This window comes from Scyliorhinus canicula, chromosome 4 (assembly GCF_902713615.1).
Source record: "Scyliorhinus canicula chromosome 4, sScyCan1.1, whole genome shotgun sequence".
Classification (NCBI taxonomy): Eukaryota; Metazoa; Chordata; class Chondrichthyes; order Carcharhiniformes; family Scyliorhinidae; genus Scyliorhinus; species Scyliorhinus canicula.
Genome location: NC_052149.1, coordinates 219,583,226 through 219,871,583, shown reverse-complemented (window position 1 = coordinate 219,871,583; position 288,358 = coordinate 219,583,226). Strand labels below are relative to the sequence as shown.

Genomic DNA, 288,358 nt, shown 5'->3' with positions numbered 1-288,358 from the left:
ATTTCCTGTTCTCGTCCTGCCTCCTTTTCCCATTTCTCTTGTATTTCAGGTGCCTGTCCTTCATCAAATATCATTGTACTGTGTAATTCTGTTCTCGGCCACTTGGCTTGTGGAACCCAAGTGTCTATAAGTTTTCCCCAGACTGTCCAGATCTGTCTTTTAATTTGTTCCTCTATATCTCCCAGCCAATATACATTAACCCCTTCCTTTCCTGGTACCTCAAGTGAATACATTCCCATCAAATCAATTCCTTGTTCGGTACATTCTAATTTCAGTCCCAGACCTAGGATTGCGTCCCTTCCCAATAGATTTAAAGGAGTTTTATCATATACTAAAATAGGTACATGGGTAGTTTTATTTCCAATGGTAATAGGCACCGGCATCGTCATTTGAGCTAGTGTTATTTTCCCCGAGAACCCCACAGTTTTTACAAACCGGTTTGACAATGGTAGGTGATCCGCATATTTCGTTTGTATGCACGTACATGTGGCACCGGTGTCTATCATCATGGGGACCTCGATCCCGCCTACTCTAGCATTAACTATAGGTTCCTGCTCTGCGGTTTCTGTTATTTGTACGTACTGTCCTACCATTTCGGGGTTCTCTGGGCCTCTCTATGCGAAACTCTGATGGTTCCCCGGCCCTTGAAACATCGGGACGCTGTTCGGCGACCCTTGGATCAGCTGTTGGCCTGCCTGTTGCTGGTTTTCTCCCTGTCTGGTGGAATTCCGCGGGCAATTCCTTTTTATGTGACCTGTCTCCCCGCACCCCCAGCACACACCTGGAGGGCCAGGCAGTGGTCCCTGTCTCGGAGTCTGATAATTAACCTGTCCCTGTCCTCTCTGATTCTGAAAGGGTGGCCTACCACTTCCCTGTCTTTTCCCATTTTTATTCCAGTCAGTCTGATTTTGTAGGGTTTTGATAATTTAGGCTGTGGGCTTCTGGGTTTATGGGCAGTGGGAAGGCAGAAATGTTATAGGTTACGATGGGCTGGCCTCCATCTCCGCTTCCCCCTATTATTAGTGCAGGTATTTCCCCTGGCTTCTGTTCCACCATCATCGGTGCTATTTTTCTGGGCGTGAGATCTTCTTTTGCCTTTAGCTTATCTTTGTTTTTGATCTCCTCCAATTGTGCCTGAAGGAGTTTACGTTGTATCTCCTTCAGCTGTTTGTCTGCATTCTTTTCATCTTTGCGATGTCTTTCTACTGCATGGGCAACATAATCCACAAACTCCCGGTAACTTTTTGAGTCCAAGCCCACTACATCCTCCAGTTTTGTTTTAGCTGAGACTGGCAGGCCCTCTAGAATTGCAGCCCGGAACATGGAGTTGGTCAGCGGGTCTGTTAGAATGTCCCTCTCCGTGTCCCTTCTCCACCTTTTTAATTGATTTTCCACATACACAGCTGCATTCTCCTCCTCTCCCAGTGGCTCTCCCCTTAGGGTTTTTACATCCATTCGATTGGGGTACATATTCCTTAGTGCCTGCCATATGTCTTGTCGGTACGGGTCCATTAGTGTCCCGTCTACGTTTTTGGGTCATGAGCTGCGGTCTGGATGCCGGCACGTCTCATTACTTCTGCCATTTGGTCCATTCCTAGCACTTTTGTCAGGAGAGCTTTGATGTCACCCAGTGCCATCCTTTTTCCCACCATTCCTGCTTCCAACTGTCCAATCCACCTTCCAGCCCCATCCAAAATATTGGGTAATTCATTAATTAGATTAGGCAAATCCTGACCTGACCAAGGGATATACTGTGCTCTGCCCCCTTTCAGAATCACCGGGAACACCTTTTCTTTCTTTTTTCCACCTCTGGAAATTTTACAGTTTGGTGTCTTACCCGCGTCGATTTTCTTTGTTCTCCTAACACTGATTGTCCCCCTTCGCTGTCACTACTTTCTCCTGTCTCTCCTTCCGTCTCTTCCTCGACTCTTACTGGGTGCTTCCACGTCCATGCATCCCCCTTTTCTCGTCTTTCTGCCTCTTTGCGCCTTTTCCCACATTTTTCCTCTATGCTTCTTCTTCTTTCTCTTTCCTTTCTGCTGGCTTTGACCCTCTTTCCTTCTATTTTTCCCTGTGACGCCTCCCTTTCACCCTCGCAAGAATCAGGACTTGTTTGTCCCTCATCTTTTCTTCTATCATTCTCTCCCTCCTCTTCTCGTTCCTTTTCTTTTTCCATTCCCTTTTTTGCCCATTCCAAAAGGTCTATTACATCTACTTCGTCCTGCAACTGCTTTCTCTTTTGGCTTAACTCATCCAACTCCTCTTCTGTTTTCCTCGTCTCTTCCTCTACACCTTTTTTCTTTTCTAGCTCCCTTCGTTCCCAATCCTCCATCGTCATCGGTTTTGTGTCAAATGCTCCCTCAAAATTCATCGTGCCTGATATAACTGGATATAGTCCCGTGGAACCCTGTTCCTCTGAGTATGGGGGCGGGACTACATTTGGATCTTCTAATTTTGCTTTTTCCTGAAGTTGCACTGGCATTTGCATCCATATTTCCCTCCATGCCCTTCTCCTTTCTTTCCCTTCCTTTTCAAACAATGCCAGTATCTCTAGTTCTTTTTCTCGCTTCTCCTTTCTTTTCTTAGATTTATCTTTTATTTTGTAGTTCTTTAACATTCCCTTCTGGTCCTCACATCTCTCTACGCACCATGTGCCTTCCTCCGGCCACGGTGTATTAGTTTTACTTGTTCTTTTGGCCCATTTTTTAGAAACGTGTTCTATGTCTCCCCTGAGGGCTGGGAATTTATCCCCTAATGTTTCCACTGGTGTTTTAATTTGGTGTGCCATTACTTGTCTTTTCGGATTACTGTCACAATTTTTATCACTTAATCCGTCAGAGTTAGGTGTCACAGTGATTATTACTTGCTGTGTCGTTTTTCCGTGTTCAGTCCCCTGTTTACCTTTCTCTTGGGTGTCCCTTGACAATATCTGTAATTCTAACCGGGGTCTCGATATCCACTTCCCCGTAGTCCCCTGTCCCGGCTCTATCTTCCTTTCCCGGGCTAGAGGGTAGTAGGTTTTACGTGCTTGTCTATGTCTATAGAAACCCTATATCGATCAGATTCCTTTATTAATTTCCCTAGAGTTTCCAAGTTTATTTCGTCTATCCAATTCCTATCGGCTATTCTTTCCCACTTTACATACGGCCACTCGTTCTCTACCTCTTTTAAGTTAGTTATATGTGTAATTTCTCCCCAATCCAGTGTTGCTTCCGTTTTTATTATTATCCCGTCTTAATCCCCTAACTAATCTTCCTTCCCAATCGATTATACCCCTCTTTCCGCTAGGCGGTTTTGTCAGTGTGACCTTTCCACGTTGTTAGTTATTACCCTACCTGTGTTCCGACTCTCCTTCTTATTTCTGTCCTCCACGCTGCTGTCTCAGACCAGTTTGTTCAAATTGGTCTTTTACTTTCTCTATCCTAGCTGTTAATCCCCCCCTCCGGGGTTAGGTTCCCCTCCTATGCTTTTGACTACCGTATTAGGTCAGAGAGCGATCTCTCACTGATCTCTCTCCCTCTCGGTTGACGTCCCTTACCCGAGGTCCTGGGTAGGTTTGGACTGGCAGATTTTTCCCACACTTACTCTCTTCTGGGCAAGTCGTATCCTGGAAAAACCCGCTCCAAACCGGTTGACTTAACCTAATTGCATTACCTTAGCGTTCGGCCTTTTTCTCGTCTCCCTTTTTACCCACTCACAGACAATACAGTATTACAGTGCGCTTTGCATGCAAAACTCTACTCTTCAGATCAGTTTCAGTCTCTCAAAACTATTTTACCCAATTTGGTTTTAATCACGCAGGATATCTTTGTGGTTGGGGAGATTCAAGACCAGCAAAGAGCTGAGTGCGCCGGGCCTCGAGATCCCTTTTCTGACAACAAGGATTTACGTGCAATACAAATCTGCTTACCTTGCTGTCAGAATGCCGGCTTTGGGATGTCCAGCCCCGGTCGAACCTTCGCCTCCGCCACTCCTTCCAGATGCTTTTCTGGGCGATCTCTCACCAACCCTGCTCGCAGCGCCAATTTTGTCGTGGTTCCCCAGGACGACAATTTGTTTGTACCTATTCAAATATTAAAACACAGAGAGTCTGAGGAGCGATCTTCCAAGCAGTGAACTTTATTTCCCTTAGCATGAGAGAAACAAAGCTGAGATTGTCCGGAGCAATCTAAAAAAGCTTCAGGGCTTACCGCCTTTTATGTTCATTTTAACCCCATGATGCAAGCTCTTATCTTAATTTACAGCCGTCTTATCTGCTTTCCTTACTTTGGCCACTATTGTTTACATTAAGCCTCTCAGCCTAGCAGCCATAAGTCAGTTCTTATCTCATCTTTGTCTAAACTTTCTTCTTGTGAAACAGACAGTTCTGCGGACCAAGGCCGAATGTATACAAAAACAGGCTTCCTTCATTCCTGTCTTTTATGGCCCTTATTTATGGCCAACCATTTTAGTTAAGCCCTGAGCTGTTCATTGTTCTTCCAAGTGACTGTTTGTATTTTAAATGCTATTTCTCTGGGTCTGCTGCTTTAATCATATTAACTATACTTGATTACATTAGCTATACTTGATTACCTTAGCTATACTTGATTACATTAGCTATACTTGATTACATTAGGTCACACAAAGTTATCCTGAGTTCACACTCATCTCAATACTCACCTAAATCTTACTTTATTATTTCACTAAAACCTATGATTCTAAACTTCGTATCTAACTCATACAATATCCAGTACAAATTCCCTTACAGAAGCTAGAGAGCAGTCCAGACAGGGCAGTGAGAAGAATTACAGCTGTAACACTTGCCTTGAACCTCCACCTGTCTATTCCTGGCAGGAGAGTGTCTGCAGTCTGTGTCTGGTTCCCACAGATCCATTTGCTGCAAGCCACTCATAAATTTCTAGTGTGGTCTGTGTGATTGGCAGCTTCTAGAAATGATCTGCAACTTTGATTCATTGATTTCCCTTCACGTTCAGTGGCCTAAATGGTGAAACCTCAATATTAGTAAACATTGACCACATCAAAGAGAGATAAGTGCATTCCAAGCACTAATGCACTCCAATCATTCAAGCGTGTGATTTCTCTGGACTTACCTCTTTTTGGTGTGAAGTTTACACATTCTCCCCGTGTCTGTGTGGGTGCTCCAGTTTCCTCCCACAGTTCAAAGATACGCAGGTTAGGAAGATTGGCCATGCTAAATTGCCCCTTATGGTGGCAGGGTGGGGGGGGGGATTGGTCCTAAGTAGGGTGGTCTTTCGAAGGGTCGGTGCAGACTCAATGGGTTAAATGGCCTCATTCTGCATTGCAGGGATTCTATGAATCCACCAGAATGAATGGAAGTCCATTGCACTACACCTGAGTGACCTGGAGAAAAGAAAAAATAGGGTCAGACCACAAAGATGGGTGGGCAGCAGCGCAGAAAATTGCAAGATGTGAGTGATACTGTGTGAAGACTACTGGACAGTCTGCAAAATGGTGAGCAAAACTACAAATATTGTAAGACCCCGAGTAACACAGGGTTAAAGAACCTGGGGCGGAATTCTCCAACCCCACCCGGGAATAGGTGGGGGTGGGAATCGCGCCGTGCCGGTCGGTGGGCCCCCCGCCCCGGTCGGCGGGCCCCCCGTGGCGATTCTCCAGCCCGCGAAGGCCCGAAGTCCTGCCGCTGACATCTGGTGCCGGCGGGATTCGCGGCGCGGGCGGGCGGCGGGGTCCTGGGGGGGGGCGCGGGGTGATCTGGCCCCGGGGGGTGCCCCCACGGTGGCCTGGCCCGCGATCGGGACCCACCGATCGACGGGTGGGCCTGTGCCGTGGGGGGCACTCTTTTTCTTCCGCCTCCGCCACGGTCTCCACCATGGTGGGGGCGGAAGAGACCCCCTGACCTGTGCATGTGCCGGGATGACGTCAGCAGCCGCTGATGCTACGGCGCATGCACAGACTTCCGCCGGCCGGCGAAGGCCTTTCGGCCCCGACTGGCCGGGCGCCAAAGGCTGTTCTCACTGGCCGGCGGAGCGGAAACCACTCAGGAGAATTCCGCACCTTTGGGGAGGCCCGACGCCGGAGTGGTTCTCGCCACTCCACAACGCCGGGACCCCCCGCCCCGCCGGGTTGGGGATAATCCCGGCCTGGTCCGTTTACAAGACGGTTAGCAATAATTACGATACTTAAGTAATAGAATCGGTGGTGGTTCCAGAGGCCCAGCACATTGTAACAGGAGTGGCCGTGCTGCACTGAATTTAAAAAAAGTTAAATAAAGATCCGCTGGCGGAATTAAACTGAGAAACCTGTAGAGCACAGTCGGAAAAGAAGATAAAAGCCTGCAGAGTTTAAGAGAGAGGGAACCGTTTTCCAGCCGGGTCCCTGGCTGCTATTTTAAAATTTTCTGCAAGTTTAAAAAAAGGTTACAGAGTCAGACAGACCTGAGGAAAATCTGCAGCGTAAAGAATAAGAAGAAGTTGCTGAAGTAAAAAAAAATGACGTTACGTTAAAAAAAACCAAAGGGGAAGCCGGGCGGAGGAGAAAAATGCTTTTGCTTTCCATTCGAAAAAAATGGGCCCTGATTGGACCACAAACCCATCAAAACTCTCAAAGTCCAACATCAACAGCTGCGGAGGTGACAGAAAAAAACCAGAAATAATCACATAGAAAAGAGGCTTTTGTTTGAGTTTTTACATTATAAAAAATGGAGCATGATTGCATGGTTCTCACAAAATGCAGAAAAACCACGATGATGGAACCAGCGGGAGTCGACAGATTGAAGTGGAAAGGCGGTTATTGTATTAACAGTTTTAAAGTGGTAACAACATTTAAAGTTGTAACTGCAAGAAGAAAATACAGCTGTGGATAGACAAATGGAAGAGATCACAGAGAGAGGACAACTCCCAGTAAAGTACTAAAGGCAATGAGGGACCTCAAAGGGAGGGCAACAAAAGACCCCAGAGCGATGGAGATGGAAGATTGCAGAGCGAAGTAGACAGGAGACCTTCGAGTAAGGGAGACAATATTCAAGTAATCTCCAAGATGGTTGCCATCCATGCCACTGTAATTAAATGCATGAGCTGAAGAGTTTAGCACAGAACAAAGAAATGGCATTCCAATCGCTGAGTGCATTCCAATCACTCAAGCGTGTGATTCCAATGCACTTACCTCTCTTTGATGTGGTTGATATCTGTAAACATTGGCATTTCAGCACTTAGAGTCACTCACCCATGAAGAGAGATGAATGAATCTAGGCTGTAGCTGTTTTGTGGAAGTTGCCAATCATAGCCCACAACTAGAAATGAATGAATGGCTTGCAACCACAGGGTCTGAGAGGTTTAAGCACAGGGCTCAGCTGTCCTCTTTCCAGGAATGGATATGTGGGGCTTCCAGTTAAGTGTTACAATTGTGATTTCTGTCAGTGGCCCTGTCTGGACTGCTTTCCAGCTTCCAAACAGGGATCATCTTTTCTGATAATTGCTGTGAGGGTGGGGGGTCCCTCTAGTTAGGGGGTCCATGTAGCAGGTGCCTATAGTTAGGGGTCCCTGTGTGTGGACCCTTTAATTAGGGAGTCTCTGTGGGGGGAGTCTCCTGTTTTAGGGCGGTCTCCGGACAGGGTGAAACAGCTGTGGGGGAGGGGGGGAGAGGTCTGCTATTGGCCGGGGTAGGCAGTTATTGCATCATATGGAGTGACCCTTGGGTGAACTTTAGGAAAACTTCTTCATGGAGTTACCCCCTTGGCCCACCGCAAGGTCCACCATGTCAGGCTCATGTTTGATGAGGCTTTTTGTGATTCGCGGCCAGAGGACCAGAGAATAGGGTGCCCGGCCCACTAAGTGGATGCAAACGGGTCATTGAGAGGTGCTGCAGATGGGGTCGGACACGGCTGAGAGCCCTGTAAACTACAATGGGTGGGAAACCACGAATAAGAAAGAAGGAAGACATGTCAGTAGCACGGTCTTGAAAAGTGACACCATTGGAACAGATGTGACTGAGGCGAAGGAACTAGGAGAATCGGATGGAGTCCTTAGAGGATGTGGGGTGTGAAGAGCTGTAGTTAAGGTAACTGAACGAGTTCGCTAATATACATCATTTGGAGAACCCAACCATGTCTTTCCATTCTTGTGTTGTCGGAACATTGCAGTTGAGACTCCAGGGCCGGGATTCTCCGACCCGGCAGTGGGTGGGAGAATCCCGGTGGGGGGGGGGGGGGGGGGGGGGCGCGAGGATCGCACCCTGCCACCCCAATGCCGGCTTCCCCATTCTCTTTTGCCGTTTTTTCGGGCACCCGCGGGATTCCCGCCGCGCCTGTCGGGGGCCATTGATAGCGGCCCCCCCCCCGGTAATTCTCCGGGCCCCGATGGGCCGAGTGGCCGACGAGTTTGGACGAGTCCCGCCGGCATGGATTACTCACCTCCCACACATCGGGACTTGGAAGGTGAGTGTGCGGGGGCCGTTCTGGAGAGGGGGCGGGGGGATCCGACCCTGGGGGGGGGGGGGGGGGGGGGGGGGCACGGTGACCTGGCCTGCGATCGGGGCCTAATTTGGCGTGTTGGTTCCGTGGGGGCCTACTTTGCTCCGCGCTGCGCCCCAGTAGGGCTCCACCATATTGTCTGGGGGCCGGCGCGGAGAAGGGAACCCCTCCGCATGCGCGGAAATACGCCGGCTGTTCTGCGCATGCGGGAACTCACGCGGGCCGTTCCTCGCCGGCTGGAGCTGCCGGAATTCCTCACTTTCGGGGGCCGTTGGCGCCGGAGTCGTTGCCGCCGGTTTTCACGCTGGCGTGGGGACATAGCCCCATTATTAGAGAATCCCACCCCTCCAGGTGAATTGGACATTCTGAATTCTCCCTCAGTGTATCCAAACAGGTGCCGTAGTGTGGCGACTCGGGGGGATTTTCAGTTACTTCGTTGCAGTGTTAATGTAAGCCTACTTGTGACACTAATAAAAATTGAGTTAAAACATCTCCGAAATATTGTGCAGAAGACACAACAATATTCCACCATAAAGCATAACGAGGAGTCTTCAGTCTTCAAAGTAGTAAACAAAATATTTTGAGCTGCTAACAGTTCTATCATTAGCTCAACGAAATGTTATATGGAGGCATGCAGGTTGTCAGCTCCTGCCATTTCTTTGAAAATCTTGTATTTCAAATGTTGGCAGGTCTTCAACATTTATGGCATTATAGTTTCCCTTGTTTGTGCTTTATGCTTTTAATTCCAACGCCTGTTTGGGGAGGCCAGTACGGGAATTGAACCCGCGCTGCTGGCATTGTTCTGCATTACAAGCCAGCTGCTAGCCCACTGTGCTAAACCAGCCCCTTCAGTTCAATGCGATTTTCAAAGAAATGGCAGGAGGTGGCAATCTGCATGCCTCCAATTAGCAGTTCATTGAGCTAATGGTAGAACCTGTTCGCAGTTTTTGGAGCAATAGTTTGAGATGTCAATTGAGAGGTACCAGGGAAATGTAGAGTCTAGAACATGTTATGGTCCAGCTGCCATAAATATGGCGGAGACTCATGGGTGCTATTGAATGCATTGTTCAACAATTGTGAGAAATGGGACATTTGAACTCAGATACTCAACCAGTGGTTGCCAGAGTTGGTGCTGAGAGTCTTACATTTGTGAATGGTGAGTGGTTGGACTCTTGCCTGGCATCACCTGGGCAGCAGAGGTTGGCAGAGGAAGCCCCGGTGAACCAACGAGTGGCAGGGAGGGACTTGAGATGGGAGCAGGCAACTATGACACTGGACAATCGAGTGAGGAGGAGCTTCAACAAAGACATCCTCCTGGTCAGGAAAGGACTAGAGGAGCACATTGCCAGATGTACCACCCAAGAGTCTGCGACCTGAAAATGATCAGTGCCATCGGACACTGCACCTTTACAGGCAATTGGTGTATGACATTTGTATTCTGATCCAGAAATAACCGTAAGGCCCTCGATGCCTCTGACCACACGCCTGCCTCAGTTACTCTACACCAACCGAGGCTTGAGACTGGTTGCCCATGACAATTTCCTACCTAATGCCATCAAGGCCACTGGAACCCTGTATTTCTATGCGTCTGGGGCATTCTAGGGATCAGCTGTGGACCTGGGTGGCATCTCGTACTCAGCAGTTTATCATGCCAACCGACAGATCATGGATGTTCTATCCTGGGCGCCTGGTGAGTACATCCTCAGAATCTGTTGGGGGAGGGGCAGAGGGGAGAGTATAAAATTCTGGCCCTCGATACAGGGTTTTACAAAGAGGGCAGTTGTGGAATACTGTCCATTTGTCAATGAAATAGGACTTAATATGTCAGTGAAGTAAAGATTTTGCACAAATTGTCTTCTCCCAATCGGATTCTTAACCTGAGTTATGTGGGCTGGTTTAGCATACTGGGCTAAACAGCTGGCTTGTAATGCCGAATAAGGCCAGCACCGCAGGTTTTCCCACACCATCCGACCCGAACAGGCGCCGGGATGTGGGGACTAGGGGCTTTTCACAGTAACTTCATTGAAGCCTGCTTGTGACAATAAGCAATTCTTATTAACTCCAAGGGCATTGGCAACCAGTGATACCATCCAATTATCGATGTGCACCTGGAGTTGACCTCATCCTAATGTGCGATTGAAAGTTGAGCCCGAAATGTCTGTTCTGAGGGGTTTATAAAACCTAACCACAGAAATTCAGCTGAATCACATGGTGTAATGTTTAACTGGAAGCTATGAGAAGATGTCACAACTTTATGCCAGAATTTTGAAATGCAGAGCAGCTGATATCACAATCAAACTTCCTGGGAAAGAAGTTGAAGAAAGATGGCAAAGTTTCAAGATGAGACTTAACCCTGGGGTTTAAACTGAGAATTAAACAAATCATTTGACAACTGCAGCTTCAAGTGGATTTTGATACAACAGTACAGAACTTTCATGCCCACCCTAGAAAGAAAAGAGAATAAAGATCATTGTAAAAAATGATTCAGTGTCGCAGCCTAACATTGCGTTCAACAACTTCAGACTGTGAACTCTCTCCTCCACCTTCACGCCATTTTTATTTCTATCAATTTCTTTCAATTTCTTCCATTGATCAGCTTTTCCTTCACCATTGTCCCCTAACCCAGTTGCTCCCTGTTCCTCGGTGCCCTTTGACACATTGTTCACCTTTGTTCTTCCATTAACATATTCTAATCTCCTTATGTGCCACTATCAGCCCCCTTCTTAGCCTTAATCACCTCTTAAAAAAAAATTAGGGTACCCAATTAAGGGGCAATTTAGCGTGGCCAATCCACCTAGCTTGCACATCTTTTGGGTTGTGGGGGCGAAACCCACGCAGACACGGGGAAAATGTGCAAACTCCACACGGACAGTGACCCAGAGCCGGGATCGAACCTGCATCCTCGGCGCCGTGAGGCCACAGTGCTAACCTACTGCGCCACCGTGCTGCCCTTAATTAGCTCCTTTTGTCTTTCTGTCCACAAGTTCTTTGTCAATTTACACCTATAGCTGGCCTCATATCCAGCCCCACCGCTCCATGCCCCTCCTCCCCCCCCCCCCCCCCCCCGCAACAGTATAAATCTGTCCCTATTTCCAGTTCTCGCCAGCTTTGACAAAGTCATCCAAACTCGAAACGTTAGCTCCTTTTTCTCTTCACAAATGCTGTCAGACCTGCTGCGATTGTCCAGCATTTTCTGTTTTTGTTCCAGGTTCCAGCATCCGCAGAAATTTGCTTTTATCTTCATGCAGTCAAGCAACTTGGTCCGTTGTTGATGAGTATGATTAGTGCGAGGTGGTCATTCACTGGGTATTACTTCTTGTAACATATTTGTATGCATTGCAAACAAGTGTTTTTGTATTGCCAGCTGTTATTCTTACCAACCTAATAAAGCCATTAGTGTTTAATTTGGGCTTTGAGTGTTGTGTCATTATTTCTCATAATTCTCATATTCAAACTGCAGAGTGACCTGTCAAGGATAGAGGGTTATGTTTTCCACGAGAATAAACCAGCAAAGCATTCCCTCACTAGCTTAAAGCAATCATTTGCAATTATATTGTCTGCTATTTTAATGCAAACACTAACCTATTTAATAAAGGCTGTTTAATGCTTTTATTAAAATGGAAAATAAACAAATTTTATATGAATGCATTAGGCATTTATCTGCTGACGTCCTATGAAAAACCATAGGATGTGTTTCTTTACTATTGGGCCGATAGTGGGCGGCACGGTGGCGCAGTGATTAGCACTGCTGCCGACGGCACTGAGGACCCGGGTTCGATCCCGACCCTGGGTCACTCTGGAGTTTGCACATTCTCCCCGTGTCTGCGTGGGTTTCAGCCCCACAACCCAAAGAAGTGCAGGTCGGTGGATTGACCATACTAAATTGCCCCTTAATTGGAAAAAAAATAATTGGGTAATCTAAATTTATTTTTAAAAACAGAAAAAATAGGGCAAATAGAAATGCAATTGTAATATTTCAACAGTCCAATTTCAGGACACATGTCTCCATGCTGCCTGGCTTAACATAGAGTCTGTGCACATCACATATTGATCATTTGCTATTGCAGTGTAGATGGTGCACCGATGTGACCTCATAGAACTGGGCAGCCAATGCAAAAAGTGCAATGGTCAATTCAAGATTCTGCAAAAAAAAGACTTGTAACTTTAATGAGTTCCGCAGAGCTTTACAACCAGTACAGTATTGTTTAAGGTGTAGTTGACTTTTTTGTCAAAAGTATACTTTATTCATAAATTTTGTAAAAGTACATGACAAAACATTTCAAATTGGATATTACAGGATGTGCGATAAAATTCAAGTTTTTTCCGAACAGCATTCTCTGAGGAGCTTCGATACAATGGCAGCACTTTATTTACAATGTACATTCCATGTCAGGCATACATGCCGAGGGCAGAACATTTCAAATTGGATATTACATTAAGTGCAATAGAATTCAACTTTTCTCCATGCATAGAGTCAAACATAGAGCCACAGTGTTCTACAGTTTCTAGCCCCTCATGTGCTAAAGCTGAAAGGTCTTAGCAGTGACCATTTCCCATTGCCCCTTCATGGTGGCTGCCCCAAGCTTTAGTGCATTCCTCAGCACAAAGGCTTGGACCTTGGAATGTGTCAGTCTGCAACACTCAATTAAGGTGAGCTGCTTAACTTTAAGGAGCTGTTGGCAAAGGGGATCGGAGTGGACCCCGAAAACGATCTGGTCGCGGATCATGGAGTTGGAAGTGGAGCCATAGTTGCAGGACTACGCGAGGATACGGAGATGGGTTAAGAAGGATTGAAAAGGTTCATCCTTACCCTGAAGCCTCTGCTGGAACACATAGCGTTCAAAGCTCTCGTTGACTTCGATGTCACAGTGGCTGTCGAACTTCACCAGGACTGTTTTAATCTTAGTCTTGTCCTCGCCTTCAGCAAAGATGAGGGAATTAAAGATGTGGATATCGTGGTCCCCGGCTGTAGAGAGGAAGAGAGCAATCTTCCTGGCATCCGATGCGGCTTCGAGGTTGGGGGCTTCAAGATACAGCTGAAACTTCTGCTTAAAAATCTTACAGTTTGCACCGAGGTTGCCGGCGATGCGGAGCTGTGGGGGAGGGCGATACTGTCCATGTTACCGGATGGCTGATCGCTGGTCAAAGGCAGACGATCTCAAGGTAGGTCCGTCAAACTCGAACATGACTCACTGGTACCATGATGTGTTGGGTAAGCTGGGTCTGCGAGGACAGCGTTTACTGCAGCAGTGAGAGAGACAGGCTTCCAACACTTAAAGAAATGCAACTCTATTTTATTGAACACTTAACTATCATACATACTTTAACTGTGGGTTGACACTATGCTGAACATGGCGTATGTTCTAGTTGTTGCTCACAGGCTCTGACTGTCTCAGAGGCTGCATCCCAAGAGAGCGGAAAAACTAGTGCCCTCTGGCTTTATAGTGGTCGTGTCCTGGTGATTGGCTGCTGTGTTCTGTGTGTTCATTGGTCATCCTGTGTGTCAATCAATGCCTGTCTGTGCACCATCATATACTTGTGTGTATATTATGACAACTCTTTACACTAAAAGACTAATAGGTTTTAATTATTTAATAATCTTTATTGTCACAAATAGGCTTACATTCACACAGCAATGAAGTTACTGTAAAAAGCCCCCAGTCACCACATTCCGGCACCTGTTCAGGTACACAGAGGGAGAATTCAGAATTTCTAATTCACCGGACAAGCATGGGCAGGATTCTCCGACCCCGGGGGGGGGGGGGGGTGGGGGGGTGGTGGTGGTGGTGGTGGGGGGGGGGGGGGGGGGGGGGGGGGGGGGGGGGGGGGGGGAGTGGGTGGTGGTGGGGGGGGGGGGGGGAGTGGGGGGGTGTGGGGGGGTGGGGGGGGGTGGGGTGTCGTGAATCCTGCGGCTGCCATATTCTCCAGCGCCGGTTTTCGGTCAGGGGTGGGGTTTATGCCACGCCGCTCGGGAGCCATTAGCAGCGGCCCCACCGGCAGTTCTCCGGGCCCCAATGGGCCGAGCGGCCGTCAGTTCCTGGCCAGTCCTGCCGGCATGAAATGGACATGGTCCCACACGGTGGGACCTGGCTGCTAGGCCGTCTATTGGAGTTCTCGGGGGGGGGCGCGGGAGAATGAAAATGAAAATCGCTTATTGTCACAAGTAGGTTTCAAATGAAGTCACTGTGAAAAGACCATAGTCGCCACATTCTGGCGCCTGTTCGGGGAGGCTGATCCGGGAATTAAACCGTGCTGCTGGCCTGCCATGGTCTGCTTTAAAAGCCAGCTATTTAGCCCAGAGTGCTAAACTAGCCCCAGGCGGCCCCGGGGTGGGGCACAGAGGCCTGGCCCACGATCAGGGCCCACCGATCTGTGGCTGGGCCTGTACCATGGGGCACTCCTTCCTTCCGCGCCAGCCTCTCTACGGCCTGCCATGGTCGGCGTGGAGAAGAAACCCCCTGCGCATGCGCAAAAACACGCCGGCGGTTCTGCGCATTCTGATCCTTCGCCGCTGGTTGGCGCGGCGCAAACCCGTCCGCCGTCTGCCTAGCCCCCGGACATGTGGAGGATTCTGCAACTTCTGGGTGGCCCAACGCTGGAGTGGTTCACGCCTTCCTGGCGCTGGCTTCGGGCCATCCCGCCGATTGCGGGAGAATCCCGCCCCCTGTCTCTCGGGACTTGTGGGAGGAATCCCACGCAGATATGGGGAGAATGTGCAGACTCCGCACAGACAGTGACCCAAGCCAGGAATCAAACCTGGGGCCCTGGGGCTGTGAAGCAACGATCATAACCACTGTGCTACTGTGCCGCTGTTAAAAAAATGTTTTTGGGCAGACAAAACAACATATGGGCAGCACGGCAGCACACGTGGATAGCACTGTGGCTTCACAGCGCCAGGGCCCCAGTTTCGATTCCCTACTGGGTCACTGTCTGTGCGGAGTCTGCACATTCTCCCCGTGTCTGTGTGGATTTCCTCCGAGTGCTCTGGTTTCCTCCCACAGTTCAAAGACTTGAAGGTTAGGTGAATTGGCCATGCTAAATTGCCCTTAGTGTCCAAAAAGGTTCGGAGGAGTTAAGGGGATCGGGTGGAAGTGAGGGCTTAAGTGGGTCGGTGCAGACCCGATGGGCTGAATAGCCTCTTTCTGCACTGTATGTTCTATGTTCTATTTCACTAAATTGGTGGTCCGCCAAAGGCAGTTGGTATTTGTGTTGATGTGCATCACTGGGAACAGTGCATAGAGCACAACGTCTTGCATCATGAAGCTGCTCAGGATGAAACCATCTCACCTCTCTCGAGACCTTCTTTGCAAAGGCACGTTCCACAAGGAGGTGGACAATAGACTCTTTCCCACCACAGCCACCTTGGGGACCAAGTGCTGAGAGAGTGAGTCTCGGGGCATGCAGAAAGGATCTGACAGGGAGGGCCTTTCTCACCACCAGCCAAGCTAAATCTTGGTACTCGATCAAAAGTTCTGGCGATGAGGCATTCTGTCAAATGAACGTGACAGTCTGTTCAGGGAACCATCCGGTGAGCCCCACCATCTCCTTTCCCTGCAGAGCCTCTGGGAAATTACGTGCAGACCACTGCAATTTGGACTTTTTAAAAAATATTTTTTAATTCTCCTTTTTCACATTTTCTCCCAAATTTACACCCACCAACAATAAACAATAATCAGTAACAAATATGTCAATCCCCATATCAATAACAACGATCCCATCCTCCCACCAAACCCTAAACATTAGCCCGCATGTTCACACAAACAGATGACAAACCGGAATCAGGAATCACCCATAGTCACCATTAACACACACCGCCCCCCTCCCCCCCAACCCTCCCACCCACACGCCCCAACTAACGTTCGATGTTATCCAGTTCTTGAAAGTGCATAATGAATAATGCCCGTGAATTGTAGAACCCCCTCCATCCTTCCCCTCAGTTCAAACTTAACCTTCTCAAGAGTCAAGAATTCCAACAGGTCCCCCCGCCACACCAGGGAACAGAGTGGAGAGGTTGCTCTCCAACCTATCAGGATCCGCCTTCGGGCGATCAACGAGGCGAAGGCTACGATATGTTCCTCCACACCCGTTTCCAACCCTGGCTAGTCCGACACCCCTAATATGGCCTCACGGGGGCCAGGGTCCAGTTTCACGTGCACCACTTCAGAAATTACGCTAAAAACCTCCTTCCAGTAATCCTCCAGCTTTGGACAGGACCAAAACATATGAAAGTGATTAGCAGGACCCTCCCTGCAACGTTCACACACATATTCTGATAGATAGAATGGACGTTCAGAGACTATTTCCTTGGGTGGATGTAGCTGTTAAAAGGGGGCATAACTATGAGTTTCAGGGTGGGAGATATAGGAGGGATGTCCGAGGTAGGTTCTTTACTCAGAGAGTGGTTAGGGTGTGGAATGGACTGCCTGCTGTGATAGTGGAGTCGGACACTTTAGGAACTTTCAAGCGGTTATTGGATAGGCACATGGAGCACACCAGAATGACAGGGAGTGGGGTAGCTTGATCGTCATTTCGGACAAGGCTCGGCACAACCTCGAGGGCCGAAGGGCCTGTTCTGTGCTGTACTGTTCTATGTTCTAGTCCTTCAAAAAATCGGCTCATCTTCGCACGTTCATTTTACCCGACCAGTGACAGAGGGAGACCATCCCACCTTGCCAGATCAGCTTTCACACAGCCCACCAAACTAGAAACTAGAACTAACACAGGGGACAGGTAGAACCTGAGCACGTGGTCACATTTGGTGCTTGCATACCAAGGGCGGGATTCTCCAGCCCCCACCGCCGGGTTGGAGAATCCCCGGGAGGCGGTGCGAATCCCGCCCCGCCACTCTGACGCCAGCTGGCATATTCTCCGGGCCCGATGGGCCGAGCGGCCATCATTTCCTGGCCAGTCCAGCCGTCGTGAAATGGACATGGTCCCACATGGCGGGACCTGGTTGTAGGCCGGCTAGGTTAGTCCGAGGGGAGCACGGGGGAGGGGGGGGGATCCGGCCCCAGGGGGGGCCCCCACGGTGGCCTGGCCCGCGATAGGGGCCCACCGATCTGCAGACAGGCTTGTGCCATGGGGGGACTATAGAGCTATAGAACAGTACAGCACAGAACAGGCCCTTCGGCCCTCGATGTTGTGCCGAGCAATGATCACCCTACTTAAACCCACGTAACCTGTATACCCGTAACCCAACAATCCCCCCATTAACCTTACACTACGGGCAATTTAGCATGGCCAATCCACCTAACCCGCACATCTTTGGACTGTGGGAGGAAACCGGAGCACCCGGAGGAAACCCACGCACACACAGGGAGGACGTGCAGACTCCACACAGACAGTGACCCAGCCGGGAATCGAACCTGGGACCCTGGAGCTGTGAAGCATTGATGCTAACCACCATGCTACCATGAGGCCCTTCTGCACCGGCCTCTGTCGGGCTCCGCCATGGCCGGCAGGGAGAAGAACCCCCCCTGCACATGAAAGGAACACCCCGGCCGGTGTTTACACACAGCTTGATGCACCACACACAAAGACCATCACGATGAGGGTGGTGTTGAGTATGTTTTTTCCTTGTTAATCTAAAGGTTTGTATCTGCGAATACGATCCATTTCGGACCTCAGGATGAAGTGTAAAATGGTTCAGGTGATTGCCACAGCACAGGAGTGAGGAACGGATTAGGTTTGCACCATGTACAGCAACACTGAGGCCAGGATCCTTGACCCCCGGCAGGTGAGGAAGTTAGTGAGAGAACCCAATGGGAGCCCCCAAATAGATTTTCCATCAGAAGGAATTCCCGTTCTGATTGTCCCTTTCCCCTGCCAATGGAATAATGCCATGCATCTGTATGCCCGCTACCCTGGGACTATCCCTCCCCATATGTAGCAGCACCTTTCAGGAGTAGGCGTTGATCTAATGGACACAACCGCAGCCCTCTTGGCATGTGGAACTCTTGCCGCAGCCTGTCCTCCATTCTCCAGCTTCTCCTCAGGCTCATCCGCCTGCTCCGCCTGGTCCGCCTCCTCCAACATCCGGCCATGAAAGGTCAGGAACCTCATTGCCATACATAAACATAGATCGGGGCCCTTGAAGACCGAGTTTCCTGATGGGGAGGGCTCATTCAGAGACTACCTCGCCTGCGTGACATCATGGGACCCACTTTAACAAAGTGTCAACGATAAGGCGGGAAAAGCCGTCAGTAGAGCTGGCAGGTTCAACATAGAACATAGAACATAGAATAATACAGCACAGAACAGGCCCTTCGGCCCACGATGTTGTGCTGAACCTTTGTCCCAGATTAAGAACAAATTAATCTACACCCCGTCATTCGACCGTAATCCATGTACCTATCCAATAGCCGCTTGAAGGTCCCTAATGTTTCCGACTCAACTACTTCCACAGGCAGTGCATTCCATGCCCCACTACTCTCTGGGTAAAATATCTACCTCTGACATCCCCCCTATATCTTCCACCATTCACCTTCAATTTATGACCTCTTGTAATGGTTTGTTTCACCCAGGGAAAAAGTCTCTGACTGTCTACTCACCTTTCCCACCTGAGTTGACATTAAGAGCGCTATTCAGCGGAAACATTTCTAAGTGACATTTTGGGTGGGTTTGGCAGGGTATTCCACCCCAGCCACATTGGCGAGATCGCGGCCTGTATTCAACCCCACTTAGTCCCAAAAAGGGGGCCGCACGTGAATCTCAACATGCCTGACTCCCTCGCCGTCTGATTCACGCAACTCGCACCTCAGCTGCTTCTGCTAACAGGGCGGATTTGCTGTTAAACCCTCCCTCATCACTCACTCCCAATCAACGCACAAGCATGGCAGCGCGCAGATCTGCTCCTTTGGCGATGTCGACCCGACCAGACTTCTTGATATTGTGGATTAGAGGCGGGGCACCCTGTTCCCCTGAGGGGGTTGGAGGGTCAGCAGCAGGGTGAGCAATGCCGCCTGGGAAGCAGTGGCAGCTGCAGTCAGTGCAGGCAGGAGAGCTGCAAGGATAAGTTTCCACTTCTGTCCTCCTAGTATCAAATCCACCTGTCACCCCTCAATTTCTCAACACCCCCTCCTAACCCCCTCAATCCACCGGATGACGAATCGCACCCTCCCTCCCAACATCCGTTCTTCAAGCTTGTTCCTCAGAACCCCCTGGCACCCACCAACACAACTCCTTCATGACTAGGTACAGTGCCCACACATGTCACCTGCTGCAGACTCCCTGACAAATCAAGGTTGCAGCTCACAATGTCCTTTCCTTGTCCCCAGAGGAAAAGATAGCCCATAATAAGAGGTAAAACACGAAGACATCATGCCCTTGTCGATGAAGACATGTCTCAGACACAAGTGGACATTACCAAGGCACTCCAGAGCATGGTCCAGTCACTGAGGAGCATTGCTGAGGGATTTTCACCATGCTGCAGAGAATAGGGAGCCTCCAGGACTGGCAGAGCAAGATGGTTCAGAGGCTGCTGGAGTTCACTTCAGCTGCCCCTCCGTCCCATGACGTGTCCAGGGCCCTACGGAGGAGGAAGCACATGAGCCCAACCTGATGCCTGCCACCAAGGTGACTCCGATGGTCTCCAGTTTTCTGATTCCCCCCTCCTGACACCAGCACATCTCAAGGGCACCAGGCAGAGCAGCGTGGCACGGTGACGCCTGTGACACCAGTAAGTCGGCCAGGGTCTCCGGCTCCAGGTCCTCCAGAGGATGTCCGTCAAGGGCATCAAAGGCCTCAGAAAGCAGTGGGCTGCTTCAAAAAATGTCATGTGATACCTCTGTCAAGGAAAGGAGTAGGCGTTGATCTGATGGACACAACCGCAGCCCTCTTGGCATGTGGAACTCTTGCCGCAGCCTGTCCTCCATTCTCCAGCTTCTCCTCAGGCTCATCCGCCTGCTCCGCCTGGTCCGCCTCCTCCTCTTTCTCTGCCTCCTCCTCAGATGAGGCCACATGCCTGCTGGGTTAGCACAGTTGGCTAAATAGCTGGCTTGTAGTGCAGAACAAGGCAGTAGCGCGGGTTCAATTCCCGTATCGGCCTCCCCGAACAGGCGCCGGAATGTGGTGACTCGGGGCTTTTCACAGTAACTTCATTAAAGTCTACTTGTGGCAACAAGCAATGATTATTATTATTTTGTCCCACCACCTCCCCATCCTCCTCCCCTTTCAGCTTGTCGTCCAGTGCTATGCCAGATTGGAGAGGGCACAGCATCCACCACAAACCACAAAGCGGTAGATCCGCTGGGGCCTGTACCCCCCCCCCCCCCCCCCCCCCCCAAACACGCCAACCCATCAGCCTGGCATGATCCTCAAAGACACCGGTGATCACTGAGTGCCCCATGTTGTTGTTGTCATACAAGATCCCAGGGTAGCGGGCATACAGATGCATTATTCTGAGGTGGTGTTCGCGCACGGGAGTAGAAACCCTTCCTGTTAATTTAGGGTACTCCCTGATGCCATGGTGCTCGCAGAATGACATGCGTGCCATCAATTGCCCCTGGACCTGGGGCGACCCGGTGATGGTAGAAAATGCTGCAGCCTGGGCATCTTGGCGGGCCTGGTTCAGGTCAAAGGTGACATAGTCTGATGCTCGAGCATACAGTGCATCCGTCAACTTCCAGGTGCACATATTGGCTGAAGATTTGGAAATTCTACACAGGTCCCCACTAGAGTTCTGGAATGACCTGGTGGCATAGAAGGGCTACGGTGAAGTTCACGGGCACCAGGAGCAGGTGTCCTCCCCCAGAGGTTGCCAAGTCCATGAGGATGTGGAACAGGTGCTGCACTGTCCCTCTGCTGCGACGGAGTCTTCTGTGGCAGATGCTGTCTGTCAGCTCATGGAAGGACCAACGAAGCCTGTATACCTTGGGCGGTCTCTGATCTCTCCTTCTGGGTCCCTCCTTAGCCTGATGGGCGGCTAGGTATCAGGGTGTGTGGCGGCCTCTCACACATGTTTCCTCCTGCCTGAGTTCTCATTGGTGCCATCTGCAGTATCTGCCCGGCTCGGCTGCCACAACATAGTGAGGGCAGGCCTCCGCGGGATCCACACCTGCAAACATCTTTGTTCCAGCAAGGAACTGGAGAAGGAAAGAGACTGACAATAAGTTAGGGATTCCACCCCGGCACCCTCAAATCGTCATGCCTCCCCCACTCTTACCATGACTGCCCTGCCTTCTCTCAGAGTGCCATCCAGCAAGCCACTTGTTCAGGCTAACCTCACTCTGCCCACACATTCCCGGCCAGATCAGGAGTACCTAGACCACTGATCTGCCACCAACATTAGGAAGGCCGTGCTCAGCTGCCCTCCGCTCATCCAGACACTTAACTTTTGGTCACGAGAGGATCCTCAGTGATGAAGCCCTGTTCCTTTGTCTTTGACTGTTGCCAGCTGCCTCTATGGTGCTGACATTCCTAGAGTTGAGGCACACTGTTCAGGCATTCAAGGTTGCTTGACATGCAGTGCATTAATCATCCTCTCAGACATGGCACCTGTGCCTTCGAGGAGGCACTTGATAGTTCAGGAGCGTGATAGAAATTGACTATTTAGTCAGATATAAGAGGTTTAAATGATAACTCATTCAGTGCAACTATAGCTGGGAATCCACAAAGGGTTAATCCAGATAACACTCTCTAATTTCTTTCTCAGGTTTTACATTTTGCAAACAGCTAGAGACTGAAGGTCACGGTAGCATGGTGGTTAGCATCAATGCTTCACAGCTCCAGGGTCCCAGGTTCGATTCCCGGCTGGGTCACTGTCTGTGTGGAGTCTGCACGTCCTCCCTGTGTGTGCGTGGGTTTCCTCCGGGTGCTCCGGTTTCCTCCCACAGTCCAAAGATGTGCGGGTTAGGTGGATTGGCCATGCTAAATTGCCCGTAGTGTAAGGTTAATGGGGGGGATTGTTGGGTTACGGGTATACGGGTTACGTGGGTTTAAGTAGGGTGATCATTGCTCGGCACAACATCGAGGGCCGAAGGGCCTGTTCTGTGCTGTACTGTTCTATGTTCTATGACACCAACGAGCAAAAAGACCTTATTGTATGTTACTGCTTTCCCAGCCTGGACAGTTCCGCTTCCATAGTAATACACAGACTAAGGTCATTATTTTCTGAAGGCTGTGTTGTTTTCTAATTAATGTTGAGATGCAGCTGTCGATTATTTGGAAAATTGGCAAGCGATGGAATGGAAATTCACATCAATTTATTTAAATACATATCTGTCTCAAAATTGATAGACAGACACTTTGGTCGAATTGAATGAATTATAAATTAGTTAAAGCCAATCAGAGATGATAAGAAGGTGAGGCTTTAAGATAAGAATCTCCTTAAAAATCTATTTCCGAATCGATCTATCTCTTTCTGAAACCTATTTTCTTGGCTTGCTTTTGTTAAATAGCCATCTTTCTTTCGTTTAAATCACTCAGTATTTTTATACTCTGAATTATGATTTGAAGAATTACCATGATTTGTATTTTAAACACAACCACTGTGTTTGCTAAAGACAATCAATCTGACCGAAGTTTGTATTGTAACCAAAGTTTACCAGAAGACATACCTGACAATAAAATTCAACGAAACTTTGCCAAAAACCACAGCCTGAATCTGTTATTTGGGAACTAAGAAGGGATAACGCATTTCCAGGGTTCCGAATAGACGCAGAGATCCATCAGAGTGTGAAGTGCTCTTACAACTAACGAGGCTAATCCCTCATTTGAAATAGCCTTCAGCTTTGAAGCTAGAGGCAGCTCACAGTCAAACGGGGTGAAATTGACTTTCATGAGAGAAGCTGGGAGAGTTTGCTGGGACAGAAGGCCTGCAGCTGTGGTTGCTCCTGTTATTAGTCTCCGCAATATTTAAAGATGGCTTGAAGGCCTCACAGACACTAAGCCCCTCACCTCCACCCCCATCCGACGCAAGGGCAACCCCCGAACTGAAATGTTCCAGCTCCCCATCAAGCCCAGCCTGCCTGACAGGTGAATTGCAAAATGGTTCATTCTGATTTTGCCCTCTCACGCTATTCACCCAGCACGCCCGGATCGGTGAATCGCGCCCTTATTAAAAATGATAAAATTCTACCCTGATAGTACCTTACACCTCATGACCAGGTTCTTGCCAGTAATGGCATTGCCCCCACAGGCCCAGTTTTTGTTTCACCATGACTAATCACTCCTCCCAGGTTCTAACGCATACCCCAATCCCCCAGCACCCTATCCCCAACAAATTCAGGCAGTCTAACATGACCGACAACTCAATCATTTTTTTCATGATTTTGGTTGAGGGATGGATATTGGCCAGGACCAATTCCTTTAGGGAAGGAAATGTGCCATTCTTACCTCCTCTGGCCGATATGTGACTCCAGACCCACAGCAATGTGGTTGACTCTTAACTGCCCCTCAAGGGCAATTAGGGATGGGCAATAAATGCTGGCACAGCCAGCGACGCCCATGTCCCATGAACAAATATTTTTTAAAAGGACAATGAAGCACTTTCTAAGCATTGCAAAAATTCAATATATTTTTCCCCATACACTTTGAAGGAGAAAGGGAAGAGTTTGTTGAACTCCTTTTGTTATTCAGTGATTTAAATAATTTATGCAGCTACAGGAGCTGCACCTAATTTCCTATTCCACGCAGACCCCAAACTACTCCAGTCAGCGCTCATAACAGCAATATATTTTAATAATTTCCGCAGGGCTGGGTGAAATCTCCATCTCTGTGAGAAATTGCCATTGCAGATAGAAATATGTTTTAAAATTAGCAGCACAGGAGGGAACGTAACGGAACATTTCCCGAGAACGGGCTGTGTGCCCACACTGAGGATATTAGTTTTCTTGCAAAATTGGAAAAGCTAAAGAGCCAAGGAGCAAAAAATGTAAATAGGGCTAGCGAATTTGGCAGGAGAAGTTTTTGAATACGTAATTTTTTGAGTAAGGATAAAATCTACACCCAACTTTCAAAAAGAAACAATTTTTGGCTCCAGTGTTTAGGATCACTCTCAAAACTCTGATGGAGATCAAATGGGTCGGTAGGCCAGATTGATATCATGGGAAACATTTTGCACTGTTTGTCATATTTGAGTGTTGGGTGGTACAGTAATCTGGAAGTAGCGCTGGGGGTGGGGTGGGTGGATGAGAATCTGAACGTGATGCAGGGGCAGTGGAAGTCTGGGGGTGGTACTGGGGGCAGTGGGAATGTGGAGGTGGTGTTGGGGGCAGTGGGAGTGTGGAGGTGGTGTTGGGAGCAGTGGGAGTGTGGAGGTGGTGTTGGGGGAGTGGGAGTGTGGAGGTGGTGCTGGGGGAAGTGGGAGTGTGAAGTTGGGGCTTGGCGTTGCAGTGTGGAGGTGGTGTTGGGGGCAGTGGGAGTGTGGAGGTGGTGTTGGGGGCAGTGGGAGTGTGGAGGTGGTGTTGGGAGCAGTGGGAGTGTGGAGGTGGTGTTGGGGGCAGTGGGAGTGTGGAGGTGGTGTTGGGGGCAGTGGGAGTGTGGAGGTGGTGTTGGGGGCAGTGGGAGTGTGGAGGTGGTGCTGGGGGCTGTGGGGGTGTGGAGGTGGTCCTGGGGGCAGTGGGAGTGTGGAGGTGGTGTTGGGGGCTGTGGGAGTGTGGAGGTGGTGTTGGGAGCAGTGGGGGTGTGGAGGTGGTGATGGGGCAGTGGGAGTGTGGAGGTGGTGTTGGGGGCAGTGGGAGTGTGGAGGTGGTGCTGGGGGCAGTGGGGGTGTGGAGGTGGTGATGGGGCAGTGGGAGTGTGGAGGTGGTGTTGGGGGCAGTGGGAGTGTGGAGGTGGTGTTGGGAGCAGTGGGAGTGTGGAGGTGGTGCTGGGGGCAGTGGGAGTGTGGAGGTGGTGTTGGGAGCAGTGGGAGTGTGGAGGTGGTGCTGGGGGCAGTGGGGGTGTGGAGGTGGTGATGGGGCAGTGGGAGTGTGGAGGTGGTGTTGGGGGCAGTGGGAGTGTGGAGGTGGTGTTGGGGGCAGTGGGAGTGTGGAGGTGGTGTTGGGGGCAGTGGGAGTGTGGAGGTGGTGTTGGGGGCAGTGGGAGTGTGGAGGTGGTGTTGGGGGCAGTGGGAGTGTGGAGGTGGTGTTGGGAGCAGTGGGAGTGTGGAGGTGGTGTTGGGGGCAGTGGGAGTGTGGAGGTGGTTTTGGGGGTAGTGGGAGTGTGGAGGTGGTGTTGGGGGCAGTGGGAGTGTGGAGGTGGTGCTGGGGGCTGTGGGGGTGTGGAGGTGGTCCTGGGGGCAGTGGGAGTGTGGAGGTAGTGTTGGGGGCTGTGGGGGTGTGGAGGTGGTGTTGGGGGCTGTGGGAGTGTGGAGGTGGTGTTGGGAGCAGTGGGGGTGTGGAGGTGGTGATGGGGCAGTGGGAGTGTGGAGGTGGTGCTGGTGTCAGTGGGAGTGTGGAGGTGGTGTTGGGGGCAGTGGGAGTGTGGAGGTGGTGTTGGGGGCAGTGGGAATGTGGAGGTGGTGCTGGGGGCAGTGGGAGTGTGGAGGTGGTGTTGGGGGCAGTGGGAGTGTGGAGGTGGTGTTGGGGGGCAGTGGGAGTGTGGAGGTGGTGTTGGGGGCAGTGGGAGTGTGGAGGTGGTGTTGGGGGCAGTGGGAATGTGGAGGTGGTCCTGGGGGCAGTGGGAGTGTGGAGGTGGTGTTGGGGGCAGTGGGAATGTGGAGGTGGTCCTGGGGGCAGTGGGAGTGTGGAGGTGGTGTTGGGGGCAGTGGGAGTGTGGAGGTGGTGCTGGGGGCAGTGGGAGTGTGGAGGTGGTGTTGGGGGCAGTGGGAGTGTGGAGGTGGTGTTGGGGGCAGTGGGAGTGTGGAGGTGGTGTTGGGGGCAGTGGGAGTGTGGAGGTTGTCCTGGGGGCAGTGGGAGTGTGGAGGCGGTGTTGGGGGCAGTGGAAGTGTGGAGGTGGTCCTGGGGGCAGTGGGAGTGTGGAGGTGGTGTTGGGGGCAGTGGGACTGTGGAGGTGGTGTTGGGGGCAGTGGGAGTGTGGAGGTGGTGTTGGGGGTAGTGGGAGTGTGGAGGTGGTCCTGGGGGCAGTGGGAGTGTGGAGGTGGTGTTGGGAGCAGTGGGAGCGTGGAGGTGGTATTGGGGGGAGTGGGAGTGTGGAGGTGGTGCTGGGGGCAGTGGGAGTATGGAGGTGGTGTTGGGGGCAGTGGGAGTGTGGAGGTGGTGTTGGGGGCTGTGGGAGTGTGGAGGTGGTGTTGGGGGCAGTGGGAGTGTGGAGGTGGTGTTGGGGGCAGTGGGAGTGTGGAGGTGGTCCTGGGGGCAGTGGGAGTGTGGAGGTGGTGCTGGGGGCAGTGGGAGTGTGGAGGTGGTGCTGGGGGCAGTGGGAGTGTGGAGGTGGTGTTGGGGGCAGTGGGAGTGTGGAGCTGGTGCTGGGGGCAGTGGGAGTGTGGAGGTGGTGTTGGGGGCAGTGGGAGTGTGGAGGTGGTGTTGGGGGCAGTGGGAGTGTGGAGGTGGTGCTAGGGGCAGTGGGAGTGTGGAGGTGGTGCTGGGGGCAGTGGGAGTGTGGAGGTGGTGCTGGGGGCAGTGGGAGTGTGAAGGTGGTGTTGGGGGGCAGTGGGAGTGTGGAGGTGGTGCTGGGGGCAGTGGGAGTGTGGAGGTGGTGCTGGGGGCACTGGGAGTGTGGAGGTGGTGTTGGGAGCAGTGGGAGTGTGGAGGTGGTGTTGGGGGCAGTGGGAGTGTGGAGGTGGTCCTGGGGGCAGTGGGAATGTGGAGGTGGTGTTGGGGGCAGTGGGAGTGTGGAGGTGGTCCTGGGGGCAGTGGGAGTGTGGAGGTGGTGTTGGGGGGAGTGGGAGTGTGGAGGTGGTGTTGGGGGCAGTGGGAGTGTGGAGGTGGTCCTGGGGGCAGTGGGGGTGTGGAGGTGGTGTTGGGGGCAGTGGGAGTGTGGAGGTGGTGTTGGGAGCAGTGGGAGTGTGGAGGTGGTGTTGGGGCAGTGGGGGTGCGGAGGTGGTGTTGGGGGCAGTGGGGGTGCGGAGGTGGTGTTGGGGGCAGTGGGAGTGTGGAGGTGGTGTTGGGGCAGTGGGGGTGCGGAGGTGGTGTTGGGGGCAGTGGGAGTGTGGAGGTGGTGTTGGGGCAGTGGGGGTGCGGAGGTGGTGTTGGGGGCAGTGGGAGTGTGGAGGTGGTGTTGGGGGCAGTGGAAGTGTGGAGGTGGTCCTGGGGGCAGTCGGAGTGTGGAGGTGGTGCTGGGGGCAGTGGGAGAGTGGAGGTGGTGTTGGGGGCAGTGGGAGTGTGGAGGTGGTGTTGGGGGCAGTGGGAGTGTGGAGGTGGTACTGGGGGCAGTGGGAGTGTGGAGGTGGTGATGGGGGAAGTGGGAGTGTGAAGTTGGGGCTTGGCGTTGCAGTGTGGAGGTGGTGTTGGGGGCAGTGGGAGTGTGGAGGTGGTGTTGGGGGCAGTGGGAGTGTGGAGGTGGTGTTGGGAGCAGTGGGAGTGTGGAGGTGGTGTTGGGGGCAGTGGGAGTGTGGAGGTGGTGTTGGGGGCAGTGGGAGTGTGGAGGTGTAGTTGGGGGCAGTGGGAGTGTGGAGGTGGTGCTGGGGGCTGTGGGGGTGTGGAGGTGGTCCTGGGGGCAGTGGGAGTGTGGAGGTAGTGTTGGGGGCTGTGGGGGTGTGGAGGTGGTGTTGGGGGCTGTGGGAGTGTGGAGGTGGTGTTGGGAGCAGTGGGGGTGTGGAGGTGGTGTTGGGAGCAGTGGGGGTGTGGAGGTGGTGCTGGGGGCAGTGGGAGTGTGGAGGTGGTGTTCGGAGCAGTGGGAGTGTGGAGGTGGTGCTGGGGCAGTGGGGGTGTGGAGGTGGTGATGGGGCAGTGGGAGTGTGGAGGTGGTGTTGGGGGCAGTGGGAGTGTGGAGGTGGTGCTGGGGGCAGTGGGAGTGTGGAGGTGGTGTTGGGGGCAGTGGGAGTGTGGAGGTGGTGTTGGGGGCAGTGGGAGTGTGGAGGTGGTGTTGGGGGCAGTGGGAGTGTGGAGGTGGTGTTGGGAGCAGTGGGAGTGTGGAGGTGGTGTTGGGGGCAGTGGGAGTGTGGAGGTGGTGTTGGGGGCAGTGGGAGTGTGGAGGTGGTGTTGGGGGCAGTGGGAGTGTGGAGGTGGTGCTGGGGGCTGTGGGGTGTGGAGGTGGTCCTGGGGGCAGTGGGAGTGTGGAGGTAGTGTTGGGGGCAGTGGGAGTGTGGAGGTGGTGTTGGGGGCAGTGGGAGTGTGGAGGTGGTGTTGGGGGCAGTGGGAGTGTGGAGGTGGTGCTGGGGGCTGTGGGGGTGTGGAGGTGGTCCTGGGGGCAGTGGGAGTGTGGAGGTGGTGTTGGGAGCAGTGGGAGTGTGGAGGTGGTGCTGGGGGCAGTGGGAGTGTGGAGGTGGTGTTGGGAGCAGTGGGAGTGTGGAGGTGGTGCTGGGGGCAGTGGGGGTGTGGAGGTGGTGATGGGGCAGTGGGAGTGTGGAGGTGGTGTTGGGGGCAGTGGGAGTGTGGAGGTGGTGCTGGGGGCAGTGGGAGTGTGGAGGTGGTGTTGGGGGCAGTGGGAGTGTGGAGGTGGTGTTGGGGGCAGTGGGAGTGTGGAGGTGGTGCTGGGGGCAGTGGGAGTGTGGAGGTGGTGCTGGGGGCAGTGGGAGTGTGGAGGTGGTGTTGGGGGCAGTGGGAGTGTGGAGGTGGTGCTGGGGGCAGTGGGAGTGTGGAGGTGGTGTTGGGGGCAGTGGGAGTGTGGAGGTGGTGCGGGGGGCAGTGGGAGTGTGGAGGTGGTGTTGGGGGCAGTGGGAGTGTGGAGGTGGTGCTGGGGGCAGTGGGAGTGTGGAGGTGGTGCTGGGGGCAGTGGGAATGTGGAGGTGTTGCTGGGGGCAGTGGGAGTGTGGAGGTGGTGTTGGGAGCAGTGGGAGTGTGGAGGTGGTGTTGGGGCAGTGGGAATGTGGAGGTGGTGTTGGGGGCAGTGGGAGTGTGGAGGTGGTGTTGGGGGCAGTGGGAATGTGGAGGTGGTGCTGGGGGCAGTGGGAGTGTGGAGGTGGTGTTGGGGGCAGTGGGAGTGTGGAGGTCGTGTTGGGGGTAGTGGGAGTGTGGAGGTGGTGTTGGGGGCAGTGGGAGTGTGGAGGTGGTGTTGGGGGCAGTGGGAATGTGGAGGTGGTCCTGGGGGCAGTGGGAGTGTGGAGGTGGTGTTGGGGGCAGTGGGAATGTGGAGGTGGTCCTGGGGCAGTGGGAGTGTGGAGGTGGTGTTGGGGGCAGTGGGAGTGTGGAGGTGGTGCTGGGGGCAGTGGTAGTGTGGAGGTGGTGTTGGGGGCAGTGGGAGTGTGGAGGTGGTGTTGGGGGCAGTGGGAGTGTGGAGGTGGTGTTGGGGGCAGTGGGAGTGTGGAGGTTGTCCTGGGGGCAGTGGGAGTGTGGAGGCGGTGTTGGGGGGCAGTGGAAGTGTGGAGGTGGTCCTGGGGGCAGTGGGAGTGTGGAGGTGGTGTTGGGGGCAGTGGGACTGTGGAGGTGGTGTTGGGGGCAGTGGGAGTGTGGAGGTGGTGTTGGGGGTAGTGGGAGTGTGGAGGTGGTCCTGGGGGCAGTGGGAGTGTGGAGGTGGTGTTGGGAGCAGTGGGAGCGTGGAGGTGGTATTGGGGGGAGTGGGAGTGTGGAGGTGTGCTGGGGGCAGTGGGAAGTTGGAGGTGGTGTTGGGGGCAGTGGGAGTGTGGAGGTGGTGTTGGGGGCATGTGGGAGTGTGGAGGTGGTGTTGGGGCAGTGGGGAACTGTGGAGGTGGTCCTGTTGGGGGCAGTCGGGAGTGTGGAGGTTGTCCGGGGAGTCAGTGGGAGTGGTGGAGGTGGGTGTTGGGGGCAGTGGGAGTGTGGGAGGTGGGGTTGTGGGGGTCAGTGGGAGTGTGGAGGTGGTGATGGGGGCTGTGTGGGAGTGGTGGAGGTGGTGTCTGGGGGCAGTGGGGAAGAATGTGGAGGTTGGGCTGTTGGGGCAGTGGGAGTGTGGAGGTGGTGCTTGGGTGGCAGTGGGAGTGTGGAGGTGGTACGTGTGGGGCAGTGGGGGTGTGGAGGTTGTGCCTGGGGGCAGTGGGAAGTGGTGGAGGTGGTGCCTGGGGGGCAGTGGGAAGTGTGGAGGGTGTTTCTTGGGTGGCAGTGTGGAGGTGGTGTTGGGGCAGTTGGGTGCGTGTGGAGGTGGTACTGGGAGCCGTGGGAGTGTGGAGGTGGTCCTGGGGGCAGTGGGAGTGTGGAGGTGGTGCTGGGGGGCAGTGGGAGTGTGGAGGTGGTGTTGGGGGCAGTGGGAATGTGGAGGTGGTGTTGGGGGCAGTGGGAATGTGGAGGTGGTGTTGGGAGCAGTGGGAGTGTGGAGGTGGTGTTGGGGGCAGTGGGAGTGTGGAGGTGGTGTTGGGGGCAGTGGGAGTGTGGAGGTGGTGTTGGGGGCAGTGGGAGTGTGGAGGTGGTGTTGGGGGCAGTGGGAGTGTGGAGTTGGTGCTGGGGGCAGTGGGAGTGTGGAGGTGGTGTTGGGGGCAGTGGGAGTGTGGAGGTGGTCCTGGGGGCAGTGGGAGTGTGGAGGTGGTGTTGGGGGCAGTGGGAGTGTGGAGGTGGTGCTGGGGGCAGTGGGAGTGTGGAGGTGGTGTTGGGGGGAGTGGGAGTGTGGAGGTGGTACTGGGGGCAGTGGGAGTGTGGAGGTGGTGTTGGGGGCAGTGGGAGTGTGGAGGTGGTCCTGGGGGCAGTGGGAGTGTGGAGGTGGTGCTGGGGGCAGTGGGAGTGTGGAGGTGGTGCTGGGGGCAGTGGGAGTGTGGAGGTGGTGTTGGGGGCAGTGGGAGTGTGGAGGTGGTGCTGGGGGCAGTGGGAGTGTGGAGGTGGTGTTGGGGGCAGTGGGAGTGTGGAGGTGGTGTTGGGGGCAGTGGGAGTGTGGAGGTGGTGCTGGGGGCACTGGGAGTGTGGAGGTGGTGTTGGGAGCAGTGGGAGTGTGGAGGTGGTGTTGGGGGCAGTGGAAGTGTGGAGGTGGTCCTGGGGGCAGTCGGAGTGTGGAGGTGGTGCTGGGGGCAGTGGGAGTGTGGAGGTGGTGTTGGGGGCAGTGGGAGTGTGGAGGTGGTACTGGGGGCAGTGGGAGTGTGGAGGTGGTGATGGGGCAGTGGGAGTGTGGAGGTGGTGTTGGGGGCAGTGGGCGTGTGGAGGTGGTGTTGGGGGCAGTGGGCGTGTGGAGGTGGTGTTGGGGGCAGTGGGAGTGTGGAGGTGGTGTTGGGGGCAGTGGGGGTGTGGAGGTGGTGATGGGGCAGTGGGAGTGTGGAGGTGGTCCTGGGGGCAGTCGGAGTGTGGAGGTGGTGCTGGGGGCAGTGGGAGTGTGGAGGTGGTGTTGGGGGCAGTGGGAGTGTGGAGGTGGTGTTGGGGCAGTGGGAGTGTGGAGGTGGTGTTGGGGCAGTGGGGGTGCGGAGGTGGTGTTGGGGGCAGTGGGAGTGTGGAGGTGGTGTTGGGAGTAGTGGGAGTGTGGAGGTGGTCCTGGGGGCAGTGGGGGTGCGGAGGTGGTGTTGGGGGCAGTGGGAGTGTGGAGGTGGTGTTGGGGGCAGTGGGAGTGTGGAGGTGGTGTTGGGAGCAGTGGGAGTGTGGAGGTGGTGTTGGGGGCAGTGGGAATGTGGAGGTGGTGTTGGGGGCAGTGGAAGTGTGGAGGTGGTCCTGGGGGCAGTCGGGAGTGTGGAGGTGGTGCTGGGGGCAGTGGGAGTGTGGAGGTGGTGTTGGGGGCAGTGGGAGTGTGGAGGTGGTGTTGGGGGCAGTGGGAGTGTGGAGGTGGTACTGGGGGCAGTGGGAGTGTGGAGGTGGTCCTGGGGGCAGTGGGAATATGGAGGTGGTGTTGGGGGCAGTGGGAGTGTGGAGGTGGTGCTGGGGGCAGTGGGAGTGTGGAGGTGGTGTTGGGGGCAGTGGGGATGTGGAGGTGGTCCTGGGGGCAGTGGGGGTGTGGAGGTGGTCCTGGGGGCAGTGGGAATATTGAGGTGGTGTTGGGGGCAGTGGGCGTGTGGAGGTGGTACTGGGAGCAGTGGGAGTGTGGAGGTGGTCCTGGGGGCAGTGGGAGTGTGGAGGTGGTGCTGGGGGCAGTGGGAGTGTGGAGGTGGTGTTGGGGGCAGTGGGAATGTGGAGGTGGTGTTGGGGGCAGTGGGAATGTGGAGGTGGTGTTGGGAGCAGTGGGAGTGTGGAGGTGGTGTTGGGGGCAGTGGGAGTGTGGAGGTGGTGTTGGGGGCAGTGGGAGTGTGGAGGTGGTGTTGGGGCAGTGGGAGTGTGGAGGTGGTCCTGCGGGCAGTGGGAGTGTGAAGGTGTTGCTGGGGGCAGTGGGAGTGTGGAGGTGGTGTTGGGGGCAGTGGGAGTGTGGAGGTGGTGTTGGGGGCAGTGGGAGTGTGGAGTTGGTGCTGGGGGCAGTGGGAGTGTGGAGGTGGTGTTGGGAGCAGTGGGACTGTGGAGGTGGTGTTGGGGGCAGTGGGAGTGTGGAGGTGGTGCTGGGGGCAGTGGGAGTGTGGAGGTGGTGTTGGGGGGAGTGGGAGTGTGGAGGTGGTACTGGGGGCAGTGGGAGTGTGGAGGTGGTGTTGGGGGCAGTGGGGGTGTGGAGGTGGTGTTGGGGGCTGTGGGGGTGTGGAGGTGGTCCTGGGGGCAGTGGGAGTGTGGAGGTGGTGTTGGGGGCAGTGGGAGTGTGGAGGTGGTGTTGGGGGCAGTGGGAGTGTGGAGGTGGTGTTGGGGGCTGTGGGGGTGTGGAGGTGGTCCTGGGGGCAGTGGGAGTGTGGAGGTGGTGTTGGGGGCAGTGGGAGTGTGGAGGTCGTCCTGGGGGCAGTGGGAATGTGGAGGTGGTCCTGGGGGCAGTGGGAATGTGGAGGTGGTGTTGGGGGGCAGTGGGGGTGTGGAGGTGGTGTTGGGAGCAGTGGGAGTGTGGAGGTGGTCCTGGGGGCAGTGGGAGTGTGGAGGTGGTGTTGGGGGCAGTGGGAGTGTGGAGGTGGTGTTGGGAGCAGTGGGGGTGTGGAGGTGGTGTTGGGAGCAGTGGGAGTGTGGAGGTGGTCCTGGGGGCAGTGGGAGTGTGGAGGTGGTCCTCGGGGCAGTGGGAGTGTGGAGGTGGTGTTGGGGCAGTGGGAGTGTGGAGGTGGTGTTGGGGGCAGTGGGAGTGTGGAGGTGGTCCTGGGGGCAGTGGGGGTGTGGAGGTGGTGCTGGGGGCAGTGGGAGTGTGGAGGTGGTGTTGGGAGCAGTGGGGATGTGGAGTTGGTGCTGGGGGCAGTGGGAGTGTGGAGGTGGTCCTGGGGGCAGTGGGAGTGTGGAGGTGGTGTTGGGGGCAGTGGGGATGTGGAGTTGGTGCTGGGGGCAGTGGGAGTGTGGAGGTGGTGTTGGGGGGCAGTGGGAGTGTGGAGGTGGTGTTGGGGGCAGTGGGGATGTGGAGTTGGTGCTGGGGGCAGTGGGAATGTGGAGGTGGTCCTGGGGGCAGTGGGAGTGTGGAGGTGTTGCTGGGGGCAGTGGGAGTGTGGAGGTGGTGTTGGGGGCAGTGGGAGTGTGGAGGTGGTGTTGGGGGCAGTGGGAGTGTGGAGGTGGTGTTGGGGGCAGTGGGAGTGTGGAGGTGGTGCTGGGGGCTGTGGGAGTGTGGAGGTGGTGTTGGGGGCAGTGGGAGTGTGGAGGTTGTGCTGTGGGCAGTGGGAGTGTGGAGGTGGTGTTGGGGGCAGTGGGAGTGTGGAGGTGGTGTTGGGGGCAGTGGGAGTGTGGAGGTGGTGTTGGGGCAGTGGGAGTGTGGAGGTGGTGTTGGGGGCAGTGGGCGTGTGGAGGTGGTACTGGGGGCAGTGGGAGTCTGGAAGTTGTGCTGGGGGCAGTGGGAATGTGGAGGTGGTGCTGGGGGCAGTGGGAGTGTGGAGGTGGTGCTTGGGGTGGCAGTGTGGAGGTGGTGTTGGGGGCAGTGGGCGTGTGGAGGTGGTACTGGGGGCAGTGGGAGTGTGGAGGTTGTCCTGGGGGCAGTGGGAATGTGGAGGTGGTCCTGGGGGCAGTGGGAGTGTGGAGGTGGTGCTGGGGGCAGTGGGAGTGTGGAGGTGGTGTTGGGGCAGTGGGAGTGTGGAGGTGGTCCTGGGGGCAGTGGGAATGTGGAGGTTGTCCTGGGGGCAGTGGGAGTGTGGAGGTGGTGCTGGGGGCAGTGGGAGTGTGGAGGTGGTGTTGGGGGCAGTGGGAGTGTGGAGGTGGTTTTGGGGGCAGTGGGAGTGTGGAGGTGGTGTTGGGGGCAGTGGGAGTGTGGAGGTGGTGTTGGGGGCAGTGGGAGTGTGGAGGTGGTGTTGGGGGCAGTGGGAGTGTGGAGGTGGTGTTGGGAGCAGTGGGAGTGTGGAGGTGGTGTTGGGGGCAGTGGGAGTGTGGAGGTGGTACTGGGGGCAGTGGGAGTGTGGAGGTGGTGTTGGGGGCAGTGGGAGTGTGGAGGTGGTGCTGGGGGCAGTGGGAGTGTGGAGGTGGTGTTGGGGGCAGTGGGAGTGTGGAGGTGGTGTTGGGGGCAGTGGGAGTGTGGATTTGGTGCTGGGGGCAGTGGGAGTGTGGAGGTGGTGTTGGGGCATTGGGAGTGTGGATGTTGTGCTGGGGGCAGTGGGAATGTGGAGGTGGTGTTGGGGGCAGTGGGAGTGTGGAGGTGGTGCTTGGGGCAGTGGGAGTGTGGAGGTGGTGTTGGGGGTGGCAGTGCGGAGGTGGTGTTGGGGGCTGTGGGGTGTGGAGGTAGTGTTGGGGCAGTGGGAGTGTGGAGGTGGTGTTGGGGGTGGCAGTGTGGAGGTGGTGTTGGGGGCAGTGCGAGTGTGGAGGTGGTGTTGGGGGCAGTGGGAGTGTGGAGGTGGTGTTGGGGGCAGTGGGAGTGTGGAGGTGGTGTTGGGGGTGGCAGTGCGGAGGTGGTGTTGGGGGCAGTGGGAGTGTGGAGGTGGTGTTGGGGGCAGTGGGAGTGTGGAGGTGGTGTTGGGGGCAGTGGGAGTGTGGAGGTGGTCCTGGGGGCAGTGGGAGTGTGGAGGTGGTGTTGGGGGCAGTGGGAGTGTGGAGGTGGTGTTGGGAGCAGTGGGAGTGTGGAGGTGGTGTTGGGAGCAGTCGGAGTGTGGAGGTGGTGTTGGGGCAGTGGGAGTGTGGAGGTGGTGTGGGGGCAGTGGGAGTGTGGAGGTGGTGTTGGGGCAGTGGGAGTGTGGAGGTGGTGTTGGGGGCAGTGGGAGTGTGGAGGTGGTGTTGGGGGTGGCAGTGCGGAGGTGGTGTTGGGGGCTGTGGGGGTGTGGAGGTGGTCATGGGGCAGTGGGAGTGTGGAGGTGGTGTTGGGGGCAGTGGGAGTGTGGAGGTGGTGCTGGGGACAGTGGGGGTGTGGAGGTGGTGTTGGGGGCAGTGGGAGTGTGGAGGTGGTGTTGGGGCAGTGGCAGTGTGGAGGTGGTGTTGGAGCAGTGGGAGTGTGGAGGTGGTCCTGGGGGCAGTAGAAGTGTGGAGGCGGTGCTGGGGGCAGTGGGAGTGTGGAGGTGGTGCTGGGGGCAGTGGGAGTGTGGAGGTGTTGCTGGGGGCAGTGGGAATGTGGAGGTGGTGCTGGGGGCAGTGGGGATGTGGAGGTGGTGTTGGGGGCAGTGGGCGTGTGGAGGTGGTGCTTGGGGTTGCAGTGTGGAGGTGGTGTTGGGGGCAGTGGGAGTGTGGAGGTGGTGTTGGGGGCAGTGGGAGTGTGGAGGTGGTGTTGGAGGCAGTGGGAGTGTGGAGGTGGTGTTGGGGGCAGTGGGAGTGTGGAGGTGGTGTTGGGGGCAGTGGGGATGTGGAGGTGGTGTTGGGGGCAGTGGGAGTGTGGAGGTGGTGTTGGGGGCAGTGGGGATGTGGAGGTGGTGTTGGGGGCAGTGGGAGTGTGGAGGTGGTGTTGGGGGCAGTGGGAATGTGGAGGTGGTCCTGGGGGCAGTGGGAGTGTGGAGGTGGTGTTGGGGGCAGTGGGAGTGTGGAGGTGGTGTTGGGGGCAGTGGGAGTGTGGAGGTGGTGTTGGGGGCAGTGGGAGTGTGGAGGTGGTGTTGGGGGAAGTGGGAATGTGGAGGTGGTCCTGGGGGCAGTGGGAATGTGGAGGTGGTGCTGGGGGCAGTGGGAATGTGGAGGTGGTCCTGGGGGCAGTGGGAATGTGGAGGTGGTGCTGGGGGCAGTGGGGGTGTGGAGGTGGTGTTGGGGGCAGTGGGAATGTGGAGGTTGTCCTGGGGGCAGTGGGAGTTTGGAGGTGGTGTTGGGGGCAGTGGGGGTGCGGAGGTGGTGTTGGGGGCAGTGGGAGTGTGGAGGTGGTGTTGGGGGCAGTGGGAGTGTGGAGGTGGTACTGGGAGCAGTGGGGGTGTGGAGGTGGTTGTTGGGGAAGTGGAAATGTGGAGGCGGTCCTGGGGGCAGTGGGAATGTGGAGGTGGTGCTGGGGGCAGTGGGAATGTGGAGGTGGTCCTGGGGGCAGTGGGAATGTGGAGGTGGTCCTGGGGGCAGTGGGAGTGTGGAGGTGGGGGCAGTGGGAATGTGGAGGTGGTCCTGGGGGCAGTTGGAGTGTGGAGGTGGTGTTGGGGGCAGTGGGAGTGTGGAGGTGGTGCTGGGGGCAGTGGGAGTGTGGAGGTGGTGCTGGGGGCAGTGGGAGTGTGGAGGTGGTCCTGGGGGCAGTGGGAGTGTGGAGGTGGTCCTGGGGGCAGTGGGAGTGTGGAGGTGTGCTGGGGGGGTGGCAGTGTGGAGGTAGTGTTGGGGGCAGTGGGAGTGTGGAGGTGGTCCTGGGGGCAGTGGGAGTGTGGAGGTGGTGTTGGGGGCAGAGGGAGTGTGGAGGTGGTACTGGGGGCAGTGGGAGTGTGGAGGTGGTGTTCGGGGCAGTGGGAATGTGGAGGTGTGCTGGGGGGGTGGCAGTGTGGAGGTGTGCTGGGGGCAGTGGGAAGTTGGAGGTGCTGCTTGGGGATGGCAGTTTGGAGGTGGTGCTAGGTGCAGTGGGTGTATGGCGGGGCGTTCTGGCAGTGTTGATGTAGTACTGGGGGCAGTGGGAGTGTGGAGGTGGTACTGGGGGCAGTGGGAGTGTGGAGGTGGTGTTCGGGGCAGTGGGAATGTGGAGGTGGTCCTGGGGGCAGTGGGAGTGTGGAGGTGTGCTGGGGGGGTGGCAGTGTGGAGGTGGTGCTCGGTGCAGTGGGTGTATGGCGGGGCGGTCTGGCAGTGTTGATGTAGTACTGGGGGCAGTGGGAATTTGGAGGTGGTGCTAGGTGCAGTGGGAATGTGGAGGGGAGGGATGGCTGTGTGGAGGTTCTACTGCCGCAGTGGCCAATACAGTACCACTCTATTTGCAGCCCGGCTAAAGCTAAATTTTATGCCTGCTACTTGAACTTTGCCTGTAGGATTGTTTTAATTGAATCTAATAAGGAAACACTGGCTTTCGAGGATTGTTACTGGAAACTGAGTTAATGGCTTTTAACTTCAAAAGCTCAAAAATACAATCATCACATGTAATTTTAGGAGTTCCAGCATACTAATGGATGATGATGACATTGTATTTTGAGAGGATGAGGTGTCTTTTGGAGTAGAAATGAGAGAGATTGCTCTGATTTGATTTATCTTGTCTTCCTTGATGATGGCGGCAGAGGACGGGGAGGTTCTGTTCTTTTGAACCTTGTCGATGTTGGCAAAGTTTTGAGGGATCAATTAACTGTGCCATTCCTCACAACATAGCCAGCATTTGCCCTTGTATTCCTGTGTTGGCATATCTGGCCAAGTTAAGCTTCTAGCCAATGGTGACCCTCAAGATGTTTTAAGGAGAGGGGAGGGGGAGGTGGGCAGGAAGTGGTGTTTGGGGTGATTGTGGTGGAGTTGATGGTCAGGGAGAGGTGATCGGGCCTTTTCCTGTTGGAGATGATCGGCTCTGGTATTTCTGTGGTTTGAATGGAAGTTCGGGAATTTTGATATTATGAATGATGAAATGAGATGCTTTAAAGGGATCTTAAATTTCCATAGAATCCCTACAGTGCAGAAGGAGGCCATTCAGCCTATCAGCTCTGCACCAATCCTCTGAAAGAGCACCCTATCCAGGCTCACTCCTCCGTCCTATCCCCATAATCTCACATAATTTGCGCATCTTTGAATACTAATTTTAGCATGGCCAATCCACCTAACCTGCACATCTTTGGACTGTGGGAGGAAACCGGAGCACCTGGAGGAAATATATGCAGACATGGGGAGAACGTGCAAACTCCGCACAGACAGTCACCCAGGGCTAGAATAGAACCCGGGTCCCTGGTGCTGTGAGGCAGCAGTGCTAACCATCGTGCCACCCTTACCTTTAATTGTGGCTTAAACTGCACACAAGAGTCATGAAAAACTGATTAGCTGGCTTTATTTCTGCGAAATTCCCTAATTTGATTAATACTTGTGGTACAATTCATTAGAGTTGTACATGATTCATGAAGAGAAAAACCTGCCTCTGTGTAATATAGTAGAATTTCATTCTAAGGCACCATTTCCACAGACAAATCCACCATAGGACCTTTAAGACTACTATTCCTCTTTCAACAAAATTAATTGGAAAATGTTCCACTCCATAATTACCATTGTGTAGGTAAAGTGTGGAAGTGAACAGCTTTAAAACATACAATTTCCTGAGAATACAATTTAGCCCACTACCCTGTTAGTTGGAAAAATAAGGAGAGTTCCATTTTACACTCAAAGAGAAATTTCACCCATTATTGAACTGTATAAAAAGGCAGTTTGTTCCCCCTGCTGACTTTGTTTCAGTCAGTACGTGTTTCACCTCAGGGTGAAGCTTTGAAAAATGACAGAGCAATTGTTTCTGGGTTATGGATGTGCTGTATTGTTCTTTAAAACATAACAAATCATGTCACTGATCCTGTAACTGTGCCAAGGTATCACCAACAATTGTTAGTTTTGAATTTGAAACAAAAACTGAGATAATTAGCCCTTATTTGCATAGTTTAATTGAAGCACATATTTCTGTAAAATCGTGTCCTTAGATTAATATTGCCAGAAGAATTTGTGACTGTCTTTGGAGAGAAGCATTAGAATCTTCCAGGAACAGCTCTCTCGATGATATATTAATCAGTTTACAGAAAAGCCTTGTTTGGTTGAGAGTTGCGTTTGTCTGCAAGTGATCTTGCAAACAAAGGCTTAAAATTAAAACCATCATTAATCTGCCATTGCATTGCAATAGAGCATGAAAAATAAGGAAAGCCGGTCACTGGATTTATCAGGTCGGATAATTCATTAAAAAAACATAAAGGTAAAAGACACTTCTCAGACAAATATTTTTCTTATTGGAATTGTGGGCAAAGGTGGTGATGGGGAAGGATTGTAAAATCTAGCTCAGTCCTGCCTGTATTTTCAGGGCGAGGATTGCAAAGCCGGCTCCCTGGCACACGTGCACTTCTGGCATGACCTGCACCGGATATCAGTTTGATGAGGGCACTGGAGCGATTGTTCAGAGAGTGCTGGAAGGATGCACAGTCGGCAGGTCCTGACCGTCGTCAGTGTGGAGTGCTGATTTGATACCAGCACCGCTATTGTTGACCTGAATCCTCTAACTAATTCCCTCTCATCTTATACAGCTGAATATGGGTTCAGCAGCAGAAAGGAGACCATTCAAGCACCCATCCTCACCCCCCCACCACCATTCCCCCCCCCCCCAGTGTCGGGTTATCAACTAGTTTCAGGTTAGTTGATGATGAATACCTACTGGCTTTGTCTGAGTTTGTAGAAGCGCTGTTTGTTTACTACTGCTGTTTTAAGCTGTAACACCCATCACCACCTCAACACCACCCTCACACTATCCCTCAACCAGACTCCTAGGACACTCTCTGGTGCGCATCACTCACATGCTCCGGTCCAGCAGGTTGAGGTAGGAACCCCTGAGGGGGCGGACGGTCAGAAGATGGGCCAACCCCATGACTACCTGCCGTCCAGACGGGTTTCGGGCTTCTGGTACGGACAATCCCATCAATCATGGAGATGCAATAGTTGAGCCAGGGACTATATGAGGGTTTCTCGCCGGGCATCAAGTACCTGGAGGCACAGGTGGAGGAGCCCACCCGCCTGCAGGAGCAGGAGGTGGTGCCAATCATGTGTGCCACCCAGGCCAACACTGTATGGGTGGCATCTGTAATGGAGGCCTTTGGGACGAGGATTTTGGCTATGGGTCAGCCTGTCCATGGCCTGAGGCACTCTGTGCAGGCTGTGGCCGAGGCTCAGGACAGAATGTCCCCCTAACAGCATGTCTTTTGAACTTGGACTGCCTCTCACAGGCAGCCATGTGCCAAAGCCACCTGGACATTGCAGTGATGCTCCTGAGCTCCTGTCACAGGGGGCCATGACTGAGAGTGATGGTAGCATTGCCCAGGCACTGGCCAACGTGGCACAAACATAGAGGGAGGAAGCCCAGTCCTAGAGGGAGATGGAATAGTCACTGGCTGATATGGCACAGACCCAAAAGGTGGTGGCACAGTCGCAGCGTGGTACGGCGCAGTCCCAGATGGAGGTGGCTCACTCCCTGTGCTCCATGGCCGCATCCATGTAGAGCGTGGTCTAAACAGCAGAAGGCCTCCAGGACTGGCAGTGGCAGATGGCGGGGGATCCTCAGGGTATAGCTCCACTCACATACCCATCCTATGGAGTAGCCCGGGGGCCATCGGGCACCATGAGAGAGGAGGAGGTGATGGGGACTATTCCGGTGACCCCTGCAGGGACTCCCCCCTCCTGTCCCTGGTGCATTTGGTGGGCAGTGGACAGACCAGGGCAGCACCACTCCACCTGGGACAGCCGAGCAGCACGGGCCTATGCAGGCCCAGTCGCCCCAGAAGACCCCCACCAAACGGCACCCAGGTCACCAGGTGGGAATCACAGCAGGCTGCCTCCTCTCCTGATGTACCGTCTGGGGATCCACCTAGATGTAGCGTTAGGACCATAAGGCCAAAAAAGTAGACAGCAATCGGTAAATCTCAGTGCCACTTGTCTTGCTTCCATCTGGGTTGAGTGTGTGTGGTGAGTGAAGAGTGTATATGGAGCTGCAGCATGTCAGCCTCCTGAGTGTCAATCCTGAACCTGGTGAATCGCGCACTGTTTCTCATTGAATTGATTGTGCTGCATGTGGTGCCAGTGATAGACCCTTAACGGTCATTGAATCGGTCCAGGTGCAGCGCCGGTTTTGCTGTCATAAAACTCCACTAATCCAGCCCCAGCGTCAATGTGTCTCAGGAACGGAGAATCCGGCTGTATGATTTTTTTCTGAGGTGCTTCATTAAAAGGCTCCAGTTGAAAAGCATCTCTGTCAAATTCAAAGTACGTATATTCCCTGTAGAAAATAACCAAAAGAATACAGTCCAGTGACGTGAGAGTGATCCCAACTTCCACAGTTCCACCAAGCACGATATCGAATCTGACCAAGGACTCTTTTTAATATGATTCTTCATAAACAAGAAACAAATAATGTGCTTTGCACAACCTCAGATATCCTTGGACATCCTTGGACAGGCAAGAAAGATCTTCTGAAATGTAATCATTGCCGCAATGTGGGAAATAAAGCATCCAGACCTGGTTTGGCCACAGCAATGTGGATGACTCCTGTATGTGCTCTGAAATGGCTTAACAAGCCACTCAGTTCAAAGGCAATTAGGGATGGGCAATAAATGCTGGCCCGGCCAGTGATGCCCACATGCCATGAGTGAATGCAAAAACGAATTTCCACATTTTGACATCGTCTTGTAGCCAAAGTATTTATATGGCAAATAGAGTTCAATGGTAAACCCCAGAGACCCAGGGTAATTCTCTGGTGAAATATTAATCAAATGTAAGAAAATCTGGAACTAAAAGTCTAACAATGACCATGAAACCATTGTCGATTGTCACAAAGCCCTATCTGGTTCACTAATGTGCTTGAGTGAAGGACATCTGCCTAGGGAAGGAAATGTAGTTGACATATGACTCCAGATCCACAGCAATGTGGTTGACTCTTAAATGCCCTTAGGGACGGGCAATAAATGCAGGGCCAGCGATGCCCACATCCCATGAACAAATTTATGAAAAACATGTCAGTAGTCTGACAACTGTGCACATGCGTAAAATTAAGCTGAGACATGAACCCACTGTGATCAAAATGCAGTAAACAGTACAGAATGTTTCTTGGGCTAGCATTAGAACACCATAGGCAGAATGTCTTTGCCCTTGATAGAAAGAGGGGTCCCTTGAAGACATTCAGAGCACCTATCAATTCATGAAAACTATGGGCGCGATTCTCTGCACCCCACACCAGGTGGGAGAATCGCGGGAGGGCCGGGCGAATCACGACACGCCGCCCTGGCACCCTCCGCGATTCTCCCACCCCACCCCCCCACCCCCCCCCCCAACCCCCCCAAATGGCGTGTCGCGTTTTTCGACAGGCCGCTCGGAGAATCGCCGCTCGCCGTTACTCACGGCGACCGGCGATTCTCCGGCCCGGATGGGCCGAGCCGCCTGCCGAACCCGACCGGTTCACACCGGCGCCAACCACACCTGGTCGTTGCCGGCGTCAATGTGGTAGTATGGCTAGGGAGATCACATTACCTTAGAACCAGGCTGCTATTGGTACAGCAGTCCCGCTAGTCATGTGACTCCCCGCCGATTGGCCGCGAAGATGGTTATAAAAGCTCGTACCATGCGGCAGTCAGCCTTTCCTTGTACGACCACTGCAGGGCTCACATCTAGCTTATTAAAGCCTAATATTTGAATCCTCTGCGACTCGTGTCAGATTGATGGTAGATCAGTGAACAGCGCGCAACCTCTGTGTGTGGGACCTGTGGGGGGCGGAGGGAGGATCGAGCACCACGGGCGTGCTCAGGAGATGTCTGGCCCGTGATCGGTGCCCACCGATTGTCGGGCCGGCGTCTCTAAAAGACGCATTCTTTTCACTCCGCCGCCCCGCAAGATCAAGCCGCCATGTCTTGCGGGGTAGCGGAGGGGAAAATGGCAACCATGCATACGCAAGCGTCAAGGCCCGGCACCCGAGATTCACGCGCCACCACTCATAGCCCCCCCAGGGGGGAGATTAGGGGGAGAGGAGCGGCCTCCGAAGCCGGAGTGAAACACTCCGGGTTTCACTCTGGCGTCGGCTGTTTGTCTCCCGATGGGAGAATTCCGCCCTATGTCTTAGATGCGATGCATCAGTTATGAATATCGGAAAATCTGTGATTGTGGGTGACTTTAATCTTCACATAAATGAAAAATGAAAATCGCTTATTGTCACGAGTAGGCTTCAATTAAGTAACTGTGAAAAGCCCCTAGTCGCCACATTCCGGCGCCTGTCCGGGGAGGCTGGTACGGGAATCGAACCGTGCTGCTGGCCTGCTTGGCCTGCTTTAAAAGCCAGCGATTTAGCCCAGTGAGCTAAACCCCATATAGATTGGGTGACTCAAATTAGTCACAGTACAATAGAGGAGGAACTTCTGGAGTGTATACGGGATGGTTTTCTGGTCCAGTATGTTGAGGAACCAACAAGGGAACAGACCATCTTAGACTGGGTGTTGTGCAATAAGAAAGGATTAGTTGGGAACCTAGTTTTGAGAGAACTCTTGGGGATGAGTGACCATCATATGGTAGAATTCTTTATCAAGGTGAATAGTAAGGTAGTTGTTTCTGAGACTAAGGTCCTGAACCTCAATAAAGGTAATTATGATGGTATGAGGTATGATTTGGCAATGATGGACTGGGAAACATTACTGAAAGAAAGGACAGTGGACAGGCATTCAAGGAACGGATAGGCCAACTCCAAAAGTTGTTTATTTTTATTTGGCGCAAGATTAGAAAGGGAGCTGTGACCAAACCATGGCTTACAGGGAAATTAGAGATAGTATTAGATTCAAAGAAGAGGCATATAAATTAGAAAGAAAAAGCAACAGACCTGAGGATTGGGAACAGTTTAAAATTCAGCAAAGGCAGACCAAGAGATTGATTAAGAAGGGGAAAATACAATTTGGAAGTAAACCAGCGGGAACATAAAAACTGACTGTAAAAGTTTCTATAGGTATGTAAAGAGAAAAAGATGAATAGAAACTAATGTAAGCCCCTTACAGTCAGAATCAGGGAAATGCATAACCGGAAACAAAGAAATGGTTGAGGAACTAAATTCATACTTTGCTTCTGTCTTTACTAAGGAAGACATGAATAATTTACCGGAAGTTCTTAGAAGCACAAGTTTTAGTGAGGAACTGAGAGAAACTAGTATTAGTAAGGAACTGGTTTTGGGGAAATTAATGGGATTGAAGATGGACAAATCTGCAAGGCATGATAATTTGCATCCCAGAGTACATAAAGACGTGGCCCTAGAAATGGTAGATCCATTGGTGATCATTTTCCAATTTCTTTGGACTCTTGAATGGTTTTTACCGATTGGAGAGTAGCTAATATAACCAGTGGATGTGGTTTATTTAGACTTCCAGAAGGCTTTCAACAAGGTCTCACATAGCAGATTAATATGTAAAATTAAAGCACATGGTATTATAGGTAGTGTCTTCAGATGGATAAACACCTGGTCAGCAGACAGGAAGCAAAAATGTTGGAATAAATGTTTTTTTTTCTGATTGGCGGGAGTGACGAGTGGGATACTGTGGAGATCTGTGCTGGGACCCTAACTGTTCACATTATATATTAATGATTTGGATGAGGGAACTAAATGTATTCTCTCCAAATTTGCAGATGATATAAAGTTGGGTGGGAGGGTGAGCTATGAGGAGGATGCAGAGATACTTCAGCAGGATTTGGACAAATGCATGGCAGATGCAGTAAAATGTTGATAAGTATGAGGTTATCCGCTCTGGTAGCAAAAATAGGAAGGTAGATTATTATTTGAATGGGTGTAAGGTGAGAGAGGTGGATTCTCAGCGAGACCTTGGTGTCCTCGTGAATCAGTCACTGAAAGTAAGTGCACAGGTACAGCAGGCAGTAAAGAAGGCAAATGGTATGTTGGCCTTCATAGCAAGAGGATTTGAGTATAGGAATAGGGATGTTTTATTGCAATTGTATAAGGCATTGGTGAGGCCATACCTGGAGTATTGTGTGCAGTTTTGGTTTCCTTTTCTGAGGAAGGATGCTCTTGCTATGGAGGAAGTGCAGCAAAGGTTTACCAGGCAGATACTGAGATGGCGGGAGTGTCATATGAAGAGAGGCTAAATCGGTTATGAGTATATTAATTGGAGTTTAGAAGAGTGAGGGGGGATCTCATAAAAACTTACAAAATTCTAACAGGATTAGACCAGGTGGATTCAGAATGAACATTCCTGTGCTGGGGGAATCCAGAACAAGGGGTCATAGTTTGAGGACAAGGGGTAAACCTTCTAGGACTGAGGTGAGGAGAAATGGCTTCACCCAAAGAGTGGCGAATCTGAGGAATTCGCTACCACTGCAAGTAGTTGAAGCCAAAACATTGTGTAATTTCAAAAAGGAATCAGATATATGGGCAGCACGGTAGCATTGTGGCTAGCACAATCGCTTCACAGCTCCAGGGTCCCAGGTTTGATTCCGGCTTGGGTCACTGTCTGTGTGGAGTCTGCAATTCCTCCCCGTGTGTGCGTGGGTTTCCTCCGGGTGCTCCGGCTTCCTCCCACAGTCCAAAGATGTGCAGGTTAGGTGGATTGGTCATGATAAATTGCCCTGAGTGTCCAAAATTGCCCTTAGTGTTGGGTGGGGTTACTGGTTTATGGGGATAGGGTGAAGGTGTTAACCTTGGGTAGGGTGCTCTTTCCAAGAGCCGGTGCAGACTCAATGGGCCAAATGGCCTCCTTCTGCACTGTAAATTCTATGATCTATAACTCTTGGGGCTGAATGGATCGCTGGATATGGGGGGAATGCGGGATCAGGATATGGAACTTGATGATAAGCCATAATCAAAATGAATGGCGGCGCAGGCTTGAAGGGCCGAATGGCCTCCTGCTGCTTCTATTTTTTATGTTTCTATATTTCTATCGGAGAAGAGTAGCCTAAAAGAAGATCTAATAAAGCAGGATTCTGATAGAGTTAATTTACTCAGGTTGGGAAGACAATGATACAGGGTGATCAATTTAAAATTGTTACTGAATAGAGTGTGGAGAGATGTAAGAAGGGATTTCTCCAGAAGTTAATGGAGCACTGAAACATGGCTCATTGCATCTTTTGAGAGAAACTTGGATAAATAATTAAAGCTGAGGAACATACAATACCACAAGCGAGCAGTGGGATTAGATCATTCCGGCAAAGATCTTGCACAGGAAAAATGAGCTGAGTGAGCATTTTCTGTGCAGTAAACCTCCCTGATTTTTGTGTCTGTATTCTATGGCGTGACACTTGTTATAATTGGTTTCTTTTTCTTGCTTGGAAATTCTCTCCTCCTCTCCTGAGGCACTGACTTTATCGATGGTTCCACTCCATGAGCAGTGATCACCCTTCAATGCCTTGTCCAAAAAAGCATTCTTTATGAGACTAAACAATAAGCTTCACAGCAATTTGGTTGTAGTGGCTGTTGTGTTATGCTGCTTCGGATTACACAGACTGTTACTTGATGCAGTCTCAACTAAAGGATGCTCCAGACTCTGAAATGAGTTCAACGTGTTTATTGAACTATTAACACAGTTCTCAAATGAGTTCGACTCTCTACTAATCTAACTGTAGTAACTCAGTCTGACTCTACCAGCTTGCTCTAAGCCACGTGCTGGGGTGTGATGCTGCTGATCAACCCTGCCTAAATCTCTAGATGTCTGTCTGCGGAAAGAGGCAGGGTGTGAGTGCCTCATCCCTTTTAAAGTTTTTATGTCATGGCCCCCTTGTGGTGATGCCACCTCTAAGTGTCCTGACTGCCCATTGGTTGTGTCCTATTCTGAGTGTTCATTCGTTGCACGTTTGCATATCATGACGTCTACCCCCTTTTTCTAGATGTATATACATGTGAATGTGTCTGCTTATTGTGACTGACTGAGGAATACAGAACAGAAAAAAACAAAACAAATGCTCATAAGTCCAGTCTCCGAGACTTGCATCTGGTCCTCGTCGACCGCCGGAGAGGTGGTGGAGGGGATGACGGTGTCTTGACAGGCGAGTGGGAGGCACGGCTGGTGGCCTTGTGGTTCGAGGTGTCTGGAGGTGGCAATTCGACATTTGGAAATGGAGGGGAAAGTGGTTGTGGGCAAGCAACTTTTCGCAGCGCCCTTCGATTCCTTCGCACAATGGAGCCATCAGCCATATGTATGACATGGGATCTGGGCGCGGCCTGTCGAACAACGACAGCTGGAGCAGGCCACCCACCATCCGGTATCTTGATCCTGACCGTGTCTGCCAGGGATAGCGCGTCCAGATCGGTGGCATAAGACCATAAGACCATAAGACATAGGAGTGGAAGTAAGGCCATTCGGCCCATCGAGTCCACTCCGCCATTCAATCATGGCTGATGGGCATTTCAACTCCACCTACCAGCATTCTCCCCGTAGCCCTTAATTCCTCGCGACATCAAGAATTTATCTATCTCTGCCTTGAAGCCATTTAGCGTCCCGGCCTCCACTGCACTCCGCGGCAATGAATTCCACAGGCCCACCACTCTCTGGCTGAAGAAATGTCTCCGCATTTCTGTTCTGAATTTACCCCCTCTAATTCTAAGGCTGTGCCCACGGGTCCTCGTCTCCTCGCCTAACGGAAACAGTTTCCTTGCGTCCACCCTTTCTAAGCCATGTATTATCTTGTAAGTTTCTATTAGATCTCCCCTTAACCTTCTAAACTCCAATGAATACAATCCCAGGATCCTCAGCCGTTCATCATATGTTAGACCCGCCATTCCAGGGATCATCCGTGTGAATCTCCACTGGACACGCTCCAGTGCCAGTATGTCCTTCCTGAGATGTGGGGCCCAAAACTGGACACAGTACTCCAAATGGGGCCTAACCAGAGCCTTATAAAGGCTCAGTAGCACATCGCTGCTTTTATATTCCAACCCTCTTGAGATAAATGACAAAAATGGCATGTGCGTCATAGCCCTGCTTCTGGCTGGCGTGAAGCTGCTGCATCTTCTGCAGCACCGGGAGGTGATCAAGGTTGGGCAGGTGTATGGCTGGAAGCATCGTCTGCAGGCCCCTGTTCATCAGCAATTGAGCTGGCGGCATGCCAGCGGACAAGGGAGTTGCCCAGTATGCAAGTAGTGCAAGGTGTATGTCGGAAGTGGAGTCCGAGGCCTTGCGGATGAGCTGCTTAATGCCATTGGACTGTGGATAGTGCGGACTGGAGGTGACGTGCCTGAAATTGTAGCTCTTGGTAAACGTGGACCATTCTCGACTGTGGAAGCACGGGGCCATTGTCGCTCATGACGGTATTTGGGATGCCATGCCGTGAGAATGTCTCTTTACACGCTTTGATGATGGTCCGTGAGGTGAGGTCTGGCAGTGTCACTCTGGCAGCTTCAGCACCTCAGGATAGTTCGAAAAGTAATCGATGATTAAGATATAGTCGCTACCATTCACGTGGAATAGATCAATGCCAACCTTGGACCACGGAGAGGTCATGTGGTTGGAGCGTCTCCTTGCTCTGCACTGGTTGGAACCTCTGACAGGTTTCGCAGTTCAGGACCATGTCCGTGATGTCCTGGTTGATGCCGGGCCAGTAGACAGCTTGCCGGGCCAGTAGACAGCCTGCGTCTGCACTTTTCTACGCTCAGGTGTCCCTCATGAATCTGCCGCAGCACCATCTTCTGGAGACGTAGCAGGATGCCATCGATCAGCATCCTTGACATTGTAGAATTGAGGGCATTGCCCTTTCTGCTAGCCATTGCTGAGGTTGTGGATGACTCGCTGCAACAGGGGGTCTTTGGCCGTCTCTTCTCGGATGAGAACAATCTTCTCATCTGTTGCCGGGAGAGTGCTTGCACACAGTTGTACCTGCAATTAAATGTGCTGGATGATCTCCAGTGATTGACTGGGTGAGTTGACGGAGTGGGACAATGCATCGGCGATGATGAGCTCCTTGCCAGACATGTACACCAAATTGAAATCATACCTCCGGAGTTTGAGCAGAATTCTCTGCAAACGAGGCGTCATGTTATTCGGGTCCTTTTGCATGATGTGGACCAGAGGCCTATGATCCGTCTCAACAGTAAATGTTGACAAGCCATAAACATAAACATGAAATTTGAGGATGCCGATGAGAAGACCTAAACACTCCTTCTCAATCTGCGCATATCTGTTCTCAGTGGGTGTCCTTGCCCGTGCCGTGTATGCTACTGGTACCCAGGATGACGTGTCGTCTCTTTGAAGCAACACCGCCCCAATGCCATCCTGACTCTCCTCTGTGGATATCTTGGTCTCTCGGTCTGGGTCAAAGAATGCAAGGACGGGCCACTCTGTTCGGTGCTCCGCCTGTGTTGTTCCTCGTGTCTTAATAAAGCTCGTAGTCTCAAAGTTGGAGAAGATGCTTTATTGTGAATTCGTTCTCTCTTCAGAGCTTGACTTACGGCTACCTCAAATGCTGCCTGTCTGTGTCCTGCTACGAGTCCTGCCTTCCGTGAAATGTCGTCACTTCCTGTCCCTGTGTGCATATAGCTCTCCCGTGCTCCCTCTAGTGCTTGCTCAGTTGTATTGCATCTACTCAGATCTACAATCACCACACCACCTTCCACTCAAAAGCGGATGATATTTTTCACCAGGTTGCGTATGGCCGTGGTGTGTGTGGCCAAATTTGGGATGAACTTGCCAAGGAAATTGACCATTCCCAGGAAGCTCAGTACTGCCTTCTTGTCCTCGGGGACTTTCATTGCTTCGATGGCTTTAATTTTGTCTGTGTCCAGACGCACACCGTGTTGCGAAATCTGACCACCCAGGAACTTCAGCGTGGATGTCCCAAAACAGCACTTGGACCTGTTTAGCTTGAGGCCATGTTCATGTATGCGTCGGAATACTTTCTTGAGTCGCAACACATGTTCATCTGGGATTGTGGACCAGATTATGATATCGTCAACGTAGACACGAACCCCATGATGTGATGGAAAATCACTGATGCCGAGATGATGCCAAAGGGCATTCTGTTGTAGCAGAATCTGCCAAAAGGCGTGTTGAAGTTGTAGACTCGTGAGCTCTGCCTTCAGGCACTCTCTCAGTGGAGCAGGGACTCGTCGTGGTGGGTGGGCCACTGGCTTGGCATCAGGCCGCATTAGAATCTTGTTCTCAGATGGCAGCGTGTCCATCCCGCTAATACATCTGGGTACTGGGTTAGGATGTCGGCGAAGCTGGCTTGAAGATCCGAATGGGACAGCATTGTGGTGTAGACCCTTTGAATGAGGTTCAGTTGCTTGCAGGCGTGCGCACCTAGCAGGGACGCCCTGTCTGGTTTAACAATCTCGAAGCATAAGCTTGCTTGTCTGTGTCGGCTGGACACCTGCAGATGGCAGGAACCCAGTGCCTTGATTGCGTTTTCATTGTAGTCCAGGAGTTTGCAGGCAGCTGGAAGGATTGTGGGGGGGGGCTTCTTGAGTCTCTTGAAGTCCACCTGCGAAATCAGGTTGGCAGAGGCACCTGTGTCCAGTTTGAACTGGATGGGGCAGTGGTTGACCTTCATCACTGCATGCCATTCGTCCTCGGAATCCACGGCCAGGATTGATTTTACTTGCGATGTGTCCGGTGTGGCGTATTCGCACTTCGTAATAATGCCCACTCGGTAAGTATTGTCCAGGTATTCATCATCTGGATCCGCCGCACTGCCTGGATCAGAGTCATGCATTCGGTGTTGCACACTTCTGATGCATCGCTGTCGGAATTGGGAGCGTGGCTCCTGACTGGTGGTGCAGATCTGCACAGGGCTGCATAGTGGTTTGGTTTCCCACAGTTTAAACAGCGTTTGCCTCTTGCAGGGCAGTTTTTAAAAAATGGGCGGTGCCGCAGTTCGCACACGTCATGACGCCCAGTGCGTCATTGCACATGCGCGGTGTGGTTCCCGGACCTTGGAGATGGTGGTCAGGGGGGCCTCTGCTGGCTGGAGGGGTTCAGGTCAAGGATCTTCCTTGGAATGGGATTCCTTTGATTGCTCTCCCCATCTGCAGTCATTAAGCCCATTCAACAGTCACTCAGCATGGGGGAGGGGGGGGTGGGTCGCACTGAATGTGGAAGGCTGAAGGGGGGTTCTGGGGAGGGGGGGACCTTGCCATCATTTAGGGCGTGGGGGTCGGGTAGGGGTGGGGAAATACCAGCGCTCCATTGTGGGGAGGTGGGGGCACAGCAGCTATTTCAGATCGGACCGTCCTTTTGTCCCACCTCTCTGAGTTACAAAGCAAACCCTGGTGGACTATTGAATGGCATGGAAAAGGCGATTTCTGCAAAACCTTTTCCAAGTGTCATTTATTGTCATGTCAGCCTCGCTCCCAGTGCGAATGGGAATCACTCTGGTTTTCCCGCTGGCGGGAGCAGCTAGTCGCAGTTCGGGAATATCGTGCCCCTGGTCTTTCTTTAAACCCTGTTTGTTTTGTTTTCACATTATAAACTCTCATTACTTCAATTCTTTGAGGGGGGTGACCAAGCATGTGGATGAAGGTAAAGCAGTGGATGTAGTGTACATGGATTTTAGTAAGGCATTTGATAAGGTTCCCCATGGTAGGCTTATGCAGAAAGTAAGGAGGCATGGTATAGTGGGAAATTTGGATAGTTGGATAACGAACTGGCTAACCGATAGAAGTCAGAGAGTGGTGGTGGATGGCAAATATTCAGCCTGGAGCCCAGTTACCAATGGCGTTGTGATTTTCATTAATGACTTGGATGAGGGAGTTGAAGGGTGGGTCAGTAAATTTGCAGATGATACAAAGATTGGTGAAGTTGTGGATAGTGAGGAGGGCTGTTGTCAGCTGTAAGGACATAGATAGGATACAGAGCTGGGCTGAGAAGTGGCAAATGGAGTTAAACCCTGAAAAGTGTGAGGTTGTCCATTTTGGAAGGACAAATATGAATGCGGAATATAGGGTTAACGGTCGTGTTCATGGCAATGCGGAGGAGCAGAGAGATCTTGGGGCCTATGTTCATAGATCTTTGAAAGTTGCCACTCAAGTGGATAGAGCTGTGAAGAAGGCCTATAGTGCGCTGGCGTTCATTCACGGAGGGATTGAATTTAAGAGCCGTGAGGTGGTGATGCAGCTGTGCAAAACCTTGGTAAGGCCACATTTGGAGTACTGTGTGCAGTTCTGGTCGCCTCATTTTAGGAAGGATGTAGAAGCTTTGGGAAAGGTGCAAAGGAGATTTACCAGGATGTTGCCTGGAATGGAGAGTAGGTCTTACGAGGAAAGGTTGAGGATGCTAAGCCTTTTCTCATTAGACGGAGAAGGATGAGGGGTGACTTGATAGAGGTTTATAAGATGATCAGGGGAATAGATAGAGTAGACAGTCAGAGGCTTTTTCCCCAGATGGAACAAACCATTACAAGGGGACATAAATTTAAGGTGAATGGTGGAAGATATAGGGGGGATGTCAGAGGTAGGTTCTTTACCCACTGCCTGTGGAAGTAGTTGAGTCGGAAACATTAGGGACCTTCAAGCAGCTATTGGATAGGTACATGGATTATGGTAGACTTTTGTTCTTAATCTAGGACAAAAGTTCGGCACAACATCGTGGGCCGAAGGACCTGTTCTGTGCTGTATTTTTCTATGTTCTATGTTCTATGTCTGCATCTGCGCAGTGCAGTTTTCAGCCGCTAAAGAGCGCGCTAAATGGTCGCTTTCGTTAATGTGGAGGGGCTGCATCCGGGAGATGGACTGAACACTCTCCACCTCATGGGAGGCTTGTTTTTCACTATCTGCCGTTTTGTACTGTGAATAGCGATTTTTAGAGTGCTCATGCACAGTACACGTTTCAATCGCGACTGGCAGAGTCATATGCTTGATTTTCAACAATTGCTCTAGCAGAGTGGACTCCAAAAACGATTTTCCCTCTGATCATGGAGTCAGTGATATCACCGAAGTTGCAGGATTGCGCTAGCAGTCTAAGGTTAGTTAGATAGGAGGTGAAGGATTCGTCTTTATCTTGCGTCCTCTGCTTGAAGATGTAGCGCTCGAAGATTTCGTTGGTGTTTGTGGTGAATGTGATTCACACCGGATTGTAATCTGTATATACATGTGTCTGTATTGTAAGTGCAGTTGCACTACCTGTCCTCCAGGGGGAGTAGCTCTGGGAATGCTCGAGTTGTAAAGGGCTTCTCCCTTGGCTCTGCCCAGGACTCCTCCCCCGGAAGCTCCTGTATAAAAGCTCAGTGCCACATGGTCAGCCGGCCAGTTCACCGAAAGTTCAATGGCTAATCGGCTGGCTCTGTTGTGAGTATATTAAAACCGCTATTCTAATCCTACAAGCATGTGTCCGTAGAATTGTTGGTTCCAACAGTGTTCACCTGGCAGTGGCTGTCGAATTTGTCCAGGATGGTTTGGTACTTCATTTTGCCCTGCCCTTCGGAAAAGTGAAAGGAGTTGAAGATCTCTATCGCATGGTCACCCGCAGTGGTGAGTAGAAGAGCTATCTTCTGCGCATCGGTCGCGCCACTGAGGTCGGATGCTTCCACGTATAGTTGAAATTTCTGCTTGAATGATTGCCAGTTGGCACTAAGATTGCCGGTAGTCCTGAGCTGATGAGGAGCCTGAATCTTGTCCATTGTCCCTGTATTCAGTAGCTGGTTGTCATGGATCTTGCTGAGTTGAACTAAATAGATTTAACAGTCACTCCTGGTATCATGTTGTGTTATGCTGCTTCAGATAACACAGGCTGCAGTATCCCTTCGGGACCTGGCACCCGCTGGATCCAGCCCTCCCCCCTACCCCCGCTGAGGAACCCCTCCCCTACTCCATTTTTTCTTTGTTAATTCATGGGATGTGGGCATCGCTGGCTAGGCCAGTCTTTAATGCCCTAGTTGCCCTTGAGAACGTGGTGGTGAGATGCCCTCTTGGACCACTGCAGTCCATGCGGTGTAGGTACACACATTGATGTTGGGACCGGGGGGGGTTTCAGGAGTTTGACCCAGTGACAGTGAAGTAAAAGTCGATATATTTTGAAGTCAGGATGGTGAGTGGCTTAGGGGGGAACCTCCAGGTGGTGGTGGTGGTGATGGTTGACATGCATCTGCTGCCCTTGTCCATACAGTGGTGACCTTGGCTTTATACATTGAGATTTGCCAGACCAGGGAGTCAGGCTTCATGGTCCTCAGAACAGCTGTCACATATTAGCTTCAGCATAACCACTAATAGATGCATCGGAACTTGAAGTCTCTTGGAACAGGTCCAAGACGCTCTGGTATTGGGCACACGACTTCACATCCTTTGCTTTGAGCTAGAGAAAGATTGCTGAGGTAAGTAAGCTTTACTGAACTTGTCGAGATGTTTAATTTCAGCCACAGCTTCCAATCATTTCAGAAATCTATCAGAAGGAATAGCTGAATGTATCGGAATCTTTAATGTATTTCTGCATTACTGGACCTGATGGAGGAGCTGAATACCAATCAGGTCAGTCAGTAGAATGTATCGCTTTATTCCAGATTATATTTCAATTTTCAATGGTCTTGATGCAGCTACTAATTTTGTATAATGATGAATCTCAAGTAACATTTTATCTGTCTCTGTTAGGGGGTGGATGCAGCTTAAGGACAGAATTATTAAGTAATGAGGGAAGCTTTCCTCCAGCCTTGATGCATTGAAACTGTAAATGTAGTGAGAATATTATTTAATAAAAAATGATACGCTTTTGGTAGATTCGAAAACATTAGAAATCTTTCAATTATGATATTTCTCCTCATGGGGAAATCTAGAACTGAGGAGCACAGTTTTAAAATAAGGGACATCCCACTTAAGACAGAGATGAGGAGGAATTTCTTCTCTCAGGAGGTTGTCAGTCTTTGGCAGGTTCTTCCACAGTGAACAGTGGAGACTGAAATTGGGCAAAATTTTACACTCCCCCAGACGGACTGTGTGGCAGGGGTGGGGCGGGAGCGTAAAATTGCTTGGGCAGGCTTCCCTCTGCGTTCCTACCCTGCCTCGATCCAGATGCAATTCCCAGTTGGCCGGGCAAGGCCTTGGGTGGATTACCCACCCTTCCACCTATTAGGGGTCTTTAAGTGGCCACTTAAGGGTCTTTTCTCAGACAGCATAAATTTTTAGGCTGATGTGTGTGGATCAGAGCAAGGTGGGAAACAGAAAAAGAAACAATTTTTCATCTCGGGCAGGAAGCCCCCTTCAGGTTTTGGGTGCCCTCCCCTCCTGGACCTGGGAACTCCAGCAGTCCCTCCGCCTCTGGCCTACTGCCCGACGTCGCAATCGCACGCCCCTCCAGACCCCTCCTGAGCATCCGCTACCCTCCTTCCCCCAGGATCCCCGGGATTAATCAAATTTAAGAACTGTCCCAGGACTTGTATCCAGGCAGAACATTGCAGTACCTCTTCCGCCCACTGCAGCGCTGTACCTGGACTGGTTGGAGTGCTGTCAAACAAACGACAGGTCTCCGAGGCTTGACCTCCTTCCAAAGGTGGATGGAAGAATCTGCCCGCTTGCAATTAGATATCAATTGAGCGTGACATGGCAGTGGGCTTCTGAGAGTCGGCGAGTGACACACCAACTCTCAGTATGGAGAGCACCAACCCCTCACCATCCTGAAAATTATGCCTGTTGAATCTATTCAAGGCTGATTGAAGCAGATTTTTGATTGACGAGGGAGCCAAGGATTGTAGGAGGGAGGAAAGAAGGATTATTGGGGGGAGGCCTATTCAATAAAATCATGGCTGATCCAACCGTGGCCTTAACTCCACTTTTCTCCCTCCCCCCATAATGCTTGTTTCAATCAAAAACCTGTTTAACTAATCTTTGAGTACATTCAATGACCCAGTTTTCACTGCTGCTTGGTGAAATCATTTCAATGACCTTCTGAGAGAACAGGTTCCTCCTCACCTATACGTTTGTGATGTTTTCAGCAATGTTTGATGTGGTTAGCACACTTGACTCTGAGTCAGGAAGTGTTGGGTTTAAGTCCCACTCCAGAGTTGTGAAGCTGTAATCCAGGTTGATATCCCAATGCTGAGGGAGTGCTCACATGTTGGAAGTCCTGTCTTTTGGGTGAGATGCCTTCTCATATAAAAGATCAAATGGTACTATTTCAAAGAGGGAATTCTTCCTCATGCCCTGGCCAATTGTGGTGAACGTATTACTGCTACCATTCACCATTGTATTGCATTACATTGTATTGTATTATGTTGATGCCCTTGTGGGCTCCGCCTTAGGCTCCGCACCCTCAAGGGTGGTATATAGATCTGCAGCCTGTAGGCGGCACTCAGTACAGAGCAGTCGCAGGCAGACACAGATCTGGCTGATTAAAACCACTGTTCACTTCAACTCTTTGTCTCGTGTGAATTGATGGTCGCATCACCAATCTTTCAATCTTTCACTCAACATCACTAGAACAGATTATCTATTGATTTTATCACATTCCTGTTTGTGGTACCTTGCTGTGCTCAAATTAGCTGCCATGTTATTTCATTATCACAGTGACTGTCCTTCAAAATTACTTCAGTGGCTCCAAAATCATTTCAATCATCCTGAAGTCATGAACAGTGCTTGTCTGCTTTTTTCCCTTTAATCTGTAAGTGAGTTTTTTCAGGGGGAAAATGCCAATAATCCCTGAAACCAGCTGCTCTCTGGCAACTGAAATTCACTGTAATAGCCCGCATGGGGCTATGGGGTGGGAATGATTATCTCCCTCGTGGTCCTTGCGGAGTACGAGCTGCCCCGCTAGGGACGGGGGATCTCTATTAACCTCTGTATAAAAGGTCGGCCAATGAGGCATAGACCAGAACAGGAACCCAGTAGACATCTACTGGATAGTGTATAGATCGTGTAAATAAAGCCACGCTTCTTTATTTCACTCGGTGTGGATTTCCTGTGTCCTTATTAAATCCACCTTGTGCCGAAGAGGCCTGGTTTGAATGACTGACAGTTCGAAAGCCAATTTCTATATGGTTCTGGCTGTTTACATCCAAAACCTTGTCATATGCTCATGAAGCTTGGGATTTATTTAACAAACTGACACTGTTGTAATGTCAACCCAGTTTTCACCCTGAATAATACACTATCAATAGGCCCTGATTGTCTTGATTTTTTCCAAATAAGTGAAGCATACCAATTGATTGTTGTATTTCAGTCTTCAGAAATCTGTCCGACATTCATACTTATGTGATTGAAGTATATGTGTGTTGAACGCTGATAAATGAATATTGTTGTTTAAAGTTGGGCCGAATTTGAAGTTGCCAAGTATCGATTCAAAGTCAGAGCCGGGCACACAAGCAGTTCATAGGTTGATAGAACGGGATTTTAATGGTCCTCTCTGCCGTCGGGACTGTCCAGTCCGGCTGAATGCCAATGAACTTTTGGCTGGGCTGCTGCATTTCCCCACGGTGAATCCCAGCCACGTTTTGGACGAAAAATCACAGAATGGTCACAACACAGAAGGAGGTCATTTGGCCTTTTGTGTCCATGACAGCTCTCTGTAAGAGCCAATCACCAGTACCACTTCCCTGTAGCTCTGCAAATCTTTTCTCTTCAAGTGTTTATCCAATTCTCTGTTGAAAGCCGTGATTGAATCTCCCTCCACCACATTCCCATCCAACACAAAGAGGGTCACGGGGCCTACTCCAGTTTGTGGAAACATAAGTGATTGGACTGGAGTAGGCCATCCAGTCCTTAAAGTCTGCTCTACCATTCAACACAATTATGGTTGATCTTCTGCCTTAGCGTACCCCCCCCCCCCCTCCCACCTTCCTGCGCCATCCACAAATCTCTTAATGCCTGTGATGATATGATCTGCATACTCGTCTGCCATTGGGCCAGAACGTCGGCTTACCATTGGCCCTGGTCGGTCATGTGCCTCTCGACCGATTGGCCGAGAGGCTGAGTTAACCACGCCTCTATCAACGAGGTATAAATGCTCAGAAGCCTGACGATCGTTCCTTTCCACTGTAGACGATCGCCAGGCTGTGTTCTAGTTAATTAAAGCCTGACATTGGTAAATCACTCGCCTCGCGTGCAATCGATGGTGCATCAATGCCCTCAATCCTCAAAAATTTATCCACCTCTGTCTTGAATAATGTTTTTTTCCCCAAGTCAATGCTGATCAAGGAACCAGCTGAGCTCAAGGTTCGCAGAAATGCTTGTTGAGCCCTAAATCACAAGGCCAAACATTAGCTTTAGCCATCTTGTGGAAGAAACAAAGAGCTTACATTTAGAGAGTCTGTCACAACCTCAGGCCATCCAAAGCACCTCAATGCCAATAAAGTTCATTTTAAGGTGTAGTCATTGTTTTTCATGTCAGAAACATAACCAAGTTTTATATTGCAGGGCCTTTCCCACAAACAGTAATTAGATCATGGCCACATAATCTATTGTTAGGATGTTGATTGCAGGCATTGTCCCAGACAAATTAGCAGGCATCCCATGGCCTTGCTTTTGGTCAGGTGTAATGGGCTAGGCAGTTGGTTTGTGGTGCAGAACAAGGCCACAACCTGAGCCAATTAACAGGGTGACGGCTGTCAAATCGGATCAGGGATTTCCAGCAGTGAAGAGTCGGAGCTGTCGCCATCCTTTCAGCTGACGGGTGGGACCACAGCCTCCACATTAAACTCTAAGCTTTGAAGTGCGACAGATTCTCCCAAAACGTTTCAATAGAAATAGAATGCACTGAAGATTTTTTTTTTTCCGTGGCCATAATTCTTACGTATCAGCTTGGATTATTTTAACCAAATTTGCAAATGCACAAACTGCTTGAATTGTGCTCTGTGCCTCTCAGAGTTTTGCCGAAGTCAGTCAGGAATTGAAGCTACCACATCTGAGAGCTCCATACATCACTGTATGGTTCCTTCCGACACCGATGTTTTAGAATTATTTTACTGTTTTATGTAATTTTGTTCGTGTTCTGGGACCATTGGGATAGTTGCAATCTTCTCTAAGTTGACAGGTCTTTTGACTAGACTGTTTGACTGAGTCCATTAAAATAATATTTTACGAGATGTTCAGATGGAAATTCTGATAGCTCTTTCTGCTATCACCAGCAGAGTGATCATCACAAGTCTCTTTGAAGGCAGTAGACATTAGCATTGAGCAATTCACAGCAGGCTGTTATAATTTTGTTACAGGTTATTGACACAGTACTGAATGCAGCTAGATAAATGAAAAGCAACTTCTTCTTGAGGGACAAGAACGCAGGTTGATGAAGCAGTTGCAAACAATGTAATATCATCTGGTATTGATCAGGTGGGTCAATATTATGGAATACACATAACGAGGCTCCGCTTTGTATATGGTTTGAAATAACAACTCCTTACATTTATACAGTGCCTTCAATGTAATAAAACTGCCCAAAGGTGCTTTCATGAGGGCATGAGAAAACAAAATATGGCATCAAACTATGAGCGGAAGTATTACGTCCGATGACAATAACCTTGATCAAAGAAGTAGGTTTTTAGGAGTATCTTAAAGGAAGAGAGCAAGGTAGAGAAAGAGAGAGAGATGTAGGCAGGAAATCCCTTCCTAAATGGAGAGGTGTAGAGAGGGAGATGTGGGCATGGCCACCAATTGTGGAGCGATAAGGAGTGCTCAAGGATCCAGAATTAGCTGAGAGGTTGCAGAGCTGGAGGAGATTACAGAGATAGGGAGGGGGTGAGGCCATTCAAAACAAGGATGAGAACTTTAAAATCAAGACGTTATTTGAACAGGATATAGGTCAGTGAGCACAGGGGTGATAGGTGAACAGGACTCGGTACATGTTAAGACGGGGCAGCAGATTTCTGGCCAGCTTAAAATTTACGGAGGGTAGAATGTGAGAGATAAAGCTGGATTGCATTGGAATAGTCAAGTCTAAATGTAATGAAGGCAGGAATGAGGGTTTGAGCAGCAGATGACAGGGTGAATCAGGTGATGTTATGCAGATGTACTGGTGGCACGGCTATATGATTGGAAATTCATGCCAGAGTCGAAAAGTGCACCGAGGTTGTGAAGAAACAGTTTGATCTTAGACTGCTGCCAAAGAGAGGGATGGAGTTTGGAGCGGGAATTGAACACAATGGATTCAGTGTTCCGCCATGGCAGTGCTGATGAATCCCGGACTATGTCTTTAACTATTTACATTATACGACGACTGATTCAACTCAATGTCAGCTCCTACTCTTCCCCTCCCAGTACACAGTCCTGGGGAATTCACTCTCCCACAGTATTCTCAGTTCTTACAAATGAGTTCTTGGAGACATGAAGACATTCTTCTGAATCTGGTCAGACGGCTTCATCTGCAGAATAGGACAACACTTTATTATTGCATTCTATAGCATTCCTTAGCATTACTGTCAGCTTTTCTGGGAATCTGAGTGTAGGTTTCAGGATGAGTAACCTGCAAGGGCAATGAAAACTTTTCAACAAAAGGCTTGATCCAAAAGAGAAAGCTGAAGAGAATCAACCTTTGGAACCTCTAGGAATAGAGGAGAATAACTCAGGACACTTTGAAAAACCTGTTGCTCAGTTGAAGACCACGGTGAAGAAGCTTCAGAAGAGGAATGATCTTCAACACCAGGGAAGACAGTCAAAGCTGTATCCTCCACTGCTGCATCAAAGACTGAAAAGGCATTGAAGATCTGAGATTGCAATGAACTTAGACAATAAAGGGAAAAAAATCAACCAACTTCCTACAAGACTGTCAAGAAAAGAAGAGATGATTTCTAGGAGGACCATTTACTTTCTGTAGGTAATGGGAAGAGGGTCACATTCTCTCTGTACGTGGTTACTTCACTGTCTACAGTGGGAAGAATTACGGGTGAGACAATCAATTCTCAGGGCGGTGGCAGTGGTTAGCACTGCTGCCTCACCGCGCCAGGGACCCGGGTACAATTCCCGGCTTGGGTTACTGTCTGTATGGAATTTGCACTTCCTCCCTATGTCTGCGTGGGTTTCCTCCAGGTGCTCCAGTTTCCTCCCACAGTCCAAAGATGTGCAGGTTAAGTGGATTGGCCATGCTAAATTGTCCCTTAGGGTAAGGTTACAGGGCTGGGGATTGGGCCTCAGGTAGGGTGGTCTTTCAAAGGGCCGGTGCAGATTTGATTGGCAGAATGGCTGAATGGCCTCTTTCTGTACTGCAGGGATTCTATGATTCTATGACTGCCTTTGCTAATTGACTTTTACACTGGAAAGGTTCCAGTTCTTCATCCGTGTGATCCTGTATGGATCCTAACCTGGACTAAATATCCTCTGTGAAGGACTCGTCATGAACAAGTAGGCAATACATTTGTAGATTCAGTGGAATCAATATCAAAATGCTGATCAACCACAAAAAAACAGCCAATGGTTCTAAAAAGACGACAGGGACTTCATAAGGTGCACTGTCAATGGGAAATACAGATCATTCTATGTGACCATAACCTTTAAGGTGTCATTCAGTATTGCAAAAGATTCTTCCTCACCATTCTCTAGGAAGAGCCAATTAGGGTCCAGCAGTTCTTCATGGGGGTGGTCAGAGGCTGCTGCAGTACCGTCTGTATAAGATCATAAGACATATGAGCAGAAGTATGGCATTCGGCTCATCAAGTCTGCTCCAGAATTCCTGAGATAAAGGGACCAAAACTGTTCACAGTATTTCAGATGTGGTTTAACTCATGCCTTGTATAGTTCAAAATAATAATAATCTTTATTATTGTCACAAGTAGGCTTACATTAACACTGCAAAGAAGTTACTGTGAAAATGCCCTAGTTGCCACACTGTGGCGCCTGTTCGTGTACATAGAGGGAGAATTCAGAATGTCCAATTCACCTAACAAGCACGTCTTTCGGGACTTGTGGGAGGAAACCTGAGCGCCCGGAGAAACCCACGCAGACACGGGGAGAACGGGCAGACTACGCAGAGACAGTGATCCAAGCTGGGAATCGATTTGTCTATCCCATTCCTTTAGAATTAAAGGTGAACATTCCATTTGTCTTCCATATTACCTGCTGAACTAGCATGCTAGCTTTTTGTGATTTATGCACAAGGAACCCTAAATACTTTAGTGCTGCAGTTTTCTGCAGTCTTTCTCCATTTAAATAATATTCAGCTCCTTTATTGTTCCGACCAGAGTTCAGGGGCTGGATTCTCCACCGGCGGGATGCTCCGTTTTGCCGGCAGCCGGGGGTTTCCTGACGGCGTGGGGCTGGCCCACAATGGGAAACCCCATTGACCAGCCGGCGTAATGGAGCATCCCGCCAGCCTGCTGAACTAGAAATGTGGCGTGGCTTGGCGGAGATTCCTGCCCCTACATTACATTCCATCTGACAGGTTTTTATCCACTCACTTAACCTGTCTGTATCCCTCTGTAGATTCTTTGTGGCGTCTTCACACTTGCCTTCCTACCATCCGCAAACTTGGCAATAGTACATTCACTTCCATCATCCCACCTTTGGCCTTACTTTGTAAGGGATTCACATCTGCCCTGATTCTAGTGGAAGGTTTCTGTGAAAGAGAGGAACCAACTGCTGAGAATGTAAACTTGATCAGATTCTGAAGGCTGAATTTTCACTGCTGCTGAAAATATAGCTTTAAAACTATTGAATTAAACATTAGTCATTCAAATGGTGACCATCACCTGGGGAGGCAGTGGTGCAGCGATATTGTCACTGGACTAGTAATCCAGACACCCAGAGTAACACACGGGGACTCGGGTTTGAATCTCACCACAGCAAATGGTGGAATTTGAATTCAATAAAAACTTGGAATTAAAAGTTAAATGGCCTTGATAGTATTGTCTATTGTCATTCACGTACATCCTTTAGGCAAAATATCTGCTGCCCTTACCTGGTCTGGCCTACATGTGACTCCAGATCTCCAGCCAGATGATTGACTCTGACCTGCCATCTGAAATGGCTGAGTAAACCACTCAGTTATATCAAACTAGTGAAAACAAGTTAATAAAGAATGAAACTGGACAGACCACCCAGCGCCGGCTTAGGGCACTGGAAATGACAGCTCAACCCTGTTGACCCTGCAAAGGCAATGGCCACATTTCTCCGAGCCTCCGCGTCGAAATCGTGCTCGGCGTGGGGGCTGAGAATGGGGTTTCAGATCCACAATCGGCTCCGACGCCGGGACGCGATTCTCCGCAGATAGGAGGATTGCCGGCAGCCGTGCGCGCGCAGTTGACGCGGCGCCGGTCAGGGGCCGTTGAAAGAGGCCCCCGCGGCGATTCTCCACGGCCAACCGGCCGAGTTCCGCCGGCATGGTTCCAACCTGGTTCTACCGGGCGGAAGCTCGGACTCGCGCCCACGCTGGCCATTCTGGTGGGGGGGCGGGGGGATCAGACTCTGGTGGAGGCCTCCATGACTGCCAGGCCCGTGATCAGGGGCTACAGATCGGTGGGCGCGTGCGATCCAGGGGGGGTGGGAGAGGGGTGCTATCTTCTTCCACGCCGACGCACTGTGTGGCTCTGTGAAAACGGCAGCTGTGCGCATGCGCGGACCCGCACCCTGAAGCGTAAGGCCCCGTATCAGCAGCGGGAGCTGTGGGGTGCACGCCGGGGCCTTGCTATCCCTCTTGAAATCGGAGAATCACTCTGGACTTGTTGAAGAAAGTCTGGAATGATTCGCGTCCATTTTCCGGCGGGCGTAGGGACACAGCCCCATTTTCGGTGAATCTTGGCCAACTTCTAAGGGTTGTGCGACAATTGGGAGAGCTGTCTAATAAACCAGTCAAGCAACAGCCTGAAGTAGACCTACTCACAGGATCATACCTGACAGACAATGCTCCAGACATTACCATCACGGCTTCACAGTAGTTAGCATTGCTGCCTCATAGCGCCAGGGATACAGGTTCGATTCCAGCCTTGGGTGACTGTCTGTGTGGAGTCTGCGCATTCTCTCCGCCCCTGCGTGGAATTCCTCTGGGTGCTCTGGCTTCCTCTCACAGTCCAAAGATGTGCAGGTTAGGTGGTTTGGGCCATGCCAAATTTTCCCTTAGTGTCCAAAGATGTACAGGTTATGTAGATTAGCCACAATCAATACGAAGGGTTACAGGGATAGGGTGGGGGAGTGGGCCTAGGTAGAGTGCTCTTTCAGAGGGTTTGTGCAATCTCAATGGGCCAAATGGTAATCAGCAGGGGATTTCTTTTCAATATTTGACCTGATACCATGAAATTAAAAATTAAAATCGCTTATTGTCACAAGTAGGCTTCAATGAGGTTACTGTGAAAAGCCTCTAGTCGCCACATTCCGGCACCTGTCCGGGGAGGCTGGTACAGGATTGCCGGCAGCCGTGCACGCGCAGTCTATGCGGCGGCAGTTGAAAGAGGCTCCCACAGCGGGCCGGTACGGGCTGGTACATGACACTCCATGGGTCCAGAATCGATGTTCTGGAATCCCAGTGCTACTCATTTCCTACTATATACCACTGTGTTGCCACCTCTGCTCAGTCTCTCCTGCTGGTGGGACAGGGCATACCCAGGAATCCATAGATTCCCTACAGTGCAGAAGGAGGCCACCAACTCTCCGAAAGAGCACTCTACCGAGGCACACTCCGCCTCCAAGCCACACATCATCCTGACTTGGAAATACCTTGCCATTCCTTCACTGTTGAGGAATCAAAATCTCTGAAGTCCCTTTGCTGCTTTGTGCACTTAATCGGGCTATGATTCATTGCGACACAAAGGCTTCTCATTATGTTTACCCCTTATCCTCATAGTTTGAGGAGAAGGTGTAAACTTTTAGGACTGAGGTGAGGAGAAATTTCTTCACCCAGAGAGTGGTGAATCTGTGAATTCGTTACCACAGTTCCCATGTGTTCACTATCCTCGTCATTCTTGATGGTAGAGGCTGTGAGTTTAGAAGCTGCTGTTGAAAGAGCCTTGGTGAATTGCGACAACGCATCTCGTATATATTGCACACTGCTGCCGTTATGTGTCAGTGGAAGTGAGTGTTTAAATTGATGGATGGGAGGCCAATCAAACAGGCTGCTTTATCCTGGATGGTGTCAAGCTTCTTGAGTGTTGCTGGAGCCGTACCCACTCGCGCATCAGTATCCAAGGTCTGGAGGCATTTCCCTAATCTCTGTGCTACCGGATGATGGAAGTAATACTGTGGTTGCAACTCTTGAACCTGTCTATCGCATGGAGGTGGGAATCCAAGCCAAAAGTGGCCTAGAACAGCTCACGATGCTGTGAACATTCCTTCCCACATTTTTAAAGGACCAAAATACTGTATTTAGTGGAAAACAGTGGAGGACATGGTTACATCCCAGGCTTCAAAGTGAAGCCAGAATGAATTCCATATCTGCTTCTTTCCTGGCATACCAGCTTCCACTGTTCCTCCTGAGCCACCAAATGAGAAACATCATGGCCTGGGTGTCTCTGCTATTGTGTATACCGCTCTACTCACCCTCTGCAGCAAACAGAGGCTTACAACCCAACAAGGCCTCGTGGAAATTCACTATCAGGTTAGGCCTGCAGCTAAACCATATCCAAACCCAATTAGTAGGCCTTCTGTCACGTTCCCACAGGGGTTATGGTGGGAATTATAAAGAAGATTCTCAGGGAAGATTTAAGTCCAACTATGTGACGTGTCTACATGTGAGGATTGTGGAAAAGCATCTTTAACAATGCAAATTAGAAGTTAGTCATAAAATAAATAAGGGAAGGCTACACAAAATTCACATCCTGACCAATTTCATGAAATAAAGGAATTAAATTCCTTCGGTGTTCGTCAGAATTTTCTTTCTGATATATAGATAGAAAGGACAAGAACCATTTTGGGCGGGATTCACCGCACGCCCAGCCGTGTGTTTCTTGGCGGCGTGCAGTTCGCTGGCGCCGGGATTCTCCTCTTCCACCGCTGTCAATGGGAATTCCCATTGAAGCCACTCCATGCTGCTGGGAAACACATGCATGGAGAATTCCTGCTTTTGTATTTATTCGGCACATTTATCACCTTCTCAGGACATTCCAAAGCACTTTACAATTCATGGGCCTGGATTTTTATGATGCCGAGGCTTCTATTCCCGTCACAAAACAAAACAAAAGACAGAAAGGGGAATAAGAAAAGTGATAGGCAGAGAAACCATAGGCCAGACTCAAACAGGGCCACAGTGAAAAATATTGGGAGTGAGACAATTAATGTTAAAAATGCTATGTGCTTTAACGAGCGTTGCATTCACAATAAAGCAGATGAACTAATCGCACAAATGGAACATAGAACATACAGTGCAGAAGGAGGCCATTCGGACCATCGAGCCTGCACCGACCCACTTAAACCCTCACTTCCACCCTATCCCCATAACCCAATAACCCTCCTAACCTTTTTTGGACACTAAGGGCAATTTAGCATAGTCAAAACACCTAACCTGCACGTCTTTGGACTGTGGGAGGAAACCGGAACACACAGAGGAAACCCACGCAGACACGGGGAGAACGTGCAGACTCCACACAGACAGTGACCCAGTGGGGAATTGAACCAGGGACCCTGGTTCTGTGAAGCCACAATGCTATCCACTGTGCTGCCCGAGATGGAAATGGATTGGATTGGATTGGATTTGTTTATTGTCACGTGTACCGAGGTACAGTGAAAAGTATTTTTCTGCAAGCAGCTCAACAGATCATTCAGTACATTGGAAGAAAGGGAATTGAACAGAATTCAAGAAAGTACATGAGAATACATAATAGGGCTACACAATATATACAATGTAACTACATAAGCATTGGAATCGGATGAAGCAGACAGGGTGTAGTATTAATGAGGACAGTCCATAAAAGGGTCGTTTAGGAGTCTGGTAACAGTGGGGAAGAAGCTGTTTTTGAGTCTGTTCGTCCGTGTTCTCAGACTTCTGAATCTCCTGCCCGATGGAAGAAGTTGGAAAAGTGAGTAAGCCGGGTGGGAGGGATCCTTGATTATGCTGCCTGCTTTCCCCCGGCAGCGGGAGGTGTAGATGGAATCGATGGATGGGAGGCAGGTTCGTGTGATGGACTGGGCGGTATTCACGACTCTCTGAAGTTCCTTGCGGTCCTGGGCCGAGCAGTTGCCATACCAGGCTGTGATGCAGCCCGAGAGGATGCTCTCTATAGTGCATCTGTAAAAGTTGGTAAGGGTTAATGTGGACATGCCAAATTTCCTTAGTTTCCTGAGGAAGTAAAGGCGCTGTTGTGCTTTCTTGGTGATAGCGTTGACATGAGTGGACTAGGATAGATTTTTGGTGATGTGCACCCCTAGGAATTTGAAGCTGCTGACCATCTCTACCTCAGCTCCGTTGATGCTGACAGGGGTGTGTACAGTACTATGCTTCCTGAAGTCGATGACCAGCTCTTTAGTTTTGCTGGCATTAAGGGAGAGATTGTTGTCATTGCACCACTCAACTAGGTTCTCTATCTCCCTCCTGTATTCAGACTCGTCGTTGTTCGAGATCCGGCCCACTATGGTCGTATCGTCAGCAAACTTGTAGATGGAGTTGGAACCAAGTTTTGCCATGCAGTCGTGTGTGTACAGGGAGTAGAGTAGGGGGCTAAGTACGCAGCCTTGCGGGGCACCGGTGTTGAGGACTATTGTGGAGGAGGTGTTGGTGTTCATTCTTACTGACTGTGGTCTGTTGGTCAGAAAGTCAAGGATCCAGTTGCAGAGTGGAGAGCCAAGTCCTAAGTTTTGGAGCTTTGATATGAGCTTGGCTGGGATTATGGTGTTGAAGGCGGAGCTGTAGTCAATAAATAGCAGTCTGATGTAGGAGTCCTTGTTTTCGAGATGCTCTAGGGATGAGTGTAAGGCCAGGGAAATGGCATCTGATGTGGACCGGTTGCGACGGTATGCGAATTGAAGTGGGTCAAGGCATTCCGGGAGTATGGAGGTGATGCGCTTCATGATCAGCCTCTCAAAGCACTTCATTACAACTGACGTCAGGGCCACCGGGCGGTAGTCATTGAGGCACGTTGCCTGGTTCTTCTTTGGTACCGGTATGATGGTGGTCTTCTTGAAGCAGGTGGGGACCTCGGAGTGGAGTAGGGATAGGTTAAAGATGTCTGTGAAAACCTCTGCCAGCTGGTCCGCGCAGATTCTGAGTGCACGACCAGGGATCCCGTCCGGGCCCATCGCCTTCCGTGGGTTCACTTTCAGGAAGGCCGATCTGACTTCGGAAACTGTGATGGTGGGTATGGGTGAATTATGGGTTGCTGGGGCACTCGATAGCGGGTTGTTGGTTACCTGCTCAAACTGAGCATAGAATGCGTTAAGTTCATCGGGGAGGGGTGCACTGCTGCCAGAGATACTGCTCGGCTTCGCTTTGTAGCCCGTTATGTTGCTTAGTCCTTGCCACAACCGCCGAGAGTCTGTCTGTGACTCTAGCTTAGTTTGATATTCTCTCTTGGCATCTCGGATGGCTTTGCGGAGGTCGTACCTGGATTTCTTGTATAGGACAGGGTCGTCTGCCTTGAACGCTTCAGCTCTGTCCTTCAGTAGGGAGTCAATCTCGCGGTTGAGCCATGGTTTCCGGTTGGGGAACGTACGTACTGCTTTCTTTGGCACGCAGTCGTCCACACATTTGCTGATGAAGTCTGTGACGGTGGTGACATACTCATTTAAGTTAGTCGCTGAGTTCTTAAATATGGACCAGTCCACTGTCTCCAAGCAGTCACGTAAGAGCTCTTCTGTCTCCTCAGACCAGCACTGCACAACCTTCTTAGCTGGATTCTCCCGCTTGAGTTTCTGCTTGTAAGCCGGGAGAAGGAGCACAGTCTTATGGTCTGATTTCCCAAAGGTATGATATAATATGATAATATATAATGGGTATGATATAATCGGAATTACGGAGACATGGCAGCAGGGTGACCAAGGAAGGGAAGTGGATGTCCAGGGGTATTCCTGTATTTTGGGAAGATAGAGAAAAAGGAAAAGGCAGTGGAGAGGCAGTGCTGGTAAAGAGGAAATTAACACAATAGCGAGGAAGGATATTCTCTCTGACAATGTGGACTCTGTATAGGTAAAGCTGAAAAACACCAAGAGGCAAGAAAGATAGCGGGAATTGTATATAGACCCCCAAACTGCTGTGGTAATTTTGCAAATGGCATTAAACAGGAAATTAGAGATAAATGTGATTGCGCGACATGGTAGCACCGTGGTTAATAATAATAATAATCCTATTGTCACAAGTCGGCTTACACTAACACTGCAATGAAGTTACTGTGAAAATCCCACAGTCGCCACATTCCGGCACCTGTTCGGGTACATAGACGGAGAATTCAGAATGTCCAATTCACCTAACAGTACGTCTTTCGGGACTTGTGGGAGGAAACCGGGGGACCCGGAGGAATCCCACACAGACACAGGGAGAACGTGCAGACTCCACACATACAGTGACCCAAGCCGGGAATCGAACCTGGGACCCTGGAGCTGTGAAGCAGCTTTGGTAACCACTGTGCTACAGTGCCGCCAACTGCTGCACTGTTAGCAACAGTTGCACTGTTGCTTCACAGCAACCTGTTTTTATTCCTGGCTTGGGTCACTGTCTGTGCGGAGTCTGTACGTTCTTCCCGTGACTACATGGATTTCCTCCAGGTGCTCCAGTTTCCTCCCACTAGTCCCAAAGACGTGCTCTTAGCTGAATTGGACTTTCTAAATTCTCCCTCAGTGTACCCGAACAGTTGCTGGAATGTGGCGACGAGGGGATTTTCACAGGAACTTCATTGCAGTGTTAATGTAAGCCTGTTTGCAACACTAGCAAAGATTATTACTATTAAAGGAATACCTGTAATTTTGGGTGATTTCAATCTGCATATAGATTGGGAAAATCAAATTGGCCACAGTACCGTAGAGCAGGAATTCCTGGAGTGTGTAGGTCTTAGCTCTCTGGACCAATATATTGAGGAACCAACTAGATAACAGGCCATCCTAGACTGGTACAGTGCAATGAGAGCAGACCAATTGGCAAACGAGTTGTGTGAGACCCGTTGGGGTGGTTGAGCATAATACGATGGAATGTTTCATCAAGATGGAGAGTAAAGTAATCGATTCTGAGACTAGGATCCTGAATCTTAATAAAGGAAACTCTGATGATATGAGGTACGAGTTGGCTTTGATCGATTGGGGAACACCACTCAATGAGATGACAGTGGATAGGCAATGGCAAACATTGAATAAGCATATGGGTGAACTGCATCAATTGTTTATTTCCATATGCCACAAAAGTAAAATGGGGAACGTGCCCAATCCATGGCTGACAAGGGTAATTAGAGATAGTATTCGATTCAAGGAAGAAGCATATAAATTGGCCAAGAAGAAGCATACAAATTGGCCAAGAGAAACAACAGGTTTGAGGATTAGGAGCAGTTTAGAATTCAGCAGAGAAGGAACAAGGGATTGATTAAGATGGGGAAAATAGAGTATGAGAGTAAGCTTGCAGGGAACATAAAAACTGACTGTAAACGTTTCTATGTGTACATGAAGAAAAAAGATTGGTAAAGCCAAATGTAGGTTCCTTACAGTCAGAAACATGGGAATATATAATAGGGGACAGAGAAATGGCTGAGCAATTAAACACATACTTTGTTTTTCTCTTCACAAATCAGATACCAGAAATGTTGGAGAATGCAGGGTTTAGTGAGAGGGAGGAGATCAATATTAGTAGAGAAATGGAGCGGGATTCTCCGATCCCCCGTCGGGTCAGAGAATCCCCGGGGGAGGGGGGGGGAGGGGCAGCGTGAATCCCACCCCGCTGCTCCGACGCCTGCTGCCGCATTCTCCGGCGCTGGTTTTCAGGCGGAGGCGGGATTTACGCCACGCCGGTCGGGGGCTGTTGGCAGCAGCCCCGCCACCCCCCCCCCCCGGCAATTCTCCGGGCCCCAATGGGCCGAGCGGCCATCGGTTCCTGGCCAGCTCCGCCGATGTGAAATGAACATGGTCCCACACGGCGGGACCTGGCTGGTAGGCCATCTAGTGGAGTCCTCTGGGGGGTCCGGGGAAATCTGGCCCCGGGGGGGGGGGCACTGATCTGCGGGCGGGCCTGTACCGTGGGGGCACTCCTTCCTTCTGCACCAGCCTCTGTAGGGCTCCTCCGTGGCCGGCGCGGAGAAGAACCCCCCTGCACATACACAGGAACACGCCGGCCGGTCTGCGCATGCGCTGGCCTAGCCCCCGGAAGTGCGGAGGATTTTGCAATGTCCGGTTGGCAAGAAGCCAGAGTGGTTCGCGCCGTTCTTGGCGCCGGTGTCGGGCAATCCTGCCAATTACGGGAGAAACCCGCCCATGATGTTGGTGAAATTGATGGTATTGAAGGCTGATAAATCCTCAGGGCCTGATAATCTAATTCCTGTACTTAGGGAAGTGGCTCTAGAAGCAATGGATGCATTGGTGGTCATCTTCTATATTTCTATAGAGTCTAGAACAGTCCCTGCAGACTTGAGGGTAGCTAATGTAACTCCACTATTTAAAAAGGGAGGCAGGGAGAAAACAGGGAATTATGGACCAGCAAACCTGTCTATAGGATGTCGGCAGTGGGGAAAAGTCTAGAATCCATTATTAAAGATTTTATAGCAGAGCACTTTGAAAACAATGACAAAGTCAGCATGGATTTATGAAGGGGAAATCATGCTTGACCAATCGACTGGAATTCTTTGCGGATGTACCTAATAGAGATGATGAGGGGGAGCCAGTGGATGTGGTACATTTGAACTTTCAGAAGGCTTTTGACAAATTCTCGCATTAGAGATTAGTGTGTAAAATTAAAGCGCATGGGATTAGGGAAAATATGTTGAGATGGATAGAAAACTGGTTGGCAGACAGGAAACAAAGAGTAGGAATTAACGGGTCTTTTTCAAATTGGAAGACAGTGACTAGTGGGGTACCGCAGGAATCAGTGCCAGGGCCCCATATTCACAATATATTTAATGATTTAGATGGGGGAACAAAATGTAATATTTCCAAGTTTTCCAATGACACTAAGTTGTGTGGGCGGATGAGCTATGAGGAGAATTCAGAGATCCTTCAGTGTGATTAGGACAAGCTGAATGAGTGGGCAAATATAGTGGCAGATGCAGTATAATTTGGAGAAATGTGAAGTTATCCACTTTGGTAGCAAAAACAAGAAGGCAGACTTATCTGAATGGCCATAAATTAAGAGGGGAATGTGCAATGAGATCTGAGTGTCCTCATACACCAGTCACTGATGATAAGCATGTGGGTACAGCAGGCGGTAAAGAAAGCAAATGATATGCTGGCCTTCATTGCAAAAGGATTCAAGTCCAGGAGCAGGGATGTCTTGCTGCAATGATGCAAGTCCTTGGTGAGGCCACACCTGAAATAGCAATTTTGGTCTCCATATCTGAGGGAGGATGTTCTTGCTCTAGAGGGAGTGCAACAAAGGTTTATCAGACTGATTCCTGGGAAGGCGGGACTGATGTATGAGGAAAAATTGAGTGGGTTATAATTGTATTCACTGGCGTTCAGAAGAATGAGGGGGGAATCTCATAGAAACCTATAAAATTCTAACAGGACTAGACAGGATAGATGTAGGAAGGATGTTCCTGAAGGCCAGGGGTCACAGCCTGAGGATATAGGGTAGACCATTTAGGACAGAGATGAGGAGACATTTCTTCACCCAGAGAGTGGTGAGCCTGTGGGATTCATTACCACGGAAAGTAGTTGAGGCCAAAACATTGTATGTCTTCAAGAAGCAGTTAGATATAGCACTTAGGGCAAAGGGGATCAAAGGATTTGGTGGGGAAAGCGGGATTAAGCTATCTAGTTGGATGATAAACCATGATCATAATGAATGGCGGAGTAAGCTCGACGGGTTGAATAGCTGCCTCCTGCTCATGTACTCTATGTTTCTATGTCACCTGAGGTGTCAGCGGCAATCACATCATTGCTGGCCACCCCACAGCAAGTTAATGCTACAAGAAGCATTATTTGACTGTAGATCGGGCTTTACCTTTCACTCAGGAGGAAGACCCATCGCAGAGATAGCAGTCAATCTAAATCCAAGCAATGCCAAAAGCTGCAGTAAACGGCCTGGAACTGCAAGCAATCCCCAGAGTCAAATATGGGATTTTCTGCTCCTTCCTGTCAGTGGGATCCTTTGGTCCTGCTGACGGCCACCACCACCCCCCTCTCCTCCCCCCCCCCCCCCCCCCCCCCCCCCCGCACCCCACCACCACCCTCCCCCCTTCCGACCCCAGAACACCCTCCCAAACTCTCCCATCAGCCTGAAAAGTGAGACTGGGCAGGAAACAGTTTTGAAGTGGTCATTAATTTGCCACTTAGGCACCCCAACTGGGATCAGAGCGGGAAGGGGTGGCTTCGGCCTTGTTCATCCCACCATAAAATTGCAGAGGGACAAGCATGAGCCCACTGAGAAGCACATTCAAAGAATTTTATAGCCGCCCCTACAAGCCCATGGGTGAAGGTCAGTAAAACTCTGTCCATGAATTTAAATATAGTCACTGTTTATATTCAGGCAAGCGTGACAATACATTACAAATCATAGAATCATAGAATCCCTACACTGCAGAAGGAGGCCATTCAGCCCATCGAGTCTGCACCGACCCTCTGAAAGAGCACCCAGACTAGCCCTACTCCTCCTTAAACCCATAACACTACCTAACCTTTGATCACTAAGGAACAATTTTACCATGGCCAATCTGCTTAACCTGCACATCTTTGGTCTGTGGGAGGAAACCGGAGCACCCAGAAGAAACCCCACACAGACACGGGAAGAAAGTGCAGACTCCGCACAGACACCTTGCTTTCTTTTTCAAATATTGATATGTCAATTTTCATTTGTACCTAAGGAGGCAGATTGGGGTCGGGATTCTCTGCTGCGAGTCCGCCCCGCCATCGCTGCTAGTGAGGGTGGAGAATGTGGCCACACCATTCGATGTTGGCGGGCACCCGGACTCCCGTAGCTCGTCAATGGGATTTCCCATTGAAACCACCCCACGCCACTGGGATACCTAGAGGGGGGGTGCGCTGCCGACGGGACCAGAGAATTCCGTCACCAGCGAACGGCCGGAGAATCCCACCCGGGGACTTGGCCTATATTTCCCATTCAAGACAGCACTTCTTTCAACATATACTGCACCGAACAGTTAGTTGATAATGTACTCAATCTGCAGTGGAGATTGAACCCACAACTTTCCACCTCAGCTCCCGGAACATTCCAGGATGATTTGTAAGAGATTAGGGTGACCGAGGAAAGAATTGCGAGCTTCTCTTTTGATCTGTTTCACACTGATGAGACTGTATTGAAGTCTGTACTTGGAGACACTTGCTGACAGGAGATGTTTCCTTGTTTTAAATTTAGAAGTGCTAGGGTTGGCTAAAAGCCAGGGGGAAAAATATCTGCCGTTCCCAGCGCTGTTTGTTGTGTGATCTCAGACTGTTTCGTTGCTGTTTAAGATGGATTCTCAATCAGTGCTTGGCATTGTTACTTCTCATGACAGTCAAGCAGCAAAAAACTTAGAGTTCTATTTAATCATCATGTCGGATCCTTTGTGCACCCTGTGCTAATGCATAAGTAATATGCATCTGCAACCCACAGCAACAATGCCAGTTAATTGTTGCTGCTCCAGTACAGTAGCTAATGTGGATATAGATGTTTCAGTTCAGATCAAACAATTAATTGAAACTGCCAATTCTCCTTCAGGGCTGCAGCAAATTTTGGCGCCAGGGCGGCATGGTGGCACAGTGGTTAGCACTGCTGCTTCACAGCGCCAGTGAACCGGCTTCAATTCTGACCTTGGGCGGCTGTGTGTGTGGAGTTTGCAAATTCTCCCCGTGTCTGCATGGGTTTCCTCCAACGGGTTAGGTAGATTGGCCATGCTAAATTGCCTCTTAGTGTCCAGGGATGTGCAGGTTAGGTGGGGTTACGGGGATAGGGCAGGGGAGTGGGTCAAGGTAGGGTGCTCTTCCAGTGGGACGGTGCAGAGTCGATGGGCCGAATTGCCTCCTTTTGCACTTTAGGGATTCTATGGCTTGGTGAGTGTGGAAATGTCATGGTTTTGTTACTGGACCAGTAATCCAAAGATGTCGACTAATAATGCAGAGATGTGTGTGCAAAATCCAATAGTTGGGGAAATCCAAATTCAGTTAATTGAACAACAATCTGAAATTAAAATGCCAGTACCACTAACAGTGAACATGTACCGCCAAAATTGGCATGAAAACCCAACAGGAGCACTCATCTTTTTTCGGGAAACAGATCGACTGTGCTTACCCAGTTATGTGACTCCAGACTCTGAACTCTCGATTGAAATGACCCAGTAAGCCATTCAATTGTAGTAAAGTGTTACAAAAAACTGCAATGATTAATTAATTATAAATTAATGATTTGATTAGCATTAGCATTGTGGGTAGCATAATTGCTTCACAGCTCCAGGGTCCCAGGTTCGATTCCAGCTTGGGTCACTGTCTGTACGGAGTCTGCACATCCTCCCCGTGTGTGTGTGGGTTTCCTCCGGGTGCTCCGGTTTCCTCCCACAGTCCAAAGATGTGCAGGCTAGGTGGATTGGCCATGATAAATTGCCCTTAGTGACCAAAATTGCCCTTAGTATTGGGTGGGGTTACTGGACTATGGGGATAGGGTGGAGGTGTTGACCTTGGGCAGGGTGCTCTTTCCAGGAGCTGGTGCAGACGCCATGGGCTCCTTCCGCACTGTAAATTCTATGATAAATAGAAGGCCCGTCAAATTGCAGAAGTCATACTTCATACCTGCCCAACGTTTGCTTTGGGGTGGTTGTAATGCAGAATTTATGCTGCTCAACATCCACCATTCAACGGTCATCAGGAATGTTCATCACGGAATCAGAGGTGCAAAACACATTACTGAAATTGCCCCTTAACCTTTGCTGCCTCCATGCAACACATCAGCATGCCAGGGGCCTTTTTAAAATTCAAACGATATACAATCCTTCTTGATGTCCTTCACCGACAACAACAAAACAAATTGCGAAATAGTAGAATCATCTTCCGCCAGTTGTGCCAACTCCAGAATGATTCCACCACCAATCACATCTTCCCCTCACTCCCCCTGTCAGCATTTCACAGGGACTGTTCCCTCCGGGATACCCTGTCCACTCTTCCATCACCCTCAACACCTCACCCTCTTCGCATGGCCCCTTCCCATGCAATTGCAGAATGTATAACAGCTGCCCCTTTACCTCCTCCCTGCTCACCACCTCAAGCCCTAAACACTCTTTTCAAGTGAGGCATGCTTCTTGTGCACCTCTTTCAATCTGGTCTATTTCATTTTCTGCTCCCAATGCAGTCTACTCTACATTGCAGAGACTAAACGCAGACCGGGTGACTGCCTTGCTGTCATGTCCTCATGTTCGTCCTTGGCCTACTACAATGTTCCAGTGCAGCCCAGCGCAAACTGGAGGAACAGCACCTCATCTTCCGATTAGGCAGATTACAGCCCTCCGGATTTAACATTGAATTCAACAACTTCAGACTGTGAACTCTCTCCTCCACCTTCACCCCATTTTTATTTCTATCAATTTATTTACATTTCTTCCATTGATCTGTTTTCCCCTCACCATTGTTCCCCCCCCCCCCCCCCCCCCCCCATTCCACTTGGGCCATTTTTCCCTAGTTGCCCTTTCATGCACTTCTTACCTTTGTTCTGCACAAATGTATGGAACAATGTTGATTCTTTACTGGGAGATATTGAGACAAAGTTATGTTGTGTGGTATATATTTAACTCCCCTTAGATGGGGCTTTCACGTAATTTCTTTATTTTCAGTTTGTTTTGTAAGGGTGGGTATAAAGAATTCATGATTGGCTCCTGAATGGCTACAGATGGGTTTGGTATCTGAGGAGAGGAGGCTGTGATTTGCCATTGGTGCCTTTGGATCTGGTGGATTTGAGGGAGATATACATTGGTGCGCGGCTGAACATGCCACAGAAAACCTACCCTGAACTCTCGTGGTAATTACGAGCGGATGTGTTGTGGGAGGGTGTGCACCATTTTACCATGTTTTCATGGCCATATCCTATCTTTTCCTTGGTCTCTGGTGGGGTTTGTAAAGGGATCTAGCTATGTTTAACAATTGTATTGAGCCAGTGATAATGTTGTTCTGTATTCATCTATGCTGAGCTGTATTTTCTTTGCTTACTGCACTGTATTTATTTTGGTAATTTTGTTGCATTGTTTGCAAAAATGTAATGCTTCTATTAATATACTTTTAAAAAAACAGAAAGACAGAAGTTACAATAAAGCAAGTGATGAAAGAGATGACACTTTAATCCTGAAAGCCTTTTTGTTCAAGAGGAATTTAGGAACTCCCATTTTGAAGTCTTGGGAAGGAATGAGTTTGAATAGGAGATGACGCTATGATCCTTAATTCAATATAGGGAGGACACAGGAAGAGAGGCACAAATACGATGCCAAATTAAAGCGGGATTCCACTGTATAAAGAAATGTGATTGTGTTGAGAAGGGGAGGAGGGATTGCTTATTGGTTATTTTTGTCTTGTATCCCCCATGTAATACTCAACTATCCTTATAATGTTGTTCTTGGTACTATGTGTGTGTGTAATATTTGCAGGACTTACTATAATGACGCCTTGGAGTGTTTGTATAACATGTCATTATATCTCAAAATCCTGAACTCTGTACGTGTCTGCTTTTGATACATTTAATGCTGATTCTTATATTACTTATGCAAATTCAGTTGTCAACTTGCAACAGAATCATTTTCAAAGCAATGCTAATGACAGTGTTAAAATAACTCACAAAGCAGGGTGGCACGTGGCGCAGTGGTTAGCACTGGGGTTGTGGCTCTGTGGACCTGGGTTTGAATCCCGGCCCTGAGTCACTGTCCATGTGGAGTTTGCAAATTCTCCCCATGTCTGCGAGGGTTCCACCCCCACAACCCAAAGATGTGCAGGTTAGGTGGATTGGCCACGCTAAATTGTCCCTTAATTGGGTACTCTAAATTTTTTTTTAAATAGTTCACAAAGGAATGTTATAGCAATGTCACATGGACCAGTGACATCAATTATGTGGACAGATTAGAGAGGTTGGGATTGTTTTCCTCAGTGTATAAGATAATAGAATGGCTACAGCATAGAAGGAAGCCATTTGGCCAGTCATAGTTTTACTGCCCCTCTGAAGGAACAATTTACTTAGTGCCACTCTTCTGCCTTTCCCTGCATTTTCTTTCTTTTCTGATAATTGCCCAATTCCTTGTCCAACTCCCCTTTCAAAGTTTTAGCTGATGCTAACCACTCACTGTGTGAAAAAGTTTTCCTCATGTCACCATTGATTTTCTTTTTGCCAATTCTCTTAAATCTGTCCTCTCTGGTTATCAATCCTTCCACCAGTGGAAACAGTTTCTCCTTATCGAAACTGTCCAAACCCCTCGTGAATTGAATACCTCTATCAAATATTCTTTCAACCTTCTCATCGTCTGGAAGAACTGTTCTGACTTCTGCTTTCTATACAACTGAAGTTCCTCATCCCTGGAACCATTCCCATTAATCTTTTCTGCCCCCTCTCTAGGGTGCGCTGCCCAGAAGTGGATGCAATACTCCAGTTGAGGCCAAACAAATGTTTATTGAGGTTTAACATCCTTGTTTTTATCCTCTGTACCCCTATTGGTAAAGCCTAGGATGTCATATGCCTCATTGCCCAATGTCTCAACCTGTCCTGCATCTTTAATGATTTGTGTACTTATTCGCCCAGGTCCCTCTGCTCCTTTAGTTTTGTAGCCCTCATTTTTTATTGTCTCTCTGCTTCTTCCTACCGACATGAATCACTTCACAATTCTCCGCATTAAATTGCATCTGCCATTTGTTTGCCCATTTTACCAACCTGCATATGTCCTTCTAAAGTTTTACTCTATTCTCACCGTTCACAATGCGTCAAAGTTTTGTATCACCTGCAAATTTTAAAATTGTACCCTCGGCACCAAGGTCTGGGTCATTGATCTGCATCGGGAAGAGCAGGGACCGAAACACCGATCTCTGGGGAAATGTCCATAAAATGGTCATTCAGGAGTCTGGTAACCGGGGTGGGGTGGGGGTGAGGGGTGGGAGGGGGGGGAGAGTGAGAGAGAAGCTGTTTTTGAATCTGTTAGTGCGTGTTCTCAGACTTTTGGGGAGGGGGAGAGTGAGAGATAAGCTGTTTTGAATCTGTTAGTGCGTGTTCTCAGACTTTTGTATCTTCTGCCCGATGAAATGTTGGAAGAGAGAATAGCCCGGATGGGAAGGGTCTTTGATTATGCAGCCCGCTTTCCCAAGGCAGCGGGTAGTGTCGACAGAGTCAATGGATGGGAGGTGGGTTTGCATAGGCTGTGTTCATGACTAGGCTGTGTTCATGACTCTCTGTACTTTCTTATGGTCTTGCCATGACTAGTTGCCATATCAGGTTACCAATCTCTTCTCACACTCTCTCTCTTTGCTTCTCTTATTTGATGTTTCAAATCCCTCTAAACCTTTTATATTCGGTCTGCTTCTCAATTGTATTGTCCATTTAGCATCTATCCTAAGCATACTTTTCTGCTTCACCTTAATCTCTATGTCTTTAGTCATCCAGGGAGGTCTGGATTCGTCTGTCCTACCTTTTCTCTTTGTGGGAAGACAGCTTGGCTCTACTTGAACTATCTCTTTTTTTTTAATGCTGTCCATTATCCACTTACAGTTTCGCCTGATAATCTTTGATTCCAATTTATCTGGGTCAGAGCCATTCTTCTGCCATGTAATTGGTTTTCACCCAGTATTTGCTGGATTCCTCCTGTTCCTTTACCACAGTTAACCTAAACCATATGGCACAATGATCAGTATCCTCTAAATATCCCTTGTCTGACACATGATCCTTTTGGCTCACTCCATTCCAAAGAATCAGCTCCTTTTTCATTGGGCTGGAAACATACTGCTGCAAAAACATCTCCTGGACACATTCTAGGAGCTCTTGCCCCTCTCTGCCCTTTACTCTACTAATATCCAGCTCGATATTCAGAAACTTTACATCTGCCATTACAACTACTTTACAATTCCTGCACTTTTCCCTAATTTCCTTGAAAATTTATCCCCCTGCACCTTTCCCAATGGTTGGTGGCCTCTGGACAAACCCAAGCAACTTTATTGCACCTTTTTTGTTTCTTGCGATGCACTGCATTGCACTCCTTAATCAATACTGCCCCCGCTCCTCCTTTCCTTCCTTTCCCAAATTTCGTGAACACTTGTGTCCAGGAATATTTATTACCCAGTCCTGTGCTTCTTTGAGTCAAATTGCTGCTATCAAGCCCATGACATATCTACACCTGCAATTCGCCAAACTTATTTACCACACTCCGGTCATTCACATACAAGTGCAATAACCCTGATTTAGACATTATTTTCCTCTCACAAAAGTAAGGGAACCTCACTATTTCCTACTCTAGTGCTGTCTGTCTGCCAATATTCTTTCCATCTCTGTATCTGTCTCTCCTTTTACCTTCTGGTTCCCACACCCCTGCCAGGTGAAGATGAACCTTTTTCTTTCGCATCAGCAAATCCCCCCACAAGGAAATGTTCCCTGGCTCAGTTCAGGTGCAACCCCATCCGGCCTGCACAGATATCATCTCCTGCAGAAACCATCTCAATCTCCCAAGAATCTAAAGTCGTTCCTCCTACACCATCTCTCTAGCCATGCAATCATCTGCCCTATCCTTCTATTTCTAAACTCCACTTGCAAGTGGCAGCGAGCATTCAGGAGATTACTACTTGGAAGCTCCTGGTTAATGCTTTCCTACCCAGCTTTCTAAATTCTGACTGTAGGACCACATCTTTCTTTCTACCTATATCATTGGTACCAATGTGGACCATGACTGCTGGTTGTTCACTCTCCCCTCCTCAGGATGCTCTTCAACCATTCAGTAATATCCTTGGTACCAGAGAGGCAACTTACCATCTGAAATTAATGTCAGGAGATGCAGGAAAGCCTGTCGCTCCCCTAACTATTGAAGTGCAACAAAGGTTTTGGGGGATGTTGAATAGAGGGGTTGAAATTATGAGGTGCACTGAGAGAGCAAATAGGGAGGAACTGCTTCCAAACGCAGGAAGTCAGGAACAAGAAAACACAGATTTAAGATGTCCGACAAAAGAACAAGCAGGAAAGTTTGGGGAATTTATTTGATGCAGTGAGTGTATTTTGAAATGCACAGTTTGAAAGGGTAATGGAAGCAGATTCAATAGGAACTTTCAAAAAAGTAATTGAATAAATGGCTGTAAGGGAGAATAGGCAATGCTATAGGGATCAAGACAAATTGGTTAGTTCGTTCATAAGGCCAGCATAGACAGGACGGACTGGGTGACCTTCTTCTGGATGATATGTTAACCAATGCACTACCAGAGGAAAGTAAACAAATTGTACTTTTTAATCAGGTCTTTTTGAATCTGGCTTGACCTCATGCAGGCTGTTCTTTATTCTTAAAAATGCCGATGCTGATTTCTGGCGGAATGGGTGAATTGTTGGCGCAATGTTTTTCTGTAGTCATTCGAATTTTAATAATTGCTATCAACTACCTGGGTCCATATCCGTGTGTGTATGTATGTGTGAATTATTTTCACTGTCACCCACAAAAGGCATTGCTGTGAAATGCGGTATAGCAGCATTGCGGATCACCAATTACTTTTCATCGCAGATGGCAATTTGCTATGCCAACCGACTCAGGAATGAGTCCAGCCCATTACATATTTCAAACAGCTTGGAAAATAACCCGCTTCACAGGTTCTTACCAAGATGTCATACATTTGACTTATTGGGCTATTTTGTTTAACACAGCCGCTGTATTTGAATGGTTATACAGTGCTGGGCTTAGCTGTTTGAGGCATTGGCTCAGAGATCAGCCTATTGATGTTCAGGGCAGTAAATGGGATAAATTATAATGCAGTTCTTTTCTCATTCATTTTCTGAAAGAGTTTCATCGATCAATGGTACTCAAGGTCTGCAATAACCAGTTTTAACCAAATGCCTACAACTGCAACTGTAAGTCATTGTGCTATAAAAAAATATTGACCGAGGATCACATTGACTAATTAAAAAAGGATTCGCCGAATAGTGTTGCTTCTTTAATTAGTGCAGTTGCCGCAATACAATTCAGTCAAGTGCACATCCTAGCTCCTCTCAAGATCCATTTACCACGTTAGGTATCTATATATTTGAGTTCTAAGCTGAAGCCACGATTTTACTGCGGTATAAGCCTGGGCATTAGCCTCGCATTTTAACATTGTCATTAGCATTGCTCTGAAAATGATTTTGTTGCGGGTTATTAATTGAATATTCTTAAGCAATTTCTGATCTGCGTTAAATGGATTGGAAACACCCTCATAGAGAATCATTGAATCATAGAACGTTTATGGCACAGAAGTAGGCCATTCGGCCCATCGTGTCTGCACCAACTGAAAAGCGTGCCGCCCAACCCCACTTTCCAGGCTTTGGTCCCTAGCTCTGCAGCTTACGGTACGTCAGGTGCATATCCAAAGGCCTTTTAGAAGAGTTGAGGGGTTTTGCCTCTACTTCCCTTTCAGGTAGCTGGTTGCAGACCCCACACCCATCTGGGTGAAAAATGTTTTCATCTGCTCTCTAAGATTACTTTAAATCTGTGTACCTCACCTCTCTGCGAAGGTAAATAAGCCCTATTCAATCATTCCTCATTGCTGCAATCTTCCAGTTCTAACAACATCCTCGTAAATCTCCTCTGTACCCTCTCTAGTGCAGAGTTCCAGGGGTCCAACAACATCAAAGCACATTACATACAAATGTTCCGAGGGATCATTATAATAAATCCTGCATATATTATACACCAACCCCAAGGTAACAAAGGCAGGTGAATACAGAATGAGGATCCCATAAAAAGCTCATCAACCACTCAGCATTGCGTTTTCGGCAGAGAAATCACCTACCTCCCACAATCACTTATATCCCAGGAGGTTTTAACTCCAGGGCCTGCTGTGCTAACTAGTCCCTGACCTGTAACTAGTAAGAAGCACTAGTTGAATCGCAGGCAGCGAGAGACCTGAAGTGTTGCTATCAAAGTGTATTATATGGATTTTTTAGATGTCTCAATGATGAAATCTTGAGACTTGTATATTTATGTATGTTTAAACATGAACTGTTTATTATTAATCTTTAACTATTTACAGACCACAGATATTATCATGCATGGGGCTCTTTCTCCCATTCAGGCTGCTTTCGAAGTAACTCTGAGTCTTTTACCATGTGACTCTATACATTGTGCCATGGGTGGTGCTATTTTCCAGTCCCAAATTAACCCTTGCTCTGCACCTTGGCATTACAATGGCATACAAGCACATAATACAACATCCCCCTTTATTCTCAATAGAAATCTTCCCTCTCTTCCAATGGAGTATAATAATTGCAATGCAGTCTTTACTTTCATCCCTTCTCCCTCCACCTCATCATAAATTCAGATAGTTTGAGTCTTGACACCTCTTCCATATCTTTGTCTGGAATGGTAGTGGTACTCTGCATTTCTGAAACTTTGGTTATCTCTATTGGATTCACTTTTTGTGCTGGTTTGAGTTGCGTTTCTCTCTGTGAACAACTCGTCTGCTTTTTCAGACACAATGGGCTTGTCCAGTTCCTTCTGAATGTTGTTACGATGCCCTGGGCTAGTGCACAGTCATTTCCAGCCCCCTTGGCCTGGAGTCGCAACATAATTGAATTAACAAATCATTTTTAGAAAAATATCCAAAGTCTTTGCCCCTTGGCTTCCCAATAATTACAGTCAGTATATTTGTAAATTTGGACACATTTACGTTTCATTTATAACCAGAGCTATAATGAAATATAGAGCAAATACAATTAGTTAACTATTATCTAATTCCTAATCCCCCACTTTAACTTGCCCCCATCCTCTACACACACTCAAGGAAAACACACACCTAGCGGAAGAGAGGGGTGAAAATAAGTAAAAGGATAAAGAAGCTTTGTTTCAGATGGTTGTCTTTAAGCACACTCTCTTTTCAGTCTGTAATGGTTTTCACTATAGATTCATCCCTTCAGTTGTTCTGTCGGTTCAGAAATACAGCAGCTCACAACATTTCTGTAGAGAGAGAGAGAGAGAGGGGAGAGAGGGAGAGCACGCACTCACAGCACCTTCATCCAACTCTGGGTCTCTGGAAATCTTCCTCTCCTGTGAGATCCAATCACCAGCTGTTACCGGGCAGAAGATGGTCTTTTGGCTAATCCACCAGCCAACCAATCAAACCAAGTCCCACCCCATCTCTTGGGTGCCACAGAGTCTGAGTGTGTACAGGAAGAAACAAAAGGTATGTGTAATAAAGGTACCACAAAAATCATAGGTGACTTTAATCTAGATGTAGGCTGGGTGAATCAGATTGGAAAAGGTAGCCTAGACTTCATAGTGTGGTAATATAGCCAACGGTGTGAACCTTCGGCCCAACACCGAATTGGACACTTTAAATTCAGAATTGAATACTTTAAATTAAGCCACAGTCAGAACGATTGACAGGCCTGGTGGGAACTAAAAAAGCCAAGTTCAAATATACTGGACAGAGACAGACAAGCCAGGGCAAGTCTGACTTGTCCTTTAAACAGGAGGTCATAAAATCATAGAATCATAGAATCTACAGTGCAGAAGGAGGCCATTCTGGACATCGAGTCTACACCGTCCCTTAGAAAGAGCACCCTACCTGACCCCACACCTGTACCCTATCTCCGTAACCCAGTAACCTCACCCAATCGTTTTGGACACTAAGGGCAGTTTAGCGTAGCCAATCCACCTATCTTGCACATTTTTGGACTGCGGGAGGAAACCGGAGCATGCGGAGGAAACCCACGCAGACACAGGGAGAACATGCAGACTCCGCAAAGGTAGTGACCCAAGCTGGAAGTTGAACCTGGGACCCTGGAGCTGTGAAGCAACTGTGCTAACTATTGTACTACCATGCTGCCCGTCAGAGATAACCAGCTCCATTCAGATAGATTGACTGTTGTGGTTTGTCCAAATGCAGCCAGACTTTCTGGCACCTTGATTTTCCGGCATTACCTTATAGGGGATAAGATTACGTGTGGACAATGTTGGGCAGCACGGTAGTATAGTGGTTAGCACAAATGCTTCACAGCTCCAGGGTCCCAGGTTCGATTCCCGGCTTGGGTCACTGTCTGTGCGGAATCTGCACGTTCACCCCATGTGTGCTTGGGTCTCCTCCGGGGGCTCCGGCTTTCTCACACAGTCCAAAGATGTGCAGGTTAGGTGGATTGGCCATGCTAAATTGCCCTTAGTGTCCAAAACTGCCCTTAGTGTTGGGTGAGGTTGCTGGGTTATGGGGATAGGGTGGAGGTGTGGACTTGGGTAGGGTGCTCTTTCCAGGAGCCGGTGCAGACTCGATGGGCTGAATGGCCTCCTTCTGTGCTGTAAATTCTATGAAAATGTACCTGAGGATGGTCCACTGGGGGAGGGTTCCTGGTATCCTGTGGCGTTGCAATCGGCATCTCGATTGGGTGTTGCGACCCCCACGCAGAGACCTCAGTGGCTGAGGGCCAGATAAACATCTGGAAAGCCAAGATGAGGGGAATAAGAAGCGACACCCAGAGATCCTTCCCAGCAAAGACTCGACGGCGGACCAGAGCGAGGACGGAGGAGGTGTGCGAGACCCACCTTCACAGGTGAGCGCCCTGAGACAACTGATGCTCAGAGGATTACATCCACAGCTTGATCAAGTTCATTAGCACCGACAGCTTTGGAATCTTGGGCAGATAATATTTGGGATAATTTGGGAAAATAACTGTTTATTGTGTTGGTGAATAAATTAATCGTAAACTGGTCAAAGTGTCTGATAATTTACAGACAGCACCAGAGTGTGTTTGAGACAATTTCTTCAGGCAGTGCTTCTTAGTGTAAAGGTGCCTCCAGTGACAGGGATCATAACATGTTGGAAATTTACATTCAGTTTGAAGGGAAATGTGTGGGTCTAAGACTAGTGTTTTAAACCTAAATTGTGGTAATTGTTAGGGTATGAAAGCAGAGCTGGCTAAAGTGACCAAGGAAGCTACGTTAAAATGTAGGACAGGAAAGATGCAGTGCAAGACTTTAAGGAGATACTTAATAACTCTCAGCAAAGATTTATACCAGTGAGAAAGAAAGGCTCTTTGAGAAAGATGCATAATCCATGCCAAAATAAGAGGCACCCGCCGGGTGGGAGAATCGCTGGGGCGCCGCGCGAATCGAGCCACGCCGCCCCGACCCCCGCACGCGATTCTCCCACCTCCCGAAACCAGCGGCATGCGAATCTCGCCGGGCCACTCGGAGAATCGCCGCAAACAGCGAGCGGCGATTCTCCGGCCCAAATGGGCCGAGCGGCTGCTCTGACATGACAAGGCCCTGCTGGCTCCAGCGGGAACTCTGTGGGAACGCTTGGGGGACGGCCTGTGAGGGGGGGGGGAGGGGAGAGGGTGGCTCCTTCACCTGGGGAGGAGTCTCCGAGGGGGTCTGGCCCACGATCGGGGCCCATCGATCGGCGGACCGGCCATTCCTGCCCGGGCCTACATTCCGCCGCGGCTGGCCCCTGAACACCTACGCCATGTTGCGTCGGGGTCGGCGTGCGGATGAAGTTCCCCGCTCATGCGCCCAACTGCGCGTGCGCAGGATTGAGCTGCCCCAACTGCACATGCGTGGGCTGGCGCCGTGCCCATTTGGCGCCACGTACAGAGGCTGGAGCGGCGTTCATGACGGCGCGATCACTTGGCCGCCATATCGGAGAATCCCCCCCCCCCCCCCCAATGAAGTTGAGGAAAGTATCAATATGAAAGGGATGCTACAAATCTGTGAAGATTAGTACTAAATTAGAAGATTAGGCAGATTTTAAGAACAAGCAAAGAATGAGTTTAAAACAAAGGAGAAAGTAGGTAATGAGAGAAAGGTATGCAGTAGCATTAAAACAGATAGGAATAGTTTCTACAAGTATTTAAATATGACAAGAGTTCTATCAAGAGTGAATCTGGGGAATTGATCATGGAAAACAGGGCCGAGGCATTGACAGATTGGTTTCTGTCTGTCATCACTGTGTTAGACTTAGAAAACATCTGAGAGATACGTGAAAATTAAAAGATGAATGGGAGGGTGGAGCTCAAAACAATCACCATCACCAGGGGATAAGTGCTGGGGGAAACATTAGACATAAAGGCTGACTAGTCCCCAAATGCACCCTATGCCCTGAGTTGAAGTAGTTGCCGAGATAGTCGAGGCATCGGTTATAATCTTCCAAAATTCTTTAGTTTCTGGAATGGTCCCAGCAGATTGGAAAAGAGTAAATGTGATACATTTATTCAAGCAAAGAAGGAGGCAGAAAGCAGGACACTATAGGTCAGTTAGCCTAACCCTGTCATAGAGAAATCAAAAGACGTGCTTGTTTGAAGAATTGTAATAATAATCTTTCTTAGTGTCACAAGTAGGCTTACATTAACACTGCAATGAAATTACTGTGAAAATCCCCGAGTTGCCACACTCCTGCACCTGCTGGGCTGCCTGGCAAGCTCCTCTGAGTCATTTCAGAAACGTATCACATAATCGAATATTGAAGATTTGACTTTTTGCTTTCGAAACTTCTCCTTCACCGACTTTAATGGACCCCATACTTCATGGCCATAGACCAATTCAGATGGGGCTAAACCCAGTAAATCTATTCAGAGAATCCCTGCTAGAAAATAGAAAAATAAAATCCAATCCCTTGTCCCAATCTATTAGATATTCATGACAATATGCCCTAATCATGGTTTTGGGAGCCTGATAATATCCCTCTAAAGCCCTCTGAGTTTGTGGGTCAGTGTGCAAAATTTGCCAGGTGGCAAAATGTGGCTAAATGTGAACTTGTCCACTTTGGGAGGAAGAATAGAAATGCAGTATGTTCACATATAGAATCCCTCTGGAGCATAAGGAGGCCATTTGGATCATTGAGTCTGTACCAATACACTCTGCCCTATATCCATAGCCTAGCCTGCACATCCCTGGACACTAAGAGGCAATTCAGCATGGCCAATCCACCTAACCTGCACATCTTTGGACTGTGGAAGGAAACAGGAGCACCTGGAGGAAACCCATGCAGACATGGGGAGTACGCAGACAGTCACCCAAAACTGAACTGAACCCGGTGCTGTGAGGCAGCAGTGCTAATTAGCATGCCACCGTGCCATCCCATGTTATTTAAATGGAGATAGATTGCAAAACTTGGTTGTAGCTGGTAAAGGAGTTACAAAAACTTATATGTTGGTACAACAAGTGATTAGGAAGACAAATAGGACATTGCTGCTTCTTGCTTCTTGCAAGGGGAATAGAATATAAAAGTCAGGAAGTTTTTCTGCAGCTGCACAGGGCATTGGTCAGATCACATCTGGAATACTGTATCGAGGTTTGGGCTGACCTTATTGAAACATATAAGATTCTGAGGGGTGTGATGGGAGGCTGAGAGGTTGTTTCCTCTTGTGAGGGAGACTAAACCTAGGGGACAAAAAAAGCTCCCTTTTAACACCGGATATGAAGAGAACCTTTTACCCTCAGAGGGTCATTCATATGGCGAAATCTCTTCCCCAGAAAGCCGTGGATGTTGGATCACTGAATTATTCAAGGCTGCTTTGGTAGCTTTTTGATAGACAAGAGAGCTATGGGTTATAGATGTGAGACCCCTGCTAGAACGACCATGGTTCTATTGATGGCGGAGCAGGGTCAAGGGGCCATATGGTAATTCTGGTTCTAATTTTTAATGTTCTAGTTCCTATCTGCACACACACTGTGCATGCAGTAGACGGCAGTAATTTATACATTCATTTCCTTTATTATTCAGATGTAAGATAGAACAAACATCAATGAAAATAAGTCACGTTTCATCCTTAGCTCATTCTGAAAACTCTGCATATTTTTCAGTGTTATACTACATATTACATCAATGCAAGCTCAACAGTTTCCTTCTGTGAGTGGGGCTAAATAGGGAGCTGATTTATTTATGCTTCGTTGCTGAAGTCCACATGTGACAATTAATTGCTTCATTATAAAGCTTTTGATTTGTGTTGTTGTAAAATGTGCTGTTGTTTAAAGTGGGTGAATGTGACTAATCCTATTTGTTCTTTCTCTAACGCATTTTAAAAATGCATTATCCAGAAAATGTGTTTTATTGCCCTACACACTGCAGAGTATATCCAGCTACACCTAGAAATTACTTGCAAATTATTTGGGGATCACAGATTGATGATAAAAGGACATGGAAAAAAATCACTTTGAATTATTGGCACAGTGGTTAACAATGCTGCCTCACAGTGCCAGGGACCCGGGTTTGATTTCGGCCTCGGGTGACAGTCTGTGTGGAGTCTGCACATTCTCCCTGTGTGTGTGTGTGGGTTTTCTCCGACTGCTCCAGTTTCCTCCCACTGTCCAAAGATGTGCAGGGTCGGTGGATTGGCCATGATAAATTGTCCCTTAGTGTCCAAAGATTCGGTGGGGTTGTGGGTAAGTGCGCCTAGGCAGGGTGTTCGTTCAAAGGCTTGTTGCAGACTTGATGGGCCGAATGGCATCCATTTGCACTGGAGGGATTTTACGATTCTATGATTTACGTCCTGTCGCTATAATGTATAATGCACTTGCTCTAAGAGGTTAGGTAGCAGTGGTGTTGCTCATGGTCAACAATTATCTGGGAAATTGTCACTCTTGAGTAATAATGGAAAATAAGGCTGCAAATGTTATGAAGTGAAGCTTAAGGTGTCAGTGATTTGTATTCATTCACAGGATATAGGTGCTGTTGATATGGCTGTGAATCATTGACCATTCCTAACTGCCCTTGAAAAGTTGGTGGTCTGCACCCTTCTTGGTCCGCAGTGGTTCATGTAGCAAAGGTTCTCTGACAGAACTGTTTGGAAGGGAGTATCAGGATTTTGACCCCATGCACTCCTGACTTGTGCCTCGTAGATGGTGGACAGACCTTTTGGGTATCAACTGGTGAGTGAACTCACACTCAGAAACAAGGAGGCCAATTTGTACATGGTTAGTTAGATCCCATGGTCAGCTGTGGTTCGGTTGGTCCCATTCTCGACTTGAACCAGAAGGTTGTGGGTTCAAATTCCACTTCAGGCCTTGAGTACAAAAGCCAAGACTGACAATCCAGTGCATGGTGAGGGAGTGCCATACTGTCTGTGATGCTATCTTTTGGATGATGATTATTATTATTATGAGATGTTAAACCGTGGCCCTGTCTACTCTCTCTGCTGGATGTAATAAACAACAAATGCTATTTGGAAGAAGAGCAGGGCATTTAGCCATGGTATTCTTGTCAATATTTATCCCTCAATCAAAATTACAAAAACAGATTATCTGGTTATTATCACATTGCTGTTGGTGGGAATTTGGTGTGTGCCAATTAGCAGCTATATTTCCTACATTACACCAGTGACCACATCAGTACTTCAGGGGTCTGTGGAATGCTTTGGGACATCCTGTGGTGGTGAAAGGTAGCATGCAAATGCAAGTCTTTCTTTCTTTCTCAAGTCAGGATAGTGTGTGACTCGGGGAGGAACTTGGAAATGCTGGTGTTCCCATGTGCCTGCTGCTGAGTCCTAGTTGCGAGAGGCTGCAGGTTTGTGAGGTGCTGTTGAAGCCTTGGTGAGTTGGATTGTATCTTGTAGATGGAACATTCACTGAGTGAATGTTTAAGATGGAGGATAAGGTGCCAATTGAGGGTCTGCTTTGTCCTGGACATTGCTATTCTTTTCTGAGTACTCCTGGAACTGCAATCATCCAGGCAAGTGGAGATTATTTAGTCACACTCCTAATTTGTGCTTTGTAGTTGTTGCAAAGGCTTTGTGGAGTCAGGGGCTGGATCACGTGCTGCAAGATGCCCAGCCTCAAATCTACTCTTATCGTAGTAAGTAGTATTTATGCGGTTGGTCCACTTAAGTTGCTGGTCAATGGTGGTGCCAGGATGCTGATTTGAATTAGAATTTGACATGCTGTCATGTGTATCCAGGTACAGTGAAAAGTATTGTTCTGCGTACAGTCCAGACAGTTCGTGTCATAAAACATGCACAAATACACAATGTAAATACATAGACACAGGCATCGGGTCAAGAGTACAGAGTGTAGTACTACTCAGCACAGAACATGGGTGAAGAGATCAGTTCAGTCCTAAAGCGGGCCATGCAGGAGTCTTGAGTCTTTGATTATGCTGCCCGCTTTCCCAAGGCAGCGGAAGGTGTAGACAGAGTCAATGGATGGGAGGCTGGTCTGCGTGATGGACTGGGCTGTATTCACGTCTCTCTGTAGTTTCTTACAGTCATGGACCAAGCAGTTGCCATGCCAAGCTGTGATGCAGCTAGATCGGGAGTGGGATTCTGTGATCCTGAGGCTAAGTGTTGATGCCGTCGGAAACGCCGTTGCGTTTCTCGACGGCGTCAACATGGCCTCAGGATCAGCAGTTCTGGCCCCTACAGGGGGGCAGCACGGCACTGGAGCGAGCCTCGCCGCTCCAGCTGCTGATCCCGGCATCAACTGGGCGCCGTGAGGTCCGTGCATGCGCAGTGGCTCCCTTCTCCGCGCCGGCCCCGACACAACATGGTGAACGGTATACAGGGGACGGCGCGGGAGAAAGGAGGCCCCCAGCCGGAGAGGTTGGCCCGCCAATCGGTGGGCCCCAATCGCGGGCCAGGCCACAACGGAGGCCCCCCGGGGCCGGACCCCCCTTCCCCCTCTCCCAGAGGACGCCCCCGGACCCTTCCACGCTGAGGTCCCACCAGCTGAGAGCAGGTTAGAATGGCACCGGTGGGACTCGGGATTTTTGTTGCGGCCGCTCGGCCCATCCCGGGCCGAGAATCGCCGGCGGGGGCCCTGTAGAGTGTCCCCCGGCCGGCGCTGCGCCGACCCCGCCGGCGCCAATGGCGCCGATTCTCCGCTCTGTGGAGAATCGTGTCCTGGCGTTGGGGCGGCATGGCGCGATTGACGCTGGTCGCGGCGATTCTCCGGCCCAGCCTCGGGCTGACAGAATCCCGTCCAGGATGCTTTGATGCATCTCTAAAAATTGGTAAGAGTTAATGTGGACAAGCCAAATTTCCTTAGCTTCCTGGGGAAGTATCGGCGCTGTTGTGCTTTCTTGGTCATAGAGTCGATGTGGGTGGACCAGGACAGATAGTTGGTGATGTGCATGTGGTGATATGCATCACTGTAAATACACAAGGGGTTAATGTAAATACACGTAAAATAGCTAGACACTAGCAACAACGTCTACAACAAGCATGACCAACACAACGCCACTGGAAGTACGACTGGTACGAAATGGTGCAACTCTGCCTATGAGCGACACTGTTACTGCTCAGCTCAGTACAATGACATTCCATGGTAGGACAACACAGATTGCATACATCGCTACCACAAGCATCGGAAGAAAAAAAAGACTCCAAATCAGACAATGAAGTGATTTGACCACTTCTTGGTTCCTTACGCACAGGGACACTGACGGCGTTTACAAAGCAATGCCACCATCAATATCACCAACTCACCAACCAAACAAGAAGGCCACTCGACCATAATAATTAATGAAGTTTGGACTCATGCGTATGATTTGGACTTATTGTTTAATGATCACTGTTATCATAACATGTAAATAGCATCACTTATCTTCCTGTTTTTGTTCAATTTTCTTTAACACTGTACAGAAAATATGTAACATGAAAAAAAGGGGGATGTGATGATATGCATCACTGTAAATACACAAGGAGTTAATGTAAATACACATAGAATAGCTAGACACTAGAGGGAGCACCAGAGACATGACACACAGACATTCAACCAATAGGTCAGTGAGATAGGACACGACTAATGGGCATTCATGATACACACAGAGGTGATACTACCACAGGAGGGCATTACACCAACCCATATAAAAGGTCACAGCACACAATCAGGTTGGTTATTCATAGTGTCTATTGCTGTCTGGGTAGGTCTAAGAAATCTGTGGAATCTGTCTTGGTTGCATCTGCCATTATGCAATGTGGTGTGTTCAATCACAGTTTGCCTGTTAATTCATATATTCACGTTAATTCTGAATGTTAGCATATAAGATGGATATTGTAAATTGTTTCACATTTCTGAATTTGTATATGCACATTTATTTTATTTGTTTAAAGATGTAGAATTTTGTGGCGTTTTTTCTGAGTACCTTGTATTTCAAACTTTGTCTCCTTTGAACAAAATATTACTGGTTAATTGGATCTTACCAACAACTTGGAAGTCTGGTCCAAGATCATGGGCGGGATTCTCCGACCCCCCCGCCGGGTTGGAGAATCGCCAGGGGGCAGCGTGAATCCCGACCCCGCCGGCTGCCTAATTCCCCGGTGTTGGAGAATTGGCAGGGGCGGTAATCGCGCCACGCCGGTCGGCGGCCGCTTGCAGCGCCCCCCCCCCTCCCCCCGGCGATTTTCCGGCCCGCAATGGGCCGAATTCCCCCACGTTCTATGCCGGCCCCGTCGGCGTAGATTGGAGGTGGTTCCTTACCGGCGGGACCTGGTGGCGCAGGCGGGTTCTGGGGTTCTTGTGGAGTCGCGGGGGGATCTGGCCCCGGGAGGTGCTCCCACGGTGGCCTGGCCCACGGTCAAGGCCCACCGATCCGCGGGCCTGTGCTGTGGGGGCACTGTATTTCTACACGCCGGTCGCGTAAGCCTCCATAATGGCCGGCGCGAAGGTGAATCCCTCTGCACATGCGCGGGGATGATGTCAGCAGACGCTGACACTCCCGCGCATGCGTGGACCCACGCCGGCTAGCGGAGTCCCTTCGGCCCTGGCTGGCATGGCGCCAAAGGCCTTCCACGCCGGCTGGCGTGGCGCAAACCTCTTCGGTGCTGTCCTAGCCCCTGAAGGTTCAGAGGATTCCGCACCTTTTGGGCAGCCCGATGCCGGAGTGGTTCCCGCCACTCTACTGCGCCATTTCTGCCCGCCCTGCCAATTCCTGGGGAATACCGCCCCATAACTTTTTTTATGCTTTCAGGGTCTCTGGCTCTCCCATGAAAGCACTTAGCTCCAGACTCACGGCTCTCTCTGTCTGATAGAATCGCTTAACTCCTCTCTAGTGCTTCTAGCATTTGCTTTGGACTGGAGCTTCATGGAGTTGGGTGGACCAGGAGCCCTTTATAAATGACGGACAGGTCTTAATTCCAGGATTCCTGTCCCCAATCCCGGTCTGTGCGGTATTTGGGAGTGCCTTTAGGGGGTATGGCTGATTCCTCCACCTGGCATTTGCAAACTGGCCGACTCCATTACGGAGATAAGCATCTCCTAGTCCTCTGTAATTTTCATAGAGTCAGGACGGGTTTTTAAAAAGTTGCGGTTCACAGCCCATCAGTGAAGTTGTGAACCCAAGTTTGCCAAAGGGGACCTTGTAAAAGATAAGTTTAAAAGGTTCTCCTCGAGGCCCTTATGCCAAGCTCTGCCATTCCACACACACCCAAGCCAAGCTTTGCTTTTCCACCCACCACCTATGTTCTCTCATGCATCCTATGCCAATCAATAGCAGTTCAATCTCCGTTGATGTACTGTACACTTCCTTGAATAAATGAGCCCTCTCGTGTATGGTTGTATGCATAAAACAAAGTCTTGGATAAAAAGTCATTCGTTCAGAAGTTTCACCTATTAAAATCATTTTGAAGTACAAGCTAATAAAAGTATCAATCAACCAGACCCTTTGAAATTTCAAAAAACACAAACCCTTGAAATCACTTAACTTCTGTAAACAAACATTGTGAAATTCTCTGAAATTATCAGAGAGCAAGAGCTGTCAATTGAACAATATTATTTCTTCTATTGAACAGGTTTCTTTTGTTATCCATGCCCAATTCCAAATGACTCAACACCAAACATCAACGTGACCTTGAGCTCTGAGGGTTCTGACAGTCTGCTGAACTGACTTAAGTTTCGTCAGCTCTCTCGGAGCTTTCAAAATTTGTTACAATGTTTTAAGTGTTTCATGGGATGGAGGACTGGAGGCTATTTCCTGGCAGAAGTCAGTCCTCATAGTCCAGGAAGTGGCTTCTGGTCAAGAGGAATGTCAAATAATTGCGAGGAGGTGGTTCTGGTTGCAGATGGGGCCAGGTAATGGCACTGGTTGTGGTGGTTGGTGTTTGTGGTTCAGTTGCGGTGTTAAGGATTACCACAAGCTGAAGCTATGGGGAGGGAGCCCACTCAAACTCAAACTCAAAGGAGGCTGATGCTTTCGGAAATAATGGTCACAATGATCCTTTGGGATCAAGCTCAGAGGACAGGACCTGTAGAAGGTTGATACATATATGAACATCGGAAATGGAAGCAGGTGAAAGCCATACATAAATCGGCTATCTATGCAATAAGCATAGATCCACCTGAATCACAATTTCACTCCCCATCTGCATTTCTCTTGATTCCCTTCGTGTCCAGAAGCCTATCAATCTCAGTCTTGAATTTAGGTCATTTCTGAGCATTCACAGCCCTCTGTGGTTAGTGAATTCCAAAGTGAAGACATTTCTCCTTATCTCAGTCCAATTTGGCCAACCCCTGTCAATAAAATCGTGACAGAAACGCCTGATAGAAATTCTGTGACAGGAGGAAGAAATGAAATGTTGTTTAAAAAGATAAAACTAGCATGCAGGTACAACAGATGATAAAGAAAGCGAATGGAATGTTGCCATTTATAGCTCAAGGAATAGAGTATAAAGGGTAAGGAAGTGTTGTTGCAACTATGCAAGGCATTGGTGAGAGCGCACCTGGAGTATTGTGTGCATTTTTGGTCCCCTTATTTGAGAAAAGATGTAGTGGCATTGGAGGCAGTTCAGAGGAAGTTTACTAGGTTGATTCCAGAGATGAGGGGTTTGTCATTTGAAGAGAGATTGAACAGTTCAGGCCTAGTGTTCAGAAGAATGAGGGGAGATCAAATTGAGGTATACAAGATGATAAAAGGTATGGATAAAGTGGACGTGGAGCTGATGCTTCCTCTTGTGAGGCATCCTAGAACAAGAGGTCATCATCTTAGGATAAGAGGTAGCAAATTTAATATGGAGTTGAGGAGAAACTACTTCTCCCAAAGGGTTGTGAAACTGTGGAATTCGCTAGCCCAGAGTGTGGTGGATGCAGGGACAGTGAGTAAATTTAAGGAGGAGTTAGACAGATTTTTAATTGGCAATGAGTTGAAGGGTTGTGGAGGACAGGCAGGATGGTGGGGTTAAAGCCAGGATGAGATCAGCCATGATCGAATGGCGGAGCAGACTCGATAGGCCAAATGGCCTAATTCTGATCCTATATCCTATGAACTTATGATAACGACACACGTATATAACATTATTGTATTTTTGAACAAATAGCAGGACTTTCAGCACCACATTGTATGGACAGCCCCAGAAAGGGGTTAATGACAATAAACTATGGCGATGATAAAATACACCATTTTCAGACTTTATAATGGCATTGTATTTCTAATCATAATTTCCTTCGTAGCAGTTCCCAAATTCTATCCTGGAAGGATTGAAAAGTAATTGTTTGGTTATTTAATGCTTCTTTATACCTCGTTGTGATTTGTTATTAAGGAACAGTTTAATCTGGATTAGCATCTTGTAAAACTCTTCCCAGATTTGTAAATGTGGGTGTAAGTGGTGATGTCATTGCATTACAATGCTTTCCTCTAAATCTTTTCAATTTACGTTCAATCAATAAAATGACTTTTCTGAATACTTGGCCGACGTTCAAACTGCAGTAATAATCAGTCATCCGATGCGGTTTAACTTCTATGCCAATGGTCAATGCATCAGAGTTTTCAGGTTAACGTGTCCAAAGCTTAAATCCCAAATGACATTGCTTCATAAATTATTTCAACATGCAACACATGATCAGCAGACAGTAAGTAGCTTCTCCACACCACTGCTGAGACACCAGAAAGACAAGTGTGCAAACGCAAAGTAAAAATGAGGGGAATAACCTTTTGGAAATGGAGGCTGGGCTCGACGGCAGGCATTGTACGGAACTTTGCACGCTGGCCGAGGTGAGAGAACCGGTAAGTAGCTGTCCAGCTGCACAGCTGAGTTTTCTCTCCAGATTCTCTGACACGCTGTGCACAGAAAATCTGAGGGAGTGATTTTAGTCATCACTCTGGCGGGGCAGGCCTGTCAAGAGACGCCAATGCGGGCCCACAGATATTGTGGCACCATATTTAAAGGGCGCCCTGATCTGTGTTGCATAAAATATTCCCCTATGCCCCACAATCGCCAGGGCAACCTCCCGTCCTCCATCCCCTACATGGACCAGGGCAACCCCATTAGGGGAAAACATCATGGGGAACCATCCCCAATAGAACTCTCCAGAGGGCCCATCTCTGGCACTGCCACATAGGCACTTCCAGGATGCCAGGGAATAATGGCCAGGCATCTTCCTCTCCACCCCAGGTGTTTTACTTACCTTTGTACCCCCGGCGGGTTCCCCTTCACCGCCTCACATTTTTCAAAAGCAGTTGTAAACCTTAGCGAGGTGACGTCACATTGGAGAGGGGGGATTTCATAATGTGGGGGTACATATGGTGGGGAAGTCCTTTAAATCAGTGCAAATTTATAAAATAGATTTATACAAAGGATGGGAACTGTTATGTATTATACTTTGTGTATCTCATGTTGGGGTGGTGTCCCTTTAAGAGGTGAGTCACGTGAGCACTGGTGACATCATCAGGCAGGTGCACAGGCTTTAGACCCAGTCTTGTATTTCAGTCTGTGAGAGTGCACAGCACTCCATGAGTTGAATGTTCTTTAGTTCCGACTGCCGACTAGTAAATGGCCCGGTACAGAATAACTGATGATGAGGGGGATTTTCGGCAGCCGGTGTGGGAGAGGGAAATTTGTTTTGTTATTTTACTTGCCAACGTGGCCCGACATTGGACCAACAGGAGAGGAACTAGATCCGGGCGAGGGGAATGGACAGCAAATTCCTGTGCTCCTAAACAACAAGAAAAACAAATGGCGGCTATTTGGGGCCATCGGATCTTTTGAAGAATAATCAGAAGATCACGAGACCTACACTGAAAGATTTAGCTATTACATTGCGGCAAATAAAATTACAGCTGAAGTGGCAGTCCCGTGTTCCTCAGCACTATAGGCAGTAAAGTCTTTAATTTGCTCAGAAGCCTGGTCCAACTAGACAAACCTGGAGACAAAGAGTCATCTGGACTCAAAATGTTAGCTCTTTTCTCTCCCTACAGATGCTGCCAGACCTGCTGAGATTTTCCAGCATTTTCTCTTTTGAAACCAGGAGACAAAGCATACCAGGAATCAGTTGATATTTTGGAAGAGCATCATGCCCCAAAATTGCAGAGAGATTCAGATTCCATAAGAGTAATCAATTGGAAAGGCTCAATTTATCACGACTGAAATAGTGATAACTTTTCAGATCGATAACCTTTCGGCAGAACTGGGAAAAGGTTAAAATAAAACAGGCTTTCTGCAAGTACTGAGAGAGGTAGGGGAGGAAGTTTTATAATATTTATTTCTGCCACAAGTTGGCTTACATTAACACTGCAATGAAGTTACTGTGAAAAGCCCCTAGTCGCCACACTACGGCGCCTGTTCGGGTACACTGAGGTAGAATTCAGAATGCCCAATTCACCGAACAAGCACGGCTTTCGGGGTTTGTGGGAGGAAACCACAGCACCCGGAGGAAACTTGTGCAGACACGGGGAGAACGTGCAGACTCCTCAGACTGTGACCCAAGCTGGGGAACTGAACCAGGGTCCCTGGCCCTGTGCTAACCGCCGTGCTATCATGCCGCCCCAAGTTTGATAGGGTGAAAGGCAGGAGCACTTGAATGCCAAAAACAATGATGGTACAATGCAAGTAGGTATGTGGTGCTTTTTCAAAAAATCGTTTTTGAGGAGTGGCACAATGGCTAGCACTGTTGCCTCAAAGTGCCAGGGTCCCGGGTTGAATTCCCACCTCAGGTGCTTGCATTTACTCCTCGTGGGTTTCGTCTGGGTGCTCCGGTTTCCTCGCACAAAGATATGCTGTTTAGGGGGATTGGCCAGACTATATTGCCCTTTAATGTCCCAGGATGTGCAGGTTAGGTTATGGGATTACGGGGATAGGGCAGGGTAGACATTCGGAAATGGGCAGAGGGCTCATTCGAAGGGTCAATGCTGACTCAACGGGCTGAATGGCACTGTCAGCATTCTATTCCATATTCCACAGGATGTGGGCACCATTGTCCAGGTCAGTATTTATTGCCCATTCCTAATTGCCCTTCTTGAACCATCATAGTCCATGTGGTGTAGCTACACCCACAGTGCTGTAAGGGAGGGAGTTCCAGGATTTTGACTCAGCAACAGTGAAGGAACGGTGATATATTTCCAAGTCAGGATGTCAAGTGGCTTGCAGGGGAACTTGTAGGTGGTTGTGTTCCTTTTAAGAACTATAAAAGCTTCCACAGGTGTATAAAAAGGAAAATGTTAGCAAATGCAAATGTGGGTCCATTACAGAGAGGTGCGGTGGCATAGTGATATTGTGACTGGACTAATAAACCTGAAACCTAGAGCCATCCTCTGGAGAACCGGGTTCAAATCCTGCCAGGGTAGATGGTAAAATTTGAATTCAAATTTTAAAAATCTGGAATTAAAATTTAAGATGACCATAAAACTATTGTCAATCGTCATTAAAACCCATCTGGTTTACTAATAGGGAAGGAAATCTGTCGTCCTTACCTGGTCTGGTCTACATGTGCCTCCAGATCCACAGCAATGTGGTTGACTCTTAAATGCCCTGAGGGATGGGCAATAAATCCTGACCCAGCCAGCGACTCCCAGAACCCATGAACAAATAAGAAAGAGAGGATGTATAATGGGAAATAGTGAAATGGCAGGGAAACCAAAGAACTACTTTGTGTCTGTCTTCACAGAGGTAGGTACAAAAGCCTCTGAGAAAAATTAGAGGAATCATAGAATTTACAGTGCAGAAGGAGGCCATTCGGCCCATCGAGTTAGCCCATGGAAAGAACATCCCATTTAACCCCACACTTCCACCCTATCCCCGTAACCCCACCTAATTCTTTTGGACACTAAGGGCAATTTAGCATGGCCAATCCACCTAACCTGCACATCTTTGGACTGTGGGAGGAAACCGGAGCACCCGGAGGAAGCCCACGCAGACACGGGGAGAACGTGCAGACTTCACACAGACAGTGACCAAAGCCCAGAATCGAACCTGGGACCCTGGAGCTGTGAAGCAACTGTGCTAACCACTGTGCTACCGTGCTGCCCAAATTGTTTAGTGGGAATAAGCAACTGAAAGAAACTGAAGGTTGATAAATCCCTGTACCCAATAATCTACATCTCAGCTGTTCACAATTTGTTTCAATGATTTGGATGCGGGGACCAAATTGATTATTTCTCAGTTTGCAGATGACACACAATTAGGTGGGAAGGTGAGTTTTTAGGATAATACAAAGAGTTTCAAGGGAATTTGGACAGGTTTAGTCATTGGACAAGAATATGGCAGATGGAATATAAAGTAGATAAGTGTGAGATTATCCACTTTGTTGGGAGTATTTCTTAATGGCGAGAGTGTAAGAAAATGATGTTGAGGTAGATGATCAAGCATGAGGGACCAAAAAGGCTCCCCCTGCCACTATGACTTCAATTTTCAGGATGGCAAGGACTTGGCTGACTCCAGCAGCCACCTGCAATATTATGCTCTGAAAAGCTTTGATTGGCAGAAGGTGGGACTTCCGCCCCTCACTCAGGCCTCCAGCTACAGCGCTGCAGTGGCCAGAAGAGGCATTGCAGGCAGCTGCCTGGCATGATGTTCCAGTAGCTGGACGTCCAGGTAAGTGGCAGGGATCCCAGGGTGAGAAGTCAGCGAAAGTCTGGGGTGGTTATGAGGGAGACAATCAGGGTCTCGGGAAATAGGCCTGGGGCTAAAAGAGGTCCGGATGACACCGGGCCTTAAGGGGAGGGTGCTCCCAGCCAAAAGAGAGCTTCTAATGGAGGTACCCCTCCCTCTTACCACCTACAACCCAATATTTTTATTTACACACTCCCCCCCGAGCTGCCATCTGCCTGCCAGTCTACAAATTGAGACTGGATGGGAAATAGCCCTTAAGTGTCTATTAAGCAGCCATGAAATGGCCACTGAAGGGCCTTAACTGGGGGAAAGGCTGGCTTCCCATCTGAGGCCCTGCCCATCCCAGTGTAAAATCGCTACCAGGTTGGAGTGGGCGAGGGCGGGAACCCAGAGGAAATCCCATTCATTCATTTTCATGTTTTTCCCCCTCCCACACCTCAGAACCTGCCAGGGTTAGGGGCAGAATAGAATTCTGGCCTATGTTCCATCCTGTGGATAAAGGGTTAAGTTAGGAAAAGAGGTGGACAATATAATGGACCTGAAATTAAGAGGTCTTGGTGATGTGGGGTATGAAGCTTAGTTTGGGGTTCAACGGGGTGCTATGATTAAGGATAATCTGGTTCTTTTTTTTCTACAATGCAGAAGGAGGACATAAAGATTTGCCCAGTTGTAGTTGTTGGTTGAAGGATGGATTTACTAAGGATGCCGGGTGAACAACTCTGCCATTCTTCGAGTGGTGCGCTGGGATCTTCTATGTCCACCTGAATGCATTCTGCACCTTCTGCATTCAAGGTGGCGCCGGAGCGAGGCGACTCTCTGCGAGCTCTCCCCAACAGATCCACTTTTTACTTCACTTATACTCGTTCTAATCTTTTAAAAATTAATTCTAAAGCTAACATTACATTGTATATCTTGTGTTGCCCTATTATGTATTTTCTGGTATTTTCTTGAATTTTGTTTAATTCCCTTTTCTTCCCATGTACTGAATGATCTGTTAAGCTACTCGCAGAAAAATACTTTTCACTGTACCTCGGTACACGTGACAATAAACAAATCCAATCCAATCCAATGGGTAGTGATGATTTCATCCAAATGGCTACACCTCATCAGTTTTGCACTGGATTACCAGTCTAGATTGTCTTCTTAAGACTTTGGAGTGGGGCTTGAACCCACAACCTTTAAAATAGTGGACAACAGGCTTTTATTATCTTGAAGGGAAGGAACGTCCAAATTGTCCAAACTTGAGTTGCCTGTTTCCTCCCACTATTGTCTCACCTGTTGCCTTTAGCCTTACTGACCGTCATTCGATATCCAGCCCCCAATGCTGTGACTTCATAATTGTGTTCCTCATTTATGAAATCTGCTTCTTTTCCCCCAGGTGTACATTCCAGATTTTACCCTTCACTCTTCGGATTCCTGCCTACTGTGCACTCCTCTCTCTGCTTTCAATGAATATTGGCACTAATGGCAGCCCTGCATCCTGCAACGCTCTTCCTAACCCGCGTATGCATCTCTCCCCATCTTCTTTAAAACCTCAGGCACCACCCTCCATATAACTTCTGCTTCATGTCTATTCTGTCTCCCCCTTCGACCTGTGTGACCCTTAAAGATGCTTTGTTAAATTAGAGGTGCCGTATGACAGGACTGTACTGCAATTGGGAGGAGGGATCAAAAACAGACCTGTGCTCGATTTTGGAAGGACCAAGTGAAATGGTTGTTTTCCTTTCAAAGAGACTCCCAAATAAGAGCCCAGGGTGTTCAAAAAACCTTTCTGTCTGATCAGGTATCAGATAAAGCAAATCATTGTCAAAGACTGAGACAGTAAACATCCAATGCGGTGATTAAATGTCTTGGAGCAAAGGTTGTTGGACTACTGTTGGTATTTCTCACCCTCTGATGAGATCCTATCCTTTCAATGTGAAAACAATCGGCAGATTAGATCTACATTTTTTTAATAAATGTTTTTTATTGGATTTTTGCACAGAGTATATTTTGCCGTTATGTACACAGGATATGATATATCTATATATATGTAAGTAGGCATCCGTTTGTGCCGGCGAGGCACTTCCGGAGGGCAGTCCTCGAGTGGGTCTGGTGCCGGTGTTGCCCTTCGCTTCTCCCAGCCGGATTTCGCCGCCGTTGTCTCCTCGTGCACGCTGCCGGTTCCGCCGGCCCTCCCATCCTCCGCCTGTGTTCTCCTTTTTCTCTGTTCCTGTGGATGTCAGGTTGGTTAACGTTTCCCTGCCTCCCCCCCCCCCCCCCCCCCCCCCCACCTCCCTGGCTCTCCTCTATTGTTCCCTGTCTCTCCCCTCCTGACCCACCCCCCTGCGGTCTGCCTTTCCGTCCTCTTAGACTGAGTTGTTCCCCCCCCCCCCCACCCCACACCCTCTTCCGCTCTATCTCCCCCTCTCATGCTTTGGCTGCTTTCCCCTGGTTAACAAATGATCCCTCTCAAGATTAAGGTCAGGTTAAACATTGACAGCCTTGTTCAAGAATCGATCACCTCCATCTCATCTTCTTTGAACGACGTTGTGGGGCCTCTAGCAGCAAGCGGTGGTGATGTGAAGCAGAGGAACTGGTCAGCCTCTGTGTGTCCTTCCCTGCAGGAGCCACTGTCGTTAACAAGCCGAGTGGGTGGAGGCAGATGCCAGGAGGCAAGGGGGTAAACCGGCCACTCATTTTCATTACAGAAGCTCAAGGTCTGGAGTGAAAACTGGCGACTGCAGGTGGAGAGCTACACACCAGTTTTCAGTATGTGCCTGACACTTGGAAAAAATATGGTAAGATTCCACCAATTGACACTCTGAAAACAAACAGAAACAAGGGACCTCAAAATAAGATATTTTCTTCATCCTACTTGATGACAAAATTGGGCCCAGACATCACCTAGTACCGAAATTGTTTTTGTCTGAAAGAGCAGTAGTAGCTGGGTCTTTATGAAATGTTGTAACAATGCAATGAAGATATGTTTCTAATTTCAGTCCTTTGCCTGGTCTAAGTTGGACGATCTCAGCCAGGATGACACTTCCAATTATTAAATGTGTTGAAGTGAGTTCTGCTGGATGTGCACATGTCTGGACATTACTGGGCAGCAAATTGTTTAGTTTGCAAGTCCTGAGTGCTGAGGCCCGCACAAGAGTAATGGGGCTGGATTTTCCAAACCCCAACGGCGAAATCGCGGCTGGTGCCGGGGTGGAGAATCCAGTTCCCCACATGGAAGCGGGACCGACGCCAGTTTCCCGATTATCCGTAGCCCGAAAAGCAGTGTACCCAGGAAGTACGCCGCGCTGCACATCCCCTTACCTGAGGCCATTGTTGGAGGCCTGGCCTGCCATCCTCCACTCCCGACCGGCCGAAGCCCCGACGGCGTGGATCTAATACGGTCCTGCCAGTCGAGATACTAGCGTGGCAGCTCAGTCCGCGGCCTCCCTGGTCGGGGGTGGGCCGATCGGAGGGCAAGGGGTGTGGGGGGCCTTATATGCGGCTGGGCACTTGTCGGGTAGCCGGTCCAGGTAGGGCACGTGGCCGATCGGGGGGTCTGTCTATTTTTAGGGTTCTGCTCCGTGGTCTGAGTCCGCCATGGAGCACAGCGCGGCCGCTGGAGACCGCCACCATGCGCATGCGTGGCCTCTGACCCAGATGTGCGGGGGCCTGTATCTGAAGCAAACGTTGCTAGATTCGCGCGTGTCTCTGCTCGCCCCCTGCAGGGCAAGGTATATGTGGTCCTTTCACGACAATTTGTATGATGGCATGGGGACATAGTCCCAAAAACAGAGAATTCAGCCCCTGGTCTCAGAAATGAGACAGGTGGGGTTGGATTTTACCAGCCCTCTGCAGACTGGTTGGGAGGTGAGGCACCTTTGGGGGAAAGCAGTGGCACAATGTCTTCCTGACATTACCTGATATTCTCAGGGTGGAGACCTGAACTGTGCGGCCAGAGGTGGATGGCCGATTAAGACTTTAAAGTGGACAATTATTGGACACTAACTGACTCTCTCCCACACCGATATTTTAACAGCATTGGAACGGGCTGCCACCACTTGGGGAGACTACCATGTAATGGCTGGTGAACTCCCAGTGGATTCCATGGGGAGCCCCTCTTTATGGCCATGCCATGGACCACTGACTAAGCCCTTGGTGGCAATGACTGCTCTTGTGGCTGTGACATTGTCACTGGAGGGTCCTCTCTGCCGATAACTGGAGCCACCTGCCTGCCCCTGCAAATTAAATGAGGCCTTCAAAGGGGCCCCAGCATGGGGGAACCATCTTCTTTCTCCAATGACCTCAGCAGTGACCAGCTCGACCTATCAGTGGCACTGCTGAGGCTGCTGACTGCCAGCCCTCTAATTGGGCACAGAACTCTGCTGCCCTCAATTAGACAATGGCCTCATTGACGGCCCATTCATTGGCTGCTGGTGGCCAAATTTTGCCCAGGGTTTTGCCATCCGTCCGCAAGGGCAATTCCACTGCTTGCAGTTGATTAGCCCTGCTTTGATAAATTCAGGCCTTTAAATCAACTAAAGATTGAGTCATAGCTCAAGAGGAGGCCACAGTCTCAGACAAGATGGGGAGAGGAAGAAATTGGTGGGAAAATGAAATAAAAAAACCAGGTAAAGTAATCCGGCTGTGAAGCATTACTGCTTTAAGTGTTGATTCATTGCACGAACTAACCCTGTGAAGAATCATGAGATATTTTACTATGTTAAAGACACCATATAGATGGATTTATTTTGCTGTTATATTACCTTTCCTCATTCTTTCTACCAAATTGTGTCATTTCTCATGTCTGCCATCTGTCTGCCTGTTTCACCAGTCTATGTCTTGTCTTTTTGAAATATTTTACTATCCGCCTCACAATTAACAGTGTGGGGGATTTTCCACTCCTGTTTTCAGGGGTGGTGTGGGGTAGGGGCAAGAACAGCGGGGGTCGGGTGGGGGGAGAATCCCGCGGGAAGTCCCTAAACGGCTTATATGCTGGCTGTGGTATTTCCCTGATGGATTGTCCCCGTCCACTGTCAATGACATAACATTAAATTTAAATATCATTATGGGGTCTTTACGCCTGATAGTTCCCCCTCACCCCGATGGGTTGTCCATTCACTTCGGCGTGGCGAATCACGACAGGTCTCCCACAACGTGCACCTGGTGAGCAGAGCCCACCAGAGGCCTACAGGTGAGTGCACCCACCGGGGGCAAAGGGTCATGCCCAGGCAGTACCCCAACACATCACCCTTACACTGCATCCCAGCACTGCCCAGGCAGTACCAGGGACGTACCAGGGGGAGGTGCCAGAGGGCAGTGCCAGGGCCAGAGCAGTGCCAGGGGGTAGTTCTGGGAGCAATGCCGTGGACAGTTCCCAGTCAGTGCCAGGGTAGTGCTGGCGGAAATGTTCTGTGGAGGTGGGGTGGTGGGGGGAGGGGATGGATTGGGTAACCGTGGGAGCGGCTCCATGGTGGTGGGGGGGGGGGGGGGGAGGGGGGGGTCAGAGTTCCATGGGGAACGTGCTGGGGGAGTTCCCCGGTGGGCGGGGGAGTTCTGTGGTGGAAGGAAGGAGGGTTCTCCATTGCGGAGGGGTGGTGTTCTGTGGTGGTGGTCGGGAGGAGAGTTTCCGGGTGGGGGGAGGGAGGAGGAGTTCTGCAGTGGAATGCGGAGTTCTGAGATTGGGAAGATCCATAGTTTGAGGGGAGGGGAATGCATGGGGGACACGTTTTCATTTTCATTCTTTTACATTGGGCCACCCCACTCGATCTTTTAAAGACCTAAATTGCTTATGGGGAGAATTTAATCAGAGCCCACCCTGCCTTCATTACGTTGTGGGACCTGCCCTTCACATTATTTTGCCTAAAAGCTTAAAAAATATTAATGATATTTTTCATTACCGTGTGCAGCATGGTAGCACAAGTGATTAGCACTGTGGCTTCACAGCGCCAGGGTCCCAGGTTCAATTCCCCGCTGGGTCACTTTCTGTGCGGAGTCTGCACATTTTCCCCGTGTCTGCATGGGTTTCCTCCGGGTGCTCCGGTTTCCTCCCACGTTCCAAAAACGTGCAGGTTAGGTGGATTGGCCATGCTAAATTGCCCTTAGTGACCAAAAAAGGTTTGGAGGGGTTATTGGGTTACGGGAATCGGGTGGAAGTGAGGGCTTAAGTGGGTCGGCGCAGAGGCGATGGGCTGAATGGCCTCCTTCTGCACTGTATGTTCTATGTTCTATGTTCTGATCCCACTGCAACCTTGAGGGTTAGTTAATCTTACACACACACAAAATGCAGATCATCCTCCCCTTTTTGAATAATACATACAATAAAACAGAGAGGGGGGAAAGAAATAGGTACAGGGCAAAGACCACAGGCAAAATAAGAATTATTGTTACACATGAGTCCATTGTTTGGGAAGTGAATGTCCAATGGAATTTCTTTCAGATGGCTCTGTCTGGCAGAATTTCTGGTCTTGGCCTTAAGGAACTCAGTTACAGGTTAAGATGCAGCAAAGTATTCTTGTATTCTATGTTCTATGTTCTGATCATACAAGTCAAGAACATAGTACATCGAATTCAACAACTTCAGATGATCAGCCCCACCTTGACCCATTTCTTTATATACATTTAATTTCCCTCCCCCACCAATCTTATCTACCTTTCCTGCACCTTTCTCATCTTTGCTTCCCCCTACCCCTCCCCCCACATCTACAGTTCATCCTCTGATGTTAGTTTCTCCACTGTTTGACCTTTCACATCTTTTGTCCTCTCTGGGGACTGCCATTAGCGCTCTTTCCCCTTGGTTTCTGTGGCTATTAGCACCCGGTTTCCCTGGGTTTCTGTGGCTATGACTTATCATTCATTCTCGCTCCACAATATAAATGTTTCCTACTTTCTCTGTCTGGTAGCTTTGACAAAGAGTCATCGGCCTCGAAACATAGAACATAGAACAGTACAGCACAGAACAGGCCCTTCGGCTCTCAATGTTGTGCCGAACCATGATCACCCTACTCAAACTCACGTATCCACCCTATACCGGTAACCCAACACCCCCCCCCCCCCTTAACCTTACTTTTATGAGGACACTACGGGCAATTTAGCATGGCCAATCCACCTAACCTGCACATCTTTGGACTGTGGGAGGAAACCGGAGCACCCGGAGGAAACCCACGCACACACGGGGAGGACGTGCAGACTCCACACAGACAGTGACCCAGCCGGGAATCGAACCTGGGACCCTGGAGCTGTGAAGCATTTATGCTAACCACCATGCTACCCCGTTAGCTCTTTTCTCTCCCTACAGGTGCTGCCAGACCTGCTGAGATTTTCCAGCATTTTTTCTTTTATTTCAGATTCCAGCATCCACAGTAATCTGCTTGTATTCTTGTATTCTAAGAATTAGTTCACTCTGTAGGATTCTTTCTGGAGTTCTGAATTTGAGAGAGATGAGTGTGAGAGGGAGGCTACTTGCTTGGAGTCTGGTTTTCTCTACTGAGGTTAAACTGCCACTAGAACCCAAAAGATATCTAATTAAAACAACTCAAACAGTTAAAGTCTCAGTCATGTGACAGGGTGGTTTCTGGGAAAGCCATTCAGCTAACGAGGACCCTTGTCAAGACCCATTGTGTTTTGAACTGCAGATACATGAGCACAACATTGGAGATGAGGAATTTCAGTAGCTCTAACTTTGTCCAGAGCTGGATAGTGCAGCCGTCTCATCTACTGATCCTTTATGAATTTTGAACATGGAAGGAAAAAGCACTGTTCATGGTGGGGAGAAAATGGGTGGCACAGTCCAGGGTCCCAGGTTCGATTCCTGGCTTGGGTCACAGTCTGGGCGGAGTCTGCATGTTCTCCCTGTGTCTGCGTGTGTTTCCTCCGGGTGCTCCGGTTTCCTCCCACAGGTCCCAAAGGACGTGCTCGTAAGGTAATTTGGACATTCTGAATTCTCCCTCTGTGTACCCGAGCACGAACACTACCCGAATGGTAGTGTGGCGACTAGGAGATTTTCACAGTAACTTCATTGCAGTGTTAATGTATGCCTACTTGTGACAATACAGATTATTATTATTATAACCCTTGGACTGATAGTGCATTATCCGCAAGTACAGGAAGACCTGGGCTGGGATTCTCTGATGCATGCCAGGTCGGAGAATCTCCAGGCGGAGGTGCGAATCCTGCCCCGCCGACCAGACGCCGTCTCCTCTATTCTCCGAAGACGTTTTTCAGGTGCCGGCGGGATTCCCCCCACGCTGGTCGGGGGCTGTTGACAGCCCCCCACCCCCCCCCGGCGATTCTCCGGGCCCCAATGGGCCAAGTTGCCGTCCGGTTTTGGTCAGTCCCGCCGGCATGAATTACTCACCTCGCGCACGGCAGTATCTGGCAGGTGAGTGTGCGGGGGCCGTCCCCGGGGTGGGTACGGGGAGATCCGACCCAGGAGTGCCCCACAGTGGCCTGGCCTGCGATCGGAGCCTACTGATCCTGCGGTCGGGCTGGTTTCCGTGGTTGGACTTCTTTCCTCCGCGGCGGGCCGCTGTAGGGCTCCGCCATATTGCCATGGGGCCAGCGCGGAGAAGAGAAGGAAATACTCTGTCCGATCAGCACATGCACGGAAATACGCCAGCGCGAGATCACGCCGGCTGCTCCACGCATGCGCGAGCTCACGCTGGCCCTTCGGTGCCGGCCGGAGCGGCGCCAACCCCTCCGCCGTCAACCTGACCCCCAAAACTTCAGAGAATTCCTCATTTTCTGGGGCTGTTGGCGCCGGAGTGGCTGGCGCCGGTTTTCCTGCCGGCGTGGGGATTTCGTCCCGAGAAGGGAGAATCCCGCCCCTGGTGTCAGGAACAATTGTGAATTCCCAACATAATTGTGGCTGTGATTATTGTTCCTTTTGCCTTCACATCAGCACTAATTAATCATCAAACATATCAGCAATCTTTTTGTGAGAGTATTGAATTGTCCTCTTGACGCAAATTTAATTCTAATATTTTGGAAACCTTAACCTTTTGAGTATTGACAAATTTGAAATTTAGGTTTGACCTTTACCATTCACATGATGTAATCTCACCGGCTGCTAACACTTTAGACGTTGCTGTTGGTCATGAATTTGAGGACAGTGTAATTTAGTTATTCCTCTGTGATAAGACCATAAGACATAGGAGCAGAATTTGGCCACTTGGCCCATCGAGTCTACTCTGCCATTCAATCATGGCTGATATTTTTCTCATTCCCATTCTCCTGCCTACTCTCCATAATCCCTGATCCCCTTATTGATGACGAACCTATCTATCTGTCTTAAAGACACTCAGTGATTTGGCTTCCACAGGTGCAAAGAGTTCTACAGATTCACCACCCTCTGGCTGAAGAAATTCCTCCTCATCTCTGTTTTAAAGGATCGTCCCTTTCGTCTGAGATTGTGTCCTCTGATTCTAGTTTTTCCTACAAGTGGAAACATCCTCTCCACGTCCACTCTATTCAGGCCTCACAGTAACCTGTAAGTTTCAATAAGATACCCCCTCATCCTTCTAAACTCCAACGAATACAGACCCAGAGTCCTCAAACGTTCCTCATATGACAAGCTCTTTATTCCAGGAACCATTCTTGTCAACCTCCTCTAAACCCTTTCCAAGGCCAGCATATCCTTCCTTAGATACGATGCCCAAAACTGCTCACAATACTCGAAATGTGGTCGGACCAGAGCCTTAAAAAACCTCAGAAGTACATCCCTGGTCTTGTATTCTCGCCCTCTTGACATAAATGCTAACATTGCATTTGCCTTCCTAACTGCCAACTAAACCTGCACGTTAACCTTAAGAGAATCATGAACAAGAACTCCCAAGTCCCTTTGTGCTTCTGATTTCCTAAGCACCTTCGCATTTAGAAAATAGTCTATGCCTCCATTTCTCCTTCCAAAGTGTGTAACCTCACACTTTTCCACATTGTATTCCATCTGCCACTTCTTTTCCCATTCTCCTGACCTGTCCAAGTCTTTCTGCAGCCCACCTGCTTCCTCAATACTACCTGCCCCTATACAGATCTTTGTATCATCTGCAAACTTTGCAACAGTGCCTTCAGTTCCTTCTTCCAGATCATTAATGTATATTATGAAAAGTGATCCCAGCACTGACCCCTGAGGCACACCACTAGTCACTGGCTGCCATTCTGAGAAAGACTTTTAAAATTCCCACTCTCTTGCCCTTTGCCAGTCAGCCATTCTCTATCCATGCCAGGATCTTACCCTTAACATCATGGGCTCTTAACTTATTTAACAGTCTCCTATGCGGCATCTTGTCAAAGTTCATTGTCCAGTTCATTCACCATGAAAATCCAAGGGGACAGAATCTCAGCAATTGCCCTGGGAATAATGGTGTGGAATTATGTCTTTGACTTTGAAAAGGTTATTGTGTTTGGAGAAAAGGCTTCCAAGAAGTTTTATGGTTTGAGGGTATATCTGTTTTCCCCCCTCTCTAAACATTATAAAATCAACTAGTTGGTTTTGTGGAGGAAAACGTTGTGGTGAAGATGCGAGTGCTGGATACCACATATGTCCCCACAATCAAGGTGCATTTAGAAAGAAGACTGTTTCATAGCCTCCCTCGGAAATGTTATTGGTATTGATCTTCAGGGGTCCAAACCCAACTGGAACCCTAAATGGGTTCTCCCACTGTCTGCCATTCTTGAGCAAATACGCCTGGTGAGCCAAGGCCGACTTGCTTCAATTGTACAACAGCTCATCAATGAAAGCCTTGGCATGGGAACGCCTTGAATCCTCCAACCCACTTGCATCAATGTTCTAATGGCTGTGGCACTCCAGGATATCATTCCTGAAGTACCGCCCATGTCCTGGGCTTGGCGCGTTCAGGTCCAGACAGGGGTCATGAACTCTGACTGGGCGAACAATGGGATGCTGCTGGAATGGCTGTGCAATTTTGGGACCATTGATTAAAATCTGTTCTCATTCCAAGAGCCAGATATATAGTTCACCACAGGGTGAAGAGGAAGTGATTTGCCTTCGTGAGGCAAATATTCCCCATGTCTGATACAGTTGTTAATATTAATACCATTTTACTGTTGTGCAGCCTGTAAATATTTAAACCTTAATGTTTAAATCACATCAAACTGGGAGTATCCTTGTTTCACTGTGCCATGATTTTGATGAACTGGGCATTGGAAGGGTTATGGCAAAGAACATCACTGTAGTAAAGTCTGCTCATCAACTGATTTTTAAAGTTTTTTAACATTCATTCAAGGAATGTGCGCTTTGGTGGCAAGGCCAGTATTCATTACCTATCGCTAAAATGTGTTGGCAATTGCATTACTTTCCACTTGATTTCTGCATATCTACCTATTCTTAGGTGCATGGACAAATGTATCTTCAATATTCTTCCTTATCTGAAGCCTTGTAAAAAAAATAGCATTTAGTGGGAATCACTGGTGATGGGGGTATGTTCAATTCTAACATGTCTGATGATATCTTTATTGCACCGATTTGTTTTGTGTCACAAGGTGACTGAATCAAAGAAAACACATAATGCAGGTACTTAAAACCAGTTATTTTATTATCCTAAAATTATTTTATCTTGAATAAACACTGTTAAGTAACAACAAATGTTTTGACTAACTGAATAGAGCACTAATAGGTCATGAAATACTCAGTGTTACTTAACAGCTCTCTTTTTATCTTCGCCAGCGATAAACAGCAAGTCTATTAGCTCAAATAATCCAATTGTAAGCATGAAATTCAATGAGAATAAAGTGCTTCACTATCATCGTAACCCAGTGTTAGAATGTATTATTAACTTCTTGCAGGAGTAGACACTTCTTAAAAGCAAGAAGACCACGCATGTTTATTCTTTTTCCTTTCAATCTTTTCTTTTAAGGGGCAATTTAGCGTGGCCATTCCTCCTATCCTGCATATCTTTGGGTTGTGGGGCTGAAACCCACGCAGACATGGGGGAGGATGTGCAATCTCCACGTGGACGGTGACCCAGGGCCAGGATTCGAACCCGGGTCCTCAGCGCCATAGTCCCACTGCGAACCACTGCGCCACGTGCTGCCCGAGGGGCTGGTTTAGCACAGAGTTAAATTTCTGGCTTTGAAAGCAGACCAAGGCAGGCCAGCAGCATGGTTCAATTCATAACCAGCCTCCCCGAACAGGCGCCGGAATGTGGCGACTAGGGGCTTTTCACAGTAACTTCATTGAAGCCTACTTGTGACAATAAGCAATTTTCATTTCATTTCATTTCATTTATATCCTTTTCTTGACATTATTCTCATTCTTCGACCTGTTCCACTCAATTCCCTTTGAACACTACACTGCTGTTCCATCCATTTCGCTTTTAAATCTTTTGTTTATTTTGTCTGCTTTGTCTTTTCAAGCTCAAAATCATTACGACCAGCTGTAGTAAACAAACCGTCTAATGTGTCCGTTTAATGGTCTTTTGTCCAATATTCTAGTTGAAACCATTATTTAAACAGATTCATGGACTTGCTAGAATGGCAGCGCAATAAATGCCAGACACATATGTTAAATGTTTATTTGTTATTATTATCTAATCCCACCTCAGTTTCCCCAACCAGTTACAGTGTGCGGCATTGATAACGACCTGGCACCTCTAAACGGAATGATTTCTGTTTAAAAGGCACATTGCAGGGCTCAGAATGACTGCATTCTACAACGGACCCAGGGGCTACAGAAGTTCAAGAAGATCAGGCAAAATTGGGATAGGTTGAAAATGGGGCATTAGATCACGGGAGAGTGAAATCGGGAACTGCGGCAGGCGGCGATTGGTTTCCAATCTAACCGGCCCCTGCCGTTGATGGGTTCCAGATCAGGCCTAGATATGCTGAGGTTCCAATTAACACCAATTGAGGCCAATCTCCATCCTATCTGGGTCTGGGGTCCGGTGCCCAGGGACTCCTGCTGTGTCGGGGTATCCAGCACAACCAGCTCGTTTGAAGGAACCCTGAGACAAGGCAGGGAACGTAAGGGTGACGGAGACATGGGCACTTGTAGGTCCCGGGGTAGAAACCTTAACTTATTGTCGGGCTATCTCCCTCGCCAATTCCTTACATATAGCACATTTTGGCTGGTATTGTTGATCCTGCAGCAGTTGCTCTCGTGATGCTGGTAGCAATTCAGGCGCAAAACTCGAAAATTCAGACTCGAAGCGGCAGCCCATGTGTAGGGAACCGCCCACACCCCGAGGACAAGACCGCCCATCAGGCCGAGGAGGGACCAGAGGGGGAAGCCAGCGATGGCCCAAGGTGCACAGGCGCCGTTGGTCATTTAAGGAGATGTGCCGCAGGAGGCTCTGCCTCAATAAGGGGTCAGTGCAGCACCTATGCCATGTCCTGCGGGAAGTGGCACCTCATGGAGGAGGAAGCTACCTGCGTCCGGTGGCCGTGAACATCACCTCAGCACTGAACCTCTACACTTCGTATTCATTCCAGGTCTTGAATGCAGACTTCTGTGGTGTATCACAACCTACAGCCCACAAGTGTACCCGTGAAGTCACGGATGCCCTGTTTGCCCAGGCAGCTGACTATATAAACTTTGACCTGGACCAAGCTGAACAAGATGCCCAGGCAGCAGAATTCTCTGCCAACGCCGGGATGCTCCAGGTCCAGGGAGCAATAGATGCCACTTTGCGTGTACCGGGCAGACTCAGGAACCTGTCCACTAATTTCGCCCACTGAGGTGTGTGCCTCTCTCTGCACTGGTAGATGACGCATCGATGGTGGCATCCTCTGAGCTCTCCTCTGAGGTGTTTTCTTGGAAGCCGGGGAGGTGGGGGGGAATGGGTTACCCTGGATTCGCCGGCACCATCAGATTGGGTTCCTGTGCGAGGATGGACATGTGGTCAGTGAGAGGGAAGGATCATGGGGGTGGCATGGTAGTTCAGTGGTTAACCCTGCTGCGTCACAGCTCCAGGGTCTCAGGTTCGATTCCCGGCTTGGGTCACTGCCTGCGCGGAATCTGCACATTCTCCCCGTGTCTGCGTGGGTTTCCTCCGGGTGCTCCGGTTTCCTCCCACAAGTCCCTAAAGACGTGCTTGTTAGGTAATTTGGACATTCTGAATTCTACCTCTGTGTACCCGAACAGGCGCCGTAGTGTGGCGACTAAGGGCTTTTCACAGTAACTTCATTGCAGAGTTAATGTAAGCCTATTTGTGACAATAATAAAGATTATTGTTATTATTAACTTGTCTGACATGCAAAACTCACTTGAGACACGCCACCTGGGTGCGGGCAGTGGATCCCCACCTGTGCGGTGCAGGCCAACCTCGATGTCGGAGTCTACTCTGTCGTCGGTCACCCCAGTGACATTCAGGGCCCGATCCTCATAGTGGGAGAGGACTCTGATATCCAGCACCCCGCCACCTGTCTGAGCCTTTTCCAGCAGTGAGACAGAGGGGGCATTGTGAGCTCCATGCTTCATGTATCATGGCAGGGGGTTACGCTATGATGGGCACGACTGCTGAGCGTGGGTGGATTGTGCTGGTTGGTGCCGGGATGTGCTGGGGCACAGGCGTGGTATTGTGCTGGGTATGGGAGGGTGTGGTGCCAACTGCTGGCATGTTAGAGGGGGAGGTGGGACCGCTGCCAGAGGACCATTCTAACTTACCCATGCGGCCGGGTAGTGGTGTTTCTTACGGCACTGGTTGGCAGTCCTCCTGGTTGTGTTCCCTGAGCGGACTACCGCTGCCACTGCATCCCAGGCACCACTGGCTGACCTATGGCTGACCCTCCCACCTTCTCAGGGGAACAGGGTGCCCCATTGCGACTCCACCACGTTCAGCAGCCTGGCCTGGTTGGCATCTGTTTGGGTCACTGTCAATGTGGAGTCTGCACGTTCGCCCCATGTCTGCGTGGGTTTCCTCCGGGTGCTCCGGTTCCCTCCCACAAATCCCGAAAGACTTGTTTGTATGGTGAAATGGACATCCTGAATCACCGAATCGTGGGGCAGGTCTGTGCAGTGGCCCAGCTGCCTGCTGTCTGGGGTTTGCTTGGATGGTGCCAATTAGGAGCTGCTCCCCCACATTAGTGGGGAGTTGTCGGGTGCTGTCCAAGCCAGTCAGCTAGTGGGTGAGCCATTTCCACCATGAGGCTTGTGAGGCATCATTAGCAGCTCTAATTGATGTTGAATAACAGTTGTGGTCTCACTGGGGGAGCACCCGGTTCACTACCGCACTTAGTGCTTCTCCCGTTAGATCACACCCTATGTGTATGCACTGAGCTGAGAAGACCAGGTGATGTAAGCAGTATAATTGTATTGTACAGACGCTGGAATTGAACCCAGCCAATTTGATGGCGCAGATGTATTATCTTCTCACAGTGATACAAATCCTATCTGACAAGCATTGAGATAGACTCATCACAGTCCTCAATGGGCTCAATTCCTCACTTCAAAAATGCCTATAACTTCACTTAATTGTACTAAAGAGTTTAAAGCATAGCTGATAAATAGATTCAGCAACCTCAAATGGTGAGGTGTCCTTTTCTGGGATGAAAGCACCTTGTTTCGAACAGAGGGGCTAGATTCTCAGAGTGTTTGTGACTCTGTCCCCACGCCGTCGTCAAAACTGTGGACTTTCACACAAGAAAATCTGGCGTGAAAGGGCCACATGTTCCTAGCCTTGCAGGTGTGGTATTGTGTGAAGCAAATAATGGCATGATGGGAAAACTAGTCAAGTCTTCTTGGTACAATTGAATTTAACCTAAGGCACAGAATACACAGAGATAGCCTGTCCATGGGAACCGGGTGACTCTGAGAGTCTAGATAAGGCTTGGAACTAGAAGTAGTCTCAATACATAACAAGCTGAACAACTGTCTCTTCCTGTATGTAAATAACTTCTTCCCTTTCTTAAAACAAAGACAAGATAATGATATGAAACTCAAGTCCCCTAAAGGTCAGAAGGTGACGCCATTGTAACGATTATTACTTATGTTTTACTTTTGATCAAATTCCTAACCGAGTTGTATTCATGTTATCTTGATCCTATAATGTATAAGAATCGCCTTCTTTTCCTGTAATATCGCAGACTTGGGACGGACTCCGCAGTTTGTAATTGACTGCCTTCCGACTTTCCAAGTATCAGCCAATTTCTGCTAGCAGTTCTAATTAGTGAATAAAGTTCAGTTTTGCTTATCTAATGAATGCTGTTTGAATTTCTCTATCACAGTCAAGACGCGGGGAAAATATAAAATACAACACAGGGACCCGGAGTAAAACTAGCAGCTTTTTCTGCAGATACGGGTCCCCGCACTTCTGGGTCGGAAGTCGCGTATGCGCACGACGGTGGCCTCCAGCGGCCACTCCGTGCTCCATGGCAGACTCAGACCGCGGAGCTGGACACTAAAAATAGACCTGATCAGCCACGCGCCCGACCTCAACCGCCCGCCCGAACATTGCCCCCACCACGCTGGGTATCCCGACCGGCAGGACCACATTACATCCACGCCGTCGGGGCTTCGGCCGGTCGGTGTCGGAGAATGGTGGGGCGGGCCTCCATCAATGGCCTCAGGTCGGTGCTTTGCGTCTTTTCGGGGCCCAGAGAATCGGGGAACCGGTGCCAGTCCCGATTTTGTGCGCCGAAGTGCAGTCTCCGCCCCGGCGCCGGCCGCAATTTCTGCGTGGGGGCGCAGAAAATCCAGCCCTAGGGCAGCACGGTGGCCTAGTGGTTAGCACAACCGCCTCACGGCGCTGAGGTCCCAGGTTCGATCCCGGCTCTGGGTCACTGTCCGTGTGGAGTTTGCACATTCTCCCCGTGTCTGCGTGGGTTTCGCCCCCACAACCCAAAAATGTGCAGAGTAGGTGGATTGGCCACGCTAAATTGCCCCTTAATTGGAAAAAATAATTGGGTAATCTAAATTTATAAAAAAAAAGAAAATCCAGCCCAAGGAACCTCAGTCTGCGTCTAACACCTAACCTCGGACTGCTTAGCCAAGACATCAAATAGTAAATCTTATGATATTTCACAAAATCCCAGGGCCAAGTCTAGCTTGATGGAGGACTCAGATGAAAATGTACAAATGAAAAGTTAGGAATGGGCACAAATCGACCAGGCAGATCTCAAGTGTTTGATTCTCCGAATCACACTCCCAGTGACTGAGGTACTGCACAGGAGTCTTGCCTGCTAAGAGTTATCACTGGAAAGACAATGTTCCATTCCCTGGTGTCTTTCATCTTGATGAATACAAACTTCATTCCACCCCCCCCCCCCCCCCCCCCCCCCCACCCCGCCTTGCCACTGTCCACTCTCCTGCACCACCCTTACCTCAAGCAAAGAAAATAAGTGAAGACAGGAGAAAATAAATAAAGTTCTCAACTGAAAGCACCTTCCAAAGCCTCATTGGAATTCAGTACAAATGCTGAAGTACAAAATGTTATGAAGGATATTTTACCAGTCAAAAGGAAATATTTGCTGGCAGCGTGATTGAATTGTACATTACACAACAACAGTAGCTGGACTACAGAGAAATATATGAGCTTATAAGTGGCAGAGCAACTCATATCAAGAGGAGATATTGGGAAGGAACAAAGGTCAAAAACAAAAAATGCTGACAATAAAAGACAGCAGAGCGTTTCCCATGTTCACTGTGCTACCTCAGCAGGTGAATTCAAGAGGAATAGGAAAAGCATTTTGCCGATTCATCAAGAGGCAGCTCCAGAATGGCTGCTTTGGGAAAGTGAAAACCACTCTCCTCTCCGGCGCTGACATCCTTCATCTCGTTAAATGCAACAAGAGAAAATAATCACAAAGAGATATCAATTCTGAGTCAGACACCAGTATTGACACAAAGAACAAAGAAAAGAACAGCACAGAAACAGGCCCTTCGGCCCGCCAAGCCTGTGCCAACCATGCGGCCCGTCTAAACTAAAACCTTCTACACTTCCGGGGTCCGTATCCCTCTATTCCCATCCTATTCATGTATTTGTCAAGATGCCCCTTAAACGTCACTATTGTCCCTGCTTCCACCACCTCCCCCAGCAGCGAGTTCTAGGCACCCACTACCCACTGTGTAAAATACTTGCCTCGTACATCTACTCTAAACCTCGCCCCTCACACGTTAAACCTATGCCCCCTAGTAATTGACCTCTCTACCCTGGGAAAAAGTCTCTGACTATCCACTCTGTCTATGCCCCTCATAATTTTGTAGACCTCTATCAGGTCGCCACTCAATCTCCTTTGTTCCAGTGAGAACAAACCGAGTTTATTCAACCTTTCCTCATAGCTAATGCCCTCCATATCAGGCAACATCCTGGTAAATCTCTTCTGTACCCTCTCTAAAGACCTTCTGGTAGTGTGGCAACCAGAATTTAACACTATGCTCCAAGTGTGGCCTAACTAAGGTTCCATACAGCTGCAACATGACTTGCCAATTTTTATACTCAATGCCCTGGCCAATGAAGGCAAGTATGCTATATGCCTTCTTGACTACCTTCTCCACCTGCATTGCCACTTTCAGTGACTTGTGGACCTGTACACGTAGATCTCTCTGACTCTCTTGAGGGTTCTACCATTCATTGTATATTCCCTACCTGTATTAGACCTTCCAAAATGCATTACCTCACATTTGTCCGGATTAAACTCCATCTGCCCAAGTCTCCAAATGATTTAAATCCTGCTGTATCCTCTGACAGTCCTCATCGCTATGCGCACTTCCACCAACCCTTGTGTCGTCCACAAATTTACTAATCTGACTAGTTACATTTTCCTCCAAATCATTTATATATACTACGAACAGCAAAGGTCCCAGCACTGATCCCTGTGGAACACCACGAGTCACAACCCTCTAATCAGAAAAGCAACCTTCCATTGCTACTCTCTGCCTTCTATGACCTAGCCAGTTCTGTATCCATCTTGCCAGCTCACCTCTGATCCCGTGTGACTTCACCTTTTGTACCTGTCTGCCATGAGGGACCTTGTCAAAGGCCTTACTGAAGTCCATATAGACAACATCCACTGCCCTACCTGCATCAATCATCTTTGTGACCTCCTCGAAAAACTCTACCAAGTTAGTGAGACACGACCTCCCCTTCACAAAACCATGCTGCCTCTCACTAATACGACCATTTGCTTCCAAATGGCAGTGGATCCTGTCTCAAAGAATTCTCTCCAGTAATTTCCCTACCACTGACATAAGGATGCCTGTAGTTCCCTGGATTATCCTTGCTACCTGTCTTAAACAAAGGAACAACATTGGCTATTCTCCAGTCTTCCGGGACATCACCTGAAGACAGTGAGGATCCAAAGATTTCTGTCAAGGCCTCAGCAATTTCTTCTCTTGCCTCCTTCAGTATTCTGGGGTCGATCCCATCAGGCCCTAGGGACTTATCCACCTTAATATTTTTCAAGACGCCCAACACCTCAACACGTGGTCATCTTTTGGTCAAGTAAAATATTGTGACAGAGAAACTGAGTCAGATGAGTTTAACTGTCCAAATAATTAGATGGATAGAGGATGAAAGTCATTTTGGGCTGAAGCACAAAAAGGGCCACCAATTCTACACTCCTTATCATTTTCTTTATCACCACGAGCCAGCTGTCCGGGAAATCCAGAGGTGTGTGGCTAGATTCTCTGTTTTTGGGACTATGTCCCCACGCCGTCGTAAAAACTGTGGACTTTCACGCCCGAAAAACTGCCATGAAAGGGCCACATATTCGTCGCCCTGCAGGGTGCTAGCAGGGAACCGGCGTGAATCTAGCAGCTTTTGCTGCGGATACAGGCCCCCGCACCTCCGGGCCAAAGGTCGCGCATGTGTACGGTGGAGGCCTCCAGCGGCCGCGCCGTGCTCCAGACTGCGGAGTTAGACCCTAAAATAGACCCCCGATCGGCCGCATGCCGACCAAAAATTTACCTGCCGGGTATAAGCCGCCCGCTGCCCTCAGATCTGCCTACCTTCACCCTGGCAGGACCATGTTAGATCCATGCTGCCTGGGACGGAGAATGGCGGAGCGGGCATCCAACAATGGCCTCAGGTAAGCGGTCGTGCAACGCGGCTTTTCAGCCCCTGGAGAATCAGAGAACCAGCGCCGGTCCCGATTCCATGCGGGGAACTGAATTCTTCGCCCCTGCGCCGTCCGTGATTTCAGCGTCAGGGTTTGGAGAAGCCAGCCCATGGACCGAGGTAATGTGCACTTTCAGAGAGTCAGGGCAGACTTGATGAGCCAAATGGCCTCCTTCTGCACTGTAGGGATTCTATGATTTCTATGAAAAGATGTCATGTGATAACTTACTCGTTTTTCATTTTCAAATCTGGAGTCTGAGTTTTCAGTCCAATGGAACCACACTTTGTGCTGGTGCTGAATGGACTCCTTTAACAATCGGTAAGGAAGAACAGTATGCATCTTGCCAATATTGACTTTCATAAGTGAAAAGATGTGCCATCCTCTACCAGCTACACGCTGAGTCTGCGATGACAAACATGGCAACCAAACCAACAATGTCAGCGATGCCAACTGTGCTCACTGCACCATCTGTGAAAACTGTCCCCATTGTGTCATCTTTCCATTGGCTGTGTGCAACGTTTCTCTGCTGGAAGTGGGTGAATTCAATTTGCTTGGGCGGGTTTGCTACCAGCCTCATTCACGGAGCTAAATGCTATTCTGTCTCACTGTTCTCACTCAGGCAGATAAATCCTTTTCTCTGCAGGAGTCCATTGTAAACTGGCACAAGCTTTTTCAGTTTCTGTTTTCACGTTTCCTTCTCTCGCCAGCAAACGCTGCTTGCTGCTACTACCTTCATTTTTAAAAGTTAATAGTGTTATACATTGCTGTTCCCACTAAATTGGGTAAACGCTGTGAAGTTTCATTGTTCCCAAGATAAGAAATGGGTACTATTCTATTTCAATATCCACATTTGAGAGGCTAACATTATTCTATATATTTTCAAAGACAGAAAACACTCAAATGTTGTTCGACTTTAGTGCTTCTGATCAAGCAAAGACATTTATCTATTACCACTGAAGGAGGAAGCTAATCTTGAGGCACTCGAGCAGGAAGGCGTAATCTTTTACTGCTCACTTTTGATTAACTCCAGTGTAACTTGTTTTTTTTTTGCTGAGGGGGAGGGATAGAATACCTTGGTCACAGCAGCATAAGATCTAATTTGTGACTTTGCTAAGGGCCCTTTCGGTACTGTTGTGTGGGTTGTCTGATTGAAGCAATTCAAAGGTGAAGTACAGGAAAGGATGGGCACAGATCTGAGAGGTGGCGGCATGTTCGAGGATGTTGGAGAGGAAAGGGAGGTTGGAGATGGGGTGACAGTTTTCAAGGATGGAGGAGTCAAGTGGTTTTTTTTGGGGGGGGGTTGATGGCAGATTTGAAGGAGAGGGGCTTAGCAGCATGGTAGCACAGTGGTTAGCACGGCTGCTTCACAGCTCCAGGGTCCTGGCTTCAATTCCCGGCTTGGGTCACTGTCTATGCGGAGTCTGCACCTTCTCCCCGTGTCTGCATGGGTTTCCTCCGGATGCTCCCGTTTCCTCCCACAAGTCGCAAAAGACGTGCTTGTTCGGTAATTTGGACATTCTGAATTCTCCCTCTGGGTACCCGAACAGGCGCAGGAATGTGGCGACTCGGGGCTTTTCACAGTAACTTCATTGCAGTGTTAATGTCAGCCTACTTGTGACACTAATAAAGATTATTATTATTATTAACTGACAAGAGAGAACCATGGACAACATCAGGGCCGGGATTCTCTATTTGGGAGACTTCTCCCGTCGGAGATGAATCGCCACTGATCTGGGTTCACGCAGGGAATGCAAGTCCAGAGGTGCTTCCCTATCCCTTGCCATGCAAAATTACGCATGACAGGGATTGCGAAGGATTCCTGCCATTTTGAACATGCAGCCCAATAGCGAGGTCCGGCAGTGCCCCAACAACACAATTCCACCCCTCCCCCTCCCACAATACTAGGGTGATCCAATCCCCCGCACAGAGCCCCCCGCAGGATACCCCCATAAGAGATCCTCCTAACAGAAACCCTCCATTACAGAGACACCCACCAAAGATCCCCTAAAGGAGAGACTCCCACCAGAAACCTCTGCCCCCAACTACAAAGGTCAGAGGCTCCCTCATAAGAGAGACCCCAGAAAAGAAGGGGGAGTGATGTGGTCCAAGAGCTGTCAATCATAGCTAGATGTTTATAAACATTGTGGTTAGTTTCACAGCTGACTACTTGAAATCCTTTTAAATTTGAACTGAAATTAGATTAAATAATCCAGACATCTGTCTGTGTGTGGAAGCTGTCAATCACAGAGTAGTAAAATCAATTTCACATATATTTAATGACAGGATTGCAAATCCAACATCTGAGGGTGTTTAACCCCAGCTGATGTTTTATTTTTCTAGGAATTTACAGGTGCTGCTTCCTCTGCCTGAACCAGCATGTTTATTAAAGAGTTGAGTTTTAAAGCAGTGATTTTCTTTCACTGTCACTGTCTGTACTGCCCTCCAGCTTCCAGGCAGGGGTCTCTGTAATGAAGAAGGGTAGTTTTATGGATTCTATTCGATAGCGCAACAGGAAAACCAGTTTAAATGAATGTATATGGCACATTGCCTGAACTACTCACAAACATTCAGAAATCAGGGGCGAAATTCTCCGACCCCCAGCAGGGTCGGTGAATCGCCTGGAGCCGCCGAAAATCCCGCCCCCACCGTGGCAGAGATTCTCCGCCACCCGGGAAGTGGCGGTGACGGGAAACTCGCCACTCCGAGCGGCGAGTCCCCTGCGGTGATTCTCCGGGATGGGCCAAAGTCCCGCCGCTGGGAGGCCTCTCCCGCCGCCGAGGTTTGAACCACCTCTGGAACGGCGGGATCAGCGGCGCGAGCAGGCCCCCGGGGTCCTGGGGAGGGGGGGGGGGGGCGGGGGGGGGGGGGGGGGGGGGGGCAATCGAACCCCGGGGGGGTGCCCCCACGGTGGCCTGGCCCGCGATCGGGGCCCCCCGCTCGGACTCCGGGCCAGTGCCCTGGGTGCACTATTTTCCTCAGCGGCTGCCACGGCCTTCGCCATGGCGGAAGCGGAAGAGAACGCCACATCGCGCATGCGCCGGCAGTGACATCAGCGGCCAGCTGCCGCTGACGTCACTGCCGGCGCATGCATCGACCGTCGAAAGCCTTTCGGCCAGCCCCGCTGCCCGGGGCACGGGTTTTTTGTGCCAGTCTTCTGGTGCAAACCGCTCCGGCGCGGGTCTGTCCCCAAAGGTGGGAGAATTCACCCCTGAGTGGTTGGCGCCACTCCCCTACTCCGGGACCCTCCGTCACGCCGGGTAGGGGAGAATGCCACCCCTGTTTTCAGATGAATGTGGACCGCATCATAAATACTGCAGCTACCAGAGCAGGCCAAAGACTAGGAATCCAGCAACTCACCTCCTGACTCCTGCCCACCATCTGCAAGGCACAAGCCAGGAGTATAATGGAATACTCGCAATTTTCCTGGATGAGTGCAGCTCCAACAACACTCAAGAAGCTCGACACCATCCAGGACAAAGCAACTGCTTGATTGCTTTTCCTTCCAAAAACATTCACTCCCTCCACCACCGACGCACAGTAACAGCACTGTGTACCATCTACAAGATGCACTGCAAGAACTCAACAAGATTCCTTCGGCAACACTTTCCAGGATTTTGTCCCAGCAACAGTGAAGGAACGACAATATATTTCCAAGTCAGGATGGTGACTTGGAGGAGAACTTGTCAGTGGTGCTGTCCCCATGCATCTGCTGTCCTTAGACCAGAAGACCATATGTCAGAGGGGCAGAAGTGGGCCATTTGGCCGATTGAATCGGCTCCGCCATTCAATGAGATCATGACTGACCTTTTGTGGACTCAGCTCCAAGTTTCCTGCCCGAACACCACAACCCTTTATTCCTTTATTCTTCAAAAAACTGTTTATCTTTATCTTGAAAACATTTAATGAAGGAGCGACAACTGCTTCACTGGGCAGTAAATTTCATGGATTCACAACCTTTTGAATGAAGAAGTCCCTCCTAAGCTCAGTCCTAAATCTACTTCCCCTTATTTTGAGGCTATGCCCCCTAGTTCTGCGTTCGCCTGCTAGTGGAAACAACCTGCCTGCATCTATCCTATCTATTCCCTTCATAATTTTATATGTGTCTATAAGATCCCCCCTCATCCTTCTAAATTCCAACGAGTACAGTCCCTGTCTACTCAACCTCTCCTCGTAATCCTACCCGCTCAACTCTGGGATTAACCTAGTGAATCTCCTCTGCACACCCTCCAGCGTCAGTACATCCTTTCTCAGGTAAGGGGACCAAACCTGAACACACTACTCCAAGTGTGGTCTCACTAACACCTTATACAATTGCAGCATAACCTCCCTAGTCTTAAACTCCATCCCTCCAGCAATGAAGGACAAAATTCCACTTGCCTTCTTAATCACCTGTTGCACCTGTAAACCAACTTTTTGCGACTCATGGACTAGCACACCCAGGTCCCTCTGCACAGCAGCATGTTTAATATTTTATCATTTAAATAATAATCCCTTTTGCTGTTCTCCCTATCAAAATGGATAACCTCACATTTGTCAACATTGTATTCCTTCAGGAGCATTGTCAAAGCCATGGGAGTGGCCATTGCTGCGATGGAGACCCTCTATGTGCCATATAACGACCATACCTGTCATGAACCAATTGGAAGGTCACCATGGTGTACCTGGTAATCTCGCCAGATGGCGAGAGCACATCTCAATGCCAATAAAATGCTGACCAATTCATTGGTTTAATTGAAGTTTGAAACTGCACAATGAAGGGAGAGGGTGCCTCCATACTGAGATGCCCTTGAAGGCAAGCAGTCCCTGACAATAGGTAGGGTGGTTGCTTCCAGCAATGCACCTCAACCTTGGGGGCAGCCTCGAGTCTCCCTAAAATAGTAAAATGCCAGCTGAGATGGGAAGTAACACTTAATTAGGCAATTAATTGACATAATTAACCACCAGGTGTGTGACCGTGTTGCTAAGATTCCCAATACTGGGACTATCTGGTGGCAGTGGGAAGATCCTTCTGACGGCTTCCACTGCCATTTTACAAGCACTTCTACCTCCCAGCCCATTTCCAAAGGGCTGGTAAAATCCAGCCGTATACACGTGTTATATGTGCCTCCTCTTCATTTTATGGTTTTGAATCCAACTTATCCATCCACAATTTGAGCAATTATGTCCATCATACAATATTCATAATCATCATCGAATTGTACAACACAGATGGACACCATTCTTCTCATTTTGCACATGCTGTCTAATTAGTCCCACTCTGCTGCCCTTAGTCCATAGCTCTAGAAATGTCACAGCTTGGCTAAGTTCTATGTGCTAATAGAAAACGTTAGAAGCCCTGATCCTTCTCTTTTTAACAGGTGCCTTATTCCATCAATGAAGCAGTCTTTCAATTGAAGATGTGCATATGAGTCTCAAATAAGGCTTGGCATTCAAACTTACAAACTGGGTAATTTTTCAAACACTGTAGTATCCAAAATCATTTGTGATATTGCCACTGCAAATCTATCGGACAAAGTAACATACATCTAAATTTGTTTTTAAATATTTGCATTGATTGATATATGAAACATTGTCCTGTAAAATTAAAGTATTGAGGTAACAATAAATGACTACATTATTGAATATAATATCTCTTGCAGCCAAATTTCTGATGGATGGGAAGAGTATGGATCAGATACATCAGCTACAGAGAGGTCACGATTTGTAGTAGAACCTGGATCTCATTTCTCTGTCATTTATTATTGGTCGGGGAGGGGGGTGTCGCGATATCAGTTGAGTTTTTTTGTCTTTCCCTCTGCATTTTGGGAGGATCTTGGGGAGATTCCCTGTTACTTCAGAAATTCTGCCATTGTGCTTTTGTTAAGTTTAACAGAACGAGGACAGCACGGTGGCACAGTGATTGGCACAGCTGCCTCACGGCGCCGAGGTCCCAGGTTCGAACCCGGCTCTGGGTCACTGTCCGCGTGGAGTTTGCTCATTCTCCCCGTGTTTCACTCCCACAATCCAAAGATGTGCAGGTCAGGTGGATTGGCCACGCTAAATTGCCTCTTAATTGTAAAGAAAAATGAATTGGGTACTTTAAATTTTTTTTTTTAAGTTTAACAGAGTGCAGGTTATTGCTGCCAGCTGGCTCCAACATTTCATTGTGGGCCCCAGTCTTATACCCAGATCTAGGATAATAAATCCAGGAGGGACCATATCCACCTACTCCTTTAGGAATAGAGGAAATGTCAAGTCATCTTCGGCCCTTCTTGGGGCCCAGTTGTGCAATTTGCGTGGCACACAACCTTCACAATTTTTTTAATGGTTGTTGCTACTTCTGATGTACCACTGCTGATAATAAGAATCTTTATTAGAGTCACAATTAGGCTTACATTAACACTGCAATGAAGTTACTGTGAAAAGCCTCTAGTCGCCACACTCCAGCACCTGTTCGGGTACACTGAGGGAGAATTCAGAATATCCAATTCGCCTAACAAGCACATCTTTCTGGACTTCTGGGAGGAAACCGGAGGAAACCCACGCAGACACAGGGAAAACGTGTAGACTCCATCCAGACATTGACCCAACCCGAGAATCGAACCTGCATCCCTGGTGCTGTGAAGCAACAGTGCTGACCACTGTGCTACCGTGACACCATGGTTCACTCGGATGCAGTGATTGGGCAATTCTGTCTCCACAATTTATGACAAGGCCCTTAGTAATGGATGACGGCAGACAGTACTATTCCATACTATTGTTGCTAGACTGGGCCACCAGGAATTCCAAGGCTCTTGTATATATCATGCCTCACTTTTGCTTTAGACTGTGAGCTTTAGCGGGGAAAAATCCTTGCATCCAGGTGTAATTTAGAGTATTTGTAGCTTGGAACCGTCACATATTGCATTGAATATACAGCACAGATATCATAGACTCATAGAATCCCTCCAGTATAGAAAGAGGCCATTTGGCCCATTGGGTCTGCACCGACATTTTGAAAGACCACCCTACCTATTGCCCTATCCACCTCCCTGTATCCTCACCTCAAGGGGCAATTTAGCATGTCCAGTCCACCTAACCCACACATCTTTGAACTGTGGAAGGAAATCTATGCAGACACGGGGAGAAAGTACAAACTCCACACAGACAGTTACCCGAGCTGGAAATTGACCCAGGTCCCTGGCACTGTGAGGCAGCAGTGCTAACCACTGCGCCACCGTGCCACACCCGTTCAACACATTTAAGTCCCATGCTCCGGTCTTTACTCTATCCTCTCATGATTTTGAACACATCTATTACATCTCCCATCTCTGATACAAGGACAACAATCCTTGCTCGTCCAGCCTCTGCGCTTAACAGAAGTCTCGTAGGTGGAATTTTCCAGCTTTCCAGCGGCGGATTTTCCCATTGTCCTCCAGTCGGACCTCCCGCCCCTGCCGAAGTCAATGGCAATTCGCATGGTTAGCCTGTTTTTTCCCTGCCGGCAGGGATCGACTTTGGTGGGACTGGAAGATTCCGCCAATGGAAAGGGCTGGAAAACCCTCCCCTTAGCCCTGGTACCGTTTCAGTAAATCCCTTCTGTACCCTCTCCAAGGCCTTGACATTCTTGATAAATGTGGTCTCAGAATAGGATATAGTACTTCAGCTGAATCCTAATCAAGGATTTATAAAGGTTCAGCACAACCTCCTTGCTTCGTGCTTTTATTTATAAGGACCTTGTTTGCTTTTTTAAACAGCCTGGTAACTTGTTCTGCAACCTGCAAAGATTGTGGATACAAATCCCCAAGTCTCTCAATTCATGTATCCTCTTTGAAGTTATGCTATTTCGTTTATAAATCAGTGGCATTTGTCACCAGGGTGAGACATGGCAACAGTGTCAGCAGACACTCTGTATTTAAGATGCTAGTTAAGCCCAGTCTGGAAGTAGCCAAGGTAAAGCCTGCATTGGTCTCAGACGACACTTGGCACTCTGTGACCTTGACATCGTTGCGAGGGAAATCCTAAACTGGGAGCGGGTCAATTGCATTGTAACCCCATAACTAAAACTTGTAAAAAAATAATAATTTTAAGTTAATAGCAAGAACCTTTAATGGTATATATTTGACTTGAATATTGTGGTTGTTCGAGACATGTACTGGAGGCTTCCAGTAACAAAGAGGTTTATGGATGAAAGGCAAAGGTGGTGAGATAACCAGTACAGAACGCCATACAACAGCAGCTGGATTCTCCGAACTGAGAGTAAGTGTTAACGCCGGGGAAGGATTTGTGAACTTCTACGACAGCAAAACCGGCACCGTACCTGGAGCGATTCAGCGACTGTTAAGGAGCTAGCATGAGCTCCATGTGGAACACAACTGATTCCAATGAGAAACAGTGTCGGATTCGCCGGGTTCGCTATTGACAGTCAGGAGGCTGACAAACTGCAGCCGCTTATACACACTGCACTCCCCACAAGATGGCACTGGTTGCGCTGGAACCCATCCATCCCACTGATGGGTCGGCTGGGGCGGGTGCCCCTGGGGGACACCCATACGACCTGTGGCCCGAAATTCACGGTGGGCAGTCAGCGGTGGGCACAGCTGCATGGCTGCCTTGCAGGCTGTGGTCATGGTGGTTCTTGCCCATCCACCTCGACCCCACAGCCCACCTCCTGGTCACCCCCCGCTACTCACCCTGGCCCTGACAGAAGCCCCCCCAGCCATCGGCACGACTGCCAGCAAACTATGGCGATGTTGGACACTTTCCATACAACCTCACTCCTCCTCAGCAACCACGACGCCTGGTTCACGATTTTTAAAAGCACAAGTGAACCCCGCCATCGGGAACTTGTGCCAGTGGAGGCGGAGAATAGCAGAGAATACGGTGTCAGGCCTGCTAATGATAGGCCAAGGGTGTTTACTGTATGTACGTTCTGGAATGCATTGTCGCCACTGGCGAGGTGATGGAGAATTGAGATTTGGCGCGAAACCAGCACCCACCGCAATTTTGGCGCCAGAAGCGATTCTCTGCCCAATCGCGTTTCTCGATTCCACCATCGGCTGACGGAGAATCCCACCCCAGGTCTTCAGCTCCCTGGTCCACATTGCCCAGGGTCCTCCTCCCAGGGCCCTGCGCAAACTACGCATTGACTTGGATTCGTGCGCTCCTACACGATTGCACCCCCCCCCCAACCCAGTGACATGTTCCATGGAGCTTGTCCCCTGAAAGGGGCCACGCAATCGTATCTTTCCCATCTTAAGTCCCTTAAAACACTACCCCAAAACTATCTACAAAAGTTACAATGGTTTACAGGGACAACCAAGGAAAGAGAATCCACTAAAAAGTCAATCCGTCTGAAGACCTCTGGGTCCTACCAGACCGCTGTAGCCCAGCCGCAGGCTCGGCACCCTTTTGGGCGATCGAGTGATCCACAGACGTTGCCATCTCAGGGTGCCACAGTCGATGCCCAATTCAATGACAGATGAACTTGCCTCATTGGCCTCGACCTGTACAGCATGTTCCACAGAAACGGGAGTCCTTGTCTCCATTTGACTGGACCGAGGTACAAGAGTGTTCACGATGCTCATTAGACTTGTCGACTCCACATCAGATATTTTGAAGATTTCCAGCCAGTTGAGTCTAATCTTCTGTAACCAATCTCATCCCAACAGACTGGGCCTATGTCCTTACACGACAACCAAAGGCAGATTGGTCTCCTGCACTCTGCAGCTCACTGGGTCTTGGCTGGATCTGAGGATCTTCAAAATCTCCCTGGTTATGCCAAAAGCTTGGCTGCTGTACAGTTTAAAAGCTGTGTCTCTGCATAAAGATATTGGAATGTCTGCTCACCCACTATGGTCACCGAACCCCCGGTGTCAACTTCCATTTTACCCTTAAGAGAATTTCAGTCGGACCTGTCTTATTCAATTGGACTGCGTTCAACCGATGCATTGCATTCTCTTCTTCAGATCTCTTCTCCACTATGTTCAGTGGCGCTGTAGACTGTTGCTTTTTTTTGCATCGGCACACTTTGCCCTGTGCAACCACGTGTTTGAATGTGCCCCCTTCGGTTGCAGCAGAACTATACAAGCTCCCGAAGATGGCAGATTCAATGGGGATGATCCCCCCCCCACCCCACCCCCGCAATGAGAGGAGTCCACCTTAGGTTTGGTTTGATGGCCAAATTCCTTCCAAAGCCTTGGGTTCCAGTTGTGTAATGAGGACTGTGTCTGGATCTGAGCTGTGCCTGTTGATCCCACCCGCAGACTTCACAACCACACCGTCCCATATTTGGTTAACTTTCCCTTCAACTACGTTTTGAAGCTCAGTGTCATCTTTTTTGGCTCAGTTAGTCACCTGAGCTATCTCGATGACTTTTTCTCTCTGGCGTCGCAGAGACTCTTAGTGCCAGGAACCGGCTTCAAACAGATTGGGGTGTCATCTTTAAAAGGCGCCTCGACCAGCACTGCAAGCGAATGGCATCCAGGCCACATCTCAGAGGTCTCGGGGCTCTCCCCCCACAGCAGTCGTCACCAGCAGATCCCCACCCCCCATGACATTCCTCACCGGCAGATCCCTCCCTTCAGTCATTACCAGCAGATTCTCCCGCTCTCAATGTCCGCTCTCCCCCGGGCCCACCACACATATACAATCCTCCCATGGGGCTCCCACTAGGGTCCTGCCCTGGCAATGCCCCTGGCATATGTTGGCACTGCTGGGGTGGCACTGCCACCCTGACAGTGACAACCTGCGTAAAGGGGTCACTGCCAGGACACTACCTGGATATGCCCTTCTATCCCGCGGGGAGGTGGGGCGGGAGGGCGGGTTGATGGCAGCTATACTTATCGCTATGCCCCCGAAAGGATCCACTCAGACCTGGCCAGAGAGTTTTCCATAATGGCTTTGGTAATGTATCACGCTGAGGCTCCCGGGCTCGCATGGCATGATTCGCACTACTCCCCTGGCAAGGGGAGGCGTGAGGTGGAGGGGGTGAGAGGTAAGATTCCAAAAACCATTCACGGAGTGTTTTTGCTTTTCTCTGGATTTTGAGCCTAGTGCCGACTTTGTCACAAACAAATCGTTCAAAATCGTCCCCAATGCAACAAAAGATTTACAGATGTAACAAGACCGATTGGAGAAAGTTTTTAAATTCACTGTGCAAACAGATTAATACAGCAACACAAACAACTTAATGAGGGAAATAAATAACAAGGAATAATTGGCTTTTTATTCCGTACATGATATGAAATGCTTGTCTCATAAAATTATGAATATGAATGCTGGAATCTGTTGATTTATGCGTTCAATGTGAAAAACAATTAGAGTGGAACATTAATTTATCTAATCAGAGAATGGCTTGGGTGCTATCTTTGCACCATGATTGGGTGGACAGTGAGAGCCTTCTCCCGCGGATGGAGGTGGCTAGCACGAGGGGACATAACCTTAAATTGAGGGGTAATAGATATAGGACAGACGTCAGAGGTAGGTTTTTTACGCAAAGAGTGGTGAGGCCGTGGAATGCCCTACCTGCAACAGTAGTGAACTCGCCAACATTGAGGGCATTTAAAAGTTTATTGGATAAGCATATGGATGATAAGGGCATAGTGTAGGTTAGATGGCCTTTAGTTTTTGACTTCCCATGTCGGTGCAACAGCGTGGGCTGAAGGGCCTGTACTGCGCTATATCGTTCTATGTTCTATGTTCTATGATTACGGTTCTGGACAATGCAGTATATATCTTTTTAGTTTTGACAATGATTGGATCATCTGATTTAATTTGAATTTTCTCATCTGTGACTGGACACCAGCGAATTCTGAGGAGGATCTTGCTCCTGTTCGGATTACATTAAAAGTTAACATCACTTAAAGTTAGCCAAAGAAAAAAAATTTGGTTTGTAGATTTGTTAAATTGGTGTTGAAGCTGTTCAGAACTCTCAGACGTTTCCATACGCAAGGGTTAGGCCATGTATTTATTTCAAAAAGTTCATGTTTGTATGGAACTAATTCGGGGTTCTCTTTCTATTTGCAGGCACAGAGTTACATTTGGCATGTTCCGTTGACACCTCCACCACAGTGACATAAAGGTGTCCACTGGCCAGAGAAAGTGATTCTGATAGCAAGTACAAAGACATCCAGGCAGAATTGAGTTCTGATCATTGAAAGTCATCAAGACTGCTCAGCAGGAAAAATCAGAGATCCGGGCCTGGAAGTTCCTTGTCCCCAGACGGCACGGTGTTATCAGACTTCAGCTCAGATGGCAAGGCAGGGTGCTTCAAGGTGGACTCATGCCTTCAGGAGGAAGCCGGACCGGTTCTCGACTAGGGCACAGATAACATCAGGTGGAAGGTACGTGTCTTTATAGATTACAGCTGGCTGATCTCCTGAACAAAATTCAATCTGGGAGGGAAGATTTTACAGAGCAGGTGCTGAATTCTCTGGTTCTCCCAGCCCCATGTTTCTCGACGCTGCACCATTCCCTGCCGGTGGGATTGGCTACTCCTGCTGCTTGTCAATGGGATTTCCCATTGAAGATACCCCACCCCGTCGGGAAACCTTCCGGGCAGGAGCAGTGAATTGCAACAGTTGGAGAATTCTGGCCAGTTTCCCCTTATTGGCGCTGAGTTTTTTCCTTGTGTTTTTGCATCTGGAGATTACGTGGCTGTGATGTGATTGTGTGAGTGGTGTTCATAAGGAAGGATCTATTTAGTCATGATGCTCCAGACATCATGATGTGAACAGTCTTGACGGAGAAGCTGGCCTTCCACCATTTGACAATTTTGTATGTTTGTAAGTATCATTCTCTTCATTGCCCCTCATTCAGGAAAGACAAAGGGTTCTATTCCTTTCTCTTTCATGGGATGTGAGTATCACATGCAAGGCCAGCATTTGTTGCCCATTCCTAATTGCCTTACTGTGTCATTTCAGAGGCAGTTAAGAGTCAATCACATTACTGCGCCACGTGGAGACCAGACCTGGTAGGGTCAGCATATTTCATTAGTGAACCAACAAGGGGTTTTGCAATAATCAGTGATAGTTCATGTGGGCATCTTCACCTTCACGGGCTTCATAGTTGCAAGTTTTTATTAATAAAATTCCAATCCCAACAGCTTCCATGGTGGGATTTGAACCCGTAACCTGAGAGCATTAGCCCGGGCCTCTGGATTACTAGTCCCATGATATTACCAGTTCGCCACCGTCTCCCCATTGAGCATCAGCAACCCATGCTGGAAAATGTATGTCTGCAGACATTGAGTGAGCATCAGATTGGGTTTTCCTGTGATGTCTTAGGCAGCCAGATAGCCTGCCATCCTGCTGCACAGGAAGATGAGCATTTAGGTCAGTTACAGCAGGAGTAATTGGCATTCGGGAAACTGTAACTGAGTAAGAATCAATTCCTTCACAAAACTCCTACCAAATATCAGAATATGAAAAACATTGGAGCCTGGGGATAAGCATCTGACATTTTTTATCGCATCAGCACCGACAATTTCCAATAACTAAGTAACAAATGTGTATTTGTTTTGAGTACTATGGAGGCATTAATTCACTTGGCACACCTTGGTTGCTTTTGCGTTGAATACTATGGAGATATTTACTCATCGGGCACACTTTGGTTGCTTTTACTTTGAGTACTATGGAGATATTTATTCATCGGGCACACTTTGGTTGCTTTTACTTTGAGTACTATGGAGATATTTACTCATCAAGCACACTTTGGTTGCTTTTACTTTGAATACTATGGAGATATTTACTCATCAAGCACACTTTGGTTGCTTTTACTTTGAATACTATGGAGATATTTACTCATCAAGCACACTTTGGTTGCTTTTACTTTGAATACTATGGAGATATTTACTCATCGGGCACACTTTGGTTGCTTTTACTTTGAGTACTATGGAGATATTTATTCATCGGGCACACTTTGGTTGCTTTTACTTTGAATACTATGGAGATATTTACTCATCGGGCGCACTTTGGTTGCTGAGACCAGGTTTTGAAATTGATTCTTGCAGTTATGGTGTGAGCTACAAGATGCTTTAACTTGTTGGGGAGTCCTAAACTAGGGGTCGTACGTATGAGATAGTTGCTAATAAATCCAAAAGGAAGTTCAGGAGGAACTGCCTTACTCAACAGAATGGTGAGAATGTGGAATTTGCTACCACAAATAGCACTTGAGGCAAATAGCACTGATGAATTTAAGAGGAAGCTAGATAAGCACATAAGAAAATAGAAATTGAAGCATATGATGATAATATATGCTGTAGTGGGAAACAAGAGGTTCAGGTGGACCATGAACACTGGCGTAAAGTAAATAAAGCCGCCACAGCCCCAGATGACCATAGGCATAGGCAGAGGGAATAACGAGGAGACAGGGAACAACAGAGGGGAACCAGAGGGGAGGGAGGGGAGGGAATGAAAACTGGGGGCGAGAGCACAGGAAACGACAACAACGACGGTAAACACAGTAACCAAGAGCAAGTAAATACGGGAGAAAGATGGGACGAACGGCTGAAGCGGAGGTGAACGTGCAACAAAAACTGCAGTGATAACCGACCGGGGGAAGCAAGCAACAACACCAGATCCATCCTCGTATTGCTCTCTCTGTGTTGGATAGAACTACTGTAATTGCCTCTCCGGTGCCCAAATGTATATACCTCCCCAGTTCTACCCCCCCCCCCCCCAACGTGTTTCTACTTATTTGTTAAACATAATTTTGCTAACTGTATAGAATTGCTGTTTATGAGCTGGTGTACAATATCTTACCAGTTTTTTTCTATTTTATTCGATGCACATAACTGTAAATATATCATGTTCAAAAACCCAATAAAAATTTTTTTTTAAAAAGGATCACCCCAAATCAGGCAAGGGTGAGAGGGCAGAGCCTTCATGAATAACCTCAGCTGGTACGGGAATTGAACCAGCACTGCTGGCCTTGCTCAGCATCACGAACCAGCTGTCTAGCCAACTAAGCTAAACCAGCCCCCAACTGATTGCCGAAAACTTAATTGCCAAACTTTAAAATATTTGGAAAGATTGAATTGCATGCAGTAATGGGATATTCTATGACGAGAAGATTTGCAAGTGAATGGTATTTGCCCTGCCATCGGTGTTGGGGTCCAACTCTCCCAATTCTGTGTTCTCATCAAAATAAAGGAAGCAGACTGAGGCTGCTGTGACTCAAAACCCACACCTTCATGAGCACTGTGAGTCGGGGAACATGTTATGGGACTACCAGTTATCTCTGGTATAATACATAGGTTCCCCATTCTACTCACTGTTAACTCTGAAAGGTGTTAACTATCAAACCTGTGACTAGTCAGGCCAAAATGAATCAAATTATTCACAAGATGGATGCGTAAGAGCAGAAAGATTCAGTACATTAATGCCGTTACATTTGCTTTGAAACCAATGAAGTTAGATAGGAGATAAAATATCTTCTTCAGTCTGATAATTTGTATTGTTTTGGAGGAATCAATCTTTGCAAGATGGCCTAGAACATAGGACAATTGAATAATTACAACTCCTATCGACGATTATATTGACAAGTGAAAATGTAGTTTAATTGGAGTTCAGATGACACATGTAAACTGTTTACAAGTAGTGTCATCGCCTGAACCCCATGATTATGTCACAGCGTGCTAACTTACTTTTGAGTATCCATGGTTACAAATGTGTAACTCACTCCCAGGCTTCCATTAGTCCATAATTATGTAATTTCCCACTTCTGAGTTTGATTTACTATTTCTAGCTCAATAAATGTAACGACTGAACTGATTTTGATCACTTGAAGACCTAGGTGCCTGACTATTATCTTTATTATTTATTGAATTTTTGAAGACAGACAAATAGGTGTACAATGTGCTGTGAAAACAACTAGAAAACCTTCTATAAAAAGGATGATACAAAGTAATGTGTAATCCAGCCAGTTTTACTTGAGAGATATTCAGGCTAATTAACCAAAGGAAAACTATTTGACCTAAAGACAGACAAGTCCCCAGGACCAGATGGTCTGCACCCTAGGGTCTTAAAAGAAGTGGATATGGAAATAGTAGATGCATTGATCATAATCTTCCAAATGCCCTAGATTCCGGGAGGGTGCTAATGGATTGAAAAACAGGAAATGTAACATCTTTATTCAAGAAAGGAGGGAGACAGAAAGCAGGAATCTGAGGGCCAGTTAGCCTAACATCCGCCATAGGGAAATTGTGAAAAATCCATTGTTAGGGATGTATATAAATGTATTAGAAATTGTGTTTAAATGATTTATTCGAGTATTTTGAAGAAGCAAATTAGATAAAGGGGCACCTGTAGAGTGGAATACTTGGATTTCCGAAATGCATTTGACAAGGTGCCACACCAAATATTACTACACAAGATAAGAGCATATGTTGTAAGACGTAACATATCAGCATAGATAAAGGATTGGTTAGCTAACAGGAAACAGAGAGAAGTGATAAATGGGTCATTTTTAGTTGGCTAACTGTAACCAGTGGTGTGCTGCTGGGACTAGAGCCGGGGTATTAATTATTTACAATCCATGTCAATGTCTCGGACCCCTAACTGGTCAGCTGGCATGAAATCACGTTGTCTCAATGCCTGTGGCCTGAAGCAGAAATCAATGCCACCCGAACGTCAACAGGCTCAAAATCCAGGTCTAAGTTTCGCTAATACGCGTACATTTCTTTCAGTTGAGATTTTAAGTCCGCAATAAGTTTGAGGGAATAGGTTTACCTTGCCGGGGATTAAAGAACCATTAATTATTATACGGCAGAGGAGGCTCGAAGGGCCTATGGCCTACTCCGCTCCTAAGTCTATGTTCTAAGGATGAAATATTATCCGAAAAATGAAGAGACTACCTGTTTGGAAAGGATGAACATAAGACACAGTTAAGTTTAACAAAAGCCACACTCAGAAAAGTCAAATAAGAAAAGAAAGAAGTGTGGGGTTTCAATAACGGTGGCAATGCCTTTCAGTTGTGGCAGAAATCAAGACATGATTAGAGAACACCTGCATGGATTATACAGCAGGACAGGCTAGCATTAAGGAACAAGTTATGGCTGAAGTGCAAATGGGTTATCTATCATCTGTTTTCACCATTGAAGATGAGTCCAAGGTGCTAGTGGTGCCAGATAACTATGCTTCCATAACTAATTCCTTTAGATTTAGTGTGGAAATGATCTTGGCCAAGGTAAAAGAGTGAAGTCCAATTGAGTTGTCGGATCTGATAAGATTCAACTGAAAGAAAGACGACATATCTTATTCAAATGATTGGTTAATGTACTTAAAAGCTCTTTGAGGCCTGGAATTATTCCTGTGGCTGCCTCAAGTCTTTCCTGTATTAAAGAAAGTGAGAGAATCAGATCCTTTAAATTGTTTTCCAGCTTGGTTGGTGTCAGTTCTAGGGATGCAGTTATTAGGGACGTGATATATAATCACCTCGAGAGATTAATAGCTATTCAATAATCTCAGAATATAGTGGTTAATTCTTCAAAGAAGTGGTTGATGTTTTAAATTTTGATTGTCAAGAGGCTTTGAGTAACCTGCAGAATACATGGCTATTGAGTTGAACCTTACTGAAAGGGATTTTAAGATGGATCATGAATTGTTTGCATTTTAAGCTGCATAAAGTGGTCAGCAGTGGAGCAATTCTACTTGGCACCAAGTTACGAATGGAGTCTTGAAGGATCTATTTTGCGATTATTCCTCCACCTCCATAACCGACTTGGATGAGAGCATTAATTAAATCATTGTCAAGTCTGTTGCTGGCATCAAAGCGCACGCGTGAATTAGGAACATAGATTCAATAAACAGGGTATCACGGAATCACAAACTTGTCACTCGTTCCATTGTGTCTGCATTGGCTTGCCGAATGAACAACTTACAATGCTGCTCTCCTCCTAATCCTACACACGTTGCAATTTCAGATAACAGTGCAGGTCCTTTTTAAATGCTTGAATGCTCCATTACCGCAAAACACGCTGCGGGGAGCGGGGGCAGGAAAAAAGTGTATAATACAAATGTTTTGCTCTTGTACTCTATATCTCTATTAATAAAGTATTGGATATTGCATGCTTATTAATGGCCTCCTCAACCTGTTCTGCCACCTTCAATGACTTGTGCACAAATACGCATACCTTCTATTCCTGCACCCCCTTTATTTTATATTGACTATCCATGTTATTCCTACAAATGAATCACCTCACATCTCTCCACATTGAATTTCATCTGCCATCTGCCTGCCCATTCCACCAACTTGTGTATGTCCTTTTGAAATTTTACACTGTCCTTGCGATTTACAATGCTTTCAAGTTTTGTATCATCCACAAACTCCGAAACTGTGCCCTGAACACCAAAAGTCTCGGTCATTAATCTATATCAGGAAAGGCAAGGGTCCTACAAACCTTCCACCAGCCTGAAAACATCCATTAACCATTACTCTCTGATTCCTGTGACTCAGTCAATTCCGGATCCATGCTTCTACTCCATCTATTCCCTATATCCATCCCCTCCTATTCCATAAGCTATAACTGCTGTGCATCACTATAACAAGCGCCTTTTGAATGTCCATGTATATCACATCAACTGCATTACCCTCAACGACCTCTCTGTTACTTCTTCAAAAAGTCTGCAGTAAGTGAGTTAAACACAATTTTCCCTGAAGAAATCCATGCTGACTTTTCTTAATTAATCCACAGTTGTTCATCTGCCTATTGTCCCAAATGTTTGTTTCTACAAGTTTCCAGCACCAAAGTTAAACTGACTGGCTTGTAGTTACTGGGCTTATTTTCACACCCTTGTTCGAACAATGGTATAACATTTGCAATTCCCCACTCCTCTGACACCACTCGAGTCTGCCCCTCCTTGCCCCTGCAATTTCCACACTCACTCCCCTCAGTATCCTTGGATGCACTTAATCCAATCCTGATGCCTTCTCCACTTTAAGTAAAGACAGCCTTTCCAATACTTCCTCCTTATTAAATGTAAGCCTTTCTAATATCTGGATTACCTCCTCTTTCACCAGATCTGGCCTATTGCTTTAGCCGATCCCAATGACGTCTACTCTACATTGGAGAGATTAAACGCAGACTGGGTGACAGTTTTGCAGAACACGTCTGATCTTCCATAAGCAGGAGCCAGCTCCTCCCGTCACTTCCCATTTCAACTCACCGCCCTGCTCTCACGTCCACATGTCCGTCCTTCCTTGGCCTGCTGCACTGTTCCAGTGAAGCCCAACGCAAACTGGAGGAACAGCACCTCATCTTCCGATTAGGCACTTTACTGCGTTTTTGACTTAACATTGAGTTCAACAACTTCAGAATGTGTGTTTTTCCTCCACCTTAACTTCATTTTTATTTCCATCAATTTGTTTTTATTGCTTCCAGCGATCTGTTTTTCCCTCACCATTATCCCGGCTCCCCCCACCCCACCCAACTAGGGCTATCTGTTTCCTGTTTCAAATTGTCCTTTGATATACCGCCTACCCCTGTTCTGCCATTAACAGATTCTGATTTCTTAATGGGTCACCATCAGCACCATTCTTAATCATTATCACCGCAATTTCCATTCCCTTTGTCTTTTTGTCCACAACACCTTCTCCACCGATCACTGGCCCTCAATTCAGCCCCCCTACTCCAAGCACCCTCACCCCCCACAACAGTATAAACCTCATCCTATGTTCAGTTCCCTCTAGCTTTGACAAAGAGTCATCCAGACTTGAAATGTTCGCTCCGTTCTCCCTCCACACATGCTGTCAGACCTGCTGAGATTGGCCAGCGGTTTCGGTTCATGTGCGTATTATGCAGCAGCACCCATCAAAAGATGCAAAGCTGGAATGGAGCCTGCAGATTATCCAGTTATAGTGTTAAAGTCAATATTTTTCCCGCTTCTGGACTGTGGTAGAAAGATTCAACAACGCTCGTCAAGAAAACATAACAAGACTTTATTTTCAAACAGACTGCAGTTTATGGCTGAAAGTTGAGGTCGGAGAGCAGAGAGTGTCACTGCTGATTCCTACTCAAGTCCGCGCTTTCACAGAGAATCAGCTCAATATTTATATATTATCATTATCAAGATGGCGTGACAACAGTTTAGTCAGGAATTCGATCGGAAATAGAAACGGAAGCAATGTCATAAAACAGACCTTTTTTGTCGCATTACTCATACCATTATCTTGTCCTTGGAGGGAACATTGAAAGGTCGGAGGAGACTTATTTCTTCCTGAACTTGTCTTGTTTTATTCCTACGGCCGTGGGTTATGACGAGTTAGTTTTATCAGGAGTTGCCGAGGTCCGGTATTTTGGAATGGCTTGACCTTCTCTGATCTTATTCAGACTTCAAGTTATGCAGAGTTGGCCTTATCAGTCTTACAGTCTGAAATGGTTAGGGCAGCTTTTCTTACATTGTCTCAAACATTTTGACCAGACTTCCCATTGACCAGTTTTCCCATCATGCCATTACTTAATTCGTACCATATCACAATAGTAGAAATGGAAGGGAATAGGTTAAGCTGGTTAAGATGCCAAATGAGCAAGGTACATTGCTGGAACAGTTTAATATAAAACTCGGAATACTTGGGGGTGACTGTACGTGGGCAGAGACTGTCGCAGGTGGCAAACATTGCCGATCCTGGCAGAATGAGGCCTGAGAGATTTTAATTTAATCTTACTCCTGCTCCAGTGGAAATCGCAGCAGCTGGCCAACAAGTTCAACGTCAGCCGACAGATGCCAGCAACTAGGGACTGAATGAATGCTTCCGGCTCAGTAAATTGCAGAGCTGCGGGCCTAAGCAGCTGCTGATTTTGGAGCGATTATAATTGGGAATGCTGAAGAGACTATAATTGGAAGGGCATAGATAACTGGAGGGTTGTGGGGCTAGAGAGGCCTATCCAGATAGAGAAAGGAAAGGGGTTTAAAAACGTGGATGGAAATTTTAAATCAAGGCGCTACAGCCAATGTCGGTGTGCAAGGCCAGGGATAAGGGCGAATGGGCCTTGGTATGAGTATGGACACAAGCATATAGATATTGAAAGGATCAAAAGAGAAGGGAGGTGGGTGTACCGGAAAGAGCAATGGAAGTGGGATTAGCTAACTTGTTCTTGCAGAGTACTGGCATGGGCTCCATAAACCAAAAGGATTCCTCCTGTGTCATATCTGTTTTATAATTCTACACATGTCCAAATGCTGCACAACTGAATTGCTTTGGTGATGGAATATGAAAGCAAAGCAGGAATTGTTTTAATTTTTCAGAATTATTGACAACTGGCAGGGATCAGGATATGAATTAATTCTGTACATGCCTGGACTCTCCAGTCACCGACGCCGAAATCGCGTTCGGTGATCGGCCGGAGAATCCCGTTTCCAACTAAATCGGGGGCGGCGCCGTTTTCGCGGTGCTCCACCCACTCCAAAGTACGTACTCCAGGAGTACGCTGCACGCCGTATCAAAGGCTTCAGGAGGTTGCCCGAGGCCCAACCCCTGATGTTTCACCCCCGACCAGCTGAGTTCCCAAAGGCGTGGTGGTTCTCTCATGGTCTTACCTGTTGGCAACGCGGCGTGGCGGCTGCGGACCAAGATCCAGCGCCGCCTCAGTCAGGGGAAGGTCAATCCATGGGCAGGGGTGTCTTTGGCAGGGGCTTGGGGCACTGGTGGGGGGGAGGTGGTCTGGGGCTCGCGAGCTAAAGTTGGGCACTATTTTGCAGGCCGGGTCCGTGCGCAGCCGGCGCCATTTTGCACAGCGCAGCCGCTACAGGCCGCTGCTGTGCGCATGCGCGGCCACAGATCCGACAATTCTCCGGGCTGTGTCGGCAGCTAGAGCCAGGTGCTCTATGCTGCCTTCCTGATAGCCGCCAGCCAATCGGAGGATCGCTGGCCGTTTCACGCCAGATCTTCGGTCGGAAATTGCCACCGTTCCCACACCTGCGTCAGGACATAGCCTGAGAATCGGAGAATCCAGCAGGATATTTTGGGTTAAAGATTGGGGTTTAGCAAGACTCATGAGTTATCCCTGTCTCTTGGAGCTTCAGGTTTTAGAAAGGCGTGAGCGAGAATTTTTCTTAAAATGGTCTGTTCTTGCCTCTCGTATGAGATTGCGAGACTGGGAGTTGAGCTGATGATGTGCTGATTTTCGTTAGCCAAATAAACTAAAACGACAAACTAGGACAAATTAAAAATGCAGTTGCTCAAAGGGATACTACATCGAAGTTAACAGATGTGGAGATGCCGCATTCACCTGAGGAAGGAGCAGTGCTACGAAAGCTAGTGATTTGAAACAAACCTGTTGGATTGGTGTTGTAAGACTTCTGAAAGTAAACAGAATCACTGTTGACACATTTGTGGTGTATTATATCTTGATGTATTACACCTAATGGACTGAATAGTCTATTCTTATTGTTGAGAGTACTTCATTTCAGTTCCAGCCACAATGTTATCTATTTTCACATGGACCTTTAGGTCATCATGTGAAGTTAAACTGGAGTCCAATTGCGGTACTCTGAAAGGAGTTTTGATACTGGGGACCTGAGTTTAAGCAAAGCACAATACTGAATGGAAGTAGTTTGTTTGGTCTGTGAGACTAAATTTGCCTACCCGGCTTCAGCTACAAGCCAAGTTTGTTGAAAGAATAAAAATGTGTGAGTGTTTCACTGTGCCTGCAGAGGCAGCTTGTCATCTCTGCTTTCACTGTGGAATGAAGTGCCATGCCAGTTGAATGTTCAATGATCAGCTCGCGGAAAAATAACGCTGGTTTCTTCAAAAGAATTGGTTGAGTGTGAAAGGTCTCCTTTCATCTGCCTTGATTGATATTTCAGTTGCTCCAGGGGATAAATTCTGCAAACTGTTGGTAAATTTTGAGTTTAAGAGGCACGTTGAGATGCAGGGGGAAACTAACCAAGATTGCTTCATAAAACACAAGTTAATTCATAGAATGTTAGAATGCAGAAGGGAGACATTCAGTCCACAGTTCCTGTGCCTCAGCCTCTCTTCCAGAGGCCTTGCTTGCTGCATTTCTGTACTCTCTTAAACATGGGAGTCATTGGTGTGCCTCTGAGCAAGACCAATTGGTGCTCATTGACCCCATGTACATATTGGGAAGTCTTTCAGTTGATTGGTCTCACAAAAACACAAACGCTGGGGAAAATATTTAAAGTTCTTGAGCCATGCACTAAATCTTTATTATGTTAGTCAAATATTTTTGTTGGTAGCTTGATTCTACATGGATTAAAAGCGCAGGTAAAAGTGCCCAGCCCCCTGCCAGTGATGCGATGCATGATTTTAAATATACTTGAATAGATTTAAATGGTTTTACCACATAGCGTCCAGTACCATGGAGGGTCCACCCCTCCTCACGGCGACGTGAATCACTACTGGTTTTCAAAAACAAAAAACAGTCACGATGACCATGCCAGTGGTGGAAGGGCGGTGGGTGGGGGGTGGGGAGGGGGGCGAGTGAGGGTGTGTGTGGATGTGCCTGGAGGCCCTGGAGTTGAGGGCTGAGGTTGGGCATTCTCCCTGGCATCTCCCCAACACTGCCAGGCGCTGTGTTGGCCACTGAGTTGGGCAGTGCCAGCAGGGCAACTCTCCTCCATTGGTGGGGGGGGGGGGGAGATACTCTTCAGTCTTCTGGGGGGGTAGAGGGTACGCGCCAATGACAGTGCAGGATGGGGGGAGGGGAAGAGTGCCTATCCGATAATTCCGTGATGGGGTGGGACAAAGCTTGTGGGGCGGGCTCCTCCATGGCCATTTGGGGGGTGGGGGGGGTTGCAGGGCAGGTGGGTGGGGAGGGAGTTAGCTTTTCTCATAGATCATGCCACCCTTTCAATAGGGCACCCCGATCTCTGAGACACAGGTCTTGCTGGCTCTATCGGGCCCCGGCCCGTTGTCATGACAGCACAAACCATACCTCCTGATCTTTTTTTGTCAGAGTGTCGGACGATATGGTCAGAAAACCTGGCTGTGTTTCTGGAGCGAAACATACCTGTTTTCAGTCAGAACCTGAAACTTTGCCTTTTTATCCAGTGTAAAACCTAGCATTGAAGCGTTGTTTACATTTGTTGCCTTATCACAGTGTGCTCACAGCTATCAGTAAACAGACAGAATGTCTAATGACAGTATTGACTATTACCTCTGCCCCAGAGGGTTGCTGCAGTGGTAATTACTGGCTAATTAAATAATGATGCTAGATGCATACTTCTTGCCTGCAAACGAATATGTCACGGCACAAGAAAGTGACATTATTTCTTGGTAAGGACAAAGCACTTTACAGATAACATCTGCAGTAAAATATTAATGGCAACACTTTGAGATGCTTTTTAAATGTGATGAGCAATGCTTCAGTTTATGCACTGTCATGTGAGAGTACCTTCAAGAAATGGGTGTTTATAAATGGGTGTGTATATCAATATCTGTAGTAAGAGTACCTTTAAGAAATGGGTGTTTACTACTGCAGTGATATCAGAGAATGGGTGGACCTAGGCTGTCTGTCAGCTTTTTACTTTCATTTTTGAGCAGGCTGCAGGGTGTGTTTTAGTTTGTTTTCAGTGTTGGAGCTGAAGCCAGACCAAGCAGGTGTACTGCTGTTCTCTCTGCCATCAAAAGACTATTTCTTGATTATTTGGTGAATTCAGAATTAAAACATTTTTCAGTAGTGACTGTAACCTGATGTGCTTCTGATAAAGGTTTTGTTTTTAAGTCTGTGGATGTTAAAAAGGAAAGCTTAAAGGTTTACTTAGTGTTGTAGTCTTTGGGGGTTGCATTTGAATTAATGGTTGCTAAGATGTTCACTGTATGTTTTAAAAAGGTTAACTTGAGTTCATAGAATAAAAATTGTTTTGCTTTAAAAAAATACTTTTCCATTTCTGCTGTACCACACCTGTAGAGTGGGCCATGTGCTCCGCTCCCCATACCACAATCTAGTAAAAGTTGTGGGTCAGGTGAACTCTATGATACACTTTGGGGTTTTCTAAACCCTGGCCCAGAACAAATTGGGGGCTCGAGGGGGATAAAAGTCGATATAGGATTGGCTTAGTGAACTTAGACTGTGAGGGGTGAGCATATTGTGGGTGCTTTTCAGGTGTGGTATTTTAGTTTAAGTGTGGAGCGTGTTGTGGACAATGGCTCTTTCAGAGGCCCTGACATTTTTGGAGGTGGAGACGGTCACACGCAGTACCTTACGGACAGAGACTAAAAGCAGACTATTAGATTTTGGAAAAAACATTGCCGTTAACATTACCTGGCAAAATGCGAAATGATGAGGTCATTATGGCGGTGGCTAAGCATTTAAGGTTGCCTGAGATACAGTTTGACTCATTGGAAATGGCAAAAATTCAGTTGCAAATTAAACAAATGAAACATGAGAAAGAATTAAAGCAGCTTGAATACGAAAGAGAGAGAGAGGAAAAAGAAAGAGAAGAAAGGAAAACAGAAAGAATAGCCCTCGCAGAAAAAAAGAAAGAGAAAGGGAGATACAACTCAGGGAAAAAGATAAAGAGAGAGAGTTTGAACTTCAGAAAATGGCCATGAAACATGACAATCAGTTAAAATTGGCAGGCCTACAGGGAAATGTACAGTTGGATGATAGTGATGAGGATAGTGAGAAAGAGCATCAAAGTCGGAGGCTTGGTGGGAATCTATTTAAAAATGTCCAAGCACTGCCAAGGTTTGACGAGAAGAAGGTAGAATCCTTTTTAATTTCATTTGAGAAGGTGGCTAAACAAATGAAATGGCCACAGGACATGTGGGTATTACTGATTCAAACAAAGCTGGTAGGTAGGGCTAGTGAAGTGTTTGCATCACTACCGGAGGAGGTATCTGAGATGTATGAGGAGGTGAAAAAAATCCATCTTAGGTGCATATAAATTAGTGCCTGAAGCCTACAGACAAAGGTTTAGAAATTTAAAGAAAGAATTGGGTCAAACATACATGGAGTTTGAAAGGCTCAAACAGAGTAATTTTGATAGGTGGATAAGGGCTTTGAAAGTAGATCAAACGTATGAAGCTGTCAGAGAAATTATACTTTTGAAGGAGTTTAAAAATTCAATTTCTGATGTAGCAGAGGGTTAAAACTGCGAGATTAGCAGCAGAAATGGCAGATGATTGTGAATTAGTTCATAAATCAAAGCTTGGTTTCCGACATCAGTTTCAGCCTGTGAGGGATAGAAACTGGGGACATGAGAAATACTCAAGTGGGAAAGCTGAAGGTGATCTGATGGGAGATAATAAGGAGAGTGTACCTCAGATTAAAGAAGAAACACAGGAGGGTGGAAAAGAAATGCAAAGTTTCAAATGTTTTCACTGTGATAAACTAGGCCATGTAAAGTCACAGTGTTGGTTGGTGAAGAATAGCACTGGGAAGGCTGATGTGGTAAAACAGGATGATACAATAGGGTTTGTTAAAGTTGTAAAGGAAAGCCCAAGTGAAGCGAAGGAGGTGCAAAAGATTGTACAGCCTGATTTAAAGAATTTACTTGTGTGGGTAAAGTTTACTCATATGTATCAGGTAAAGATGTCATAGTTTTAAGAGATATGGGAGCTAGTCAATCTTTAATGGTAAGAGGTGAGGAGTTATATTGTTTGGGAAGAATGTTGCCAGAAAAGGTGGTAATATGTGGAATTCAGGGTGAGAGGAGTAGTGTTCAATTATATAAGGTAAGATTGGGGCAGCACGGTAGCATTGTGGATAGCACAAATGCTTCACAGCTCCAGGGTCCCAGGTTCGATTCAGGCTTGGGTCGCTGTCTGTGCGGAGTCTGCACATCCTCCCCGTGTGTGCGTGGGTTTCCTCCGGGTGCTCCGGTTTCCTCCCACAGTCCAAAGATGCGCAGGTTAGGTGGATTGGCCATGATAAATTGCCCTTAGTGTCCAAAATCGCCCTTAGTGTTGGGTGGGGTTACTGGGTTATGGGAATAGGGTGGAGGTGTTGACCTTGGGTAGGGTGCTCTTTCCAAGAGCCGGTGCAGACTCAATGGGCTGAATGGCCTCCTTCTGCACTGTAAATTCTATGATTGGAAAGTCCAGTGAAGAGTGGTGAAGTGGTAGTCGGAGTAATAGAGAAACTATCGTGTCCAGGAATACAGTTTATCTTGGGTAATGATATAGCTAGATCTCAGGTGGGAGTGATGCCTATGTGGTTGATAAGCCAGTGCAAAATCAGACAACTGGAGTGTTGAGGAACGAATATCCTAGGATTTTTCCGGATTGTGTAGTAACAAGGTCGCAAAGTCACAGGTTAAGACAAGAGGATAAATCAAAGAGTGAAGATGAAGTTGAAGTGCAAATATCAGAAACGATTTTTGATCAGATGGTTGAAAAAGAACAAGAACAGGTGGAGGATAAGGCGGATATTTTTAGTTCAGGAAAATTGGTGGAGTTGCAACAGAAAGATGTAGAAATAAAACAGATGTATCAGAAAGCATATATGGAAGAGGAATCTGAGTGTATACCAGAGTGTTATTACCGTAAAAGTGATGTCTTGATGAGAAAATGGAGACCTTTGGTCTCCATGGAGACCCCGGACAGGCGCCGGAATGTGGCGACTAGGGGCTTTTCACAGTAACTTCATTGAAGCCTACTCGTGACAATAAGCGATTTTCATTTCATTTCATTTCACCTTTACATATGCAGGCGGATGAAAAGTGGGCAGTAGTTCATCAAGTAGTATTGCCGGTATGGTATAGAAAGGAGGTGCTGAAAGTTGCACATGAGGTACCAGTGGTAGGTCACTTGGGAATAAGGAAAACTCAAGCTAAAATCCAGAAACTTTTTTATTGGCCTGGACTACATAAAGATGTAGTTACATTTTGTGAATCATGTCACACATGTCAAGTGATTGGGAAACCTCAAGCAGTGATAAAACCAACGCCCTTTATACCCATTCCAGCATTTTAGGAACCTTTTACAAGGGTCCTAATTGATTGCATAGGGCCGTTTCCTAAAACAAAAAGTGGGAATCAATATCTTTTGACTCTAATGGATGTGTCTACTAGGTTTCCAGAAACCATTCCAGTACTTAATATTACAGTTAAAAAGATTGTGATGGAGTTAATTAAATTCTTTACTAGATATGGACTACCCACAGAAATACAATCAGATCAAGGATCAAATTTTACCTCAAGGTTATTCAAAGAAGTTATGGATAACTTAGGAATAAAACAATTTAAATCAACTGTGTACCATTCAGAATCGCAGGGAGCTTTAGAAAGGTAGCATCAGACATGAAAGACAATGTTGAGGGCTTATTGTCAAGATTATCCAATGGTTTGCAATAAAGGAATTCCATTCTTACTGTTTGCAATTAGGGATGCACCTAATGAATCAACCAAATTTAGTCCTTTTGAACTAATTTTTGGTCATGGGATCAGAGGATCACTTAAATTGATTAAGAAAAAATTGGTGAGTGAGAAATAGGAAATTACATTATTGGATTACGTGTCAAATTTTAGGGGACGATTAAATAGAGCAGGTGAATTGACTAGACAACATTTAAAAGTTTCACAAAATGTGACGAACCGGGTAGCGAACAAGAAATCCAAAGTTCGTAGTTTTGCCAGTGGAGATAAAGTTTTTGTGTTGTTACCAGTGATAGGTGAACCTTTAAAAGCAAGGTTTTGTGGACCTTATCAGATTGAAAGGAAATTAAGAGAGGTAAATTTTGTGGAAAAAATGCTGGATGGAAGGAAAACTCACCGAGTGTGTCATGTGAATATGCTTATAAGTTACTTTGAAAGGGAAGGGAATAAAAAGGAGGTTTTATTGATTCTAACTCAAAGTGACAAACCAAATCCAGATGACTGTGAATTTGATATACCTCAAATTAAATTAGAAAACGAGGATGTTCTTAAAAATTCGGATAAATTGTTGAGTTACCTTCCAGAGGAAAAACGGACTGACCTGGAAGAGTTATTGATACCACATGGGCATATCTGTGGAGATAAATTGGGAAGTACTAAAATGGCTATACACGATGTAGTTGTGGGAAAGGCTGTTCCGATCAAACAACATTCATACAGACTTAACCCTTTAAAGTTGGCACAGGTTAACAAAGAGATTGAGAGTATGCTTGAAAATGGCATAATTGAAGTGGGTTGCAGTCAATGGAGTACACCCATAGTGATGGTACCTCAACCAGACGGCACCCAACGGTTGTGTGTGGACTATAGAAAGGTTAATGCAGTTACAAGAATGGACTCTTATCCTATCCTACGTTTGGAGGATTGCATTGAGAAAGTGGGACAATCAGCTTTATTTCCAAACTGGATTTACTTAAAGGTTACTGGCAGGTACCATTATCCGAAAGGGCGAAGGAGATTTTAGCTTTTGTTACTCCAATTGGTATATACCAATTCAAAGTTATGTCATTTGGCATGAAAAACGCCCCAGCCACATTTCAATGGTTAACTAACAAAGTTGTTTCAGGATTACCCAATTGTGTGGTATACATTGACGATCTGGTAATTTTCAGCCAGACATGGAAAGAACATTTAAAACATCTGGTGGAGTTATTTGACTGACTTCAGGAGGTGGATTTGGTGATAAACCTAGCCAAAAGTGAATTTGGAAAAGCTTAAGTCACTTTCCTTGAGGAGTTTTCAATACCCTCGAGACAAAGGGAAATAATGCGATTTCTTGGCATGAGTGGATGTGATCAAATATTTGTGCAAAGGTTTTGTGGCGTGATTGCTCCACTGATGGACTTGCTGAAGAAACGTAAAATAATTCCAGTGGACAGCGGAGTTTCAACAGGCATTTGACTGCCTGAAAGCTGTGATAACCAATGCTCCTGTGTTGGAGAATTACAAGGGACTCTGTGATCAGATTGAACTAAGTATCTGACTTTAAAGAGAAATGCAGAGGCATAGAGAAATGGATGGATCGTGCAGAGACCTTCTTGTTAAGCAGGCTGTCAATCGAGAAGGATTTAAGTTGGAGGAAGAAGAACAAAAATGGACTATATTATTGTACCTGTTTGCGTGTGTTGTATTTTTTGAAACAAAAAAAAATATTTACAGTGCATTTCTTAAAGGATAGTGAAAAGGTGAAAAATGAAATGATCTTGAAGTTGATGGGTTTTTTTTTCTTGGGGGGAGGTGTCATGTGAGAGTACCTTTAAGAAATGGGTGTTTATAAATGGGTGTGCATATCAATATCTGTAGTGAGAGTATCTTTAAGAAATGGGTGTTTACCACTGCAGTGATGTCAGAGAGTGGGTGGACCTGGGCTGTCTGTCAGCTTTTTACTTTTGTTTTTGAGCAGACTGTAGGGTGTGTTTTAGTTTTGTTTTCAGTGTTGGAGCTGAAGCCAGACTAAGCAGGTGTACTGCTGTTCTCCCTGCCATCAAAAGACTATCTCTTGATAATTTGGTGAATTCAGAATTATAAATGTTTTCAGTAGTGACTTTAAACTGATGTGCTTCTGATAAAGGTTTTGTTTTTAAGTCGAATGGATGTTAAAAAGGAAAGCTTAAAGGTTTACTTACTTTGTCGTCTTTGGGGGTTGTATTTGAATTAATGGTTGCTAAGATGTTCAATGTATGTTTTAAAAAGGTTAACTTGAGTTCATAGAATAAACATTGTTTTGCTTTAAAAAAATACTTTTCTATTTCTGCTGTACCACATCTGTAGACTGGGCCGTGTGCTCCCCATACCACAATCTAGTAAAAGTTGTGGGTCAGGTGAACGCCATGATACACTTTGGGGTTCTCTAAACCCTGGCCCATAACAGCACTAAAGGACAAACTGGTAAAATGAACAGGAAGCATTTCATTCTATTTACCTCGCACATTAGTAAGTTAGCCGAAGCCTATTAAGTTAGCTTATTAATTAAAATGTTGCAGTAAGGTTTCTCCCTGTTTGCTATGCCCAGTTACACATCTGTGTAGGCCACCTCAAAAACAACTAGCACCTTTAATATGTTATCCCAAATATCCCAAAGCTCTTGATCGGAGCCTTATCAAACACAATTTGATGTTGTGGAGATATATTCGGGAAGAATACCAATAACCAAAGCAGAGTTGTTAAGAGGAGTCTTACTGGAGGAAAATGAGGTAGAGGGAAGGAGATGTGGAGGGAGGGAATTCCGGAGCTCTGATCCTTAGCAACTGAAAGCCACCAATGGTGTGGATTTCTTAAAGTCAAGGATATACCAGACACCGGAACTGAAGGAGCTCAGACAGATCGGTAAGTTGTAGGAGGTTACAAAGATAGTTCGGGGCATAGCCATGGAGCGTTTTGAGATGGGAACTTTAATACAAGGTTGTTACTTAACCAGGAGCCAATGTTGGTAGGAGGGCAGTGGCATGATGGGTGAACAGGACTTGGTGCATGTTAGCATGTGGGCAGCACGTTCATCACCTCCCATTTAGGCAGTGCAGAAGATAGGAGGCCAGCAGGAGGGCATAGAAGGGTCAAGTCTCTTTCCAATTAATTTATATTGAAATACCACTTTTTGTTTTACATAAAGGGCAGCACGGTGGCACAGTGGTTAGCACTGCTGCCTCACAGCTCCAGGAACCTGGGTTCAGTTCCAGCCTTGGGTGACTGTCTGTGTGGAGGTGCACCTTCTACCTGTATCTGTGTGGGTTTCATCCAGTTGCTGTGGTTTCATCCCAAAGTCCAAAAATGTGAAGGTTAGGTGGATTGGCCATGCTAAATTGTCCCTTAGTGTCCAAAGATGTGCCGGTTGGGTAGGGAGTGGGCCTAGGTGGGGTACTCTTTCAGAGGGTCGGCGCAGACTCAATGGGCTGAATGGCCTCCTTCTGCCCTGTTGGGATTCTGTGATTCTATGATTGATGTCTATGAAACACAAATTAACAGCAGCACCACATTATCAGAGTTACTGACTAAATGGTGTTTTGGCACATGTGTGGTGAATCACATCAACATATCTTATATTCCATTAAATATATTGATTGAATGTATTCTCTCTAATGGTGGACCGTGTATTTAAGGCTTCAAGAGAAGATAGATATTTTTAAAACCTGATCAGCACAGATTAAACATGATTCTTGAGAGTTGAACGTTCTGCATATTCTAACAACGTTATTTACATGAAGTTTTGTGAAATAACTATTTTGTTTCCTCCATTCTAGCATTGATTCTACTGAGCAGTAAAAAGGAAGTGTTTGTTCATTTTTTAAAATACTTATATCGAGATCATGGATTGTATTAACTATCCCCAATCTAATTAAAGTTGCGGCTAAAAGCCACCGATAAACAACACAGGTACCCTGTTCCTTCCATGTTAATAAATCTTGGGAACTAATCGATAGATTTTGTTAGTAGCAAACCAGAACCTATAAAACTTTCCAATGTCATGTCCACATTGCAGTTTAGGAAATTTATGGAATTACTCGAAACTTGTTGATACCTCTTTGAATGAAATAGGCTGATTTTTCATGTCTGTTTCTCCATCTGCTAGCAAATTCAAGCTTGTTGTATTCATGAGAACGTTTGCAGCGAGCGCCAGTTGATTGTACCAGTCTTTTATCTCAACACATACGCGGTGCAACACGAAGAAATCAACCGCCAAGGTTCAATGATCTTCCAAGGGAGGAAGAATCACCAGAGTGTTTGGAAAGAAATTGCAGGTTCATTTCACTGGTTTCAGAAATGTAACATCATGATGCTGTAGCTTCCAGTACTCACCTCACTTCAAGTTAATATTATCCTTATATTGGGGATGGGACATTCACATACAATTTGCATTATCTACAGGTGAGTGTATCAAAATCGAGTAGTGTTTTTCCATTTCATCTAACGATAAATTTAGCTCGTAAGGTGACCTTGAATAATACTTTTATCAATAATTTACTGCATTTCTGAGGTTCCATTACAAGCGTGATCACAACATATTCTGGGCAGAGTCTTATCAGAATCTGGCAAAGTGTTGTTTCCGGTGAGAAAACCGATACAGATCCTGCCAGCGCAGTCAACGGGAAATCTCATGGAATATTGAGCCTTTTCCACAATTTTTTTTAACCACATGAATCAGGCCATGTTCATTACGCCGTTCATTACGCCGTTCCGCTGATTCACCCATTCTGGGGCAACTTAATCTCTGCAATCAGTGGTGTACTCCATATAAACGCCTCCCCAGTGTGGTGATATGCATCACTATAAATACACAAGTGGTTAATGTAGTTACACTAAGACTAAGTAAACACTAGAGGGAGTACCAGAGACATCACGACATGCAGACATACAGCTAATGAACACATAGAATAGGACACGCCCAATGGGCAGTCACGACACCCAGAGATGACACTACCACAAAGGGGCAACCCATATAAAAGGACAGGGCACACATGCTCTTTCTCTTTTCCACAGGCGACACTTAGTGAGAGACAGGGGCAGATCGAAAGCATCACACCCACCGCATGGATTAGAGAAGACTGGTTAGTTAGTTGAGTTACTATAGTAAGATTAGCAGGAGAGTCGTACTCAAGTAGGAGAATTGTTAACTGTTCAATAAATGTGTTAAACCTATCTCCAAGTCTGAACCTTCCTTTGTCAGAGTATACATCAAGGAAGCATCGTATGCTACATGAAGAAGCATAACACAACACCCAGCACTTGTTCCACATCCACTCGAGGGGTTGGCTGCCAGGTTTCTCAGAGGGAGCCCTGACCAGACTCCTGGACGGAGTGTAGCAGAGGCAGGATGCTCTTTATTGAAGGTTATACAGATGTTGTTCCAGTTTGAGCCTCATTGTAGTGAGTCTCCGGAGGTGACTGTGGGCTGCGCACTGGCATCATCAGCCACCTCCTGAGTGGGTAACTCTGTCTCCCTCCAGCCATTGCACTCCCTCAAAAACATCTGGGATCTACGAGCAGCCCACGATGTAACTGCCATGGATGCTCCCAGGACACAGGTACACACCTGCATTATGCGCATTATGTGGCCATAAAGCTCATTGAGTGAGTGGTATCCCCTGCAACTCATGAATGGTATTGCATGATAACATAGAGATTGCAAGGTCACGTGGGTGCAGCCTAACACACCCTGCACCTGAGGCATGCCTGCAAAGTGGTCAAAGCCAATGGCCCTTGTGTCTGGCTCACCTGGCCCCGGTTCAAGTTTATACATGTGGGCCTCCGCAAAAAGGGTATCTGTTACCGCCATTATGCATTTGTGTGTGGCTGACTGGGAAATGCCACACAGATCACTGGTCCAGCTGTGAAGCATAGAAGTTCAGAGCGGTGGTAACTTTAAGGGCCATGGGCAGTGGGTGTCCTCCCATTCCATGTGGTACAAGCCCTTGCAGGATCTAACAAAGGTGGTCCACTGACTCCCAGAACAGCCACAGTCTTCTCCAGCACTGAAACTCCGACATCTTCAGGTAGGATGTCCGAAGTCTGAAGACCCTTTGCCAGTACTGTCTTCTTAAAGGCTCCGCCATCTGTTGTTTTTGTTCCGGAAAAGCTATGGCCCAGCCTTCCCATCTTCTGCAGGATGTTGGTCCTGGCCACGTGCAACAGCACATCAATATCTCTGCTGATGCTCAATTGGTATGACTGGAAAAACCAACTCGACAGCTCCATGACTCTCCAGAAACATACACTGAAAAGAAGAGAACACCAGAGTGAGCAGTGAGGATTCCTGACAGAACCCTGACCCTCAGCCCTCCATCTAACCATACACTTCCTCCTTACTGACTGCCTCTCCACTAAGCCTCAGACCCTCTCACACGATGGCCACTTCCCACAGCTTTCTCGCTCAACTCCATCTGGATGACGCACATGGATCCTCAAAAGTTTCAGTGGCACCTTATCCCGGATATTACCCACCCCTCAACCCTGGCATTAGGCATCGGAGCAGGCTCGAGGGGCCAGATGGCCTACTCCTGCTCCTAGTTCTTATGTTCTTATGAAAGGCAAGTTGGGTGGATGCATAGGACTTGCGTCTGCATACTAACGGGGTATCTCAAAGATGCCCCATGCCATGACCCTGTTTGGGGTGAGCGATGATTAGACATCACCATCACGTTATGCATAGCGGCACACATCAGTGTTATCTGTGTTTCAGTATTATCTCTATTGTATTATAAAGAGGTTCCTGGTCTCCCGTGGTGTGTTCGTGTTACTCTACCAACCCGGGGGTCTGAAATTAGGAAAAGACGATCTCGCCGGAGAGACTTGAATTTTCCGATTCTCCGGATTTTACCTCCAAGTTGCTGATCCCACGTATAGTTTTTAAACTTTGAAATCCATTTTGGATTTGAACATTGTGACGATATTGGTCATTAATATTTTTCCTGTACTCCTGAAAGAAGGCCAAACATTTGAATTCTCTATCTATCGGTGAGAAAACAGTAGATCTCATGATATTGCTAATAAATTGGAGGATTTCTGTTTTGCTATATGGCCCTGCCAAATCCCAGCTACAGATATCCGACACCCTGCAACAGATTTTGGCCGGAATTCTCCACCTTTGGTTGCGGCTGGGATTTTCCCGTGCCACTGAAAGCCAATGGTGTTTTGACTGGAATGCCAAATTTTCCATTCTTGCTCACAACAGGTCCCGCCAGGGACGAGAGGGCTGGGATTTTCTGAGCCTCCCGCAGTGTGTCTTGCGGTGACAGTGATGGCCCAGCATTGGCCGGCAGCGGGATTTTCTCTCCTGCCACTGCCACTGGAAACAGGGGACTGGATTCTCCGAAAATGGGGCTATGTCCCCACGCCGGCGTAAAAATACAGGCGTTGCACTCCCGAGTTTCCTAGAGAAAAAACAAACTAATTCACTTACGTTCAGGGGGCTAGCAGTGACCCGGGGCGCTTCACGCAGCTTTGGCTGCGGACACAGGCCCCCGCACTTCCAGTTCCGGGTCCACGCATGCGCACGGCGGCAGCCTCCAGCGGCCCCGCCGAGCGCCATAGCAGATTCGGACCGCGGACCAACACCAACCAACTAGGCCCCCCGCCGATCAGACGCGTGCCTGAGGATCCTTCCGGCCCGATCGCTGCCTGGCCGCCCACAAGGCTCCTCCTGGTGCCCGATTTCCCCCCCCCCCCCCCAAACCAAGGCAGTCGCGGACTGAGTCCGCAGCCGCCACACGAGGTTCCTGACTGGCCATATATGGCTAGAACCATGCCGTCGGGAACTCAGCCTGCTGTGGGCAGAGTATCGCTGAGCGGGCCTCTGGCAATGGCCCCCCCAGCCGCGCGGTGTAGTTCGCGGACGCGCAGATATTCGGGGTCCGGAGAATCATCGTAAACTTTGATTCTCTGCCCCTGCGCCAAACGCTATTCATTATCCTCAATTTTATATTAGTCAGGCTCTGGGCAGGGTGGTACCTGGCACCTTGGTATTGCCAGGCTGGCAGTGCCAAGATGCTCAGATAGCATCGAACACATGCTGGGGATTGGTCCTGAGGGTGCCCTGCCCTTATGAGGTGGGGTGTGGTGGGACTCGAGGACTCCATAATTAGTAAGTTGGGGTGATAAGGGGGGGAGGAGGGGGGGGGGGGGGCTCTGGCGGTCATGGTGGGAGGGCCAGAGATTGGGGAGCCATTTCTCTTCCTCCAACGGTGAATTGAGCTCACTCATGCAGGAAATGAGTCCTCGATGGGGCATTCCTCGCCGAGGCCCAAACATTTAATTGCAGGGTCATTCTCGGTGCTGCAAGTTCCTGGAAATACCTTGCTGAACACTCCCAAAACGCGGCTCTGTGTTATTTCTCATTAAATCTTGCCCTCTACATTGTTTACGTCAACATGGGAATATTGAAGGCAATTCTAGCTTCAGTAGCATTTAAAAAAAAAATTTAGAGTACCCAATTATTTTTTCCAATTAAGGGGCAATTTAGCGTGGCCAATTCACCTACCCTGCACATCTTTGTGTTATGGGGGTGAAACGCAGACACAGGGAGAATGTGCAAACTCCACACGGACAGTGACCCAGGGCCCGGATTCAAACCCGGGTCCTCAGTGCCGTAGGCAGCAATGCTAATCACTGTGCCACCCATGCTGCCCCCTGGCTTCAGTATCATGGGACATTGTTGAAGGCATGGACCCATCAACACTGAAGTCATTCACACAGGCTTCAAGCAGGAGACAGATTTGGGCTGGGATTCTCCGGTCTCCGGCGGGGCAGGCCAGGCCACCATGGGACCAAGGAGTGGCGTGAACCACTCCGGCGTCGGGCCGCCCAGAAGGTACAGAATCCTCTGCACCTTCAGGGGCTAGGCCGGCGCTGGAGCGGTTGGCACCATGCCAACCGGTGCCGAAGGGCCTGTGCCGGCCAGCGCGAGTTTGCGCATGCGCAGGAGCGCCAGCATGCTCTGGCGCATGTGCAGAACTGCTGGCGCGTTTCCTGCGCATGCGCAGGGGGTTTCTTCTCCGTGCCGGTCATGGTGGAGCTTTACACAGGCCGGCGCGGAGGGAAATAGTGCCCCCACGGCATAGGCCCGCCCGCAGATCGGTGGGCCCCAATCGTGGACCAGGCCACCATGCCCCCCCCTCCCCTCCCCCCCCGGCCCCGAATCCTCCCACGCCCCCCCCGAGGATGCTGCAGCCTGCCCTCAGAGCGAGGTCCCGCTGGTATGTAACTGGTCTAAGCCACGCCAGCGGGACTGGCCGAAAACGGGTCACTGCTCAGCCCATTGGGGACCGGAGAATCGCCGGGGGGGGGGGGGGGGGGCACTGCCAACGGTCCTCGATCGGCACGGCGTGGTCACCCCCCCCCCCCGCCAAAAAAACGGTGCCGGAGAATTTGGCAGCCGGCGTCGGAACGGCGGGTTGGGATTCAAGGCGCCCTCCTGCGATTCTCCGACCCGGCGGGGGGGGGGGGGGGGGGGGGGGGGGGGGGGTCGGCGAATCCCACCCCTGCTGCATTAAAAGGAGGAGTGGGAATTAAAATGAGGCCTGCTGCACTCCTACCCAACCCCATCCTTCCCCTCAACTCCTCACCACACTGAATCCACCCCAGATTAATATTGAGGCTGATGCACCTATCCTGTAACACCTTCAGTTACAAGTTGATCGATTTGAGGATGAGGTCACACACTTGGCCCAGAGGTTTATGTCAATATTGGCTCACTGCCTGACCGCAAGGCTGTATCTTTTCACTCCATCCCCAGTGATATATACTGGTCTATACTTGTAGCTGTGCAGTTTCTCTGCTCTCTGCTAAAGCTACAAGGCTCAATGCTGCTGTCAGAGTTGTCTCTTTTGCCAACACTTCACCCTGAACATATTGATATTCTGTCTTTTTCCATTTACAGCCACTCCATTATGTGCTTGTACTAAATCCCAATCGTACTCATACTTGGTTTGCATTTCACTTTGGCTATTCACTGGAATTCCAATTCTATGGACAGGTTTGATTGAATTGAATCTCATCTGTTTAAATGCTCCCTGCAGAATGCCACATGAAAGGTGCGTTTGGGATTACAATGAGCTGAATAAAGGTGACCTTGGCTATCAAGTGGAATCCATGTGAAGCTGCACAGAGGCATTACGTTGTGAATGGATAGAGGGTACACTGCAGGTCCCTTCTCAATGCAGCTTTTACATATAGGATGAGTTATGAGAAAAACACTCAAGGAGCAAAGTCACTGGTGTGTGATATGATTTCTGCATCCAAATGTGTGATGAGCAGGATCCTCTTTCATGCCTGTTTATTGCAGGGTCTCGCTGGTAAGTTCTGTTCTTTACTGCACGTTTGTTTTTATTTTAATTACCGGTGGATATCAATCATAAAAGCCGCTTGAGGGTTAGAAGTACGAAATTAAATATTCACAATGTCAGCCCACAGGTCACTGTGTACTTTAAGTTTGAAATTGTTCACTTTGCAAAAAAAACGACTTGCATTTGTGTTGCACGTTTCATGACAACAGGATGTCCAAAGTGCTTTTGTTAATGGAGTATCCTTGAAGTGTGGTCACTGATGTAATGTAGGAAATGAGGCTGCCAAATTGTGCACAGCAAGCTCCCACAAACAGCAATTTGACAATGACCAGGTCATCTGTTTTTTGTGATGTTGGCTGAGGGATAAACATTAGCCAGGGGATAACACTCTCACTCTTATTTTAAATAGTGTGATGGGATCTTTTATATCCCGTTGACAAGGCAGATGGTGCCTTAATTTAATGTCTCATGTGAAAGGTGGCACCTCCGACAGTGCAGCACTCTCTCAATATTCCACTGGAGTACAAACTTTATGCTTGAATTCAAGGCCTGAAGTGAGACCTGAACGCACTAACCTTCCCAATCCACCTGTAGGCATCGAGTTGTACGAAATATGTCAGGGACATTAGTTGCAGTAGGTGTAAATTCAATAGGAGGCAGGCTGTACTAAAGACAGATCTGATATGACAGAGTATATACACAATAGGAACAGGCCCTTTGACCCAACAGGTCTAGGCCCTTGTTTACGCCCCACACAACTCCTCCCATCCTCCTTCATCTAACCGCAGCAACATATTCTTCCACTTTCCCAATGCTAAAGGCACCAATGCTAGTTGCCTCAACTAGTCCTTGTAGTAATGGGCTACAGATTCATTAGTCACTATCCTATACAAGTACAGTGTTTCAAAACTGGCAACTTTGGGACCGATGCCTTGCCAAATTTTGGGTCAGGCGGCTCGAGCCATGGGCGGTTGGTTCAAGCTGGGTCAGGGGTCAGAAATCACTCGGAGAATGGGATTGGATATGCGTGCAAGGCGACGAGATAACCAATCAGGCAACACACTGTTCCAAATACAGTGCCTAGCCAAATTATCCAGGTAAGTTTTGTTTTATTTTACCCATTTAAAATTGATGCATGGCATATTCTGAAAATGTATGATTTCAGACAAATTTGCTCTTTAGACAGACGGATTCGAGGCACCCGTATTGTATTTATGGTCCCTAGTTCTGGTCTGCTCTGCAAGTGCCAACAACTTCTCTATGTTTACAGTATCAAACACTTTGGTCACCTAAAGGCCTCTACTAGGTCACCCCTCAGTCTTCACTTTTCCAGTGAAAAGACCTCTTTGTTTGTTCAATCCTTCCTGACAGGTATAACATCAAAGATCTATTATCAACTCTTTTTTGCAAGTTCTCCTGTGGCTCTATACCCTTTTTATTATATGGGGACAACATGGTTTTCAGTTCTCCAAGTGTGGTCTCCGAGGTTGTATACTAATTTAACATTCCTTCTCCTTTGCTCCAGCCCTCTGGTGAACTCCAGAGTTATGTTTACTACTTTTATGGCGTTAATCTGAGGCTCCATTGTTGGTGATTTATGTATCTGTAGTGCCAGATCCCTTGACTCCTCAATGCCATTTGGACATTCATGTTCCAGTGAGTAAATAACCCCCATATTCTTCCTATTAAAATAGCAGCAACAGCATGTCAAACTGCAGTAACAATTGAAGAGGAGAACACCACAGTAAATTCAACATGACCAAGATTACAGTAGGGATTAAATCTGTTGGGAAGGTTAGCACAGAGGCGCAGTGCTTAGCACTGCTGCATCAAAGCGTCAAGGACCCAGGTTCGACTGGCCCTGGGTCACTGTCTGTGTGGAGTTTGCACATTCTACCCGTGTCTGCGTGGGTCTCACCATCATAACCCAAAGGGTAAATGGATTACCCATGCTAAATTGTCCCTTAATCAGGACAAATAATTTTTTTTTTAACTCTGTTGGAAGAGCGACAGACTGGAAAATACATTTGATCGGTGATCTGTGGTGACAATTAAAATTTGACATCTTCATATCAAACTCTGAAAGGAATATTTTGATTCCATTAAAAAAAGTCAGTATATTAGAACATAGAAGATTACAGCGCAGTACATGCACTTCGGCCCTCGATGTTCCACTGTCCTGTGAAACCCCTCTAAAGTCCATCTACACTATTTCCTTATCGTCCATATGCCTATCCAATGACCATTTGAATGCGTTTAGTGTTGGCGAGTCCACTACTGTAGCAGGCAGGGCATTCCACGCCCTTACTACTCTCTGAGTAAAGAACCTACCTCTGACATCTGTCCTATATCTATCTCCCCTCAATTTAAAGCTATGTCCCCTCGTGCTAGCCATCACCATCCGAGGAAAAAGTCTCTCACTGTCCACCCTATCTAATCCTCTGATCATCTTGTATGCCTCAATTAAGTCACCTCTTAACCTTCTTCTCTCTAACGAAAACAGCCTCAAGTCCTTCAGCCTTTCCTCATAAGATCTTCCCTCCATACCAGGCAACATCCTTGTAAATCTCCTCTGTACCCCTTCCAATGCTTCCACATCCTTCCTATAATGTGGCGACCAGAACTGCACGCAATACTCCAAATGCTGCCGCACCAGAGTTTTGTACAACTGCAACATGACCTCATGGCTCTGAAACTCAATTCCTCTACCAATAAAAGCTAATACACCATACACCTTCTTAACAACCCTCTCAACCTGGGTGGCAACTTTCAGGGATCTATAGACATGGACACCAAGATCTCTCTGCTCGCCCACACTACCAAGAATCTTACCATTAGCCCAGTACTCTGTCTTCCTGTTATTCCTTCCAAAATTAATCACCTCACACTTTTCTGCATTAAACTCCATTTGCCACCTGTCAGCCCAGCTCTGCAGCTTATCTATGTCCCTCTGTAACTTGCAACATCCTTCTGCACTGTCCACAACTCCACCGACTTTAGTGTCATCTGCAAATTTACTCACCTTCTACGCCCTCCTCCAGGTCATTTATAAAAATGACAAACAGCAGCGGCTCCAAAACAGATCCTTGTGGTACACCACTAGTAACTGGACACCAGTCAGAACATTTCCCATCAACCACCACCCTTTGTCTTCTATCAGCTAGCCAATTACTGATCCAAACTGCTAAATCACCCTGAATCCCATGCCTCCGTATTTTCTGCAATAGCCTACCATGGGGAACCTTATCAAACGCTTTACTGAAATCCATATGCACCACATCAACTGCTTTACCCTCATCCACCTGCTTGGTCACCTTCTCGAAGAACTCAATGGGGTTTGTGAGGCATGACCTACCCTTCACAAAACCATGTTGACTACTTCTAATCAAATTATTCCTTTCCAGATGATTATACATCCTATCTCTTATAAACCTTTCCAAGACTTTTCCCACAACAGAAGTAAGGCTCACTGGTCTATAGTTACCGGGGTTATCTCTACTCCCCTTCTTGAACAAGGGGACAACATTTGCTATCCTCCAGTCTTCTGGCACTGTTCCTGTAGACAATGATGACTGAAAGATCAAAGCCACAGGCTCAGCAATCTCCTCCCTAGCTTCCCAGAGAATCCTAGGATAAATCCCATCCGGCCCAGGGGACTTATCTATTTTCACTCTTTCCAGAATCGCTAACACCTCCTCCTTATGAACCTCAAGCCCTTCTTGTCTAATAGCCTGTATCTCAGTATTCTCCTCGACAACTTTGTCTTTTTCCTGTGTGAATACAGACGAAAAATACTCATTTAGCACCTCTCCTATCTCCTTGGACTCCACACACAACTTCCCACTACTATCCTTGACTGGCCCTACTCTTACCTTAGTCATTCTTTTATTCCTGACATATCTATAGAAAACTTTAGAGTTATCCTTGATCCTACCTGCCAAAGACTTGTCATGTCCTCGCCTGGCTCTTCTTAGCTCTCTCTTTAGAGCTTTCCTAGCTAACTTGTAACTCTCAAGCGCCCTAACTGAACCAGCACGTCTCATCTTTACATAAGCCTCCTTCTTCCTCTTGACAAGTGTTTCAACTGTTTTAGTAACCCATGGTTCCCTCGCTCGACCACTTCCTCCCTGCCTAACAGGTACATACTTATCAAGGACACGCAGTAGCTGTTCCTTGAACATGCTCCACATTTCCATTGTGCCCATCCCCTGCAGTTTTCATCTCCAGCTGATGCATCCTAAGTCTTGCCTCATCACATCATAATTGCCTTTCCCCCAGCTATAACTCTTGCCCTGCGGTATATACCTATCCCTTTCCATCGCTAAAGTAAATGTAATCGAATTGTGGTCACTATCACCAAAGTGCTCACCTACCTCCAAATCTAACACCTGTCATGGTTCATTACCCAGTACCAAATCCAATACGGCCTCGCCTCTGCATTAGAACTACCATGAAAGACCAGGGATTTATCACTTCTTGGAACCTGGCCCCGATTTGCCTCTTCCCGCATGGCTGATTTTACGGGCCAACCTGGTCCTGCCAATTAATGCATGTTTTACTAAACAACAACCAAGATGTGGATGGGTCCTGTGTGAGACAGGCAGCCAAACTGCAGGTAAAGTCATTTTTAAGAACATCAACTCTTACAAAGTATAAGAAGCACTCTGGAGATGTTTTGTGGACAGCTCCTACAACCTCCAGAGAGTGATTGTTACATCCTGACAAGGAGGACAGAAGATTTGGTGACCTGTCTTCACAAAGCCTTCAACAGATAGCAGCAATTCAGAAAGATGGATGGAGACTGTGAAGAGTGCGATCTCTGCAATATGTCAGCTCCCAAGTTGGAGTTGGACTCTTCCATGTTCCTCAACAGTGACAGGAGGCTGTCCAGCAGGCCAGCCAATATACCTAGTATCTCAGTGGACATGCCCAAAAACACTCACTTGTGCGATGTGTAATTAAGGGCCTCATTTGACTTCTCTCCAGCAGAACACATCTGCTACCTTGCCCTTGAGGGGCTAGAAAATGAACCAATGTTTACTCCTGGCCTGGTTGCAGCCCAATTCCATCTGCATTACTTACCAGGTACTGATCCTGACTCTTATACTAACCTCCACAAGAACACACATGCCAGTAGCTGACTGGTGACAATTACTTTCAGATCAAGTGACGGGGTCTCTTCATTAGTTGCTTTACTACTGCCCTTTCTGTCTTTCTCCTTGGACTTCTGTAGCTGGGCCAGTGACTGTTCTTGTGTGTCTGAAAACAGTAGATCAGAATGTGATGGTTGGGGTGAAGGAAGGGGATGGAATAGGAAGCAAGATGCCAAATAGTCAAACTATCTAAAGCTTGTTCAACATATCAAATAGCAGGATCACGGGGAGCTGGGAATTGATAGAGGGCAGAAAGCAACAACGTACCATCATCCTCAATGTTGTCAGCACCGCTGGATGACATGGGCTCTGTTGAGCGTGCTGCCATGATACTGAAAGCCATCTCTTCCATTGGGCTCCGGGGGGCACTGGCATCCTTATCCCCAGCTGATTCTGCTCTGCTCCCTTTTATTGTGTGCTGCCTTGACCAACAGAAGAGAATACAGAATTTCAGTGACCGTGTTACATTGTGTTTGGGTGATGTTCCTGCCATGGACGAATAGCTGGAAGTATGTAGAGGTAACAAGAAATGAGTGTGAGGTCGGCATCATTAGGAGGTGTATGAGGCTGACGTGGGGTGCCGAGATGTGAGGCAGAAGTCCTGAGTGCCAGTGAGTGCTGCTAGGTGAGTGATTGGTGCTGTGGTGCGTTGAGCAGTACAAGAGGTTGGTGCTGTGTTGGGTTGGAGATATTATGTGAAGGTACATTCACCGAACTTGAGCCCTCATGTGGTGTCATCAGACTTCTTGTGGGACTGCTGCCAAGTCCTCGGGTGTAGACGTTGATTTCCTGACAACATGCTTCCATTCCCTTCTGAGGATGATCATGGAGGGCCTCCTGGCCCTTCATGGAAATTCATGGCCCTTCTACCTGCCCAAGTTTGCCACTTGTACCTCCAACACCGCACCTGTCACTCGAAAAGTTTCTCTCTGCCCTGTGTTCAATTTCCCATCAATTAAATTCCACCAATATTATTCAATGCACCTTCTCTTTAAGTGATACAGCCTGACTTTAAGAAGGGCAGTGTGGATGAACCACATGGTATCAGTACAGCACTGCTTGGCCCCCTGCTGTGTGCAGAGGCAGCCAACAGCACAAAGTAGATGGGATTCACTTGACCAGATGCTGCAATTATGCAGATGGGGTGGGTGCGCCAAATTTGCACATTGCTCTCATCAGTCAGAATCAGTGTGAACAGATCACAAATTGTAACCTCCACATCCAAGACGTGGGGCATGCAATTTTTTATCCCTGTGTTTGTTAAACCAAGAGGAATTGCTTTCAGAGCTCTGTTCTGGACTGTTCTCCCTCCAGAGTTTCTTAACATGTACCTCCATACATTGTACCATGGGCAGATATTATCCAGTCCCATGGCATGCCATGGCTTTGTTTTGATAGCACATTTACATTACAATGCATGCAGGCACATAACATAAAAGACAACGCATCACTTTAGCATTAATGCATTAAGGTGAAGTCTGAAGTGGAATGTAAACCCATATTCAAAGACAAGAATAATACCAATTAAGCTGGGAATTCCTTAGAAAAGGGTGGAATAATTAGTTAGATTGGCGATTAGATTTCAAATATAAGCTAAAATATTTTAAAATTGCATCTTCAATAATGGTGCATAATTAGTGATATCTGTGTGGGATCTGCTCCTGGAAACAGCTTGCTGGCTAATCCGAACATCTTTGGTATACTATCCATTTAACAACACCTATTTCTGGCAGTTGCTGCAGAGCATTATAACCACTCTCCTCTGGGGCTTCTTTGATAATTGTGAGTTAAGCACATGCAGGCACCTGAATGGGTAATGTTCCTGTCAATTATTTCAGAATTACAGTTGGAGGGTAGGAATGTGTTGCTAATTCAGCACCAGAGCGTAAGGTTGGGTGATTCTAAGTTGAATGTTGATCCAACCAATGGCTTAACAACCCTTAGAAACAAAACAAAAGGTAGAAAACTCTGGTATAAGAACATATGAGGGTTCAATTGTCTCATAAATACCATTTTATCCAAAGTCCTTTCTTCAATATTTTACTGTAGGCTTCACAGCATCACCTTCCCGGAACTGTTATAGAATCAGAGAGCAGAGAAAGAGGCCATTCAGCCCAGTTCCTCAATGTTCTCCGAAAGAATAATCCAATTCATTCCACACATTTTCCATAGTTATGCAAATTTGTAACTTTCCAGCATATATCCAAACCCTTTCTTAAAATTACAATTGAATCTGTTTGTTCTCCCCATTCAAGCAGTGCATTGCAGATCATATCAACTTACTGATTTTAAAAATGCCTTGCTTTTATAGTGTATTTATAAAGCCAAGGATCCTGTATGTTTTATTAACAGCTGTGTCAGCTTGTCCTGACAACCTTCAAAATTTGAGTACATGAACCTCCAAGTCTTTTCGTTTCTGCACCCTGCTTTAAAATAGATTAACTTAATATAAAATTTCATTTGCATTCCCTCACCTTATTCTTCTTTCCAAAATGCGTCAATTCACATATCTGCCGATTGATTTGTTTCTTTTTATGGAAATTGTTCCACACGTGAGTTGAATTTAATCGAGGGGATTGCATTGACAATTAAGCTAATGTAAGTGAGAGGCATTGGTGTAGTTGTATTAGCACGAGAATGGTAACCCAGAGTAAAGTTTTGGGGATTCAGGTTCAAATCCCATCACAGTGGATGGTGGAATTTGAATTCAACAAAAGACATTTCGAGTTAAAGGCCAAAGAGTGACCATGAAACCCATATGATTCACTAATGTCCCTTTAGGGAAGGAAATCTATCACCCTTACCTGGCCTGGCCTACATTTGACATTGCTGGCCGACAGAAATGTGGCTGACTCTTCCCTCTAGCAAGCTACTCAGTTGTATCAAGCTGCTATGAAGCCAACAAAAAGGAATTAAACCAAACAGCTCGGCTTGCATCGACCTAGGCAACGGGAAAGACAGCAGCAAACCCAAACCTGTCGACCCTGTAAAGTCTTCCTTCCTAACATTTGGGGGACCTGTACCAAAATTGTGAAAGCTGTCTCACAGACCAGTCAAACACCAACACAACATAGTCATATATATGCCCCAGACACCACCAACACCATCCCTGGCCCTCTCCCACCAGGAAGACAGACACAGCACAGTTGGGAGGGAGTTGCCCTGGAGATCCTCAACATTGTCTCCAGATCAGGTCGAACATGGCAAGGAAACCTCCTCCTAAAGAAGGATCTGTTTGACTGAGTGTGTGACAAGTGGTGAGGGAACCAACAAGAGGGAAAAACACACTCAACCTCATTCTCATTAACCCACCGGAACGTTCTCATCAAGATACACACTCAAAATAAAATCATCTCTTTTCCTTCTACAAGTACTCCTGACCTGCAGTAATTTCTGTTTTGTGGAAGATTTCCAGTGCTTGCAATTCCTGTTCGTTTTTTTTCATTTATTACAAAAGTAATCCTCCCCAAAGGCTTTTTCTTTCTGTTTTGTTTGTAATTATCATTTCACATGAAGAATGATGTTGAACCATCTGAGGTTATCCTTCAGTTTACATTCATCCACAGCAAATAAGTAAAATTTAGGGCCTGTTATTTAAAATTGCCAATTTCCTTGCAAAGAGCCGGAAAACCTTTTTTGAAAAATGCAATCCTGAGGTCTGAGCTGCACTGGCAAGGCTGCATTTATTACCCACATCCATCCCCAGTGGCCCTTAGAAGGTGACAGTGATGGGATCTCATTTTGAACCATTAAAATATTTGTGGAGAATAAAAACCTGATTCAAAACCACCAGTGAATTCTTTGCTGCGAAACAGAATATGAAGAAGCCCCTGAGATAATCTGCTGGTTTCTGAATAAAATCCAAAAACAAACTCAGAAATGAATTGTATTCTCCAATGTGTTTAAGCACTTAAGCTAACCATTAACTCTGTTTGAAGTAAGATCAGTGTTGCCGAAAGAACACTCGCCCAATAAAATTGAACATGCACCTGCTGTACCTGAAATGCGCAATGTTTACATTATAAAGCATCTGAACCCTGTGCCCTATCTTACTCCCTGCATTGATCAACATGTTTCCTGCCTGTATTGTAGTCAGAGGTAGACATTTGTCTCTTCTGAATGCAGTGGCAGGGCCCATGGGATTTGAACAATGGAAATCCTACAAAATGAAGACTCAAACACCCTCCGCTCAACTGAAAGATTGGGTGTGAGCTCACTCGTTGGGGGTAATTACAGGGAAAGAAACTGTTCAGAAACTGCTGAGTGGAGAATCTTGGGCATTTCCCATTCCTGGTTGACTGATGTAAATACTTAATGAATCTCACTTTGATATGAAATGCTCAACAGAGCAATCAATCATGCCAGTGTGGTTATTGCGCTTTTGGCAGGCACTCTGCCCCCATCATAGCTATCTGGCAGAGTGTGGAAACTGAGAAGAAACTGAGACATCGTTCAAACATGTGGATAGCATGGGAAAACATGCAAGGTGTTGATACAACTTACAGCAGGTAAATTAACCTTGTGCTTGTAAACCACCTGGATGAATCAAAGCATCACTGAGGCTGGAAGGTATGCACAGTAAGAAGTCTTACAACACCAGGTTAAAGTCCAACAGGTGTATTTGGAATCACTAGCTTTCGGAACATAGCTCCTTCATTAGGTGACTCACCTGATGAAGGGGCTGCACTCCAAAAGCCAGTGATTTAAAACAAACCGGTTGGACTTTAACCTGTTGTTGTAAGACTTCTTACTGTGCCCACCCCAGTCCAACGCCGGCATCTCCACATCATGGCTGGAAGATGTGGCCTAGGAGAGAGAAAAACATCTGCTGCATCATTTGCAACTTGAGACAAGGTAAATATAATCCATGTAAAGCATGGTTTTGTGCAGGGAAGGTCATGCCTTACAAACCTAATAGAATTGTTTGAGGAAGTGACAAAGTTAATTGATGAGGGAAGGGCTGTAGATGTCATATACATGGACTTTAGTAAGGCGTTTGATAAGGTTTCCCATGGCAGGTTGATGGAAAAAGTGAAGTCGTATGGGGTTCAGAGTGTACTAGCTAGATGGATAAAGAACTGGCTGGGTAACAGGAGACAGAGAGTAGTGGTGGAAGGGAGTGTCTCAAAATGGAGAAGGGTGACTAGTGGTGTTCCACAAGGATCCGTGCTCGGACCACTGTTGTTTGTGATCTACATAAATGACCTGGAGGAAGGTATAGGTGGTCTGATTAGCAAGTTTGCAGATGATACAAAGATTAGTGCAGTTGCAGATAGCGAGGAGGACTGTCAGAGAATACAACAAAATATAGATAGATTGGAGAGTTGTACAGAGAAATGGGAGATGGAGTTCAATCCAGGCAAATGCGAGGTGATGCAGTTTGGAAGATCAAATTCAAGAGCGGTCAATGGAAAGGTCCTGGGGAAAATTGATGTACAGAGAGATCTGGGAGTTCAGGTCCATTGTACCCTGAAGGTGGCAACGCAGGTTGACAGAGTGGTCAAGAAGGCATACAGCATGCTTGCCTTCATCGGACGGGGTATTGAGTACAAGAGTCAGCAGGTCATGTTACAGTTGTATAGGACTTTGGTTAGGCCACATTTGGAATACTGCGTGCAGTTCTGGTCGCCACATCACCAGAAGGATGTGGATGCTTTGGAGAGGGTGCAGAGGAGGTTCACCAGGATGTTGCCTGGTATGGAGGGTGCTAGCTATGAAGAAAGGTTGAGTAGATTAGGATTGTTTTCATTGGAAAGACGGAGGTTGAGGGGGGACCTGATTGAGGTCTACAAAATTATGAGAGGTATGGACAGGGTGGATAGCAACAAGCTTTTTCCAAGAGTGGGGGTGTCAGTTACAAGGGGTCACAATTTCAAAGTGAGAGGGGGAAAGTTTAAGGGAGATGTGCGTGGAAAGTTTTTTACGCAGAGGGTGGTGGGTGCCTGGAACGCTTTACCAGCGGAGGTGGTAGAAGCGGGCATGATAGCATCATTTAAGAGGCATCTAGACGGGTATATGAACGGGCGGGAACAGAGGGAAGTAGACCTTGGAAAATAGGAGACAGGTTTAGATAAAGGATCTGGATCGGCGCAGGCTGGGAGGGCCGAAGGGCCTGTTCCTGTGCTGTAATTTTCTTTGTTCTTTGTTCTTTGTATGGTGGACAGGTGAGTTGGACTGGGTTCTTGTGGTTGGAAAGGTGTCGTAAATGTCAGTGCTCAGCACCTTTACACTGTGAACATGTCAGCAACATCTGGACTCTGCAGATGCTCAGTGAAAGGCAGACATCCTGAAGTGCTGTTGGTGATTGACCCTCCCCCCACCCCGCCATCCACGATCTCCATGTTGTGTGCTGTTAAAATCCTCTCTGCTGGAAATGTTAGACCCACATTAATTGACAGAAACAACAATTTACGGGTGCAATTCAGTGGCAGCATTGCGCCTGTCATGGATCCAGGCATGCCGGATGAAGAGCGGGAGAGGGCAAAATCGAGATTCGCGCCGGGTGTGAACCATTTTGCGATTCAGCCAGCCTTTTCCTAATGGGGAGTTCCGGATCTCGCCCAGAAATGCCGAGAATATCATTAACACTCATTTGTATTGATGAGACTGAAGTCGAATGGTTCAGCTTCCCGAGAATTACCCGCCAGGAACAACGACAGGTTCAGCCTGTCTGTCTGACCAAACACCTCCAAGACAGAGCACTGCAGCAGCTTCGCGCCTGAAAGTCATTTTCATCACCTTTGACTGTGAGAAGCCTCGAGCTTCACAGTTGAAGTCTATTTCAAATGATCCTCTCGCGACCATAGGATACGTGTCTTGATGAGCAAAGGGCAGCTGAGCATGGCATCCCAATTGTTCATGGCCGAGGTCTGGGGCCCAGGGTCTCTTGATCTGGCTGGGGATGGGTGCGCAGAGCAAGGTTTGATAGCACATCTGGCTCAATGGATGGCACTCTGAGAGAAGGCAGCACAGTCATGGTAAGGGTGGGGAAGGCTTGGGGGATTTGAAAGTCCCGGGATGGAAGCCCGAATTCATTGTCAGTCTCTCTCCTTCTCCAATTATTTCCAGATAAAACATTTTCTGGCGTGGGCCCTGGGGAGGCTGCTCTCGCTCTGCTTGTGGCAGCAGAGGCACGCAGATGCCGTAGAAGGCAGCAACGCCAAGGCAGGCTAGATTGGCGCCAGATATGCAGGGGGCTGCCACACACCCTGAAGACACAACCACCCATCAGGCTGAGGAGGGACTGAGAAGGGGAGGTCAGAGGTATACAGGTCCCATTGGCCCAAAGTATACAGGCCCCTTGGCCCTTCCATGAGCCAACAGACAGCATATGCCATAGAATACTGCGTCTCAGTGGGGAGACAGGGCAACAGCTGTGCCATCTTGCACCCCATGGATGAGGAGGAGACCTACTCCTGGTGGATGTGAAGGTCATGTAGCCCAAAACTTCCATACCACCGATTCATTCCAGGGCCCGACCGGGGACCTGTGTGACATATCGCAGTCATTCCGCCCACAAGTGCATTCGGGAGTTGACGGATTCTCTATATGCCTGGGCATCCCCGTTCTCCCCCCCCCCCCCCCCCCCCCATTTCCCCCCATGTCTTTCTGCTGACTGTGCGCTCTCACCCATCCTTGTGATGGAGTCTGCATTGGGGGCTTTTGGTCTCTGACCACTATGCCAGGTAGGGAGGGCGCAACCGGCTGGGGGCTGTGGGCAGGACTGCTGTAAAAGTTAACGTGACAGAGGCTTCACATGTATCAGGTGTGACAGGTTTTAATGGTGAACATTTCAATGTGACAGATTTCCATTACCCGCAGCTTCAGATAGTGACCTCACCAGTGCTCTTCACGTTTCTTGATCTTTCGTGGTCCAGTGCTATGTCTGTGTGTCCACAGGATGCACATCAGAGGTGGAGAAAGCCAGCCCTGTGGCCTTTGATGTACTTGGTGGATGCCCTCTGGAGGGCTTGGAGACAGAGGGCCCTGTCTGACGGTGTCACAGGTATTACCATGCCACCCTACCATTGAGATGCTCCAATGTCAGGAGGGATGATTCAGAAATGACTGGAAACGGCCGTAGTCTCCTTGTTGGCAGGCCCAGGGTTAGCCTCCAGCACTTCCTCCTCTCTGAGGGTCACCGTAGGACCCTGGGTGACTCCATGGGATGGAAGAGCAAATGTAATGAGCTCCAGAAGCCTCTGAGCCACCTGGATCTGCACCATGGTATCAACACTTTCAATAACGGGGCCACGCTCTGGAATGCCTCGACAATGTCCATCTTCATATGGGTCATGTCCCTCAGTGACTGGGACGTGATGTCGAGGCACTCAGCCATGGTCATCACAGACTGAGCTATGCCTTGGACACCACCACTCAAGGCACGGACATCGTGCTCCAGTTTTCCGCTGCGTTTGCCACCCCAGCAGTGTTGGCCTCAGTGCCCCCCCACACATCCCAATGATCCAATTCATGCCACTCCCCCCACCTCCCATGATGTCCAATGCCCCCATGCCCCCTTATCCCCATGGCCTTTTATATACGCCTTCCAACTTAGTGCCAACTCATATCAACCCATGAACTCCACCCACCACCTGTTGCCCTTACCTCCTCCGTATTAATTCATCCGGTATCCTTTATAGTCCTTTGGAAGCTTCAACAGATCTTTGACAGCTTTTACAGTTCTCTGACGGCTTTGACAGCTTTTTCCATTCTTTGAAAGCTTGACAGTTCTTTGACAGCTTGAAAACGTTTTCAAAGTTCGTTGGCAGCTTCAATTTTCAACGGGTTTATGCGCTTTTTACATAAATTCATGTTTACTTTTAATAATCCCAAAGGGTTCCTTACCCCTCCCAAATACATCCTGGGACCACATCCAACGGGTAACTTACTTCTCCAAAGCAGTACCTTGGATATTCAAACAAATCCATCAAGTTCAAACCTCCTCTGGCCCAATCCGTGCACTCTGGGTCTCACACTCCTGTTCGACCAGAATCCCACTCCAGTGGAGCCAGATGGTGATTTGAATGACCAGTTGAATCCATCAACGGCACATACACGAACCACTGCCCAAATCTATTCCTGTTCTCTCTAAAATAGGAAATGCCTTGATCGGGGGAGGGTCTTAGAATTTTCAGATATTTGGGGGATTTTTGTCATGCCCGAGAGCCTCTCTCTGTTATAGTGAAAGTCGGGGCCATGATCTGCTTTTCTGATCTTGTTGTAAATTGCAGTCAGGGTCCGAATGTGGGGTTAGGTTCCCCATCGTCTGAGCTATCACATTAGCTTTTCACCCCAGAGTAACTGGCAGCACTTTAGTTTCCTATTTTACAAGTTGTGACACAGTATCACTGCTGATATCCCCAGTGACCTTCTGTTCCTTGTGGGAACATTTCACCTTTCCATAAATAATCCAGCCAATACCCACGTTCAACAAAGGCTTGTCAAAAATGATGATTTCGCCTGTACATTTTCTAATGATCTCGCATTGTCTAGATATTTTATTTTATGAAGTAATCAGAGAGACATGATCCCAGTACTTCAACATCAACCTATCTCTTCATATCACTGATCAGTCCTAAGGGTTCTCAGCATCACTTATGACAGCATTCCTTCCACTAATTATTTTTTTGAAACAGATTTACTCAACGCTGCTCATTTCTTCTGCCCTGTCACAACTGGTAATGTAATCCAGGAGCACAAACACAAACTGTACCCTTCAAATGGGTAACAAATCGACTTCATTAAAAACTGATCAATTTTGACTTGCCACTTGGTTCTAAGTTCTCCTGCTCAGGAGCAGGAGATAATGTAGAGCAGAGATGCAAACCATTGATGAGCTTTTAACGATCTCTATCACTGTTCTTTCAAGTACTTGAAGTAACGCAGTGCTGGATTTAGTCAGCATCACAAGTGTGGGTGCTGATAAGGAATGATATAAAGTTTATTAGCTTGGGAGGATTGTGTGCTTATCTGCTGTTCATTTAATTGAAATCATCTGTATTCTTGAATGCAAACATAACACTGCATGTTAATCATAAGCCTCGGGAGCTGGGAAGTGATCTGCAGTCTATGCAGTTAGCAATGCAGCAGCTACACCAAAAGATGATGTGAGACTGCAGTAGAAAGTGACAGGACTAATTCTCGAAAAGTCCCTCTTCCAGCTGACACTGGCAAACTCGGACAAAATGTGAACATTGTGCTCAAGCTCTGAATGAAACACATGTGATAAATGGTGTAATTTTCAAGCCCTCTTATCTCTTTCTTTTAGGAGATCCACGGTGGTTCAGAGTCCATCCCTGAGTCAGAAAGTTCTCGGCTCATGTCCCATCCCAATGGCTTGAACACAAAAGTCCAGGCTGGCACTACAGTGCGGTGCTGAGGGAGTGCTGCACTGTTGCAGTTGCCGTCTTTTGGGCGGGATGTTTAACTCAGGGCCATTGTGCCCTCAGAATTAAATGTACAAATTCTCATGTTACTATGTTGAAGAAGGGCAGGGGAGTTCTAAACAATGCCGTGGCTAATATTTATCTCTCAATCTACGTCAGTAACTCATTGCTGTCTGTTTGACCTTGTTGCATTAATCACCATATTTCCGTGCCTTGTGCCGCCGGAGGGATGAAAATACATAGAAACATACATAGAAAATAGAAGCAGGAGGAGGCCATTCAACCCTTCGAGCCTCCTCTACCATTGATTATGATTGTGGCTGATCATCAAGTTCAAACCCTGATCCAGCCTCCCCCCCCCCCCCCCCCCCCATATCTTTGCCCCTTTCGCCCCAAGGGCTAAATCTAGTCCTTCTTGAAATGAAGCAATGTTTTGGCCTCAATTACGTTTCCACAGATTCACACTCTGGGTGAAGAAATTTCTTCTCACCTCAGTCCCAACAGGTTTACCCCTTATCTTCAAACTATGGCCCCTCGTTCTGGACTTCCCCCACCGTTGGGAACATTTTTTCTGAATCTACCCTGCAGACTCCGCACAGACAGTGACCGGGAATTGAACCTGGGACCCTGGAGCTGTAAAGCAACTGTGCTAACCACTGTGCTACTACCGTGTTGCCCCTGATTTCAGACAGGGGAAAGATTACATTATGGTTTTTCCTTTTTTACCTCTTATCTGACTAAAGATAGATATGTATTACAGAAGATTTGCTCTCACCCCTTGAGTGCTGTGAATCCCAAGAACAGAAAATTTACAGGTTTTCCTCATAAGTTTTTTCAAAACAAAAGAAAGAACTAATGGCCTGAAGTTCGCACTCGCCGGGCACGCATGATTGGCAGCAGCGGGCGCGGCCGGGTTGACTCCTTCGACTTGCAAAAATTCAAAAGACACAATTTACTGTTGGCTGGCCAGTTAAGGAATGGCCAATGCAAAGAGAGCACCCCTCTCACCACCGTTGGAGAAGAACTGCCACCAGGGGCGGGATATGGTGGGCGCCGATTGAAACGCTGCTGAGGCAGAATGAAGAAGGCATCCAAGAGAGGCACAGAGAGCTGAGCAGAAAGAACAGAGTGGTGGCAGCAACACCCGGTTGTCAGAGCAGGCGGGAGGGCACTCTGCTCCCCCCTCCAGATGAGGGCCTGTTCACCCTCCTGGATGCTGTGAGTGCCAGGCGGGACATTTCATGCCATGGGATGGCAAGAGGAAGCCACCAAATCGAACGAAGAAGGTCTGGACAGACGTGGCTGATGAAGTCGGCGGGTATGACATGGTGTGCTGCGCACGGATACAGTGCCGAGAAAGCTTCAGTGATCTGTGTTCGGTAAGGCTGAGTACTGAGTAAGCATGGTCCAGTGTGGAGAATCTGGAAACGTGGCCGGTGCTCAGGGGTGTATACAAGAGTAAAAGAAGTTCAGGGAATTGAATGTTATGCCATTTCAAGTGCTCCTCCAAGTACTTGTTGAAGATTATGACATTTCCTGCCCCTCCCAGACAGTGAATTTCAGATTCCAAACTTCCTTTGGGTGAAAACCCTTTCTGCAAATCCCATAAGACCATAAATCAAAGGAGCAGAATTAAGCCACTTGGCCCATTGAGTCTCCTCCGTCATTCAATCATGGCTGATTTTTTTCTCATCCTCATTCTCCTGGCTTCTCCCCACTACCCCTAATCCTCTTATTAATCAAGAACTTATCTATCTGTCTTAAAGACACTCAGTGATTTGGCCTCCACAGCCTTCTGCGGCCAAGTGTTCCACAGATTCACCACACTCTGGCTGAAGAAATTCCTCCTCATCTCTGTTTTAAAGGATTGTCCCTTTAGTCTGAGATGGTGTCCTCTGGTTCTAGTTTTTCCTGCAAGTGGAAACATCCTCTCCACATCCACTCTATCCAGGCCTCACAGTACCCTGTAAGTTTCAATAAGAACCCCCCTCATCCTTCTAAACTCCGAGTACAGACCCAGGGTTTGGACAAACAGAGTTTAGGCAGCACAGTAGCAGGGTCCCAGGTTCGATTCCCTGCTGGGTTACTGTCTGAGCGGAGTTTGCACGTTCTCCCCGTATGTGCATGGGTTTCCTCCGGATGCTTCCTCCCACAGTCCATAGACGTGCAGGTTAGGTGGATTGGCCATGTTAAATTGCCCTTAGTGACCAAAACGTTTAGGAGGGGTTATTGGGTTACAGGGATAGGGTGAAAGTGAGGGCTTAAGTGGGTCGGTGCAGACTCGATGGGTTGAATGGCCTCCTTCTGCACTGTATGTTCTATGACTATGACTATGACCCAGAGTCCTCAACTGTTCCTCTTACTACCACCTCTTCATTCCGGGATCATTCAAGTGAACCTCCACTGGACCCTTTCCAAGGTCAGCACATCCTCCCTCAGATACAGGGCCCAAAATTGCTCACAATACTCCAAATGGGGTTTGGCCAAAGCCTTATATAACCTCAGAAGTACATTCCTGGTCTCATATTCTTACCCTCTCAACATAAATGCGAACATTGCATTTGCCTTCCAAACTGCCGACTGAACCTGCACGTTAACCTTAAGAGAATCGTGAACAAAGACTCCCAAGTCCCTTTGTGCTTCTGATTTCCTAAGCATCTTCGCATTTAGAAAATAGTCTATGCCTCCTTCCAAAGTGCATAACCTCACACTTTTCCACATTGTATCCCTTCTGCCACTTCATTGCCCACTTTCCTAGCCTGTCCAAGTCGTTCGGCAGCCCACCTGCTTCCTCAATGCTACCTGCCCCTCCACAGATCTTTGTATCATCTGCAAACTTAGCAACAGTGCCTTCAGTTCCTTTTCCAGATTATTAATGTATATTGTGAAAATTTGTGATCTCAGCACCGACTCCTGAGGCACACCACTAGTCACCGACTGCCATCCTGAAAAAGACCCCTTTATCCCCACTCTCTGCCTTCTGCCAGTCAGCCAATCCTCTTTCCATGCCAGGATCTTACCCTTAACACCATGGGCTCTTAACTTATTTAACTGTCTCCTATTCGGCACCTTGTCAAAGGCCTTCTGGAAATCTAAATAAATCATGTCCACTGGTTCTCCTTTGTCTAACTTCCTTGGTACTTCCTCAAATAACTCAAACAGATTTGTCAGACATAACCTCCCCTTGACGAAGCCATGCTGACTCGGTCCGATTTTATCATGCACTTCCAAGTACTCCACAATCTCATCTTTAATAATGGACTCTAAAATCTTACCAATGACCGAAGTCAGGCTAACCGGCCTATAATTTCCCATCTTCTGCCTCCCTTCCTTCTTAAACAGTGGTGTTACATTAGCCACTTTCCAGTCCTCAGGGACCCTACCTGCCTCCTGTAATTCCTGAAAGATCACCGTCAATGCCTCTACAATTTCGTCAGCTATCTCTTTTAGAACCCTGGGTGTAGTCTGTCTGGTCCAGGTGATTTATCCACCTTCAGACTTTTCAGTTTCCCCAGAACCTTCTCCTTAGTAATGATCACTGCACACACCTATGCCCCCTAATTCACCTGGTACTGTGGCATCCCACTGGTGTCTTCCACCATGAAGACTGATGCAAAGTAACGATTCAGTTTGTCTGCCATTTCTTTCTTTCCTATTATTACTTCACCAGCCACATTTTCCAGTGGTCCAAAATCTATTTTTGCTTCTCTCTTACATTTTATGTATTGAAAAATACCTCTTCCTATCTTCCTTGATATTACTAGCTAGCTTGCACTCATACTTCATCTTCTCCCCCCTATTGCTTTTTTAGTTGTTCTCTGCTTGCTTTTAAAGGCTTCCCAATCCTCTGGCTTCCGACTAATCCTCGCTACTTTGTATGCTTTTTCTTTCAAACATAGAACATAGAATTTACAGTGCAGAAGGAGGCCATTTGGCCCATTGAGTCTTGGAAAGACCACCCCACTTAAGCCCACACTGCCACCCTATCCCCGTAACCCAGTAACCTCTCCTGACCTTTTTGGACACGAGGGGTAATTCAGCATGACCAACCCACCTAACCTGCACATCTTTGGACATCTTTAGCTTTTATGCTGTCTTTGATTTCCCTCGTCAGCATGGATGTCTTGTCCTCCCCTTACCACGTTTCCTTCTCCTTGGGATGAATTTCTGTTGTGCCTCCCGAATAACCCCCAAAAACTCCTGCCATTGCTGTTCCACTGTCTTCTCTGTTCGGCTCCTTTTCCAATCAACTCTGACCAGCTCTTCCCTTATGTCTTTTTAGTTACCCTTATTTAATTGTCATACCGTTACATCTGATTGCAGCTTCTCCCTCTCAAACTGCAGGGTAAATTCTATCATATTGTGATCACTGCTCCCTAAGGGTTCCTTCACCTTGAGTTCCCTAATCAAGTCTGCCTCATTACACATCACCAAATCCTGAATTGCCTGTTCCCTAATGGGCTCTGTCACAAGCTGCTCCAAAAAAAACATCTCTTAGACATTCCACAAATTCCTTTTCTTGGGATCCACTACCAACCTGATTGTCCCAGTCCACCTGCATATTGAAGTCCCCCATGTTTATTGTAATATTGCCTTTTTACAAGCCTTTTCGATCTCCTGATTTATTTTCTGCCCCACATCCTGACTACTGCTCGGGGGCCTGTACATAATTCCCATCAGGGTTTTTTTACCTTTGTGATTCTTCAACTCTACCCACAGAGATTATATGCCTTCTGATCCTATATCGCTCCTTGCTATCAATTTAACTTCATTCCTTTCTGATAATGCAACCGCGCCCCCTTTGCCCATCTGCCTGTCCTTTCGATTGGACACATATCCCATCTAAAACTTCTATCTTTCACCTTAAAATTGTGCACTGTTGTTATTGACCTTTTAACTGACGGGAACAGTTGCTTTTTATCCACTCATAATCTCAATCAGGGCCCCGCTCAACCTTCTCTGCTCCAATTAAAACAACCTGCGCTTATCCAGCCTTCTTTATAGCTAAAATGCCTCATTCCAGGTAACATCCTGATGAATCTCCTCTGGACCCTCTCACGTACAATCACATCCTTCCTATAGTGCGGAGAGCAGAACTGAACACAGTACTCCAGCTGTGGTGTAATCAAAGTCCTGTACAGTACATCATAACCTTCCTGCTCTGATAATCTATGCCATGACTGATAAATGCAGGTGTCCCGTATGACTTCTTAACTACCCTATTCACCTGTCCTGTCACCTTCAGAGATCTGTGGACCTGTTCCTCTCTGACTCCTGAAATTCACTGAATATTCCTTTGCTGTGTTACTCCTTCCAAAGTGCATTACCTCGCACTTTTCAGCGTTAACTTCCATCTGCCACTGATCTGCCCATCTGACCAATCTATCTCTATCCTCCTGTAACCTGAAACCTTCTTCTTCACTGCCAACCATCCGCCAATCTTTGTGTCATCTGCAAACATATTTCTCACCCTCCCCACATTTTCTTCTATATTGTTGATATATATATCACAATCGATAAAGGATCCAACACTGATCCCTGTGGTATGCCGCTGCCCACTGGTCTCCAGTCACACAAACAACCTTCCGTCTCCTATCACTGAATCAATTTTGGAACCAACTTGCCACGTTACCCTGGATCCCATCTGCTTTTTTACATTCTTTATCAGACTCCCATATAGAACCTGTCAAAGGCTTTGCTGAAATCCATATAAACTACATGAATTGCACTACCCTTACCTACACACCTGGTCACCTCTTCAAAAAATTCAATCAAATTTGTTAGGCATGACCTCCCTCTGACAAAGCAATGCTGACTGCCCCTGATCAAACCTTGCTTCTCCAACTGGAGATTGATTCTGTCCTTCAAAACTTTCTCCAATAGTTTCCCTACTACTTTAGTGAGACTAACTAATCTGTAATTCCCTGTTTTATTTCTACTACCTGTCATAATATACACCAGTATATCAAGGTGCAGACACATACTGATGCACATACACTAGGATTAATCAACATGCACAAACACCGCAGCCAATCACCAGTTAGAACACACGCACTATAAAGGCAGAGGGCATCACTTTTCCCGCTCATTCTGGATGCTGCCTCTCAGAAGCATAAGAGCTCATCAAGTATAGTACAAACTCACACCACGTGCTAAGAGATTCAACTGGTTCGGACAGGCATAGGTCTCTAGTTAAATTAGCATTGTGTAAACCCACAGTTATCATATGTCTATTATTTTATAAGTAGTTAATAAACTAGTGTTGAACCTTCTTCAGTGTTGGTGGCATATGTCTGCTTCGCGAGCCCACAGTGCCCAACACTTCACTACCCTTGTTAAAAAGTAGAGCTACATTAACTGTCCTCCAATCCTCACACCTCCCCTGTGGCCAGAGAGGAATAAAAAATTTGGGTCAGAGATCCTATAATTTACTCCCTCATCTTCCAAAACAACCTGGGATACAAATTTGATGGACCTGTGGATTTGTCCACTTTTAAGCCCGCCAAATACTCCAGTATCTCCTCACTCCCTATGTCAAACTGCTCAAGAACCTCACAGTCCCTCTGTTTGAAATCTACGCCTACATCTTCCTTCTCCAAAGTGAACACAGATGGGAAGTACTTGTTTAACACCCTACCAATGTTATATGGCTTGGCGCACAGATTACAAGCTTGGTCCCTAATGGGTCCTACTCTCTCCCCAGTTATCCTCTTCTCCTTGATGTACTTATGGAATATCTTGGGATTTTCCCTAATCTTACCCAACAGTGCTTTTTAAATCCCCCTTTGTTCTCCTAATTACATGTTTGAGTTCCCCCCTGCAATTTCTATACTCCATGAGGGCCTCTACAGATTTGCTCCCTTTGTACCTGTTAACATCCTCCCTTTACCTTCCTATCCAGTCGTTAATTTTCATAGAATTCAAGAATTCTGCTCCCTCAAAATCCTTTACAATGTGATTATCCCAGTTAATGTTGGGAAATTTTAGATCCCCTAATATAATTACTGTGTATTTGTTTTTACACAGCTCTGTGCATTGTCCACATATCTGCTTCTCTATTGACCACTGACTATTTGGTGGTCTATAATACACTCCCAGCAGTGTGACTGATGCTCGATCAATGACTCCAGAAGCGAGATTGGATGACAATTGAAGGCTTTATTGGACTAGATGTTTCCCCCAGCAGTGCAGGTAAAGAATGCGGCTGCTAGGGAGACAAAGGCTCTTATACTCCGCCTTACTGGGCGGAACCAGCAGGCAGGCTTCACCAATGATATTGAAGTCTCAAGTACCTCCCACACCAGTGGTCTTATAGCATCAACCTGTGTACCGTAATACATCTAATACCAACTACCACAGTGACTGTCCCTATTTTATTCCTAAACTTGATCCACAAAGCCTCATTAGAAGGTCTTTCCCTCCTTACTGTAGTAATTGACTCCTTAATTAATAATGCAATACCACCTCCTCGTTTACACCAATCCCTGTCCTGCCAGAAGATCCTATTCCCCAGAATGTTGAGCTGCCAGTCCTGCCCCTCCCTCAACCGCGCCTCTGTGATGGCAACAACATCACGTTCCCTTAACTCATCTGTCTTACCTATGATATTCCTAACATTAAAGTCGAGGCCATCCAACCTCATCCTACAACCTTGAAGCTCAACATGCTGTGTCCCTACTGCATTAACGCTCTGTGATCCTTCCCGCTGCTGAATTAGTTAAACATCTCCTGCATGCCATGACTGTCAGGTGAAGTGTGATGAGCTTGAGCACTGTGTTGACACTGAGCTCTGAGTACATAGCCTCCTCCATTGAAAGAATGGAAACTCTTACAGAGAGGCAACTCCAGGAACAGAATCCAGCTTTCCTGGGGCTATGTCTAGACCTGCAGGCTCGCACCTTGGCAGTGCCCTCAGTAGGGCACTGCCAGTGTGGGAGATGGATGAGGTACTCAGTCTCTCTGCTAGGTGTCCATCCATCAATGGTGAACTGGGAGATGCAAACATGTCTCGCGCTGGCAGATGAGCTGCCGTCTCTGTGTGTTCCTGTCACAGTGCTCCGGGCAAGGGCAGCATCTCCTCTGCCCCTCTGCCAGTTATCATGGCATCTTCTGAGGCCACAATGACTCAAGAGGACCCAGCCATGTCCTTGGTTGCACCCTCCCAGGCAAGGCCTGCTCAGAGCCCGCCAGCTGGAGGATGACCTCCAAAGTCATCAAGGCCAACACGGTAATGGAGTCAGCAATCTGCCCAAAATGCCACTGTCAGTGAGGGGGGTGGGTGGAGAGGCAGGGGGAGGACCAAAGTGTTGTTACAGCCATATATTTAAGGCACCGTGAGCACAAGATGGGGTTTTCACCGGTGACATTTGTTCCTTTTATCAGGGATGCATTGTTGTTGTGCAACTGTGGCAACCATGTTACTTTTTTCCTCGCTTGCAACTCTTTGATAAATATCAATCAAGATTTTACTCCAATTCCCTGAGTGAAGCAAGGTCTATTGCAAAGGTTGGAACATGACATTGGATACTGTAAGGCTCCTTCCTGGTTATTCCCTTCTTTCCCCTTTCTTTTATTTTGCTTCAGATTTTTTTTACACCTTTCGTCTCCTCTGTGTTTTTCTGTCTTGTGTATGTGCAAGTTAAAGCAGGCAATTGAGAACTAAATAATAGTTCACCAGTTGTATTTGCTGCATATTTCATTCCAGTTCTTGTTGTTAATAAACAGTAAATGTGTTTACATTTACAAACATGGTGACACACACAGGCACACACAAGATATACAAACACAGAGGGGAGAAGAGGGTGTAAAATAATAAGTAAACTAAAAAGATGTCAGTCTTGTTACCAAATGGTTGTTTCGAACACAGCTTTCTTCATTCCAGGCTTTCACATTGAGATTTCTGTTTCCTATCTGTGACGGTTTTCACTGTGGATCCATACTGGTCTCTGCAGTTTCAGAAATACAGCAGCTTTTCTGGAGAGAGGGAAGGAAGAAAGAGAGAGAGCAAGCCCTTTCCCTGAGTATCCAGGTCACCAACTGCCTTTCCCCAGGCTCTCTGTAAATCACCCCCCACAAGCAGGGCCTAATCACTGCCTGTTACCGGACAGAATATGGCCTTTTGGCCAATTCATTGGCCACCAGCCAACTAATCGAGCCAAAACCCACCAATCCTTTGGGTGCTGAATTGTCTGAATTCTGCTGCACGAGATCTAACACACTGTACTCTTTCGTAACTGTTGAATTCCTCACTTCCCCTGCTCGGATTAAAGACAGTAAGAAGTCTTACAACACCAAGCTAAAGTCCAACAGGTTTGTTTCAAACACTAGCTTTCGGAGCACTGCTCCTTCCTCAGGTGAATGGAGAGGTATGTTCCAGAAACATATATAGAGACAAATTCAAAGATGCAAGACAATGCTTAGAATGCGGCTTCTTGTAAGAATGTAAAAATGTAAGACTTCTTACTGTGCTCACCCCAGTCCGACGCCAGCATCTCCACATTTCGGATTAAAGACATATTCCCATTAAGCATCTATAGATCAAAGTGATAACTGCAAAATAAAGTGGGAAAAGGGTATCAACCTCCTTATCCTCACCCTGTGCATGCTTGGGCTCCTCATCAGAGTCATCTGTAGAGTCTTCCTCTGTGATATGTGGAGCTATCTATGTATTCTCAGCCTCAAGTAAGCCCCCCCTTGCCAGTGCCAGGTTGTGCAGAGTGCAGCCGACCACAATGACATTTGGCCTGGAAGTTCTTGCAGAACGGTCAAGGCAGTGAAACTTCATGTTCAGTAGCCCTATTTCCCTCTCAACCAGCGCTCTGATGGAATCATGATACTGATTGTGAGTCTATAACACCCTGGATGCGGGTGAACCCAGCAATAGCTGTGTAGCTTCTGGCTCGTTCAGCCTGGTTGGCTTGTTCATCTGGTACCTAATGAATGTGCTGACACATCTGAAAAGAGCCTTAGTTACGAGCTTGACACAGCTGTGAACAGCTGATTGGGACACTCCACACATATCCCCCACTGACCCCTTTCTTCACAAAATAAGCCCTTCAATCCAGGAAACAGTTGCGTGAACCTTATCTGAACTGCTCCTAATGCAATTAGAGCCGTTTTCAAACAAAGAGGTCAAAACTGCACACAGTACTCCAGATTTGGTCTCACCAAGACCCTGTACGTTTGAAATAAAACTTCCCTACATCTACATCTGTAGGGGCAGCACTGTAGCACAAGTGGCTAGCACTGTGGCTTCACAGCGCCAGGGTCCCAGGTTCGATTCCCCGCTGGGTCACTGTCTGTGCGGAGTCTGCACATTCTCCCCATGTCTGCGTGGGTTTCCTCCGGGTGCTCCGGTTTCTTCCCGCAGTCCAAAGATGTGCAGGTTAGGTGGATTGGCCATGATAAATTGCCCTTAGTGACCAAAAAGGTTAGGAGGGGTTATTGTGTTGTGTGGACAGGGTAGAAGTGAGAGCTTAAGTGGGTCAGTGCAGACTCGATGGGCCAAATGGCCTCCTTCGGCACTGCATGTTCTATGTTCTATATTCCATTCCCCTTGCGATGTGCACCAACATGCCATTTGCCTTTCGAGTCAATTGCTGTACTTACAAGGGCTATAAATTATTTTCTCCTTTTTCAATCCCTGTAAAGTGCAGACAAAAAGCGAGCAATCTGCAATTTCTATTGCAATTTGAAGATATTCAATTTGATTGAAGGACTTATATGAGGAGTGGTTGAGGACTCTGGGTCTTCAATGGAGTTCAGATTGGATTGGATTGGATTGGATTTGTTTATTGTCACGTGTACCGAGGTACAGTGAAAAGTATTTTTCTGCAAGCAGCTCAACAGATCATTCAGTACATGGGAAGAAAAGGGAATTAAACAGAATTCAAGAAAATACATGAGAATACTTAATAGGGCAACACAATATATACAATGTACTACATAAGCATTGGCATCGGATGAAGCAGACACGGGTGTAGTGTTAATGAGGTCAGTCCATAAGAGGGTCATTTAGGAGTCTGGTGACAGTGGGGAACAAGCTGTTTTTCAGTCTGTTCGTCCGTGTTCTCAGACTTCTGAATCTCCTGCCCGATGGAAGAAGTTGGAAAAGTGAGTAAGCCGGGTGGGAGGGATCCTTGATTATGCTGCCTGCTTTCCCCCGGCAGCGGGAGGTGTAGATGGAATCAATGGATGGGAGGCAGGTTCGTGTGATGGACTGGGCGGTATTCACGACTCTCTGAAGTTCCTTGCGGTCCTGGGCCGAGCAGTTGCCATACCAGGCTGTGATGCAGCCCGATAGGATGCTCTCTATAGTGCATCTGTAAAAGTTGGTAAGGGTTAATGTGGACATGCCGAATTTCCTTAGTTTCCTGAGGAAGTAAAGGCGCTGTTGTGCTTTCTTGGTGATAGCGTCGACATGAGTGGACCAGGATAGATTTTTGGTGATGTGCACCCCTAGGAATTTGAAACTGCTCACCATCTCTACCTCGGCTCCGTTGATGCTGACAGGGGTGTGCACAGTACTTTGCTTCCTGAAGTCGATGACCAGCTCTTTAGTTTTGCTGGCATTAAGGGAGAGATTGTTGTCGCTGCACCACTCCTCTAGGTTCGCTATCTCCCTCCTGTATTCGGACTCGTCGTTATTCGAGATCCGGCCCACTATGGTCGTATCGTCAGCAAACTTGTAGATGGAGTTGGAACCAAGTTTTGCCATGCAGTCGTGTGTGTACAGGGAGTAGAGTAGGGGGCTAAGTACACAGCCTTGTGGGGCACCGGTATTGAGGACTATTGTGGAGGAGGTGTTGGTGTTCATTCTTACTGACTGTGGTCTGTTGGTCAGAAAGTCAAGGATCCAGTTGCAGAGTGGAGAGCCAAGTCCTAGGTTTTGGAGCTTTGATATGAGCTTGGCTGGGATTATGGTGTTGAAGGCGGAGCTGTAGTCAATAAATAGGAGTCTGATGTAGGAGTCCTTGTTTTCGAGATGCTCTAGGGATGAGTGTAGGGCCAGGGAAATGGCGTCTGATGTGGACCGGTTGCGACGGTATGCGAATTGAAGTGGGTCAAGGCGTTCCGGGAGTATGGAGGTGATGCGCTTCATGATGAGCCTCTCGAAGCACTTCATTACAACTGATGTCAGGGCCACCGGGCGGTAGTCATTGAGGCACGTTGCCTGGTTCTTCTTTGGTACCGGTATGATGGTGGTCTTCTTGAAGCAGATGGGGACCTCGGAGTGGAGTAGGGATAGGTTAAAGATGTCTGTGAAAACCTCTGCCAGCTGGTCCGCGCAGGTTCTGAGTGCACGACCAGGGATCCCGTCCGGGCCCATCGCCTTCCGTGCGTTCACTTTCAGGAAGGCCGATCTGACTTCGGAAACTGTGATGGTGGGTATGGGTGAATTATGGGTTGCTGGGGCACTCAATAGCGGATTGTTGGTTACCTGCTCAAACCGAGCATAGAATGCATTAAGTTCATCGGGGAGGGGTGCACTGCTGCCAGAGATACTGCTCGGCTTCGCTTTGTAGCCCGTTATGTTGCTTAGTCCTTGCCACAACCGCCGAGAGTCTGTCTGTGACTCTAGTTTAGTTTGATATTCTCTCTTGGCATCTCGGATGGCTTTGCGGAGGTCGTACCTGGATTTCTTGTATAGGACAGGGTCGTCTGCCTTGAACGCCTCAGATCTGTCCTTCAGTAGGGGGTCAATCTCGCGGTTGAGCCATGGTTTCCGGTTGGGGAACGTACGTACTGTTTTCTTTGGCACGCAGTCGTCCACACATTTGCTGATGAAGTCTGTGACGGTGGTGACATACTCATTTAAGTTAGTCGCTGAGTTCTTAAATATGGACCAGTCCACTGTCTCCAAGCAGTCACGTAAGAGCTCTTCTGTCTCATCGGACCAGCACTGCACAACCTTCTTAGCTGGATTCTCCCGCTTGAGTTTCTGCTTGTAAGCCGGGAGAAGGAGCACAGTCTTATGGTCTGATTTCCCAAAGTGCGGTCGGGGGATGGAACGGTAGGCGCCCTTGATTTTTGAGTAGCAGTGGTCCAAAGTGTTGTCGCCACTGGTGGTACAGGAAATGTGCTGGTGGAATTTTGGCAGTACACTCTTGAGGTTGGCTTTGATGGAGGTGGATGGAGGTTTGATGGAGATGGAGATGGAGGATAGGCTACTGAGAGGCCTAGGTAGAGTACGTGGAGAGGATGTTTCTACTAGTAAGAGAGACTAGAACCTGAGGGCACAGCCTCAGACTGAAGGGACGACCCTTTAAAACTGAGATGATGAGGAATTTCTTCAGCCAGAGGGTGGTGAATCTGTGGAACACTTTGCCGCAGAAGGCCAAATCACTGAGTGTCTTTAAGATAGAGATAGATAAGTTCTTGATCAATATGGGATCAGGGGATACGGGGAGAAGGCAGGAGAATGGGGATGAGAAATATATCAGCCATGATTGAATGGCGGAGCAGACCCGGTGGACCAAATGGCCTATTGCTGCTCTTCTCTCTATGGTCTTATTCTGAAGTTAGTACATTTATTTTATTTAAATATTGATGCATTAGTAAATCTTCCAGAACAGATTATATTTTAGTTCCAATTTTTGAACCGCAGTACATTCCAAAATTGTGTAGAATGCACTGATTAAAGTGTAAAAAAATGAACATTTTCAGATGTTTGGGAGGTAGGACGCATTATCCCCAGAATTGAACATTGTCAAGCACTGCTTTTGGTCAATGTCCCTTAATTGTGTTGAAATTTCCATCTTTGCGTGACTCTGAGAATATAACATTGATTGCTTTCAGTGTTGCCTCTCAAGAAAATCTTTGCTTCAAGCTCAGCTGGTTTTATAATATTTCTTACTGGAGAAAGAGGCAAATGTCACCCTTGCCCTGGGAAACCAAGAAATTAAGGAGAGTAGTACAAAGTACCCTCGCTAACTGCTGAGTCTCTTGCACTTGTTGAGGCAATTGACATGGCATTCATTTTAACACTGATATTAGGGGATATTCAATATCAGGGACGTACCAAAGAAATGGTACCACTGGAATGTTAAACAGACAATCATTCCCTTTGGGATAATGTGCGCTCCACAAAGTGTGTGAATAAGAAGAGATTAAGGTTTAATATTGCAAGTCTGAAACAAAGAGAATGGTGGCGAATGCTGGCCCAAGATCCCTTTGTCCCCCCCATCACATAGATGGAAACCGGTTCTTATATATACTTAAGAATAATACCCTAATCTTTCCTAATTACTTACATGCACTTCATTGCGACAGGATTACAACATTTATGTGGTGATCACAAGTTAACCAGATGCAACACAACTGAGCAACCACTAGAGGGAGTACGGGAGAGCCATATAAATAGATCAGGACAGGAAGTGAGGACACACTTCACTGAGGGCAGAACTTGGAGCAACACATATACACAAGACACACTTCACAGCAGGCGGGCTGGTAAGCAAGACACACACAGCAAGCAAAGCTGGTAGTTAGCACTGGAAGGTCGTTCTAGGTCGAGCTCTGGAAACTGAACGAACTCACAATAAAGCATCTTCTCCACACTTGAGACTTCGAGCTTTATTAAGACACGAGTAACAACACATGGTACCCAGGAGTGATTTCAGACGCTTATGACAGGACAACTCAGCTGCAGATACAGAAAACAAAAGCTCAAAATGGCATGGAAATCTCCTACTGGACATTTGACTTGGGAAGACATTGCTGATGAGAGGAAGTGCCTTGGATACCCACTTCACCTGGACACGACTGGAAAAGTAAGAAGTGTCTGGGAAAGGTTTAAACAAATGTTCGATTTCAGTATCATAGCATATGATGCAGCGGCAGCCTCAGACGAAACTAAAATAGCAATCCTCATCGAAGGACATGAAGCTAGGAAAGTTTATAATGGATTTAAATACTCAAAAGGTGAAGACAGAAACAGCTTACAAATGTTACTAAACAAATTTGAAGAGTACTGTGAGAAATTTGAACAGCAAGACATACTCAGAGTCCAAACTGCACAGAGACTGAGTGATGCAAAACTTAAAAAATCACGAAAAGAGCAAGAAATCGCGAATGAAAAGTACAGATCAAAAAGAAGAAATAAAAAGAATTTCTCACAAAGCCAAAACGCTAAAACCCTGTCCAAATCGGGAAGAGAAGATAACTTACGAATTTTGGAAGACCGGTCCTGGTGGGACAGAAAAATCGCTGAAATCCGCGAAAAACGGCAAAAAATGGCGTGGGAGCACATTTTGCAGTCTCCGGTAAGCAAAGAACTACAAATCGCGTCTGCGAATGCGCCGGAACCGGAAGCCGCGCATGCGCAGTTTGAAAAAGATTGCAGCGCCGATCGTCATGCGCATGCGCAAGCCGCGCATGCGCAATGGGAACGAAACCACACAGTGAAGGACGAAAGCCGATTTGCGCATGCGCAAGTCATGCCAACGCGTGACGTCATGACGTCTGAGCATCCCGACCACGCCCACTTAAAAGGGAAATGCCCGAAAATTGAAAATAAGACACTTAAAGTGGTAAACACAAATTTTCTTGCCTCAGAACACAGAAAAACGCCTGAACTTACACCAACAGTTAAAAACAACTTGCACAACACCCTGAAAAAAGCAGTCTGCACCACCCAAAGTGAAGAGAACAAAAAGAATTCCGAAACAACAAAAGATGATTTGTTTTTCGAAGAATACTACTCAGACATAGCTGAGTCAGTCGGATATGCTTCTCACAGCATCAGCGACACGGTCGCAAAGTTCAACACGAATCAACTCGTGGTAGAAGAATCCAACCAGGATGATTTGTTTTTCGGAGAATACTACTCAGACACAGCTGAGTCAGTCGGATATGCTTATCACAGCATCAGCGACACGGTCGCAAACTTCAACACGAATCAACTCGTGGTAGAAGAAGCCAACGAAGATGAAATGGGTATCAAAGAATACTACTCAGACATGGAGGAGTTATTTGGACATGCTGATCACAGCATCAGCGACACCGTTGCAAAGCTCAACACGACTCTACTCATGGTAGATGAATCCAACACCATGAGGCCATGGCAGCTCGTCGATACATTGGATGACAGCAATACCCAAGACGAAGACGACGCCACACAGAGAGCACAGGAAGACTCCACAGAGCGAGCGATGACAGGCTCCACAGTGCGAGTAATGAAAGACTCCAAAAGGGATGCAAGCAAACACTCCCTGGCGAACACCATGCATGAACAAGACCATGCAGGTAAACCCGCAGTATCTGAGCAACCGCAAGCAGACTATGACAGTCTACCAAGCTCACAGGAACAAGAAGAAGACAACGTACATCTCACCACTGACACCATGCATGCACAAGACCATGAAGGTCAACCCGCAGTATCTGAGCAACCGCAAGCAGACTATGAAAGTCTAACAAGCTCACATGAACAAGAAGAAGACAATGCACCTCTACCCACTGCATGCGAGAACAGTAACAAGGTGATCGCACTCGACGTACAGGATCACAGCGAGACTGACAGTTCTCAGCTTGTCTGTACAGAAGCACAGAGTCGGGCCACCCAGCAGTCCAGAGCGACGATGCCGAAAGAAAACATGCAGATTTTGACTCCAGAAGAGGAGCACCTGGAGTCCAGAGAGACTAAGCCAAAAGAAACCATGCAGATTTTGACTCCAGAAGAGGAGCACCTGGAGTCCAGAGAGACCAAGCCAAAAGAAACCATGCAGATTCTGACTCCAGACGAGGAGCACCTGGAGTCCAGAGAGACCAAGCCAGAAGAAACCATGCAGATTTTGACTCCAGAAGAGGAGCACCTGGAGTCCAGTGAGATAACATCAACGGAAATCATGAAGATTTCAACTCCAGAAGCGGAGCACCAGGAGTCCACAGACACCACGTCAACTGAAATCATGCAGATTTCAACTCCAGAAGAGGAGCGCCAGGAGTCCACAGACATCACGTCAATTGTAATCATGGAGGTTTTGACTCCAGAAGAGGAGCGCCAAGAATCCAGAGACACCGCGTCAAATGAAATCGAGAAGAATTTGACTCCGGAAGAGGAGCACCAAGAAAGCAAAGATGAGGAATCCAATTCTCCACAAATGATTGAGGTCACCTGCACCGATGCAACATCAGATCATTCGCACCACTCTCGAGACGAAATGCTCAATGACTCAAATTATCCACTTGGGACACTCATAGAGTATAACAAAAAAAAACAAAAGTCAAAAGAAACACAGCAAGAACAAAAGCAACATGAAGCGCGACAAGACCAACAACAATAGCAAGAAGCACAGCAGAAACGAGAACGACAACAGAAAGAACAAAAGCAACATGAAGCGCGACAAGACAAACAACAAAGTCAGGAACAAAGATAGCGACAACACCAAAGACAGATACGACAAAAACAGCAACACGAACGGCAACGAAAACAACAAAGTCAGGAACAACGACAGTGCCAACACCAAAGACAGAAACGACAAAAACAGCAACAAGTACGGCAACGAAAACAACAAAAACAGGAACGACAGAGACAACAGCAATGAAACAACGACTTGTACACAATGGTACTACTCGGCACATGAAGGACAATGCCACAGCGCATGGCAAAACGATGACAAGACTACAAACATGTCATGGGATGACGACGAATCGCATAAACACACGTCTGCTCCAGAACGAGCAAGCACACCAGCATCCAAGGCGGATGAGACAATAAATCAACACCACAAGCACAGAAAAAAGGCCATGCCAGTCAACATCAGTGAGGTGACCATGCAAACACCTCGGGATGATGCATTGGGTACTTAAAATAACAAGGAACACCAACAACATTCACAGCGGACTTGCAATATCAATATCACCACGTCATCAACAACAACAAAAAAAAAACAAGAAAAAAAAAAGCTCTGAACAAATTCATCAAGTTTGGACTCATAAATGTGTTTATTAAGTTTGGACATATAAATACATTGGGTTTGTTAACTAAGGCAATAGCATCATCACTTGTATAGATACGCATATCATAAGTTACTGTTTTGTATAATTTTCCTTAATGATGTACAGAAACTATGTAATGAGAAAGAGGGGGATGTGGTGATCGTAGATTGACCAGATACAAAAACAACAGAGCAAACACGAGCGGGAGAGCTATAAATACACTGGGACAGGATATACAATTTTCTTTAACGATGTTCAGAAAATATGTTAAGAGAAAAAGGGGGATGTGGTGATCACAAGTTAACCAGATGCAACACAACTGAGCGACCACTAGAGGGAGCACGGGAGAGCCATATAAATACATCAGGACAGGAAGTGAGGACACACTCTTCACAGCAGGGGGGCTGGTAAGCAGGACACACAGCAAGCAAAGCTGGTAGTTAGCACTGGAAGGTAGTTCTAGGTCGAGCTCTGGAAACTGAACGAACCCACAATAAAGCATCTTCTCCACACTTGAGAATCTCAATAAATGTTTTATTGAGATTGTACATATAACTACATTGGCTTTGTACAGTATGCAATAGCACCATCACCTGTATAGATACGCATATCATAAGTAACTGTTTTCTATAATTTTCTTTAACGATGTACAGCAAATATGTAAAGAGAAAAAGGGGGATGGGGTGATCGTAGATTTACTAGATACAAAACAACTGAGCAAACACCAGAGGGAGAGCTACAAACACACCGGGACAGGATGTACAATTTTCTTTAACGATGTACAGAAAATATGTTAAGAGAAAAAGGGGGATGTGGTGATCACAAGTTAACCAGATGCAACACAACTGAGCAACCACTAGAGGGAGTACGGGAGAGCCATATAAATAGATCAGGACAGGAAGTGAGGACACACTTCACTGAGGGCAGAACTTGGAGCAACACATATACACAAGACACACTTCACAGCAGGCGGGCTGGTAAGCAGGACACACACAGCAAGCAAAGCTGGTAGTTAGCACTGGAAGGTCGTTCTAGGTCGAGCTCTGGAAACTGAACGAACTCACAATAAAGCATCTTCTCCACACTTGAGACTACGAGCTTTATTAAGACACGAGTAACAACACAATTTACACTTGCTGGCATGTTGAAGTTAATTTCAGCACAAACCACATGGCAATTAGCTATTTAAGGAGTGGAATTTCCGGCTCATGCAACGCTGCACCTTGACCACCTGGTTCCAATTTTATTGCCAGTTTCATTCAATTTGCACGCACCATCCCCCCTCCCCCTCCCCGCCCGCTGTCCCCCACCCTCCACACACCCAATCCTGTCAACATTGAGTTCGAGTGTTGCAAGTAGAAATATAAATTTTTGGTGTGAAATTCATATCAATGCCACGGGCGGAATTCTCCTCTCCCGGGAAAAAAGGGGAGGGCCGTCGAGAACTCGGCCGAGTTTCACGACGGCCTCGGAGGCCGCTCCTCACCCCCTATTCTCCCCTCCCGGCGGGGCTAGGAGCGCCGCTCCGTAACTCTCGCCGCGGGGGCATCGCAGCAAGAATGACGCGGCCGGCGCGCCTAATGACGTCAGCCGCGCATGCGCAGGTTGGCCAGCTCCAACCCGCGCATGCGCGGTTTACGTCATGACGCTGACGGCACGAACCCACGCATGTGCGGTGGCCGTCTTACCCCTCAGCCGCCCCGCAAGACGTGGCGGCTTGATCTTGCAGGGCACAGTCGTGGTGCTCATTCCCCACCAGGCCCCCTACAAGCCCCAAACGGGCATCTCACACCCGTTTCACGACGGCAGCAACCAGGTGTGTTTGCCGCCGTCATGAAACGGCCGCGAATAGCAGGCCGCTCGAATCGCCGTTCGCCGTGAAATACGGCAAGTGCCGATTCTTCGGAGCGGGGGGGGAGAATCACGGGGGGCGCCAGGGGGGCGTGAAATTTGTCTGGGGGCCCTCCCTCGATTCTCCCACCTGGCGTGGGGAGCGGAGAATCGCGCCCCACATGTTTCTGACATGTATGACGTGCCCTTTTGAGAAGGTCATTTGCACAAGTAGACCCTGCGTACGCCAGAAGCAATAAACACGACTAATAAAGAATGGGTAGGAGCACCATATAATGTCATGCAGTCAGGTCAGTTACACATCAGTTTAACAGTTTACACTCTATCTATAATAATAATCTTTATTGTCACAAGTAGGCTTACATTGCATTGAAGTTACTGTGAAAAGCCCCGAGTCGCCAAATTCCGGTGCCTGTTCGGGTACACAGAGGGAGAATTTAGAATGTCCAATTCACCTAACAGTACGTCTTTCAGGACTATTGGGAGGAAACCGGAGCACCCGGAGGAAACCTACTCAGACACGGAAAGAAGGTGCAGACTCCACACAGACAGTGACCCAGCCAGGAATCGAACTTGGGACCCTGGCGCTGTGTAGCCACAATGCTAACCACTGTGCTACTGTGCTGCCCGTATCTGTCAAGGGCAGTGTGCTAGCTAGGGATAAACAGGGAGAAAGTCAGCCACAGTTTCTGCTCGCCTCTTGAGCATCTCCAATTTTAAACATTCCACCAACTGCAGTCACCCTTTCAGTTGCCAATGCCCTAAGCTCTGAATTTCACCTCTTGAACTTTTCTGGCTCCCATTCCTCCTTTAAGACACTCGTTAAAAATCTGCCTCCTTGCCCAAACTATCTCCTTCGCAGCTTGGTGTCAGATTTTGTTGGTAATGCATCTGTGAAGCACCTTGGTTGTTTTTTCCAATTCCAAAGATGCTATATAAATGAAAGTTTTTGTTGTTTTGCCTACTACTCCACACTTCCAAAGCTCCTGCATCTCCCTCTCCAGGGGTGCGATTCCCCCACCCCCACGCCGGGTGGGAGAATCGCGGGTGTGCCAGGCAATTCACACCACGCCGCCCTGGCACCCCCACGCGATTCTCCCACCCCCCCAAAACGGTGTGTCGCGTTTTGCGACAGGCCGCTCGGAGAATCGGCGCTCCGGTCGAGCGGCGATTCTCCGGCCCAGGGCCGAGCGGCCTGCCGAATCCGACCGTTTCATGCCGGCGCCAACCACACCTGGTCGCTGCCGGCGTGAACATTTTGCGACCGCTGCGTGTGGGGCCTGTGGGGGGGCGGAGGGAGGATCGAGCACCAGGGACGTGCTCAGGATGGGTATGGCCCACGATCGGTGCCCACCGAACGTCGGGCCGGCGTCTCTGAAAGACGCACTCTTTTCCCTCCGCCGCCCCCGCAAGATCAATCCTCCATGTCTTGCGGGGCAGCGGAGGGGAAGCCGGCAACTACGCATGCGCGGCCGCTCCTAGCCCCCCGGGGAGGGGAGAACAGGGGTCGAGGAGCGGCATCCGACGCCGGAGTGAAACATTGATTCAATGGATCCCTACCTAAATATGATTTCTGGTAAAGCAAAATATCATAACAAACTTGGAAATAATTTACTTTGAACAATTATTAATACCTCCTGAGAGGAATTGTGGTCGGAAAAACAGCAACAAGAGAATTCCTGCCATGGAGAAGCATCACTCTTTGGCATAATTCATTTTGGTGGCTGTATCAGACTTTTTCTAATGTACAGGGTTCAGAGAGGCAATCTGTTTTTAAAGGTGGTACAAACGAACCTGGAAGTTATTGAGATAGAAATTCTTCAGGTGCTGTTTGAATTTTCGACAGAAGGAAAGAAACACTAAGTGTTGATGCATTGTTCTGGAGATTGCACAAGTTAGGTGAAGGGTTAAACTATGCACTTTGCTGTATACAGAAGCCTAAGTTTCTTTAAGTAATGTTTGAAGGTTCTTGGTCCAATAAAAGAATCCATTAAAGAATGAGAGATGACTTTTTTTTTAATTGCTCATGGGATGTGGGCATCACTGACTGACCAGTATTTATTGCCCACTCCTAATTGCCCTAAGCTGAGTGGCCTGCTCAGCCATTTAAGAGTCAACCACATTCCTGTGGATCTGGAGTCACATGTCAGCCAAACCACGGTAGCATGGTGGTTAGCATGGTAGCATTGGGGCCTCACGGTAGCATGGTGGTTAGCATCAATGCTTCACAGCTCCAGGGTCCCAGGTTCGATTCCCGGCTGGGTCACTGTCTGTGTGGAGTCTGCACGTCCTCCCCGTGTGTGTGTGGGTTTCCTCCGGGTGCTCCGGTTTCCTCCCACAGTCCAAAGATGTGCGGGTTAGGTGGATTGGCCATGATAAATTGCCCGTAATGTAAGGTTAATGGGGGGATTGTTGGGTTACGGGTATATGGGTTACGTGGGTTTAAGTAGGGTGATCATTGTTCGGCACAACATCGAGGGCCGAAGGGCCTGTTCTGTGCTGTACTGTTCTATGTTCTATGTTCTATGTTCTAAACCAGGTAAGATTGGGGCAGGCATTAGTGAGCCAGATCAGTTTCTACAACAATGGCTTCATGGTCACCATTTGGCTTTTAATTACAGGTTTCTATTGAATTCAATGTCAATATCTGCTGTGGTGGGATTTGAACCCAGGTCCCCAGAGCATTATCTAGTATGTCTTAATTACTAGTCCAGTGGCAATACCACTACGCCACATCCTCCACTCAACTGAATGGCTGACTGAGTCGATGGGAATTGTGAATTCTCATCAACTCTTTGGAAATGATAGTCGTGACCGCCCTAAGAACTGCTGATGCCCATTATTTAAATTAAAATGCCAATTAAAATGACAGTTCACCTGCTGCCTATGGGTTTCCATGTAAAAATAGAGCCCAAATTGTATTTGTGGAAACTCTATCCTGGACTGAATATAAAAGATAGGTACACAGGCATTTTTCTTCTGTCCCAGTGTGACGAAACCCACTTATATGTAAGAGAGATGTTGCCAAAGTGGTAAAACTACAAGAATCCAACCCGGTGTTTATGATTTTATCATACCCCCGTGCATCCCAATGGTTCATCGTGTTTGCGATGTCCCTGTTTACCTGCTGGAGGTTCAATGCCGGCAATGGAATTGACGTGAGGAATTTCTTCGAAGAAGGAAATGAATTGTTGAGTAACAATGCAGCTTAGGTAGGGGTCCATTGAAGCAGTAAAAATAGTGTTCGGTTATTCCATCTATTAATTTATCGGGAGCAGCATTAAAACTTATCAAAGTTAATAAAAACATCCAGAGGAAACCTTGGGAACATTATTGTTAAGCTTTTCAATGAGTTCCAGCATGTGTGAATAGATGGCAGAATGCTATTAAACTCATCAAATATTTCTAATAATGTGAATTTGATTCTGGAGACCTGAAAGGGAATGACCAAGACCCAATTGCAAGTGTTATTGCATTGAGTAACTGACACTTCATATTTATTCCTGAAGGCATCAATATTCCTCTATACTCTTCCAAGTAGGACTTTGCACAGTGCCTTGATCATCTAGAGTAGGTGCTCCAGTCGTTAGTACCTCATATATTACATATGCACAAATGCGTGCAATGGTTGGATTACTCACCTGTACAAGGGGGGGCAAGGGGGGGTGTTCCTTATTATAGTTTCTATATTTTTTCGCTACGGTTATGTAACTTAACATTGTGTTAACTTAAGTTGTTGTTAATATGTTGGGTTGTTCATTGAGGAGGGGCGAAGGTTCATGATTGTTGTCATTACTGTTATCGTTGGTATTTTAGTATGGTTTGATGTTGTTGTATAAATTCAAAATTTTTCAATAAAAATTATTTTTTAAAAAAAATAATAATTCCACATCATTTATCAAATCAAAATTGGGAATTCAACACCTTGTCCTGATCCAATATCACAAAGCCAATCTGATCGTGCATTGGTTTGAATTATCTGTGTACATATTAGTTTCTTGAATAGGTCTACATAACAGTGACTGAATTCCGAAGTGCGCCACCAGCTGTAAAGTGCCTTGGGAGTAATCCAAGGCCATCATAAGATGCTATATTCATACAATTGTTTCACAATTGTAGCCATCTGGGATGGCCACTTCCAGAATACAAAATGAATACAAACTCGCAAAGAATATAGGGAACTGTGAACAATGTTAGGAAAACAAGCAGGCACAGTGCCTGAATGTATATTCGGGAAGCAGTTACCAGACGGAATCAAAACACTGGGTCGATTAGCATATTGATGGTCCATCTCCGGGAAACAAAGGACTAACACTCAGGTAGTTGATACTGTTGCAGACATCCCGGCGCCAGAAAGACACAAACAAAGCAAGGCCAACGGCCACATTAGACATGCCCAGCCATCAGGGCACCCACCCCTTTATTGGTCAAGATCGATAACAGTGATCAAGAAGCGGCCCAATTAATTGGGGCCAAGTTTAAGGCCCACCTAAAAGCAGTCAAAGCCGCTCCGGGTATAAGAAGGAACCCCCACGAGAGATTCACTCTCTTGGACTTGGCTCTCAAAGCGGAGAGATCCGTCCACCAGCATCACCAGAAGAAAGTAAGTTGAAAGCCAACGCTCGCTACCAGACGGACGGCCTTCGCTGTTCTCCTGTACCTCTTCGAACCCAACAACCTCAGATCCGAACAACGGCCATTATTCCTCTGACTGGTGACCCGAAGCTAAGTATAGGCATTAGCGTTAGAGATAGTTTAGTTTGTAGTACTTTGTGCATGTGTAGATCTTACTGTGTGTGCAAATAAATAGTATTGACTTTGAACTAACTAACTGGTGTATTGAGTCTTTGATCAGTATTCGGGTTTAAACCTTGTGGCGGTATCGAGAGACACCTGGCGACTCTAAGGCATAAACATAATTAGGATTGAGAAAGGCGACCATACTGACCACCGTATTTATAATCAGAGAAACAGAGCAACACAATAAATATACCAAATATTTCATCACTTGCAGGAAAAAAAAATCTAAGTGTACAAAATTATAGTTTGAAGCACTGACAGATTTAGTTACTTCTGAAGGAAGATCAGTTTAGTAAAAGGAAAAAGGGATGCTACCCTTGTAGATTTTTAGGGTTTTATTTTCATTTTCCACCAGGTTGAAGTCTACACAAAGACATCTTTTGGTGTGGCTTGTTCTGAAAGTAGCTGTTAGTTGCACAATGCTCGTGGTTGCAGCAAAGCTCAAGCAATCTCCGTTTAGTTTCATTTATCTTTCCCTGATGGTGATGGCATTTCGGAGGTTGCTCACAGCTGTAATGTTGATGGGATATCAAATATCCCTCATTGTGTGACCAATTGCTTGACGTGGTCCCATTTAAGTGGGTGACAGAAACATTGATAAAGTGATCACATGGCAGAAACTGGCTGGAGATAGCAAATATCTCATTATTCTAAGAACAGCCCAGAGAAGTCAATCTGGGTGAAAGACCTCAAAGAGAAAGTATCTCACCCTGCAAAAGAAAATAATCCTGCCTCGAAAAAGTCATCCCAGGAAGAGAAGTGGAGCTTTTTTCATACCAATGGATTATAATTTGGCCAACAAGGACTTGACCACAGCTTTTGACTGGGAAAGCCAGAAACTTGCTACTGCATGGAATACCATTACAAATTAATCACTAGAAAACCTTCATGTTTTCTTAAGTAAACCAAAAGGAATTTTTTAAGCCTGAAACACATTCAACAAACATCTTGAAGAGCAACTTTTGAACTGTTCTTTAAGATATATATTAGAGAACGCTAGATTTTTTTTTTCAATCACCTTTTCTCATTTATGTGTGTCGTGTGTGCGTCTGTGTGAATGAACAGAGGGCATTTGTTGTGATATATTGTGTGTTGTACAAAAATCACATTTTATTCTTTCTTTTGATTTAAACTTAGAGGAAAACCTGTTTTGGGTCCTTGTCCCATTTAGGCGCGGTCTGTCAAGAGAGTGATGTGGCCCAGGTAACCCATCATGGACCAGGGTGGGGGATCACCCTGGAACATAGAACATAGAACATTACAGTGCAGTACAGGCCCTTCGGCCCTCGATGTTGCGCCAGCCTGTGAAACCAATCTAAAGCCCATCTACACTATTCCCTGATCACCCATATGTCTATCCAATGACCATTTAAATGCCCTTAATGTTGGCGAGTCCACCACTTCTGCAGGCAGGGCATTCCACGCCCTTACTACTCTCTGAGTAAAGAACCTACCTCTGACATCTGCCCTATATCTATCTCCCCTCAATTTAAAGCTATGTCCCCTCGTGCTAGCCATCACCATCCGAGGAAAAAGTCTCTCACTGTCCACCCTATCTAATCCTCTGATCATCTTGTATGCCTCAATTACGTCACCTCTTAACCTTCTTCTCTCTAACAAAAACAGCCTTAAGTCCCTCAGCCTTTCCTCATAAGATCTTCCCTCCATACCAGGCAACATCCTGGTAAATCTGCTCTGCACCCTTTCAAATGCTGCCACATCCTTCCTATAATGCGGCGACCAGAACTGCACGCAATACTCCAAATGCGGCCGCACCAGAGTTTTGTACAGCTGCAACATGACCTCATGGCTCCGAAACTCAATCTCTCTACCAATAAAAGCTAACACACCATACTCCTTCTTAACAACCCTATCAACCTGGGTGGCAACATTCAGGGATGTCTCTCTGCTCATCCACACTACCAAGAATCTTACCATTAGCCCAGTACTCTGTCTTCCTGTTACTCCTTCCAAAATGAATCACCTCACACTTTTCTGCATTAAACTCCATTTTCCACCTCTCAGCCCAGCTCTGCAACTTATCTATGTCCCTCTGTAACCTGCAACATCCTTCCGCACTGTCCACAACTCCACTGACTTTAGTGTCATCTGCAAATTTACTCACCCATCCTTCTACACCCTCCTCCAGGTCATTTATAAAAATTACAAACAGCAGTGGCCCCAAAACAGAAAGCACGGGTTTCTTTATCCATACAATCCTGGAATCTGACGTGAAGCCACGAGTTTACAAGCCTCTGCATTGAAGTTATAAGTAAATAAACATTGCAGTTGTTACTCACCATACTGGCGAATGGGAATATTACATTGGCTACGAGGATAAAAGAAAAAAAAACGTTCCAAGATTGTGAGTAGTAAGTCATGTTGAAATTCAGTTCAATTTGAGAAATAGACGTGTTTGTAGATATGCCCTTATTCGAACAGATAGATTTTTTTGAGGCCTCTGTGGAGGATTGGACACAATAAATTGAACGTTTGGGCTAATGTTTTCAGGCCAATGAAACAGAGGAGGAAGGAAGGAGAAAGGAAATCCTTCTCCGTCTATGTGGGACTCAGATCTACCATTTGAAATGAAATGAAATGAAATTGCTTATTGTCACAAGTAGGCTTCAAATGAAGTTACTGTAAAAAGTCCCTAGTTACCACATTCCAGCACCTGTCTGGGGAGGCTGGTATGGGAATTGAACCCATACTGCTGGCCTGCCTTGGTCTGCTTTAAAAGCCAGCTATTTAGCCCAGTGTGCTAAACCAGCCCAGTTTAATATGCAGCCTCACATCCCCAAATGTACCCGACTCCAAGTCATTCACTGAGATAGTTGAATTGGTGAAAACACACTAGCTCCTGAAACCATCAGTAATATTGCAGCGATTTAAGTTTAACTCAACCGGGAGAGCCCCTGGGAAACTATTGCAACTTACATTAGCAAGTTACGACAGATCTCTGTGACTTCAAAGCTATTCTCAACAATGTACTGCGGGACTGTTTAGCCTTTGGGGTAAAGAATGAGGCCATCCAAAAGGAGGTTATTAGCAGAGGCAGATATAAATTTCATGAAGGTGCTGCAGAGAGCGTTGGCAATGGATAGCACTGAGAAGGGAGGGTGCACAGGAGCTTCAGAGTGTACGAAATGGCGCAGTCCACCAGTCAGGAGGGGAAGCTGCAGTCAGCAGTTACGCCAAAAATGAAGATGTAATTTCAAAACAGGAAACAAATATAGACAAGAATAGAGCAAGAAGTTATAAGAGCCAATCAACTGCCTGGGGTTGAAGTGGAGTGTTACTGGCGTGGAGCAATCATTCCCCTGAAGCCTGTTGGTATAAAAAGACTGAATGTTTTTCCTCCAACAGGAAAGGTCACCATTGTAAAAGTAAATCAAGTCTACGCAGTAACAAAGCTATTAATGCATCTCAAGCGTATAATATGGAAGAATTCAGTACCACGGATTTAGATGTTCCTTCATTGTTCAACGTGAAAGCGAGCAAAGTAGCCCCCATCACTGTGATGCATTTGGAAAATGGTAAATCCTTAAAGATTAAAGTTGACACAGGAGCCTCTGCGATGATGATAGGAGAACACACATTTTGGCATTTATAAGGAGTCCACCTATTGAGTTTGAGGGGTACTGCAGCAAAGCTAATAACTTACACATGAGAAGGCATCACAATAAAGGGTGCTACCACAATACCTATAAGCCATCAGCAGCAGTCTGCTCAGCTTGCAATATAATTGTCAGGCCCAGGGACAAGATTTTTCAGGGCCGTGATTGGCTCAAGGTAATCAAGTTAAAATGGATGGAGATCTTCCAAGTAGGGGAAGAGGGACTGCCTAGTTAATGAAGAAATATAAGAACGTTTTTCGTGACAAATTAGGTAAAATAAAGGGCCTCCAGGTGAAGATCTATGTAGATCCAGAGGCAACCCTTCATTTTTTTAGAGTGAGATGAATACGATGCACCTTGCAAGAAAGAGTGAACATGAAATTGAAGAGATGGAAAGAATTGTGCTTTATCCAGCCAGATCAACTCGCGGAGTGTGCGCCGCTCATAGACCCATGACTATGAGCCTGACAAGATCGTCCGCTTCTGTGGAGACTATAAATTAACAGTTAATCAGGTTGGCAAGTTAGATAAGTTTCAATCCCCAAGATTGAAGACTTGTACACCATACTGGCTTTAACAAAGCTAGATATGAGTCACGCATATCAGCAACTTGAGTTGGACCAGGCTTCCCAAGGTGATGTTGCGATAAGGTTTGTTTTATAATACACACCTACCCTTTGGTTTGTCGTCGGCATGGGCTATTTTCCAGCAAACAATGGAAAGTCTATTGCAAGGTCTGCCATGAATTGTAGTCCACCTGGATGATGCTATGGTAGCTGGATCAACAGAAGCTGAGCATCTAGCTAATTTAGAGGAGGTGCTAAAGAAATTTCAAGAGGCTGGACTACACCTCAAGAAGGAAAAAAATACTTTGCAAGCCACTGGGGTAGCCTATCTGGAGTATCATGTAGATAGATGCACAATGATTACACCCCATGGAAGGCACGTTTCGAGCAATGAAGGAGGTACCGGCCTCCAAAACTACATCTGAGCTCATCATTCTTCGGAACGGTGAATTACTATGGGCGTTTTCGAGCAAATGTGCTGACATTATTGGCCTCTTTGTAAATGCTGCTACAGAAGAATTAGGTTTGGAAGACACCCCCGAGAGAAGCCTTTAACAGAGTAAAGCCATTGTTACATTCATTGAGTCTATTGGTGCATTTTCACCCGTCCAAGGAATTGGTGTTAACCTGTGATGCCTCTCCATTTGGCGTCAGTACAGTATTGTCCCACAACATGGATGACGGATCTGAAAAACCTATCGGGCATGTCTCGAGAACCCTCTCAAAGGCCGAAAAAGGCTACTCTCAGATCGGAAGGTTTGTCAGGAGTATATGGGGTAAGGAAATTCCATCAGTGTGTATATGGTATGTGTATATGAGGGGCTGGTTTAGCTCACTCAGCTAAATCGCTGGCTTTTAAAGCAGACCAAGCAGGCCAGCAGCACGGTTCGATTCCCGTACCAGCCTCCCCGGACAGGCGCCGGAATGTGGCGACTAGGGGCTTTTCACAGTAACTTCATTGAAGCCTACTCGTGACAATAAGCGATTTTCATTTCATTTTCATGGGAGGCAATTTGCCATTGTTAGGAATTGCAAACCACTCTTGGGACTTCTTAAAGAATATCAGGCTATTCCACCAATCGCCTTGACAAGAATTCAGCACTGGGCATCAATTCTGTCTGTAGTGGGCTTGAGGGGCCTGTCTCTTTAAGACAGAACAGCAGAGGGGGGTCACCTAACTCTGGGGGAAAATGGGGACCAAGAGTGGATAGTCACCCCAGAGGGTGGACTCCCCTCTGTCATGATATGCAAACATGCAACCAATGAACAGTCAGAATAAGACACAACCAATGGGCAGTCAGGACACTTAGAGGTGGCATCACCTCTATGATCACCACAAGGGGACATGACATGAACACTATAAAAGGGATGAGGCACTCACACCCTGCCTCTTCCCATAGACAGACATCTAGAGAGTTAGACGGGGTTGATCAGTAGCATCACACCCCAGCACGTGGCTTAGAGCAAGCTAGTACAGTTAGACTGAGTTACTACAGATAGATTAGCAGAGAGTCAAACTCATTTGAGAACTGTGTTAATAGTTCTATAAACACGTTGAACTCATTTCAGAGTCTGGAGCATCCTTTAGTTAAGACTGCATCAAGTAGCAGCCTGTGTAATCCGAAGCAGCATAACACAACACCCTCCTGGGCAGAATACTTCAGGAAGCCGTGTAGTAAAAATGTAAAGGCAGGAGCAGCAGCTCCATGCTACTCCAGGGCAGCGAGGCCAGAGACCTTTGTACCATTATTTCTTGTTATCAGTAAACTCTGTTCACATAAATTCACCTTATTGCTGCCAGGCTACCACACCATGCACCTGTGAATATACATTTAAGTAGGTGCGCTTAATCGCATGCCTTTACCAGGGAGCATAGCACCTCCCCCTGTACAGTAGTAAATTGTTATGGTGTTAAATGCCTTGGGACACGTCATCAGTTTCAGTGCAGCAAATCAAGTATTGGACAAGCAGGGATCCATTGTTGTCCAAAGTGAGGCACAGGATCAGCGCCGGCCCTAGGGTTGCTGGCGCCCCGGGCAAGCTGAACTTCGGCGCCCTTCGGGGGGGGGGGGTCGGGGTTCGGGTCGGGGGGGGTCGGTTCGGGTCGGGGGGGGGGGGTCGGGGGGGGTCGGGGGGGGGGTCGGGTCGGGGGGGTTGGGGGTCGGGTCGGGGGAGGTCGGGGGTCGGGTCGGGTTGGGGGGGGTCGGGTGGGGGGGTATCGGGTCGGGTGGGGGGGTGATCGGGTCGGGTGGGGGGGGTGATCGGGTCGGGTGCGGGGGGGTGATCGGGTCGGGTGGGGGGGGGGGTCGGGTCGGGGGGGTCGGGTCGGGGGGGCCGGAGTGACCTGGTATATGATCGGGACTCACCGATCGGCGGGCCGGTCTTTCTGTCGGCAGGTCTCTGACGCCGGTCACGCACTCGTTGATGGCGCCCCCTAGCACATGGCGCCCCGGGCGACTGCCCGAGATGCCGGTACCTTGAGTCGGCCCTGCACAGGATACTAAGAGGTTGGGCCAATGAGCCAGCTTCTGAAGAGATAAACCATACTGTATACGTAAAGATGAATTATGTTGTGATGATGACGTCATACTTTGGGGATGCGAGTGTAGTCATCCCTGTACCTGGAAGGGACTTGCCCCTTGCTGTATTGCACAGTGCCCATCCCGGCATACCTAAGATGAAGATGTTCTCCTGAAGTTATGTATGGTGACCTGCCATCGAGTCCAACATTGAGAGTTTGGTGAAGCACTGTGAACAGTGCCAAAAGCAGCAAAGGTTGCCTGCTACAGCCCCACTGCACCCTTTGGAATGGCTGTGTCGGCAATGGGTATGGGTTTATGTTGATTATGTGGGGCCATTCTTGGGCACAATGTTTTTTGCTCCTTGTTGATACCCATTTAAAGTGGAGGGTAGTGTTTGAAATTAAATCTCTGATGTTGCACAGCACAATTGAGATATTGTGTCAGTGTTTTTCGATCCACGGGATACCTGAAGTCACAGTGTTGGATAATGGAACAGCCTTCACGTGCGCAAAATTGCAAAATTTCACCTCCTTAAATGGTATCATATCAGGATTGTTCCTTACCATCCAGAATCCAACAGTCTAGCTGTCAAAACCTTCAAGATGGGTCTTAAGAAGCAACAGGGGTGACCCTGGAGACCAAAATCTCATGATTCCTCCTGGGCTATAGAACCACTCCACAATCTACAATGGGAATACCACCATGATGAGCCGGCGTCTTAGGACCAGACTAAGCCTGGGGTTTCCGAATTTGCTGGGGAGGGTAGCGGCCAGTGAGTGCAATCAGAAGAAAAATCATGATTCCGGCAAAGCGTCAAGGTGGTTTTCGGTGAGGAAGCTGTGCATGCCAGATATTTTTGAAGCAGCTTGAGTTGGGTCCCAGGAGTCGTAGTGTCATGAACAGGGCCTTTGTCTCATGAAGTGGATGTGCAAGAAAGAATTGTCCAGAAGCATGTGGACCATTGATGATGATGAGAGTTGTCTCAGGAATCAGTGTGGCAGCCTGCCACCTAAAACCGTGTTGGCAGCAGGAAATGCTATTGGCTAGCCGAGCAGTGAGGAACTGAGCCAGCCCGTGACAGGCGAGTCTGTCGTCCCCATGGAAACGGATGAAGCTGAGTTCCCAGTTCATGAGGAGTTCTGGGTAGAGTGGTTTCTGCAGAAAGCTCCCCAGTGGAGGCACCCCAACAAAGGAGTTACACCTCTCGACTAGAAAAGAGGAAATTACCTGAAAGATTCAGCTTATGGTGGACTGTTTGCATGTGTTTAATGTTCTAATTATTGGACACGAGGGAACTTCATTATTATCGATGTATAAAAGAACTTAGAGAGGGAGGGATGGTTTGTCCCCTTCATGGGGCGATCTGCCGAGTGGGTCACGTTGCCCGGGTAACTAATCAGGGTGATCACTGCAGTAAGCGCAGGTTTCTGAATCAGTTCGATCCTGGACATTGCAAGCCTCTGTATTGTAGTTATATGTAAATAAACGTTAAGGTTGCTCTTGACCTAACGACTGAACGGGAAATATTACACTGCTCTTGCCTGTTCTTAAAAGTGACAGCACTCAGATAGTTAAAACACTGCTTCACAAAAATACATTTTGTCGCAGGCGGTCGAGAGGAGAAAGTCATCCCCCACCACTCCCCTATGCCTAACAATGAACTCTTCCCCAGTCAGATGAATATGTAATATTTTGCTTTCAATAATCTGCTCTCGCTGAGTCTGGTCTCTTGCAGGGATGCTATATCATATATTGAAAATATCAGGTTCCATGTCGATCGCAGCTGTCTTTCATACATTATTGCCCAGTTGGGATTTGTCTGTCCGTCCCAAGCACATGGCCCTGAGCTTGTCAATCGAAGAGTTGGCATCTTCTTTCTTTTTTATCTGCTTTGTTTGCTTGTGTGGTGTGATGGATTCCGTCCCCTTTTTGAGCAGAGACTCTAATCTCCCAGCATCCTCAGATAGAACATGACAGGTGAGCACCGTACTCATTGGGCTGTGGTCCGCCCCACTGTTGGAGACAGGCTTTAACTTCACATTGTTTGCCCATTCAGCTAACCTGTCTATGTGCCTCTGTTGTGTCATCTTCACCACTTACCTTCCCACCTATTTGGGGTCGGCATCAAACTTGGCAACAGTGCATTCACTTCCCTCGTCCAAGTCATTAATATGCTTTTAGTTTTTTTTTAAATGTCATTATTGTTCTTTTCATCTTATGTTTCCCAATTCAATTCAAGAGTTAAGTTACACATTGCATAACCGAGCAAACATTTTTAAAAAAATAACAAAAGTAATAAACAAAGACAGAGACAGTCAGAAATCAGCACATATATTCACAGGCAATTATCGTCTTCCCTCCCGCTCTGGCGTGGTCTCCCTCTTTAGTCGCCTATATCTGTGATAATCCCCAGTACGGCCAGAGCGAGTATTTGCAAGTGTCCATTTACAGTTTAATTTGACTTTCAGTCTGCCCTCGGGCCCTTTCCCTGAGGCTTTGTCCCCTGTCCCTCGCTTACATTGCGTGCCTTCGCTCCCCCCCCCCCCCCCCTTGCCACCTTTCCTCCCCTCCCCCTGTCCTGCTCCCTCCTTTACCCCTTTGTCCAGCGGCTTGTTGTTTCTCTCCCCCCCCCAGATCCCCACCCCATCCCCTGCGCACTCTACTGGTTGCAGGCCAAGAACAGATCTCGGAACAAGTTGGTGAACGGCTTCCACGTTCTGTGGAAACCCGATACTCAGGTGGCAAATTTTACATTCTCCAGCCTGAGAAATTCTGCCAGGTTGAACAACCTGCCTGCAGCTTGGGGAGATGCTGTTGATGCCCTGGAGACCACCACTTTTGGGCATGGCTCCACCCTGATTCCCACAACTCTGGACATAGCCTCAAAGAATATTGTCCAGAACCCGACAAGTCTGGATCAGGCTCAGAATATGTGGGCATGGTTGTCCGTGCCCCCCCGGCACCGTTTACATTTGTCCTCCAACTCCAGAAATAACCTACTCATTTGGGTTCTGGTTAACTGTGCTCTGTGCACCACCCTTAGTTGTGTTAGGCTCAGACCTGCGCATGTGGAGGTGGAGTTGGCCCTGCGTAGTGTTTCGCTCCAGAGTCCTCCCCCTACGTCTACACCTAGTTCTAGCACTCACATTTCTCTTGTCTCGTCCAGGGGGAGCTTATCTCCCCCAACAGCCACCTGCTCAGGCCCCCACAGTTTCCCTTTCCTAGGTCACCCGCATCCAACAGTTCCTCGAATAGCAAATGTTCTGGTATCTGGGGGCACGCATTCATTCCCTTACGGAGGAGATTGTTTTGACCTGTATGTGCCTTAATTTGTTTTCTTTTGGTAGTTGGAACCTCTCCGTGAGTTCTTCCAGGGTCGCTACTCTATCGTCCTTGTATATGTTCCTAACCGTCACTCTTCCCTCAACCTGTCCACCTTTTGAAGGTGGTGTCCATTGTTGTGGGAGTAAACCTGTTGCAGATGGGGGCCACAGTGGACATTTCAGTTATATGAAGTGCTGACTCATCTGGTCCCACATTCAAAGTGTGGCTACTATCTCTGGGCTTTCGAGTACTTGATCAGGGGCGATGGGAGTGCGGTTGTGACTAAGGATTGGAGGGAAGTCCCTGTGCAGGAACTCTCCTTCATCTTTACCCATTCTGTTCCTTCACCCGTCCCCTCGCTCCTTCTGTGGTGGCCACCCCGGGGTGGAACTGTAGGTTTGGAGGACCAGGCCTCCCATGTTACTTTTCCTTTGCAGGACCTTTTTTTGGATCCTTGGGTTTCCACCCTGTTATAACCTGCCTGCTTACCATTGGCTGGGGACTAATGGCAATCCCACAATCCTGTGGGAGTAAGAGCTTCCCCAATGAAGGGGGGCAGAGAAATCATTAGCAGACTCCCTGCATAAATAGAGCTGGCCAGTTTGGAACCAGCAGAGTCGAGAGAGAAGTGAGCTGCAAGGGAAGTTGCTGCTGTTGTATATGTATGTTATTGTCAATAAATGTTATTTCTTTGTATCCTGAAGACTCGTGCAGGATTCTTCGTGGCCCTCACAAACCCCCCCCCCTCCAACTCAAACACAAAGATTTGCTTGTCTACTTGTTGAAGAAGGCCTTGGGGGTGTAGATCAGGAGGGATCTGAACAGAAAGAGGAACCTGGGAAATATGTTAATTTTGATTGTCTCCACTCTCCCTGCCAGTGGGAGTGCCCCCTCCCCCCCCCCCCCCCCCCCCCCCCCCCCCCCCCCCCCTCTCCTGCAGGCCCTTTTTGACTTCCTCCTCCAGACGCGTCAGGATCCATTTGTAGATCGTGTCCAGTCGTGGGATATTTGGATCCCCAGGTAGCGGAGTTTCATCTGGGCTCTTTTGAACAGCAGTCCCTCCCCTCTGTGGATTCACCAGGAAGATCTCAATTTTTCTCAGGTTGGGTTTGTGGCCAAAGAAGGCTCCGAACTCCTTTAGGAGTTTCAATATCCCTTCCATGTTGGCCCTGGGGTTCGAGATGCAGAGGAGCAGATCATCCTCGTATAGTAGAATTCTATGCTGTCTGTGCCCCCTCTAGACACCTCTCCACTCCTGCGCTGTTCTGAGGGCGATCGCCAGTGGTTCGATTACCAGGGAAAACATCAGCAGGAACAGACGGCATCCCTGCCTCATGCCTCTGTGCAGCCTGAAGTATTTAGAGCCGGTGGTGTTAGTCCGTACTAACGCCATGGGAGCGCGGTACAGTACTTTCACCCAGGAAGTGAACCCTGTTCCAAACCCAAACCATTCCAAAACCTCTATGAGGTACGTCCAATCGACTCTGTTGAAGACCCTTTCTGCATCCAGGGAGAAGATCACCTCTGGTGTCGTCTCCCCAGATGGGGTCATTAGCATGTTCAGCAGGAGCCTGATGTTCAATGTTAGTTGACTGCCTTCGCCAAAGTCCGTATGGTCTTCCGTAGCCACCACCGCCATGCAGCTGTTCAACCTCCTTGCCAGGGTTTTGGCCAGGATCTTTGTGTGTACTTTGAGTAGTGAGACGGGCCTGTCGGACCCGTTGTCAGTCGGGTCTCTGTCATTTTTGGCTTTCAGCGAATTTGAGGCTTCTGCTCGTGTCGGTGACAGGGAGTCCCTTAGAAGCAAGTCTGAGAACATCTCTCGAAGTGTGGGGCCAATGCTGGTGCAAATGTTTTGAAGAATCTGTCGGGAATCCATCTGACCCTGATGCTTTCCCCGCTGCACGGAGTTGATACTCTCCATGACTTCTCCCAATACTAATAGTTTCCAGGCCCCGTCTTGTCTCTTCCCCCACGACTGGCATGTCCAGTCTGTCGAGGGGCTTGGAGGTGTACAACCACCGACAGAAGCTTGTGAAGGTTGTGTTGACCCTTTTCAGAGCAGCGACTAGCCTACTGTTGCTGTCCCTGACCTCAGCTATTGCCCTCGTGGCTGCCGGTTTTCTCAGCTGGTGAGCCAACATACAACTGCCTTTGTCTCTGTGTTTGTAAAAGTTCCCCGTGTCTGGTGGAGCTGGTGCACCGCTTTCCCGTGGAGAGCAGGTCAAAATCCATTTGTAGCTTCTTCCTCTCTGCCAGTAACTTTACGGCTGGGGCCATAGACCGCCAATCCACCTCCAGTATGGAGTCAACCAGTTGTTGCCTAGCCGTCCTCTCCTTCCTATCTTTGCATGCCTTGAATGCCATAATTTCCCCACCTATCACAGTCTTGAGCTCCTCACAGAATGTGGAGGGTGAGACCTTACCCTTCTGATTGTTGGTAACATACCCGTCTATGGTCTGTGATATCCGTTAGCAGAATGCCTTATCGGCCAAGAGAGCCATGCCCAGCCTCCATGGGGGGGCATTGTGCCCGGCTCAACTTCAACCTCACATCCATGTACTGTGGAGTGTGGTCCGAGATTACAATTGTGGAGTGCTCCGCTCCCACTATCCCTGAAAGTAGCACTTTCCCCACTACAAAGAAGTCTACTTTGGCATAGAACCTGTGTACCTGGGAGAAGAAGGAGAACTTCTTCGCCCCTGGGTATGTGTATCTCCATGGATCCACTGCCCCTATTTGTTCCATGAACACGCCCCAGGTCCGTCGTCATTTTTGACTTTTTCCCCGATTTGGGGTTTGATCTGTCTATCCTTGGGTCCTGTTTGCAGTTAAAGTCTCCCCCTGTCCCCATGATGAGTCGGTGTGTGTCCATATCAGGGGCTTCCTCCAGGGCTTTTCACAGTAACTTCAGACTTGTGACAATGAAAGGTTGTTATTATTATTATTATGGTCTTTTTCATGAGTTCCATGTTGTCCTAGTTGGGGGCATGCACGTTTCCAAGGACCACTGGTGTCCCTTTCCTTGGTCCGGTATTGTCCTCGCCTCATGAGTCCCTTCGTTCTCACATTTCACCCCACTAGCCTCCGTATGCAAAGTATAATCCTCCGCCATTTTTGCCAACTCCAGCGTGATGCCACCACCAAACACATCTTCCCTTCACTCCCTCTGACATCATTCCGCAGAGACCGTTTCATCCGAGATAATCTAGTCCACTCCTCCACCACACCCAACTCCTCTCCCATCACCCATGGGACTTTCCCATGCAATCGCAGAAGGTGTAACACCTGCCCCTTTACCTGTTCCATGCTTAACATTCCAGGCCCAAAACACACAGTCCAGGTTAAGCAGCGTTTCACTTGCACCTTGTGGTGATCTAACCACTGTATATATGTGTGCTTGCAGGAGGGGGATGTGTGGCCGAACCTGTATTACAGGTTTCTCCAGTAAGCCCCTGCTGGCTAGCTCCGCCCACAAGGAGCTGTATAAATATTCGTAAGTTTCAATGAGATGCCATTCTACAGCTGCCGCCGGAGGAATAGCATCTCACTGTAATAAAGCCTCTCTTGTACATCACTCGAGTCTTTGTGTACAATTGTTAGCGCCACAATTTATTACAGTGAGATTTTCCTTACACCATGGACATCACGATTAAACCTGACCGCCTGCAGCTGGATCCACAGTCGCCCCACGCCAGGAAAGACTTCGTTCACTGGCTTGCAGTTTTCGAGGCCGACATCTCTTCATCTCTTCAGCGGACCCTCCACCTTCGGAGGCTCAGAAACGACAGCTTCTTTACTCAAGACTCAGTTCCAGTGTGTTTCCGCTAATTCGAGATGCGCCTACCTACACCCGGGCCATGGAACTGCTCAAAGAGAACCGCACAGTCGACGAACACCCTGTTTGCGAGACATCTACTCTCTACTCGCGTCCAACAGCCAGGTGAGTCGATTGAGGACTTCTGGAGGGCCCTTATACCTCTGGTACGAGACTGCGACTGCCAGGCCCTCACGGCCACAGAACATTCAGATTTACTCATGTGGGATGCCTTTGTTACGGGGATTGCATCGGACCCCATCCGGCAACGACTGCTGGAAGGGGCCGCTCTCGAGCTCGTGGCTACAAAGACTCTGGCGCTATCAATGACGGCCGCCTACCGTAATGCACGATCCTACCCCGCTGGCCACTCGGCCCAATCGTCCTACCCCTCGGGGACCCCGCAACCGGCCCCCCCGGCCCACCCGTCCTACCCCTCATGGACCCCGCCACTGGCACCCCCAGCAGCCACCCCCGCACACTATGCCTGCGCTGCTCGCCGCACCACGCACCCTGGGGGTCCCCGCTGCTACTTCTGCGATCAGCAGAAGCATCCCCGCCAGCGCTGCCCAGCCCGTACCGCAACCTGCAAAGCTTGTGGCAAGAACGGCCACTTTGCAGCGGTGTGCCAGTCCCGACCATTTGCCCGTAACCCCCCCTCGCCTCAGCCGATCGCGATCGCAAAATGGGCCCTGCCGTCTGCTGCCCCCGACCCCACGTGCGATCAGTGGGCGCCGCCATCTTTCGCCTCCCCCGCCATGTGCGCATCATGGGCGCGGCCATCTTCACCCTCCGCCTCCATGTGCGTTCCATGGGCGCCGCCATCGTGTCCCGCCCCCACAACGTGTGCTCCATGGGCGCCGCCATCTTGTCCGCCACCATCTTCTTCCCCACAGGTACTCCAGACGCCGCCATCTTGTCCTCCCCTTGGGACGGGACCACGGGACCTGGGTCGCTGCCGCTACTCGTCGGACTCATCAGACCCGCCGGCCGATCGCCCGCTACTCGCCTCCTTGACGCTCGACCAGTCCCGTCCTCGCAACCTGGCACCCTCTTCCACAACGGTGCTCGTCAACAGCCACGTGACCTCCTGCCTCATTGACTCCGGGAGCACCGAGAGCTTCATTCACCCGGACACGGTAAGGCGCTACTCCCTTGCTATCCATCCCGCCAACCGGCAGATCTTCCGAGCCTCCGGTTCCCACTCTGTCCCGATCCGGGGCTTCTGCCTGGTTAAACTCACTGTACAGGACGTGGAATTCGACCGTTTCCGTCTATACATTCTCCCCAACCTCTGCGCGTCACTCTTACTAGGCCTGGATTTTCAATGCAACCTCCAGAGCCTCACCCTCAAATCCGGCGGACCCCTACCTCTCCTAACTGCTTGCGGCCTCACGGCCCTCAAGGTCGAGCCTCCCTCCCTCTTTGCCAATCTGACCGCAGATTGCAAGCCCGTCGCCACCAGGAGCAGACGGTACAGCACACAGGACAAGGCCTTCATCAGGTCCGAAGTCCAGCGGCTGCTTCGGGAGGGTATTATTGAGGCCAGCAACAGTCCCTGCCGAGCCCAGGTGGTAGTGGTTAAAACTGGGGAGAAACACAGGATGGTCGTGGACTACAGTCAGACCACCAACCGGTACACGCAGCTCGACGCGTACCCCTTCCCTCACATTTCTGATATGGTCAATCAGATTGCACAGTACCGGGTCTTCTCTACAATTGACCTGAAATCCGCATACCACCAGCTCCCCATTCGTAAATCTGACCGTCCCTTACTGCCTTCGAGGCGGACGGTCGCCTGTATCTTTTTATTAGGGTTCCCTTCGGCGTCACTAACGGGGTCTCGGTATTTCAATGAGAAATGGACCGAATGGTTGACCGGTACGAACTGCGGGCCACGTTTCCGTACTTAGACAATGTCACCATCTGCGGCCACGACCAGCAGGGCCATGACGCCAACCTTGCTAAATTTCTCCACACCGCATCTCTCCTTAACCTCACGTATAACAAGGAGACGTGCGTGTTCCGCACAGGCCGTCTGGCCATCCTCGGCTACGTTGTCCAAAACGGACTACTGTGGCCCGATCCCGACCGCGTTCGCCCCCTCATGGAGCTTCCCCTCCCCCACTGCCCCAAGGATCTCAAACAATGCCTGGGGTTCTTTTCTTACTACGCCCAGTGGGTCCCACAATACACGGACAAGGCCCGCCCACTAATCCAGTCCACACAATTTCCCCTCATGGCCGAGGCACAACAGGCCTTCGCTCGTATTCGCGCTGACATAGCCAAGGCCGGGATGCACGCAGTAGACGAGACACTGCCCTTCCAAGTAGAAAGCGATGCTTCAGATGTCGCCCTTGCCGCAATGCTGAACCAGGCAGGCAGACCCATGGCATTCTTTTCCCGCACCCCCCATGCCTCCGAAATTCAACATTCATCTGTTGAAAAGGAGGCCCAGGCAATCATTGAAGCTGTGCGGCACTGGAGGCATTACCTGGCTGGCAGGCGATTCACTCTCCTCACTGTCAAAAATGATAAAATCTTGCGGTGGAGGATTGATCTCTCCACCTATAATTACGAGATCTTGTATCGCCCCGGCAAGCTCAACGAGCCCCCAGACGCCCTCTCATGAGGTACATGTGCCAGCGCACAAGTGAACCAGCTCCGTGCCTTCCACGAGAGCCTTTGCCTTCCGGGGGTCACTCGGTTGTACCATCTGGTCAAAGCCCGCAACCTGCCCTACTCCGTCGAGGAAGTACGGTCAGTCACCAGAGACTGCCAGGTCTGTGCTGAGTGCAAGCCGCACTTCTACCGGCCAGACCGCGCGCGCCTGGTGAAAGCGTCCCGCCCCTTTGAACGCCTCAGCGTAGATTTCAAAGGGCCCCTCCCCTCCACCGACCGCAATACCTACATCCTTAGTGTGGTCGATTAATTCTCTAGGTTCCCCTTCGCCATCCCATGCCCGGATATGACGTCTGTCACCGTCATCAAGGTCCTCGATTCCATATTCGCTCTGTTCGGATTCCCCGCCTACATCCACAGCGACAGGGGATCCTCATTCATGAGCGATGAGCTGCATCAGATCCTGCTCAGCAGGGGTATCGCCTCCAGCAGGACGACCAGCTACAACCCCCGGGGAAACGGGCAGGTAGAAAGGGAGAACGGGACGGTATGGAGGGCCATCCAGTTGGCCTTACGGTCCAGGAACCTCCCAGCTGCTCGCTGGCAGCAGGTCTTCCCTGACGCGCTCCATTCCATTCGGTCACTACTGTGCACCGCCACTAACCACACACCCCATGAACGCGTTTTTGCCTTCCCTAGGAAGTCTACATCCGGGGTGTCGCTCACGACTTGGCTCAAGACTCCGGGCCCAGTCCTTCTTCGTAGGCATGTCAGGCACCACAAGGCGGAACACCTGGTGGATAAAGTACACCTGCTCCACTCGAACCCCCAGTATGCCTACGTGGAGTTCCCCGACGGCCGCCAGGACACAGTCTCGCTCAGGGACCTGGCTCCCTCGGGTGCTGATCCCATGCCCACGCCCCCTTCCACCCCTGCGCCACCCTCCTTTTCCCCAGCGCCCCCGTATTCGTCCCCACCAGGTCCATCCCTCGTTCCCCTGCCCACGCTGGAGGACATGGAAGATTTCGGCTCGCTCCTGGAGTCATCCCGCCACTGGCCAGCACCAACACCGCCAGCACCTGCACCATCGTCACTCACGCCGCCTGTGCCGACGTCGCCACCACAGCTATGTCGCTCGCAACGGAACGTTCGACCGCCGATCCAACTCAACCTGTGACTGGATTGCCTGATGGACTCTTGGTTTTCTTTTGTTTTAACCTTTTGTACATAGATCACTTTATGTATTATAGTTCCACGTCACCCCCGCCGGACTCATTTTTACAGGGGGTGAATGTGGTGATCCAACCACTGTATATATGTGTGCTTGCAGTAGGGGGATGTATGGCCGAACCTGTATTACAGATTTCTCGGTAAGCCCCTGCCGGCTAGCTCTGCCCACAGGGAGCTGTATAAATATTCGTAAGTTTCACTGAGATGCCATTCTACAGCTTCCGCCGGAGGAATAGCATCTCACTGTAATAAAGCCTCTCTTGTACATCACTCGAGTCTTTGTGTACAATTGTTAGCGCGCACACACCTCTTCCAATTTGGTCTATTGCATTTGCTGCTCCCAATGTGGTCTCCTCTATATCGGAGAGACCAATCACAGACTGGGTAATCGCTTTGCTGAGCACCTGCGGTCTGTGCGCATTCAGAACACGGACATTCCCGTTGCTAGCCATTTTAACACAAGACCCTGCTCCCATGCCCACATGTGTGTCCTTGGCATTCTGCAATGTTCCAGTGAAACTCAACGCAAACTGGAGGAACAACATCTCATCTTCCGGTTAGGCATGCTACAGCCTTCAGGTCTCAACATCAAATTCAACCACTTCAGATGATTAGCTTTACCCCACCTCGACCCATTTGTTTTTATCCCATTTCATTTTAATTATCTTTTACCATGTTTTTCTCTCTTGTCTTTCTTCATCTATATTTACCTCCCCCATCTTATCCGCCTTTCATTGTCCTTTCTCCCTTTGCTTCCCCCTTCCCCCACATCGACAACTGTCACAGTTTACCCTCTGATGTTAGTTTCTCTGCACAGTAAGAAGTCTTACAACACCAGGTTAAAGTCCAACAGGTTTGTTTCAAACACGACCTTTCGGAGCACGGCTCCTTCTTCAGGTGAATGGAAAGGCTTGTTCCAGAAATGTTTATATAGACACAGTCAGAGATGCCCCGGAATGCGAGCACCTGCAGGCAATCAAATCATCAAAGATGCAGAGAGAGAGGTAACTCCAGGTTAAAGAGGTGTGAATTGTCCCAAGCCAGTTCAGTCGGTAGGCCTCTGCAAGTCCAGGCTTGTTGGTGGGGGCCGAATGTAATGCGACATGAATCCCAGATCCCGGTTGAGTCCGCATTCATGCGTGCGGAACTTAGCTATAAGTTTTTGCTCAGCAATTTTGCGTTGTCGCGTCTCCTGAAGGCCTCCTTGTAGAATGCTGACCCGGAGATCAGAGGCTGAATGTCCTTGACTGCTGAAGTGTTCCCCAACTGGAAGGGAACAGTCCTGCCTGTTGATAGTCGCACGATGCCCGTTTATTCGTTGTCGCAGTGTCTGCATGGTCTCGCCAATGTACCACGCTTCGGGACATCCTTTCCTGCAGCGTATGAGGTAGACTACATTGGTCGAGTCGCATGAGTATGCGCCGCGTACCTGGTGGGTGGTGTTTCCACGTGTAATGGTGGTGTCCATGTCGATGATCTGGCATGTCTTGCAGAGATTACCCTGGCAGGGTTTTGTGGTGTTGTGGTTGCTGTTCTGAAGGCTGGGTAATTTGCTGCAAACAATGGTTTGTTTGAGGTTGCGCGGTTGTTTGAAGGCCAGTAGTGGGGGTGTGGGGATGACCTTGGCAAGATGTCCATCCTCGCTGATGATGTGTTGGAGGCTGCGAAGAAGATGTCTTAGTTTCTCCGCCCCAGGAAAGTACTGGACGACGAAGGGTACTCTGTCAGTGGTGTCCCGTGTTTGTCTTCTGAGGAGGTCGGTGCGGTTTTTTGCTGTGGCGCGGTGGAACTGTCGATCAATGAGTCGAGCGCCATATCCCGTTCGTACGAGGGCATCTTTCAGCATCTGTAGGTGTCTGTTGCGCTCCTCCTTGTCTGAGCAGATCCTGCTCAGACAAGGAGGAGCGCAACAGACACCTACAGATGCTGAAAGATGCCCTCGTACGAACGGGATATGGCGCTCGACTCATTGATCGACAGTTCCACCGCGCCACAGCAAAAAACCGCACCGACCTCCTCAGAAGACAAACACGGGACACCACTGACAGAGTACCCTTCGTCGTCCAGTACTTTCCTGGGGCGGAGAAACTACGACATCTTCTTCGCAGCCTCCAACACATCATCAGCGAGGATGGACATCTTGCCAAGGTCATCCCCACACCCCCACTACTGGCCTTCAAACAACCGCGCAACCTCAAACAAACCATTGTTTGCAGCAAATTACCCAGCCTTCAGAACAGCAACCACAACACCACAAAACCCTGCCAGGGTAATCTCTGCAAGACATGCCAGATCATCGACATGGACACCACCATTACACGTGGAAACACCACCCACCAGGTACGCGGCGCATACTCGTGCGACTCGACCAATGTAGTCTACCTCATACGCTGCAGGAAAGGATGTCCCGAAGCGTGGTACATTGGCGAGACCATGCAGACACTGCGACAACGAATAAACGGGCATCGTGCGACTATCAACAGGCAGGACTGTTCCCTTCCAGTTGGGGAACACTTCAGCAGTCAAGGACATTCAGCCTCTGATCTCCGGGTCAGCATTCTACAAGGAGGCCTTCAGGAGACGCGACAACGCAAAATTGCTGAGCAAAAACTTATAGCTAAGTTCCGCACGCATGAATGCGGACTCAACCGGGATCTGGGATTCATGTCGCATTACATTCGGCCCCCACCAACAAGCCTGGACTTGCAGAGGCCTACCGACTGAACTGGCTTGGGACAATTCACACCTCTTTAACCTGGAGTTACCTCTCTCTCTGCATCTTTGATGATTTGATTGCCTGCAGGTGCTCGCATTCCGGGGCATCTCTGACTGTGTCTATATAAACATTTCTGGAACAAGCTTTTCCATTCACCTGAAGAAGGAGCCGTGCTCCGAAAGCTCGTGTTTGAAACAAACCTGTTGGACTTTAACCTGTTGTTGTAAGACTTCTTACTGTGCTCACCCCAGTCCAACGCCGGCATCTCCACATCACAGTTTCTCTGCAGTTTGGCCTTTCACACCTTTTGTTCTCTCTGGGGACTGCCATTAGCACTCTTTCCCCATGCCTTCTGTGGCTATTAGCACCCTGTTTCCCTGGGCATCTGTGGCTATTACTCATCTTGCATTCTCAATCCACAGTATAAATATTCCCCACATTCTATGCCTTTTAGCTTTGACAAAGGGTCATCTGGATTTGAAACGTTAGCTCTTTTCTCTCCCTAGAGATGCTGCCAGACCTGCTGAGATTTTCCAGCATTTTCTCTTTGGTTTTTAATCATCATGTCGTCGCCATAAGGAGTCACAACTGAGGACTTTCCAATGGAGAGACTCTACTGACAGAGAGAGACTCTCACATTTTGGCTCTCTTTTTCACATTGTCCGTGAATGGTATGGAATTGAGAAGCAAACTAGCATAGAAGTGCAGAAAGCCTGCAAATCCTCTTCAAGTACACACTAGACACATTGCATTAACCAGTTGGACACTTCCTTTCATATTGATGTTAAGAAATAATATGTGCTCATATCATAGAATTTACAGTGCAGAAGGAGGCCATTCGGCCCATCAAGTCTGCACCGGCTCTTGGAAAGAGCACCCTACCCAAGGTCAACACCTCCACCCTATCCCCATAGCCCAGTAACCCCACCCAACACTAAGGGCAATTTTGGGCTCTAAGGGCAATTTATCATGTCCAATCCACCTAACCTGCACATCTTTGGACTGTGGGAGGAAACCGGAGAACCCGGAGGAAACCCACGCACACACGGGGAGGATGTGCAGACTCCGCACAGACAGTGACCCAAGCCGGAATCGAACCTGGGACCCTGGAGCTGTGAAGCGATTGTGCTATCCACAATGCTACCGTGCTGCCCCATATGAATGTAAAAGATCCCATGGCGCTATTTTGAAGAAGCCAATGTGTATCCCAAAATCCAAGAGTATCTGGTGATTATCTCATTGTTTAATAATAATAATCTTTATTTGTGTCGCAAGTAGGCTCACGTTAACATTGCAATGAAGTTACTGTGAAAATTCCCTAGTCTCCACATTCCGCCGCTGGTTCAGATACAGAGGGAGAATTAAGAATGTCCAAATTACCTAACAGCATGAGCTGGATTCTCCGCCGCGCCGTGCCATATTTCTGTTTCACCCTGCCGGCCGGATGCTACGTTACGCCGGCTGGTCAATGGGGTTTCCCATTGTGGGGCAGCCCCACGCCATTGGGAAACCCCCAGGCTGCCGGCAAAAGGGAGAATTCTGCCGGCGGAGAATCAAGCCCCATGTCTTTCGGGACTTGTGTGTGGAAACTGAAGCACCGGGAGGAAACCCATGCAGACACGGGCAGAATCTGCACGTTCCAAACCGGGAATCGAACCTGGGACCCTGGTGCTGTGAAGCAACAGTGCTAACCACTGATTCGGGAAGTTGCTGTGTGCAAATTGGCTGCTGTGTGTCCTACATTACAGTAGTCACTCAGTTCAAAAAGTATCAGGTTAAAGTCCAACAGGTTAGTTTCGAATCACTAGCTTTCGGAGTGCAGCTCCTTCCTCAGGGGAATGAAGAGATCGGTTCCAGTAACACATATATACAGACAAAGTCACCTCTTCATTCTTCCTGGTACACCTGGATGAATCAAAGCATCACTGAGGCTGGAAGGTGTGCACAGTAAGAAGTCCAACAGGTGTATTTGGAATCACTAGCTTTCGGAACATAGCTCCTTCATCAGGTGACTCATCTGATGAAGGGGCTGCGCTCCAAAAGCCAGTGATTCAAAACAAACCTGTTGGACTTTAAACTGTTGTTGTAAGACTTCTTACTGTGCCCATCCCAGTCCAACACTGGCATCTCCACATCATGGCTTAAAAAAGTGCTTAATTGGCTGTCGAGCAATTTGGGATACCTGATGATTTTGTAAATTTTCTTTCATGGTGTGTGGGATTCGCTGGCTATCGAACAGCATTTATTGCCCATCCCTAATTGCCCTTGAGAAGATAGTGGCCAGCTGTCTCCTGTAACTGCTGCAGACCATGAGTTGTAGGTGCATCCACTGAACTGCAAGGAAGGGGAAGATGCTGTATAAAATCAAGTTTTCTTTTAATAAAAAAAAAATTATGAGCGACTTACCCTTCTGGATTCAGTAGGTAAATGCTTCCTTCCCATTTCCAGATCCTGTGCATTGCATTGATCAGGAGATCCGACAGCTATGATTCTGCAAATAGCAACCTCAGTATTCAAATTACATCCAATATGAACTGTGCCCTGTGTTACTTCAACTGCTCTTTTTTTTTGTTGATATGAAAAGACTGATGTTTACAACACACCAAGCAGCTGGTTCCTTGCTTTTCACGAGTTGCTGAAACTGCGCATTTTTGAAAGTATATCAACTTCAAGAAGGCAGTAGACAATACTCTCTCCTAATTTACCAGCACTGACATGCATTGATCTGTGTGTGACAGAGCTGACAGTTACTGCAGAGCTCTGATGTTTACTAATATTTGACAGCTCTGCACCACACTGCGCAAAGGCTTAGAAATAAAATAAAATGGATCTTGCAGTGGGCCTCCGACAGGTTTCCATTTAATTCAGGACCGAGAAGGATATTGCCAGCTGAAATAAACTCTGATGCAAAGCAGGTTGATCTGGATTGGGTAAGAGCCATCACCATCACAAATATGTTGTAAGTGAGCAATGTTATGGGTTCTTAAATTTTCATCAAATATATACCTGGAAATACAATCCCATCAAGATCGAGAGCAGATTGAGAAACGGACTTCCATCTGCATTAATCTCAGGGTTTGTCAATCTTTCTTGCTTCTTAAAAGTGCATTTCCCTGAGAGCATATTAACATTTTTTGCCGTGTACTGCTTTGCCAAATTGTGATCCTAAAATATGATAAAGAATTGTATAATAATAGTCTTTATTACTGTCATAAGTTGGCTTACATTAACACTGCAATGAAGGTACTGTGAAAAGCCCCTAGTCACCACATTCCACGCCTGTTCGGGTACACAGAGGGAGAATTCAGAATGTCCAACAGGCAGCACGGTAGCATAGTGGTTAGCACAATTGCTTCACAAGTCCAGGGTCCCAGGTTCGATTCCCCACTAGGTCCCAGGTTCGCTTCCCCACTGGGTCACTGTCTGTGCGTTCTCCCCGTGTGTGCGTGGGTTTCCTCTGGGTGCTCCGGGTTCCTCCCACAGTCCAAAGATGTGCAGGTTAGGTGGATTGCCCTTAGTGTCCAAAATTGCCCTGAGTGTCGGGTGGGGTTACTGGGTTATGGGGATGGGGTTGGGGTGTGGGCTTGGGTGAGGTTCTCTTTCCAAGAGCTGGTGCAGACTTGACGGGCCGAATGGCCTCCTTCTGCACTGTAAATTCTATGAACTATGAACCTAACAAGCAAATATTTCGGGACTTGTGGGAGGAAACCGGAGCACCTGGAGGAAAGTCACGCAGACACGGGGAGAACGTGCAGACTCCGCACAGACAGTGACCCAAGCTGGAAATCGAACCCGGGTCTCTGGCTCTGTGAAGCAACAGTGCTAATAACAGTGTTACCGTGCCGCCCTGGATGACCTGAAGGCCAGGCATGCACTGCCTTACCTGCAGTGACGGTTTGCTTGGTGCTCTTGCTTATTCACATCTCACAACCCATCTGGTTGTGGATTCAGCGATTGTTCTCTGTCTCGTCAGAGAAATTTGAATGTTATTCAGAAGAAGCCCCTTGTGGACATCTCAAACAAAAGTGTTCTGTTCAAACTGTAAGTCCCTCTAAAGCAGGGGGAACAAAAAGGACGTGCATTTGCAACTTGAGTGCTGCAGAGTAAATGCCAGGAAGTTTCCCATTCCCAAGGCATTCTGCTAACGGATATCACAGGTGGTGGCATTTTTACCACAAGGTTTTCATAGATCATAGAATCTCCGGCACAGAGACAACAGGCCCTTGTGCCCAAACTGGTCCATGCCAATCACAAAGCCTATCTAAACTAACCCCGTTTGCCTGCATTTGGCCCATATCCCGCTAAACATTTCCTATCCATGTATCTGTCCATAAATCATTTGAATTTCACATTAAGCCTTATTGATGTCGTCAGACAGTCTAAAATGACACATCTGTGTAACATTGGCGTGGTGCTGCTTTGTCAGAATTGCATTTTTCAAATCAGATATTAAGTCGGGAGTCCATGGGCCAGATTTTGAAATGACCATAAAGTTAGGATTAGGTGTGGGGGCCATTTCAAAATCGTGGTCCTGGAAGGTAAATCAGAATCCCAATGTCTCTGAAGCAGTTTCAGAGTTTCATAGAGCTGGTGGGGGGGGGGGGGGGGGGTGGGGGGGGGGGGGGGGGGGGGGGTACGGAAAACCTATTTGCTGCCAAGTAATGACCCATTAGGCTTTTGTTAAGGGGCCTGTGAACACCTGGTAGTTTCATCACGGGACCCAGGAAAGTTTATTTGTCTTTGTGCCAAAATCAAATTTGATGGGCCAACGAGTGCTGGGCTGAGTGCTGATTTCCTGACCTGGTTTGAAAATCTGGTTAGAATTCTGTTTAGAATTCATGACACAAATTGAAAAAAAAAGAGCAGAGATCCTCCTGGTGTTCTGGTCAATACCTCAGCCTATAAAAATAGATTATTTAATCATTAATATCATTCATGGTTGATCTTCCTGTGTCGAAATTGGTTGACCTGTTGGCCTATATAATAATGATTATAAATTGCTTTTGTACATCTTGATAAGGCACTAAATAGCTGCAAGTTCCGTTCCTATTAAGTTTCATTTTAATGAGCAATGTGCATTTAGGGCTGACAGGTTTCATTCAATCCCTCATAGCAGAGGTAACGTGATTTCTCCTTGAGATTCGCTCTGTGCAGTTGGTTGCCGGATAGAAGTGGGGGTTTGTGCAGTTTGACTTTGTACTTTCATTGATCATTGAGTAGTCAGGCAACTGCAAAAGAAAATTAAAGATTACAGTAGGGATTCAAATGTTAATCGAAACCATTCAATCCAGAATGAATTACCCTCGAAAATGTCCTTATTTGCCAATGGCATGCAGAATGAAACATATTCAATTGATCTTCATTGCAGGGTTTGTGAAAGGTATCCGAATTAAACAACAACACAAGAGAGGCAGTCTTTCCAGAAGCTTATTAGTTTAGTAAACTAGCAGTAATGTTATGTGAACAGAATGCGAGATCCATTGAGAACAACCAGTCTTGTAAACCAACAAAACTATTTTATTAAACACTACTAACTGGATTCGACACTTACCCCTAAGAAACAAACAGTTGATTGATTACACATAAACTATACTCACTCGACTCACCTACATCTAACTCACTAACATTTTAAACTACTCTCTTGTTCTCTTACTATCCTCAGTCCTTCTAGCCAACTCCTGCTCCTACCACCTACTCCAACATTCTGACACACCAGGCTCTGCATCATCCCTTATATACTTCAGAGACTAGCTCCCTCTAGTGGCTCTGTGTGTACATTTTATTAACCTATACTTTACTGGCATGTACAATAATACCACAGTGGGGCCCGATCGAACACCTTCATCATGCCCAACTCAGTGACACAACATGGTCTTTAAATCTCGTGAGAGGCCTCTCTAAAGAGATCTCGCGAGACTTCACAATCTGGATTGCGCCCTCACTGGGCGTGATGCAGATTTAGATATATTTAAGTGAGTAGTTCGGCTCACTTAAATATGTTGCCGCTGAATTCGGCCAAGGCCCGGGAACGAATGCTCACGCCTGGGAGATCTCGTTTTGGCAGCGTTCAGCACTGGTTCACATCAATGGAACCAGGTAGGACAACAACTGGGGGACACCTCCTAGGCCAATGGAGGCCCCCTGGTGATGGGGCTTTGAGCAGGGTGGCACGCTGGCACTCCCATTGTCACATGGGCACCTTGGCATTGCTAGCCTGGCCCATTAGCACTGCCACCTGTGCACCCTGGCAGCGCCATTCAGGCACCCTGGCACCTGGGGCACTGCCAGGCTGATATTGCCAAGGTGCCTGGGTGTCAGGTTGCCTGGGCCAGGGCTCGGGCTTGGGAGAGCACTGCATTATCGGGTGGGGTGAGGCAGGGCTTGAGGAGCACCTAATAGGTAAGTTGGGGCATTGGGGGGACTCCAGAGGCCTTGTTGGGGGTGTCGGGAGATCAGGGTGGCATTTATAATAGGCATCCCAGTCTCTTCCTGTACTGAAGCTAAGTACAGCTTCGGCAGGCCATGGCCAAAAATAAAAGAGTCCCATTTGATAGCGGGGTTGTTCTCAGCGTTGCAGGCACCGAGAAACACTCCGATAAACTGGCCCAAAAGGGAACTCTGTTTTTCTCATGTTAAATCACGCCTTGGAAATTTTTTCAGCAGCAGGGAGCTGAACTCACCGGCAAGATCAGCTCCTTGGTGATCGTGACACCATTTTGAAAGGGTGCCTCAATCTCAACGTGAGTTTGGTGGACCCCCACATCCCACCCATGGACAATATCAGCCCTGGGAACATGGGTATTACTCCCCACCCACCCCAAGTGAGGAACACCACTATGGGGTTGCTGTGGAACCCTCCTTTTCAGGTGATCCCACCCCACCATTTCAGCCCCTCCTTTCATGAGCCCCACCATTTATCCTCCCAAGCTTTATGAGGTCCTTTCATCCATGCCCTTCATTCCCCCACCCTTCATACTCCTCCATGCCCCCCTTCCATGGGCATGACCATCCTTAGACCCCAAACCTTGGCAATGCCTCCCCAAGCACCTGGGCACCCTGGCACTGGCACCCTGGCATTTCCAGGATGTCTGGGTGGCACCTCCAGGCTGTCAGAGCCACCCTGGCACTGCCCATGGTGGTGCAAGGCGTGAAAGGGGGTATGCAGTTAAGTAGCTGAGGGAGAAAGGAGTAGAAGGACACCACGCTGCTCTGGTTAGATGAAGAAGGGTGAGGAGAGGCTTGTGTGCACCGTAGACTGGTTGGGTTGAGTGGCTTACTTACTGCAAACTCGGTGTAACTCGATGCAACCGTTAACTGGCTTTCAAATCAAAAATCAGCATTACTTCCAATTTCCTGACATTTTGCTTGTCAAATATTGCTTCCCCTTAGGCTGCAAACTGAGTGAAAAGGCCATGAATTGACATGCTTGAGAATATAATTAACTTAACTTTTTAAAAGTAAAGTTTTGTAACAAACTAACCTCAGCTTCATTCCTATAGTCCCATCCGCAACATACTAATTCTATGGTGATTAGCATTGCAGTTTCGAAAATCTTAATTTGTTTTCATTTTCCATTTTATTTTCAACCAATGTTCCTCTTCTCCTTTCCTAAAGATGTTAACTCACGCTGGTTTATTGTTCCATTAGCATCAGCTTCTTTTTAGGTTTGCAGGGGCAGAGATTGATGGGCCTGATTGATTCATTTGAACTGCCAGTGGTCGGAAGGGAACAGTCTGTTTCACTTTGCTGGGGGCAGAGTGGGTGATGAGATTTAATTCTCAGTTTAACATCAGGAATTAATTTATTCTCATCCTAAGTATGGGACATTTATTTATTTAGCTGATTACTTTATGCTTACTAGGAAATAGATCCAAATTTGATAAACACGCTTTGGAGAGTTCAAAAGACATTTGGGTTGCAGAGTAGAAGATATTGCATTGTTGCAATGGGGAATGTTTTGTCTGAGATTAGATTTGACAGATATTGTTGCAGCAGAATTGTAAGAGTTTTACACTGGCTCTGTCGTTCTACATGGGTTCCCCTAGCTCCCTGCCAGGACTCTGGTGCATGGCAGACAGAACTCACAGAGAAACATTTTTTAAAAATCAAAGAATTTGACAGCCTCCTGATTTTCGAAATGTTGAACATGTCACAGACTCTGGGCTGGATTCTCCGAGCCTCTGGGCGAAGAATGGCCGTTTACCCGGAAATCAGGACTGGCACCGCTGAAGTGATTCTTCGGTCCCCGCACGGTCCCAGCCCCCCCGGGAGTCGCTCGCACGCAATCTACGCAGAGCGGGTTGGGGGGGGGGGCCATTGACAGAGCCCCCCCCCTCCCCCATCCTCACGATTCTCCACGCAAAACTGACCGAGTTCCCGACCGCGTGGTTCTGAAAACATATCGGCCGTTGGGAACCTCGGATGGTGGCTGCAGACTTAGCCCAAGGCCGCCCTGATTGGGGGGAAGGGGGGAATCAATCCCCGGGCGGGGCCTCATGGACGGCCCGGGGAGCGATCGGGAGGCATGGACCCGCGGGAGTGCGTGATCTCGAGGGCCTACATTTTTGATGACTGTCCGCTGTGCGAGCCTGCCATATTGCACAGCACAGGCCGCCACCGTGCGCATGCGCGGTCTCCCGACTGGAAGTGCAGGGCCCCGTATCCGCAGCCAGAGCTGTGAGGGGTCCAGGGTCCTGCCATCCCCCTGTAGATAGGAGAATCGCTCAGGACTTTCTTAAGGAAAGTCCAGAGTGAAATACCAGCATTTTCACGCTGGCATTGGGACATTGCCCCATTTTTGGAGAATGCAGCCCAGGGTGGGGAATAATTTAAACAGTCCTGAATTCTCCTCTCACTACCCATCTGTGAATAGATTTCCCCCTTTATAAGTGTTGCCGTACTTTCCCCAATCCTTAAATTTGGTCTGTTCCAATCCTCCTTGAATAACGTCCACAGCAAACCCAAGGTAAGATAAAATACTTCACACAAACACCAAAACACGGCTCACACAATAAAAGGAGGATAAGTGAAAAGAACGGTGTTCAGGGAAAGGCCACAAGTAAAATACAAGTTTGGGCCTTATGTGCATCCAGAGTGCAGAATCAAAAGTCAAATGGGACTTTTCCTTTGAGGGGAGGTTGCCTGTTGCAGGGTGATCCGTCTTTCCAGGAATGAGACTTCCATCAGGGGAGAAGGTACGTATGATTGATTAGGTCTTGAAGGCACAAGTTCCAATTTTCCAGTAGGTCGCAGTTTGGATGATGGCCAGAGTTTTTCTGCTGCCACTTACTTGATGGTTAAGATGGCAGACAGGACAGGCTGCTTGCCTGGAGCTACTGTTTCTCTTTGCAGGTCAAGGTCAAACTGTAGGTGCCGGAGTTCAGGTCCATAGGGAAATATTACAAGTTCAAGCAGCTTGTCGGAGATCATGGCCAGGATTCTCCCCTACCCGGTGGGGCAGGGGGTCCCGGCGTGTTGCAGTGGCGTGAACCACTCCGGCGTCGGGCCGCCCCAAAGTTGCAGAAGTCTCCGCACCTTTAGGGGCCAAGCCCTCACATTGAGGGGCTAGGCCCGCGCAGGAGTGGTTGGCGCTCCGCCGGCTGGCGTGAACAGCCTTTGGCGTCACGCCAGCCGGGGCCCAAAGCTCTTCACCGTGCATGCGCCAGACCGTCAGCGGCTACTGACGTCATCCCGGTGCACGCGCAGGGGAGGGGGTCGCTTCCGCCTCTGCCATGGTAAAGACCACGGCGAAGGCGGAAGAAAAAGTGCCCCCACGGCACAGGCCCGCCCGCTGATCGGTGGGCCCCGATCGCGGGCCAGGCCACCGTGGGGGCACCCCCTGGGGTCAGATCGCCCCGCACCCCACCCAGGACCCCAGCGCCCGCCCACGCCGTAAATCCCGCCGGTCAGGTAGGTGTTTTGATTCCCGCCGGCGGGAGAGGCTTGTCAGCGGCGGGATTTCGGCCCATCGCAGGCCGGAGAATCGCCGCGGGGGGCCCGTCGACCGGCGCGGCACGATTCCCGCCCCCGCCGAATCTCGGGTGGCGGGAATTCGGGACACGGCGAGGGCGGGATTGACACCGACCCTGGCCGATTCTCCGACCCGGCAGGGGGTCGGAGAATCCCGCCCCATGTGATATTTCTCGTACGTGTTAGACAAAGGATGTATTTTCCCAGGGCTGGAACCTTGAAGAGTTTAATAGGAGTCAGGGTTTAATGTGTCTCTCTAAACAGATTGAGCAGAGCCTTGGTCAACAGGAGACAAGGGTGTTGCACACATCTGCCTTTGTTCATAGCTGGTTGGGGCAGACATCTTGTATGTGAGGTCATTTTGTCAGTTGGCTAGAATAAATACGATGCAAGCAATGTTACATTCTAGGGTGTTTGAGGTGTTAGCTTTCGTTTGCTTTCAAAGTGGCGGCATGGTAGCACAGTGGTTAGCACTGTTGCTTCCCAGCTCCAGGTTCCGAGGTTTGATTCCCGGCTTGGGTCACTGACTGTGTGGAGTCCACACGTTTTCCCCGTGTCTGCATGGGTTTCCTCCAGGTGCTCCAGTTTCCTCCCACATATCCCAAAAGACATGCTTGTTAGGTGAATTGGACATTCTGAATTCTCCCTCTGTGTACCCGAACAGACGCAGGAATGTGGTGACTAGACATGTGGTGATATACATCACTGTAAATACATAAGGGTTAATGTAAGTACACGTAGACTAGCCAGACACTAGAGGGAGCGCCAGAGACATGACACACAGACATTCAACCAATAGGTCAGCAAGATAGGACACGGCCAATGGGCATTCGCGATACACACAGAGGTGACACTACCACAGGGGGGGCATTACACCAAACCATATATAAAGGACACAGCACACATGATCTTCCTCTTTCCAGTGGAAACACTCAGTAAGTACAGACACAGGGTTGATTGAACATAACACCCACCACGTGGATTGTAGCAGACTGGTTCGTCAGTCTGAGTAGCTATAGAAGGATTAACAGTAGAGTCGAATCCAAGTAGGAGAATTGTTCATAGTTCAATAAACGTGTTGAAGCTATCTCCACGTCTGAACCTTCCTCTGTCAAAGTGCACATCAAGGAAGCAGCTGATGCTACGAGTGGAGCATAACAAGACATGGTACCATTGAGTGACTGTTTCAATCCATATCATTACAACTCAGCAAACAGTGACAACCAGCAACAACACCCAAGCAAGATGATCGAGATTCCAGTGCCACAGCAATCTCAGTGAAAACTGGCGTGCATTCAGGCAAAGGTTTGAGATCTTCTTGGGAGCAGCCGACCTACAAGACGTGGCCGATGCTGAAAAGACAGAGCTTCTGCTCACCATCGCCAGTGCCAGAGCAGAAGAAATCTTCAAAACATTCAAGTTCTCCAAAGGGCAAAACAGAAGCGACTTCCAGGCAGTCCTGGACAAATTCGAACAATACTGCGAGGAAAACACAAGCAAACCAACATAAAATGGTAAGAGAGGCACCAGTACTCACCACGAGGCTGAGGTCCTGGAGCAGAGAATGACAACTTTGATCGGTGGCCATCTTGGTAAAGGTGCTGCATATGTGCAGTTGAGAAAAAGGCCCCAAGTAAAGGAACAGCGATCTGAGCATGCCCAATCGCTTCCTACGACCTATGTCACATGCTTCATGATGTCAGAGGCCCCAGACCATGCCCAGTTAAAGGGGAAATGTCCCAAAACACGAAAAAAAATTTAAAGCCGTAAAACCCGATTCTTTCACCTGGAACGACAACACAATGCCTGACGTTCGACCAGTAGCTGAAAGTAACCTCCGCTGAACCATGCAACAAGCAATTAGCACTGCCCAAAGAGATGATACAGTCCTTGAAGACTGTGACTGAGACCTTGGATTCTTGTTTGGACATCGCGAGCCCAATGCCAGCTCCGACACAAAGAGTGATGATATGGTCCTGGAAGACTACAACTCAGACGAAGGTTTCAACATTGAAGATGGCGACCCCAGTACCAAATCCGAACCGCAACGAGATGTGTTCTGCAGTGCAGAATCCGACACAGACGCGGATGCGTTCTTCGGATTTGAGGATCTTCAGCCCAGCATATATGACATCCCGAATCATGAGTGCAGGATTACGCTGCGGCCTGACACCAAGAGACAGAAAGTGGTACAAGCACACAGAGAGCGGCCTGCTGCCACACAGAGAATGTTCCACGCACCACGAAGGATCCCAGCCTCCACAGTGAGACAACTGCACGTCTCCACACAGAAAGTGACTCCAGTGTCCCAAGACTCCACGATAGAAGCAATGCTAGACTCCAGAGCATAGTCCTTGCATGAACAAGAAGTGACTCGAGTGAAACAAGCCTCCACAGCGAGCTCGTGGACAGCCTCCACGATAGAAGCAACGCAAGACTCCGAAGCGCAGTCCTTGCATGAACAAGACCATGAGGGTCTAGTAACCTCCTCTGAGCAACCAGCAGCAGGCGATGCAAGTCTGCCATGCTCAAGTGAACAACAGAAAGACTCTGACAGGCTGCCATGCTCAAGTGCACAGCAAGAAGACTATGATAGTCTATCACGCTCCAGTGAACTACAAAGCTTCTTTGACAGTCCACCCAGATTGTTTGAGCCACCAGAAGAAGACTCTGACAGTCTACCCAGCCCAACTGAACAACAAGAAGCTACTGAGGCTCTACCCACTGTATGTGAGAGAAGTGGCGACGGCATCCCACTTCCCATACAAGATGTGCAATGTGACAGACCTCAGCTAGAATGTACAGAGGCAGGGAGACTACTGGTGACTCCGGTGACACCACGTTACTTCAAACCTCATTCGTTCGAGCCTCTCCACAAGTAAATGCATTCCTGAACATATTGACTCCAGACGTGGTGCATCAAGAAACCTCAGCTGACTCCAATGAACCTGCAATGAATCCAGACTTGGAGAATCAACAAGCCAAAGCTGATTCAAGTAAGCCAGACATGACTCCAGACGGGGAGCGCCGCAAGCTCAGTGACGGCACGCTCAAGGTGACAGCCTGGCTTCCAGGACAGATGCCATCAAACGTCGCTACCACAAGCATTGGAAGAAAAAAAGACTCCAAATCAGACAACAAAGTGATTTGACCACTTCTTGGTTCCTCACACACAGGGACAAGGATGGTGTTTACAATGCAATGCCACCATCAACATCACCACCTCACCAACCCAACAAGAAAGATATTTGATCATAATAATTGATGAATTTTGGACTCATACATCTGATTTGGACTTATTGTTTAGTGATCACTGTTATCATGATTTGTACATAGCATCACTTATCTACCTTTTTTTGTTCAATTTTTTTAAATACTGTACAGAAAATCTGTAACACAGAAAAAGGGGGATGTGGTGACGTGCATCACTGTAGATACACAAGGGGTTAATATAAGTACACATAGACTAGCTAGACACTAGAGGGAGCACCAGAGACATGACACACAGACATTCACCCAATACGTCAGTAAGATAGGACACAACCAATGGGCATTCACGATACACACAGAGGTGACACTACCACAGGAGGGCATTACACTAACCCATATATAAAGGGACAGCACACACGATCTTCCTCTTTCCAGTGGAGCCATTCAGTGAGTAGAGACACAGGGTTGATTGAACATCACACCCACCACGTGGATTGTAGCAGACTGGTTCGTCAGTCTGAGTAGCTGTAGAAGGATTAACAGTAGAGTCGAATCCAAGTAGGAGAATTGTTAATAGTTCAATAAACGTGTTGAAGCTATCTCCACGTCTGAACCTTCCTTTGTCAAAATGCACATCAAGGAAGCAGCTTATGCTACGTCTAGAGCATAACATGACAAGGGGCTTTTCACAGTAACTTCATTGCAGTGTTAATGTAAGTCTACTTGTCACAATAAAGATTATTATATATTATAAAAGATTATTATTATAAAGAAAGTTCAAGAAGTTGGCATGTGATCAGCAGGAGCCGTTTTATCAGCCTAGCATTTGTCCATTTTCATAAAGAGAGAAAACATTTTTTTTTTCTATATTCAGGTTGACAGAGATATGGGGCGGGATTCTCCCCTACCCGGTGGGGCAGGAGGTCCCGGCAGGATGGAGTGGTGTAAACCACTCCGGCGTCAAGCCGCCCCAAGGTGCGGAGGTTTCCGCACCTTTAGGGGCCAAGCCCTAACCTTGAGGGGCTAGGCCCGCACCGGAATGGTTGGTGCCCCGCTGGCTGGCGGGAACGGCCTTTGGCGCCACGCCAGCTGGGGCAGAAGGGACTTCGCCGGCCATCGGAAGTCTGCGCATGCGCCGGAGCATCAGCGGCTGCCGACGTCATCCCCGCGCATGCGCAGGGGAGGGGGTCACTTCCGCCTCTGCCATCGTGAAGATGATGGCGAACGCGGAAGGAAAAGAGTGCCCCCACAGCACAGACACGCCCACCGATCGGTGGGCCTCGATTGCGGGCCAGGGTACCGTGGGGGCACCCCCGGGGCCAGATCGCCCCCCCAGGACCCCGGAGCCCGCCCACGCCGCCTGGTCCTGCTGGTAAGGTAGGTGGTTTGATTCACGCTGGCGGGACTGGCATGACAGCGGCGGGACTTCGGCCCATCGCGAGCCGGAGAATCACCGGGGGGGGGGCCGCCGACAGGCGCGGCGTGATTACCGCTCCCGCCAAATCTCTGGTGCCGGAGTCTTCAGGAGACGGCGGGGGCGGGATTGACGCCGGCCCCGGGCGATTCTCCGACCCGACGGGGGGTTGGAGAATCCCGCCCATGGAGGAGGATTCTCTGACCCTCGCCGGGTCTGAGAATCCTCAGGAGGGCGACGTGAATCCCGCCCCGCTGCTCCGATGCTGGCTGCCCTATTCTCCGGCGCCGGTTTTCAGGCGGGGGCGGGGATCACGCCACACCGGTGGACCGTTGGCAGCAGCCTCCCCGGTAATTCTCCGGGCCCTGATGTTTTCTGGCCAGTCACGCTATCGGGGATTGGACATGGTCCCACATGGCGGGACCTGGCAGGTAAGTTGGCTGCTGCAGTCCTCGGGGGTGGGGGGTGCGGGGGATCCGACCCTGGGGGGGACCCTCACGGTAGCCTGGCCCGCGATCGGAGCCCACCGATCTGTGGGGGGGGGGGGGGGGGCTTGTTCCTTGGGGGCTCTGACTCCTTCCGTGCCGGCCCTTGTAGGGCCATGGCTGGCACAGACAAGACACCCCCTTGCACAAGCGCTAGAATACATCGGGCGGTCTGCGCATGCACTGAACCATCCCGGCGGTTCTGTGCATGCGCTACTTGTGCAGTCTCTTTGGCACCGGCTGGCGCAGCGCCAACCCCTCCAGCACTGGACTGGCCCCCGGAAATGTGGAGAATTCCATAATTTCCGGTCGGCCCAATGCCAGAGTGGTTTGCGCTGTTTTTTACGCCGGCATCGTGCCATCGCGCTGATTCGGGAGAATCCCGCCCATGTATTTATTTTCTGTCCCTGTCTCAACTGGGGCAAATGTTTATGCTGGGTGAATCACAAACACTCCAGCATCTCTCAATTAATGAGTGCAAAATTCATGCATAATATAACTGACCGGGAATAATAAGATGCAATTGAAGCCACGATGGACACTCAAATCATACCAGTTAGCTCTGTGCTATGAGCACTCATATATTACTAAACAGACAAAGCCAAAATGGATGAGGTAGAAAAGAGTATTTTTTTAATCAGGGTATCACAAATACTATAGCATTGGCACTAGGTTGATAGAGACAGTAATAGCTTTCTTTCCTTTTAATGTATCCATTCATGGAATGTGGGCATCACCAGTTCGGCCAACCTTTCTCTAATTGTCTTTGAGAAAATGATGGAACTTGTCTTAGTGGATTAGACATTTGACAGGATGATGAAGAGTTGATTACAAAATGTGGGTCTACAGTCACATATAAGTCAGGCTTAGCTACGGGCATCAGTTTTTAACAAAACAACTGGTGAACCAGTCATTTTTTACCATTAATTTGATGGCTTTAATAGTCACCATTACTGACACAAGCTTCTTTTTGTATTGCAGGCTTATTAAATTAACAGAATTTAATTTAGTTTGGTGAGATTAGTAGTCCAGCTCTCTGTATTATTAGTCCTGTGGGACATGTATCTCACAACTTACTGTAGTGTGAAACAATTGTTACGATATTTTAAAGAGAAATGAATAAACAATTTTGCTGCATTTTCATTAAGTGAACCTTGTCTTTCCTATCGCCAAAGGCTGTAATGAGATTCGGAATCAAACGGACCTGACGGGGTCCAAACTGAACATTGGTGAGCAGGTTATTGTTGAGGAAGTGGTGCTTGGTGACACCCTCAGTGATACGTTGCACCTCTTTATCGATGATTGAGAGTAGACTGATAAGGCAGTAATTAGCCAGAGTGGATGAGTCCTGCCTTTTGTGGGCAGCATATACCTGGGCAATTTTTCATCTCGTCAAGTAGGTACTGATATTGAAGCTGCACTGTAACAGTTTGGATAGGAATGTGGCTGGTTCTTGAGCACAGGTCTTCAGGACTACAACTGGGGTGTTGTCAGGGCCCATAGCATTGCCTGTCTCCGGTGCGTTCAGCTGTTTCTTGATATCACATGGAGTGATTGTCAAATCAATGTGCGGCACGGTGGCACAGTGGTTAGCACTGCTACCTCACAGCGCAAGGGACCCAGGTTCAATTGACTGTGTGGAGTTTTCACTTTCTCCCTGTATCTGCGTGGGTTTGATCTTGTTTCCTCCTCCAGTCCAAAGATGTGCAGGTTAGGTGGTTAGATTGGCCATGCTAAATTGCCCCTTAGTATCCAAAAGATTAGATGGGGTTACAGGATGGGGTGGGCTGGGGGGGGGGGGGGGGGGGGGGGGGGGGGGGGGGGCCGAGGGCCTAGGTAGGGTGCTCTGCCCGATGGTTGGTGCAGACTTGATGGGCCGAATGGCCTTCCTCTGCATTATAGGGATTCTATGATTTCCAAATCCTGCTTTATAACATTCCTGTGAGGAGCGTTGGAATGTTTTATTATATTAAAGTGGTATGTAATTATAAATTGTTGTTGGTCAGGACTCACACAATGCTAGAACTATAGTTGTTATGAAGCATGCTGATGTTAAATGCAAGGGTATCCTAAAGCCCAGAAGGATAACGTGGAAACACCGGTCAATAGTGATGTACGTGTTTTTTTGGTATAATGAGAGGAACGGTGTACAACCCAGCAAGGAACAGTCCAGTCATTGTGCCAACAATTAATCAAGAATATTTAATAACTTAAGATAAAGATGAACACACACAAGGGCCATAATGACACTTAAGTAGACTGATAGCTATACATACAAACCTTTATATGAAATTATCCCTTGGTCCTCAACTACTGATGTTGACCTGAACTCGGAGACACCCCTTTTTCCAAACAACATCCAATTTTTAGGTCACTTTATGAGGTAATCCAGCAAATAATTACACAACCAGGCTAAGTGAGGAAATAATCTTTAGGTTCAACGCAAGTGGAAAGTGGCTGCTTCTTCCGGGGGACTATTGGCACTATTCAGCGGACTCACGTTAAAGTCTATTGAATGTTGAGTTTGGCGGAGTGTTCCTCGGTGGCTGCAGTGTCGAGAAACACCCCGCAATCCAACGGCACTTTGCCTTTTTTTGGCCTCGGGGAGTTTCTCCACACCGAGGTCACACTTACAGGGAAAGACCCCTCGCAGAGGGGGGCAAGCTGCCCCGATCTCTTCCACCCATTTTTCGAGCCCCACGCTTTTTTGGCTCCCCCAAACCTTTGGGAGCCCCCCCCCCTCCCCCGGGAAACCCCTCTCACCCTTCATCTACTTAGCAAAGATGCCCTGAGTCTGACCCCTGTCAGTGCCAACCTGGAACAAGGGCACCCTATCACAGGCAGTTTGGCACCGTGACAGAGCCCTTGGAACCCTGGCAGTGCCAAGGTGCCCAAATGCCGGGGGAGTGGCAGGTGCCACCCTGCCATGTCTTCAACCATCCGGGGGTCCCCTATAGCCCCCTCCTCCCCCCAGGTGCCGTCACCAATTGGTTCATGTCTGTGAGGACCTGTACTAAACAGAGCCTTGCTGAGGTGACCCAGGCACGTCCAGTGAGTCTGGGCACCGGGTGAATCCGGTGTACGGGTATATCCCGGCGAGGGCAAGATCCAGATTTCAGCTGGTGGAGAGAGTAGTTGGGTGACTCAAGGTTGGCCCGATGCACTGCATGGGGTCCGATTTGGGGCTCGCACACTGTCAGGCTGTTGCTGAATTGGGCTCTATATCTCCAACTTGCTGCAATTCTGGTGTTAGCTATCTTTTGCTCATCTCTTTCCCTCAGTGTTCGACAGTTTTCTCTCCCTTTGCTGTTATTCATCCTGTGGGGTTGGCGATTGGCAGATACTTATCCATTTTCCAATCTTTCCACTTTGAAGGTGGCATGGTAGCACAGTGCCAGGGTCCCAGGTTCGATTCCCGGCTTGGGTCACTGTGCGGAGTCTGCACGTTCTCCCCGTGCCGGCGTGGGTTTCCTCCGGGAGCTCCAGTTTCCTCCCACAAGTCCCGAAAGACATACTGTTAGGTAAATTGGACATTCTGAATTCTCCCTCTGTGCACCCGAACAGGTGCCGGAATGTGGCGACGAGGAGATTTTCACAGTAACTTCATTGCAGTGATAATGTAAGCCTACCTGTGACAATAATAAAGATTATTATTATTATAAGCTGCGGCCATGCTAAGATCATGCACCCAACGGTGACAGCACTTCAGGCTGGCTAAGATGACCCCCATGGCTCCCACCTGCAGCAATCGCAAATTGCCCTCAGCCATTCTCGACACCACCTTCAAGAGATGGAAATGGGATGGGGGCACACCGATGGTCATGGACTTTTACGTAGGGCACAGACTGGCGACATTGGACAAACCGACAGTGAAGTAGGGACTATTGACCGGACAGGAAATTAGGTACCTACAAATAAAACACTTCCTCTGCAAAGAGACAGTAGGGTACACTCTGGTTTTTAATCTTAATGTTATGCATTTCTTAACAAGTACTCACCACCTATTTTGTTCTGCAACTTTGAGGTTGGTTCCGCAACTGGATTAATGCCCATGATTAACTGACAGAACTATCCAAGTAAGATACATAGGGAAAAGCATGAGTCTATGTATAATGACAGGTCTGATCATTAATATAATGACACTCTGCTTTTGTCAGTACTGTTGTCAGGAGCAGAATCTAGTTTTCAAAGTTCAACTTCTCTTCTTGCCTACAGAAACTCAAATAAACCAATTAATTCCTGTCTCTTTTACCATCTAAAAAGAACTGCTTATGAAACAGGACCTCAGTGTGAGTCAGTCTATAACATACTCCTGTATCAACTTTCAGTTCTGATGGTCCCATAGGGCCTCTATCTTCTCCCTCTTCTTGTCTTTGGCTCTTGTCTCTAAAGCGTCATATTTAAAGTGAAAGTTTATGTAATCCGCTGTGAATTTCAAGCAGATATAAAATAGTGCAATCCGTTGAATCGATCAGAGAATCATAGAATCCCTACAGTGCAAAAGGAGGCCGGTTGGCCCAGTGAGTCGACACCAACACTCTGAAAGAAAAACCAAGCTATCCCCCCCCCCCCCCCCCCCCTCCCTATCCCTGTATCCCAGCAATCCCACACAACATTTTGGACACTAAGGGGGCAATTTAGCATGGCCAAGCCACATAACCTGCACATCTTTCGACTGTGGGAGGAAACCAGAGCACCCCGAGGAAACCCATGCAGATACAGGGAGAACGTGCAGACTCCATACAGGCAGTCCACCCGAGGCCAGAATCGAACCCGGGTCTCTGGCGCTGTGAGACAGCAATGCTAGCCATTGTACCACTGTGCTGCCCTTATATATATTAATGTTGCTTGGAATTAAAAGAAATAAACCATTTCCTGTAAATACAAACATAATCTTAGATTTACTCCATTCTCAGCTGGTTTATGCAGGTGGCAGGATATGGGCATCACTGGTTGGGCCCTACTTACCCTTCAACTCAGTCAGTTACCAGGTCATTTCAGAGGGGATTTAAGAGTCAACCACATTGCTCTGGATCTGGAGTCACATGTAGGCCAGACCAGATAAGGATAGCAGATTTCCTTCTTTCAGATTTCCTTCTTTAAAGGACAGATGGGTGTTTAGGGCATCAAAAATAGCTTTACGGCAATCATTACACTTTTAATTCCAGATTTTTAGCGAATTAAAATTTCACCATTTACTGCAGTTGGATTGAACCCTGGGTCGCCACAGCTTTCCACAGAATCCACTGTATTCCTACCATGCAGAAGGGGGCCATTCGGCCCATTGAGTCTGCACCAACCCTCCAAAAAGGCACCCTACCCAGACCCACATCCCTGCTCCATCCCAATAACCCCTTAACCTAACCTGTACATATTTGGACTCTAAGGGGCAATTCTGGCATGGCCGATGCACTCAACCTGCATATTTTTGGACTGTGGGAGGAAGTGTGCAAACTCCACACAGGCAGTCACCCAAGGCAAAAATTGATCCTGGGTCCCTGGTGCTGTGATGCACCAGTGCTAGCCACTATGCCACTGTGCGACCCTGCATTACCCTGGGTCTCTGGATTACTAGTCCAGTGATAATACCTCCACTCACAATACAGGAAATAAGTTTATTTATATACTAGTGCAGTGTTCTTCAAACTTTTTTCCCCAGGACCCACTTTTACCAACTGGCAGACCTTTGGGACCCATGCTGGTCGATGTTTGCGAGACATGCCGGCTGACGTTAGCGACCCACGCCGGCCGACTTTCGCGACATACCATTATTGCTGACTTTTAATGTGGCAGGTGGGCCTATTTGGTCCTCACGATCTCTTGCTTTGTCATTAATGTTACATTTCTGCTAAGCACTTCAGCTGACGATTTCAGTTCTTGCTGCATGCTTTGAAAAAAATCAAGAGGTTTGTAATCGAACTCTACATGCTGAGTCTTTAAATGCCTTTGAAGATTTGAGGGTTTTAAACTTCATGCGTCAGTACTTCCCTGCATATAACGCACATGGGTTTTGCATCCTGATTTCCATTGGCATAAGTAAAGCCATACCTCAAGAAATCATCTTTATACTGCTTTGTTCCTGACTTCAGTTTCTTCTTAATTGTTTGTTCACCAGAGGCCCTGGATCTCGGGATACAGCTCACATCAGCACTGCCTTGTCCTGCCGTGGACTCTCCTGAAAAGCTCTTTCCAGCATGAAGTGTTGGGCACTGTGGACTTGTGAAGCAGACATTTGCCATCAACACTGAAGAAGGTTCAACACTATTTTATTAACTCTTATAAAATAATAGACATACTATAACTGTGGATTTACACGATGCTAGTTTAACTAGAGACCTGTGCCTGTCCGAACCAGTTGAATCTCTCAGCACGTGGTGTGAGTTTGTACTGTACTTGATGAGCTCTTGTGCTTCTGAGAGGCAGCATCCAGAATGAGCGGGAAAAGTGATGCCCTCTGTCTTTATAGTACGTGTGTTCTAACTAGTGATTGGCTGCGGTGTTTGTGCATGTCGATTGGTCCTAGTGCATGTCCATCAGTATGTGTCTGCACCATGATATACTGGTGTATATTATGACATCCCCCCTTTTTAAAAAAAAATTACGTGAATGTGTGACAATAAATAGTGAGGGTGTGTGAAGAATGTTCCAACTACATGTGAGGTGCGAAGACATATGTACAAATCTATATACAGGAAAACAAAGCTATATACAAGGGAAGGTGCCTGGTGCAGATCATTAGTATGCAACAAATTGAACAAGAACAGTGCTATATACAAACCAATAGAAAACGATCTAACAAGGAAGGAAACATCTCAGAGAATCCATACATTATCAAAGTTCATAAATTCAGTCTCTGAGGTGGGCGACGAATTCTGGTTGACCGTAAGGGTGGCACACCACTCATCATCCGGATCAATGCTGTGTATCGGAATTGGTTTGGTGCTGCGCTTAGGAGACATCCTGTGCTTGGTTATGATGCCGACTTGGAAAGGGGCTTGCAGGTCATCGCTGTCAAAGTCGGAGGACAGGTCTGGGACAGGCTCATTGATTGTGGGCTGAATGGCCCGGACATCCCTGCAAGGCTGGCTGGATCTTCGGAAACTAGCAGGCTGAGCCGACCTGCATAAAGCAGCATAGTGGCCAAGTTTGCCACACTGCCGACAGCGTTGGGTCTTCGCGGGACATTGCCTCTTTAAGTGTGCGGAGCCACAGTAGCCGCACGCCGTTGTGTCGGCGCTTTCGTTACGCCACCGTGCATGCACGGTACAATCCAGTGTGGTGCGCGCCTGCGCAGTACGTTCTTCGACGTCACCACGTTCGTTGCGTCCCAGCGCGGGAGCCCTCGAAAAGCGCGCAAAATGGCCGCCTTCATCCAGGCTTAGGCCCTGGAGCGACTTGATGACCTGGACCCATTCTGCCTCATGGGGAGCTTGCCGTGCCATTTGAGCGGCCTGCATGCGGGAATATCGCGTGGAGGCGTGCTCATGGAACACGCAGGCAGTGGACAAGGTGAGCAATTTGACTTTAAGAAGCTGCTGGCGAAGGGGCTCTGACTGCACACCAAAAACTATCTGGTCGCGTATCATGGAGTCAGAGGTGGGCCCGTAGTTGCAGGACTGCGCAAGGACACGGAGGTGGGTGATAAAGGACTGGAAAGGTTCGTCCTTACCCTGTAAGCGCTGCTGAAATATATATCGCTCGAAGCTCTCGTTTACCTCGACCTCGCAGTGGCTGTCGAACTTTAGGAGGACCGTCTTGAACTTTGATTTATCCTCCCCGTCAGCGAAGGCGAGCTAGTTAAAGATGTGGAGGACATGGTCCCCGGCTGTGAAGAGGAAGAGAGCAATCTTCCGTGTGTCCGAGGCAGCTTCCTGGTCCATTTCCTCGAGGTATAGTTGGAAGCGCTGTTTAAAAATCTTCCAATTGGAGCCCAGGTTCCCTGCGATGCGGAGGGGCGGTGGCGGGCGAACGCTGTCCATACTGCAGGATGGCTGAAGACTGGTGGAAGGCTGATCACTGTAAGGTCGGTCTCAGAAGTACTAACATCCCTCAACTACTGATACCATGAAGTGTTGGGCACTGTGGACTTGTGAAGCAGACATATGCCACCAACACTGAAGAAGGTTCAACACTATTTTATTAACTCTTACAAAATACTAGACATACTATAACTGTGGGTTTACACGATGCTAATTTAACTAGAGACCTGTGCCTGTCTGAATCAGTTGAATCTTTCAGCACGTGGTGTGAGTTTGTACTGTACTTGATGAGCTCTTGTGCTTCTGAGAGGCAGCATCCAGAATGAGCGGGAAAAGTGATGCCCTCTGCCTTTATAGTGCGTTTGTTCTAACTGGTGATTGGCTGCAGAGTTTGCGCATGTTGATTGGTCCTAGTGCATGTCCATCAGTGTGTGTGTCTGCACCATGATATACTGGTGTAAAATATGGCACAGCAGATTTAGTTGTGAGATCCTAATTTGTTTGTTACTTTCTTGCCTGCAGCTACAAAATGGGGGAAATCTCACCTCTATGATTTTATACCCAAAGCATTGATGTGCCGGACACATGACCTTCTCTCTGCCACTGCCTCTTGCAGAAAGAATGATTGTTCATATTTAAAGGTTGGATGCAGCTGGTATTTTTTTTTAATTTGAAACTTTATTTCTGTGACGTAATATTTCCAAATTTATAACGTTTTACTGCTAAAAATTAAAACAACTTCAGTTGAACTTGTACATCCTTACATTTACACACAAACTTTGTTTTACATGCATTAACATTTCTTTAGAAATTTAACCAATTATAGAAAAAAGTACAATCTTATTTTTACTTTACAGACTCGAACTTTAGGGGAGATGAAGTAACTTGTCAAACACACACAATGTCACAATATTTCTCATTGGTTCCACTGCATTGCACTATCCAAACAGCCAAACCTCCTGCTCCATTCTCACTAAAAGCTCTGACTTCCTAGTTTCCCGAGAGTGTCGACACAAAGTGATGACTGTGTAGGTTTCTTCCAGTGTTCACATATGTCAGCCCTATTGATTGGCCTTGTTTGATCAGTATTCCGACAAAACTGGCCTGGCTTTCTCTCAATGCCCACCCCAGTCCCAGGCCAACTTCCCGACTAGCACTTGCCGACATGTGAGTACAAACGGGCATTGTTCTGGCCATTGTACAGATTGACCATGTAGCCGCAGGTTGCGTACTGCTTATAAGTGGCGGGGGACGAACCGAGCAGCGCACAAATGACGAGCACCAGAGCGGAGCTCCAAGCTGGGGCCACCACTATTAGCATCGCGTCCACGTGGACGCCCGTCAGTCCACACAGCCCAGCCTTGCGCCGGCCGCCCCCTCAAACACCGCAATCAATCGGGGACTGCCCGCAGCCGGAATTCTTAAAAGCCGGTCCCGGCAGTTGGGAACTTCTTCCTGCGATCGGATACGCCACAACCGATCGCTCCACGATCCTCACGACACCCACCTGAGGGTCGCGACCCTGAGTTTGAAAACCCCTGCACTAGTGTATGATAGTAAGAAGTCTTACAACACCAGGTTAAAGTCCAACAGGTTTGTTTCAAACACGAGCTTTCGGAGCACGGCTCCTTCTTCACCTGAAGAAGGAGCCGTGCTCCGAAAGCTCGTGTTTGAAACAAACCTGTTGGACTTTAACCTGGTGTTGTAAGACTTCTTACTGTGCTCACCCCAGTCCAACACCGGCATCTCCACATCATGGCTAGTGTATGATAGCATAGTAGTTATGATGCTGAACTAAGTTTAGTTTTCATTAAACAGTTCTATGATTGGTTTACATCAGTAAATTCAAAAATCATTTTCTATCAAGCATGGTTTCACAATTCATACTCTACTTCTACTGTTGAATGTATCCTTTTTCCATCTCTTTTACCTTGGGTGGAATTTTGCCATTTTGTGGCCAAGTGTCATCCCGGGTAGGATAACGGAGGGTAGCCCACCAGCAGAGTTGTTGGTTTTTCCTGCCGCATCCTTAAACAATTTGCCAAAAAAGATCAAAAGGTGTGTAAGTGGGGAGAGCCCGGGTACTGCCTGGGCATGGCCCTCTCATGACCCTCTCCCCCCTGAGGGCTAAACCCACCTGTGCATCTCCGGCGGGTTCTGTTTGCCAGGTGCATATCATGGGGGTCCTTTCGTGATTCATGTCAATGTGCCCCCACGCCAACATAAATATATAATTTAGCATGTGATACCATCAGACATGAAGGTCTGATAATAATATTTAAATTGATGCAAATGGAGATCCCAACTGTTGCCTGTTAGCACTGTTGCCTCACGGCGTCGAGGTCCCGGGTTTGATCCCACCTCGTGTGTCACTATCCTTGTGGAGTTTGCATAATCTCCCCGTGTTTGCGTGGGTTTCACCCCCACAACCCAAAGATGTGCTGGGTAGGTGGATTGGCCACGCTAAATTGCCCCTTAATTGGAAAAGAATTTCAAAAGGAAATTGGATGGGCGCTTGGAAGAAACATATCTGCAGAGCTATAGAAATGGAGCAGGGAACTGGGACTGACTGGTTTACATGACAGAGAGCAGGCATGGATTCAGTGGACTCCTTCTCTGCCAAAAATGACCCTATGACTTGAGAGGACGTTATTTTGGTGAAAAGGTGAAAGCGAATGCTAAACAGGTGCAATGCTAATAAGTCGTGCTTATTGGAAAGTTTTGCTTCAGCTTGCAAATTTGGGGCTAATTGATGATTGCCATGATTAAGTGTGACTGAACGCACAAAAACAGACACCGACAGGTACAGCACTCCCGTGCTGTTTACAAGCGGTTTTCATGGAATCTCCACAGAAATTGGAATGCATTAACTGACACAAATCTGAACATTTGGGGATGGTTCAGGGACTGAGAAAGAAGTCCCATTGGTTCTCAGACACAGGAGGCCCAAAGCAGAAGGGATTCCTGAACCCATAACAGGGAACAAATCCACCTTGTCCTCCTCTCCATCCAGTCCCTCTCTCCTGCAGCAACTGGCATTACCCAGCCTGGCCTCATGTTCTCCTCCCACCCCGACCACTGACCAAGCACTCCATTTCTCTTGGTAACCCTCATTAGGTGTACAATAAGGTCAAGTGGTACAGCACTCAATCACTTTGGATGAAATCCTCACCAAATCTCAACTTATATTGATATAATACCTTCAACATAATCAAATCCAAGGAGTATTTGGAGTATTATCAACCCCCCAGGTACACTGCACTGGAGTATTATAAAACAGAATATCACTCAAGGCCATATAAGGAGATACTGAACTTCCTGGGTTGGATTCTCCATCCGGCTGGCCGTTTCTGTTTCACCCCGCCGGCGGGATGCTCCGTTATGCCGGCAGGTCAATGGGGTTTCCCACTGTGGGGCAACTCCACCCCATCAGGAAACCCCCCCGGGCTGCCTGCGAAATGGAGCATCCCACCAGCGGAGAATCCTGCCCTCTATCTCCAGTGTTCATACTCGGGAAGTAACCCAGAAGATCCACTGTGGGACCCCTCTGAAGCCCGCATGCATGGATTGCACAGGAATTGCCCGGGAACTTCTGATGGGCAATTGCCCTGGAAACGTTTGAGTCTTCAGATGATTCTGACTCTCTTATCAGAATAATTACTCTGGAAAGGTTAGAGGGGTTAAAACCATTTCTTAACTCCTGAGCAATTGTGGTACTGACAGCCCGCACCCCCCCCCCCCCCTCACTGGACGCAGTGACTACCCACACCATCCCCTCCCGACCCCCTCCTGACTCCTCTCCTGATCCATCCTCCTGACCTGACCCAACTACCCTCTACCCTTGACTACCCCCACTGAGTAACTGCACTTTCATGATAGGCCACAACCCCAGCCCCTCCCAACTGCCACCCATCCCCCGATCTCCATCCAAAACCCCGACTAACCCCAACCCCTGACTAACCCCTACCCCCAATTACCCTTCAATACCACCCTGACTATCCCATAACCTAAATACCTGGCACTTTCGATGCCAGACTAGCCCATTCCCCAAATATCAATCATAATAAGAATCTTTATTATCACAAGTGGGCTTAAATTAACACTGCAATGAAGTTATTGTGAAAATCTCCTCGTCGCCACACTCCGGCACCTGTTTGGGTACACAGAGGGAGAATTCAGAATGTCCAATTCATCTAATAAGCACATCTTTCGGGACTTGTGGGAGGAAACTGGAGCACCCGGAGGAAACCCACTCAGACATGGGGAGAACGTGCAGACCCCACACAGACAATGACCCAAGCAGGATTCGAACCTGGGACCCTGGAGCTGTGAAACAACAGTGCTAGACATTGTGCTACCTTGCCACTCCCCCCCCACCAATCCCTGACTACCCTTCTGACTTCCCAACTACTCCTCTATTGCCACCAACCCTCCAACTATCCTTCTAACTCGTCTCAACTACCCTTTCACCCCCCCCAACTATCCTCTCAACTCCCCGACTGCACCCCCACCCAACTGCTATCCCTGTACCATCCCAGTTACCCCTATCTAATTAGTTAACCCATCCTACCTGACGCCCAACCTAACTTCACTCCCGAATCCTACCCCACCACATCCTACCACTGCCTCGCGACCCGAATGCCTTATACACTTACCTTCTCCTTCTTCTCCATGTTGGCATTTATATATAGCTAAAGGAATAGAGTACAAAGGTAAGGAGTGTTGTTGCAGCTGTACAAAGCATTGGTGAGAGTGCACCTGAAGTATTGTTCACAGTTTTGGTCCCCTTATTTGAGGAAATATGTAGTGGCGTTGGAGGTAGTTCAGAGGAGGTTCACTAGATTGATCCCAGAGATGAGGAGTTTGTCGTATGAGGAGAGATTGAGCAGTTTAGGCCTTTACTCTCAAGAGTTTAGAACAATGAGGGGAGATCAAATTGAAGTATATAAGATGGTAAAAGGTATGGATAAAGTAGACGTGGAGCGGATGCTTACTCTTGTGGGGCATTCTAGAACGAGAGGTCATAGTCTCAGGATAAGGGGAAGCAAATTTAAAACAGAGATGAGGAGAAACTACTTCTCCCAAAGGGTTGTGAATCTATGGAATCCGATACCCAAGATTGCGGTGGATGCATGGACAGTGAGTAAATTTAAGGAGGAGTTAGGCAGATTTCTAATTAGTAATTGGTTGAAGGGTTATGGAGAACGGACAGGACGGTGGAAGCCAGGATGGGATCAGCCATGATCATATTGAAGTGTGGACCAGGCTCGAGAGGCTAAATTGCTTACTCCTGCTCCTAATTCTTATGTTCTGAGAAAGAATTGGTTAGTCCAATTCCACCATCCAGCTCTTAGTCTGTAGCCCCCTGTAGATAACTGTGCCTCAAGCACAAATTTGTTCTTGATTAATAAGGGAATTTCTTGATTAATAAGGGAATCAGGGGTACGTGGATAAGGCAGGAGAATGAGGATGAAGAGCATATCAGCCATGATCGAAAGGCAGAGCAGACACGATGGGCTGAATGGCCTAATTCTACTCATGCCCCCGATTCTCCCAAAAGGGAACAAAGTTCCATAGCGAGTGTGTTTAGCCGGGTGTTTCCCGGCACTCGTAGTGCTGAAAAACGCCTGGCTAATCAACACGGTTCGCATTGTGTTCGGGGCCTAAACGGGGACCGCACAGCCGAGGCTGCTCATAGCCCTGTTTTGTACAGAGGGGAGTCCAGTGTAGCAGGAGATCGGGACACCACAGCGCCAAGAAAGATCATGTTGGGACTTTGTAGCAATTCAAGGCCCCAGCGGGGAAGAGATGAGGACGTGACCCCAAAATCTCCCAACCTCCAACTCACCTCAAAGGGGGTCCTCAGGCCCCCCCCCCCTCACACGGGCATGGCAACCCCAGGCCCGATCCCCCGTGCAGGAGAAATACCAGCCTGGCACCCTGGCAGTGCCACCTGGGAACCTTGGCAGTGCCAGTCTGGCACCGAGGTGGCAGTGCCAGTGTGTCAGTGTGGCAGTGCCAGGATGCCACCCTGTCCAGGGGGCAACCACCTAGGGGCACCCAATCCCCTGGGAGATTCCCCCCAAGTGCCACTCCATCTGGTCCCCGGTTGTGGATGCCCTCACCCAAGGTCTCCAAGGCAAACGGGTTAGAACTCAGGTTCTCGATAGATCAGGCGAGCGCATATTAACGTGAGGCTAGCTGCCCAGATCCAATATGCAGGTTTGCCAGATAGTGATCCGGCCCACAATGCGCAGATTTCAGGTTGCAACATCTCGCGAGATCTCCGTTTGGGCGCAGCGTGGCCGGTAGATCACGCCCTATATTTGGGGATGTTCTGGAGGCCAGAATTAGATAAGCACAGATATCTTGGAGGGTTGTGGCAGAAATAGGTAGTCATAAGCTCACTTTGTGTCAATTATGACACCAAGGATTTGAACAGTTTGAGAATTTGTTTGGAGGGACTGTCCTCTTCTACTCCATCCTTCTCTGTACAAACTCGACAAGACCTCCAGTGCAATATCAGAGAATCTAGGATCCTGGCTGTCCTCTGCCACATTATGGCATAATTCAGTGTTCTTCTTGCTCACATCATCTTCTGCAGACCGTTCCACCACTGACTCCAGCCTCCTCACCTTTAATTAGCACAGCTTTAACTGGTGGTAGTCTTTCATGATTTTTTCACGTTCTTCTCAAATTGTTCAGCCACCTGGCAGCCCTCAGCAATAGCTGCAAACTACAATCATTTAAACAAACAGGCCATAGGCACATGCATGCCACCTACCCTGGAAGCAACGGGCACATGTTAACTGTGCATCACCAACCCCACATCCATATTTGGGCCTTACTGAATTGCACAACCTAATTATTTGGATGGACCAGAAGTGGTCGAGATGCCCTAAAGGTTAGAATCTTTTCGTAACTTTCCATAATTTAAGTTTCAATAATGCAAAGCTATTTGCAGAAATGCTTCTGGATCAGGGAGTGGGAGGAGATGATTGATGTTTCGTATAGAAAGCATGACAGTCCCAAAATGCTATTTCACTCCATTGGCATTGTGGTGCAATATAACAATGGAACCTGTCAACTGGGGAACTGAACCTTTTACAACAGTATCGGTACAACAGAAACCAATTGGAAAATAACTACAGGAACAATCAGGAAATGGGGATCAGGGGGAAAGCTCAGAATTTGCAAACACAATTCCCATCTATTAATCAAAAAGCCGCAAAACCGAGCAGTAACCACAACATAGGTTGGCCTTGTGGTTTGATAGATAACAATATTATGATTAGATCCTTCGCTTGTGATACTAAATTATACTTTGCAGGAATTCTAACACACTAACTTTGATTTAATAAAGTAATACGATTAATGCTATTGATGACTAGAGCGATTAGATCCTTTGAAAAGTGCTTGTGAGATATACTTGGATGTCATTAGGGGAGGATTATGGCATGATGCCCAGTCGTGAGCAAAGAATCCCAGAGAAACAAATGAATACACAGGACAACATTGCAGGGAAACAGGTAATTCTATGTTGGTGCATACGGTCCACGAGAGTCCCATCCCACCCTTACTTTTTCTCAGCCTATTAAAATAATGAAGGACATGATAGGCCAGGCTTTCTGATGAATAATATGCGACGTTTTGTCAGGGAGGAAAGGTTCATTCGGGTACATTGCCCACTTTATTTCCAACTCCATTTATAGTGAGAAATAAATACACCTGCTTTAAACTGTGGGAATATTGAAATAGGGAAGGCAATCTGATAAATCCCAATTCCTTCCATTGGTGCCCCATCTACGCTGAGTGGCAATCAAACTCTGATAAAAGCTGTGTTTAGCATTGCTACTTTCCACAGAAAAGCTGGCATTGAGCTTAAAGAGCCCAGAAAGTAATTCATACAGATTCGCAATAAAGTTATTTCTCAGCCAATGTTGGTCATTTTTTGTAATGAAGTTCCCATTCGTTTCCCTCCAACCTAACCTTTCCTGCTGGAATGACACTCGTCAGGACTACTGATGTAAGGCAACCCAAAAAGTACCAGTAAAATCAGTGAAGGCCTTAGTGACACTTTGTGGTGCTAACATTCACCTCAACATCATTGACCAGAAACTGAACTGGACGAGCCATATAGACACTGTGGCGACAAGAGCATAGAAACGTAGAAAATAGGAGCAGGCGGAGGCCATTTAGCCCTTCGAGCCTGCTCTGCAATTCATGATGGTCATGGCTAGTCATTCAATTCAATAACCTAATCCCACCTTCCCCCCCATATCCATTGATCCCCTTTGCCCCAAGTGCTGTATCAGCTTCTGGAAAACATACACGGCGAGATTCTCTGTCAGCCGACGCCGGAATCAGGAAACGCGATCGGGCGGGTAATCGCATGTCAGGTTGTGTTTGGTTCCGGGCGCCCAACGGAATTCCATGCTCGGGTGCCTCGACAGTGGCATGAATGCATTGTATACCACATGCACCGTAAACACCATTGCCGTTTTATTAATGGGCCCATCCTGATATTCTCTGGGTCCCTCGTGAAACTCTGCCTCTGCCAGGAGGAATTACCGATAGTGAGGTGCACTTAGAACATAGAACAGTACAGCACAGAACAGGCCCTTCGGCCCTCAATGTTGTGCCGAGCAATGATCACCCTACTTAAACCCCGTAACCCGTATACCCGTAACCCAACAATCCCCCCATTAACCTTACACTACAGGCAATTTAGCATGGCCAATCCACCTAACCCGCACATCTTTGGACTGTGGGAGGAAACCGGAGCACCCGGAAGAAACCCACGCACACACGGGGAGGACGTGCAGACTCCACACAGACAGTGTCCCAGCCGGGAATCGAACCTGGGCCCCTGGAGTTGTGAAGCATTGATGCTAACCACCATGCTACCGTGAGGCCCCTTCTGGTTTTAAAAATTGGGCGTGGCTTTCTGAAAGGGGGGGTTGGGAGATAGAGAGAGAGTAGTGGGGGGGAGGGGGGGGGGTGACAAGGTGAAGGGTTGTGGTGTCGGGGTGACCCCCGGGACCAGGGTGTCCACGCAAAGACCGCCATTCCTGCGGCCTGCAAGATAGCCAACTTGCTCTTCACTCCACTGACCGCCCACTGTGACTTGTGGTTGCGAAGAGTGACATCGCCCGTATTTATGCACCCACCCTCACCACAGGAACCCACCCCACACCCACAACCACCACCACCCATCGGCAGGGCATCACGCAGTCCACCCAAGGGCAACGCCCATGGTAGCCCTTACAGGTGGGCGCTGGAAGGAAGCCACAGATCGTGGGTAGCGTCAGCCATCAGTTCCCCTGTCGGCAGAGACCGGCGCCGGGGCCAAAGGCTCTCCTCGTGGCTGTGCGGTGATAGGGCGAGTGATGCGGTGTGGAGGGCTTAGTACCAGGGGGAGTGGCCGGGGGGTGGGTGTGGACAGGAGGGAGGGGGGAAAGGATCATGCACGGGCAAGGGCTGCAGTGCAGGCCGGCGCCACCATGAAGCCCATTGTACCTGGTTGGGCACAATGGGACGCACCATGCTAACCTGTCTCAATTTCACCCCTGCAGGCAATGGATTTCAGAATCCAACCAGGAATGGTGGCCATTATCCTAGCTGCTGCAGACCCTTGAGGATGCACTGAAGATGTACGAGCAGGAGTTGCTCAGGGAGGACCCAGCAGAAGCAAAGCCTGCCCCAGAGGAACAGGTACTAGTCAGTGAAGAAGAAGAAGAAAGAAAATCGCTTATTGTCACGAGTAGGCTTCGATGAAGTTACTGTGAAAAGCCCCTAGTCGCCACATTCCGGCGCCTGTCCGGGGAGGCTGGTACGGGAATCGAACCGTGCTGCTAGCCTGCTTGGTCTGCTTTATAAGCCAGCGATTTAGCCTTGTGAGCTGCTAAACCAGTGAGGATGGAGAACCGGCCGCCCAACAGGCCGAGGAGGGGTGAGAAGGAGACGCCACATTAGGGCTGGTTGAACTGAACTTTTTCACCACGGAGTCCTTTCAGGCACCGACTGGGGGCCTGTCAGGGATCGCGCAGACCTTGCTGCACAGGTTCATTCGTGTTGTCACGTGTGTCTGCTGGGCACAATATATAAGGTTCAATGTGGACTGAGCCCACCAGGATGCCCGGGCAGCGGGGTTCGCCGCTATGGCTGAGATGCCCGAGGTTCAGGGGGTGATCGTCGGGGTGCATGTCGCCCTACGAGCACCGGTACATGAGGGAGTCGTCTCCACAAACTGAAAGGGGTTCTACTCCATAAATGTGCAGCTGGTGTGTGACCATGAGATGCACACCATGCATGTATGCGCCCGATACCCGGGCAGTGTGCACAGTGTCTTCATTCTGGCACACTCGGTTCCCAACACCTTCACGGCCCTGGGTAAGGGGTTGGCTCTTCGGTGACAGGGGTTACATAGAACATACATTGCAGAAGGAGGCCATTTGGCCCAACGAGTCTGCACCGACCCACTTAAGCCCCCACTTCCACCCTATCCCCGTAACCCAATAACCCTTCTTAACCTTTTTTGGACATTATAGGCAATTTAGCGTGACCTAACCTGCAAGTCTTTGGACTGTGGGAGGAAACTGGAGCACCGGAGGAAACCCACGCAGACAAGGGGAGACCGTGCGGACTCTGCACAGTTACCTGTCACAATGACAAGGCCTGCTACAACGACACTTATGCTGTGACAAGAGCTGTGATCGAGTGGTGCATTGACGTCCTGGGGATGCGGTTCAGGTGCCTCCTTGATTTCTACCTGCCTCACTACGGGGTGCGGGCACTGGGTTGGCAGCAACAGCGGGACTGGTCCATGGGATGGAGGATGTCCCGCTCTGTGATGAGCTCTGGTGCTCCGCGTCATTTGATAACGTCTGATTCCTGCCCCCGGTAGCACTTTCCATCGTCCAGCTGGGTGATTCCTGCATGCTAACTGGCCATTCCAGCACACAATCCTACTGAACCCTTGAGGAGGCGGAAGTGGGGACAGTGTGAGGAGGTCAAGGTGGAGAGGAATGGGGGTGGGGCCAGGTACCGGGACAATGCACCGTACCTGACCTGAAGTCCCTGGCCCATGCCCACCACCAACGGTCACACATTCCCCCAACCCCACGCCACCCAGCACCTCCTCTGCAGCCAGCCCATCCCAGCTCAGACAGCCCACCCAAGCCCAGACCAGCCCAACCCAGCCCACCCCAGCCCAGCCCAGACCAGCCCATTCCAGCCCAGCTCATCCCAGCCAAGCCCAGCCCATCCCAGCCCAGCTCATCCCAGCCCAGCCCAGACCAGCCCATCCCATCCCAGATCAGCCCATCGCAGCCCAGCTCATCCCAGCCCAGCCCAGACCAGCCCATCCCATCCCAGATCAGCCCATCGCAGCCCAGCTCATCCCAGCCCAGCCCAGCTCATCCCAGCCCAGCCCAGCCCAGCCCAGCTCATCCCAGCCCAGCCCAGCCCAGCTCAGCCCAGCCCAGCCCATCCCATCCCTCACACCCTTCTATCAGAGCACCAAAGCAGGCTGAAACATTTGTGAACAGGTGTTTATTGTTGACAGGTGAATATGTATCTCCAGGTTCCTCTGTGACCGACTCAGGTTAGCCAACGTCAGGCCAATGCCCTTGGCGTCTGCAGCCATGACCTGTTGGACTGTGTAAAGCTGCCTGTGTCAGGACAGCCCTGTCCTGTGCCTCAGCCACCACCCACACACTGTGTCCCAGACCGTGGAGATCCTGACCCATGGACGATACTTTTGCCCCCAAGGTCTCCAGCGCAGACGCCGCCCATGCGATGTTGGCCTGGGTGACACGCATAGACGGCACCGCCTCCTGCTCCTGCAGGCAGTTGGACTCTTCCAATTGCACCTGCAGCCACTGGATGGTTGCTGAAAACCCCTCAGCTAGTCCCTGGCTCTGTGTCCAGCATCAATGGGACCATTGTTTCCCGAGACCCCTCTGGACAGCAGCTAGTCCCTGGGGTCTGGCCACCCTACTAGCATCTGCCCCCCTCGAGGGTTCTTACCTCCACCTGGTGTACCGCTGCACTTGAGTGGTGCACACCAGATAGTGCCCCAGGAGCCTGGTCATCAAAGTGACCAACCGAGGTGAGTGTCTGTCGGATGGTGAAGGGCGTTGGAAATAGCTGCGATGGGAAGTCGGTATCATCCTCGGACTGATGCTCCGGGCTGTCACGGGTTGGCATTTGGGGACTCGTGTCATTGTCCAGTGCCGCTTCATCACTGGACATGTCCTGGGGTTGTGGCCGAGGTAGTGGACACCAGAAGGGCCCACATTGACACCAGGTGATCCTGCAAGACACAAGACATGATGCATGATTGGACCGCAGTTTGGGTGGTGGTGTGGGGGATAGGGTGGTGTGGTAGGGTGGTGTAGAGGTTGTGAGGAGCTGGGGTTGGGGTGGTAGCTGTCTTCAGGAGCTCTGTTATAAAGCCTCTGTTACAGATTGAAGATGGTCCCCAAGAATATGCAACAATGAAATTCATTGGAGGAGACCACTGGAATATCCCAGCGGCAGAGCAGACCAGGAGCGATTATAGCTCCTGTGAGAAAACATATGGCGGGTTTTTCCGCTTCGCCGGCTGGTCAATGAGGTTTCCCATTGCAGGGCAGGTCGGGAAATCCCCAGGCTGCCGGCAAAAAGGAGAATCCCAATGGCGGAGAATTCAGCCCATAGTCTCCAAAACGAAGAATCAAGCCCATTATCGCCTGACCCACAAGCCATCAAATCTTCTGACTCATCATCCATTTCTGGCTCCTCTTGCCCATTCTGACTCCATGTACTGTTTTGTGCACCCCTCTCTCAAACTCACTAATGCATCCGGGGATGATGTCTCAATGCTGGTGTTTGGGAGGGAGCAAGTCCTTTGTGGCAGACGCATGGTGACAGTGCATGCAGTAGATGCCAGGAAAACTTCTTTACGATTAGTGCCATGATATATTTTGCCTCCCCCCAAGTGGGCAGACAGGACCTTGGTTTAAACATCTCATCTGAAAGATGCTACTTCTGACAATACAGAACTGCTTCAGCACTTCCAGGAAGTGTCAGCCTACATAATAAGGTTAACTCTCAAGGGAGTCTTGAACCCATAATCTTCTCACTTGGAGGCTAATGTGCAACCACTGAGCCAAGGCTCCTTGAAAAATAATGCAAAAGGTTAAATTTAACTTTGTGTTAAAAAGCAAGAAGAATTAGTAAGGGATCCATGATGGTTGTGACAGAAAACAGATAGAAAATATCTGAGGGTTTCAGTCAAATAATTGCATGTTTAAATGGAAGGAGGGGGCATGGAGTACAATGTGTTTGCATGGATTTCCTCCGGTTGCTCCAGTTTCTTCCCACAAGTCCCAAAGGATGTGCTTGTTAGGTGAATTGGACATTCTGAATTCTCCCTCAGTGTACTGAACAGACGTCGGAATGTGGCGACGAGGGAATTTTCACTGTAACTTCATTGCAGTGTTAATGTAAGCCTACTTGTGACACTAATAAAGATTATTATAATTTCCATGCAGGCATGTACCACATCAGACTATTATAATATGTGCCAATTTTCAAATTGGTTTGCACAGTGTATTTTAATCAAATTAATCAATTATTCATTCTCATTTTTTTAAAAATTTAGATTAGCCAATTATTTTTTCCAATTAAGGGGCAATTTAGCGTGGCCAATCCACCTACTCTGCACATTTTTGGGTTGTGGGGGCGAAACCCACGCAGACACGGGGAGAACGTGCAAACTCCACACGGACAGTGACCCAGAGCCGGGATCGAACCTGGGACCTCAGCGCCATGACAATTATTCATTCTCGCTGTGTGCACGAGACCAGCAATTGATACTACCACAGGATCCAACATATTTTCACAGCAACTTATGAAAATTTGCAATGAGGTGACACAGGAGAGATCATCTGAGCTCTATCTCAACCTTTTGAAGGGTCCACATAATCCGAATGCCGGGATATTCATAATTCTGGTGGAGCAGTACAAGTGGGAGAAACTGGGAATAATCTCTCACCTGGGATGAGGGAGCCCTCAAACCATGGTTGTAGAACGACGAAATTGCATGCCACACAACCAGGAAGTAGCAGAGGGAGCTTAACCAAATTTGAAATGGTTGTGAAATTCACCACACCGAAACAACCCAGAGAGGCTAATTCGGGAATTCTATGTTGTCAGTTAAATTTCTTCCACACACATAGAACATAGAACTGCACAGCAAAGTACATGCCCTCTGGCCCACGATATTGTGCCGAACTAGTCTGAAACTAAGATCAAATCAACCTACTCCCTATCATTCTAGTGCACTCCATATGCCTATCCAATAACCGCTTGAAAGTTCCTAAAGTGTCCAACTCCACTACCATAGATATTGGTGCCCCTCTGGTTCAGGTGTAACCCGTGCTGTTTGTACAGGTCCCACTTTCCCCAGAATGTGCTCCAATTATCCAAGTAACTGAAACCCTCCCTCCTACATCACCCCTGTAACCACGTGTTTACCTGCACTCTCTCCCTGTTCCTCACCTCGCTAGCACGTTGCACTGGCAGCAAACCAGAGATGACAACATGGTCTATCCTGGTTCTCAGCTTCCACCTAGCTCCCTGAATTCCTGTTTTGCATCCCAGTCCCTTTTCCTACCTATGTCGTTGGTACCGATGTGTACCACGACTTGTGGCTGCTCCACCTACCCCTTAAGGATCCTGAAAACACGATCAGAGATGTCACAGACCTTGGCACCCGGGAAGCAACACACCAACCATGAGCCTTTATCGTTGCCACAGAACCGCCTATCTGTACCTAACTATAGTCTACAATAACTAATGCTCTCCTGCTCTCCCCCCTTCCTTCTGAGCCAAAGGGACAGACTCAGTGCCAGAGACCTGGTCACAGTGGCTTACCTCTGGTAGGACCCCCCCCCCCTCCCCCCCTCCCCCAAACAGTATCCAAAACGGTATACCTGTTATTGAGGGGAACAACCGCAGGGGATCCCTGCACTGACTGATTCTTCCCCCTCCTTTTAAACGTCACCCAGCTCCTTCATTCTTAGGAGTAACTACATCCCTGTAGCTTCTATCTATAACCGACTCTGCCTCCCGAATGATCCTCAGTTCATCCAGCTCCAGTTCCCTAACACGGTCTTTGAGGAGTTGGAGATGGGTGCACTTCCCGCAGCTGAACTCAGCAGGGCCACTGACGGTGTCCCTCATCTCGAACATCCTGCAGGAGGAACTTTGCACTGCCCTCTCTGCCATCCCTTCCATTTATCCACTTGACAGTTACAGAGAGAAAAAAAAAAGCTTACCTGATTTTCACACTCCCCACAGGTTAGAGGTGGTGGAAGGGTGGCGAGAGGAAAAGGAAAGAAAAGCTTACCTCACCAACTCACCACACAGTCTGTTTTTTTGGTTAGAGAAGGATGGGTGGGAGACACTACCTGTGTAGTGTCTCGGGTTTAGTCACTGCCTGAAATATATTAGTTCTAGAAACGCACCCGACAGCAACTTTCCACAATTCACTCCCCGCAACAGCCAATCAGCATCACCGCTCTGCCGCCCTCTGCTGGATACTTGCCTCAACTTGTCCCCGCAGTCTAACCTCACTGAGAGTTCCTTCTAGTCGCAGTGACTGCACCTGAGGCAAATCACTCCCCGCAACAGCCAATCAGCGTCGCCAATCATGACCGCTTTATTGTCTCAGCAGCGCATTGATAATTAGATGGAGGCCACGTTGCTGTTGCTTTCTGCTTAAATTGAAAGGGTAAATTGTGTGCAGCAATAAAACCAGGCATTAGGTATGCACAGAGCGTACATACTTTGATATTTTATGGTGTTTGTTAGCTCTTCCTACTTCTTCACAAAATTTGTTGGGTTTCTTTATTGCAAAGACAACAGATGCCCTGCTAAAAACCGTTCATCTGACAAATATCAATCCAAATAGGCAGACAAAAGTAGCTCTGAAGGCCAAGTAAAGAAGAATAAAATTTAATATAGTGCATTTCATGTTCTCAAGATTTCCCAAAGTGCTTCACATTTAGAACATTTGTTATTTTTTGTTTGACAATCATTCTCGCTAATTTGCACAGAGCTACATTCCACAGAGAGACAATGAGATTAATGACCCGCTGATTTATTTTGGTTCAGGGATAATTGTTGTCTCCCTACTTTTTGAATAATGCAATAGGTCTTTCTGAGCATCTAGACTGACATTCGGAGCTTTATTTTAACATCCCATTGGAAAGATAGTCTTCTGGCAATACAATGCTTCCTTAGCAATGATATACTAGCCTAAGTTACCTACTCAAATCCTGAAATGGAATGTCAGTCACACCCTTCTTACAAGGCTGTAATAGGTTCAGGAAGGATGTTTCCCATGGCTGCGGGGGTTTGGTGGTGGTGGGGGGGGGGGGGGGGGGGGGGGGGGAGCAAGAACCATGCAACACTGTCTCAGAATAAGAGGAGGGACTTCTTCACTCAGAGGATGGTGAATCTTTGGAATTCTCTACCCCAGAGGGCCATGGAGGATCAGTCATGGAGAATGTTCAAAGCAGACGTCGGTAGATTTCTAGATACCAATGACATCAAGGGATATGGGGATAGTGGGGAAAGAGGTTGTGCCATTGAGGCAGAAGATCTAGTTACATGACAGAGTGGGTCGAGGGCCTACTTCTGTTCATATGTTCCTCCTGACTCAAAATATGGAGTTGTACCACTAATTTACACAAACTTACAATGGCCAAACTGATAGTATATATTATATATATATACATTATTTTTCATTGCGTTCGAGTACAACAACTTCAAAACCTGCAATCGATTGAGCTGTATTGAATTTCAATATTAAAATGGATCAGATACTACAGCCCCAAGAAGCCATAGCAAAAAACAAATCAAAGATTTCAAGACAGTGCACATATCCTTGCATAAGTGTTGGGATGCATGTGCCCAAGTCCACAGGCAGATGAAGTAAATGACCTCTGCCAAAGATTACAGGTTTAAGGAGAGGTGCATTTGTCTTTGCCCCGGTGGTGGATTTGTGCATTTAAGTCACATCATACTTGAGGGATGTGAGGTGTATCGCTGGGAGGGGTGTATTGGGTGTGTTAAACTGCACACCCCAGGAAAGAATTATAGATCTCAACCCAATGGCCCCCATACTTAAATCTCAAAAACATGTTTATTCTTCAAGAATCCAGGCCATTATCCTGTCTTGAACCTTCAGGTGGGGCTCACATGTGCCCTTTGGTGCCTAGACTGCCTATTTCATCAGATATACAACCATTGATGATACACTGGATCGTTCATAGGGCTGAAAACATGGGAACAACATAGGAATTGGGGGTCCCTACTCCCACCTGTCCATTGGTAATATAAGGGGCAGATATTGGTTCCCTTCCAATCAGGATCCCATTAAAATATTACATCAGGCCATGACTTACCATACTTATTTCCTAACAACTTGGGAACGCTGTAGTTAATCTGCAAAGTCTTTTGGGCATTCAAAAGTGATGATAAGTTATTAGTTTGTCATCTTTGTTAACAATCTGTAACATGTCTCAAGCTTTATTCCAAAATAAAAACATAGAAAATAAGAAGAGGAGGTGGTAATTCGACCTTTTCAGTCTGCTCCATCATTCATTATTATCATGACTGATCATCCAACTCAATAACCTGTTCCCACTTTACCCCCAGATCCATTGATCCATTTAGCCCCAAGAGCTATAGCTAACTCCTTCTTGAAAACAAGCAATGTTTTGACCTCAACTGCTTTCTGAGGTAATGAATTCCCACAGGCTCACCACTTTCTGGGTGAAAACATTTCTCCTCATCTCAGTCCTAAATGATTTACCCAATATTCTTTGACTGCGACCACTGATTCTGGGCTCCCTCGCCATCAGTGACATCCTTCATACATGTACCGTGAGTAGTCCTGTTAGCAATGTTTAGGTTTCTATGAAAACACCTCATTCTTTTAAACTCCCGCAAATATAATTTTAACCAGCTCAATTTCCCCACATAGATCAACCCCACCATCCCAGGAGTCAGTCTGGTAAACCCTTTTTGCACCCAGTCTATAGCAAGACATCCCTCCTCAGATAAGAAGACCAAAACTATATGCAGAATTCCAGTTGTGGTCTCACCAAGACCCTGTATAATTGCAGCAAGAAATCCCTGCAGCTGTATTCGAATCCTCTCGCTATGAAGGCCAACACACCATTTTGCTGCCTTTATCGCCGACTACACATGCATGCTTACTTTCAGTGACTGTTGTACAAGGACACTCAGATCTCATTGTACATTCTCCTCCCTCAATCTATAGCCATTCAGATAATAATTTGTTTCCCTGTCTGAAGGATGTAGGAATTTCTGATATATTGTATTATGTGTATTTGGTGGAGTAAGGATTAAAAGCCTGGGTTAGTGTGTATATGACTGCTGCAGTCAGGTCTTTAAAAACAAAATCCGGATTTAAAAGGCAAGTAAGTTTTTGGGAGTAAAAGGTGCAATGAAAGCATCATAAACGCTTGAGTTAATAAATTTTTGTTTAGATTAAGAAAGGTTCCGGGCGGAATAGTTAATTGGACACATTGGGCGGGATTCTCTGACCCCCCGACAGGCCGGGGAATCGGCGGGGGGCGGCGTGAATCCCGCCCCACCGCCCCGACGCTGGCTCCCGGATTCTCCGGCGCCAGTTTTTCGGCAGGGACGGGAATCACGTCGGGGGCCGTTGGCAGTGGTCCCCCCCGGCGATCTTCCGCTCCGCGATGGGCTGAGTGGCCACCCGTTTTCAGCCTGTCCTGCCAGCGTAAATCAAATAAGGTCCTTACCAGCGGGACCTGGCGCTGCGGGGGCCTGCGGAGTCCTTGGGGTGAGGGCGCGGGGGGATCTGGCCCCAGGGGAGGTCCCCACGGTGGCCTGGCCCGTGCTTGGGGGCCCACCGATCTGCGAGCGGGCCTGTGCCGTGAGGGCACTCTTTCCCTCCACGCTGGTCCCTGTAATGGTCTGCCATGGCCGGCGCGTAGAAGAACCCTCCTGCGCATGCGCTGGGATCACACCAGAACACGCTGGCGCTCCCGTGCATGCACCAACTCTCGCCCGGCCTGGCGGAGGCCCTTCAGCGCTGGTTGGCGTGGTGCCAACACTGTCAGCGCTGGCCTAGCCCCTGAGGATTCCGCACCTTCCAGGCGGCCCTAACGCCAGAGTGGTTCACGCCACTCTTTGGCGCCGGTACGGCCCTCCCGCCGGATACCGCGGAATCCCACTCATTATGTTCAGTTGGAAAGATGCTGAAACTAATGGGAGGAGCTAGAGTACCAGGCATTTTGGCAGAAAAGCAGGCAGTTCAATTGCGGAGTTGGAAGTCAAGCTTTGAAGACAGTTTCTTTTTTTTTAATATCAATTTAGGTAACCCAATTCTTTTTTTTTCCAAATTAAGGGGTAATTTAGTGTGGCCAACCTACCTACCTTGTACATCTTTAGGTTGTGGGGGTGAGACCCACACAGACACGGGGAGAATGTGCAAACTCCACATGAACAGTGACCGGGGGTTGGGATCGAACCTGGGTCCTTGGCGCCTGCGGCAGCAGTGCTAACCACTGCACGACCCTGCCGCCCGAAGATACATTCTGGATTGTTCTAACAGAATTCAGGTCGATCTCTTAAAACAGTCTCAAAGAACATCTCATAAGCAAATATGCCTGGGCCTGGGCCTGCTAGCTGAATTTAAAAAGGGGATTTGACCTGAGATGGTTCTGTTGTTTGAGTAAAATAAAGTTAGCAGTTAAGGGTTATTGTGTCAACAAAAATGACAAAAATAAAACTTGGCAAGGGTTATTGTGTCACTGTATTGATTAGCAATGTTTAAGGGATAATTGTAAGTAATTTGTCTGGTGTGATGAAAATGAATGAAAATCGCTTATTGTCACGAGTAGGCTGCAAATGAAGTTACTGGGAAAAGCCCCTAGTCGCCACATTCTGGCGCCTGTTTGGGGAGGCTATTACGGGAATCAAACAGTGCTGCTGGCTTGTTTTAGTCTGCTTTCAAAGCTAGCGATTAGCCCTGTGAGCTAAACAGCCCCTGCTGAACAGCCCCTGATGTTAAAGATATTTTAATACTATGTTAGTAATAAAGTTTGTTTTAATAAACCATATCCCTACTTTGCATGAAATCACTCCTGAAATGAGGTATCATTTCCTCACAGTCTTGCAAAATTAAAATAAAATATTGGGGTTTCTGTCCACTATCCTAGCCACTGTTTGGGTCTGGTCAGGGATCGTAATACCTCGTTTTGCTACCAAAGTGGATAATCACACCTTTAAACTGCATCTGCCATGCATTTGCCCACTCACTAAACTAGTCCAAATCACACTGAAGCATCTCTGCATCCTCCTCATAGCTCACCCTCCCACCCAGCTTTGTGTCATCTGCTGATCTTGAGATATTACATTTAGTTCCCTCATCTAAATCGTTAAAATACATTTTGAATAGCTGGGGCCCTAGCACCGATCCCTACGGTACCCCACTGGACACTGCCTGCCATTTGGAAAAAGACCCGTTTTTTCACGCTTTTTTTTTCCTGCCTGCCAACCAACTTTCTAACAATCTCAATACACTACCGCCAATCCCATGCACTTTACTTTTACACTCTAATCTCTTATGTGGGACTTTGTCAAAAGCCTTTTGAAAGTCCAAATTAACCACATCCACTGACTCCCTCATCGACTCTATTAGTTAGATTCTCAAAGAATTCCAGTAAATTTGTCAAGCATGATTTCCCTTTCATAAATCCATGCTAACTCTGTCCGATCCTGCCACCATTTTCGAACTGCTCTGCTATTAAATCTTTTATAATGGATTATAAGACCATAAGACAGAGGGGCAGAATTAGACGATTGGGACAATCAAAACTGCTCTGCCATTCAATCATAGCTGATATTTTTCTCATCCCCATTCTCCTGCCTTCTCCCCGTAACCCTTGATCCCCTCATTAATCAAGAACCTATCTATCTCTGTCTTAAAGATACTCAGTGATTGATTTGTCCTCCACAGCCATCTGCGACAATGAGTTCCACAGATTCACCACTCTCTGGCTGAAGAAATCCCTCTTTATCTCAGTTTTAAAGGATCAATCTTTCATTCGGAGGCTGTGGCCTCGGTTTCCACTCTCCTACTAGTGGAAGCATCTTCCCCACCTCCACTCTATCTAGGCCTCTCAGTATTATGTAAGTTTCAATGAGATCCCCTTCATCCTTCTAAACTCCATTGAGTACAGACCCAGAATCCTTGACTGCTCCTCATATGACAAGCCCTTCATTCTGGGATCATTCTTGTGACCCTCCGAAGACCCCCTCGAAGGCCAGCACATCCTTCCTTAGATATGGGGTCCCAAAACGGCTCACAAAATTCCTTTTTGTTTTTTAAAGTTTAGAGTACCCAATTCTTTCTTCAAATTAAGGGGCAATTTAGCATGGTCAATCCACCTTCCCTGCATATCTTTTGGTGTTTTGGGGGTGAGACCCACACAGATACTGGAAGAATGTGCAAACTCCACACGGACTGTGACCTGGGTCCTTGGCGCCATGAGGCAGTAGTGCTAACCACTGCATCACCATGCTGTCCTGGGGATCACAATAGTCCAAATGGGGTCTGACCAGAGTCTTATACAGCCTCAGCAGTGCATCCCTTGTATTCTAGCCCTCTCAAATGAATGCTAACATTGCATTTGCCTTCCTAACTGCCAACTGAACCTACATGTTAACTTTAAGAGAATCCTGATCTAGGACTCCTAAATCCCTTTGTGCTTCAGATTCCCAAAGCCTTTCTTTCTGTCAACAAAACCCTCTGCCTCTATTTTTCCAGCAAAGTCCATAACCTCACACTTTTCCACATTGTGTTTCATCTACCATGTCTTTGCCCATGCTCCTAGCCTGCCCAAGTACTTCTGCAGCCCCCCTGCTTCTTCAACATTACCTGTCCCTCTACATATCTTTGTATCATCAGAAAATTTAGCAACCATCAATTCCTTCTTCCAGATTGTTAATGTATATCATGAATAGTTGTGGTCCCAATACCAACCCCTGCGGAACACCACTAGTCACCTGCTGCCATTCTGAAAAAGACTCTTTATCCTAACTCTCAATCTTCTGCTGGTCAGCCAATCCTCCATCCATGCCCCGAACACATGCGCTCACATCTGATTAAACATCCTCCTGTATGGCACCTTGGCAAAGGCCTTTGGAAATCCAAATAGATCATTCTCCACTTTGTTTAACTTTCTTGTTACCTCCTCAAAGAATTCCAAAAGATTTGTCAGGCATGACCTCCCCTTGACGAAGCCGTGTGGACTCAGCCCTATTTTACCATGCACTTCCAAGTACTCTGCAATCTGATCCTTAATAATGGGCTCTAAAATCTTACCAATGACCAAAGTCAGCAGGGGAAGGTGCACAGCCAAAATTAGAAGAGACAGCAAGTGAGCTGGGAAGGCATAGAAGTTCAAGATCAATTAAGTCACAAGGGAGCTTGACAAGATTGGAAGGTATTTTAAGACAAGGAGTCTGATGAAGAAGGCAGATGAGTTGAGGGTACAAATTAAAACACAAAGTGACGATTTCATTGCTGTCACTGAGTCATCGTTGAGAGCAGGGCAGGTATGGCAGCTCAGGATATAGGATCTCCAGGCAAAACAGGGAAAGAGATAAGAGAGGAGGAGGAGGGGGGGTGTAGTAATTTTGATCAGGGAATCAATTACAGCAGCAAGAAGGGACGACAACTTAGAAGGCTCATCAAATGAAACCTTATAGTTACAATTTAAAATCCAGAAAGGAGCAATCAGATTGCTGGGAGTGTTCTATAGGTCTCCTTACAGAACAAGGGAAATAGAAGAGCAGATATGGGCAAATTTCAGTGAAGTGCAAAAGTAAAAGGGTAGTGATAGTGGGGGATGTTAACTTCCCCACATTAATTTTTTCATAGAATTTACAGTGCAGAAGGAGGCCATTCGGCCCATCGAGTCTGCACCTGCTCTTGGAAAGAGCACCCTACCCAAGGTCAACACCTCCATCCTATCCCCATAACCCCACTCAACAATAATTGGGGTAGTCATAGTGTGAAAGGTTTCGAGGGAGCGGAATTCTTAAAATGTATCGAGGAGAATGTTTTCGGCCAGAATGTAGAAAATCATACAAGAGAGTGGGAGGTCCAGGGCTTAATTTTAGGGAACAAAGCCAGGCAGGTAGTTGAAGTATCAGCGGGGGAGCATTTTGCAGACAGCGATCATAACTCAGTTAGATTCAAGATTGTTATGGAAAAGGACAAGGGTGGGCCTTAAATCAAAGTTCTAAACTAGGGGATGGCTGATATTAATAAGACTAGATATGATTTGGCCAGGGTGGATTGGAAGCAGATACCTTTAGGTAATTCAGATCCGTGGGACGCATTCAAGAAGAAAGGAAGGAAAGTACAGGGTCAACTTGTTTTAAGAAAGAAAATGGGTAGGACCACCAAATCCTGTGAACTCAAGATATCAAGAGATATAAAGCATTGGGTGAGGAGAAAAGGGAAGCTTATGGCAGATATCGGGGGCTCAAAACAGCAGAAGTCCGAGAGGCGTATAAAATGTGCAAGAGGGAACTTAAAAAGGAAATTTGGAGAGAAAAAAGGAGATACAAAGGGATACTGGCAGGTAAAATGAAGGAGTATCCTAATTTGTTTTCCAAGTACATTACGGGTAAAAGGATAACGGGAAAGAATAGGGTCCAATAAGGACAACAATGGTAATTTATGTATGGAGCTGGAGGATGTAGATAGGGTTCTAAATGAATGCTTTGTTTCTGTGTTCACTGGTGAGAGGGACGGAGTGGGTACAGAAATCAGAGAGAAGGACTGTGATAAAATTTAAGACATTAACATAGACTGAGAAGAGGTTCTGAGTTGTCTGGCAGGCTTGAAAGTAGACAAATCTCCAGGGCCAGATGAAACATAACCCAGGCTGTTGAGTGAGTAATTTTGTGGTTTATTCCTTATCAGGAATCAAGGACATTAATCTTCACCAACTTGGCCCTGTCATAACGTTTCATAATTAATGCTTCTACCATCTGCTTCAGTGCAATGTCTGACTATTTCTTTTTCAAAACACTTCCTACTGATTTTTTTTATTAATTCAAGGGCTGTGGGCTTTGATGGCAGGGCAGCATTTATCGCACATCCCTAATTGACAATGAGAAGTTGGTGGTGAGCTGCCTTCTTGAACTGCTGCAGTCCATGTGATTTAGGTACACACAGGAGGGAGAGTTCCATGATTTTCACCCAGTGACAGTGAAGGAACAGCGATATATTTATGAGTCAGGATGGTGAGTGGCATGGAGGGGAACTTCCCTGAGGTAGTGTCCCCACATATCTGCTGCCCTTGTCCTTCGAGGTGGGTGTAGGAGCATTTCCAATGCCTGATTATTGAGCTAGCTTTTATGTGGGGTTCCTCCTTCTTAGTTACAGCTCAGCTGAACACACAGATCTGCAGTCACACATCAACCCGGTTAAGACGGCTTTATTCATAGAATCATAGAAGTTACAGTGCAGAAGTAGGCCATTCGGCCCATTGAGTCTGCACCACCTCTTTGAAAGAGCACCGTACTTAAGCCCACACCTCCACCCTATCCCCGTAACCCAGTAACCCCAGCTAACCTTCTTTGGACACGAAGGGCAATTTATCATGGTCAATCCACCTAAAGTGCACATCTTTGGACTGTGGGAGGAAACCGGAGCACCCGGAGGAAACCCACGCAGACATGGAGAGAACATGCAGACTCAGCGCAGACAGTGACCCAAGCCGGCTATTGAACCTGGGACCCTGAAGCTGTGAAGCAACTGTGCTGCTCACTGTGCTACCGTGCTGCCAAGCACGGTCCATGTACATGGGAGAAAGATCTGGATAAATGCCAAAATCACTCTGTCTGAAACTGGTACAAACACACCAATTATAGAGTTTTCCAAAATCAATAGGTCACTCCAGTTGGACTTGATCTAATCCTTAAAGCTGTCACTTTTATATTGACCAGTAAAATTTACCCTAAGCAAAATGATGGCTGTGATCAGCTCATGATTTAACCCCATCCTGCCACCTGTTGTTTACTAGGATCCTGTGTCCATTATAAAGTTGTTTCTCTGACATTTCCATATTACGTGTTGCAGTCAATTCCTGCCTACCTCATTGTTCATCCAAAGTTGGTTCTTATTTACACCATGAATTGTCTAAGACAGGATATTGGGGACACTGGTAAGAACTGTTTACTGAGCTGACTGTGTTATTGCTGACCACACTACTTCTGTATATCCCTGTTTGTCTGAAAAACGTGGGCACGTTAGCTAGCTTAAATCCCATCATGCATTGTAGCCACTGCTTATTACTGCTATGTCCTAAAAATACGTGTTTAATGGTTAATAATGATTACTGGGTATACTTTCTATGATTAATCTCAATTCTTAATAAACTAACTTAGCTATCCAGTTTTAAGGGGTCTCATCTCAGGACACCCCTCTTCATTGGGTAGTGGTCGCGGGTTTGGATGGTGCTGATTAAGGAACCTTTACGAGTTCCTTCAGTGTTCTTGTAGATGGTACACACGTCTGCCACTGTGCATCAATGGTGGAGGAAGTGAATGTTTGTGGATGGGTTGCTACATTTTGTCACATTTGATGGGTTAGACAAGAGCTTACCTCAGTAAAACACTGTGGTAAGATACGGTCAATACTTTTTTGCTTGATTGATCAATCTTCCCCTGTGTTTGATTGCATCTACCTTTGTTTCCACAGGTCTTAAATTGTGAATTATAACTGACCTGTCCTCTATTGCACTTAAACCTATCTATATTCAGCTTCAAGCGATGTTCTCGAACACACTGTGGAATGTTTTCCAGACTTCCGTCCAGGTTCCGTTTGCTGTCCACACACCAAATCATGTTATCACCTATAATAGCTGCAACTCTAACAAAGCCATCTAGCATTTGGGACACGACACATGAGAAACCGTCTGGAGCTGAGGCAGTCCCAAAGGTAATTTTGGCATATGCAGTGCTGCCAAGCGTTCATAACTTTGAATTTTCCAATTTTCTCAGTCAGTGAGTGGCTACAATTTGCATCAAGCGTGCTCGAGGTTTTGATGAGCATATTATTTCCTTTTGGGTCTGTGTTGGAAAATGTACTTTATTCTGTGGTGTTATTCAATCTTTAGGGACAAGGCTTGTCATTTATTCATTGTTACATTGATTACTGACTCTCTAGGGTGAACTTTAATTTCCAGGAACTCGTGGGCTTGGGCAGCAGTTGGGAAGTTAAACATGCAAAAGTTGACAGAGTGCCAGCAAGAGGCTCCAAATGCTGACTTCAATTTCTAACTGTTGTGAGTTAGGCTGCGCGTGGGAAACCCAATATCAGGGGCTGGTTTAGCACACTGGGCTAAATCATTGGCTTTTAAAGCAGACCAAGGCGGGCTAGTAGCACGGTTCAATTCCCATACCAGCCTCCCCAAACAGGCACCGGAATGTGGCGACTCGGGGCTTTTCACAGTAACTTAATTGAAGCCTACTTGTGACAATAAATGATTTTCATGTTTATAGTTCAATTAGGGTAATAATAGCATGGGTTTTTGAAAACTGATGAGTTTCCCTGGATTCTGGAAATGCACCAGCGAAAACAAGGTGGGAAGACAGCAGCAAGTGAAGACCGGACGGGGACAGAAGCTGATAAGAGCTGAAACCTCACAGTGACTTTCTTGCTGGATTGCATGAAAGGCTTTATTTACTGTGCTGGCTGGGTAGAACTTTCATCCATGTCAGCGGTTAATGTCACATCATCTGAGGTTATTTTCAAAACTTTGCAGATTTATAGGTCTGACCTTCATTTTGGAACTGTAATCTATCAGGTCAGCATGGATGTTCCTTATTCCAATTTACTTTAGACCTGAGCTAAGGACCAAGATGAACAGCCCTGTCACTAGCACTGGCAGCTGGAGGTGCAACAGGAAGAGCACCAGAAACTCCAGGTGTAGGGTAACAAGAGATTGGTCCTCATTAATCTGCCACTTCACAGGAGAGAGGGGTTGAGCACAGAAGAACACCTGCTTGAGGCCATGTCCAGTACACAGGTTGTCTAGGTAGTGAGTAAGCTTCTTCAACATACCGAAATACCAATGTCCCATGAGGCTCATGCAGATTGCTCTGTCACTTGGTGGCAGACATTTGTAGTGTGTTAGAACTACCTTGGTACCACACTTTACTTATGGTTGTCAGGGTCACCACTGCTCTTAATCTTTTTTCGCCGGGTCCTCCCAGAACTCTGCTGGAGGCATTTGCAACATCTTCAAACCAGTGTCCATAAATTGAAAGGACAGGTGACTAATAGTGACTAGGGCAGACAATTATGCCAACATTAGCACCGATGATGCCAGTGGGCATTCAAATTTGCCGCTCCAGCTGGCGTTCCACAGGTGAAGGGCATCACTGTCTGTGCAATGACAAATAAGAGCACTCCCCTACCATCCATGAGCATTTACCAGCCGTAAGGGGTTCACTGAGCAGCTGTCATGATGCTTTCATCCTAGGATAGTCCGCTCTCTTCGCACCTCGAAACAGAGTTACCAGGTGGCATCTCGAAGGCAAGGGATACCCATTCAAAATATGTCTGATAAAACTATGAGGAATCCAACCAATGAGGCCAAGGAGTGAACCAGTGAAAGCCATTGACAAACAGATGAGTCATTGAACAAGACATTGCTTCAGGTACCTGGGCAGTTCCGGGGGTGTTATTCAATCTGCAGCAGCCAGGATCTCCAGAATGGTGATGGTGTTCTACACTTTGAATAACACTGCACAACACAAAGTTTGACCTGCAGGAACAAGGGGCAGAATTCGCCGACCCCCGCCCGGGGCTGGCGTCAATCCCGCCCCCGCCGTGGCCCGAATTCTCCGCCACCTGGGAATCGGCAGGGGCGGGAATCACGCCACGCCGGTCGGCGGGCCCCCCGCAGTGATTCTCCAGCCCGCAATGGGCTGAAGTCCCGCCGCTGACAGGCTTCTCCCACCGGCGGGAATCAAAACACCTCTGGTGCCGGCGGGATTGGGGCTCCGGGGTCCTTGGGGGGGGGGGGGAATCTGATCCTGGGGTGTGCCCCCACAGTCGCCTGGCCTGCGATCGGGGCCCACCGATCGGCGGGCAGGCCTGTGCCGTGGGGGCACTCTTTTTCTTCTGCCCCGCCATGGCCTTCACCATGGCGGGGGCGGAAGAAAGCCCCTCCCCTGCGCATGCGCCGGCATGACATCAGCAGATGCTGACGCACATGTGGACTTCCTAGCCCCTCAATGTGAGGGCTTGGCCCCTGAAGGTGCAGAGAATTCTGCACCTTTGGGGAGGCCCGACGCCGGAGTGGTTGACGCCACTCCAATACGCCAGGACCCCCCGCCCCACCAGGTAGGGGAGTTACCCGGCCAAGGATCAGAGCGCAGATAATTTCAAGATGGCTCCAAGGAGGCGCTGATAGAAGGGGAGAAGGGAAATTGTAAATAGGCTCAACACAGAACCAGTGGCACATATTGCTGCCCAGCGTACCTTCATTATTTTGAAGATTGTTTAAGTTCCATTAGTCCACTGTGATGGACAGAAGAGAGACAAACTATTTCATCCTCTCCCCATCTGTCCATAAGCAGAGATGTTTTAAAAAATTATTTCTAAAGTAGGCTGTGGCATGTTTTCCCAAACCTTCAGTTTGTGTGGTCCAAATGTATAAGCACCATGCAGCAAAATGTCTTGATGATGAACTCAGAAGGTTAGTTTATTTCACATTCAAACCCGGAGTTGGGAGCTGGGGGATTGTTTTCAACCTCACACACACATATAAAGTATATAGAAGAAGAGGCAGTTTTCATAACTATGGATAAAAACAGTGAAAGAACCACAGAAAGGAATATTAGTTCACGTGGGAAGTTATTTTCCCACGTGGGAAGATCATGATTAATAAGGTTTGACCTTGGCCAGTTCAAGTGCGAGATTTATTTCATATTTGTGGCAGTACTGTTATTAAAAATCCTGGTTTAAAATTTATACAAGCAGTATGCCTGCTAAACCTGTAATTAAGGTGTTCTAAAAGAGTGAGGAAATCATTTATTCTGACCACTTATTTGGTTACAGATAAAGGGCTAATTGAACATTGTTCATTTTTTGGATAGTTTCCTGGAGTGCAGATATTGTATGAGGGATTGTATTTAGTCCTAGATAAGCCAGTCATGGAACTTAGTGAGATACAGATGATCTAATTAATGGGAGGAGCCAGGTCTATCTGTAGTTTTCCAGTATATTATAAGATTTATGTTGAACAGCAGCTGCCATAGGATTTGAGTCTGACAAGGTAGAGGTGTACTGGATCGGCTTTTGAAAGGGTCTCTCTCTACCCAGATAAACAAGCAACTTGTTTTTTCACTTTATTTATAATGTTATTGGCCAGGTTTAAGAAACTCCAAAGTATATTATGGAGTTCACCTGACCTATAACTTTTTGTTGAATTTGGATAGGGTGGGAAGAAAGTGGGTTAGAAGAAAGTGAGTTTTTAATCAGCTTTAAATAGAGGTTCTACTTGCAGCTATTTGCAGCTACAGCTTGTTAATTAGTTTACCAGTTTTCAGAGGCGAGAGTCAGACAGTATAAAGGTGAGCCATCTTACAGTGCTGACTTTGTTTGCACTTGAGTGCTCAATTTGTGTGCGTTAGAGTGTTAAAGTGAGAGTTTGGTGATTGAGGGAGTGGGGTGAGGAGGGAGCAAGGTGCTCCTTTCATTTAATTTCCTATATTTCCTCAAAGAGCGTGAAGGTAGCCGGGAGTTTACAGAGAGTGCAGCTGACTGGGAGTAGAGTCGGAGGGCAGAGTTCCAGTTGGTTCACAGGGCAGCTTACATTCTGTAAGGTAAGAGTTGTTTGTTATTGTTTTTTTTTTATTTTTATTTTTTTTTATTTTTGTATTTGTTTTGTTTTTTGGGGGGCAGTAAGCTATCTTTGTATCATTTAGCAGAATCACTAATTTTAGAGTGTTCACTTGGAAGAGTAGTCGCAGTATATATATTTTTTTAAAGGCCGAACGGGCGTTTAATCTTTTCTTTTTTTGTTTGTCCCTTTTAATCTCTTTGGGAGTTCTGATCAGAGGGGATGGAGGCGAGGGCAGTTGCATGCTCCTCCTGCAGGATGTGAGTGATGAAGGACACCACCAGTGTCCCCGTTCACCACACCTGCGGGAAGGGGGCTGGTGTAGCACAGTGGGCTAAATGGCTGGCTTGTAATGCAGCATTGTGGATAGCACAATCACTTAACAGCTCCAGGGTCCCAGGTTCGATTCCGGCTTGGGTCACTGTCTGTGCGGAGTCTGTACATCCTCCCCGTGTGTGCGTGGGTTTCCTCCGGGTGCTCCGGTTTCCTCCCACAGTCCAAAGATGTGCAGGTTAGGTGGATTGGCCATGATAAATTGCCCTTAGTGTCCAAAATTGCCCTTAGTGTTGGGTGGGGTTACTGGGTTATGGGGATAGGGTGGAGGTGTTAACCTTGGGTAGGGTGCTCTTTCCAGGAGCCGGTGCAGACTCGATGGGCCGAATGGCCTCCTTCTGCACTGTAAATGCTATATAAAAAAAAAACAAGGCCAGCAGTGTACCAGCCTCCCCAAACAGGCACCAAAATGTGGCGACTAGGGGCTTTTCACAATAACTTCATTGAAGCCTACTTGTGACAATAAGCGATTATTTCATTTTATTTTTAATTTAAGTGCCCCCAACTCCAGCTGCTGAGACTGTGTTAGGGAACTGGAGCTGGAGCTGGATGAACTTCAGATCATCCGGGAGGCAGAGAGGGTGATAGAAGGAGGAGTTAGAAATAGATAGCAACACCCAAGGTGCAGGACAAGAATGGCTGTGTTATAATCAGGGGAAGGAAAAGGAACAGGCAGACAGAGAGCTCTCGTGGCCGTTCCCATTCAAAACAAGTATACCGCTTTGGATGATGTTGGGGGGGGATGGCCTACCGGGGGAAGGCCCAGCCAGGTCTCTGGCACTGAGCCTGGCTCTGTGACTCAGAAGGGAAGGGGGGAGATAGGACATGCTGTGGTTGCGAACGAGACTCCCAGAAGGTATGTTTTCAGAAGAATAGGGAGGGAGGTAAAAGAGGAGGGGGTGTGGCACTGTTAATTAGGGAGTGCATCACTGCTACAGAAAAGAAGGTAGTTGAGGAGAGTTTATCTACTGAGTCATTATGGGTGGAAGTCAGAAACAAGAAAGGAGCAGTCACTTTATTAGTAGTTTTCTATAAACCCTCCAAAAGCAGCAGAGATATAGAGGAGCAGATTAGGCAGCAGATCTTGGAAAGGTGCAGAAGTAACAGAGGTGTTGTCATGGGTGACTTCAAGTTCGCTAATATTAACTGGAACCTCCTTACTGCAAATGGTTTAGATAGTGCAGATTTTGTCAGGTGTGTACAGGAAGGTTTCCTGACACGATATGTAGATAGGCCGACTAGGGAGGAAGTCATATTGGCCTTGGTGCTCGGCAACGAACCAGGCCAGGTGTCAGATGTCTCAGTGGGAGAACATTTCGGTGACAGTGACCACAACTCATTGATCTTTACCATAGTTATGGAGAGGGATAGGAACAGACAGTATGGGAAGGTATTTAATGGGGGAGGGGAAATTATACTGCTATTAGACAGGAGCTAAGAAGCATAAAGTGGGAACAATTATTCTTGGGGAAATGCACAACAGTAATGTGGGGGCTGTTTACAGAGCACTTGCTGCGAATGCTGGATAGTTTTGTCCCACTGAGATGAGGAAGGAATGGTAAAGTGAATGAGCCTTGGATGACAAGAGAAGTGGAGGTTCTAGTCAAGAGGAAGAAGAAAGCTTACGTAAGGTTGAGGAAGCAAGGATCTGGCACGGCTCTAGAGGGTTACAACGTAGCCAGGAAGGAACTCAAAAATGGACTTCGGAGAGCTAGAAGGAGGCATGAAAAAGCCCTGGCGGGAAGGATTAGGGAAAACCCCAAGGCATTCTACCCTTATGTGAGAAATAAGAGGATGATCAGAGTGAGACATGGGTCGATCAGGGATATTGGAGGAAACTTGAGCTTAGAGTCTGAGGAGATGGGGAGGTCCGAAATGAATATTTTGCTGCAGTATGCACTGGAGAGAGGGACCTTGTTGCTCATGAGAACCGGGTTGATATTAAGAAGGAGGATGTGCTGGAAATTTTGAAAAGCATTAGGATAGATAAGTCCCATGGGCCTGACGGAATATACCCAAGGTTACTACAGGAAGCGAGGGAGGAGATTGCTGCGCCGTTGGCGATGATCTTTGCATCCTCAATCTCCACAGGAGTAGTACCGGATGATTGGAGGGAGGTGAATGTTGTTTCCCTGTTCAAGAAAGGGAATAGGGAAATCCCTGGGAATTACAGACCCATCATTCTTACGTCTGTGGTGAGCAAAATATTGGAAAGGATTCTGAGATATAAGATTTATGATTATTTAGAAAAACATAGTTTGATTAAAGATAGTCAGCATGGCTTTGTGAGAGGCAGGTCATGCCTCACAAGCCTCATTGAATTCTTTGAGGGTGTGATGAGACACATTGATGAAGGTCGGGCAGTGGATGTGGTGTATACGGATTTCAGTAAGGCATTTGATAAGGTTCCCCATGGTAGGCTCATTCAGAAAGTAAGGGGGCATGGGATACAGGGAAATTTGGCTGTCTGGATACAGAATTGGCTGGACAAAAGAAGACAGTGAGTGGTAGTGGATGGAAAGTATTCTGCCTGAAGGTCGGTGACCAGTGGTGTCCCACAGGGATCTGTTCTGGGACCTCTGCTCTTTGTGGTTTTTATAAATGACTTGGATGAGGAAGTGAAGGTGAGTTAGTAAGTTTGCCGACACAAAGATTGGTGGAATTGTAGCTTGTGTTGAGGGCTGGTGCAGGTTACAACAGGACATTGACAGGATGCAGAGCTGGGCTGAGAAGTGGCAGATGGAGTTCAATGTAGATAAATGTGAAGTGATTAATTTTGGAAGGTCAAATTTGAATGCTGAATACAGAGTTAAAGGCAGGATTCTTGGAAGTTTGGAGGAACAGGGGGATCTTGGGGTCTACGTACATAGATCCCTCAAAGATGCCACCGAGGTTGATATGGTTGTTAAGAAGTTGTTAGTTTTCATTAACTCGTGGATTGAGTTTAAGAGCCGCGAGGTTTTGCTACAGCTTTATAAAACCCTAGTTAGACCACACTTGAAATATTATGTCCAGTTCTGGTCGCCTCATTATAGGAAGGATGTGGATGTTTTGGAGAGGGTACAGAGGAGATTTACCAGGATGTTGCCTGGAATGGAGGGTATGTCTTATGAAGAAAGATTGAGGGAGCTGGGGTTTTATCACTGGAGCGATGAAGGAAGAGAGGTGACTTGATAGAAGCGTACAAGGTGATGAGAGGCATGAATAGATTAGATAGCCAGAGACTATTCCCCAGGGCAAAATGGCTGTCACGAGGGGACATTGTTTGAAGATGATTGGAGGAAGGTATAGGGGAGATGTCAGAGGTTGGTTCTTTACACAAAGTGTGGTGGGTGCCTGGAATGCACTGCCAGCAGAGGTGGTGGAGTCTGAATCATTAGGGACATTTAAGCGACTCTTTGACAGGCACATGTACAGCAGTAAATTGTAGGTTAGGTTGACCTTAGATTAGGATAAATGGTCGGCACAACATCGTGGGCCAAAGGGCCTCCACTGTGCTGTACTGTTCTCTGTTCAATGAGCACAAGAGCCTTCACTTGAGGTGTGATTCAACAGTTTCCTAGACACTTTAATCAAAATAAGCTTTATTCTAAGGACTTAGTTAACACATATAAACACACAGCAAGAATTTTTATCAATTACAAACGTAAAGATACCGCACAGCTACATTATCAATGTATAACACTTAATGAATTTCCCATTCAAAAACAAAATCCCATAAACCAAAGCCCCTTTTCAAGGGCATGGCTCAGCACTCCGCATTCTCACTTGAATAAGACTGGCTTTCCCTAAGATTCTGACGCCGTCTCACCAGCAGGTTTAAACCCTTCCGGAAAGCAAACTATATCTTTTAAGTTACCAAAACAGCATGTAGCTATGATCAATGTTTTTTTTACTGGAACAGATATTTTAAATGAAAATAGAGAGAGACAGGCCAAAACACTTCTGTTCTCTGTCTGAGTCCACAGCAGTCAAAAGAAAGCGTAACTAAAAACAGCTCACAGGGCCACAGCCCAGCTCAACCCACATAATGACATCACAACGACATCACTGAAGCCATGTGATAAGACAAAAACCTTTCTTAAAGGGACACTCACATGACAATATGTGCCATTTGCACTATATTAGGTTGCTTAATTAGAACTAATAGCAGGTGTAGGTAGTAAGTTCATGTTTTTCCTTTTATTTAGAACTGTTTAACTAATAATTGTAAAGCTATTTAATTAATATTAATGTAGTTAATTCTGTATTTATCTTAGCTTGCCTTAACATAAAAAGGATGGGCTTCTCCATTACGGGTTCACCCCTCTACCGTTGTTCATGAGGATAGAGAATTTGATACACCATTTTCTGTCTATGGAATTCTCTCCTCCCCCCGCATGTGAATGGTATTTTCCATTGAAACCATCACACTCTGTCGGGAAACCTGTCGGCGGGGGTGTACTGCTGGCAGGACCAGGGAATCTCAATGCCAGCACATGGCTGGAGAATTCCGCCCAAGATATCTACTGGTCAGAATCAACACTTGCAGTTTTACAAATAAAAAAATGTTTGGGGCTACTCGTCTGGTATCCTAACCAAAGTTGGGGTCTGGTCCGGTATCCGAACATACTGCCTCAGTGATGAGTTTCAATCCCTGGAAGTCCACTGGTTTGGTGAGTATAATGTCCTTACAATTGGACTGATGAGTTTACACTGATGAGAGGCGGATTCTTTTGATCTTCTAACTCCTGCTGAAGTTTCCAGAACAAAGGGTCAATGTTGTGGTCACATGACCTGTAGCAGCCGTCTTGTTGGGTTCAGCAGTATGACCACTTAAAAAAGACAAAGAAAAGAATAAAGTCTGGTGTGCAATGTTTGATATCACATGCAAAACCCACACTCTCCCACCTCTCCCTTAACATAAAGCAGCTGTGAAGACAATGAAGCATTGCATTTCACAAATACAAGCCCTCCCCGCATTGCTCAGTGTCAATTTTACCATCCATCACAAATGATAAGGCAAATTGGCGCAATCAAAAATGAGAAACACAGGAAGGTGGTGGGAACTAATAGTATTTAGATCAGGGGTGGGCAAACTACGGCCCACGGGCCGCATGCAGCCCGCCAAAGGTCTTTATGCGGCCCACCAAGTCATTAAAAAAAAAAAAAAAAAAAATTTCTTTTAATTTTTTTTAATTTTTAATTTTTTTTTTAAAGGTTAATGGAGGGGGCTGTTGGGTTACTTACTGGTATAGGGTGGATACGTTGACTTGAGCAGAGTGATCATTGCTCGGCACAATGTCGAGGGCCGAAGGGCCTGTTCTGTGCTGTACTGTTCTATGTTCTATATGAGGCGCCCAGAATTATAACCGGGTGAAGTAATTATTTTACTTAATATACTATGCAGCCCTTTAAAATTGTGAATTTCTGAATGTGGCCCTTGCACGGAAAAGTTTGCCCACCCCTGATTTAGATGATTGAAGAATTAAGCATTCAAATCTATGCTGCGGGATTCTCCGTCAGCGGGATCCTCCACTTCGCCAGCAAGACACCCAAGCAGACAGAGAATCCTGCTGCCAGTGGGGACGCACCACGCCAGAAACGGGACTGGCGGGACAGAGAATCCTGCCCATGGTATTTACAACTACATCTTTTTCAAAGAATACTGTTTGAACACATAAAAACTAGGAACAGAGGAGGACTTGAGCCTTCTTCACCATTCAATAAGATGATGGCTGATCTTCTACTTTAGCTGTTTCTTCCCACAACATCCCCATATCTCTTGATTCCCTTAGTACCCAGATATCTATCAATGTTTAACTGGAATATACACAATGCCATCCGTAGCTCGTGGGGTATAAATTTGCTGAGGTTCATAAGTCTTTGAGTAAAAATATATTTCTTCATCTCCGGTTTAAATGGCTGACCCCTTATTCTGAGATTGTGGCCCGTGTTCAAGATTCTCAGCCAGCAAGGGGAAACATTCTCACAGCATTTACTTTGCCAATCTCCTTAAAGGTTTTATGAAAATCCAACTACCTTCTTTACCAGTCTTACCAAAGTGTGGACATCTAAGCTGGGTGCAGATCTTCATGAATTCTGTGATAGTGCACCTCAGAGTGCGTGACATCCTTTGAGGAGGAGTCTGTGTTGTTCTGGACCACTTCCCAGAAGATCCTGGAAGGCTGTGAGGGAGATTAAAGCTATTAATTAATCAGAACTGTCTCATGAATTAATTAGAAGGCAAATGGAATATTGTCACTTATTGCAAGGGGAATGGAATATAAAAGTAGGGGTGTTTAGCTACAGCTATACAGGGCACAGGTGTGACTTCATCTGGAGTACTATGTACAGTTTCAGTCTCCTTATTTAAGGAAAGGCATAATTGCATCAGAAGCAGTTCAGAGAAGGTTCATTTAACTTACTGTTGGAATGAGGCACTTATGAGGAAAGATTGGGCTGGTTGGGCCTGTATTGATTGGAGTTCAGAATTGAAGGTGAGGTGACCTTTTTGAAACATACAGAAGGTGAGGTGATCTTTTTGAAACATACAGAATCTTGACAGAGTGGATGCGTGATGGATGTTTACCTTGGTGGGGGAGACCAGAATGAGAGGACATAGTTGAAAAATAAGGGGCGGGATTCACCGTTGCCCGACGCCGACATTGTAATCGGCAATTGGACGGAGAATCGATTCCAACGCCGGAATCGGGGCCGGCGCTGGTTTGACACTGGTTTCCGATTCTCCACACCCTCCAAACCGGCATCATCATGACACGTACTGCATGCAGTCGCAATACCGTTGCTGCCTCATTGGCCAACCAACGCATGATGCTCCGCCCCCGATTGGCCGAATTCCCGATGGCGCGGGACACATGTGGCCTGAGCCAGCGTGCTGGCTGCGGACTGTGTCCAGCACCGCCACACTCGGCCGGGATCCATGCCGCTGTCTGGTGGGGGCGTCTGTCAGGGCTGGGGGGCCAAGTGGGGGCTGGCTGGGGGTGGGCTATGGGTCGCGGTCGGCGCACAGTCGGCACCATGTGTATGGCACGACCAATGCAGATCATCAGCCATGCGCATGGACGGCCCGGGACCCGCCCATTCTCCGTCCGTTTTTTGGCGCGGGCGGTGGGTGTTTCGGTCGGCGCTTGTGCTAGCCCCTCACCGGTACTGGAGTCGAATTTCCTGTTGTGAAAGTCGACACATTCTACGCTAACGACAGCGCTTAGTCTCCAGAATGGAGAATCCACCCAAGGGGTGTCCTATTTAAGACTGAGATGAGGAGCATTCCGTTCCCTGAGGGTTGTGAGTCTGTTCTTCTGCAGAGCCTGGTAGAGACAGGGTCATTGAATATTTTTAAGGCAGAGTTAGTTAGATTCTGACTACGAAGGGAGTAAAAGGGTATTGAGGGTGAGCAGAATAGTGACTGCGAGGCCACAATCAAATCAGCCATGGCCGTAATGAATGGCAGAGCAGGCTCAAGGGGCCGAATGGTCTTCTCTTGCTTCCAATTCACATGTTCATTATGCTCTTATATCAAGATCAGAACGTTTTAAGTGATCATTGTGCACACAATCATTGTTTCACTCACTGCTGTCATTAAGTTAACATGAGCGAGTACATCTGATGCTTTATTCCATCACCGGCTAGCTGGGAGGCTCCCATTGCCTCATCTCCAGAAATCATTCACACTGAATCTCCACTGACCTCCAGCTAAAATAGAATCGTAGAATCTCCACAGTGCAGAAGGAGGCCATTTGGCCCATCGTATCTGCGCCAACCCTTGGAAAGAGCACCCTACCTAGGCCCACGCTCCAAATCTATTCCTGCAAACCAATAACCCAACCTAACCTTTTGGACGCTAAGGGGCAATTTATCATGGCCAATCCACCTAACCTGTATATCTTTGGACTGTGGGAGGAAACTGGAGCACCCAGAGGAAACCTACGCAGACACGGGGAGAAGGTTCAATCTCCACACAGTCACACCAATTGAACCCGGGTCCCTTGGGCTGTGAGGCAGCAGTGCTAACCACTCTGCCACCATTCTGTGTATTGTGAGATGGTTGGAGGGCCTCCTTCAGCTCTCCGCTCTTTGTGTTTTGTGCTCTCTTCTCCTCCAGGGAGTGAAAGAAGACACCAATTAGTGAAACCTATGGTGTTTGTTATATGGATGAGCAGATGAGTAAGAGGGAAGAGAAATAACATTGTGCAAAGATGAGGGTGGGTGTCAATGGTGGGTGGACAGGAGGGAAATGTGAGGCAACTCATTAACAAAGAACATAGAACAGACAGTGCAGAAGGTGACCATTCGGCCCATCGAGTCTGCACCGAACCACTTAAGCCTTCACTTCCACCCTATCCCTGTACCCGATAACCCCTCCTAACCTTTTTGGTCACTAAGGGCAATTTATCTTGGCCAATGAACCTAACCTGCATGTCTTTGGACAGTGGGAGGAAACCAGAGCACCCGGAGGAATCCCACACAGACACATTGGAGAACGTTCAGATTCAGCACAGACAGTGACCCAGCGGGGAATCGAACCTGGGACCCTGCCGCTGTGAAGTCACAGTGCTATCCACTTGTGCTACCGGCTGAAGGATGGGTGCACCTCTAAAATTGGTGTGTCGAGTGCTGTGCTGGAGTAGGCCCGAAGATCAGAATGTGGTCACCTCTCTCCTCACTTTTCCTGAATTAAAAAAAGGAAATGCTGGATAATCGCAGCAGGTCTGTCAGCATTTGTGGAGAGAAACACAGTTAACATTTCGGATCTAAATGATCGTTCTACAGAACTCACTTCTTCAGCCTTATTTCGATCATTAAGGAGTGTGGCCCCACATTTCTAATATGAACGTTCACTACCTCCAGGTCACATCTTCTTGGTTTCACTGGCATACTTCATCTCCCGTTAGTAGGCAGTAGTATCACACCACTGGCACTTTTCGTCCACAACATAACTTCCAGTAAGGTTCCCTTAAAATAATGCACAGCTTTTGAGCACTCCATTTTGTCACTTCTTTGTGGTCTGCTCCCAACACTAGATTGTAGCAAATTTAATATTTGCAATCTCTCTTTAAGTAATGCAGTTGAAATCAACACATGCATGTTATCATCCCAATCGTTTAACCTAATTAAACAGGAAGCACAGAAATAAATAAGTTAATTGCTGGGTTTAGAAAGCCACTGTCAGATGGGATGTAGTCATTCAGGTTTCCCACTGTTGGGTGTACCCCAGTCCTGTCCCCAGCATGAGGGCAACTTAAAATCCATCTCTATATTCCTGACTAATGATTTGGTTCTTTGACTTTCCTCATTCCAACATTTTTCTCCATTTCAACTAGCTCATTTTGGACTTAAAATTGAAATGCTGATTGGCGCGGTCTTTGATGGATACATGATTAGCTGAGTTCTACCTTTTATTCTCATACATCACTCTGCAGATGTGAGTCCCAATCAGCGTATGTCTGTCACCTTTAAAGAATCATTGTTAGGTTCTTCAACATTTTATTCTGATCAATCATTACAATTCGATTGACTGTGTCTGCTAGTCTAGAAATTAACATCCCAAACTTCAATATTTGTCTTAATTTTCTCATGGCACTTTGCATTTTGCTCTAGGCTTGACGTTTTGCCAGATTATGTTATCAACTTTGCATTATGCTTGCTCAGTTTTGTACTTGGCATCTTGCAAATGCACCGTGACACAGTATTAGATTGATCTCCTGTGTCTGCCTGGGAACAAACAGTTCTAATCTTCATTTTTGAGGTCAACTGTCCACCTAATTGAATCATTTCCAATCGAAAAATTATCCTCCCACTCAGAACCACCCTTCCACTCTGCTTTATCCTTCATTTGTCGGGTGAGCGTGGTTTTGCTTTGACTTTGCATTTCTCAGCAAAATTGAATCTAACAACGTAGAAGGAGGCCACTCGGCCCATCGTACTTGACCAAGCACTTTGAAAGATCTATCAAATGATTATTGAATCATCCCTTCACGCAGTTCATTCAAAATCATTACAATTACTGCATTTTTAAAAATGCTCCTCATCTCACTGCCTCATAAGAGCGGCATGGTAGCACAGTGGTTAGTACTGTTGCTTCACCGCGCCAGGGACTTGGGTTCGATTCACAGCTTGGGTCACTGTCTGTGCGGAGTTTGCATGTTCTCCCCGTGTCTGTGTGGGTTTCCTCCGGGTGCTCCGGCTTCCTCCCACAAGTCCCGAAATACATTCTTGGTAGGAGAATTGGGCATTCTGAATTCTCCCTCAGTGTACCCAAACAGGCGCCGGAGTGTGGCGACTAGGGGATTTTCACAGTAACTTCATTGAAGGGTTAATGTAAGCCAACTTGTGACACTAATAAAGATTATTATTATTAAAGCTGTGTCCTCTGGTTACTGAATTTCTAACCAATGATAACAGCTTTCCCCTTTATTAAAATCTCTCATAGTTTTGAACCTCCATTAAACCCCCCTTTCTCTTCCCTAAGGAGAACGGCCCCAACTTCCTTGAAAAGGAAGTCCTGCATCTGTGCATTCTAGGAAATCTCCTGCACATCCTCAAAGTTTTAACATCCTAAATTGTGGTGCTGGAATGGAAACAGTTTGCCTCTGGGACCGAACCAGTGATTTATAAAGATTTAGCTTAATTTTCTTGATTTTTTTTACTTTAGGAACCCAATTCTTGCAGTCAGCAAGACTCTGCAGAACTTTGAAAATGGTAGTTGGGACCCAGAGGCAGAGGTCCTGCCCTAATTTCCGGACCTAGTCCGCCTGCAGGCACTCGCCTTCTCTCATGAATACATAGCTTCTACTTCCAGGGCCAGCCAGCCTGACTCCATAACACACATGCTTTCCCATTCGAAAGTGTAATCCAGGCACTTTTTATATGACACTCAATCTGTAAGCTACCACAAACATCAATGCAAATGACCAGATAGTCATTTCCTCGGTGATATTTGTTGAGGGGTAAATATTGGTTAAGACGCGGAGGGGTTGAGCTCCCCTTTTCTTTGAAATATTGCAGTGGAATGTTTTGTGTCCACTTTAATGAACATGAAAGACCTGAGCTGAACATCTTATCCAAAAGGCGACACTTCTAACAGTGCAACATTGGAAGTGTCAGCTTAAATTATGTGTTCTTGTCTCTGCAGTGGACTGTGTGTAGCAGGAAGCAGATTTTGTAAAAATGCAGTTGTCACAATGCCCTTTAGTACAGGGTAAATGTGCTGTCCTAAACCTCTGCTATCTTTGTAAGGCAACGAAAGATGGATTTCTTTGGGGTATCATTTTAATCCATCATTAAAGGGAAATGTTGCCACCCCACTAACTGAAAAGGTTCTCAGCTAAAGCTGGTAATAGTTCAAACATTCAGTCAGCTTGCTTGTAAAAATGAGATCAGGTCAAAGTACACCATTTGTATTCCAGAAGCATTTGTGCGTTGTGAACTGAATGATGGTTCCGTCTCAGGATGGATGAAGAAAGACATGCCATTTTATGAAGCTGTGAACAGCGGAATAAACATTTGCGTTCATGACCTTGACCTGTTGTGAACAGTGCAGCTTTCGACAGGACAGAAGCTTTCACCCTGGTTCTGCATAGGTGTCTTTTTGTGCCGGTCAGAAGGAAGTGGGAGCCATGAACCATCCATTTTGCAATCAAAGAGGCTGCTCCCTTTGAAGCAATGTTCAAAAAATCACAATTACGTCAACATATCCCTGAATCCAAAAACACTGACTGCCTTGTGTCACCACGTGAGAGAAAGTATTTGAATTCTGTGAATTGTCTTCAGTAATATCAATTCTCTTGCCAATAAATATTTGGAACATAAGGTTCTGAGACTAACACAGAGCAGCCAGGGAGAATGATATCTTGTCCAAGTGTTTACTGTCCCTCAGACAATAGTGTAAGGCGGAATTTTTAAATTTTTTGACAGAGTGGGGGACCGGGCGGGAGAAACAGCGGGAAGCTGGCAGCATCAAAGGCGGCGTCCTCTGCTGCATTGTTATTTTCAGTCCCTAACAATGTTAAGGGGCGGGACCCATGGCTTCTTGATTGAGCCCTCCCCACCAGCAACCTCGCGCGTGATTCAGCGGGCTCGGGTTAAAGCCGCTGTATGGCGTGTTTAGCGGGGTGTTCCTCAGCAGCTGCAGCGCCAACAGCACTTTGCTATTTTTTTGACCCCAGGGAGATTCTCTCTGCCTTGGCCGCACTTCGAGGGTTTCCTGCTGGCGAGCTTCAGGAAACTCTCCTCGCAGATCGGAGCGCCATTTTGACCGGCTGGCCTGATCTGCCCCCACCCCCTCTCTTTCAGGACCCCCCTGTTTTTGTGACCCGGTCAACCCCCCAAACATTGGGATGTCCTCAGAAACCTCCTGAAGCCCCCTCTCCCTGGCAAGGACACTCCCCCATAACTGACTCGTGGCAGTGCCAACCTCGTACCTGGGCACCCTGGCATCCTTTTCCTCACCCCTAGCTTTGTGTTCACTGCTCTGTGTTTTCAGTTGCACATTGCTCGTTCTAAAGAGAACACAATTGGATTCTTATTGGGAGCAACACTTTTTTTGTTGCTTTTTTGGGGGAAGAAATGGGGAAACAGACTGGCCAAGCAGCACATTTCACACATTCCCTGGTACTGTGTTCTGAACAAGGTGGGAGGAGTGCACTGTCTGTCTCAAGTTCCACTGCTCCACTGATCACAGCAGATATCTGAATGTTTACTCCAGCTAGCTGCACAGCCAATATCTTCTTCACCTATTAATCTCGGAACGACCACTCGATATTCAGGTTTCTTCAATAAACAACAAAATTGTTAGTTTATTGTAAAACCAGTCTTGTCAAATAGAAAGGCAAAGCTTATTAACACATGATATATGGAAATATAACAATTACTCATTCCAAGTCTGGCTAAAAGTCAATCGTTCCAGGGAAAAGGGTAGATGGTGGAATCTTTGGAATAGCATCTGGTTTATCCGTTTGGTTTCTCAACAATGGTCAGGGAAACAATCGCCGATTCTTACACTACTTTTCAGGCGGACTTTGAGGAAAACTTGCAGTCAGTCAATTTTTGAATTTCGAGTGATTTCGGAGCAAGTTCCATTCACTCTCTGCTTTGGGACTGGGCCCGGAGCTTCAGGAGCTGGTGTGTTCCCCTCCAAAGCGAAGCCAAAGCCAGCTTTTAAACACAGCGTTCCAAGTGTGTGTTTTTATTCTAAGCAAGAAACCATAATGTGACCCTTTTGTAAACATTCCACCAGGGTCAACAGATTTCCTGTTTCTTTCAAACTGCTTAATTACCTTTTCTCTTAAAATACCGTCTTTTCCATGAACAGCAGCAACCAGAGTCCTTGCAGCAACCCTTTTTAAGGGTCAGTAACTTGTAAATTCACAAATTTTTCCAGAATGCTCTTAGTCCTTGAAAATGAACCATTTATGCCAACTCTCACACCAGAAATTTTAAACTGTGAAGTCCTGCCTCAACTCCATATGAAATTAATGTTTGTTCTTCTGGAAGAGCAAGGACAAAAAGTTATGAAGAATACTTAGGATGAGCTGTTGGAGAAGCTGAATTCACATGTTGCTTGTCGGACATTGACACAGTAAGGAGTCATACAACACCAGGTTAAAGACCAACAGGTTTATTTAGAATCACAACTTTCGGAGCATGGCTCTTTCATCAGGTGGGTCACTCAGCAGAGGGCGTGACCTAACAGCCACTTTGCTCCCGCAAGCCAGTTACATTGCGGGAGAGGCCAAAATCAGAACCTGCGCCGGTTAACGATTAGTACTGGCTCACACAAATGTGGACCAGTTGTCATGGCAGCTGGGGGGTGGGGGGCTCCCAGGCCATGGGAAGCCCCGGGGTGGTTTGGAAAATGGCACACTGGCTTTCACCTTGGCACGGCCACTCTGACACTGACAAGGTGCCTGGGTAACACTGTCAGGGGCACTGCCAGGGTGGTAGTACCAAGGTGCCTGGGTGGCACTGTGCAGGGTCAGAGTCTGTGGGGGGCTATGCCCATGAAAGGAGGGTTGAGAGGGATATGAAGGGTTTGGGGGGGGGGGGGGGGGGGGAAATGGGATGAAGCGACCTCCAAAAGATTGGGTGGGGTGAAGGATGGGGTCCTGAAAAGGGGGGACCTGAAAGTAAGGGATGGGGTAGCGGGCTTGAAAAGGGTAACCGTCAGCGACCCCATAGTGGGATGTCCTCACTTGGGGAGTGTGGAGTAATGCCCTTGTGTGTGGGGGCTAACATTGCCCGTGGGTGGGGGGTATGTGCGACCCACATGCTCATTTCGAGATCGGGGTAGCCTTTCAAAATGGTGGCCCGGTTGCTAAGAAGCCGGTCTGGCCAGTGCGTTCAGCTCCACAGTGATAAAAGAAAATTCCACCTAGGGTCACCCTCAGAGGCGGCAGGGAATTGGGCCAGAAGTGTGAGGGCTCTATGTAGGACAGCTCATCCAGTGAGTTACACATCACTGCTCGCCATCCCCATTACCGCGCCCCCACACACCCAACCCCCAGAAGATATATGAGCCTCTAAGATGGACAAACCAGCACACATGCAGTAGTGAACCGGGGAGACAGTAGAATGTGATCCTGAAGGCAGGAGTCAGAGTTTGTCAAAGATGAGGATCACCAAAGTTCATCTCACAGCGAGTCGCCATCATCCTCCGTCCCGTGGACAAAACCCGTTGAAACTGCCAACCCAAGGCCTGTAGTGATGCTGGTCGGACCCTCAGAGGTGGGGATGGGGGCTGGAGTGAAGGAAGGGAGACAGAGGATGTGAGTGGCTATGGAGGGGTGGGACAGGCAGGC

At 48.0% G+C, this 288,358-nt stretch overlaps 1 long non-coding RNA gene across 1 annotated transcript; it reads left to right on the top strand.

Annotated features, from left to right (window-relative positions):
- Positions 1-54,663: 54,663 nt before the first annotated feature.
- On the top strand, positions 54,664-241,511 carry LOC119965381. Its single transcript, XR_005460500.1, has 3 exons — positions 54,664-54,748; positions 133,056-133,372; positions 241,380-241,511. It is a non-coding gene; the product is annotated as an uncharacterized LOC119965381 (long non-coding RNA).
- The last annotated feature ends 46,847 nt before the right edge of the window (positions 241,512-288,358 follow it).